Below are 288,358 nucleotides of genomic sequence, written 5' to 3'. Positions count from 1 at the left end.
GCACTGATTTCATTAAGAGAAACTGCAAACTTGGTGAAGCACTCTCAGCCCACTGTAACTTTACTTAGCAGTAAGAAATGCCTTCTCCAAAGCACTTATCTTTTTATTTCACATTGTAAAAGAACTGCTCTGAAAGCAACACATTCAAGAAATTCAGTAGGAGGTAAGTCTTTTTTGAAATCCATTACAATATAATTTTTACTTTTTTCCTGAAACTCTGAAACAATCGTCTTCTTAACTATGGAACAAATTCGAGGGGAATCTCTCATTTTAAACCAGCACTTTACCCTCACATTTTAGAAAGGAAAACAGTAAATACAACTGTTCTTTTTGTTAGTAATAATTATCTCCAGTAGAGCAATTATCTCCCACCATTATGAAAAGATTAATACACCTTAATCACTAAGCTCTTGTCCAGTGTTTTCTATCAAAGTAATGACTTTAGGGGTCCTTCGAATAACTATAAACTGAACGTATTTTGCTTTTACAACGAATTAAGAAGTTCTTTAAGCGGTAAACATTCTGCAAGAAGGTACTTCAAAACAGAACAATAATAAATGTTTATGATCATCGTTCTTCATACAAAAGCTAGATGAAGAAATATAAGGAAGAAAATGGTGAGCAAATGCTGGTCTTTCAAATCCTGTATTGCTTTCAACCTGACTCTCTTAATCGGCTTAGTATTCTCTCCAGGGGTCTCTGGAAGTATATTAGAACTTACGCCAACGTGTTATGTGTAAACATGTCATAACTTTTGAAATTACCAAAAAGAAGCAAATATAAAGCAATACACATTCTTAGTCTTTAGTCTTTGCTCGAAAATCTCAAAGTGGAACTGTACTTGTGATGATCGTTTGAAATTATGAATATAGAAACCGAGGCTGGATGAGACCTGATGTTTAATTAGGCATTTGCCATTTACCTGGGAGACAAGGACAGTAAGCTTCTTATACTAAATTACTGTCACCCAGTTTTTTAAAGTAAGTAAGCTAGCAAGCGTGGTTACGGATTGCGAACGTATCAGAGTCAAGGGTGAACAGAGAATGTGGGATCGATCCGCAGGGAAAGCCCCTACCCTGAAGACGGAAATTTTTTCTCACTAAGCAGCTGGCATTTTTTCTTTCCTTCCTTTTTAAAATAATTATTAGACCTAAGAATATTGCCTGCCTGCGGGGAGACACTGACCCGGTATCATCCAAAACTACTCCTGCAAGGCCAGGCCAGCCAGCAGCTCTCGGCCGTTCCCCAAACAACCCCGCGGCTCGAAAATGAGCTGACGCAGTTAACTGCAGAAGGAAGGTAGGAAGGAGAAACAAGCCCCGGAATCCACGCTCTCCAGAAACTCTAAGCCTCTCTCTTGACCCCTCTATGGCCTGGCCGGCCCGTTCTCCGTACTCTCCTTCGCGCGCTGCCCGTAGGACCCGCCAGGGCACTGTCCCGAGGGAGGGTGGAGATCTGAAAGCCCCAGTCAGCAAGAAAGTCGAGTCCTAAAGACTAGGGGCTGCGAAGCAGACCATGAGGGGAGAGGAAAAGGTAACTCCGAGGTGCCACTCGGCCACCCCATCGGTTCTCCTTCATTCTCTAACGTCAGAAAACTTTTGCCACAGTGTTCTGGGAGGTGCGGGCCCGCAGCTTGGACCAGCCCACTACCCGGGGTCCCTCTGGTCCAACCCGCCTCCCCGACGGGCGCCCGCCCTGGACGGCGCCAGCGCTGCTGGAGAGAGGGCGCGGGCTGCGGCTACGTACGGTTGTTGGGGTCGCTGGTGTGCTGGTTGAGCGGGATGATCTCCATGCGCTGCTGGCCGTACAGGTAATAGTCCAGCTCCTCGGCGCTGCAGCGGAAACGCGGGGCGCCCCGGCCATCCCCTCCGCCGCCGCATTTGGAGGGCCCCGGGCCGGAGGAGGCGCCGAGGCACAGGTCCTTAGGGGGCAGTGGTTCCGCGGCGACGGCGGCGGCGGCCAGAGGCGCGAACACAGGCAGTTGCGCCACGGGCAGAGCCGAGAGACCCGCCAGCGCGGCGGCGGCGGCGGCAGCGGCGCAGGAGGAGGCGGAGGAGGCTGAGGTGGAGGAGGAAGCCGGGGTGGAGGAGGCGGAGGAGAGCGAGGCGGGCCGCGGGCGCAGGCTGTCCGGCGGAGGCTCAGCGCGCTCAGGGGGCGGCGGCGGCGGCGGCTGGAGAGGCTGCGGAGCGCCCAGGGGACTCGCGGCGCCGCCGCCTTTGAGCGGACCGCCGCCGCCGCTGTGCGGGAAGAGTTGCTGCCAGTGCTGCAGATAGGCTGGATCCACTTTGAGGAAAGCCGAGCTGCCGGGGTCTCCGGGCTTCAGCATGTCCGACGCCTCACGCTGATGGCAGAGAGCAGAGAGGAGGGTGCGCGTGAGCCGGGCCCAGGGCCTGGAGAGAGATAGGAGCGTGCAAGACGGCCGCTGAGACCCTGCGGGAGCCAGAGCCCTTGGCTTCGCCAGCGGCAGCCCGGTTCGGTAGCTCCCTACTCTCAACTCCGCTGGGACCCAAAGTTTACTCTGAAGCCGCGGCGCCGCACGGAGGGAGCTGTGTGCACGCTGCTTGGCCTCCCGGCCAGAGGCTCCGAGCTCTCACCCTGTAGTGGCGGAGCCGGGTGCGAGGGTGCTTCCCCGCAGAACTCGGCTTCGGGACGCTGCCCCCGCCCTTAGCCGGCGCGCGGAGCCGACCCGAGCCGGAGTGGCGCAGCGCCCGAGCCGCGTTGGCCTCCGGCGCTAGGAGGCGGGTCAGTCTCGCCCCCCCCCCGCCCCCAGCCCGGAATCTCCAGCCTCCCATCTCCGGGGCCCAAGACCCACAGCCCCAGACCGGCCTCGCCTTACCTGAAAACTCCGAGCCGCCAGCGGGTACGTGCGTGCGTGTGTCTCCGGGACCGTGCGGGAGCGTGTGCGCCCCGGGTGCGCTACATGCCCCTAGGCAGCGCGGGAGGAGAGCGCTAAAGATCCTAACACCGGGACCCCTGCAGCGAGCAAGGGCTACGGAGGCCCACGGAGAACGCAAGAGCAGTGCCGCCCGCCGCGCGCGAGCGCGGGCGGACCCGAGCTCCGGACGAAGCCGCTGTGAGTTGCTCCGCTGGGCCGCCACCGCGTCCCGGCTCCCTGGCTCCACGCTCTGGCAGCCTCCCGGCTGGACACGTGGGTTTTACGACAGCACAAAATACAAGTAGAGTGTGTGTGTGTGTGTGTGTGTGTGTGTGTGTGTGTGAGAGTGAGAGAGAGAGAGAGAGAGAGAGAGAGAGAGAGAGAGAGAGAGAGAGAGAGAGAGAGAGAGAGAGATTGGGAGTGGGGAGGCAGGCCAGAAGAACGAAGGAGGAGAAGAAGGAAGTTCTAACTCGGCTGATCCACATACTACCCGTGCGCCTCTCCCGCACAAATACTCCTCCGCTGTCCCACCCCACCCCCATTTTTTTTTTTTTTTTTGGCGTGACGTCTCCCGCTCGCCTGTTGTCTCTTTCTGCCCATGATATTGTCTTTTCTAGGTGCCGGCTCACTGCACTAATCCTGAAAGCAGTGGAAACGCGGAGTGCATCTCCGCACGCGCTCGGGTGTCCGCATATGGGCAGGCGCGCGCGGCCAAGCGAGTGGACCAAGTCTCGGGACTGTTTGCGCTTTTGCCCCGCTCAGTTTGTCCAGGAGGATTGCTGGGTACCAGAGTCAACTAGCCCGCCACGAAACGTCTAACATAAAGCCTGCGAAGGGGTAGCGAGAGTGGGGGGAGGGGAGTTGGGCGGAGCGGGTTGCGCTCTGGAAGGATGCCCTGGGTCAGCCGTGGAGGAGGCAGGCTTTGTGGAGCTGGGAGACGGGAGACCGAGGGTCTCTAAAGGGCAGCTGGTCCTGGCAGGACACAAGCCTGACCGGGCGCCTGGGAGGCGGCTACAGTGGAGCTTCGTACCAACCAGCGTTCAGCCCATTCACTCTCTAGTTGTCTTCCTGGGGGACACGGTCCTTCGCCTTGTTGACATCCCAGGCAAGTATCCAGAGCTACGTCTGGTAGCACAACTGCTCCTGGACACCGGCGAGGCTTGTTTGCCTTTGGTTGCCCAGGGCTGCCCAGGAGTGATCATGTATAGGTCTCTTGCCCCAAAACTTGGTGTCCAAGGAGCAGTGTGTGAGCGCAGCCCCACCCACCACCTTGCCCACTCCAGCGCCTTGGGCCACGCGCGCACTTTCATGCTCCGTCTCATTTCCACGAATTAGGCACCCGCCCCCAGCTCTTTCAGGCAGTTACTCGATTGGGAGGGCACGGATAGGGTATGTGAAACTGATCCGCTCAGGCACTTTCTCTTCACCGGAATTCTGTCCACAACTCGAAGAGAAAAAATGACATTTGTCTTTGCCCAAAGAATCCAACTTATTTAGTACCGTGGCTCTGAACAATTACTGGCCATTCTTTCCTGATTTCTGCTTGTTTCTTTTTGTCTTCCCACCAATCTTTACATCTGAGCCTGGGAAGTGTGCTGTTTAGACTTTGTCCGGGTCTCAAGCAGGATGCTTGATGCTGCTTAAACAGGGTTAGACCGAAATGTTTTGACTGGCATCGTTGTGACAAGGTCATCGGTCATCTCTGGATAGATTGATAGTACCCAAGTTTAAGGCAAACACCACATGGAAAACCCACGGAGCTGTGGATCCCGAGGCTAAGCAGGCAGCCTCCGCGGGCTTTGAATAATTCCACTGAGGAGAGAATGAAGTTTCAGGCCCGTTTCAGTTAATCTGCTCGCAGAACTGCCGAGGAGCGGCTGTTGGGCCTTGAGAGAAGGAGCAAACTCATTCCCCAGGTTCATCGCTGAGAAACAAATAGACGTCTCTTTTCTCAAGCAGGGGCAGGGAGCACAGGGATGGGATCCCGTACGCTGTGGCAGCGGCTCCGCTGCCTTCTTGTTTTTGCTGAAGCCGGCTACTTAAAAACAACCGGTCCCCAGGACTGGCTGTCCCCCAAACACGCTTGAAATTTTTAAGATTTTGAGACCCTGGTTGCAGCAACTGCTCTGGAGGTCTCATGCCGCACACACTCTGGGAAGCCTGGGGTGGGCAGGTGGTGGGGGGAGTTTGTAATAAGATGAGCGGACGGGTTAGTGAGCGCTTTCCACTTGCCAGGCGCGGGTAAGGCGCTTCAAGTACATTTAGCCCGCCCGGCAACCATGCGGAGAAGGCATCGTCACTAACCGCCACGTTACAAATGGGGACACTGAGGCTCAGAAAGATTAGGTAGGTTGTCTAAAGTCGCGTGACTAATGAGTGCTGGCGGCAAATTCAAATCCGAGTCAGCGAGGCTCCAAGTGCATTTTCCTGCTCGCTCTAGCCAAACCTCTACCTCACTGTCCGGACTGAAGCCAGAGGGGCGTGAGGGCACCTTGGGAGAGGTTAGACGCCCCTTGCTACGGGGCCTGGGAGAGAAGCAGAAACTGTAGCGGAACCCCTCCTTTACCACTACGCGTGTGTGTATGGCGGCGGCGGTGGCGGGGCGGGTGGAGGGGGGGGTTGTCCCAGACCCGCCAGATTCTAGGACTTCCAGCGGTCCCCGGCGTACTCAGGTCTCGCGGTGACGGGACCCTAGGACCCTAGGACCCAGAGGTCTTAGGGAACTCTCATGTGGGAGGTGGGCGAAAGTTCAAAGGGGGTGCTCAGAGGCTCGGGAGTCCAGCAGCGCCTGAATAAGGTCTCGGAGAGAGTGTGGTGGACCCACAATGGCGAGCGGGGTGGGGGTGGGGGGGCCTGCTCCCACCGTGACCTACAAGAGGCAGGCGGGGCTTGGCTGGGGCAGAGGTCAATGCGGTCCTACCACCCCCATCCCCCAGCACCGCTGGGAACTGCGTAGGCAGGACAGCTGGCTGACCCCGCACTAAGGAAGCTGTAGAGGCCGCTTCCCATTCACCCTTCTCATCCTGGGCCCGCTGACTTACCACCATCCTGGCGTGTCTCAGGGGCTTTTGGAAAGAGCTCACCGACATGCACCCCTCTAACCCACTGCCCTCCTCTTCATTACTGAGAGGAAGACCATATGCATAAACAAATCACTTCGACCACGTAGGAAACGATCAAACTTTTATAAAAATCCATCGCTCCCAAATCGATGGGTGAATATTTGCTGGGAATTTGTTCCAGAGGAATAAATAAGGAGCGTGAGTATATTAAATGCAAACGGGGGGGGAGGGGGGGAGACATAGTGCTGTTTTTCTTCATTGATTAATGACCTATAAAATAAAACAAGTGGGGAGAGGAGCCGGGATCGATAAATTAACTACCCAAATTCATCATTTTTTCGAGCGATTTTTTCCCCGAAAATTATCTTTAGAAAGTCCATTGGACCCCTTAGTTGGGAGGGAGGAAGGGAGTGCAAAGCCAGAGCAGAGAGGGAGTGACAGGAAGGGGCAGGAAAGCAAGAACAGGATTCTGTCTGAGAGACCCTCTATCTGATTTCGTTTGACACACAATTTTCACATTTGCCTTTCATATTAATTATTTTTTTTTCTCTTGATGGAGGAGGGGAACAAATGGTCGGTTTCCTCTGACAGAACTCCAATAAAGGATTCAACAGCTCTCCTATCTGCCCTCAGCTCTCCTGCTTCTAGGTTTAAGGTCATGGGTGGCTGAGTTAATAATTCATTAATATAGACATTTATTCAGAAGGGTTCTCTGAGATCCACTCTCCCAGCCTCCTCCTAGAGATTTATTTTCCTGGGAAATGGATGGGGTTTGGTGGGGGCAGGGTGGGGGGGAGATTGGGCTGCAGGTGAAATGAGTGGAGGAGTAAAAGGAAAATGAAGAGAGGCTGGATACAGCTAGGAAGAATCTTTGTTTACCCAGATTAGTGGACAGGTTCCACTAACTGAAGACTTTGGAACACAGGCAAAGGGGGAAATCTCTGGAAAGAGACTACCCTCCACCACTCATGAAGTTCCCAAAGGAGGAGCTTTGCAACTTGCCAGACCTCGAATCTAAAGGAAGCTCTCTTCCTAAGAGCACAGGCACCTTCTGGTGGACACTCTATCCTCTCAGAAAGGGACTTTGGTGGCATTAAAACAAAACCAAAAAGTCCACATCCTCATGAAGTTTACATTTGTGGGGGGCGGGATGGAAACAAAAGTAAACAATAATCAAGTAATTGTCAGATGGTAGTAAGTGCTACAAAGAACAATAAAGAAAGGAAAAGAAGAAAACAGTATAGTAGATGGAGGGTGTTACTATTTTAAATAGAGTAGTCAGGATAGGCTTCTCTTATACGGTGAAATTTGAATAGAGACTTAAAGCCAGAAAATGCCAGTTTTGTGCCTAGAGCAGGGCATTCCCAATGGCCCTGGATGAATGGAGTAGAAAGGCCTCTCCAAGGCCCTGGGTAAGGATTCTACCTTGTCAGGTCAGCCCCTGGCCACACTTGGCTGCCTTTGCTACTACTGGTTCCCATAAGATGCTGTGAGCTACTTAATATCATTTCAAATACATCCGTTCACTGTTTATATCAGCTAAAGTTACGTCTGTTGCCAGTGACTTACAGCTTTACACAGTGACCTACCCCCAAATGTCTGGGCCTCAGTGTCTTCAACAGCGTAATGAAAGGATGGGACTAACATGGCTTTCTATATTAAACTTTTTATGAAGCAGCTACCAAATTCTGACCTCCCTCTCTACCACCCATATTATGCTCCACTTCCTGAAAGCTGTGAGTCTACGGTATGCGGTGTGTAAAATGTATTGGGAAACTGTAAACAAGAAAACCCACACCTTTTTAATTTAATCACTGCTGTCTTCCCATTGATCTCTTTGCATCTTCATTTATTTGTCCTTACTTAGTGACAGAAAACAGTGCCAGCTACCATGAGAAAAAAAGGCGTGAGGAATACGGAGCATGAAGTGGAAGGCACTGGAAATCTTAGCAAGCCGAAGTCAGCTCTTTCCTCAGATGGTACATGAGCCTCGCCATTCTTCTGAGGTCTTGGCGTTTTACACATGTCGTCTCCTCAGCTTTCCTCCCGTCACAACAGTACTGAGAGGACAAGGTCCTAACTTTGCCAGGTCAGAGACAGTCTCTGGGACTAGGAGACCAAGCTCAGCCTATTTCTGACTGCTCTCTTTTATCCTCCGCCAGGATCACTGCAGACAGCACCTGTTCACTTCACTTGAAATGCAACCGAACCCTCCAGCTCCTTTGGCCCTGGTCACCCAACAGCTGTCACTCAAACAATGCCTCTCAGCCACCCCAGGACTGATTTGGATTTGACCTACTGACCTCGAGGTGAAAGGCTCTGCAGTCCATTACCAATTCCTGGGGCCAGTTCATTCTCCCAGGAAAGCCTCTAAATATATCCTTTCCGTTTCTAGGGAAATCAGCTATTATTACTTGCAAAGGCCTCGTAAGTTTAAAACATATCAGGACGGTTCGGTCCCATAAAGACTTAATGAATAGCCATTGAGTGAAAAACAGCTGTTGTTTTTTCTTTAAGTCTTGACAAGTAAAGGAAAAGAGAAATAATTATACAAGGAGGACTATCCCTTCAGAAACTCGTATATTCCCTTCACTATCACCTTCACGCCCACCCTTCCCCCAGGAATTTACTCTTCCATTTTTCCGAGAATCTATAAGAATAGATAAGCCGAATTGAAGTTACCTACAAATTAACAGCTATACACAATATCTAATGTGTGCCTACTGTGTACAAGAGATTATTGGTAGGGATCTTTGGGACAGTCTCCTTTGAAGTTCTTCTAGAGAATGCTACCTGGTTCTAATAGTCTTCCTTTGGTTACCAGATTGTTGCCTAAATTAGTTGAAGCCTGTAGGCCTTAAGTTGCAATCAGAGCGAGGCAAGTATATTGCTGTACATCTGTTTGAAATTAGGAACATATGCCATGGTGGGTTCACATTCTGAGGGTTGGTTGTTCCTACTGCATGGTGGGTTCCCCTCAGTGCCTGGCCATAGCCTCTAGGAGCCAGAATGGCTTCCAGTGAGCCCCATAACTGAGGCGGCACTAAGGTCTTCCCCCTAGGCCAGCCTGAGGAAACAAGATCCCATGTTCCCATATATACATGCTTTCTTACATACACCTATGGGACCCTGGGAAGTCTGTCTGCACCCCCATCCTAAACTCCCCTGGCTGAGTTGATGCCTGCCCTTACCCTTCTCTGAATTAGAGGGTCAGAGGATGATACTAAAGCTTGTTTTTATTGTATTATTTCTGGTGAGTTTATGTTCTCTGTGTAAGAGCCTCTCAGTTTAAAAAGCAAAAAAAAACCTAATCTTAGTTTCCTCTTTTGAACTGGAAAGCTTAGACCAAAATAAAGACACTGTGCAGGTTGCTGGGTAGAAAACCAAAAGAGTGTGAAGCTCAGTACCTCTGCCTTCAGTCCTCTATCCTGGGGAAATCTTTCAGAAGCTCAGCCTTCCCTCTCCAAGATCTGGACCCATCAAGTGGCATAAGAGTTCAGAAGAAGAAACCGTCTCTTTAAGCTTTAGGCTAGGAGATGATCAAGCAAAGCTTCACAGAAGAGGTGGGCCATAGAGATTTTCTACATTTCAGTGGGTAGAGAGGACCTGAGGAAAGGCACTCTAGGACAGGGGAATGGTCTGAGCAAAGATATGACCCTACACAAATAAACTGGGAGGACCAGGTGACTTTTCATCCTCCATTCGTGAGTATCACAGTTGAATGGCTAGTCGCCCTAAGAGCCAGAACCCCATCTCCTTGGGGGCCCTTTGGTCATAGTCCATAGATTCAGAAAGATGTTTTTATGAGAATGTCCTGAGTCAACATGCTCAAGTTTAAGTCTGAAAATTAGCTTACTACTAAGATAACTAAAAAAACAAATGAAGCCATCGGCACAGCAGAAATTGCACTGGACTATGATTTGATAAGCTTGGCAATGCCATTTCCTGGCTCTGGATGGCACAAGCTGTGATTCTCTGACTTGCTCTTTTTAAACTGTAAAGAAGTATGAAATATATTTATATAGACTAAAGCTGAGAGAAGTTTAAAAGACTAGTGATCCAGATCCTTCTAAAGTAAAATCCATATAGGAAAATGTTTTGGAATAAGCAGATACATTTCCTATATGGTTTTTACTTACAGATGAACTGTGTTTAATCCCCCTTCAAAAGAAATAAAAACAAAAGAAATTACAAAAAAATGACAAGAGTCTTCAGACTCAACGAAAAAAATGATTTTTTCATTGACAAGACTACTAGATTCTAAAAAAGAACACAAAAAAGGCTTTTCATGATCATATAATGCATTCTTAGTCCATTATTTTTATAATACAGTAATTGACAAGTGACACTGGAACATTGATTAAAAAACAACATTTTGAACATTCAATAATTAACAATTTCGCTTTTAAAAATATTGTTAAGCTTGACCACATTTTGGGCATTTTCTTCTTGTCTGTCTACATTGGCAAGCATTTTTCAGTTGAAACATATGTTTGGGCAGACAAGTATTTTATTTGGCAGCAACCTAATAGTTTAAGTACAGATTTCAAAATCAAGTGTTTGCTCCATAAGCATATGTTTTCAAACAGAAGCATCTCTCACAATTGTTTCCTCAACATAATGTTTGTCTTGGAGCCAGTAGAGAAGGCCAAGCATTCCAGTAAACTTCTAATGTAAGTTCATCACCTTCTGTCACCTTCAAGATTTTCTATTGGTCACATTCTCTTACAGATTTCCATGGATTGCTTTAGAAGGCTAACCCTCGCCCTCCCCCTCCTAAATGCTTTGTAAGATGAATGCAAGTATATTCAAATGATTTTTTTTCTTGGTAAAAATGGATCAGTAGTACATGCACATGTACCAATGTTCATTTCATTTGTGTAGATGTTACTTTATTTGTGATCTGACAAATGGCGCTATTTGTCCTCTCATTTCCAGTTAGAGTTGTGAAAGTGGGTAGCAGGAGCTTCTCCACTCCCTTCTCCCCGACAGAGAGGATCAAGTTGGTGTGAGTCTCTGAGTGACTGTGTATGTGTGTGTGAAGATGTAGAACCACTATGATGTGTCCCCAAGGTCTAAGAAGCGTGTTAAGAAGAATCAGGGATGATGTCATCTGTTTATATTACTGAGGACTCTTGCAACTGCAGGTGACAGAAATTAAACTGGTAACAGCTTAAAAAAAAGGATTCAATGGCTTACATATACATTAAAAACAAGGTTATGGGGTTTCAGGTATAGATGAACTCAGAGATTCGAACGACTTCATGAAGTCTCAGTCTTTCTCTTTATCTCTTGGTTCTGCCTTCTCCTGTTCTGACTTTAATCTCAGGCAAAATCTACCACGTGGCTGTCCCCCAGCAGCTCCAAGTTTACCTTATTCTTCTAGATAGCAATCTCAGGGAAAAGATCACTTGTTTCCCAATTATTTCAACAAAAGTTCTGGAGTTGAGTCTTAACAGGCTATTTTGTGTCATCCAGCTATCCCCAAACTAATCATTGCAGCCAAAGAAATGGAGTATATTGACTGGCCAGGCCTGGATATTAGCCCTAACCAAACCATGTAGACTGAGATTGGGTAGGAATAGTTTTTCAAAAGAAAGCCAGGTGCTATTGCTAGAAGAGTGGGAATGAATGCTGACAAGGGAGTAGCAGATGTCCCCTCCCCTATGAAGGTTTTGCCTACTGAGAGCTACAAGTCCTCCTTTATAGAGAATATCACCATTGGCAAGCCTCATGCCGTTTATAGCAAATTTCTATCCATTTCTTGGATAATGGGCAGCAGTACTTGGCCTTCCCTGCTGAATCCACCATAAGCATGTCTTAGGAGCAGAGCCTTAGCTAACAATTTTGGTTCCGAGGGCAAATCACCCTGTAGCACACACCAAGAGTTCACCGACGCAGTTCCCATTTGCAGCCCTCTTTTCCCTACTCAATTTCTAGGATTGATTTAGAAGTAGCAATAAAACATAAGTAGAAGTTCTTGTATAAAAGTTCTAAGAAAGATTTTAAGAAGAGATCATTTCAGCTGTCATGCCCTTTAGACTTTTGACTTTTGTCTTTCACCTCTTATTTCTTTCATCTTGGAACATAAACACACTAAGCAAAGGTACAGAAGTCATCTTGCCATACTGAGGAAGAAAGCTACAGGCTAAAGCGGGAAGAGCTGGAATATAGAAAGTGCCCAGGTCCCTTGTGGAATCACAGAGCTACAATCCTAGCCTTGGACTGTCTATCTCTGGACTTCCTATTGAGCAAGACAAACCCATGCTTGCAGCCAAATGCAATCTTAACCAATAAGCAAACCTCTAAATCATCTATGTAATTTGTGATGTGGTTTACAGAAAGGTTTTATTAATTAGGCACACCACCTGCTGGCTCCCTATTTTTATTAATAATTCTTCCTACCTAGGTGCTAAGCTCATAGTTTCTATGCTTTCAATGAGGCATATATATACTGTCGATGAGGCAGAATAGTTAGGTGATATAGTTAGTGAATATAACTCTAAATCAGAGCATTTGGATTCAAACCTAGCTCCGACACAGAAATTAGTAGGTCCATGACCTTATATAAGTTACTTAACATTACTGTACCCCACAGACCTCATCTCTAGTATCGTTATAAGCATTCAATGTGTTTAGTCTGGGAAAAATATTCATAGAAAGCACTTTCACTATATCTAATATATACATTACTTTTTAAAAATTGTTTAAAATTTGTGTCCCCTACATTTTGGTATTCTAGAAGTAATTCCAGTTAACACATATGGCTCAGCAGTGAACACATGGCATGTAGACACAGATGGTTAATTGTTCCAGTTTCTTGTCTTCTTGTTTTCCCCTCCCACTTCCATAGGGTGGGGATAGTTGGCCCCAAGGACAGTTGGTACTTCCAAAATTATGCCACCAGTTTCCTTATTCAACTCTAGCTAAAAACCAAGGTTGATTATATTTTTACCTCTAAATGTTTATGAATCACAACCCAATCCATATATAGCCTGTGTTGTCAGGACATTCAGTGTACCATCTCCAACTTCTCCTTGACCATTTACCACATTTTTTCTCTTGCAACTTGATTCTAGTCACTTTCAAGATATTTATTCTGATGTTTGGGCTGATCTCTTAAATGCACATTTATTTGCTTTGGCCAACTATATTTTCTCTGACTATAAGAAAAAGCTGGATATGAAATCAATAATTATGATTGAGAACATATATATTTTACACAAAAAGAAATGCTTCAGGAAAAATATATTTTATTTTGAGTCCATAACAAGTAGGTTTAGTGGCAGGTCACTATCCTGATCATCAGGACACTCATCTTGAAGTTAACTGGTTAACTTAACGTCCTCTCACTCCCAGCCCAAGTACATGCTACTTGCCAGGAAACGAACTGCATTTCAGAACAAAGATAAGTAGTTTTAGCTAAAACTTATTGAGTATAGGCTGTGTACCAAGTCATGGGGTAAGTGCTTTTCATTGTAATATTTCATGTAATATTCACTTTGATATAAGTTACCTTTGAAGGAAGACATTTAGGTTTTTTCCCTTATAGTTTTACTACTTAAGAGTGTGTGTCTAAATAACATATTCCGTTTCACCTGTTTTTGAACTTTATGAATAGAATCATACGGAATACTTTCTTTAGAATCTTGCTTCTTTTGCTCAATATTATATTTGTATGATTTATCCACATTGTTTAATGTGACTCAGCTCATTCATTTTTAATGTTACCTATTTTAAGAATACAACATAAGTTGTTTGTTTTACTCCTGATAGACATTTGAACTATTTTCGCTATTTGGTTATTATGAAAAATTCTGCTGTGGACATTTCTAAACCTGTATGCTATTACACTTATGCATGAGGTTCTGTATGGTATAGACCCATGAGTGCTGAATCAGAGGTTTGTAGACTTTAAACTTTGCTAGAAAGTGCCAAACTGTTTTCCAAAATTGGTACATTAATTTGTACTCTCACAAGCAAGGAAGAGAGTTCTTGCTATACCATACTTTGTTAACACTTGGAATTATTAGTTCATTTTTTTTTTCTATCTGGTGGTAAATTTTGACATTTTGACATTACAGTAATTTGCATTTCCCCGATTACTAATAAGTTGAACAGCAATTCATATGGTCATTGGCTATTTAGAATTTCTCTTTTATGTGGTGCTTATTAATGACTCTTGCATAATTTTGTATTCTGTTTTTTAGAACTTGATTTGCAAGGGGAGGGGTTATTTTCATACAGTCTCTTTATAAGTTGTTTGTCAATTGTATACATTGCAAGTATCTTCTCCCCTTCTGTGACTATAGTTTTACTCTCTTCATGGGCTCTTAATTTTAATATGAAATGTTAAGCAATTTTGTTTCATCAGTGTTCAATGTTTCAGTAAGAAATCCTTTTCTATACTGAGGACTTGAATATATTCCATTTTTTTCTAAAAAAATTTCTCGAACTTCCATTTCCAGTCAAGATGGAATAACAGAGCCTGGGCTGGATTGACCTTCCTGTCCAAAACAACTAAGAAATTGAACAAAATATATAAAACAATAGTTGTCAAAACACTGAACATCAGGCAATGAAAGACAGTGATCCCTCAGAGGTGGAAAGCAAATGACATGAGCTCTCCAAGCACCCTAGCCTGCTGCTTTGAGACAGTCTCCAGGACATGGCAGGGGGCAGGAGGGTAGGGTAGGGTAGAGAGAGGAAATCAGGTAGAGATCAGCAGACTTCCTGAGTTGAGGAGACAGAGTCAAGATTCTGGGGAGTCCTACACAGCTAGAGTTTGTAGAATAGAGGACTCAAGAGAGGACTACATAAAGCGAGCACTCCAGAAATCTGCAGAAGCCTCCTAGACTGTTCAGCAGAGTACTGATCAGCATATGCATGTGACTCACCCATTTCTCCTCCCCTGAGGAAATCAGTGATTCTAGTTTTACATATCTTTCCAGAGATATTCTATGCATATATAGTTCCCCTTCCTGAAATGTTTTATGATACATGTTCTTCTAAATCTTAGTTTTTTTCTTAAAAATATACCTTAGGGATTGTTCCATATCTGTAAATAAAGAGCTTTCTCAATTTTTTATAACTTTATGATCTAATCATTAATTTAAGCAGTTATCAACTGATGGTCATTTAAATCATTTCAAACCTTTTATTATACACACAATGGTACGAGTTGGTACACATACCCTTTCATTTATTCTGATGAATATTCAGTGGTGTATAGGAGCAGGTTCATATGGGCTCTCAAGAGCCGTTTGCTATAATTTCAGGAATTTTCAAAGCTGGTTAATATTAAGAGAATAGCTTGAAATTTTACACCATCAAAATTGGCAAAGTCTGAAAAAAAAAAAGAAAAATCCATTCCTCTATTTTGGGGGAGCGGTGCACAGAGAGTTGGTTGTTAAGTATATACGGCTTCCTCTGAACACAATCCCAGTAGTGGAACTGCTGGATCAAAGGGTATGTGCATTTGTTATATATACATATACATATACATATACATATACATATACATATACATATACATATACATATACATATACATATACATATACATATACATATATATATATATATTGCCCTTCATAAATTTCTACTAGCAATGTAGTCCTAAATTCTCACCAAGACACTGTTACCAAAATTAATGATCTTTGCCAATTTGATGGGTAAAATTGGTTCATCAATGAGGTTGTAATACTTATGTCACTTGTTATTGAAAATGAATATCTTTTTATGTCTTTTAAAATTTCTTTTTAATAAAAAAACTATTCATATCCTTTGCTCAGTTCCTTCCTTTAGATTTTGAAGATTTTTAAAATTATTATTATTGTTATTTATAAAAGCTCCTATGATATTAAAGAGATAAGCTCTTGTTCTGGTATAAGAGTTCCATATATCTTTTCTTAAAAGATTTTAAATTTTATATGTATTATTTTCTATTTTGAGAGGCAAAAACTCATGAAAGAAAATGTTAATTAGCAACAGAATCACTGAAAAAGAGATCTGACATACTAAATTCATTCTTATTTTCATCTTCATATTTTTTCCCTGTCTCCCCACTCCCCTTCCCTTTGACAACCATCATCTTGTTCTCCAAATCTATGGGTCTGTTTTGTTTTGTTTATTTATTATTTTTTTGATTCCACATGTAAACGAATTCATATGGTTTTTGTCTTCCTTTATCAGACTTATTTCACTTAACATTATACCCTCTAGGTCCATCCATGTTGTCGTAAATGACAAGATTTAATTCTTTTTTATTGCTGAGTAATATTCTATTGTATACATGTACCATACCTTCTTTACCCATTCATCTATCGATGGACACCTTGGTTGCTTCCATATCTTGGCCATTGTAAGTAATGCTGCAATATATCTAGGGGTACATATATCTTTTTAAATTAGTATTTTTGTTTTCTTTGGATAAATACTTAGAAGTAGAATTGCTAGGTCACATGGTAGCTCTATTTTTAAGGAATATCCACACTGTTTTCCATAGTGGCTACACCAATTTACAATCTCACCAGTATACAAGTGTTCCTTTTTCTCCACAGGATTATATGAATGATATATATAAAGTGCTTACGACAGTGCCTGGCATACAGTAAGTGCTATATAAGTGTTAGTTATTATGATTTCATTTTAAGTATAATGTAAATCATTATTATATCTATTTACAGTTTGTTCTTATTTGAAATTATCTATGGGAACTTGGATATGTAAGCGGTGCTAAATGTTTAATAAGGATATATAGAAATTTATTAAATATGTGAATTATTCAAATATTAATCAAAGAACAAGTAAAAGTGACTGTTTTCAATTTTATGTAAAATTACTGGAGTTGTAAATAAAAATCCTCCCTCTTGCCCCAAGCTACGTCCTTAGCCCTTCCTACAGTTTAGGTATGTGAGCCAATACATTCTCCTTCCTAAATGAGCCACTACACACAAGGCTTTCTCTCACCGGTGACGGTGTCTGATTAAAGCTTACTCATGTAAACTTGTGCCAGAAAGTCCTTCAATATTTTATAGGGTTAGGAAAATTAGACATCACTCCTCTTAGCTCCCTTTCCTCTCCCCCTTTCCACTGCCTTTTAAGGAAGGTATCCCATACTTCCCTGCATGCCACCTGACTATTGGGTAAGGTGGAATCATTAACTGTCTTCAGCTGGTTCCAGCAGCATTTCTATTCAAGAGTGCCAGTGTTTCCGAAGACCTATATCGAATAAAATCGAAATGCACTGTTTTTTTCATTCAAACCCCTTCATCAGTCTGGCCCCGATCTACTTTGCCATTCACCTCCCATAACTTCAGATATGGCCCCTTTCTTCTTGCCAGAATGGTCTCTCCACTCTCCCCCATAAGTACCATTATCATGTATGATCTGCATTTGCGTTTTCTGTTTCCCGCTTTGAGGTTGCTACTCCCTATTCCAAAGGCCCTCATATTTTAGGGTCCTGCTCAAGTCTTACTTTCCCCAGGAAGCCAGAACCACTCACATTCACCTTTCAAGGAGCTCCTATAGTTCTTACCATCTGGGTCATTGTTTTGGCACTGACATTCTGAACTGCAATGTATTATATTATACTAAGCTCCAAAATATGTGCTAGATTTGTCTCTCTAATAAAATGATAAATTTCTGGAGAATAGGGATTGCGACTTATCTTTATTATTCTATACCACACAGTACCTGACATGCCACAGACATGTAGAGGCTCTCATCAAATACTTGTTGAATCATTGTGGAATGAGTGAGTGAAGGAACAAGGGTATATACATAAATAAACGTACAAATGAATGGATGAATTGTTCTCAAGCCCCCACCACATGGAGGCTTGTTGAAGGCAAAACCAGAAGGGTTAAAGCCAGCAAGTGGCTCACAATGCTCAGAAATTATGGCAGGGGTAGAAGATGAGGTTGGCAAACTTAGAGAGAAAGTTTGAGGCCAGCTCCCCTCTCTGTATCACAAGAGTTTTCTTGTGCCCTAAGTATACAGAGTGCACACTCTTTCATAATGCCAGACATAAATAAAAACAAACTGAATTATTTCCCCCTTAGCATCTGTCTATATTCCTAATTCCTTCCTAAAGAAGAGAGTCTTTGCCCTCCGAGATCTCCGCGTGGCTTTCATACAGCCCTCTGGACTTGTTAAACTCCACTTTTGTAAACAGTTCTTCCAATGAAAGAAGGAAAATTAAGAGATTTCTCCCTTCCAAAGAAATAACTGATGAAATGATCACATTACCATTATCTCTTACAAATCTTTCCTATGGTCTAATAAGTCCCATTTAAGACCTGATTTGCACAAACAAGAAGTGTGTGGTCCATTTTCTTTTAAATAGGAAATGCCAGCACATGTCTGTGGATTGGCAGAATGCACTCATATCTCACACAGGACTGATACTGTGACATTCTAAATGAGGTCCATTGGGTATAATAATGGTGTGAAGAAATCTAAATACAAAACATTATGTGATCTAATCGACACAGAGGAACAAATCAGGAACTAGGCCAGTCCTAGAAAAGCCCCAAATAACCTGAAAAGGAAATCAAATTTGAACTACATGACTCTCATGAACTGTGCATGGAATATAGAGTTTGGAAATAACACATGACATCAGCTCCTAAAACAATGAGGAAAGTTTTCATTTATTATCTACACCCAATTTCTAGATTTCTGAGTGAAAAGTGAGCAAATATACACACTCAGAAGGAAAACTCTGCACAGCTGACTGTTTTGGTATTGTGGTAGAGTGGAGAATGTGGTAGGCCAGGGTAGACAGAGATCTAATAAAGAAATAAAGGGTTGAAGGTGAAGAATAAAGAGTTCCTCTCACTTCTCTGAGGGAACAGAATGCCAGTGGCTGAGAAAATTAAGTTAGGAGTCTTCTAGGAAACTTTCATTGTGCCTGCCCTTTCCATGCTCCTCTGTGAAGAGTTTGTTCCCAGTAGATGTATCATGTAAGTGTATCTTGAAGAACCAGTGCACTGGCCACTGCTAATTTGGTCAGGAATGGGAGCCTGACCCCATCACAGCAATCTACACAGGACTAAGTGGCCTTGTCCGTGATCTCTGCCCAGAGGCACAGATCTGGAGGGGATTGGCCCACCAATTAGATCTTTTCTCTTGAGTAGTATAAATTTGCAATAGTCTTTGGGTCTGTAAGAGCTAGCTCTCTGGAAGAGGAGAGCAAGAATTTGAGTCTAGGAGAGAAGCAAGGAATAAAAAGATGCCAGTTGTTGAAGGAACAATATGACTCATTCTCTAAAGTCACATTGTTTCTTAAAGGACATCATAGCCTTAGTGGGGCAGGGCCTCCTGAGTCAGTCTTCTTCTTTTCCACCGGAAGTGCCAATGCAAATGTTATATAGTTATTCCCCACTTGGGGTCTTTGGGGTGCACAGAGGCTGTTGAAGCATTTCTTGCACTTATTTCAGTTTCAGATGAAAAACTGCAGCTCCAGCACCCGAAGAGTACAGCCTTTATTTGACATGGGCATATAAGTTCCTTGGGCACAGGAGTAAGAGTGTCTTATTCTATTATCGATGCCTACATAGTCAACAATATCAACAGATATTTGTTCAATAAGACAAAGTTGGATAAAAAGCTCCCCTATAATGTCTTCTTTTCTCTAGGGTCAGAAAAATAAGATTCAGCCCTGCCATCTCACTAGCAGCTGGCTGACAGCTGTGAAAGGTGAGTCCACAGGCAGGGCAAACAGAAGGTGTGTCTCAGAGAAGTTGCCAGCTTCATCCTGCAGTTTTCTCAATGTCTTGTATAGATCTAGCTGCTGTGGGCAAAAAGGGGTCTAATACAGAGATCGTAGCGGGGGATGAGAGGAGAGACTAGAAAACTCAGGTTGGGCTGGGCAAACTTGCTCCTTTTCTTTCTTTCCTCTCTCTGCTTCCTTTTTATTCTTGCCCTCTTCTTCTGTTTGAACATTCTTGCTCTTGAGCTAAGGAAAGGGAACTTGATATAATCAATGATAAAGTCAGAGCGATTATTTTTTCCACCAAATACTTTACAATTCTTACATTTTTTAAAAATAACGGAAATAGAAATTTCCTTAGGAACGCTAAGTGCATTACTATTGAAGTCTTTGAAAGACCTCATCTCCTTTTACGGTCCTCCTTGTCTACTCAACTCCAGGCACACTGACCTCTTTGCTGTTCCTCGAAACAAACAGGTAGGTTCCCAGCTTAGGTCCTTTGCACTTGCTCTTCCTTCTGCCTGGAATTCTATTTCCCCACCCTTCCCCCCAGATATCCTCACGGTTCAGTCCGTCTTCCCTTTGAGGCCTTTACGAAACTGTCATCTTCCCAATGAGGCCTACCTTGATTTGTTCCTTCATTGCTTATTCATCTACCTTGTTTCATTTTTCTCCATGGTATGGATAATTATTTTATATAGTGTATGTTTTACTTATTTAGCTCATTTGGTGTCTGTCTTCTACAATAGAATGTAAAATAAAGACAGAATCTTTATTTTCCTGATCTTACCCAGTGCCTAGAATAGTGCGTGCTCTCAATTAAAACTTTTTGGGTTTCAAATGAATGTTCAATGTTTGTGAGGTGCAGATGTACCAGAGCTTCATCTTCCGTTGTGCCTTGCCACATTTCCAGTGACTGACTGTGAACTTGGGTACCATTCAGGCTACTGCCAGGTGGAACAGCAACTTGTGAAGGCTACAGCGTTGAAGGCCACATGCAGGACCTCGAATGGCCCAGTACAGTGATCGCATTTGTATCAATGAGATCAGAACTGAATGGAGAGTTCATCAATTAGGTTAAGTGATCGGCTATGTTCCTTAGCAATACAATTTGATACAAATTTTGTAAAATGTGGTAAAAAGGTAAGTGGTAACAATGACAGAAGACACCATCTTTTGATGTTTGAATCCTACTGAAGTCTCTTCAGACAGTTGTTATATAGGATCAAGGAGGGAATCTAGATAAATAAAGGACCAAAGTTGCTCACCCCTCACACTTCAATGTTGTCGTGTCATTTATCATGTGGAAAATGAAAGGAGGAAGTTAGATATCTCATTTGACTTTCTGTGGGCTGAAAATCTTCACCTCTTTGTCTGGATTGAAATGCAATACATGTTATATATAATGTTCAAGATATCCCTCTACCTTCAAACTTAAATTAACGGTCGGCAAAACAAGAGACACCTGAGAAAGGAGAATGATAATTAATGTTTTTCTAGACTAGACATCTAGTGAAGTTAGTAGAGTGTTTTCTGTGAACGATTCCCCTGAAGAACTAAACTTTGAAATGGTCAAAGTGTGCCTGCTGTAATTATCATTATAACAATTCAAGATTTGTGATTCCAAAGTTCTAAGTATTGAAAACTTAGATTGAGGTATGCTGGTTTTAATGACTCATAATTTGTCCTAGGTTGGGTCATGAATTACTCATAATTTTTTTTTCGTGGAGCACATTTATACTCTTCATGGAGCATGAGCTTCATTAAACTATTTTCTTACTGTAAAAACTAGGATAATTTTACAAGACAGCAGGGCAATGTGCCTATTCTGCACAGAATCTGAGCCAAATCTCATCTGGCATGTGTCAAGGCATCTCCTCTACACACTTATGAGATGCTTTACATCTGAATATGTACCTGGTATCTAGACAACTCAGATCACAGTTAACTTGCAGTTCACCCTCTCTTCATTATAAGGCCCACAGAGTAGCAATAGCTATTAGATGGAGCGATGAATTACCTGCTAACATATAAGCAAAGGTACCAGCTGAGGCTACTAGGCAGTAACAGAAACAAATGTGTAATTCCATCTAGCCATCTAGAGAGAAGAGGGAAATGTTCAAAAGTAGACTAGCACATCCCATTAGCAGAAGAGGTAAAATTTGTCTCTTTCTCACATAGACTAGTCACTCATTCGACAAACATGTGGTTGAGTCCCACCTCCATGCCAGGCCCACTGTAAAATAAAGGGCATGCCACGATGGATAGGGGCGGTTCCTGCTCACAAGATGTGCACAGTCTGGTGACTGTTGAGGGTGCCTTGTACCAAGGTACCTGGCAGATTCCTTCAGAGGCACTGAAGCAAGTCAGGAAAACTAAGTGATACACAAGGTATCTGGCCCATGACAATGTGATAACTGGATGTGACAAGAATATGACACATTCAAGAAAATATAAAATAAAAAGGGAAGGAAGAAGCATAAGACAAGACTCCTCAGTTCAGGATCTGACATAAACAAGTTGAGAGCAAAATATACAAAGAGTAACTTTTCAAATTCTTTAACTCTAAAAATCAAATTGCTCAAGCCATATCTATTCGACTTCACCTATTTGTTTAAAGATTGATTTTTTAAAAAATAAGAATAATTTTTTCTTTCTTTCTAAAATTCTCTTCTGTTAGTGGTAATAGCAAGAAGCGGTTCTGGATAATTTTAAGGCTCCCAAATTTCCATCAGACCCTCCTAACCCTTAACCTTATTTATTGTAAAGGAAATGGACTTTTCTCCAATCTCATAAAAAGAGCTATGCAAACATAGCTTCAAAACAAGCCCCCTACCCCTGCCTCCACCCTATCTTTTATCACCAGACTGTAGCACCCAAGATTCTTCCCATATGGATATTCTGGTGATGTTTAACGCTCAATCATGCCTTAGCAAGAGCAGAAAAGTGGTGATTTTGTGAAGTGAAGGGAGGGTTGTGCAATAGTGTCGTGTCCCCCCCAACCCCTGGGCCAATTCATGTCCGTTTGAAACCTCGGAATGTGACCTTATTTAGAAATAGGGTCTTCGAAGATGTTAGTATTTAAATTAAGATAAGATCCTATTGAATTAGGGTGGGTCCTAAATCCATTGGCTGGTATCCTTATAAAAAGGCCACGTGAAGATACAGACACACAGGAATGAAGGCTATGCGAAGACAAAAGCAGAGATTGGAGTTATGCTTCTACTAGTCAGGGAACAGCAGGAGCCACAAGAAGCTGGAGGAGGCAATGAAAGATTCTCCCTAAGAAACTCTGAAGGGAGCATGACCCTGAGGACACCTTGATTTCAGATTTCAGGCCCCTGAACTGTGAGAGAATAAATTTCTGTTGTTTTGAGCAACTCAGTTTATGGTACTTCATTATAGCAGCCTAAGGAAACTAATAAAGTGGTCATGAAAATAATCATGGTTAGAAGGAAAAAGCAATAAATATCAGTTGAAAGAGTTAATTGATCAATGACTCTTCATCAATGGAATGATATCTCATCTCCTCTGATGCAGCACAGCTACCAAAGCAGACTCAGGCTCTCAAGATAAAGGACCATTCAAATTGGCCCCTTAAAATCAGCACTGGTGATGTGAGTTAGGGAACTGGAAGGAGGAGTTGCTTTTGGCCTCCTCGGGCCAGTTGTGGGGCTAGAACAACCTCTCTGCAGTCTCAGAAAAGAGATCAAAGTTGAGCCTTTGAAATCACTCACAAAAACCGCAGCATGAAGCATACAGACCTGGGTCTGAATTTCCACTGCAGAATTACTACTGTAACTTTGAGCAAGTGCTTATTCTCTTTGAGTAAGCACTTACTCTTGTCTGGAAAACAGTATTAAGAAAACACTATTCAAGTATTTACCATAAAAACCTGCAAAATTCATCCTCCAAACTGCAGAACTGCTCTAAGATTCACCATATGTCCCACTTTGCCCTAGATAGTTCTAGTTTAAGCTATTATCCCAGTGTAATTACTAACAGCTCCTCTTACACTCATAAAAACTGTCTCAACTTGACCACGGATTATATATAGTCACCCTAGTTTTGAGGAATTCTCATAGACACAGCAGGGGAAAAGTTGTGTTGCACACCTGAGCCTGGGCTTGTGGCTGTAGAGAGCACCACCATCATACCTCAGCCATCACCCTAGAGAAGCTGTCCCCAACCTTTTTGGCACCAGGGACCGGTCCTCCCTATGAGAATCTAACGTCTGATGATCTGAGGTGGAGCTGAGGCGGTGATGCTAGTGCTGGGAGCGGCTGCAAATACAGGTGAAGCTTTGCTCCCTTGCCCGCTACTCACTCCCTGCTGTGTAGCCAGTTTCTAATAGGCCACGGACCAGTACCAGCTTGCAGCCCAGGTGTTAGGGACTCCTCCTCTGGAAGAATGCATTTTCTGTTATTTTCATTTATTGTGCATCTTTAACATATATGCATATTATTTATTTTCATTCTAGTTCACTTCAGTATAGGATAATGTAGTTGGTATATGATACTGTATAGTATTGTGTATCAAGCACAAAATATCCACTGATGTGTCTAATAATTAGAAGAGTGGTGTTCTTAATGCTTTGTATGATGCAGAAATCCTTGATGGATTACTATATAGATATTTAAAATGTTTGGTGATATTTGAAGCAAATTGATTGCAATTTTTGGATAACCCTGGAACTCATTACAATTTTTTTTTGTATTTAAGATAATGCAATATAGTCTCTCTCATTCCAAAAATCTTCTATCTGGCACATTTTCCGGAGCAAACTAAATTGATAATGAAGGGTATTTACTTCACTGTGTTGTGAAAAGTAACTAGAACACACATGTGTAAAACACATGGCACACAGTGGATGCTCTGTCCCCTCAATTTGAATAAAAACATTATATAGAGAGTAGGACTTTCAGTCTGTAAGTTGGGTGTACAAGAATGATCACTTCCTTTACTTATAGTTTAAGTACCCACTTAGGCCAGGTGACAGAAATGTAATTTCACTTGGAGGGAGCTTCCAGCTTTCCCTAAGATTGTGACAGAACATTCTGGGGTGCTCCTGTCATGCCAGGGCACTGGGTGTGGGAGACCATTGGTCCTCGGTCACCAGTCCACACAGTCAGAGTCGGATCTGTCCTTGTCCCTCCACATAGTTCTTTAAGGTCTCCTGCTGATTCCTGCTGCTGTTGGGCCCCATTTGGGGTAAAGGAGCTGCACTGCACAGTCTCTGGTCATCTCACCTCCTCCCCTCCCAAGTGCTGCTGTAACAAATTACCACAAACTTGGGGGCTTACCACAAACAACCCAAACATATTACCTTACAGTTCTGGAGGTCAGAAGTTCAACTCAAATCAAGGAGTCACCAGGGCTGGTTCCTCTTGGAAGTTCGAGGGGAGAATCCATTTACTTTCTTTTGCCACCTTCTGGAGGCCACCTGCATTCCTTGATTCCTGGAGCTTTCCTCCCTCTTCAGAGCGAGCAGCGTAAGATCATCTCGTCTCCTTCGCTGATTCTGTTCACCTGCCTCCCCCTAGTAAGGATCTCGAAGTTATATTGCATCCACCTGGGTACTCCAGGCTAATGCTCTCCATCTCAAAATCCTTAACTTCATCCAACTGCAAAGTCCTTTTTGCCATGCAAGGTAACATATTCACAGATTCTGGAATTAGAATGTGTAAATTTGGTGGGAGGCATTCTTCAGCCCATCACACCCCACACAATTGTTCCCTCCCTGGGGCCTCACAGCCCTCAAGGCTCTTCTGGAAGGCAGGGCACAGGTCCCCTCTCCTCTGGGACCCAGAGTCATGTTTCCATACCCTTGTACCCAATTTAGCTTCCCCATCCCAACCCCAGACCAGAAAAATACTAGTTTTTTTCAAATTTGAAGTTAAAAGGAAAACCTCTCCCTCACCCAAATATTTTGCTCAAACCCAGAATCTTCTTAGCTCTCCTAAATATTTGGCCTTTTGGAGCACGAAAACAAGTAATTTATAGCATGCTTCTGTTTTTTGGCTAGTCACCTCATTTTCCTGAGATTGCCAAGCATCTGATTAAAAGGAGGGAGGTGAAATGGGGAAATACGAGAAAAGTCTGTAAATTGATATGTCAAAGTATTATCCAGTCACATTTGCAAAAGAAGGTAGACCCTTCTGAGGGATGAACAGAGGCACGTCAGAAGGGGTCCCAACGGAAACAGCCTGAAGTTGGGCTCCTGAGCCTCTCCCTGCCTCTGGTGTCTTCTCACCCTCATTCCCACTGCAGCCACCACCCACCTTACTCCGCTCTAGGAGCGCCCTGCTTCCCCTTCAAAGTACTGGCCCAAATCTGCGTAGAATTTTTGCCCGTGTTTTCCTTAGCACACCTGAGACAGGCTGGCACTTTCATAAAGCAACATACTCAGTAATGAGACAGACAAAAAAGAAATAGTTACACAAAATGCAAACAATATAAAATTATCATGACTCCTTGGAGCAACTGTCTGACCGTGATAATACTCGCTCGCCCAGGAGGCTGTTAGAGCCCGCTAAGAAGAATATCTGTCTTTCTTCCTTCGTGCCCACCCCTGCCACCACCCCCATCCTCACCTTTCATTCCAGAGCAGGTGCCGCTTTATCCTCTGACACAGGGCAGCAAACCAGGCAACTCCGCTTCTTCCTAGTCCAAGTTAAATAGAAACCCATGCTCCCAAATCTGCCATCCATCCTACCACTCAGCCCTGGTTCTTCTGAAGGGCACCCCCAGACTGAGGACCGTACCGTGGTGATTGACAAACCGATAATCTCACTACCTGTGGAGAATTGTATATCTTATTCATAGGTGAAGACGACCGCCTATCACAAACATACACAGAGCTCTACAATATAAAAAATATCTCAAGAATGTGTAACTATATTTTCCCTACATAATTACACATTTATGGAGCAGGAAGGTAAATTTTCCAAGGGAGCAAATGTGAAATTCTAGTGGAGAAAGCATAATTTCCATTTTAAAAAAAGAAATACAGAAGAAAACCAATTTTTAAAATTGGTCAAGGGTCTTAGGCATTTCTCCAAAGAAAATATGCAAATGGCCAACAAGCCCAGAAAAGATGCTCAATATTATTAGTCATTAGGGAAATTTACAAATCAAAACTACAATAAGATACCACTTCACACCAACCAGGATGGATATAATTAAAACACACACACACACACACACACACACACACGCACGCACAATAACTGTCAGTGAGGATATGGACAAATTAGAACATTCATACATTTCTGATGTGAATGTAAAATGGTACAACTGCAGTGAAATACAGTTTGGCAGTTCCTCAGAAAGTTAGTCATAGAATTCTCTTATGACGCAGCATTTCCCCTCCTAGATATACACACAAGAGAATTGAAAACATATGCCCACACAAAAATCTGTACATGAATGTTCATAGCAGCATTATTCATAATGGTCAAAAAAAATGAAAACAGTCCACATACCCATTAGCAATAATTGGTATTATTTGAACAAATGTCCAAATGTTTTTAGCAGCACTGTTGACAAAAACCAAAAAGTGGAAACAATCCAAATATCTATCAATGAATAAAGAAATTATAGTATTTTCATAAAAGGCAGTATTACAATCCATGAAAAAGAATAAAGTAGTGGTATATGCTACAATGTGGATGAACTTCGAAAACATTATGTTAAGTGAAAGAAGCCAGGCACAAAAGGGCACATGAGGTATGACTTCATTTATATGAAATATCCAGAATAGACAAACCCACAGAAATGGAAAGCAGGTTGGTGGGACCCGGGACCGGGAGAGACTGCTTAATGGGTATGGAGTTTTCTTTTGGGGTGATGAAAATGTTTTCAAACTAGATGGAGGTGATGCCTGCATTGTGAATGCACTAAATACTACTGAATTGTATACTTTAAAATTGTTAATGTTGTGGTATATATAAACAATGGAATATGATTCAGCCATAAGAAAAGAAGAAATCTTCTCCTTGTGACAACATGGGTGGACCTTGAGGGCATTATGATAAGTGAAATAAGTCAGACAGACAAATACTATATGATCTCCCTTATATGTGGAATCTAAAAAAAAAAAAAAATTAAGCTCATAGAGGCAGAGAACAGATTGGTGGTTGCCAGAGGTGGGGGTTGGGGGCTGGGTAAAATGGGTGAAGGGTGTCAAAAGTTATAGACTTCCAGTTATAAAATAAATAAGTCATGGGGATGTAAAGGTACAAAAATGTTAATTTTCATGTTATGTAAATTTGATCTCATTTTTTAAAAAGAAAAGAAATACAGAACTACGTGTAAGAGGACCAGAGATGGAGTCCTGATTTTAATGCTGATTAGACATTTCACTATGAGCAAATAACTTAAACTCCTGTGAGCTTCAATTTCTTCATCTATAAAGTGAGATATTTGTGCCAATAATATTCGTACCACCTACTTGATAGCATTATTGTAGGAACAAAATGAGATGTCGTTTATTATATTTTTGTATCATGGAACAGTAATATAAAATGCTAGATAGTATTGCTTTGAGGTAATAGTCATTAAAATGTATGTACACTCCACATAAGAAAATCTAGACATCCCTTTCAAATTTTTACGAGATTCAAGTTGTGGTCAATTTATACACAACATTTGATTTTTTAATTAATTTCTATTTTGAAAATAAAAGATTAAAATAGACAATTCTTATCCAAATAGTAGGCAACATCTTAAAAATTTATTCTAGAATATCAAGCTTCATTATAGAATTGACCCTGGCGGAAAACAATAAAACATACATCACAAATTCTTTATGAACAGGTGACAGAAATATATGAGTCATTTTATATGCCTAATAGGCACAAATGTCACACAGTTACTTGTGGTATATCAGTTTCCCTTAGAGCAGGTTTTCACAATATTTTCAACAGGGTAATGATAAAAATATGGAAGGGGTGAGTAAAAACATCTTTAGTTTAAGAAAACACAAATTGGCCTTACGGTTGCAATGGCTTAATGTTTAATTGCACTGATAGTAAAAAATGTCCTCTCTCAAATTTCAATCTGACCTCAGTCTAGTTCAAATCAGGACAATGGGACATTTGACTTAAAAATAGAAAATAACATAAAAATTATCCACATATTAAAGGAGTTAGGAAATACTACCAAAAGATTAAAAGATCTCTTTTTTCTTTCCTCTTTTTCTTTCTTTCATACCATAAACAGTCCCATAGGAATTTCGTAATAAACAAGTGAAGTATGATGAAACCATTAGAATTTTTAGCATATTTATGAGGCTGACAAATAGTTACTCTTTTCTAATATTACATCTCTATACTATCTCCCCAAAGTGTGCTAGCTAATTTCTTAAAACATTTTAAAGAACAAAATACAAGAGAGTTGAGGGTTTTACAGGATTTCACAAATAGTATGGACTATTTAAATATAACTATTTTTCTTTAGAATGCCAGAGACATTTCATGCCACTGAGATTCTGGTCATCTAGTAATAAAGGCTGTGGTAAAATTATTCATTATCTACTATTTAGGGATTTACAATAAAATCCTCTAACACAAATTAGCCATATGCAGTTGTTATGAGTTTAGACGAAATTATAATAGCTTCATATAGCCAGATTATAAGCTGTCATTATAAAACTAGTTTAGTTTTATTACTAAACACACAAAGTGTCCAGCAGTGAGCACTTCAGTCCCCCAAATTCTCTAAGCCCATCATAATCCTGGAATTGTGATCCAGGCCCAAAACGTGTGGTTCTGAATAACCAAGGGTCCATTGCAGTTCTAAGCAACCAAGGACACCTCATAAACTTCATATTTTGAGTTCATATATTAAGTTGCATATATGAATAATTCATTTTCTCAGTTTTAATTAACCTTAGACATGTAATACCAAGAAAAATTGCTGACTAGCATGAGACAGTAAGTTGATACATTTCTCAAAAGAGCTCAACATTTTAGTTAACATTATAAGCAAATATAACAATTCTATTAGTCTTTTTGAGCTATTAAAAATAGTTTGCAGCTCCTTAGTACTACTTCAAGTATTTCTACACATCAGTAACTCGGGCTGTGAACAGTAAAGGTCTAACAGTATTGAGTGCTTATGAAGTACTTGACTCTATATATCCTAGACAGATGTGTGTCTGCACACACACACACACAATCTCAATTAACTCGCACCAAAATCTTGAGAAGGTGTTACTATTACCTCTTTTTTAGAGATTAAGATACTGAAGCTCAGACAGATTAAATAAATAGTCTGATGTCTCATAGCTAATAGGGAAAATTGGGGCTCAAATCCAGGGTCTTTGGACCCCAGAGACAAAGCTTACACACCCAAGTTAATGAGTTAAGTAAGGAACCCAGCATCCTGACATCAAACAAGCCTCCTGTGTGTTGAGAAGAGAAAACCAGAACCAAACCTGCTCCTATAACAAGTATTTTCCATCCGCTTGCTATATGCCTTGCATTGTGTGGGGCAAATGAGACACATGTGGCCACTGCCTTCACAGAGTTTACATTCTAGAAGTGAGTTAAGAAACTGGGCCAGTGACTCAAAAGAACTATGGAAATAGCAGTGATAACATGCCATAGGAGAAGCCTCTAGTTCCCAAGCAGACACTCAGGACGATGAGGAGGAGGTGAAAATAAATCTTATAACTGTGTCAAACTTAACAGATTTAACATGAGACCTTCAACTGATTTAACAAGCCTGGCTAGAGCACCATCTAAATGCAAGGCACCAAGCTGGGCCCTTTTTTTCATAAGATATTCCAATATTTTATGCATCTCCTACTTCATACATACAGGCATCTCCCAAAAGAAATCTGTACTTCCATTGAAAGATCACAGGTATTTGTTAAAGATCTCACTGATTATTCTAAAAGTGCTATGGAGATAACAGTCTCTTCCATGTGGGGAGCTGGCTGGACTTGAGGATACAGGGGCGGGGTGTTCCAGACCAGATTGCATGCAGGCAATGATCACAGAATTGGGGCATTCAGACCGTGTCTCCCTCCAATGCATCTAACCGTGGAAACTCAATCAGGTCCAGAAATGAATCCATTTCCTTTGCCTGTGTCCTTAAATTTGATGAATAGAGCCTTTGCTTAGAGCTACTGAAGCTGCTATTCATCTCAGTTAGTTGCTAAATAAAACGTTGTTCTTGGATGTAATTCTGGCGAATATGACTTTGGAGATTTTTCATTTAACTATGTAAGTCCAAATTATTCCCCAAGTGATTCTACATTTGAGCTATTTTTGTTGCACATGCTCCATATTTTTTTCCATGTTAGAGACTAGGAATCTAGGAAGACTGGGTTTGTTAGCTGACTGTGAAGAGGATAAACCTGAATACAAGTGCAAATTTCTGTGACAAAACAGCAACATTCATCCTCGTTTCCATTCAATGCAATTTGGTAATCCGGAAACAGTTTCGGACCTTTAATGAAGAAAGACAAAGTTTAAATAAACAAATAAGCCTGTGTTTGATGAGAGAATCAGTGATGTTGACTTCGAGTAGAGGTTCTAGTTGAACCTTCTTCAAATAATAGTTCAGAACCCTCTGGCGTTCTGTGATTAAGGACTTACCCACAAGTCTTGGTAGAATGTAACTGAACCATGAGCCTTTTAAAATTTCTAAAAAATTTTATTTTTATCTAGGTGAGGCGTGATCATAGTTAGAAATAAAAAAGTAACAACTAAAAGGCTTCTCACGAAAATACCAGTCTCTCACTTACTCCTGCCACCCTTCTGGACTCTGTCTTCAGAGGGCCCCACTTTGAGCTGTTACTTCTAGAATTTACACGTCTTAATTTTTCTAGATCGTAAGTTTTAATTCATATTTTTATTATAAAAATTTCAGAAAGCATATATAATACATATAATTATACACATATTTTTGAAGAATTCTTTAAAAAGTTAAGTTGCAAACATCCTGACACTTTACTCCTAAATACTATATATTAATACTAAATATAAAGTGATGCTATCTTTGCTTCCTCTTTTAGACGTTATCCCGTGATTTCCTGTTATGGGAGTTGAAGATTTAATTTTCTTACACTACCATCCATCTGTTTCACATGCCCCATCCTCCCAGTATCGTTATAGTATAATTTTGGGTTAAATATATTCAATGTTATATACTCTTTGTTTTTCTGAAATTAATACTTGCCTTGATTTTTCATGTGCTTATGTTCTTTGCTTAGTTTCTTCTTAATTCTTCCTACAGCATCCAAAAGCCTTTTAATTAAAACATTTCATTCATGGACCAATTTTCTCAGTTAATCTATCAGTGCACACACACGCACAGACACTTTTTTTTTTTTAAAGACATCCTCCCAGAGAACTTCACTCTCCCTTGGCTGTCATCCTTGAACTGTCAATCTCTGTTTGGATTCCCTGTCTCTGGGTCTCCTGCTTGGCGTACTCTCTTTTTTTGGTGAGACACAGTCTTTAAGAGATTCATGAGGAGAAAAAAAGCAGCATAAAGGACTACATCTAGCTCTTGTGTCATATTGCTTCAATCAGAACTGGTTTCCCTCCTCACCTGGCGTGCAGCTGTCACCCTGGCATCCTGTTCCCAATTATCGTGAGAATTCCTGTCACCATGCTGCTGCGTTCCAGCTCCACGTACCATATCCTCTTTTTTATTGCTATATTTATTCCCTTACTTTGGTGGTCACGGTCTCCAGAGAAAGGGTAGATGGAAAGTAAATCTTTTTAGAACTTTCATGTTCGAATATGTCTCTATTCTACACTTGATCGATATTTGGGCTGCCAATGCATTCTAGGCTGGAAATAACTTCCTTTCAGAATTTGGAATCATTCCTCTATTGTCTTTCAGCTCCGAGTGATACAGCAGAGAAGTTTGAAATAATTCAGATTCCTGATCCTTTGTATGTGACTTGTTTTGCCTTTTTTTGAAACTTGTAGAACTTGCCTTTTTTTGAAACTTGTAGAACTTTCCTTTTATTTCGAAATTTTAGGGTGATGTGTTTTGATGCAGATCACTTTCGATTCATGATGCTGGACATCTAGTGGGCTCATTCATCAAGATTCATGTTCTTCAGTTCTAGAAATATTTTTTGATACTTTCTTCCCTTATTTTTTCTATGTTCTCTCTTTTTAAAGAAACTCCTATTATTGGAACTTGTATACTAAATATCTAATTTTATTATCTTTAATCTCCTAGTTTTCATTTCTTTGTCTTGTTTTCTCTATGTTTTGGAAAATTTATTCAATATTTCTAATTCCAATTCTAAAACCATTTCTGCTATTATGCTTTTAATTTCTAAACGATATTTTTCTTCGAAAGTTCTTGGGGTTTTGTTTTATTGTTTTTTTTTGTTTGTTTGGTGGTTTTAGTGGGTTTTTGTTTGTTTGTTTTTTGTTTTTGGCCAGTAGCTTATGTTCCCTAAATGCAGTATCTCCTCAGAACTTTCTAAGGATATTAATGATCTCTCTGGTTTGGTGTTTTGTTTTATTTTATTATTTTATTTTCTTCTTTGATTTCCCCACATTGTTTTTTTTTCCCCCCGTTGGTTCATTTTAGCTTTTCTCTTCGGCTTTAGCAACATTCTTCAGGTATTTGGCAACCAGTGGCTGTCTGCTTATGTTTAATATGGGGAACGAGAAAGCTGATTGGAAGTTTTGAGGTGGTTGGTTTGGGTTTATCCATGTTGATCTTTACTGTAGGATGATCTGTCTGGGTTGTCTGGGAACATTTATTCTCTAGGGCTGGTCAGTTTCCACTTGGAATACTTTCTATCTCTCCTGCATAGAAGGGAAAAGGCTGGCTTCCTGTATTGAGAGTTAAATAGAAGAAAAGGCTGAACAGACTCATCATTCATTGCACAAACATTGGCTTAATTTCCTTATTTTAATACGGCAGCCCCACTTGTAGCTTTGCCTGACACCTCCCAGTTTACCCTCTGAAGGGAATAAACCTCCAGTGTCTCGCTGGGCTGGGAGAAGGGCAGGTTCCCGGGGTGGAGGGGCAGCCAGCCAGGTGCAGAGGAGGGTCTACTCACTTCCACAACAGCTCTCATCATGTTTCCTTAGTTTGCTATTCACCCCACCCTCCGCCTCTAGTTCCAGAAGTGCCTGCTGCTGCCAGTCCCAAGCCTTCTGAGGACCGTGCACGGCCATCAAGTTTGTTCTCAGCTTTCTCCACTCCAGGTTTAGAATTCGGTTTCCTGCACCTGCTAAGATGCCACCTGTCCACCTGCTTTCCAGTTTACAAGATGTCGTTCTTATCTCCTGTTGTATCCACCCTGCCCTGGTGAATTTATCTTTTTACTGTTGTTTTTACAGGGTTTCGGAAAAGAGCAAAATTAGACAAATTTGTTCAATGTGTCATATCATCTAGGAAGCTCTATTGTGCTTTGTTTTTACGCCATTGTAAATATTTTTCTAATTGTGAGAAGTATGTAATTCAAGATTATATGATAAATTTAACTATGAGACTTATATTAAAAACTACTTTAATCAGCTAAAGTAACCATGTCAGATAAAACCATGAGGTAATGACTAGAGCTTCTGAATTTTAAAAGGAAAGAGTGATTGAAAAAAGAAAGGAAGATGTTGAAAATGCCAAAAAACTGACATCTCTTGTAACACCCTGCATTTCCTCTTGAGTTTCCCTCTTCTAAGTTTCAGAAAAAGACCTGCTATGAGTCAGTGTCACATATTTTTTATGCTATGTTGACTGACCGAGAAAAATTACCTCTGATTCATTTTATGTCTTAAAACAAAATATATTCATGAGCTGATGTTAGCTTATTCAGTATGAAAGTTATTCCATTCCTAGGATGAGAGAGCCAAAGCACAATTTTTAAAGTCTCATATCTGGGTAGGAGATATCATTCCCTCATTTCCTCATGTCACAGAGAAAAAGGTCACCAATTACATTTTAAGACATGTCCTATGTATTGTGCCACAAAGATTAGTACATGCAAGCCTGTGGGAGGGGGCTAGAGTTCTTCATGAAAGGTTCCTGACTCTGTCAAATGTTGTCCATGGAGCTCGGTTTGGACCTGGTATCCTGGCTTTCCTCTCCCAAGAAGCTCGATCTTGCTTTCAGATGTGGATTCTCTTGCTCATTTTGCTAAGACCTGAGGTCTCTGTGGGTTGACTTTGTTGCTGGCTCGGCCTATCCCTGACTCATCATTTGCTTTCTGAAGCAGATTTTATGGCCTTACTCCTGTTACTCCCAGTATCACCTCTGAATTTCCACTCTTACGGTGGAGTTGGCAGGTAGAAATTGGAATCAAAGGAAAATGCCCTTGCAGCTACTCATATGGAAGTTGGGCTACTGTGTTCCAACGTTCTTTGTTTGTAGGGGTGACTCCTATGGTTGGGGGTGCAGTATCTCCTCATATTGCTCAGGTTTTTTGATTGCAGACAGAAGAATCCATGTTAGCTAGTTTAAGCAGAGGAGTTTTACTAAAAAATAGTAGGTACTTTATAGAATTTCTGCAAAGGTTAAAGCACTGGGCTTGGTTTTTACTCAGCCAGTTTCAAAGCAGTCAGGAGAAATGGCCAACTACTCCATTAAAAGTTCCAACTATTCCGGTAAAAGTTCCCTTCCACTGCCATCTGCCACACCCTGGACATGCCCTGGACTCTAAAATCTTCAACAAAGCTGAACCAGGAAAGTCAGGTGCCTCACTCACTACACTTGCCAGATCTGATCTCAAGACACTGTTCACATTTGCCATCTCTGCCTCCTCATCCTAAATGGCATGTATTCTTGGTGAAGGCTAGGTCACATGTGGAGACTAGTACAAGGGAGTCCTGGGGAATGTAGGTCTAATGTTCCAACCTCCACAGAACAAGAAGACAACTAGAGGCAAGTTAGAAAATGCGTTGAGTGAGGCACTTACAATATCTGCCACATCCTAAAGGGACTAGGAATTCCCCACATTACTCTGCTGGGATGAAGAAGCTCCCACCCTTCAGCCTGGACTCTGGAGTCTAGACAGGAGGGTGCTTCTAGATGGTGGAGAGAAAACAGTGTCTGGCCAGGGAGGGGAGATGGGAGTTAGATAAGGAGCAAGTGCAGCAGGAAATCTACTAGAATGGGTTGAGACTCAGGGCTCCTAAGATAGACACATCTAGGAGCCACCATACACAACTCTTTGGGCAGTAGAGTGTAGTTGTTAACTGTATAGACTCTGGAGCCAATATGCTGGGCCTGAGTCCAGGTTCTACCATTATTAGCCGTGTGACCTTGGGGGGTGTGTGTGTGTGTGAGTGTGAGTGTGTGTGTGTGTGTGTGTGCGCATGCGATGCGTGTGTAAGTCCATTTTCTTTGGGGGACCAGTCTGTATCCATGCTGGCGTGGCAATAGTGATGAGAGAGAGAGGGAGAAGTACCTCTTCTTATTTGAGGTTCTCTCTCTCTACTACTCTTAGAAGACTGAAGTGTTCTTTTATTAAGAAAGTCAACAGCTTTCCTAACAAGGAATCTGTCTCTCTGCATGAAGAACAATGGAACATTGCAGAGGAATCGCAAGGATTCGCTTAAGGAAATAAGCTCCTATATCGTAATTACAGATTAAAAGATTGTGACAGGGAGTATCGGTTATCTATTACTGCATAACAAATCACCCCCAAAAAATTAGTGTCTTCAAACAACAATCTATTATCTGTTGCACGTCTCCGAGTTGACTAGGCAATTCCTCTGCCAGTCTGGCCTTCACCCACCCACACCACTGCATGCAGCTGGCTGCTGGGCTGGAAGTCTAAGCTGGCCCCCCTCACACGTCTGGCAGTGGCAGTTGGTGCTAACTTCGGTGCCTGAGTCTAGTCCATGTGGCCTCTCAATCTCCTGCAGGCTAGACCCACTGCCTTATGTGGCAGTCTTTCTCAGTGCTCCAAGAAATGAAAGCTGAGCTGTGAAGCCACTTGAGGCCAAGGCTGAGGAACTCAAACCACTTCACTTCCGTCACATTCTATTGGTCAAAGCGAGCAAGGCCAGCCCAAGTTCAAAAGGTGGAGAAATGAATACCACTTCTGGATAAAATGAGCTGCAAAGCCACATTACAAAAGGGACTGCATAATGGAATGAGGTTTATCACACATGGGTAAATTCAGAACTGATGCAATTAGGCAGTTATACAGAAATTCCACATTCAGTAATTATACAGAAATTCCACATTCAATATCCATCTTCGCAAGGCAAACGCAACCATCATTATGACTAATAATTTCCCACTTCTTTTTTTGCAGTTCAGAAAAATTGAAAAACTATTTTTATAACTGCAGTTGAAGGCAGGAATTTTTAGTAACCTCTTGAATGAAATTAATGTCATTTTTTTAAAATTGTAGCTTAAAAATCATCTACTTATACCAAAATATCACCTTTATAAAGCCTCTTCAAGCCACGAGAGTCTAGAATCTAAGATTTACTTCAAGCCTTGAAAGACTTTATTGCCTCTGGCGTGTTCTCTCATTGAATGGAAACCATAGAGGCTTTTCACAATCATTCAAATCAGTTTATGATGTGCCCTTGCTAGAAAGAGAGGTAAAAATCCTCTTTATTCCCTGTTTAAAAACTTCCATCTGGGCTTAAGCTTGAAAATAGGTCAACTGTGGCCACCGCTGCTGGGAAGTCCTCTGCTGGCAGCCTAGTGCACAGACCAGCTGTAGAGAAGTGGAGAAGTGGCCTGCTCCCGTTCAGACTCTGGGGGAGGGAGGATTGCTGCTGGTGACAAAGCCACCCCTGTATGGAGTTATTTCGCTTCCCGAGACCTCTGCATTCTTATCTGTCAAGTGAGAGGCACTGGATTAAAGTCCTTCCTGTTCCGATATCGCAAGATTCTAGAAGCAGGGTTGATGGGGCAGGGCATTTCTGCCAGACCCCTGCCACATTCCATCCTGGCCTGGCTGGCGGCAGCAGCAGGAGGAGGCAGGAGGCGTGCAGAGGTTTGCAAGATGTTGGTGTAGTCCTAAGAGCAGGTGGGGGACTCGGAGTGCTTCCAGAGACAGGAATCAGTCTCCATACACCCCCGCTGTCTAGGCTGGGATTCTTTTTCCTTCTCCCTGTTATCTTTTCAAATTTGATTTTTAGTGACTACATTCGAAAACTACACTGTGGGGTTTACAAGATTTGAAAAATCTTTTCTTTTTAACAATTTTGTTGTTGTTGTGCTACAGGAGAGACAAGGCTTAATGCTTTTTCATTTTTGTAAATCATCTTTCTTCTTCAAAAAATATGTTTTAAACTCATAACTTACATAGCATCGTAAAAGACATCCCAGAGCATTATGTTAATTGAATTCAATGAAAAAATAAAATGCAAAGGTAGAAAGCAGAATAACCAAAAGGCTGAAAAAACAAAACAAAACACTAAAACACTAATAGTACTTACTTTGGGGAATTAGGACTGACATTTTTTCCTTTTATTTTCCTGAATTTTAACCTTTTTTATTAAAAAAAAATCCATATGGGAAAAATTAGTTTGCTCAAAAGTAGTTGCTTAATAGGCCCATACTTAGAGCCACATGTTTAAGGAGCAATTAAGAATTTTGTTTTCCCTCCTAAAATAATGCATTAGCTTGTTTGTATAGATATATGTGAAAACAGTGGCTTGCAGTTTATCTTATATTTGACTCTTAATTTTATGGCCATGGATTAGCCCTATGACAGTGAATACAGGTTCGATTTACAATTTCAGTATCTTTTCTCTCCAAGGAAAGCATATTAAACTGCCACTCCAGTGTCCTGGCGGCCATCTCAACCTGAAAGCTTGGTGGCCTTTAGACCTACCTTCAAACAGGAAAAAAGCAAACAAGCAAACAAACAAAACAAGATGAGAAGGAATGTTTTCTGTAACAATTTCAAATATGTACTATCAGCTTTCTTTCTTAAGCAATGCTCATGACCAGAAATCCTAGAAGCGACTGGCTTATCAGTTGATGGAGGAAAGATATTGAAAGAGAAATTGACACACACTGTTAGCCCATGGCCAGCACTGAACACACAAAATGATAAGAATGCCATTGTTTAAAAGAGCTGGAACTTTTTGAAACAGAGTCACATATGGACTTTGTCAATCTGATGTTTTAACGAGGAGATAGATGCCACCATTTGACTTTGCCAACTTTTTTTTTTTTGGTGGGGGGATGTTTGTTTCTGAGGATGCTAATTATATCTCAAGTTGCAGCCAAGGAAAAATTGTCCTCTAGACTATTGTAGCTACCAGCAGTTGGGCTCAGAATTGGATTTTTGTAAAACAGAAATGCTGGAAGTCTTTTAATGTCACTTAAAAATACTAATAGTTTGAGCTTTCCCAAATTTCCAACTTTTAAAGAAAAATTATTCAGGCAACTATTATTACCAAGAATGCAAATGATAGAAGTAGTTAAAGTTTGTCTCTTTTTCTACAATATTAGGGTGCCTTTAAACACGATGAGAAGTCATTATCGATAAATGAGAGTCAATTTGTACTGTACCTTTTAAATTCAGCATAATATATAGTATAATTCAGTCCCACAAAACATGTTTGTTTGAAGTAGATAAATCTGCTCATAGTAACTTCACAAACGTTCCTTTGACTTTGGATTTATTATTTCAACTGTCTCTGGTGAGGGCATTTCATATGCTTATAAATCTCTTTGTTTCTTTTTGTGTTTTAGTGCTTGATGTTAATGGACTCCATAACTGTTAGATACAACACATCTATCAGCAAAGGTTTAGAAACATTTATGCCAAGACTGTTTAAAAGTTGGCAGCCTTGCTGAATAGTAAATAACAGTGAATAGGAGAGAACATAAATATACAGATCAATTTAATAACAAATTGTCTCCAAAGAATTTTTTTAAAAGGTTGCCTGAACCGTCAGGGTAGACACATCCAACACAGATCAATGCAGCATGAAGTAGGAGTGATCAGGGTTCCAAAGAGCTAGATTTTAGTTCCTTTGCATAAATAAATTTTCCCTAATTTTTGGACTATGACCAATGTTTAATCAATCTCCTGCTTCACTCTAAATTACAAGAACCATACACTTCCTTGTCACTTCTTATCACTTCCCAATTATCATACTCAAATCCAACGATGCTTCCATGTTCCCAAAATAAACCATTTTTGACCACTTACTTTGTTAACTATTTGTGAAATTTCCATCACACTTGAACTTTGCAGAAGCATATTAAAGTTTCAGATGAACTTTCATTCCACAGTTTTATCTGTTTCTAACAATACCCTACCTCACAGGGGTAAAGGGGATATTGTATGTAAAGCTCTGTGTACATAATAGGAACTCAATAAAGGTTAGATTTCCCTTCTGCAATCTTTCCCAGTGAGCTGGATCTCCTACTCCATACTCTTTGGGCCATCACTTAGCATGCAACAGATGTTATTGTACATAGTTTAAACCCTTTTCATGTGTGCATCCTGCCTTTGAAGCTCTTTGAGGACAGGAATCACACATCTTCACATCTTCATTTTTGTACCCCAGTGTCCAGTATGGATAAGTGTCAGCAAATGTCAATGTGACTGCTTCTGTTCTGGTTGGTAAAGGAGCTTAGGGAGGGTGAGAATGGGGTCATTGCCTGTCATTGAGTGTTGGTAAATTTCATCCAGGTTGGCAAAGAAAAGAAAGATTTCTTTTTAATTCCTTGAAGGCTTTGACACTGAAAGTTTGGCAGGAGCAGACCAGGAAGAGGAGAATATTTGGGTAAATGACTAGCTCTAGAAAAACATGCTATGTACATTAAAGACAAGGATGATACGAAAGTCTCAGTAATTGCAAAGTGATCCTGAGTCTAGGCCAGTAGACTCCAGTGTCTCCTGATGATCTAAGGTTACTGCATGCTTCCTGTGTTCTAATACTTGAAAGAAATTTCCCAGGCAAAACCTCACCATTCAAAATAGCTAATACCCAAAAAGCATTTATTTGCTAAGCATGAACTTAATTTAACAAAAGTATTTGCGCCACTTCCATTGTAGTTTAAGGAAAAGGTAATATTTGACTCAACTAAGATGTCATTTACATAAATGAGGGGAAAGTTAACAGCAAACAAATAGTAAAGGGTTTTGAAAGACATTGAAATGTAGCTTTGAGAGACACATTTATTTTGCAAGTAGCAGAAATCTAAAGCTAGCTCCGATAACTAGAAAAAAACTAAATATGATAAAACTATACTCTCTACTACTCATAACTCATTAATAAACAAAACACAAGCAGTCTTGTGATAAATCAAAACTACAACAAAAGGAGCAAGCTACAAAAATATACCTACCTTATTTATTTCGATATTATTTTGATATTTTGATAACTGCCAACAAATTATCTAATCCGTTTTCTAATTTATACATGCAATGCATTTACATACATGTAATACATAGCTCATACATTTAATATTTAGCCTTATATTTTATCATTAATTTTAATTGTAGAATTTTACACTGAAGTGATTATATCACTTTAAACTTTTTTTTGAAACATGTGAAAGAGTCCATACAGGAATGCACACAAATGAAAGTAACTGTATCAGGTCATGAAATTGATAAAAAGTGATTTTTGAAGAGTTAATGACTGAGAATTTTCCAAAATTATAGAAAACATCAAGTCATAGAGTCAAGAAGCCCGATGAATCCCAAGCAGGATGAACAGAAAGAAATATACAATTAAGCAAATTCTAATAACTCTGTTTAAAAACTAAATACAAAGAGAAAATATTAAAATAATCCAAATTTCAAAAAAGACAGACTACCTTCAAAGAAGTAACAGTTGGACTAATAGCAGATTTCTAAATAGAAATAATAGAAGCTAGAAGTCAAAAGAAGTGACATATACTGCTAAAAGAAAATAATTTTATACTGGGCAGAATATCGATCAAGAATAACATTTTCAGACAAATAAAAATAAAATCATTTCTCACCAGCAGACTAGCACTTAAGGAAATACCAAACGGAGTGCTTCAGGCAGGAGGAAAATGATTTCAGGTACAAAGTCAGAAATATTAGAAGTAGTAAAGAGCAATGATAATGTAAATATGTGGATAAATCTAAATGCATATGACTTTATTGCGCAACAATGATTATATGTCCTGGGGAATAAAGATAAAAAACATGACATGACAACAATCACATAAAATTCCAGAGATGGCAAACAGAAGTAAAGTGTCCTGAGGTTTTGTATTATTGAGAAAGAGAGTAAAAGTAACAGGTAACATTAGGCTTTGAAATATCAAGAATCATGATGTAATCTTTAGTATAACCTCTGAAAGAGGAATAAAAAAATGTGTAACTGTCATATTAGTAGAGGAAGAATACAGAATGCTAAAATTTGTTCTATTAAATCAAAGTGAAAAAAAGAAACAAGAACATAACATGAAGTACGAATAGAAAATATTAAGATGTTAGATTTAAATCTATCAGCAAATACATAAATGTAAACAGGTGACATATTCTATTTAAGATAAAGATGATTGAACTTCATTAAAAAACAATTTATGCTATTTATGATATAGTAAAACACAAGGACAGAAAGACTAAAAGTAGAATCATAAAAAAGATAAACCAATACATTCAGTAACAATAATAAAAAGATGGTGTCAGACTTTAAGGGAAAAAAGCATTACTAGAAATAAAGAGTGACACTTCATAATGACAAATAATTCAATTTATCAAAAGATAATATTAGATTTGTTTATACTCAATAAAGTTGCCTCAAATCATATTAAGAAAATATATAAAGAAAAATTTGCACATCTACAAGAAATAGACAATCTATAGTCATAATGAGAGGTTTTAATATGCTCTCAGTAACTCTTATAATTAACAGATAAAGACTCAGTAAGGATAGAGATATGAAATGCAGGACTGACAAACAATCTAATGGACATATATAGATACTGGATACAACATAGGCAGAATTCCAACTGATTACACAGGAAATAGCTTCAAAAAAATGATCAGATTTTATGTCATAAAGCAAGTTTCTGCATATTTTAAAATAATGAGGTAATACAGAGTATGTTCTCTCATCACAATATACCTGCGCTAGAAATCACTAAAGAAAAGACTTTTTAAAAGTCGTATTTTGGAAATTAAACACTACTTCTAAATAACACATCGAAAAAGAAATGAAAGTATAAATTAGAAAATGTTTTATCTGAATGATAATGAAAACGCTACATATCAAAACTGGTGAGGAAAATTCAAAGTTGAGCTTATTGAGGGAGACTTCATTATTTTAATTGCATATAGAGCAATATAAAAGAGGAAAGGCTAACCACTCAGTGAATTAAGAGTTTATTTCAAGGAGACAGAAAAATAACAATAAATTAAACTCAGATGGAAGTAGAAGAAAGGAAATAAAATTAAGAACATAAACTAATGAATTAAAATCAAATATATTCCTCTGATTCCTTGATAAAGCTGTTCAAGGAAAAAAAAGCAATAACCAATGTTAAATATAAAAATAAAACCCTTATGATAGGCCCTGCAGACCTATAAAATTAGAAAGATATATTAACTTTGTGTAAGTAAACTTTAAAATATAAATGAAATGGATCAATTCCTCAAAAATACTACATGTAAAAATTGACAGAATAGAAAATTTTAATAATCTTTCTACTATTTAAAAAATTAAATTTATAATGGAAAACTTTACAATAAAGAAAACTCCAGGTTTTTCACATTTAAGGAAGAAATTATGGCAATCTCACACAAACCTTTTCAGAGGACAGGAAAGATGGCTACCATTTACCAGCTCATTTTAAAGGGCCAGAATAACCCTGATATAAAAAATGACAGGAAATTCCAAAAAAGGAAAAATTAAGGCTGGTCTGATTTATTAATGTAGGTGCTAATATCCTGAACGTAAGATTAGCAAATTTATCCACTAATATCAAAATGGGATTTTGGTGCTCTACTCTGAACTGAAGAGCTAGAGTCACACTTTACCTACTGTTTTTCCCTGAACTTCAAGAGAAATGCCTTTTATCAGTTTTTGGTAAGTTGGTTAAAAAAAATAAAATGAGCAAACCATATGCAGTAATATATTAAAAGGCCAATACATATTGTGCATATTCAGAATGCAAGATTAGGTTAAGATTTGAAAATCAGTGCAATTCGCCACATTAGTAGAATAAGAAAAAATCTTCTGATTATTTTGGTTGATTTCAACAGATGATGTTGATCAAATTTATGATAAAACTCTTAACAAACTAGGACTAGAAAGGAATTTTCTTAAACTGAAAAAGGATATCCTTCCCAAAATAAACTTCAACAAATATCAGATATAATGGTGAAATATTGAAAGTTTTCACCCTGGGACTGGGACCAACACAAGTTTATTAGTTTTCTAGGACTGCCATAACAAAGGACCACAAACCGGGTCACTTAAAACAGAATTTTGTCTCACAGTTCTGGAGGCTAGATATATGAAGTCAAGGTGTTGGCTGGGCCATGTTCTTTCTGAAGGGTTTAGGGGCATCCTTACTTGCCTCTTCCTAGCTTCTGGTAGTTGCCAGCAATCCTTGGCATTCCGTTGCTTACAGACACATCACTTTGCTCTCTGTCCCTATCTTCACACAGTATTTTCCTCAGTGTGTATCTCTCTCTTTTTTTATAAGGACACCAGTCACATTGTAGTAAAGTATACTCTACTCCAGGATGATATTAAGCTTAACTTGATTACATCTGCAAAGACCCTATTTCCAAATAGGGCCACATTTACAGATAATGAGGTTTAGGACTTCCACATATCTTTTGTTGGGACATAATTTAACCCAGGGATCCCCAACCCCCGGGCCACAGACCACTACTGGTCTGTGGCCTGTTAGGATCTGGGCTGCACAGCAGGAGGTGAGCGGAAGGCAAGACAGCGAAGCTTCATTGGTTTTTACAGCCACTCCCCAGAGCTAACATCACCGCTTCAGCTCCACCTCAGATCATTAGGCATTAGATTCTCATAGGAGCACTGGTCCCTGGTGCCCAAAAGGTTGGGGATGGCTGATTTAACCCAAAAAACAAGGACTCCAACCTTTGCTACCTCTTTTTGTGCTAAAGATCCTAACCAATGCAATGAAGCAGGAAAAGGAAATAAAAGTTAAAGATTAGAAAGGAAGAAATAAAATTGTCATTACTCATGGATGATGTAGTTGTCTATGTAGAAAATCCTAAATAATTCACAGATAATCATTAGATTAGAATAAGTTATTAACAAAGTTTTTCTATTCAAGATTAATATACAAAATTAATTTTACTACAATAGAATAGCAACAAACAGGAAAATAAATGTTTTAAAAGTTATAATTTACAAAGCATAAAAACCAAACACCTTGAAATCATTCTAACAAAATATGTATAAGACCTGTAGGCAGACAACTATAAACTCTAATTGAGAGCAATCAAAGAATACCTAAATAAATGGAGGAATATACCATGTTCATAAATTGGAAGACTCAATATTACAAATAAGCTATCTTTCCAAAATGATCTATAGATGCAATGCAATTCCAATCAAAATCCTAATTTATGGAAACTGACAAACTGATTCTCAGGTTTATACAGAAAAATTCAAGAAGATCCAATAATCTGTTCAACAAAGTGAGAAGACCTGTACCATCAAATATGAAGACTTACTATAAAGCTATTTTAATTAAGACAATGCCACATTGCACAAAGACAGATAAGTCAATGGTACAGAATAGAGAACCCACAAACATACCCATGCATATGTGGGCACGTGTTCCATGACAGAAGTAGCCATCACATGAGCAATGAATAAAGAATAGACTTTTCAGTAAATTGTGCTGGAACGACTTGATAGTCATATGAAAAAAAATTTAATTTGACCCTTAACTTGTGTTATCGATCAAAAGAGTTATATACAAAAAAAAAAAAGGGTGGATGAATTTCACAAACATAAATATGAGGAAAAGAATATAGCATATAGATTCTATTCACATAAAGTTAAAACTAAACCATAGTGTAAAAAGTCAGGATATGGTTAATTTGGGGAGAAGAAAGTGTTAGTATTTGGGATGGGGCACAAGAGCAGTTTCTAGAGAGATGGGAATTATTTCACTTCTTGAGGGAGAGGGGTTCTAGTTGTGTTTGTGATAATTCACTGACATGTGTATTTACATGTTGTACACTTTTCTTTATTTGTATCACTCTTCCCAATAAAAAATTTCTAAAAAATTACTTAGCCATATTCATTCATTCATTAAATTCAACAAATATTTAATGAGGAATCACTACATATCAGGCATTTTACTAGATCTGGGCCATCAGAATGAATAAATACAGGCATTGCTCTCTGTTCTGGTGGAACTTGCACTCTGAAAGGAGACAAACACTATAAACGTATACAATCACTTAGACAGATAAATGTATACAATCACTTAATGAGATAAGTGCTCTGATGCCCTTAGCTTGCTACAAAAGAAGTCTTTTTCTTTATTGGGGGTAAGGGTGATGAAGATAGACATTAGATCCTTCATTGGACTGAATTATTAAAATAATTCAGAAGTGTTCTGCCCACCTCTCAAAAGTTGCTGTTAATCCTTTCGTATATAATAAATGGTCCCAATGTAATTTTAGATCTACTCTTAGTTACCTGTAGGAATCCTATCTGCTTACCCAAGGCAAATCTTGGCTTTGAAAGTCATGACACCAGCTCCTAAGAAAACCAAGAGAATTCTGTTATTAAATTGCAGTTAATTTTGGAGCTATTATTCTAAAATAAAAAAGTGCTTTTGAAGTCCTAATTCAAAAAGCACTGAGTTTTAAAATAAGATTTTCTTGATTGTAAAATAATCACATGCTCAATGTAGAACGTCTGGAAAATCAGAAAATTACAAAGAAAACAAAAATCCATAATTCTATCACCATAGCTACTGTAAATGTTTTGGTGCACTTCTTTCCATTTTTAAAAAGGCCTTTATGTATTTATTTTCACAGTTGAGATCAGAATTACTATGTGATTTTGCACCCTGAGTTTTCCATTTAAAAATATAATGGGCATTTTCCCAGGTCATTACATAATCTTCCTAAACATTATTCTTAAATTTGTAAAAATTCTATCTCCAACTTAAATGATCTCAGAGAGAGGTCATTCATCATGTGTAGTAGTCAATCCATCCAGGGGTCCCAAAGTTCTGAGAGCCGTCCAAAACTTAGCTAAAGGCTCTGATGCAATACTGGGATCTGGCAGCCAAGGCTGAGGCTACTCCGAGGACAACTGAGGTCACAGACGGGGACGCATCCGCAGAGTCCCCCGCCCAGCGGCGCGCTAATTGCCACGCGAACTCTGAGCCTTGGGAGCACTTAACTTTCCATCGGGCTTAACAAGCACCTAAGTAGAGTGGTAAGTTCCTGGAGACGCCCCGCGCGCACCCTTCCGCTCTTGGGCTCCCGACCGCGCCTGCCTCTCCGGGGCGCCGCGTCGGAGCAACCCTGGCTCGCTCCAAGCCCAGCGCCCAGCGCTCCCACCCCAGGCACCGACCCGGCTGCGCCCTCTGCAGCGCGCCTCTCCGAGCCCCTAGTTCGTTCACTGGGCTGAACTTGGGAGGAGCGCGCCGCGGGTTCCGGCCGCATCCCGACCCGCCCGTCCTTATCCCCTCCCCACCCCCGGCCGGGAGCGCGCAGGCGCGGCGTGCGGGCAGTCCCGCCACGGCCCCGAGCCTGCCGAAGCGCTGCCGCCGCCGCCGCTCTGCCGCCGCTCGCCATGGGTCCGCGGCCCCGACTGCTGCTGCCTCTCGTGCTTTGCGTGGGGCTCGGCGCGCTCGTGCCTTCTGCGAGGGCCTCGGGCGTCCGAAAGCGAGGCCCCTCGGTGACAGCCAAGGTGACCGAGTGGCGGGCTGCGACTTCCTCTCGTGCGGGCCAGAGGGTTGGGGGAGCTTTGGGACTGGGACCTCCGTGTCAGGTGGCAAGGAGGGGGCTGGGGACAGGAGGTGGCGGCGGGGCCCGCGCGTGGTGGGAGGGTGACCTGGAGGCGCTGGCCCGAGTCCCAGCCCGCCCCCGCCGCCGGCTATTTGAACTTCATCTCCTGGGTCCGACGTGACGAGCCCGGGGACTTGGAGAAGCTTCCGGAACCCGTGGGCCTTTTCTCCAGGAAGGAGACAGTCCAAGCACTTCCTTCGGCGTGGCGGGGACTCGGGAACAGAAGCAGGAAGAGTGAGGGGAGGACGGAGACGGGTAGAGGAGACGCGCTCCCAGCCCAGGGGTTGCAGCGGGACCCCCCGCTGTGGATGTCACCCAGCATGGAAGAGCCAAGTCCAGCCCCGGCCGCGCGCTGCCCCGGCACGCGTGACAAGCCGCGCTCAAGGGGAGGCTGTCCTCCTCTACTGAGGAATCCCTTCTCCCCGGGGAGGGGGACGTGCGCTTTTAGACTTCAGGGGCCGGTGGGCAAGCGCCGGGCCTCGGATGGTGCTGACAGGCTCCGGCAGCACATGTATAACTGAATGCCGGCCTTTAAATCTCGATTAAGGGGGAAATGCCGTGGAGTGCCTTTACAGCTTCAGTTCTTTTTTCAGCGTATTTACCCCAGGTTCTAGAAGATAATGGCAGGGTGCAGAGGGAAAGAGACAGAGGGAGGGAAGGGGGAAGGAGGGAATGGATTTGGTGCCATTAATCACCACTTCTAGAAAAACTTAATTGGCAGTAGTGTCTTGGAATCTGGAAGGAGGGGCAGCTGCAAGTAGCCTTAACAACCAGTCCGGTGTTTGCCAGTGGAAATGATACTGCTAACTAGTAGAATGCTTCAATCTACCACAGACGCCATGGGAGGAAGAGGGATGATTAGGGGGTTGAGAAGGGGAGGCTCAGCCCAGCATCTAAGAGTGAACAGAAAGGCCGTGCCATGCTGCGTGTGTGACATAAACTTAGCCTGATTGTTTTGAGCAACGGTTCTACTCCCAGCCCCTTGATCTTTGGGGCTTATCTAGTTTAGAGAAATGGCTTGTACAGGCCACAGAGCCGAAGGTGGGGAAAAGGTGCTCTTTCAGTCTGCAGATATATTTGGGTCTCTTAAGATACAGACATAAATTTAAATTTCATAGAATTATGAAATGATTAAGGAAATAAACCCTAATATGGATTGAATGACATTAAAAAAAACCCACAGAGTAAGAAAATCCAGCTTGGCAAAGACTTAGGGAGGTGCACGTTCAAAGTCCTCCAGACAGGGAAGCCATCTTCTGTTGTTAAGAGAATGGATTGCCTGGGACAGTGGCTTCAGTGCTAGTGTGAGAGGGGAGTGGCTTGAGATGAGGTTTGGAGCTGAACAGCAGCAAGATCTTGCAGGGCCTTGGAGGTCATAGTTAGGAGTGTGGGTTTTGAGGCAATTTTTCTTATAATTTGAGGTCTTATTCTAAGTGCCATCAGAGCCACTGAAGGGTTTAAGCACAGTTTGACATAATTTCATATATACTTTTAAACAATTACTGCGGTCTCTCAGTGGAGAGTGAACTGGGAGGTCATTCTGGGCTCTATGCCAGAGTCGGGATGGTGGTGGCTTGGATTAGGGTGGTAATGGTGGAAATGGGGAGCAAGGGAGGGACTTGAAATAGATTTTGGAGGTATAACAAGACTTGTTGACAGTTTAGATAGGGAGTGAGGGAAAGGAATTAGGCTTGCCAGATAAAATACAGGATGCCCCATTAGATGTGAATTTCAGATCAACAGTGAATAATTTCTTAGTTGTGAGGACATCACCTGCAATATTTGGCAACAAACTTCACCTGTGAAGTTTTACACCTACCAATGCAGGGACCCACCCCAGAGAAAGTCAGTCACAATCTTGGGAACCTCTAAAAGTGGGAGTCAGGAGAGCAGGAAGCTGGTGGCTGCAGGAGGGGAAAAGTGGGGAGCATTTTAGCCCCTAGTTTAGGGTGCTGTTACCGAGGAAGTTTTCATGCACTCTACTCTAGGACTGCGTAGAGGAGTCTGCTACAAATTCAACTCTGATGTATTAATTACTTTTTTTGGTGGACTTTTGAAAACATCTTTTGGAAAATGGAGACATTAAAACTTACTTCTCTGACTGAGGAAATGTAGATTAATTGGCCGCTGCTCTGGTGTTTTATTTTCCCCACCAGTCTTTTCCTTTTCCTCTGATTTTGTTTAAAGATAGGAATCTGTAAATGAAATAGATGTGAGGTGCCTCCCTGCAGGGCCCTTTAATGGCACTCACCTCGTCCACGAATCCTGCTGCCAGGCCATTGCCTCCGCTTCCTGCCCAGCCAGAGAGGCTCAGATCGAGGCTCTGGCACACTGGTCTCAAAATCCACTGAACTGGCATTTGCAGCCCTGCGTTTTCCAGCAGTCATGGGTTCTGCGTAGTCAGGCACCTAGAGTATGAAAAATAATGCTACCATCTGCACTCCAGTTGCACTCTTGTCACATTTTGCTGGGACTTTCTGCACCATGGAGTGGCCATGGGACTAAGGCTGGGTGGTATTGGGCAAGTTATCTCATATCTGAGGCTCTAGTCCCTTCACTGTAAAATGGAGATGTAAATAATACCTGCCTGCCAGTGTTGATATTGGATGTGATAAAACAGGTAAAGTGCTTAGCTCAGATTTAAGTTCCTCATTTAAGAGGTCAGTTGTTAGTGTTATTTGTGTTATCAATCCTACCTACTGTAGCAGTGCAGCCCTGAAAGAGATCATCATGTGTTTCACAGATGAGGAACAAGAGCTCAGAGTTTAATTAACTTGCCCAAGGTCCTGTGGCCAGTTAGTGGGGGAGCTGGGTTTGAGAACAGTTTCCTTGACATCACAGCTCATATACCTGGTTTATTCTCTAGTTACTCTAAAAATGGAAACAGGATTAACCCTCAGGGGTTGAGCTAGGCTGTGTGAGTGCCTCTTCCCTCTTCCCTTGCCTCTCCCCACCTCCATAATTTTCAGATGACTTTCAAGGGCAGCTTTGAGGGAAAAGAGAAGTGATTGAGGTGCCTACTCCTGAAGTGCAACATGGAATCAAAGAGCCACCTTTTCCAGGAAGCCCACCCTGATCGCTACAGATAATCACTACCTCTAACCCTGACATTTTTTCTCTACTTGTCCTCTCATAAAACCCGATTTCCCATTGTATTACAGCTACTTGTATATGTGTTTTCTGTGGGACTATAAACTACATGAGGGTGGGGGCTTTGCAGCCTCCCCCGCATCCCCCTTGTTGATCACAGGGCCTCTTCCCAAGGGCACACAGCAAAGATCTCAGGGTGAGAGGGTGTAAAGTGAGTTTGCCTGGCAGCCATGTTGGGCCCACCTCCACTCTGTCTAGGTGTGTGTATTCTGGTCCTTTAGTATCTCCTAACATCGAGACATTTAGCATTTTTTTGAGCCTGTGTTTGAGCTGACACTGTGAGTGTGCTGTGCACGGGGGATCTAAAAATACCGTTTCTACCCCTTTGGGGTTCCTTGCCTAGACTGAGAGAGCCATAATAATGTAATTCGCAGTCTAATTAGATGCAGCTTTAAAATGAAATTTCAGCTTTCACTCTCCTGGTTGGGAAGTCTTGGTAAATCACTTAACCTCCTTAATTCTCACTTTTCTCATATGTAAACTGGTGGGCCTAGTACCCTCTTCCCAAGGATGTGGTAAGGATTAATTATATAACATATGTAGGTAAAGCACATTGAGACACCACAGACTAGGTCATGTTTGTTTCTTTCCCTCTTTCTTCCTCCTTTCCCTCCACTAGTTTCTCCATTACTTAAATGCCTCTCTCCTCAATTCCATCCTTACGTTCCCTTAGCCATCACCCCAGTGCTGACCATATTACCTCATTCTTGAACTGGTCTAAGAGCATCCAGATTCTCCTCCCCCCACCCACACCTGAGTAAGATTCCCAAAGTCTCCCTTGCGTCCTGTTTTTTACCTTTTCTCGGTTGCCTCACAAAACTAGGATCTCTTAGCCGGCATCCTTCTTCTGCCTTCTGGAACTGATGAGAGTCTCCCCTCCTAGCCAGTATGGACAGAAGGGCTGTGTTGCTTTTCTGAACACTGACCACATTTCCTGCCTTGGTGCTTTGGTTCCGGAAAGAAGTGTGCCAGGTGGGGCTCGTCCCATTCTTGTCCCTGGAGGCTGCTCCATTCCTTCCTGGGCTGCCTCCGTCTACACCTTTTCCATGCTGCCTGCCTGAAGCCCGTGTCATTTCTCCCAGCCTGGGGACACAGTGTTCTTGGGCACTTGTCATGTGCTGCCGTGTACTGTGGTTCCTTTGCTTGTCCTATCTCGATTAAGCTACCTTAGGACAGGGACTCTCTCGTGTATCTTGTAACTTCACATTGCCTTTTACATAGATCTTTGAGAAATACTTATTGACAAAATAAGATTTGATTTTATCATTTCCATTAGAGTTGGGAAAATTCTAAATTTTCTTGCCATCACTCATGAAGTTGAAGGATGCTGCAGTTCGGAAAACAAACAAACAAACAGAAACATTACTATGTGTGCTAGGCCACGTGTAAGAAAATAAATTTTTATGGAAGAGTTATTCTGGCTGACAGGCACTTCTCTTCATGTTCCCATGCTGCTCTCCCAGATTTTATTCTCTTTGTTTTCTAAACATTCACAGGCTTTATTTGCTCTTCTTTAAAAGTCTGGCAAGGTTTTCTAGAGTCTTATATTGGCATTTCTTTAAAATTACGTCCCTGATTCTTTTCCCAGTGCCGCTTCATTATTGCCTGTTATAGAATTTACTCCTTGGCCTGGAAATCTTTATGGAGAAACCAGCTCCGTGGGCCCAGAATCACGTACTTCTTAATGCAGCCACATCACATCGCCCTCGTCCACTACGTCGCCTCATTCCAAAGTCTTCCATGCATTCTCTAAAGTTCTATATAAATAATAATTCGGTTTTTGCTGCTTCGGTCGTGGAAAAGTTATAAAATGCCACTTGGAACACTAAATATCACATCACCTTGTGACAGATGTAGTGATGTATTGGCAGAAGCTTTTGTCTTGAACTGAAGCTTGACAGTCTTTACTTTGTGATTTTTCTAAACTGTAAGACATCCTTTTTCTTTGACAACCCTTCTTATATTTTTTAAAGCCATCTCTTGAATGTCTTTTTTTACCCATTCAAACAGCAAATTGGTTCATATAATCTAAACGCGCTAATAGAATGAACTTCGACTCCATGGCCTTTTCAAGCATTGTCTCAGATTCATCTTCACACAGCGATTTGTGAAGCAAAATGTGTATAATTTCATTTTAGGTGAAACATTAAAAAAAACTCCAAGAGAGTTTTTAAGGTTTATCTGCAAAAAAGTGACTCACACTCACTTCTGGATATGTTTTCTTCTGTTCTAAAATGTTGTGACAGAAAAAGAACACATTCTGCTGTGTAATATGACGACCGAATTCAGCGTCTAAGTGTATAGGGTAAGTGGTCTTGTCAGGACTGGAGTGTAACGTTTGCAGTACTTTGGATGAGCCTGGGGACCTGGTGCATTACTGTGCTTGGGAGTGAATGGCAGGCCTTTTGGAGGACTGTTGTGCCTTTCGATCATCTCTTGCAGTCCCCTTGACAGCAGATGACTATCGAGATCTCATTGGGAATTTAGCACTTATAGAAGTTACAAAAAAATATATCTGGGTGGTTAGCCTATTTCTCTCCTCTCCAGTTTTTTCCTCCTGCCAAGATTAGAGAGCATTACCTTTCAGAAGAGCAACAGTTTCCAAGTTAACCTTTACCCACAAAGCTGAGAAAAGGGAAGTAGTCACAGTGTTTATTTGGAGTGTGTGGGAGAGAACTCTGGAAGACTTTACAGGCTGACTCTGACAGTATTAATCAAATTTAAACCCAGTACCTACCACAGTGCCTGCCCCATAGGTGGTGCTCAATAAATGTTTGTTGAATGAATATTTGTGAGTGAAATGAAACCATAACATGGTTTTAGAGTGCCTTTAACTTAGTTCATACTCCTTCAGAACCCCTCTGTAAAATACTGGTGGGCAGGGCTTTCATAGGTGGATCAATTCTCAGATTTTAACTTTCACTTAACCTTGTATGTGTGGCTGTTCCACATTATAACCTTCCACTCTGCCTTTCAACCACATGCAGGTTTTCTTTGACGTGAAGATTGGAGACAAAGATGTTGGCAGAATTGTGATTGGCCTCTTTGGAAAAGTTGTGCCCAAGACTGTGGAAAATTTTATCGCTCTGGCAACAGGAGAGGTATGTCTTGGTTTTATTTCCTTTGTACACAAATTGGATCTTCCTTCTTTTAAGTCAAGATTAAAGATGTTTTCTGGGAAACTAAGTATTAAATTAGGTCCCATCTTATAATATTTTACTTCATTTTCCTATAAAATCTATTCTTCAGGCACTCAGTGTTCTTAGCCTTCTAGAAATCGAGGGGAAACAATCACCAAGGAAAATGCAAATTGCTGTCTTTTTACTTATTCACATTAATACTTTACTTTCATAGTTTGTTTACTTAATTATTGATTTGGTCAGTTAATGATAAACTATCAGTAAATCATCGCAGGAACCTAATCAAGTCCTGTAGATATTTTGTATAATTTTCTCATTTTGTCATTTCCAGATAAACACTGGGGTTTATCTTTCAGTATGGGTTAAATCTCCTTGTATATTCAATTGACATAATCTCTTTAGAAAGGATATGGATATAAAGGAAGCAAATTTCATCGCGTCATCAAAGATTTCATGATTCAAGGAGGAGACTTCACCAATGGAGATGGCACTGGCGGTAACACTGTCTTTTGCATTTTTCCTTTCACTCCTACCAAATCGAAACCTAAAATTAAGACAGTATATTCACCCACTATATTGAATTCCCAGATTTAAGGAACAAAGTCACAAAGACCACCAAACTAATTCTTTAGGAAAGACAGAGTTTTGGGGCCAAATCTTAGTAGGTATGAATGAGTGAGGCTTCCTAATTTTATTTTATTTTTTAAATTTATTTTTATTTATTTTTTATTTGTTTTGGCTTCCTAATTTTAAACAGTATTGTTTTGGTGTTCATTGTCTTTCCAAAGTGTAAATATATTCATTTAGTAGAAGATTTTAGTTATTAAAATGCTAGACTACTAGCATGTAGCAGTATAGAAATATGTCATAGGAAAGAAAAGCAGAGTATAACACTGTGTCCACTGTCCACTGGGATGGCAGCTAGCTACAATGTGGATGTTGGTGGAGGAGTAATGTAGTGAGTTTTTTTTCCCTGAATACATGTGGCATATATAACTACATAGAATTTAAATTTCAGGTTATGATTTTTAATTTAGCAAATGCCAGTTTTGGTGGATATTAAATTGCCAACTTTTTAAAGAAGCAGGTTATTTTCAAGCACTATAGCTAATTTTGTTTATTGCCATGGTTTATTTATAACAAAATGACTACCATTAAATGCTTAGATTTTCCAGGCACTTTAGGAAGATTATTTTTAGACCTTGCAAAAATACTGCAAGGTATGGGGATGTAGCTTGGAGCAGGTTACTTGTGTTAATGAAGGTGGCGAGGATGCTCAGAGAAGCAACGCCAGCTGCTGCAGAGCTGGGTCTCCCTGGAAAAGCCTTGTTGCTTGAGGACTGGTTCCCTCAGGGCTGGCATCCTACTGTCCCATCCTGAGGCCCAGCAGGAGTGTGACTAAGCTTTACTGTGTGCTCTTTTCTACATTTCTCTCTCTGCCTTCCCTGCCCTGTGTGCGCACGCATGCATATGTGTGCACACATCTTAAGTTAAAACTCTCAGAGTTTTGGAGCTAGGACCTTGTGGATCACTTAATTTAGCCTAGATCCCTCTGTGGGCAGAGATTTCCTGCCAGGTCAGCTCATATGTCACTGACCAACCAGCTATAAATTACTTACCTTTAATAGTCACGTCTGGTCCTTCTAACCAAGCCAGGATTTAAAGGTTGGCAACAGCCCTGCAGAAGGGGGGTGGATGAGGGTAGTGGGCATGACAGGCACTCAAGGTGGTGGAAGATGGAGCATATACTTTTCATGGTCTGCACTGTTGTTTTATAGGGAAAATGTGTTCTGCTTTGCTAGAACTCCAGCCCACATGCCTGCTTTTGGTTCTTCTTTTCAAGTTGGACCACTGGGTGCTCCCAATTGCCATCACCCTCCATATCCTGATGAGCCATGACGTCATTGTGCCTAATGAGTTCCAGGCTGGCTGCTGCTGCTCTTAGTGCTGGGGCAGGAAAGAGCACTGGCTTTAGCATCAGAAAGTCAGATGGTCATGTTCTGTTCTGCTGTTTTCAAGTTTTGTAACCTCTGTTTTTCCCACTGCAAAATGGGATTGAGACTACTTATTCTATAGGGTTGTTTTGAGAATTAGCTAAGGGTGTATATTATGTGTTTAGTGCACCTGGTTGGATGCTGAGGTAGAGGTGACCTAGGGCAGGTGCCCTGAACCTCAGGACAGAGATTGAGCCATGATGATGGCTCATGCACCTTTCCATCTGGCTTTACAATGCTATCCTGCCCTTTACTTCCTTCTCATTTCAGAGTGAAGCACTGACCTGCTTGGTCAGGGTTTGGCCCTTGGTTTGAGGCCAGAGGGTATCCTACCATCTTGTGTCATATTTAAGGCTTTTGTTTGTATGTGTGTTTGTTTCAGTCCCTGGGGCCCTGTTGCCTTAAGGAGTGATTTTTTTGCTCTCCTTTACATCTCCTTATATTTTACCATCTTTCCTCCATTTCACACCTCTCATAGGGTCCTATTAACCTATTCTCCTAAAACCTTATGTTTCTCTTTGAAGAATTTACTTTCATATAACATCTGTTGATTCTCCTCTTTTTTACTTTGTCTCCCCAGGTAGAAGCATTTATGGTGAGACATTTCCAGATGAGAACTTCAAACTGAAGCATTATGGCATTGGGTGGGTCAGCATGGCCAATGCTGGGCCTGACACCAATGGCTCCCAGTTCTTCATCACCTTGACCAGGCCCTCCTGGTTAGATGGCAAACATGTGGTATTTGGAAAAGTCCTCGATGGAATGGTAACTTTATATATTGTTTTTTTTCTTATTCAAAGATTTATATTTATAATGAGAGTTCTTTCAGTGATTCATTTTAATCTTAAAATGTGCTTGTTAGACATCTATCATATGCTGTCTGGCCTCTTCAAAGGTGAATAAATTATATATGATATGGCATTTTAGAAGCATTGAGGCTGAAGCTGAGGACTTGACATGGAGCAGTTGAGTACTTAATTTATCTCGCTACTTCATATAAATGGATACTCTTTTAAATGTAACCAAATAAAACCAGAGCCCTGTATGTGCATACAATGGAATATTATTCAGCCTCAAAAAGAAAGGAAATCCTGTCACATGCTACAACATAGATGAAACTTGAGGAAGTTAAGTGAAATAAGCCAGTCATAAAAAGACTTAAATGAGGTATCTAAGTAGTCAAATACATGGAGACGTAAAGTAGAATGTTGGTTGCCAGGGGTTAGGGGGAGGAGGAAACGGAGTTGGTGTTCAATGGGTATAAAGTTTCGGTTTTGCAAGATGAAAAAGTCCAGTGTGTGTGTGTGTGTGTGGCCAGTTCTGGAGGTTAGTTGCACGACAGTGTGCATATATTTTACACTACTGAACTGTACTCTTAGAAATGGATAAAATGGTAAATATTATGTGTTTCCTACCACAATTAAAAATTAAATATTAATAAAAAACTCAGAGCCCCGTGAAGTTCAGTCCAGACACAAATTACCTTCAAAGACACACAGTATAGCAACCAAAATTACTAAAGAGAATTCAAATTTATGCTGGCATGTCTCAAAAAATATCAAAGGGGTCCAGTTCATAATCCATAGGCACATTTCTTAAAATCCTCATTCTTTTCCACTTTTAATATTTCCCCTCCTTAGCAACTGTCCAGCTCTCTCGACTCCTGAACTGGCAATTGTAAGGTCTGCCCAACCCAACCCCGGACAATCTATGAGTCCCTTGCCCTCTTCTATATTTCATTTTGTTTGGTTTTCGTGTGAGTAGTTCTACCTTCCTCATCCAAACATAAATAAACCAATCTCATTCATTGCAATTATTTCACAACTTTCACCTGCTATTCTGAATCGACCCAACAGAAGCCCAGGAAATGAGCCGGCCCACTCAGAATCTCCCTCATAAGACAAGGAATTGTTCAATCTGAGCAGTCAAAGAAAGAATTCTTGTTAGCAAGTGGGATGAGAGGGAAATAGGGCAAATACTTAATATATCACTCTACATCCCATTACAATAAAGGGCATGCCTATATTCTCATGAGCCATAACTGTCCTCAAAAGAATCTATTCTCAATAACGAATGCCAGCCTTCCACAAGTTTCCTGTTGAACTTCGCTTTTGAAATGGGCTAAACACAGGCATGCATATATTAAACCAGTCTCAGTTTTTAACCACGGGGCCTAACCAGGTTCCACATAGTTTGAATGTAAACTGATTTATTTATTCATTCAATGACTGTTTTTTAATACAGCATTGTGCTAAGCTGTAAGAAAACTGAATAGTGTAAGCTTTGGGTTTTCTTCGGATTGTGGTTTTTCTTCTAGTCCTCTAGATCTTATGTCTTAATGCCCTAATTGACAGCACCCACTTCCTTGCACTCATTGGCACGCGTCCTGGGAGACCTGCTGCCCGGTCTTAGAAGAACAGTCCTTAACATTTTATGGGTTACAAATTTCTCTGAGAAACTAGTGAAAACTATAGACATTCTCTCCAGAAAAAAAGAAAAAAGTGTATGTTTCATACTGTTTCAAGGAATTTAGAGAATCTCCTGAATTCTAACCCTTGATTCTCCTGAGATCACCTGGGTTGCTTTATTAGCACTACAGTTTTCTGGACCTCACTTCAGACTCAGAAGCAGAACCACCAAAGGTGGGCCCACAAATAAGCATTTTTAAATTGTGACAAAATATAACATAGAAATTTCCATTTTAACCATTAAATAAGCATTTATTAAAAGTGCCACAGGTAACTCAGATATGTAACCACTGCTTTAAGTAAGTACACATGTGCACACACACAGTCTATTTAGAAATATATACTATTATTAGAAGAATGCTGGCTTTTTATCTTAAATCCATCTAAGTCAGCCAGAAGTTGGATTAGTTGACACCTTGTCCAAGGCACTCACTCTGTTGCTACTTTTGTCTCAGTCCTGTTTGAGAAATCCACCACAAGCCGACTTTCCTAGTCTTTAGCCAGTCCTCCCTCCTTCAGTGTGACACATGAGGTGGTACATGGGCCTGTGAAATCTTCTGGATAGAAAAAGGGGCTTTTACATCACTGTAAGGTGGCGGTTACATTAGTATTAGCCTCAGCATATAGATTAATGGCTTAGGTCAGTTTTAAAATGGGCACACCCAGAAGTAACTCCATTTCTAAATCTGCTTTCTGGCCTATTTTCCTATGCCTAGACCTGTTACAGGGTGGAGCTGAAATTGACTCAAACTCCATGTTAACTGTTATGTTAAGGTGTAACAAATGAGTAGAAATACTGTTTATTTGAAGTAGGCATTTATAAAAATATCTAATTTTTTTTTTCCCAGAATATAAACTGCTAATAAAAAGAAGGAAATACACAAATATGTTCTCTAATTAGCAAGGTGGTGGATAAATTGTATTCTGTTATGTATAAATTTCCTGACTATCCTAAGTTTTCTGTAGTTAGCTTGGATGGTTTTTGTACTCATTAAGAAAAAAAAAAACTTACTTCCCACTTCCCAGACTTGGCATTGATTTCACCTTTTGATCGCCATAGTTGCTGGTCAGAAGTGAACTTTGGGTTTGCTTTTCTCTTACCAGACAGTGGTCCACTCTATAGAACTTCAGGCAACTGATGGGAATGACCGTCCACTCACTGACTGCTCCATTATCAACAGTGGCAAGATAGACGTGAAAACACCCTTCGTGGTTGAGGTCGCTGACTGGTGATGCAACTGGCAGAACACAAGGAACATACTCTGTCGGGGTGTGTGTGTGTCTCTTTTGATTCTTCAAAGTTATTGTTTTGCTTTGTATTTTTACTTTCTTCTGTTTCCCACCCCATATCACAGGAAAGTTATAAAAATCAATCTGAGTTTACTTGGCATAAACTCCAGTAAATCACTTGTTTAGGGACTCTGCACTTAAAAGATATATCCCCTTCCTTCGATGGTGCTATTTTTAAACTAGAAAACTTTGTACTACCTATTTTCTTTTGAAGAACACAATCATTATTTTGCTGAATTAATTGTGATTCCCCAAGTTAATGATGCTGAAGATTTGTCAGAAAAAGATGGGGACATGAAGTTTATTATTTTGTATTTAAACAGAAATTATTTTCAGGTAAAGGGACATTTGATTAGTACTATCTGTGTCATATGGAGCTTTACCTGATGAAAGGTGCTTTGGTGTTCACTATATTAAATACTTTTTACATAGAGCAACTCTTTTGCAAGACTCTTTTTTAAATTTAAAGTTCTTTAGAAAATTAATGTACAAATATATATATACTCTATGTTAACAATGAAGAGATTAGAGAGAGTTCTGTAAATCTAAATATGAACACAGTTGGATAATTTGGGATGAGACTGTACATCCACATCCCAAATACTTGAGCTGATTATTCACTAATTTTCACTAAATGTAACATGCTTAGAAAGTTCTCTCGAGGCCAGATGTAATAAAAAGGAACCTTTTTTTAACTTACACAATAGGGATGAAGAGTCAGGCTGTACTTAAAACTAGATGGGAAAGTAAAATCTTGTTGGGGTCTTGTTGTAACATACCTGGCTGTGACAGTGTGTGCCTGATTTCTGTTCAAATGGGAGTGGTGTTAGAAAATGGCCCCACTGCTTCTCTTCCCATGCAAGGAGGGTCCAAAAAAAAAAATTCCATCCCTTGAACTATATTCTAAGAAAATTGTGCTTCAACAAAGGATGAGATAAAATGAACATTTTTACTGTTGATTGAGGTGTTAATCACTATGACTCTCTTGGAAAGCAATTTGTTAATTTTTTGTCCAACAAAAATATAGTAAGAGCCTTTGCTATGCCAGGTACCAGTTTTGAGTTTGGGGGATCCAGCAATGGGCAGCAAGAAAAGGGCTTCATGGAGCTTACATTCTAGTAGTGAAGACAGAATAAGTAAGGAAAGGGTGATGGCCACTATGAAGAAAATACACCCATGTTTGCTGGAGAGGCCGGGAGGAGAGTACTCTTCAAGTGGCCAACGAAGACCTCCTGAAGGGACATTCGAGCTGAGGCTTGAAAAAGAAAGAGCCGCACTGGTCAGGTGAGATCTGACATATTGGCCTTCCAGGCAGAGAAGAAAGAGAAAGGAGGGTCCTGAGGAGGAGAGGGCGCCAGGGCAGAAGACAAAGCCGGCATGCAGGAGCCTGAGAGGTCGGAGGAGTAAGGCTGAGACTGGGTCACTTTGGGTCTGGGGTGCCAGGGGAAGAGTTCTTTTATTCACAGTATGGTGAGGAACTATCCATTTTAAGTTGGGGTCTGCATTTGAGAAAGATTATCTTGTCTCCCATGAGAATTTTCATAGGGGAACTAAAGTGCATATCAAGAAACTCGAAACATTCATATCCTTTAAGTCCCGCCCTTGGGAATTTGCTTTAGAAAGTGATGTGAAATTTTAATGGGCATCACTGTTTTGGTCAGTCCGGCATCCAGTGCCTCGTGTTCTGGGGATGGCCACCCCACCCATTTTCTCTGGGGAATCACCGCTCCCACCAGCATTTCTTGTCCTTAGGGTAGGCTGATCCTATGGATGGGTACATACCTGATCTGACAGACTAACTCATTAACTCACTTGATAAATATGTACTGATCGCAGGATAGAGCTGCAGCGTCAGCCCTCGTGTTTCCCATGGAAGGAGGCAAATAATTCACACATACACCGCATGAACTTATGGCAGAGCATCGGGTAGTAATAAGCCTCTGAGGCGAAACAGAGCAGGGAGAGAGAATAGGAGAGTGATGAGGTCAGGGAAGTCCCTGAGTGTGAACCGAAGGAAGTGAGTGGGCAGCAAGCCCTAGAGACACTGGAGGGAGTGTGAGAGGCAGAGGGGACAAGAGCAGTGGCCCTGGGTGAAGGGCAGGCTGCTGGGTTCAAGGAACAGCAGAGTCCAGGTGTGCAGTTCCAGTGTGGTGGAGAGTGAGCCGGGAGAGGGAGCAGGGATGCCGTGTAGGCCACGTAGAACATGCCCTCTCCCTAGCCCTGGGGACTGACTCAGGGATAGGTGTTTGATCCCAATTGTGGGACTTCTGGAAATATTGGGAAAGAGCTGCTGTCTTTCTTCTGGGAGGATGTAAAGGAGCAGGCCTGAGAACAAAATTCACACAGAGGGAAGCTGGTCGGAGAGACAGAAAGATGGATTTCTGAAGACACCATTGAGCCCCGGAGTCCTGCCATGACTGAAACCAATCTCCACCCCTAGCTTTTTAGCTATGCAAGCTAATACATTTCCTTTTTTGCTTAAGCCAGGGTGAATTGATTTTTTGTGACTTGCAACCTAAAGTCTTTGTCTAATACATCAATATTGAAAAAGTTTTATGTATAAAGATGTGAACTGCAGAATTATTTATGATAGCAAAATATTGGAAGCTACTTGAATGTCCCAAAATGGTTATAAAACATACATCTCATAATAGAATAGTATGCATTCATTGAGACTGATGCTATAGAACTTAAGTGTAACATGAGAAAATGGTTGTTTTCAAGAAAAAAAGTAGAAATTCTGTATGCAGCAAGATCTCAATTATGTAAATACATAATCAAAGCAAATGCAACAAAATGTAAATTGGTATAAAGCAAATGCAAATGGTGGGATTTTGTTTTTAACTCTTTTATATTTGTATTTTTTACTTTTTATCTGTCTCCCAATTTTTCTCTAGGGTACATTTCTTTTTAATAATTAGAAAAACTTATTTGAAAAAACTTTTTAAGATAACAGGGGAAGAAACTGGAAACAAATGACCTCTTAGACATACAAAGTGACTTACGTCTCAAACGTCAGAGAGCACGTCAGCTAGTGTTATCCACCATGCACAAGGACATGTACTTTACACCATATTTGCTATCTAGTTTTTTCATTAGTATGCACATATTGACATCTCTCTAGCGATTAAGCAAAAAGTAGTTCATTTACAAAGTGCTGAAATTCTGAGACCACTAGTGCACAGGTAGTAAGTTGGCAGGCTGTCATACCAGATGACCAACAAGCTAACGACAGACTCCATGGTAAAGGCATTTTCTTTCCTGTATACTGAGGGTCAGGCTTACACCAAACACATCAGCAAACTGATGACTATAAACTACTGCTTTGCAAAAAGCCTATGCTTTCTGCAAAAGTTTTTGAAATAAGCAGTTCACTATTTTGCCAATCGTGCTGCTAGGACATATCTGTAGCAAAGGGCATGTATGGAAAAAGGGAAATTACACTGGCCACCACCACCACCATGCCCAAATTATTTCAATTTAGTTTTGAATCACTTTAATAATTAAAAATATTTTGGTATCCTTAGCCATAAGATGTTTTATTTTAAATGCTATTTAGCAATTTTCTGGATCATCAAAGAATTTAGTAAAACTTATCCTTGAGTTTAATTAGAATGACACTTTCAAAATTATTGTCCACTTCATTTCTAACGAATTCTTAGGTTTTGAACAGAACTCACCAACCTCATTTTTTAGTTCAGCCGTTTTGAGTTACATAAAGACAAAAACATGGCAAGGATTTTATAGCAGGAAAAGGATTTGTTTTTGTTTTTCAACATTCCTATAATTCAGACAGCTGAAGAAATCTTTGATCTGGAAGGCTTGGAAATTCAAAGCCCCCTGAAGGCACTTTTTTTTTTTTCTTTAATTAAGAGAGAGTAAAAACAGTATTTGTAATGGAAAATTTTGGTACTGTTAAGTACATAATGGCTTTTACTTAAGTCTGTAATTCATCTTGTGAATTTAAGATTTTGGCTAACCTGTAGGTCTTAGGTACGATATAACATAACCTACTTCGAGTTTTGCTAGGGTTGCTGATATTCTAGAGCAATGGAAAAACAACTGGTATTAATGCAGAAATAGAGTGACTAGTCATAGGAGTACTGTCTGGGAAAAAAAAAAAGGTCCATCTGACAAATATTAAGAGTCAAAACAAAATGCATTGCAAAATCCACAAATAGGGTTTTAATTCCATCGCTAGTTCCATCAGAACGCTCAGGAGTCACAAATTTGGAGGGTTTGGCAAGCACTCAACACTCAACATGCCAATATCCTTTCTGCTGCCTACTTTTGAAGTTTAATTAGGAGTCATATAAGTTTCCACACCCATTAATTTTTCAGAGGGTGTGAAGGACTTTCTTCCTGAAGCACACTAGGCCTTTAAAGTGCTATTAAAACTACAGTCACCGTCTGTCCTAGGTGGTAAATATTACATCCAGTCATTTGGATAGATCTTTCAATTTGAAAACTTGAACATTTTTCTTCCAATCTGGACATTAAAGACAGGTGTGCTTCCTGTGCCTCCAGGACCTACACTGTGACAGAATGCCATGAGGAAGGGAATAAGGCTGGTCAGCCTGGAGCAGAAAACTCAGGGCTTGATTTAAGCCCATCATCCTGGAAGTATAGCTCTCTTGTAAAGACCCTGGAACTTTTGATTTGGCCCAAGCCTTGTACCAGCTGCTCTCTCTGCTTTGCAAGCCTACCCCACCCCTTCTGCTCCCAGCCATCCTTCAGGACTCAGAACATGGGTTCCCTCAGCACGCCTCACTGGAAACTTCTCACACATTCTGCTTCCTGGGTGTCTCCTGTCTCCTCCTTGGAGAGGAAGCTCCTGTAGGTCAAGGATTAGATCTTATTTCTAGTCTACCCTGAGACAGTGTTTCACACATAATTGCTGCTCAACAATTATGTTTGGGATCAATTACCAAAAAGAATATGGCTACATGCATGGTATGAGGTACTTAAAATCTCTTAGGACTATAAAGATGGTTTAAAGATGGTTAAACATTGGCATTTGTCTTTCAACTATTTCTACTCTTTTCGAACACTGTTTCCTTTAAAAAAAATAATAAACTTTTCTTCTTCATTTTATGAGTTGAAGTGTGAAGGTCATGATGGAAGCAGATTGGCAAAAATGGGGTGAGTGGCAAACAAGAAAGCCCCAAGTGGTGGTGAGCCTTAAGTGACACTCTGTAGTGGATGGTAGCTGGCTTTGGTGTCATGCCTTGGTTGTGTGGCCCGCTGCTGGCAGTTGGTGGAGGCCCAGCCCTGAGCTGAACAGTTGAGCTTTGACCTGAGAAGTGATGAGACACCACTTTTCCTTGTGTTAGGTACTGTGGAAGTCATGGCGACCACTTTGGAAATCCTTACATTCGAATCTCCTTTTGTGGGGTGATTTCTGTGGCCTTCCTGGGACTCAATGAAAAAACTGTACAATTACACTTCTCACCACTTGTAACCTCAGGTAGCAATAGGATGTGCTTTGCAGTAAAAGTTACAGTTTTGCTGTGTTTTGCTTTGTTCCTGGCTACAGGTTATGTTCCTGACCCTCACGAACTGGGCAGGAAGTTACAGAGAGCTCAGCACGAGTCTGTCACCACAACGAGAAAAATCTAGTTTCTTTCTGCTGGTGGGTTGGTTGCATCTAGTTTTGCTTTCAAGCAACTGCAGACAACTAGCAAACAAGGAGTCAAAATGTCTGAACTGGAAGAGAGAACGAGAACTAGAAAAGGATTTATCCAACAGCCTGCAGCTCCCTGAGGACAAGGGTCCTTAGTTCAGGCTGCTACAACAAAGTACCATAGAGTGGGAGGCTTGTAAATAACAGAAATGTATTTCTCACCATTTTGGAGGCTGGGATCCAGGATGAAGGCAATTTTGGGGTCTGATGAGTACTTTCTCCCAGGTTCACACACTGCCATCTTTTTGCTGTGCCCTCGCATGATGGAAGGGGCATGGAAATTCTCTGCCCTCTTGACTTAATCACATCTTCAAGGCCTACCTTCAAATACTATCACTTTGGGGATTAGCTTTCAACATATGAATTTTGGGGGGACACAAACATTCAGTCTATAGAAGGTCCCAACCGCTCATTCCCAGCCCCAATCACTGAATGGCACCACCATCCACTCAACTGTTCAAGCCCCAAACTCAACCTGGACTTTTCTCCCTTGTTTTACCTTCCACATCCAAGTGAGCAGTAAATTCACTGATGGCTCTGTAATACATCTTGAATATCCATGTCTCATCCTCTCCACTGCTACCACCCTAAACCAGAAGGCTGTTTCTCACCCAGGTTATTCAAGTGGCTGCCTAACAGTATCTCTGCTTCAGATCCCACGCTTGTCTAGTCAATTCTCCATAAGCAGCCAGAGTAATCTTTAAAAAATAGATCAAGTATGATACATCACATTATCCCGAATTGCATATGGTTTGCTGATGCCTGCGAGCCCTTTGGAGGATTTTTTTTTTAAAATTATGTTTTAAAAAATTTCGTGCTTAATAAAGAAAAATAAATGTAAAAAATAAAATAAATCATTATTTGCCAATTATACCTCAATAAAGCTGGAAAAAAACAAATCAGATCATATCCATCCTGCGTAAAACCCATCAGTGGTTTCCCATTGCATGGAGGCCATGAGACAAACTCTTGAATGCCGCCCCCTGAGGGCCCTGTGGAATCTGGCCCCAAGCTCCTCACTATTCTCCATATGCACCAGCTTTCCTTGGGGACCTTGACTGCAGCTCTCTCCCCTGATTCAGGGCTTTGGAATCTGCTAATGTCTCTGCAACACCCTTCCCCTCCCTCCATTCTCTGCTTGGATAATTCCTCCAACATACTCTAGGGATCAATTTCAATGTCACTACCTCTGAGCAGTTTCCTGATGTGCCCAAATCTTCCCTGTAAATCACATAAGTAAACCTTATTTTTCCTTCATAGCACTTGCACTTTATAATTACAAATTTGAGGGGAGTTCATCTATCGATATCACATTATTCTTTAAGTTCCATGAAGGCAAGTATTCTAGTTTACTCAAACTCAAATTTAGAAAGATACCAAGAACTTAGATACCATGTTGCCTTCTGTGATGAAGGGCGATTACCATGACAACCAGGTCTAAAAGTCCATTTAAAAGAGGACAAATTCTAAGTGCATATTTCTTATCTTTTACTACATTTAAAGTACCTTATTGGTTCTGTTGAGTTGCTGATAGGTTGGACTCTTGTCTTAAAGGTATCCCGACATTGTAGTAGCCATCCTGGCATCGTTTGATTTTGTGCCTGCTCCCCTTGATGAAAAAAATCATCAAGTTTTTTTTTTTAAGTAAAAAAAGTTCAAACCTTTAAAAAATGTGCAACATGAAGATAATTTTAAATGCCCTAGGGTTGTGGTTCTCAAACGTAATCGTGCCTCAGAATCACCTGAAGACCTTGTCAGATTTCCGGGCCCCTCTCAGAGTGTCTGAGTCTGTAAGTCTGGAGCAGGGCCTGAGACTACATTTCTATCAAATTCTTAGGTGATGCTGATGCTGCTGGTCCAGGGTCCAAACTTGAAAAACTACTGCCCTGATGTCACAAAACCGTGGTTTATAATCACCGAATTCACTTATTTATTAATTTGTAAAGAAGGGTAGACATTTTAGAAATCATCTAAGTGTACCGTTACCCCATTATCAATCTGTGTATCAAACTGGTGAACAACCTGTAGAAAATCACTGTTTTCAGAACAAGCAGGATATAATGAGTCATTATCGTAATCTGGGAAGATGTCAGCAAATCCTGATGTGTATCCTACACATATCTATGCAGCTCTGGGTGTGAAGCACGTAGCCAGCACTGAACACAGGCTGCCAACCATCTACTCCGTCTGCAGGGGTTCCTGAGATCGCCGCCCCCCACCCTAATTCATATTAAGTTGAAACTTAATCCGTAATGTGATGGTGTTTGGGACTTGGGGCCTTTGGAAGGTGATTAGGGATTAGTGCCATTATAAAAGGGGCCCCAGAGAGATCCCTTGCCCCTTTTCGGCCATGTGAGGGCACAGTGAAACGAGAGCCCCTCACCAGACACAGAAAGTGCCAGTACCTTGATTTTGGACTTCTCAGTCTCCAGAACTGTGAGAAATAAATCTGTGTTGTTTATAAGCCAGCCAGTCTATGCATTTCTGTTACAGCTGCCAGAATGGACTAAGGCAAGTCCATCTCTGAGGCCACCTGCAATACCTGAGAGTTGAATCAATGCTCTCTTGATAGTGGGTTCTACAGGAGGTATAAAAGTCAATAATCATTAAAAAGGTAGTTAAACCATCTCCCTCAAACCATGGTTCCTAACATAAGTGTGTATCAGAATCAACTGGGCAGTTTTTCCAAGGACAGGCCCCGGTCCAGATTTATTGATTCAGTCTTAGGTGACTCTGATGCATATCTTTGGTTCAGAATGATTGTTTTAGAATCCTAGAAGTTGACAAAAATATGAGAATAGTTTTGGTATGTGTGCCAAAACACCTCCTGTACCCTTGGCCAGTAACACCAATTGGTTATTACACCCTTACCCAATGAACCTAGTATATGCGCCCAAAATCCTTTATGTAAAAAATATTTTTAAAGAAAATTGTGATAAAATATACACGACATAAAATTTACCATTTTTACCTGTTTTTAAGTGTACAGTTCAGTTAGTAGCATTAAGTACATTCATGCTGTTGTACAACCATCATCATTATCCAGCTTTAGAACTTTCTCATCTTCCCAAACCAAAACGCACTGAACGCTAATTCTCCATTTTCCCCTCCCCCATCCCCTGGCAACCGCCATTCATTCTATTGCCGTTTCTAGTTCGACTACTCTAAGTATCTCATATAAGTAGTCATAAAGTAGTTGTCTTTTGGTGACTGGCTTATTTCACTTAGCATAATGTCTTCAAGGTTTAATCATGTTGTAGCAGGTATCAGACTTTCCTTCCTTTTTAGGGTAGAATAATATTCCACCATATGTATACACATTTTGTTTATCCACTCATCTGTCAGTGGGCACTTGGGTTGCTTCCACCTTTGGGCTTGGTGTACAAATATGTTTGAGTCTTCGCTTTCACTTCTGATATATATCCAGAAGTGAAATTGCTAGATCATATGATAATTTTATGTTTAATTTCTTGAAGCACTGCTATACCATTTTCCACAGAGGCTGAACCATTTTACATTCCCGCCAGCAATGTATGAGGATTTGAATGTCTCCACATCCTGGTCAACACTTGTTATTTTCTGATTTTTTTTGATAGCAGTCACTCTAATGGGTGTGTCAGAATCCTTCTTAATAGAGTACTTCAGGCAGCCATTATCAATAGATCAAAGGTAACAAGCAAGATAAAAGCTATTTGTTATTTCTAAACTGTGATCATGAGATTTCTACACATTTTAAAGTGAAATGACTGGAGGATTTACCAGGTAGCGGTGGTCACAGTGTTATTGGGGTTGTATACATGGCCCACTGTTTGAAATAGGATGCGGGGGAGTAGAAAGGGCAGTAAGAGAAAGAAGGGCACCAGGGCTGCCAGTATGCAGAATGGCCAGGTGATGGAGGTGAGGGCTGGGAGAGGCTTTGCATGAAACAGCACTGGAAGACAGGAGGAGATCAGTGCCAGGCATGTCACCAAATTCAAGAACTAGGGGGTTGGGCTGTCCCCATATCCTGGCTTAAGTGGTAATGGGATTTCTTTTCTTTATTCTGTTTTCTTCCCTCTATTCTTTACTTGTCTATTGCCCATGAATCCATGCTTTTAAAAATCCATGTTTTGTAAAAAAGGGGGAAATGAAATATATGTACACTAAATGTACATTATTTGCTTGCATGTGGATGAAATCTCTCTGGAAGTATACGTGTAAACTAAGTATAGTGATTGCACATCTTACCATGTGCATTCTAGAGCTGCAGACATCAGACACTCCAACTCCTTCCCAGACTCCCTTGAAGCTAGGGATCAAGAATAAGGTTCGGACAATTGGATGGACATTCATGGGATGCGGAGTGGAAGATGGAAGTGGTTGAATACCATCTTCCTGCTGCTTTCGGGTCTGGTTGCTGACAAGCAAGGCCATGGGTGTATTGTGGAGTAGGCGGTGGCAACTGGACACTTTGTTCCTGGTGGCTGCTATGAGGCAGTTACGGTGGTAACAGTTACTTTGTGCTGATCCTGGATTGCAGCTACAGTGCTGATGTTTACCTCAATTGCTCCAGTAGCAGCTTCCTGACTCCCTGAATTCCTACTTAAGGCAGAAGTTGTAACTCCCCTGGCACATGGGTACTGGAGGTTGCTGGAATGCTCTGGAAGTCATTCCTGGAGACCCACCATGAGATCACTCCTCTCATCCTTTGAAAGATTCTAAGTATTCAGTTTCCTATTACTCCATTCTGCTGAAAATACCTTCTGTGGTTTCTAGTTCCTGCAACGGAATTGAAATATGAAATTCTATAATCAACATTTACATAAAGATAAAAAATGAAAGTCGTCACTAAGAAAAAATTAATTCTCAAAAAATGTTTCTTGAGTAGTGTGCCACCAAAGATACTTGGTCTTTATTTTTTAAAAAATTCTTACTATCTTGGTAAATCAGAATAATTTACTGAGTACCTATTGGCTTATAGATGATGTAATACAACACTCACCTTCTCAAATTAGAAACAAATATCTACGTGAATCCATGAGAAGTTATGGGTGTGTGTATGTGTGTGTGTAAAGAGACAAGACACAATTTGTGTTTCTAATAAAATCTTAGGAGATGACAAATTCGAATTTAAAAACAAGAAGTTCTTTGCTTTTATTTAACTCAAAATAGCTAATAACAAAAAACATTAAAAAATATCTCCAACACTTGACTATTTCAGTTATTTCTGGTCGTTGACACTTGATAATTTCATTCTTGCTTGTTTCCAACATGTAGTAACATGTCCATCATAAATATATTTCTAAAAGTTTGCAGCAGGCTTTAAACTTGCATATTTATATCCTAATCAAACATGATTCAATAATTAGTTTTGAATCTAAATATTCTTCTCCCACACAGAAGCTTATTAAAACTAATAACCATAAATAGGCTAGCTATTAATTAGTTTTCAAAGAAATGCCCAAATACAGCACATACATACAGGTTGAATATATGCTTGTATCCTTTACTACTCAAAATATGAATGTCTGTAAAATATACAGTGGAGTCATGTCATAAACACATTGAACTTGCATTAATTCAATATATGAGGTCAGTGAGAAGAAAATAAGGAAAATAACAGTAAACCCGTGGCAATACCACCTATTCGATGAATGGATGCCCTTGAGTAAATCAAGTTGAATATTGTCACTGTGGTGTTCCCTCAGTCATTCAGTTCACATTCTGTTACTTAGAAGGCAAGCATCTTATAGGGTAAGTGTGATTCTAGTGTTTAAAGGGGTGTGGGTGGGTATGGTGTGTGTGTGTGTGTGTGTGTGTGTGTGTGTCTGTATTGTGTTTTATGTGGCTGGCTCCCTAAACAAACACCAACAACTTTTAGATCAAATTCAACTGAAGAAACAGTTGCACCTCTTCTACCTACTTACTGGAGGAAAAAATGTCTCGGGCTGTAGTAGATGAGACAATTTCAACGTGACACCTTTCCCGCGTGGCTTTTAGAGGATCATTTTATCTTATGTTACTGGCATTGAAGTTAACTCCTACAAGGTATGTGATGCAACTCTCCACTGTAATGTAAATTTAAAATGCCTCGATTTAACCCTAATATGTTGTCAGTATAAAATTTAATTTCAGTTTAGTCCTTCTGTATTATTTAGCAGTGTGTGTTCCTGATACTCCCCCTCTGGTGCCAGCACTTCACACTACTGTATCTATTCGCTATGGCAGAAAATCTCAGGGCACAAGATTAATGTTTCCTGAAATGGAACAAAAAAGAAAGCTACCCCTAAGTTGATCAGTCAGTCTCAGTGATGCGGTCAGAGAATGAATTTTCAGTGGCAAATGTTAGCAGTGGCTGCGAGTCACTGAATTTGGTCACACTCGGTGCTCCCAGGGATGTTCTACGACTTCCTTTTCATGGGTTTCTAAATTGACAGCTACATTCTCCTTAAACACTTGGCCTTAACCTCAGCGCCGCCCTGGTTCAGTTTCTATTTTTAAAAGTACCATTCTAATGGAAACGTCCTTGCCCTGAATTAAGCTGGGACTGTGAATTTTACCACTAGCTAGAGCTGTTATGTCATAGAGTTTAGTTAATTTGGTAGGTATCGATTTCCTTGGCTGCAACTTTGAAACTTGCTTCAGCTTCTTCTGGCCATGTAAGATTTCTACCTGGGCTGTAGATAAGGGTAAAATATCCCATGGAGAACTCCTTCGATAACCACATTTGGAAAATCTGAAAAACAAAAGAAAAACTGCTCTTCTTATGCCCACCAGTAAAATATCATTGCATTCTGCAGAACTTAACAAGGGAAGGCCTACAGTGACTCAGGAATCCGCATTGCCATGCAGTCTGCCCTGGTTTCGAATGTGCTATCAGTCATGCTGCTTCAGCCTAAAGCCACTTTAGTGTACCACCAGGCGCTGCAGGAATGCACGGCCAGATTTGTAGCTTATTGATTTAAAGGATGTTCTAATGGTTAATGCTGCTAGGCCCCAGCTCTTTATCTGAATGTTTTCTCACGAGGAAGATGGATTACACTGGCAATTCAATTTCTAACAAAATCTCAATATACTTGAAGGAATTCCAAGATTTCTACTGGGAATACTTTGCTGCAGTTTTTCCATTGTGGTTTACAGCAGCATTTCATCCAAGTTGTCTTGAGTATGTTTGTTCTATTACACTAGCTTCTAGAGAGCAGTAAGATGGGGGGCTGTCTTCCTAACTTAAAAGGGCAGGTTTCCGACAAAAGCCATCCTGTCAATTCTGAAAAATCAGCTGCATTTCTACAGGAAGATACAAAGGAAACCCAGAGCTGTATGGTATGTTGTACCACATTCTAGTTACCAGGGCAAGTAAAATATGAGTGTATAACTTGAATAGGGGAACCATTCTATCACATGGCTCAGAAGCCTATTTTCTAAACCTCGATCTGCACATTATATCCAGGATTTATGCTAAAGCCAACCACCTGAAATAAAGTTATTATAAGAGGAATTTAAGTGGCTCGATATTTTAAAATAAAAAAATAATACATTTACTTATTAATCCAACCTGTATAGGGTACCTACTATGTAAAACCACTTACAAGGGGACTGAACCTCATCAGAGAGGGCAGAAAGGCTCTTGGAGGAGAGGAAGGTAGGAAGAAGGAGCTAGCCAGGTGGAAAGTCTGTGCAGGAGGGAACCTGGAGAGTTCAAAGGCCTAAACTGAGGCTAACATAGCAAGCTGAGCAGTTGTGAGGTGTCCTGACAGCAAGCAGGGTCAATTCAAGCCTGATAAGAATAGACAGAAATTCTGGCTTTATCTGAAAAAGCAATAAGAAGCTATGGAAAGATTTTAAGCAGAGTGAGACAGAAACGAACTGTTTTGAAAAGATGGTTCTGGCTGCCATTCAGAGAGTGGACTGGAGCAAGTTCAAAGTGGTAATGGATTCGATGTGACTGGAGAGAAATTTTCTAACAGTGTCTACCTAACAGGTCGTTGTAAAAAGTGACGAATGAAACAAAGTGCTAGGACCCGAGCTCGGCACAGGGTAAGTGCCAGCCATTATTACGCACCGAGTACTGGCTCATTACTGGGAGTATAAGTAAATTACATGCTAGTCAGGGAGACAATCATGTTAATAAACAAAACAGGTTTAAAAAATATCTACAATATGAGTATTCAGTTAGTTTTGATTGATGGCACCTGATTTCTTAGACTTTTTGCTTTTATTCAACATAAAGTAACATTATTTCATAAAACATGTTTAGAAGTTTACGATAGGACTTATACCTGTATACTTAGATCCCAATCAAAAGCAATGATTTAGCTAAGCTAATTCTAATTTTAAATGTATTTTTCCCACACAGAAGTATATTGAAACCGATAGCCATAAATGGAGCTATTAATTTTTAATAAAATGCCCAAATAGGACATATAATATACATTAGCATATATGCATTTATCCTTTGCCACCCAAAATATAAAAGTTTATTAGAAGGTTAGTGACATTACATCATAAGCATATTTAGCTTAAGTAGATTTAAATAAGTTAAGCTCAGCAGAAAAGAACAAAAAGGAAAATGATGTTAAATACATTGGGCAATTCTGGAGTACTGTAGTAGGTCGAGCAGTGGTTTAAGGCAAGGAAAAAAATAAAGCGGGGCATGAGGACAGAGAGTGATCGGGGATGGGAAAGTGAGAGAAGACCCTTGTGCAGAGATGCCATTTGGATGGAGTGGCGTAGCGGCCAGCTGTGAGGTTATCTGAGTGAAGGGCTTTCGCAGCAGAGAGAAGAGTGCATAAACCCTGTATTCAAGTGTGAGCATATGCCAGATGTTAGGGAGAGAGAAAAGGGAACAAGGTTTATGATCATTTCTATAACAGAAACAAATAGGGAACTCTGATAAAAGTGAATGGGATAGAGGTATTTTATAACAAGGTCCACCAACTAGTGACAATGATGAGATAATCAGAGGTCATTTTTTTTTCTCATCTGTTCCACTCCACTCCAAATTTTGGATTTTTGGCTTCATCATATGTATGATTTAATACAATATCCATTATTGCTTGACTGACTCAGAATGTGGCCCTTGCCTTGGTTTCCCATCGATGAGGAGGAATGTGATTTAGAGTTGGTTTTCATTTACTTTACAAACATTAACTAAGAACCTTTAAAAATAAAAGTGAATGGAGTGGAGGGGATCGTGGCTGCTACTTGAGAGGAGAGTCAGTGAAGGCTCTTGGAAGTCTCACATGAGAGATGAGAGAGTCAACGACGTGTGGGAACAAAAAGAGGATTTGAGGAGGAAGATACAGCAAGTGCCCTGAGCAGAAAGGAGTTCAGCACATCTGAGGCCCAGAAAGAGGTCCAGTGCGGCTGGACCAGAGTGTGTGAGGGTCCCAGGAGGAACACGAGCCAGGCAGAGGCAGACTCCGGAGGGCCACGGTGACAGTGTGGAGCTCGCACAGAGGGCTCGGATGGAAACTCAATCCTGTGACTCAGCTGTCTACACAAAGTAATCAAGGCCACAGTGAGGAGATTATTCAAAAGAAAGTGTCAGAGTCTAAGAAGGGAGGGTCTATGATAGCCTTCAGGTGAGCTGCCAGAGGTTCGAAGTGGGAAAGCCAAGGGGAGAAGGTGTCTGAAGAAGGGGAAAGGGGCCAACAGCGACTAAAACCGGTAAGAGGCCAAGTAAGGGGAGGATTGAAAAATGCGCAGTTTAGCCACACCGCAGTCGCTGGGGACCTTGGCAAGAGTTGAATTTCCCAGAAAAATCAAAACAAAGGCACAAAAGCATATGCCAAGAGAATCATTTTTGATTATTATACTAGCATTTTATAAGAGGATAATGTTTAACTGTTAGAACTTTACAGACACTCTGATTTTGTGAAGGTCAGTATATCTGGGAAGGTATTTTCATATCCATATCCTCTGGACTAGTAACCTCGACATTTTGTTAAGAGGCATAATAATATAAAAATGTGATGTAAGCACAATGTATCTTTAAATTAAATGCTAAAGATTTTCAAGAATAAATCAATGAAATAATACTTTTGACTTATGAAATTAGGTTGGCCAAAATTTCATGGAAATAGATCTAGTGACTGGCCTGTCCATACCTGGTTCCATTCTGTGCATCAAACCTGTGGTTTTAATTTACTCTCAAACAGGAATTCCCTTTTTGTGCAAGTCATTCATCCACACCAACATTCTACCAAAGATACATACTTCTTACTCTTTCTAACTCCAGACATTTACCCCTGATATCCTTTCCCAGGAAGTTCCTTCTGTTCTTCATTGTCAGCCAGGTGCATGGCACATTGTGTTTAATGAGCTAGAGGAATTGGATTTAAGGGTCATAAAATATTTTCCCTCTTCCACAAAACATCCTGCTATTCTATTCTAGTCCACAGTGATCATTCCGTTCTCTACATTTCTGCAGAAATTTCAGTAAATGCACAAAATATCTGAGTATTAAACGAAGCAGAAAAAAGTACTTGTGGAACCGTTTTTAAAAGAATATAAAATATTGCCCATTTAATCCAGACTAGGTTATAGTTGTTAAATATAACATTTTAAAAACAGAATATCAACCTGTTTAACACACATATTTGTTACACATGGAAAGCAAATGCTAAAGAAAGGCAATTATTCCTGTGAGACCACATTTTTATACAGCAAAGGTAGGTAGCCCAGAGGTAGCTCTCCCTGGTCAGGGTGCTAGAAATGGGCCCTCGACAGAGCAGGGCTGCATCTTGGCTAGCTTTCTCTAAACTGACAGCTAAGTGGGTGATCCGAGTACCTGCATTCCTGCTACAAAAAACCGTCCCCTCTCTCTTGCTGAGGATAATATTTTATTGTCAGAATGTAGAAATGGTTTCTATGGGTAATTTATCTATTGCTATTTAGTTGCTATGCTATTTAGTTACTCTCAGAAAACTCATTATATGCAAAGAGCGCAAAAGGAGAATTTGGGCAACAAGGGGTCCACCTCTCAGCCATACAAGACCGAGCAAGGCAGGGGCCTCCTCGAGCCCCAATTCTCTCATCAGCCAATGATGATACCCACTCTGCCTATTTTATAAGACTGTTAAGGAAATTAAATGAGATAATGTCTGAGAATGTGCTCATGAAGAGCTGCATACCAACATTTTGAGAAGAACTCTGAATAATTTAAATTTCTTGGGACAAAGAGAGAACTAAGCTAAAATACAGATTACCTTCATACTTCAATTATTCATTATATTTAAATATAAAACTTTAAAAAATACATATTCCACACTCAAAGATGCTGTAATCTAAATGGAAACAGAGATATACAAGCAATGTATACACACAGCTTCTGGGAAGAAACATTTTAAAAAAGAACCAGAGCCTTGGATTCAAACCCCAGCATCTGGATAAAAATAAGCAGAGGCCAAAATAACACCACCCCCAAAATTAAAGGCAATCAATACCTTTCTCTCTTATTACTCTTAATTCAAAATAGCCTGGTGAGAGAGAAAGAAAAATTATATTTCCTCCTGAAAGGCTTGCCCCAATTAAAATTCTGAATGTCTCTTACACCAAGAGCACTGGTTTATTGGCAGATTATTAAGCCCTGGACCAATGTCACTCTGTTAGACCTGCATTAAAAACGTGGTTTATGTGGTGCAGGGTCAGATCAGTAAAGAGCTGTTAGCAGATGACAGGTTTGATTACCGCTGGCTGCAGGCAAGACGTATGGATCCCTGAGGAACAGCAGCACCGGCTGGTGGGACAGTTTGCTGGAAAGGTCAAGAACAGGCATGTCAGCATCAAGGGACGACGGTAAACAGAAAACACTACAAACTAGCTTTGAGGGGATCAAACTGCTGTGCAGGGACGTCTCAAGGTTTATGCATCTAACGGTGTGGGTGAATAATAGCAAGCAGAGTTAGAGGGAACATGCCAGCACTTTGCTCATCTTCCCAACATTTCTTGGTGGAAGTTGAAGCAGATATACAATCTGTATAACAAATCATTGCTGAAAAGTGTTTTTTTTTAAATCTGGTGGTACTATTATTGATAAAATAGTATCCTTATTACTTGTATGAAACAACGTAGGGCTCCTATTCCTTCACTCCTAGATGTAACTGGTTCTTCTGTAACTTCCTATCAAATCTTTATAATCTTCAAATCAATTTCCTAACAAAGGTTTCCAAGAAAATCATGACACACTTATACCATGGTAATTAAACATTTAATAAAACCAATGTCCTATTTTTGATTTTTATAATTCCTGATAGGCTACTATTAGTTCTTACCTTGGCTCTTCAAATTCTGTCTCATCAAAAGATCTAAAAATTTTTTAAAAGGAAAAGAGAAAGACCATATAAGTTAAGTCAAATGTTTATGCCAACAACAACAACAAAAAGACCCAGTATTTTTAGCGCTCTGAATCAAGAGACAGTTTGAAAAGAGAGTTTTCACAGAGTCACAACATGGCTGATGCTTCATTCTAAGGAATCTTAAGAGTACACTATTCTTGCATTTCAATTTTCCTGAACATCATTTAAAAATTGTATGGTTTTACCTTTGGGCTTATACAGTGGAGAAAAGATTTCACTCACTGTCATCTTCAACATCTCTTTAAAGCATACAACCATACGTGAATCCCACCTTCCCAGTAAGTGCACGCAAGCTGGAACAGGACACACTGACCACACATGTTGTTTAGTGAGCAGGGTGTATGATTCTTGTCCTGGGATGAGTGGAAAGTGAGGGAGTAAATACTGCCGGTGAGGGAGCTGTGACAGGTATTTGCAGCCTCTCACTCAGCAGAGGCTGGGTTCAATACCACTTTGGGTGTAGTTAGCTTGAATGTTTTATTCTTAGTGTAGATCCTTCTGGCAGGTCTGGGGGCCCTCGAGAAAATGGATAAAACAATGTCCCTTCTCCCACCCTTGGATTTGCAGAAAGTCTGAGATGACTGATGTATTTCCTTGTAAATTTAGTCTGTTAAGGGTGTTGCTGTCCACCTTCAGGTGTGAGCTCAACACAAGTCCGGTGCCCAGAGCTGGGTGAGTGGCTCGTTTCAGAGTTAATTCTTCAGAATAACTTTCCCGAATGCTGATGCTATCAAACGCCTGGTTCCTTAGTAGATAGGGATTAGGATGTGCAGATATGCATTTAGAAGTCCCTGAGGGAGAATTAGCAGGATAGTGGGCAAAGAGCTATGCTGGAAGGCCTCTGGGCTCTGCCAGCTACAAGTGAGAGATCTGGAGAAAGGCACTTAATTCCTGTGTCTCAGTTTGCTCAACTCCAAAATGAGAGGAGTTGGGTAAAATCACCTCTAAGGTCACTTATAAATTTAAAATTATATGAAATATATGTATGTGTCAAGGGGATACAGACCCTGCTCAAGTATGCACAAGTAAACATATTAGTCCTTAAACAGGATATGTAGGTTCATAATTCCCATCATGTAACATTACTCCATGTAATAGCAGCATTTAAAAAGTCAATTCCTTAAGTCTAAACCTAAGGTACTGAGTATTGGTCATGAGGCCTTAGGAGGAATTCCTTTGACTACAAGCAGGGGACAAGTGGGTGTTGTCCCAAGCTAACACAATGGGTGTGGCCAGGCTGCCCCTTCTGGCACCACTGTGGGATATCTGTAAGGCCAGTTAAGTGATTGAAGAATAACATGAAACACAAGTCCAAAATGTGAATAACAATTCTCACCCACAACTCTCAGCCTTTGGTAAGGATGGCACGCGCCGCACGTTCAGGAAGTCAAGAAACAGTTTGGGAAGTTCTTCATTTTCTAAAATGACAGCCTGTGAAAGTAGAAAACAGAATTAGAAAATAAAGTTTGCTAGGCAATCAATCGAATGAACTGTTTCAAAAAGTCATAAGCATCCATCAAAGTTCTTACCAGCAGCATTCTTCACCACCAATATGAGGCGTGGTCCCTGTTTCACTCACCAAGAACTCAGGCTGACACATAAGCTGTTCAGTGCCAGCAAATGCTCCACTTTCTCTATTCTTTTACCTATTCACCATTACGGAGCATCTCCTATTCAGCTGCTGACAAGGCGGCAAGACAGTGGGGTACCAAGTAGACATAGTGCCTGCCTTCCTGGAGATTCTAATCCAGAGTGAATATTTAGTCTGGGGACATCAATAATACGGCTATTACATGGACACACCAAATTTTCCTTACCGAGTGATAAAGTAGTCTGATTGTGTGTGTGTGTGTGTGTGTGTGTGTGTACACAAGAGCCCACTACTATTGAGGAAATACATGTACTCATGGCTTTTTTAACTGGAAGATTTAGTTAAGATCCCTCAGCTATCACCTGTTTTGGCATTAGAATCAACTGACATTTATTGCTCTTTGGACGGCTCCACTTAAAGGGTCAGTAACAACTTTACCACTAAGTGTAAATCAGTGTATACACTGAAAAAAAATCTATAGAGTTGTTCCATTTAGGGAGCTTTGCTAAAGAGCCAGCATAATGGCATAACCATGTCAGTTCTCAGATATCCAAATTATGTAATTTCAAGGAGAAATATAATGGAGAACTATAGAGTGCACTTTCATATATGTCTAATTTTAAGAGTCTGACAGAGTATGTGAACTGACTGAACAATTTATTTGCCGTTCTCTTATTTTAAAGACCATGGAAAAATGCATCAAATAATAAAATTAATCCCTGAAATTAATATAACTATTTTCAAGGGTCATTTTTTTTTTGTAATTTACCATGGTTTTGCTCTCACCTCGCCACCCCTCCCCGCCCCCGCCCCAAGCACATGTTGTTTAAAGAACAATGAGAATAATGATGCAATATCATTCACAGAGTTGATCGGGAACAGCTCTGCAAAGTGATGTATCAGGTACATAACAAATGACAATGAGGTCAAATTAGGTGTATCTTGTATATACACAATTCCATATAATGTATTGTTTTTAGGCATAATTTACATACTGAGATGCCCCATTTCTCACAGGGTTTTGGAATACTGTTACCCAGTTTGGGACATATAAATAGAGCGAGCGACTACACAGGTCATCAGTTCCAGCGGGCTGACCTCTGGACTACACTAGTGCTTAATCCTCCTGCTGTTCAGTCCCTGGAGAGGGGTCATCTGGACAGCCAGCCCTGTCCGGGCTGTTACTTACTATTCCTCATACAGCCCACTGTACCCACTAAAGCTTAAGGAATAAAAAAGAGAAAAAAAAGTATTTGGGGTTATACTTTATTCATTAAACAAATATTTACTGAGCATCTATTATGTTAGGCACTGGAATATAACAGCAAATATTATGGGCCCAGTAGAGTGTGGGCTGGTGGAGAAAACTAGCAATAAACCAGTAAACAAACACATAACTTAAACTCACCTTAGAATATAGATATGAAAGAGAAAAACTCTACCGCTCTCGAAATGTTTTCCTTTCCATCCATCTACCCATCCACCTACCCATCTGCCCGCCCATCCGTCCATCCCCATCCATCCATCCATTCAACTGCCCATCCACTCTTCCATCTATCTAAAATGTTTACTCTTTTCTTGAATATAAAAGTAAAAAAATAAAAAATTTATAAAATAGAGAAAAAAAGCCTCCTCTATCCAGAGGCATACTTTTGTTACTATTTCAGCTAATTTCCTTCAAATCATCTGATCCTTATCTAAATTTTTATCTATCTGAGGAAAGTTTCAGGGTGCTCAGAAGGTCATGACTTCAGTGCTCAGAACTCAAAAGTTCTAAAAATCATCATACATATGAAGCTCCAAGGAATTTCACCATAACACAAGCTGCAATGATTATATGTTGTTTGTAGATATCTGGTTAAGAAGATAATATAACACCTATTTGAATAATAAAGCTTAATGTTGTGACAAATGCAGAGCTGTTCACCCAAGCAATAGTTTCAATTATGTGTACAAGTGGTAGCTTTAAGATTAAAAAAATGGGGGGGGGGTTACATTCTTATCTCCACCCCCACCTTTTAAAATAAATTAAATCAATAACAAGTGTGGGACACTTTTAATGACCTGAACTACTTAATTTCCAGGATCTTTAGACATGTCATCCATCACTGCAGTATGGAAGAAGACATCTCTTGAGTGTTCAGGGGGTTACTTTGGTTTTATTAATGCAAGATTTAGGGAATTTTAACAAGGTGAATTGTTTATTTGCCTTGACAGATTGGCTTACAATGCACTGGCTACATCTACAGCATGATCATTAATGACAAAAGACAGGCAAAAAGCTGTTTACACTGCAACACCAGGACAGGAATTAATCCTGCTCAGCCTCCCCAAACAGTATTCCAAACAGATGATCACATTGTTTTAGGTAACATAGACTGGCAAAAAAAGGAATATAGAAAACTCCAGAAATCTGTGAGCATTTTCGTTAAATGTTCACTGAATAGTCTCAAATAATCTTTTCCATAAAGCAATGATCTATATGGATTTCTGGATTTACAGCTATAAAGAAAGCAGCATTGGGGGCTAGGTAAACGTTCAGTAATGTGGCAGAAGTATTTCTGAAACTCTGCTAAGAAGGCTTGTAAGAAAATAACACTTAAGTCCAAACAGGAGAAAATAATTAATACTTAAGCCAGAGATAAGAGTACAATAGAGCAGAATTTACCTAATTTAATAATATGTACAAGTTAAATGACTGTCATGAATTCGTGTAGAGATGTGAAAGACAAATTAAATTAGTTCAATCAAATCTTTCGGCTCATAAACACATGATCTCATTCCATGGGAGACCCAACAGGGAAGTGGGGCCTCATGACTGTTTTCATTTACATCTTCAGTTTCTTAAAAGGCTTTTGGCTCAAGAAAAACCACTCCTTCTAGAAGCTGCACCCTGGGCCATCCCACACACTTGGGACCCCAGTCTGGTCTAAATTTTCCAACTTTATTCAAAAGATAAGCTCTTAATCTTAAAAAAATTGTAAATTATATTTTTGAATATCAAATCATATTTCCTCATTGTTTTAACATGCTTCTCTATTTTTGATTAATCTTCAATGGCTAGTCATTTTCATTCTTTAGAGGGGCAATGTGGTATAATAAGATGTATGTGGCTTCAGAGCAAAACCTGGCTTTGAAAATCTCTTTTGTCTACCCTAAATCTCTCCAAGATTCTCTGGCACACAATTAACATTCAATAAATGTTAATTTTGTTTCCTTTGAATCTTTTCGTGGTATCAATTCTCAACAACCTCTTTTATTGGTTTTGGAAGTTTGGATTATTGTCTATCTAGCAGAGCTTCTTAGCCCTCAATGATTCATGGATCCCTTTGAAAACTGGATGAAAGCTGAGAATCTTGCTTGCTGAAAAATATACATTTATATATAATTTTGCTGACAGTGGCAGGGGTTTCACAGGCCCCTGACAGCCCAGCCAAGGACACCCCCTTTTAGCTCCGATGTGGCAGTAATGCTGCTGGGCACACTTTTCATTTGGTTTGGAGCCTGAAGCACTGCTGAGCCCCCGCTGTATACCAGCTCCCCAAAGGATGCACTGACCTTCCTGTTTCCGTTTTCTACCTCTTTGTCAATTAGAACCCCACTGCACTGTGTGCTGCCTTGCTATTAGAATTCATTATTGCTTTCAGCTCTGAGCTGTGCTTGAAAATATTTGTCTGGCAGTGAGGCTACACTGGTGAAGGCTTCTTTCTTACAGACCAAAATCTACTGCTGCACTGAATTTAGAAAGCAGTCCATATTTATGGCTTCTGTGTCTTCTCTATGTAACTCTAGAATTCAACAATCTGTGGTGTTGAGGGTTCCCAAAGTTAGCAAAACATGAAGAAAAATATGATTTAAACTCTTTTACTGCTGGGTCAGAGTGCAGCTGACGAGGCTCTAATATGCTATACCTGTTAGGAAAGGGGCATTTTGAACTGCTAGGCAGCGATGGGTCCCAGGCCCAGTGCTACATAATTGATTAACCTAGGTTTTTAATTAATGACTACCTAAGTTATTAATTATTAATTATTACTTAGGTAGTTATTAATGAATAACTCTGATGGTAGAGTTCTGAGACTGGATGCAAGCTGGGCCGCATGGCTAGGAAACTCATTTAAGTAGTAAAACATCAGAATTCAAAATGAATGTGACAGTCGGAGAAAAAGTTGGAAATATATCCCATTTAATTAAAATTTACAGGTATAAGTACTGAGTCAAATATTCTATGAGGCAGAATTAATTATCCTGTTGCAAAATGGAGAGTAGCTGCTTCTGTACCAGAGCTGCTGATCTTCAAGTGGTGGGTCAGCAAGAAGTGCTGCTTCCACGAGGTGGAGAATGAGCGGGGCGATCCTCTCACTCTGCTCAATGCAACCTTATCATCTTCCACAAGAAGAGGTCACCAAGTAGTGTGTACTAATCAGGGAAGGAAGCAGGGGAGGGCCAAGGAGATACGTGGTCTTTAAGTGAACTAACTGTTCTGTTAAGGAGGAAGGTGATTTTCAAAGCTGCTGGAACAAGAAGAAAGTACTGTCCAAACCAGCAGAGGTTTCTACTTCTCACTGAAACCTGTGCAATAAAACTAGCAAAAGAGGCACAAATACGAGGAGAGTAGGCATCAGGAGAGATTATCTAAATATCTTGGAGTCTGAATATTTTTAGTTGCACACTAGAGATGTTAAGAATTAACCAAAAAAAAAAAAAATGCACTAAAGAAATTTCTGTCCAATTTATCACTTAGGAAATATGTACACCAAAAAATCAGGTTATTACTAAGATGTACATAGGAAACAGGGTTAAATCAAAGAACTGAAACAAATGTGCAATATATTATGGAACAGACGTTGCTACTATTATATCCAACTCTGAAACATTAAAACTGGGCAATTGAGTGTACCGTGTAAGAAGCAAAATAAAATAATTATTCTTCTTTACACAATGTTACTCACTTTCAGAAGAATAAATTACTTCCTTTAAAAAAGACAAGATATTCCTTCAGAAATATCACTCTAGCATAAGAATGGAAAAATAATCCCACGCTCCACGAAAACATTTACAAAAAATTGCCAGAATGGGGCAGGAAAACAACAGCATTGCTACCAGCATCCCTTGCAAGCTCAATGTTTACTCCAGGAGAAATGTCTTTTTCATTGAAAAGGTGCAATTATCATCATGTAACACAAATCACAAAATCCCGCTTTTTCTATCTTATCAGCTTTATAAAATCATGTTCCCAAAGGATGCCATTGATTAGTTGCACATGTTCTTTCTGTGACATCCCAAATACTTAATTGTCAGTTATCTTTTCTTCTTCGGCAAGTAAAATGCAGTCACAAAATTACAGAGGGACTTGTTCTGCCTTAACCTTCGCTAGATGCCATCATGCAGTGGAAAACACTGGTAAAATATCACAGGATAACGTTGTCCGACAAGGGAGACATATAAACACTGTAATGATTTCCCACGAGTTTCCATTTTAGAAAATTGTCACTAAGGCGAACATACTCGGTGACACATCTCCACTGAGGACATGAGGAAATCGAACGCTGGCATTCTAGTTAGGTCCAAGCCTACCCGGCAGCCAATTATAACAGGAACGTAACATCTTGTTGAAAACTTAGACAAGACCACTTCTCTAACCTTCCAAGATTGCTGCACAAACCTGCATTGTTTTCACTGATTTGATCCTTTTATTCTCTTCAAAACATTTTTTTAGAATCTCTCGACTCTTTCCATTGTCTATCAAGGTTTGCTATAAACTGCGGGGAACCTCTCTGTCACAAAAGCCAAGGTACTGAACTAAGCTGGGGGGGTTCCAAGAGTCCCGATAGCCCTTTTCCTATTTCACCTAGTTTGGTTTGAAATGTCCCATTGTTGAGGTGACAAAGTTCATGGCAGTTTTTCCTCTCCTCACCAGAAAAGATGCTTCATAACATACCTACTTCAGAGGTGCAGCGAAGAACAAGGAGGGAGAAAAATCAATACCTCCTTACTGCAGTAAGTGGGCTACAGTGTCACAGTCCTCTGGGACTGAAACCTAGCGCAAAGAAGCTTTGCAGTCCAGTCCTCAGTCTTCCACTTACCCAACTCCACAGCACTCGCTCACGATTTCACAAAATGAACCACAGCAAGGTTATCGAAGGAACGCTTTTTAAAAGCCAGCCAGTAAACAGATCCAAGAAGTCTCATGACCTCCTAAAAAATAAAAATCGGATGTGCTTCTGAAGAACCCACTGTACCATGCACCCTTCCTTTTGTATGTGACACCACTCCCAAGATGCGTGTACTCTGTATCTGGAACAAAATTGCACTATTCATAGAATTCAAACAGACATCTGCTGTGGTTTCACAGGCCTTTATAAACCATCTTGCAAGAAATTTGACGTCCTGCACTAAAAGCTGAATGTGGAGGGCCTATTTAAAATGGTAAAGAATCAGTAAAAAGAAATTATATCATTTGGTTTCAGAAGGATTTGAAAGAAGAAATACCATTTCTGATAATATGGCTAGAGATAAAACTGACCACGGAACAATAGAAACTGGAATGCCAATCACCTTATAAACTATTTAAATACCAAAATTCATGTTCTAGAATATTTATTCATACAAAAATATTTACTTTACACAACTAAGTACAACCTCTGGCACAACAGTTAGCCAAACAAACATGGTCCTGTGTTCCCAGGACTTATAGTCTAGTGGAGAAGATAGATGGTGTTTAAATAATCACAGTAATGAATGTGAAAATTACAAATGGAAACAAGCACCTCAAAGGGAAGTAGCTAGTTGTTTTAAGAGTCAGGAACAAAGCACCCTTATTAATCTGTGGGGTGAAAGAAAGCTTCCCTGGGAAGGTGACCCTAGAGATGAATGAGTGAATAGGGTAAAGGAGGTGGGATATTTCAGATGCAAAGCACAGCATGTTCAAAGGCTGGTAGAAGGTGGAAGCATCGTCTTAGGAAGACAGAAAGGCAGCCAGTGTGCCTGTGCGAGAGAATAACGAAGTTGAGCATTAAAGTAGGAGAACCTGAAGTGGACAGATTGGGCGGGGCTTCTGGGTCATGTGAAGGATTTTGCTTTTCTCCTCAGTGGATCTGGAGGCCATTGAGCCGTGGGTGGTAAGTGGGGTATGTAGGTACACGTGATATGACCTGATTTATATTTTGATGATGACTGGAATATAGCAGTGTTCCTCAGACCCAGTGACCACACATTAAATCCTCTTTTTTGGCTCTCTCCAAACTGTTTCTTAAATCAAGCCACTGATTTGACTGTATTTTCGTTTGAAATGCCTGTAGTTTCATTGAAATGACTGTATTTTCATTTCCTATTTAGTTCCTTTTTAAATCTGCCTGGTCTGTTTTTCTTAGATCCTCGATCACTTCTTACACCTACAATTATTGTAGACATTTTTATTTTTGGTTTCCATTAAATTACCCTTTTACTTGAAATTCTTGAAATTTAATCCCACTGTTCTGTGCCTGTTGACTCTCACTTACAGCTGTTGTTTCCTTCTGTGTTTTGTAGTTTTAGTTCATGAGCTCATCTTCAGCAGTGCTTTATCTGTGGGATAAGCCAGGCCAGGTTCAAGGAATGTCCTCCCTGAGTGGTTTTGCTTCTATTCCTAGGAAGCAGGTCCCTGACAGGGATCCTAGGGGTATAATTAGCATTGAGCCAACAATTGCATTAACTTTTTGGATTGGAGGTTATAAGACCATGCAGATACTGAAAATATAAACCATAAATTCTCACAAAACATGGCTGAGAGGCATTAGGAAAACTTCTGAGCAAGCTCAGTGTATTTTTCATAGGCCAGTGGTCTCCAAAGTGGGTTACAGATATTAAATCTGTAGTTAAGCAAGATCATTGTGATTCAGGAAAACAAATATTAGAATTTCTATATATTTTAAATTAAAAAAATAAAAAGTACATCTTTTCCAATTTTTAATGTATGAATTTATAGTAGGATATGTCTATAGCTTATTAAATATGCATATATTGGAGCATTATATGCTAACTCTTTAAAAAAAAAATTTTTTTTGATAGTCCCAGGCTAGTCGACTATGCTTCTGACTATAGTGCAAGAAAACGTTTATAATAGCCAGTAAGGCCCAATCTATCCAAACAGCGCTATTGAAATAATCTACCTTAGTTTATCCTTTTACTGAAGATGTAGCTCTATTTATTGGAAATGCCCATCTCACCTCTTTTCAACTGGCCAATGCCTACTTATCCTTCAAGTCTCAGTTCAAGGGTTATCTCTCTCAGGAAATTTTTCCTAACCTCTCAGGTTGAGCTAAGTTATTTATTTTTATTTTTATTTTTTGGTGAAATTACAGAATCATTTTATGTGATGTGATGATTAATACTGGATTGAGTTATATGAACTTTCACCAATTTCATGTGGTTTATAACAACTATATTTACTTAACGCCTACTCTGTGCCAGGTTCTTTATCTTATTTAATTTTCACAATAGTGTGAGACACTATCATTATCCAAATTCTATAGATGAGGAATTTGGGGCTCAGAAAGGCTAAATCACTTGTGCAAGGTTTCTTAGAGTGTAAGCAGTCAGTCATGATCAGAACCCAGGTGTCGCTAGTTCCAAAACTACTGATCAATTGATGTATCAATTCACTGCACCCCTCATTCATCCCACAAATACTTACTGACAATTACCGTGTGTACAATAGCACTGTGCCACATAGTTTAGTTTTGTTTCTTACTAAATTTTATTGGAATCCTTTATTTTTCTCCATATATTTTTCTAGTGTATTTATAAATTTATCGCATAGATAAATTTAAAGGATTTTAACCAATTCGTCTCATTGGTAAAATTAAGGGATCTCAACTAATTCTAACAAGTATATAAAGACTCTCAGAATAAGAAAGTCAACAAATTGCATTAATCTCTATCTTATCTTTAAAAACAAACAACAACTATAACTTCAAAATGAAAGCAAAAACAAGAGTAAAATCTGAAAGAGTCTAGCCTTATAATATTTCATAACCTATCTGGCAATTTCTGACCAATTCAATTCTTTTTTGAATAGGTAAAATAATTTAAAGCCACATTTTATATATTTTTGATCCATTTAAAATGACCTAACTGTATGTTGAATAACGGTATGACTCAATTACATATTATGGATAGCACCAGAATTCTTCTTGATCTAATAGAAAAAAAAGAAATTCTAAAAGCAATTATAAACCAGCTGCTTACCTGTAAATCAAAACTAAGACCAGAGGACTAAGATATTTGAATAAAACTGCATTACAAAGCAAAACAAAACTGACTTAGTAATTCAAATAATAAGGTAAAACACTAAATTAAATACAAATTATAAAATATGCTTATGGAAGTGTGTCTTATTACCTCCTTGAAAGAAGAAATAGTAATCAGAACTAGGCTTGTAAGACATTGCCTGGAAAAAGCCTCATGAGACTAGTTTTCAAAGAAAGATTTATAATTAGCATAGGCTATGCATGTTGATGAACTGATATTTTTAAAGGGTTTAAAGTGCTGGAAAACAGCTTGCTCTCTCAAGTCTCTTAAATGTTCCCCCAGCTACCTACCTTCCTTCTCTGATTCATTTAGCATTCTCTTTCTTTACACACTGTACACTTGACCCAGCTCCAGCACGGGTGGGTTTCATGTGGTATAGTTTAGGTCGATTAGGCCTTCCTAGGTACACACATTCTTATTGCACTATAGTTAAGACACAGTGTACTGAGCAAATACCTTTTTTTTTTAATGAAGACTTTCGACACCATTTTATATTTGTCCAGCTACGAGCACTGCATCGAGTGTTCTCTTTAAATGCTACAGTTATGCAATTAATGTTTTACATGAATTTAAAAATTCTGGATGAGCAAAGCTCATAGTTCACAGTGCTCAGTGGGAACACTTAGTGGGAAATGGCTAGAGTAAGATAGAGACTTATTTCGAGATGCAGAAGCAAGCCCTTATAGAGATGATAACAAAGAATGAAAAGTGGCCCTTGCAGAGATGGTTCATAGATCTAAAGTTAAAAACAAATCTGTGTAGAAAATAATAAAGAAGGTGGAGGGGTAGGCCCTTGACCTCTTGGCTGCAACAAAAAATGCAGTCAATGAAACTGTTCACATAAAACACACAGGTGGGTCAGTAATAGTCCAAAGGGACTACACCAAGGAAGATGAAACACAAGAGCAAGAAAGACGGGAAAGCAGGCCAATCTGCACATGGCTGCTAATCACAAAGCAGTAAGTCACAGTAGGAACCTGTTCTCTGAGTCCATGGAAAGAAGAACATATCTCCTTTAGCCTTTCTCCCAAATCTAACACCTAAATAAATTCTTCTATATCTTGAAGGTAAATTATAGATGTTTCCTCAGGGGTTTACACTCAACAAAGAAAAAGGACCCTTTCCTGGGGGTTTAACAGATGACACAGCCTTTTTCTGATAGACGTCCATGTATCCTTGGAAGGCAGGAATAGAACGATTGCATGTAAAGTTACTCTACACTTAAGAATACTCTGCCTGCCTTCTGCCACTGGAGGCTATGGCACAGTCAGCTGCCTACCCAAGATCCCTTCTTGCCTTCTTCTTTATTAATGAAACAGCAATTGGCAGAAGGTGGGGGGCAAATTGCCAAGCTAAAAATAAAAGCAAACGATGATAACAAAAAGCAATGACAGTAACAAAGCCTCCCCCCAAATTTCCCAGATTCTCTTACCATGTGACACAGATCTGGCCACTAAGATGTCAGTGGAAGTCACGGGGTGAGAAAGATCCAAAAAGCTCCCTAACAGTGAACAGTCAGGCTCTGTTGGCCCTCATCTTTTGCCCATCTCTCTACCCCTTTCCTCCTTCTTCTTGCCTGGAAGCTGACCACGCTCTCCGAGCTCGGTTGCCATCTTGTGAACATGAAGGAAGGGCCAGATGAATCAAAGAGATCCAATTCCTGATAAACTTGATCCACTAAACCAAAACCTACTATTACTTATCACTGGTAACATTTAAGGAAATAATATGCTTGAGAAAGATAAACTCCAGTCTTAAGTCCTTTTACTTGGGCTTTATCTGTGGTAGAACACAACGTCCTACAAGATACAGACATCTTGCTTCTGCAGATTGTATAGTCTTGTTTTTGGCCCATGTATCGGGTAGAATATACCCAAAATAGAGAGGGCAGGGCAGGGGGGACAGAGAGAGAGAGAGAGAGAGGAGAAAAAAGAAAACAACTCTGCTATTCTACCTCTACTATTTTAGTGCTGGGTAGAATATTTTTAAAGGAAAGAAAGGAAAGAAGGAGGGAGAGAAAGAAAGAATGGAAGAAAAAACAACCAATCCTGATACTCTGTTTTTAACTTACTAGTTTAAAAAAGTCCATAAGATAAAGAATACCCTATAAAAATGAAAAAGCAATTAGGTTCACACATACATTGCAGTGTCTATAAAAAGCAAGAAAAGGACCAATACATGAAAAACTTATCTGCCTAACAGAGCAGGTGCCAAAAACACATACTACAGAACAGTAAAGAAATCAAGCATATAGGTAATGAGATGAGATTAAACAAAGAAAAAAGTAAGCTGATTATCTAAAAAAATATCCTACCAAATTGGGTCTATTAAACAAATAATAGAGAGTACCCTATGGAAATGGAAAGTGTTTCATTAAACTTATTTTTACAAAAGAATGTCTAATTCACTGTAGAATGAGCCACAGGGAATAACTGAGCATTGGCTGGTGGAAGAAAATACAATTCTGCTTTAACAGGTCCTTACAATCACAAACTTTATGATCTTTTAACAACTTTCTATTAAGAGCAATTAAAGGGAGACAGCAAGACTTATACTCATACACTGCCAAGGTAAAATGACTACATACATCTTTAAGCAGAAGATTTATATCTTGAAGATCTTAGCTAAGTTTGAGAAACAGTATAACTAATCCTCCCCTCCAAATGAATGAATGAATGAATGAATGAATGAATGAATGAATAAATAAATAAATGAAAATAGATAATTAGAAAGAAAGAAGAAAAAAAAGAAAGGAAGAAAGGAAGAAAAAGAAAGAAAGAAAGAAAAGAAAAGAAAAAAGAAAAAAGAAACGGAAAAAAGAAAAAAGAAAACCTGGAAGACGTGCCTCTGGTGTCCAAAGACAACATACTTGGATTCGTTTCTGATACCTGCCCATGCCTGTCCCCGGTACACAGGCTGTTGAGGAACTAGACATCACTGGTGCCGGGCGGAGGTGCAGGGGAAACAAAGGTATGACAAATGCACGACAACCTGGACACCTTGTCGGGCCAATACACTATCCACGCTAGTTGACCAGGCCAACCATTCCAGGTGGTGGCCTATCCACCCACCCTCACACCCCCTCCCCCGCCCCCGGCCTGTCCTAACTGTGCCCTGGAAAGGAGCCATGGAGGTACCCGGGAGCAGCTGACAGGTGTGCTCCTACCTTGTGTCAACGATCTTTTCTGTGTATATTTTCCCAAGGTTCAGCTGTTGTGACCAGCTGGGGGCAGCCAATGGTCAAGTGAAAACTACTCCTATTATCCTATACTTACCAAGAAGTGATAGGTGGTTTCAGTTTACAAGAGCTATATGTGATTTCGAACATTTATTTATTTAAATTACTTAAAATTATTCTTAGGCAAGTGTCTTAGGTCCTCTGTGCTTCGATAGGGTCAATAATGGAATCTACCTCAGAGGTTGCAGTCATGTTGAAAGAAGACTCATGTCTATAAAGAAGCAACTACTGTGCCTGGTATACTGTAAGCACCTAATAAATATTATTATCATTATTGTTATTATTATTATTATTAGCAGCAGCAGAAGTAGTAGTAGTAGTAGTAGTAGTAGTAGTAGTAGTATAACATGAACAAAAATAACCTATTACAGAAGCTGAATAATTTAACTGGCTTAAAGAAAGGAAAAATTTATTATGTGGTTTTACTTGTGTCATTATTAACGTTTTAAAAAAAAGATTGTGCTTCGTATATCCAACTATGTTGTAGCTTCCTATCCTCTTAATGCATGTACTAATGCATACACACAGGCAAAAGTATTTGTTCCATGGAATTTATACACAAAACTCATTTAGTTAGATCTTCAAAGCAGCATCTCCGTGAGCCAGTAAGGTCAGACATGACGGCGCTCTGCTGTACAGAGCCTTTCTTTGCAATGGTGTTGCCTCTCTATTATCAGTGAGACCTCCAATCCATCGGTCTAAAACTTCCTCGCTTCACTCAGCCCCTTTGACTTCTCTCCCCTCCTTATCCAGTTCCCTGAATCCTTATAATCGGTTCCCCGAAATGCTTCCAACCCCATCAGCCCACCTCCCTCCGTTGTATTCAGGACCCCCCAGTTCTGGTTGAATACCAACATCTCTTACCCATGCTTCAAACCAAGCTACTAAACACTGTGAGAATACCACATAATACAAACAAACTGGTATCACTTTAAATTTAAGCTCTTATCCACAAAATATTGTCTTGCTATGTTCTTCTAGAGTGGTGGTTTTCAGACTTTAACCAGCATCAGAATCACCTGCAGGACTTGTTACTTATCAACACAGACTGCTGGGTCCCACCTCCAGTTTCTGATCCAGGTAGGTCTCATGTTGGGCCTCAGAATCTGCATTTCAAAGAAGTTACCCAGATCCCAGGTGATGCCGATGCTGCTCTTCCAGATACCACACCTTGACCACCTTACCCATTTCAAACCTTCTCCTCTCTCTTTGACTCTCCCTTACCCTTTTTCTCCACCCTCCCTCTCAGCTGATAATCACTCTTCTTACTTCAGTGGAATACAGAAATCTCCCGGCTTGATGTCCCTCAACTTCACCCCGCCCCCTTCAGTATCAACCTCTCTTCCTTCCTCTGCTATAGTGGAAGAGGTGCCCCTCCTATCAGAGGCCAATTCTTCTAGCTATGTTCTGACTCTCAGCTCCCTCTCTTGCCTTTCTCAAATATTTCTTTCTTTCTTTGTAGTCCTTCTCTCTTCTGCCTATTTACTATCTAATTCTATCCATCCATCCATTCTTCTATCATCTTTGCTGATTTATTTCTATCAGCATATAAACATGCTCTAGTATTGCATTTTAAAACAGGAAAAAAAAAATCTCTCAGAAGATCCAGCTTATTGTGCATTTTGTTTCATGGCAAAAGCTCTCTAGAGTGTTCTACAGATGCTGTTTCCCTTGCTTATTGCCAGTTCATCCAAAACCCTCCACGAACTGGTTTTGGCTTCCAGCATCATTCTCAGCTTGTTAAGATCACAGATTGCTTCTGTGTGGCTAAATTCAATGGCCAATTTTGTCCTCACCTTTCACAACTTCTGAGCAGCCAGTACTCAATTAGATAACTATTCTCTCACTTCCTGAAATACTCTTCCATTTCTACAACTCTTCTGTTTTTGTTTTTTGTTTGTTTGTTTGTTTTTTTCCTCTGATCTCATTTTCACTCTCTTTTGTTGCTTCTTCTTCTTCCACTTGACTTCAAAATGTTCAGCTTTTTCAAGGCTTGGCCAGTAGCCTCTTCTCTCCCCATACTCTCTCCTTAGTTGAGTCTACCAACTGCCATGGCTTTTAAGACCTTTGTACTGACGAGGCACAAATTCACATCTCCAGACTCTCTTCTGAAACTAAATACCTTTCTAACATTTCCACTTGAATTTCTTACAGACATTTTCAATTCAGAATGTCCAAAGCAGAACCTGGTGTTTTGTTTTTTGTTTTTTGTTTTTCCAAAAACCAACATCCACCCCGCACCCCCAGCCAAACTGCCACCATCTCCTCCATCACCTTCCTCATCTCAGCAAAGAACACCATCCACACAGGTGCCAAAGCTAAAAGTTTTCTTTCTCTCACCTTCCACATCCAGCCTATCAGCAACAGCCTCTCCAAATTACTCACAGAGCTGCAGCCACCACGGTCTTCAGAGACACAAAGGTGCCTAGGCTGCTTCTTCCATTCGCGGCCTCTGCATGTGCTATTTCCTTGGCCTTCTTCGCATGCTCGATGTGGTTAACCTTCCTCAGTTTTAGGTCTCAGCCTAAACGTCAGAGGTGTCATCCCTGACCACCCAGACTCTCACTCCTCGATTTCTTTGTCGCTCCCTTATTTGTTTCCGTTATAGCTCCCTGAATTATTTCCTTTATATGTTTACTTGGTTTTTGTCCATTCAACTCCAGCTCCAAGAGGGCAGGACTGGGGCTGCCTCATTCACCCTTTACCTCTGCATCCAAGACAGGGCTTTGAATGCTTGAGGGTTACTTCAGAAGGAGAATCAGGACTAGCAAAGGTAAATACTGAGAAGGTGAAATTTTGGCTTAATATAAAGAGAAACTTTATAACTGAAGACTCCCAAGGAATGTTATGCTTTGGGAGGTAACAAGTACCAAAAGCAGCTGGAGGCCAAGTTGCTACAGAATGTTGTGGCAAGATTTATAGACAGGTAGGAAATTAAGCAAGACATTTGCTAATAAAAATAATATCTAATGTCTACATAATATTTTATCTAATAATATCTAATATCTATATAATATCTATATAATATTTTATGGCTTGCTAAGTGGCTCCACATACACTGGGTCACTTAATCCTCACAACTATCTGAGGTCAATAAAATCAAGAGTATTTTTCTGGGTTGAGGAAATTAATTCTGAGATGTTCAATGACACGCTCCCCTTCTTAGTAACACCAAGTCCAGATCCTCCAAGGTGGACAGTCTTCTGCCTCGGCGGGTGAGTTGAACATTCAGGTCTTGTGCTATTTCTTGGCTGCACTCTTTCCATCAAGGGCTCTTGCAGTTCCCTCTCTCACAACCTTCTGGTCCTTCAAGGGTCAGCTGCTCCCCTTAACCCGCTGGCTAGAGGTGGGCCCGCAGCCCCTCCCTTAAGCTCTGGAGTACAGCCAAGGTGTAGCTGAATATTTAAGCAAGCCTGAACCAAGGAGGATGACAGAGGGTCCACTAGATGATGTGGCTTACAAATTACCAGCAAAATTAGCAATTGCTCATCAGTGTCTTGGGAAAAAGAAACCAGAAAGAACAGCGATGCTGCCTCTGGTGTCAGACTTACCCTGCTACTCAGATGAGACCCTTCTCAACCCCTTTATTACACTTCATTACAAGCTGAACATGATAAAGGATACAAAGGGAAACAGCCTCATTCAGTACACTTTTTAATGGCAAGATGATTGAAAATTAACGAGCTTAATTTGTCTTAATTTTTTTTATCACAATAAGTAATTAAAAAACTTAAAATTTCAAATGTTTTCTTTTTTTTTTACACAGTTCACACACGTCTTCATTTTGGGAAGAGGAAAACTGCTACTTGCCAGAGGAATCTTGTCTTGAGCACAATTTTGCAACCAGAAAACAACCCAACCAGACAGCACATAGAACTCTTTTAAAACATAGCCCCGAATAACGAATAACACAGTGAGGAGAAGCTTCCCAACTGTGATAACTTTTCTTGTTTTGTCTCACTGATATTTTCTTGAGGGTTTTGGGTCAGAGTAAACTCCTGAGGACTGCTCTGACATTCCCTTTGAAACTAATTACATTAAACAGCAGGTGTCCACCTCAAATCTGAGCAGGAGAATGCAAGACGATCAGGGAGTTCAGTGCACTTGGGGTTAATGCTCTCATTTTGAGGAGGTTCTTTATGCTTAGATAGCCCCAGTTCCACTACGTAGCTGCTCTTAGAATATACTCCGAAACGTTTACGTGCTTAAAAATTAATTGCCTAATAATATTTTCAGGGAAAAACTGACCTTTCAAGTTAAGACTTTCAATAGATCGCTGATGATCTATTTCAATGATGATCACACACGTGTAAGGGGGGAATGGGTTGCAGGGAGAAGGGTGATGAATTTATGTGTTTGAACTCTCTACCACTAACCCTAGTTTTGATAGAATAGGCATTTTTTCACTAATTAATGCAAATAGGGATTACTCTGGGAAACGAGAGCGATGCTGATGCTATACCAAAACAATGGCTCTCAATGATTTTTCAGCGGCCTTCTGTTATTAACCTGATGAATGGCTACACAATTAATATGAATATTTAACAAACCCCAAAGTACACCTTTTCAAATGTATCGACTTCACTCTAAATAAAAATAGGAGCAATACAATCATAGTTTTAAAATAACTGCTCATTTCTTAGCTGCTTGTATTTGAAGAATCTTGATGAAGTCTGAATAGGTAGTCATGTTAATACTATTAAGCTAAAATCCTGGTCTTGGCCTGACTGAAGGTCTGCCTTGATCAGTAACTCAAATGGATCTGACTTTGAGATGAACAGAATCTAAAGAAAATGGTTTATACTATATATATATATTATATATATATAATGGCAGAGCCAAACATTCAAAAATGTTTAAAAATCACAGGTTCTAATTGCCTTGAGGCAGGCAAAGAACAAAAGAGAAGTCAGACTATATAAGATACCCTTCAGTTATGCAAAAGTAAGCAGGATATGCAAATTTTAAATATATTCCATTTAAGAGAGAAAAAAGAAGGAAATGGAAGTGAAAGAATAATCGAAATACATCCTAAATTACTGTACTTACAAACAACAATGTCAGGAAAGTTCACTGAGCTCCTTATTAGGAATAGATACGAGTTTCATTTACTTCTGCCTTTGAGACTAATTTAATTGTTCTTCTAAGTACTGAGAGGAAAATGTTATTTATTGAAAACAGAACCTTCCTTTAATCTGATTTCCCCAGTGTCTAAATGAAACTGATAAATGAGTTTTGGAAGTAAATATATATAATTTTACTTGGGGAAGCAGATCAATAACTAGTGATACCTTGGATTATTATCATCACTACTACTACTACTACTACTACTACTACTACTATTGAAATAGCTTTTAAAAAAGAGTTAACATTTTTTCAAATTGAAATATCCAATGCTTAGGCAAACAGAAAATGTGTTATCCGTTGTAGATAACATAAGAAAAATGTCTTTGGATGAAGTTGACCTTTGTTATTTTAACTTTGAAATCTAATGCCAGCTTTTCTTATACTAAAATGCTTTGCTGAAAGCTAAGTAACTTCTCTGAACCACTCAAATAACCAAGTTGATCTCCTTTTAACATTTGTGCATTACCATATGCATTTCTTTCAAACACACATATTAACGTTGTACTTGTTTAGATATCTGAGTGGCCAAACCAAATTCCTCAAAGGCAAGGATGGTGTGTCAATAATTTGTTCTGTGCCAGGCAGCTCCCATAGTATATGCTCAATAAATATCTACTGAACATTGGCATCTTTTTCTCATTTGTCAACGGTATACTACATATTCTGATAACTACAAAATTTCATACCATGAGAAATGCTTTTGTTACCAGTTATTATTTTAGATAACCCATCCATCTTTTTTTTTTCTGGTAGAAAAAATAATTAAGTTGCCTATAATTCTAAATTTTTATAAAAAATTTTAATTTGCTGCAAATATTTTACATGCTAAATGGAATATGATCAAACATGTGCTAAAAGAACTGTCAAAACGAAGGGGACTGCAGTCTTGCCCACCTGAAGAAACAGCAGTGGAATGTGACACAGCAGCTTCTTCAGTTCAATTCTACAAGTAGAAAGCATCGGACATCCCTGAAACACAGCAGGTGCTCAACAAACATTGAGTTCCCTTCCCTGACCCCAGCGCTCACTACTGTTGGGATGTAAGGGACGAAATTTCTCTTATCTACCAGCCATTCTTCCCTGGGCAATAAATGTATGACCCAAAGGAAATGACTAAGGCACAAACAGAATGAGTTATATTACTTTCCTCCTGCCTTTCTTTTTCCCCACTTCCTACCTTCCATCTCATTCTCTTGACTGTCTGGGATGGCAGGTTCTAAAAGCCACATTTTGAGATACAGCTATCACCTTTCAGAGTGGTGTGCATTTGAAGGACAAGTCACCTTCCAAACTTAAGACAGACAGGTGAGTAACGATTTAAAGATTAATGAATAAGAAAAGGGAGGCACCACCAATTGTTAACATGAATTTGATTTTTCACGTTTATAGTAAAAGTTGCTCAAACTGTGCAGGCAAAACAGTAGCTTCTGTGAGTGTGAAAGAAATTTGAGGGGAGTGATAAATATGCTCTAAAACTGATTGTGCTGATAGTCACGCAACTCTATATAAAGTTACTAAAAAATGACTGAATTGTATACTTCTAACGTGTATATTTTATGGTACGCAGCTTATGCCTCAGTAAAGCCATTTTAAAAAGTACATCTTTTCATCTTTTCACTCTCCTGTAGCTGTCAGTTGATTTGGCTACGTAAATACTATAAGATGTTGACCGAGGTTTTCCTGGGTCAATAAAAAGTCTGTTAAATATGCTTGATACTGAGTGTCAGATGTTGCCAAGAGAATGGAGAGGAATATTTTTTTTCTTAGTGAAAGAATAACTAAACATGCTACTTTCTGTATACATAATTCTATGTCAGGTAGAAATAGTACTTATTTACTAACAGCATATTAAATAAGCCGAAATTACTTGTTTTACCTGAATCAGGATAAGTCCAAAATGTGGAATTTTAAGCAGATTTTAATAACTTAACCTCTAACTACCCAAATGAGCCAATCAACCCTAACCTTAACAATCTGCTGACGCTTTCACAGCCAGCATGCCGGCACGCGAGTGGAGGCCAGTAGCCTGCCTGTGAAGCGTTCTAATAACTCTCCCATAAGTCATCACACCTGCAGGTGCTGATTAACCTTTGGCCTCATGGACACAGCTCTTGTGTGGCACAAGCCTCGAGCATCGCCAATATCGCCGGCCCTGCCCTGACTCCCGATTCCCAAACTTGTCCTGCTCACCCACCCACAGAGAGAAGGAAAGGGCTTCTTTTTCTTTTTTCAACTTTCTTTTGAGTTTGACAAACCTAATGCCAGCTAGTCTTCTCTCCCTACCTTGGAAATGAGAGCTTGTATTTCATAGGAAAAGCACTGAGGAGGTGTATTTTCTGTATCACGCTAGCCAGTGGAAGGGACAAGAAATAAAACGTCGTGATGGTCCATAAGGACACAACCACTGACTCAACACACCAGCATTTCAAGCATGCCCCTTTCACCTTAAACCCTGCCTGCTTTCCAAGCCTGTCTCTTTTGTGAAAGGTCTGAGAAATTAGTTGGATTTTCTGGTACTAGAAAAAGAGAAGAGAAAGAAATGTGAAGGGCAACTGCTTTTCATTATAGAAGGAAATAAATTAAATTCACATTCACTTCCCAAAACTATTATTGCCCGGGCTGGGGTACTAGGGAGGGTAGAGACAGAGCTAACATTCACTCAGGACATATTCGGGACCAGGCAAAGTGAACTTGCCCCTCTGCCCCACAAAGAAGGAAAATAGCCCATAATAAAATGTTTCCATCATAAAGGATAACATTTATGAGAATGCTTTTAGAACAATCATTTGTAATAACAGTTTATTTATGAGATAGAACCTAGTGAGTTCTGCTACTGTGAGCAAGCAACTTTATTATAACATTTTTAAAGTATTTTACTTATTTTTAAAATCATAAACTGCAAATCATTAAGTTATTTGGTTAAGCTTGGCTAATATGTGCATAACTGAATAACAAATATAAGTTTTATAATGTAAATATATTTACTATTTGTTCATATTGCTTTTGACAAGTGGTTTTCAGTGTTTAATGAGTCTGGAAGCGAAAGAAAGCCACAACTGGTAAGTTAGCGTATCCTTAGTTTTTGAGATGTAAAGTCATTGTTGGACAAAGCTTCAAGGAAAATATTTATAATTCAACATCTGTAACTACCTATTATGGAAAGACATTTCAAAACCAAATGTGATTGCTGACAAAGGCTATGGGTAGACTTGTGTAAATGGAGATGGCACGACTGGTGGGCTGTCAGCACAACTGATGTATATATTTATGATTAAGGGCAGACGGCTCTGCAGTGGACATTACATGATATCTGAAGATTACCCAATTTTACCCCAAAGGCAGGAGGAAAGATTTTATTTAGTTTTCTTGAAATCGAACATGCTTAAAAATTAGTATTCTGTGATTATTTCTCTATTTTTTATTCACTGGAGACATCTGCATAAGTGATGACCACAAATGGTCTTTCTTAAAGCACCACAGCACACAGTCTGATTACATTAATTTGAATTCCATTTAAGTAGATATTCACGGTTTCCAAATAACATTTTTTTTTTCCTTGGGATTTCAAGGAGGGTTAGTCAGTTCTCGGCTTCCATTCTGGTCCCCAAATCTACACCCCTTTTCATAATGCAGTGGGCATGCAGGGTTGCAGGCTGCTCCTTAACTATGGAAGCAAATCAATAGCAGCTGAATGCCATCTGCTTCGGGCCGCAGAACAGAACCAAAGTGTAAGCCATGCATCTTCCCTTATTGAAAGGTTATTTTATGCAAGTAAACAATTCATCGTCTTCTTGCACGCTTGATGCTCATTTACCACTTTGATCAATAAAATATGCAAAACAACAAAAAAATTGAATCCTAAGAGTAGTTCTGATGCCAGCGTGATAGTTAATCAATACCCGGCCTCTGCTCGCTAGGGCAAGCGGTGGGGGTACTCCGACTGTAACCTCTGAAATCCAGAGTGGGAGACATGGCTCTTTCAGGGAAGACTGTTTTTAGAAGGGAGCTCCATTACATTTACCCTCTAGATTCAATGGGAGAACACATTCCCATGGAATTAAATCAAAACACTAACATCAACAGGCTTGAATGTCACTGACTCAAGCCAGTCCTTTTCAAAGCTCAAGAAAAAGTAATTTTGGTTTATAAGCCTTTTAGAATCTCAAAGACAAATATTGGATGAGATCACTTGTGTGGACCTTTGGACAGCAACCCTTTCGGCTCTTTCTAAGCTCCGTCTTATTAAGTCTTGGTTTTCAATGTATTCATGTTTCAGGTGAACTCAGTTTTTCTTCTAAAAACAAACTGCTGTGGGAATTTCTTTTGCACAGTGTTTCTTTTAGTCATACCACCAGCTGCCTTATTATATTAAACCTCCTGACAATTGATTCAGGCAGAATACTTTTCTCCCAACAAAGAAAAGTATATCATTTCACAGATGCTACCGTATAAAAGTCCTCAGTTCAAGACTGTTGCCTATCAAAATACAACTCATGAAAAAACCTGGATTTTTTTCCATGTTAACTAGGTCTCCTTAGCTGAATTGTGAAGTTTAGCATAGCATAAGAATAATAAAAAATAAGTTAGATATCTTTCCAGCAAGTCTAAAAAAGCAGTTTAATAGAAAGAATATCATTGCCTGTGAAATAAGAATTGCCCTTTAGAAAGCTTTTCTTTTAGCTTGTTTTCAGATTTTCTGTAGACTATAAAAATGAGAAGTGTTACCTATTAATCAACTACTATTTAGTTTTTCAGATAATTATCATAACACAGTTTAAAAACCTTTTTTATTCCTTACCCTGATCTAATGAATTAAGCACACTTACATATACCTCTCTGATCATTAGATATAATCTGTGCTATCCAATTTTGTCTTATTTTTTCACATGTATACATAAATGTATTATTAAAAGATCTAAATGATACATGGGGAAATGTGTAGTGCTATTTAATATTTAGAAAGAAAATAAATAAATATAAATCTTAATGGGATATCTTTAGTATGAGTAACAACAAAAATGAAAAACCCTACTAGATTTCTATCCCTACATGTATGTATTAATTTCACATCAAAGACTATTATTACAAATACTTTTCTTTACAAAGTACTTAGCTGAGACTAAAATTTCTCTAAAGTTCTCCATTATAAAACAAACTAAATTACACAGCATCGATTGTGGGAAGTAATTTCCTTATGATATTCCTAGCTTCATACACTAGAACTCTCTATTTCCAGCTTTTTCTAAAAAAATTATCATTTTAAAACTGCCTCTAACTCATCTACTCAGATTTTTTTTAAAAATGCTACATACATATAACAATTTAAATCTTTAAGTCAAATTAGTGTGATGAAATTAATAACAACACCATGACCATAGAAGAGCAGTAGCTGAGTCAATGACCCAACCAGCAGCAAGGGTATAATTTAAAGGCAGAAATTTCCAGTGCATGCACCGTTAGCCACAGTGAACCTGTTACTGCTCTAAAGGGAATTGTTTGCCTCTTATTAGATTTTCTACAGCACAGCCATAAGTGATAAATGTACTGCTGTACTCACTGTCAAGTTAATCAATGCTGCCAAAGTTTTGTTGACCTAACAGTAATCCATAAAGTAAGCAGCATTTTCTCCAGCCCTATGACATCTCAGTCCACAGAACGGCTACGGATCCAAAAGCAGCTTCTCATCAGAAAGACTTGGGGTGGGGGTGGGGGTGGATTGGAGCGAGAGGGTTGATAGGATAGACGACTGGGTGATTTTAAAAATTAGCAGATATTATAAGTCCCTTGTCCTAATAAAAAAGCATTTAAGATCACAACCACACATACAGACACACACACAGACATACACACATGCAAAATCCCTAAAATTGATGTTTAAAACTGTGATCAAATGAATAACTCTTCTGATGAAAGGTTCCTTCTACAACCCCTCTCTCTCACCTAAAAACAAAACAAATAAACTAATAAGAAAACACGCAAACCTTCAAGAATCTCAAAGCAAAACAGCCATTTCTAGTGCATGGTCTATACCTGTCTACAGTTCAATGCACTGATCAAACCCAGCACAGGGCACCTGCAATAAGAATGGTGATGTGGACAAGAAAGAAAGCCCCCCAATCTTGCTTCACTGTAAGGCAAAGCACGTGAAAGACACGACCACTAGAAATAAAAGAAAGGAAACAACAGGAGAGGGAAAGTTGCCCTGCAAACAAACCACTGCCATGCTTTCACAAGCAATTACAGACATATGAAATATGAATTGCGATTGATTTTTCTTCCTGGGGTCACTATACTCTGTGTTTTACGCACTCTAGGCATTTATTTGGGCAGCAAACTGACAAGTTTTGTAGAATGAGCAGTGTAATCTTTGCTCAGTCACGGGCACTTCATTGTGGCCTCTCATCCTTGACACTTGTCCCTCCCAAAAACTTACTGGCAAGGGCTTCCTTGATAAAGACGTGGAACAATGCAATTACCGGCTTAAAAAGCTGGCAGAAGCTGACCAGGGAATGCTTCGCAACCTTTTGTGTGCCAGTGAAAAATAAATAGCATCCACCTGGAAGAGTGACTGTCTTCCTTATACTTCTATAGCAAATTTTCTTATTTGGCTACTGATCATATAGCAGGATTACTAAACTCGTGTGAGTTGTCTTGCCAAAAAGAATAACAATAGAAAGTTGTGGTCGTGGGAACAAATAATACAGACTTCTTATACTTAAATGAGGCTTTAAAAAACTTCAACCATAAAAAGATCTTCTATTTCTGTTTTCTCTAACTCTGACTGATTAAAAGATTTTCCTGAATTTTGGTCTTCACAGAGCTCTAAATTGTGAATGTTACTGATCATAAGCAAAGTATTACTTTAAAAATGTTTGTTTCTAGACAACTTATTTCTTTCTGTATCAGTTTACAGGTCTTAGACCTCTCTCCGTATTAGTATATAGAGAGTTATAGCATTCTTTTGAATTGCTATGGAGTATTTTGTATAGCTTTCCACTGTATGGATATTCCAATATATTTTTAACCAATTCCCCCTTAATTGGGCAATTTTTATGATTATATTGCAATGAAATAAATGCCTTACATACAGCATAGCTCAATTATGCAAGGATAATTGTAGGATAAACTCAGAGAGGGAACTGCCAAATTGCTTTTCATAAAGGTTGCTACAATGGGCAATCTCCTTAAAGGTATATGGGATGTTTATTCCTTACCAATGATGAGTACGAATGTTTTGTTTTAATCTTTGCAAATCTATAAGTAAACATGTTATCTCATTTTAATTTATGATTCTCTAATAATGAAATATCTTTTTCTCGTTTACTGACCATTTATAATTATTTTTTTAATGAATGAATTCTACAAATTTTCCTATTGTATTATCTTCTTCCTAGTGATTTATAAAAGCTTTTTACATATCATGGGAATTAGCCCTTTGTCATACATATTGAACATATTTTTTTTCAGTCTATTTGTCTCATGATTTGAATTTGTGGTGACTTTTTTGCTGTATAGATTTTAAAAATTTTCAAGCTAAACTTGAAATGTTGCACATACAGAATAACACAGAAATACCACTATCAACTCTGAGACTATGTCACCATGAAATACTGCATGATGAAAGTATTACTCACAGTCAGGTCTGAGATTATGTCCCAAACTATCAAAAAGAAATAAAAATATAACAAAAGAAAGTGTTAGGATAATATCAAAAATTAAAACTGAATTATCTATCTGGCAGTTTGGGGACAGCAGTCAGGGTGGGTTGAGCTACAGTCAGGGGTGGCATGCAGGACTGGCAACCTGGTGTAGAGAAGATCAGTACTCTAAGAGCTATAGCAGAAGGTAAAATGTGATAGGATAATGGTGAACTAAGGTGCATTAGAGTTGAGAATATCACATCAGGTGTGGAGAATCAAGAAAGAGTGAGTATTGGAAATGAGCCTTGAGGGATGCTTTAATGAACAGGGATGAGAAAGGGAATATACCAGATACAAGGTATGATAAACACAGGGTCCAAGACAAGGGGATGGGCAGGAAGCTAGTATGGCTGGCATATAAGATACATGTAGAATAAGGCTGGAATTCTGAACACCTGGCCTAGGAGTATCACAATTTGATAGTTGACAGGAGCCATGAAATAGTATTTTGGTAGGTGAGTATGATCAGAGATGAAGTTGAAAAGAAATATCCACATCAGGGTGAACCAGAGCAGCCAGAGCTAATGAGGAAACTACCATGATGGTGTTGGAGAAAAGGAACAAAGCACTAAACAAAGATAATGGCAGAGGGGATGACAAACAGGAAAGTACTCCTTTGACTAATCACGAAAAGCTTCCAGGGCACAAACATGGGGCTATTTTGAGTGAAGAGAGTGATTTTATAAAGGAACCTAAGAATGACCCAGAATGACCCAGATTGACCCAGATTTTTCTAAAATACTACAAGAGAGGTTCTGTGGGAAAAGTCTCCAACAGGGGTTGACAAGGCAAAGATGACTAGTATTGGAAATAAAGAGCATGCTGGGTATGACAGTGCTGAATTCAGTTGCATATATGGAATACAAAGATGGTCTTAGAAGGGCATGAGATATTCAGAGTTAGTCTCCTACCATGAATGATTTAAAATAACAGAGAGAGATGATCAGAGTTCCGAGATCATATCCTTTGCTCAGATGTCACTGCCTACTCTCCTGTCCAAGTGAATGAGAGAGAAAAAGAGAAGATTTACTTGAATATCTACTACATAAAAGGTATTCCATGAAAAGACAAGAGGCAATGACAAGCCGTCTCAAATAACGATGAGGGTTGGGGAACAGAGAAAATGGGATAAAAGCTACAATTCCCACCAAGGAAGTAAACATCTTCTGTGGAAAAAGAAAAAAAATTAAAAAAAACAAAAACAAAAAACCCAATACCCATTCTGTAAATGGGAACAAGAAAAAGTAGAGAAGGCAAAACCATGGAATGTTTAAAAAGTATTATACCTTAACTGCATCCACAACTAGCATTCACTCTGGATTCAGAAATGTATGGGTGAGGTTCTTCATCTGGCCTGAAAATAAGCCACCACTTATAGCCCACACGTAAGATGGGAGTTTATCAAATTCTGATTTTGGAAAGGCCTTTTAAAATAAAACTTTTTGGAAATAGAGTACTTCATTTAATTGATTACAAATGAGTACTCACTTAAACCACATTGGCACGAACGGGGGATTCCACTGAAGAGGGAGCAATGTCTTAGAGCAATGTCTCCCAAAAAAGGCCGAGCCCTCACCCCAGTATGTACATATTTATTTAATTATACATGATATAAAGGTACTACTGAATTAATTATGTACTATATAAAAGACAAAGATTTAGTGTACAATGAAAAAATATTTAAAACAAATTTTATTTTATTGTCTTTATCAATGATATAAAGAACATTTCTGTTCTTATTAAAAATTACAGATAATGATATTTTAATCTGAGTAATGTGATTAAATATACTCTTTGATTGGAACAGTGACTGTTTTTCATTATGTTTAAGAGTAATAGAAAATTTTGTTTATTTCATAAATATTTGGTTTTAATGACTGTTGAAAAAGGTATCTCACAAAAACAGCTGCACTTACTAAATCTTAACACTAATTTTTCCAATTTTGCTCTCCAATAACACAAAGACTTTTTAATGAGATTTGGCCAAGAAATTCTCTTTTCTTTCTAATGTCACACAGTTGTTCTTATAGAACTGGAAAATGTTGCATTTAGAAAAATTTGGGTCTAAGACTCATTGAAATTCTTGTAAAAGATTTTTTGAACAGGCTAGAAAATTCTGTTTCTAGGTTTTAAGGAAGGTAGAGAGAATTTTAAGTCACGCACATTAATTTTGGCAACAGAATCCCATCATGATAGAAACTGCTTTCAACATCCATTTTCAAATTGTCCTCTCTCAGACTTGTGTTCTTTCAAAAGCCACTTACTTGATGTTCAATGTATTCAAAAATACATTGAAAAATACAATGTATTTTTTCATTGTACACTAAATTTTTGTCTTTTATATAGTATATAATTAATTCAGTAGTACCTTTACATCACTAAGTCGGAAGGGCCCACTTAGTTAGGATTACAAAGGACTTGAAGGAGTCAATGGCAGTGACACCACCATGCTGCCATCTTCCTGCTGTTCACTAAATGCTGGACTAGCATTTTCTAGTTTTGCCTTCAATCTGTGGATTCTGTACAGCAGCGGTCCCCAACCTTTTTGGCACCAGGGACCTGTGCTCCTATGAGAATGTAATGCCTGATGACCTGAGGTGGAGCTGAGGTGGTGATGCTAGCGCTGGGGAGCGGCTACAGATCCAGATGAAGCTTTGCTCGTTCGCCCACCTCCTGCTGTGCAGCCCAGCTCCTAACAGGCCACGGACGGGTACCGGTCTGCGGCCTGAGGATTGGGGACCCCTGCTCTGCAGGACTCCTGTTAAGCCATGGGTGCCTTCTTCTGTGAGGTTTAGTTGAGAGCAGATAATATAGCCCATGAGGTCACCTAATTGGCACCGCAAACTGCAATAGGCTATAGTGAACAAACAAGTGAGGGCGCCAAAGGCACGCCCCCTGGTTGTGGACCTCAGGCTGTCCTATGTTTGGACTCATAAAAGGGCTGGTGCCAGTCTGAACAGCAATACCAATAAAGCTCAATTCACTTCTTCATCAGATAAAAAACAAATATAATTGAAAATGTCATGACGTCTTCCTGTACCCCGTGGGTCACTGTGCACATGCCACCTTGGAGACTTTCTAGTGAGAGGGCAGCACACATGCCTCAGGGAAAAGATTCCTACACTGGCACTCTTCAAATCCTCTCCTTTGATGGGCAGGTTCTTTAAAAAGTTCAAACTGATTTGCACGCTGGTTGCTACTATTTTTTTTACTGAGGAAAACGGAGGTACTTTACAGATAGGCTTACGCATGTCGCCCTGCACAAAATGGTCCACAATTAGGGCAGACTGACTTCAAATACTAGATGATGCTGCTGAGCTAGGATGGTGCTGAGGACTGTGAAATAATAAATGTAAAGCGCTGTGCATAGTAGAGTACCTGGCCCAAAATAGGCCCTTAAAAGATGTTTATTTTATGAATTAAAGAATAAAGGAGACAATGGATAAAAGATTGCAGTAGAACTTCCTAGTGACAAACTTCATTGTTTTGAAAATTTCTGCCTTGTATGGCTTTCAATAGTATTTTAAATTAGTCATTGTTTTAGCTGAATTAGTGAGATGGTTCCTGAAAGAATATTTTCTAATTGAATTTTCATGGCTAAATAATTAAGATTAGGCAATAATCCCTGTGGCTCCTTAGAGTCCTAGGGACATTCTGAGATTTGGGAAAAATAAGGACAAAACATGTATGTCCAATATGTCTCGGATCTGAGGACAGAACGATAGCTATTCTGTATGCCTATTCTATTTCAGGAAATGGATGATGATCTGTGTATAGGATCTCGTGCCATCCTCATTAACAACTCTACAGAAAAGGTGACTAGTGCTCAGAGGTTAATTAATTTTCATAGTTTAGACAGCAGTGAGTGGAGGTTCAGGTCTCCAAATTCACACTCGCCTGATGCCATGCCACATACCTCTATTCCAGCCCTCTGCTATTGCCTGTCTACCCTAATTTGCCAGCAGCCTCTAGGTCCAGGGGTCAACAGTAGCCCGAGGGCCAAATTTGGCTTGCTGCTAGTTTTGTAAATAAAGTTTTATTGGAACACCTCTACTTTGTTTACTGATCATCTATAGCAGCTTTCCCACCACAATGGCAGAGTTGAGTGGTCTAACAGAGACATATGGCCCACTTAACTTAAAATATTTATACCGGGTCTTGTACAGAAAAATTTTGCTGACTCTTGCCTATTATAGACATGCTTGTGTTTACAGCTCTATCCCTTCCAGTCAGAGGGACAATGCACATTTCTCTTTAAGTCCATTTACTTTCTCCTATACAAATTCAAGAGTCAATTTTGGTTTAGAATTTATCAAAAGTCCTTCTCATATAACTTGAGATTTAGAAAAGCAGATAGTTTTTGGTCCTAAAACTCATAAGCAATATGGTAACATTTAATCGATTTTCTTTTTGAATGGCTAGAAGGTGCAAATGACATAGTTACCATGCCAAAAATTGTCAAAAATCGTTAATAAGGTTGGTTCGCTTCATCTATTTTAAGAAATCTGGAACTAATTGCTCTCAATTAATCTGCTCCACTCTCTGATCGCTTATTTATCAGATTGAGAAAGATTTAATAGTGCTTGCTTGAAACCAGTTCTTTAATTGGAAACACCACAGCATTTAGCTCACTTTGTACTCCAGCAATTAAGAACGATTTGGAAAAGTGTTGTTGATTTTTTTTTTTTTACACTATTGTCTCCTTGATTAGATTTCCGAAGATCCAGACAAAACAAATGACAATACCAGCTAGCACTATTGGTACAAATAAAAGCCCAACAGCCAGATTAGTTACTATGAGAAATGTGAGCCATCCTCATCCATTTCGTCAGTGTCTTACATTTATTTCCCTGTATCCTTGTCTCCTGTGTAGGTAAGTGGCAATACCTCTTATAAAAGGGATCATTTTGTACCCACCTTTACACAATTATCTTTTCTCCAAATAAGTCAAATCAACAGAAGAAATTATTTTTCTTGATTAAGCACCCACATTTCTCTTGAGAGAGAACAAAACAAACAATTAATCTTTCCTTATTTGTTCTCAGAAGTCCCTGCCTCCTTAAACGCAGGCTATCCAGGTACCTGTGGCAGCCAGTCGGCAGCAATTAGGCCTGAGCAGAAAATGAATGGACTGCAGGCTGAGGGCCTAATCTGCTGAGAGGCTGTGTGAAAGGGCAAGGTTATACTAGGAAAATTCCCTTGTTGTCGGAACACTGTTCAAAATTACTACCTGACTTCAGCATAATTAACCAGGCTTGGGGATTTATATGAACTAAGTAATTGGAAAGAATTAGCAAGAGATATGTACATTAATCTTTACCAGTTACACAGTGTTTAATGAAATTAAGGGTCTGGTGCTCATTCTTGCCTTGCTTAGTTTGCACACTTGCTAATTCACCTGTGGAACGAGGAGAATCTGCCATAGGAAGATTAAAACAAAAAATTCGAGGGAGAAAACTAGAAACCACACGAAAACTCAACAGCAGGCTCTCAGTTAAATAACCTATAATACATCCTTAGGATAGAACATTAAAGAGCCTTATTAAAATTGTTTTAGAAAAGAATCTATCTATTAGAGATAGATACTGAAATATCTATAGATGAAAATAAAATATCTGGGAGTATTCGAAATAATATGGGAGTAAGTGTGGGAATATATGTGAAATAAGATTGCTCCTGAATTGATCATTGTTGAAGCTAGATGATGTGTATCTGGGATTTTATTATTCTATTTTTCACATGTTGAAAATTTCCATAATAAAAAAGTTAAGACATTTAAAAAATCTTTGTCTTAGAGGACTATTTAATCCATGGTAAATGTTTGTGATATGTTTTTAAATGAAAAGAGGAGTTTGTAAAGTATTATAGATGATGTAACAAATGTTTTAAAATATGTGATTAAAGATACGTATAGGAAAAAGATAAAGGAAACACACCATAATTTTAATATGTCTAAGTAAGAGTTTCTCAGCCTCACCGCTGTTAATATTTTGGGCCAAATTACTGTTTGTTGAGGGCTGTCCTGTGCATTGCAGGATGTTTAGCAGCACCCCAATCTCTGTCCACTGGATGCTAATACCATCCCCATCCTCAACCATGACAACCAAAATGTCTCTGTGCATTTCCAAATGTCCCCTGCGAGGTATAATGGCCCAGCTTCAGAAGCAGTGGCTTACGTGGAAGAATTACAGAAAATTATTTTTTATTCTTTGTAGTTTTCAAAGTTGTTGAATAGAACTTATGTATAAATCAGAACAATGACAAAAATACGATTATACTAAAATATACATTAACCTGCAAGGAGAGAAATCTTGTCTGTGAAGAAGTAGACTATTTATATCAGAAAAGATTATAGAATATAGATGTAGTAATCTTCCTTTGATTAAAGTAGAGTCATCAACTAAAAGTGAACCTCACTATAAAAGCCAGTTCTTTTAAAACCCACAAGTCCATCACACACAAATCTGATAAAATACAAATCAAAAGTATCTCAAGAATAATGTCAGGCATTCAAAAATCTTCTCTGAATGGAAAGCTGTGCCGTTAAAGAGAGACTCAAGCCCACTATACCCACCTTAAAGGAACTGATAGTCATGGAAATATAATGCTAGCTCAAGGTGTTAAGTTTTTATCAGATAAAACCATCTACTTTTTAAGGTAAGTCTGAATATGAAGAAAAAGTAATATGTGTTCTTTCTCTCAATATACATGAAATGGCATCACTAACTACCTGTTTCTAGAAGGGGTTTTGAGCTGGCTTTCCAGAAATGAGAGCAGGTCTGTGTATTCTCACCATATAGCTCACAGTCCTCTTTCTAAAAAAGGCATGCAGCCAGGACCCCTGCCAACAAGCACAATCAGTCTTTAGAGGAGGATTTAACTCAAAATATTAATTTTATTAACGTGGAGCTCTAGGTCATTGAATCTCAGTTAGTGACTACTGAGAGTATTTTTTAAAATCAGTGCAGACGACACTCAGGTGGTTAACATTTGATAAAACATAGGCTTAAGACTCCCAAAGTTTAAAATTTTAATCCTGATCAAAGCTTTGGGGTCATTGTACACTGGAATGTATATTTCTATTCCCTTTCTTTTGCATAGATTCCTCTCCATGAAATGATAAACATTCTTGAGATTCCTAAAGCTTTTCTAATTTCCATTACTGATTTCACCTCCACTGACCTATATTACCTGTAAAAGCTTATTATCCATAGCTCTGATGGTCAGGCTTCCACTGGGCTCATCCACCCAAAGTGAACAAAAATGCAACATCTGAAATTTTTAAAATACAGGTTTATTTCCTTAAAAGGAAAGTGTATTGTTTTCTTTAAAAAAAAAAAAAGTATATGTGTGTGTGTGTATGTATGTGTATATATATATCACTGATTTCAGAAGGTTAAAAAAATTGTTCTGCTCTAAAATGTATTTTAAATGAAGTATATGCCAGCTTGAGATTAGCAGGAAGCCCGCAAATCACTGAGAAAAATAAAATGCATCTGACATTAAGCAGCAAAATTCTTTATAATTAAAATGCAAACCTTTAAAATATATAATGAGAAGAACTATCATACATTGTCCTTGCTGATTACTTGTAGCATTCATAAAGTGTTTTTAACTTAGCACAGAAAAGTCTTCTGGAACTACTATAAAACGTAGGAATCTATAGGTCACTGCCTACAAAGACTAAATTTAGAAAACAGACTTCTAAAGTGTTTTTTTCTTCACATCTTGCCAATTATTTCACCAATTATGATGACAAACTTGTCTGCCAAATTCTGGATAAATGGTTAGGGTTTTCCTGTATGGAAAACCAACCACTGAAACAAGGTTATAGGATATCTAACCAGGCACAACAGAAACATGTATGCACAACAGAATCCGAAAACACTTGCTAGCAATGATGGATTTAAGTTATTAACAGATCAAAAAGAGATGGATGGTGGTTTGCTTTTCTTAATCTACATCATCATCTAGATCTATTTAAAGATATGTGGTGCACTAACAAACTTGGCTAAGGTTTCGATAAAATCAGTAAAAAAAAGTCTGACCCCGTTACATTGAGTCTGTATCGATCAATAAAATCGCTTGTACAAGGAAAGTACTGTTAAGTACTGACAATCCCAGCCATTAATATTATTTAACACACTGTTCACAATCTTTAACGAGAACAAAGAACAGTTTGTCTCATGTTATAAGCAGACCTTCATAGATACTGTTACTTCCATAGGCTTCCACAGTCTTTTCTGAAGTCGAACTGTACATCCCTCTTTCACCAATGTACTCCCCGCCCCGCCCCCCCTCAAAAAATTAGATCTTGTTCTTTACTGCAGTTGCAGTTGAAAGGCGGTGTTTTGTAAGAAGTGAAGCTGCCAATATGTTACTTCCTAATCTGTGAAATTAAACTCAAAATTCTAAGGACCTGCGCTATAAGGGATAAGGTGGCCACTGGGAAAGCATGAGGCTTCTCTGCCACACTTCAAGTTTACTCAGCTTCATTAAGGCCTTTACCTTGTCAGGAATAGATTAAAAGAGAAATTTTCAATTACTTCTCAGCCAGAATGGGAAGCCTAGAAACAGATATATGTGTCTGACTTAAAAACCATGGAAATGGAAAGTAGAGGGGGAAAAAAGATAAAAATACTCTACCTAAGAAATTTTTTACCTTTATAAATACTTATGATTGTATGAGTGACACGAATAATGAGAAAACTTTTTTAAGAAGTAAAACTAATTATAATTTTAAGATTTTAAATAGAAACCTGTTCTAAACTTAACCTTTGCAGTTCTGACTACTCATAATCTCAGCAGTGTATGATGTGCAATCGTTTGCAATTTTGCTGAGATAAGCAAGAGGGAGCCCCTTCTCTGGTAAGTGAACCTTGAAAACGTAGAACGTCTGAATCTCCGTTCAGTTTAATTTAGTCTGTTATTCTCAGCTCTATTACGCCTACCCTACGATTCTCATGGAGTGATTAAAAACAAAAGACAAAACTTTGGGGGTCTGCACAGGACTTGGAGAAAGGGCCCCCTTAAAGATTATGAATTGCTAGTACTCTTTAAAGAAATAAAGATGAAAATACATCTTAAAAAAACGGCTCTTGGATTAAAATAGATATTTTAGGTAATGTGGAAGTAAAATGTCAACTTTCTAAGTGGTTTCCAGTCATTAAAAACAAGTCCACGAATATACTCTAGTGTGGAAGTAAGAAAATGTGGTTCACAAAATGGTTTAAGGGCACGTTCCAACTAGTACTGAAATTGCCTAATAAGTCAGAGAATTCTTCCAAAAAAACAGCATGGTGGTACCAGGCATACCTGCCTGACACGTAACGACCACGTGATTCTGGAGGTAACTGGGAGGTTTAAGAATTTTCATGTAACAACAGAGGATGAGGCAGCAGCGCAACTGTTTACAAAATAAAGCACGATTCTAGCATTTTAAAAGCAGTTTCCGTTGCATAATGGGGAAGGGGACCAAGTTGCTGCAGAATCTTTAGGAAAATAAAGAGGCTAGAAGAAGAGAAAGAATACAGATGAGAAAATATGACCAGTGGAAACAGGAAGGCAGGCTACTTTAGATGACCGTGTCTTGTTAAGCACAGGAGCCTGGGGGTGGTGGCTGAAAGGGTCAAAGACAGATGCAGAGACTCTGTTATTCTGTGAACATCATGACATTAAGCCTGTGTAGTAGTAGTAGTAGTAGTAGTAGTAGTAGTAGTAGTAATAATAATAATAATAATAATAAACATGTTTAGGTTATGATGCAACCTCTTTGGGGACTATCTTGCATGTCTGCAAGTACAACGGACTGCGTTTTATCAAGGTGTATGCTCCAGTTTGGCCCCTAAATGAACAGGATATGAAATCCATTTTAATTTGGGAAGCAAATATTGTCAAATAATATCTTCTCGTGAGTAAACTAATTAAAGTTGTTTCCTAAACCTCATCATGTCTGAAGAATGTATTACAGGAAAGTATGCACGTCACAGTCCACCAAAGTCTCCAGTGTAGATGCTGGTAATATCTGACTAACCGTGAAGGGTGATTTAGTCTTTGAACACTCACTAGGGCTCACATTTTCTTGGAAAGGAATCTTGAGAATCCTAAAAATGCTGTGTGTGTGTGTATGAAAAAATTTTAATGCATCGCTTGAGGTGTTAAGAAAGTATGGAATCTATAGCAGCCTTAAACTCAATATAAACAGAAATCCTGATAGATAAGCAAGTACCAAAGCTGGCTCTGTCCCATGGACAAGTCGTGTACCCTAAAGGGCGAGCTCCTGAAGGATACATCCTCAGGAGAAAGAAGATGAGAAATAAACCCCTTCACAGGTTTGTAACCTTAATGAATGCTTTTTGTGGGACCCAAAAACTCTTCAAGTTAAGAAGTCCCAGTTGATAGTGTTCCCAGGTGATTGGCAAAAAGCAAATACAAATTCTCTCTGTGTAAATTCAGTTCAATCTTGGGCATAAAAAAAAAAAAATCTCAAAGATAAAGGTACAAAGAAATTGATTAGCCAGCCAAAATACAAGACAATAACAAAATATAAATAAATAAACACACACACACACACACACACACCCACTATGAAGAAAGAAAGCGTCAAGAGCAAGCATCTGCAGAAACAACAGATAGTCAATTTAGACCTATGATGACTGGTAATTGTAATTAGCAGACTCAGAATAAAAATAGAATAGAAAATGAGGAAAAGGCAACATTCAAAGATATGATACCTGAGCATTTTCCAGACGTACTGAAAGGCGTCTACATTCAGATTCAGGGAGCACATTCGCACACACACAAAAAATACTCAAAAATATAAATTAAAAAAATACATCAAGATACAGAAAAGCTATAGAAATAAAGTTCTACAGCAAAATAAAAGAACACCACAGATAAAAAGATAATAAAAGAATCTGGAGAAAAATGACAGATTACTTTCAAAAGGAACAAAATTAAGCATTTCTAGCTATTTGTAGGAATTGATATATTATGACTTTTATTTTTGTTTCATGTCTTCCAAAAACAAAGAAAAAAAATCTGTATCTTTTAAAAACAGAGTCAAATTCTTTTTATCTTATGATTACCACATGGATCCACTAGATTCTTATTTTAATATACATTATGGAATCATTGTGATCTTATTTTTCCTCTGCCTTGTAACATTTTGCTACTTCTTGATCCTAAGTATCATTTCATCATTACTCATCAATTATTCCCAACTATGCTATGAAAACAGTAAAATAAGAAAATTGAAGAATTATGGCATCGTCTAGAAGGATAATGAAATGATAATCATTACATCACTCTTCAGTTTTCTTATTGTGTTGCCCAAAGTACTCATCATTTTTAAAAGAAGTCTGGAACCATCATCTTTAAACTTTTTTCTAAAGTTTTCATTGAACAGAGTTAAATATTCGGGAATGTTCATTTTCTACCCAAAATGGTAAAGAAAAAAAATTACAGAGGAAAGTGTTTCACAATGATTTTAAGTCTCAGACAATGACTGCAGAAACAGAGAACACCCTAGACCATCACTGTCCAACAGAAATATAATGTAAACCACATATGTACTTTGTAATAGTTTTCAATGTACATTTAACATTTAAGATTTTTAGTAGCCATAATTTAAAAAGTAAAAAGAAATGAAAATAATTTTAATAATATAATTTGTTTAACCCAATATACACAAAATATTATCTTACATGTAATTCTTATAAAAATTATTGAGATATTTTACATTCTTTTTGTACTAAGGTTTTGAAATCTGTATACATTTTACATTTATATAACATCTTGATTCAGACTAGCCATTTCAAATGTTCCTTAGCCACACGTGACTAGTGGCTTTAATAATGTACAACTAAACTGGTTGCATAAGTAAATTCTCAGATCGTGAGGCTTCAGATAAGATTGCAAATAAATTTTCTCAAACTCAGGAATCAATGAGGAAAATGAGAAAAGAAACATGGAATGCTCTTGGAACTGCTCATTCAACAGGAAGAACTTTCCATACATTTTGCATCAAGCACATGGACCATTTCATTTTGCTAAAAAAACATAAAACAGTACTCTTTCACTTTTTATAATGTTTGTGCACCAAGAATTATTTGACAAATGCTTTATTTTATTTAACAAAAGTAAATGCAAAGGTGAATGGAAGGAAACAGATAATGTAGAAATTAAAAAATTCACTTAGTCATTCTAGTTGGTTTTTGTAACTCTAAAAATGAAAATATTTTGCAATTATGCAGCAAAGATATTAGCCACTGTCTCTTCAACAAAACTATTAACCATCAGGTCTTCCAAAGTATTGGATTTTAACAATGCATGTCCAAGAAAAAGAACCACACACAAGTAATGATAAGTTAGACCCTATTAGAGATGTATTTAAAATTTGGAATCAGTACTTATACGATGGTTTATGTTCCAGGGTCATGCATAGCTGATGATGTTCAGTTAGGTACACTGTTCAAAGAATGTTGCCCATTTAAAAACCAGGAAAATATGGACTAAAATTTTGAGTTGGCTATATTGAAATTCTGATCAAAATTCTAATGAAGTTGTCTCTCATGCTCTTATTTGAACTTCTGAAAATTATTCATAAAAAATCTTAAAATTACAAAAAACTAAAAATGGTCCACTGGCTTCAATGGTTAATGGTGATTACCACTGTTGTTGTTGTTGTTGTTGTTTTCAGAAACTGAGAGTTAATATGTTTAAAGAGATAAAACAGAGGTTTGAAAATAGGACCAAAAATATAAGAACTATTAAAAAACAAGTAGGCAGATTAGGGGAGAAAAAAGCAAATAAAAACAAAAAAGCATAATATTAGAATTTATGTAAATGGATGGACTCCCGCTTTCAATAACATGGACTAGATGTACTTTTCCCCATTCCTCCTGCTAAGTACAACTAAAATACCTGAAGCAAACACAAGAAGATTATGAAAGGTCGAGGGAAAAAAAGGAGACCCAAGGAATGAAAGAGCGGTGACTTTTATCTTTCCTGGATTTTTATTTTGCCTCATGTATCTGGACTTGGAGCAGAAAACCAGGAAATGCCAAAGATGTAGACAAATAAAGTCCCAATGAAAGCCTGTTTCCGCTAGGAAAAGGACCATGAAAAAAACAGCCTAAGAAGACGGAAGACAGAAGACTCTTAGACACTGAGCACTGTATTCCTGACAAATACCACAAAAAAAAACTGTGGCCACCCCCACTCCTGCCAGCAAAGGTCTGGCAGGAAGCCTAGACCTGGAGTAAAAACTCTCATGAGGCTGTAATGAGGCCCCCAATGCCAGGGTTGTGTGTCAGAGAAGGCCAAGTAAGGAGCCAGGACTTTCATCCCCACCAGCTAGCAATGTGCCCCCTTCCAAAGAGTCAGTGGAGACCACATGGGGAGCTGGAACTCCCATCAAATCAGCAGTAATGAGGAGCACCTCTCCCACGCTGTGTCCAATGAAGGCCAAGTGGGGAATCCGCTCTTCGACCTTCACGGGGCGGAAACGAGGTAGAGTCCCCTGCGTCCCCACTTTCTCCAGACTGAGTAGTGTCAGAGAAAGCCAGCCGAAACAGAACGTTAAAATAAGATCCAGAGTTACGGAACATCATGCAAAAATGTCCAGGTTGCAACCAGAATCACTCACTGTATCAAAAACCAAGATCTCAAACTGAATGAAAGACAATCAATAGGTGTCAACAGAATTTATATTAGCTTAGATTATCCTCAATCATGACTTCTGTGAGTTGTCTAGCTCCCAATACTCAATGTAGACTTAATTACTGCTCACTCCTTATAAAAAAGGTGAAAACATAAACAACTGTTGTTCTCAAGTAAGTGACATAAGATATGGGTACCTTCCTCAGAAAGAGAAATTTCACATTATTGTAACAAATGGAACAAATGATGTATGCAAAATTTCCATAAAAAAAAAAATCTTAGTCTAAAAATGATGCCAGCTTGTAATTAAATGTTGCTACTGAAGAATGGGCACTGCCCATTAAATAAGCCTCAAATAAACACATGAAGCCATGACTAAACCTCAACCTTGCCCACCACTGCTTTTTTCTTTCTGGAAAATTATGGATCTTCATCACCAATGTACTGAAATTTTGCCATTAAGTTATGTCTAGGCATTAGAGAGCTTTTGTCATTCTTTGTGCTCTGCTCTTGGATCACCTTTTCTATCTAAAGGCTCAGATCCTCCAGCCTGGGGACATTTTCAACTATTTTTCCTTTGATTATTCCCTTTCCTACTTTTGTATCACCCCCACCCCCAGACTTATTTCTTTCTGAGACTCTAGAAAGAAGTAAGACAGTAGACCTAGAATGGTCCTCTATGTCTGTCTTTTGCTGGAGAGTTTTTGTGTCTGTACTTTATTGGAACAGTGTCCCAACTAGAGAGAACAGCTACTGAATGTTTTCAATTGGATAACGCAACTAATTCTAGAAACTCGTGTGTTCTGATTGTTCCTTTTACAAGTATCCTAGTGCCATCTTTTGGATGCAATGAATACCTTTGTGAAATTCTCTTGATTTATTAAATCGATTTTAAGACATATTTTGTGCCCTTAATCATCTCTTTCCTCAAGAGTCAGTGTTTTAGTTCATGTTAGCTCTTTTTGTTCATGCTGCTTATTTTCTTCAAATGCCTGGTGATCCTTGGTTATCAGATCTCACTGAAGAAAGCAGCCTGGGAGGCTTGAGTGGGTTTCTTCTGCTAGTATGTCTGTAGCATGCCAGCCACAGGCCTCCTTCCAAGTGGAAAGACAGTGTGGGCGGGGCCTACAGCATGGTAGGCTTTTCCTTGGGGGCTGTCAACTTGGGGGCCTTAATATACATGCTATCAGCCTTAGCTTTACTCAGTCATTCTGTTTAATATTTTGTTGTACTTTCTGTTTTGAAGAGAAAAACCTTACACAAGTTTCTTTTTTTTTTTTTTTTTTGCATCATCAAAACATAAAGTTGCCTGTATTCTGCAAAGAGTAGTTTGGGCACCTGTCTCATGAATTCATCCTGAATGGAAACACCTGTTTTGAGTTTCACTGCTCCCCTCGGCCTCTACCTCACCTGCCAACTCTAAGTTGCAAGCTCTCCACCACAGCTGTGGGCAGGCTGCCTCCCACCTCCACCACATGCTCTCACGGCTGAGTATGGACTACTGGTTCTCACTCTCTGTTGCATCTATTTACACACTCCGAGAACATTTCATCTTCCAGAAAGTTTTTAAAAATTTTCTTCCTTTGATGAGCCCTTCTTTTCCCTACCCATCTACTACTTAACTGTTAGAGTTTATTCCTTAAGTTTTTATACTTTTAGTGGGATCTTAAGAAAGATGGGAAGTCACCTCAACGGGGAGATAAAACTATTATATAAACCATGTTCGATGGTAAAATCAGTTCGGGAATCCCAATTAATTTATTCTTAAGATTTTTGCTTCTATGCAGATGACTTAATATGGGAAACATACACACTCATTGTTTTCATAGGATCCTAAGTATTCAAGTCATAGACTTAAAGAATCAGCAACCCATTGATCTATCAAGGGAGTTGGGGGTAGAAGAGTCAGTTAAATTGTGATATGTATGATTATAAAGTCTTTTCCTTTACTATTATCGTTATTATATCCCTAAGTAAAATTACATGTCAAGGCTGAAAAATTTCTCTTGACTTGGAAAATCTACAATGCATAATGAAAACAGCCTATATTAGGAGTTAATAAACTCCCATCTCTTTAATATACTCCAGGAAGTGAGGCAAGTTTCTTTACCCCACTGGACCTCAGTTTCTCCATCTCTCTAAAATAAAAGAGCAGTGTGGGGCACCTTAGGAAACGTGTGTGTTACACCCACCCACTGTCCAGAAGGTAGTAGCTGCTCTTTGGGTAAGAGGAAGAACTGTTTTCCCTGGCCCCCTCAAGAGCTAATCTGCCTGTTTTACGGGTAGGAAACCGAGGCCACAGAGATGATCATGAACATAACTGAAGGGCAGGATGCAAGCTGGACTAGATAATGTCTAGGTTCCCTGTGAGCTGAAGATGCTATGGCTTTGGGGTATTAATACTTTCTCAGGTTTACTGGGCCGGAAAAGGTCCCTTCTAGCCAGCTCATGCCCAGATAGGTTACCTGTGGGATAGTGCCTGCTGAGAAGAGCAGGTGACACTTACACCCTGGAGTTCAGACTCAGATTTAAGTCCCGAGGGTGAGTGGGCATCTGGAGTTACACCTGCGAGTAGAAGGAACAGTCTCTTCTAGAGACTTCAACACCAAAAGTTATTAAAAATGACACCTAAGCCAGGATTTCCATTTCACTTGGGATTGATAAAGCATTCATACTCATCCTTGCAACTTCCGCCTAGCTCCCACTGCCCGCAAATAGAATTCTGTGAAAAAGGGAGAAGAGAAAGCTACTTTGAACTCCTCAGGGACTTAACTGACAACAAATTGAATATTAAATGTACAACAGGAAACAAACCCTCTCAGTCTTTCAACCACATCTTTCAAGCTCTATTTCTGAGACTAGAAAATTCTAAGCTCAATTTGAGTGTCACTGTAAACTCCTCTCTGTGCCAGATGACTTTATCCACATATTTATATACAAAGCACAAACAACTTAAAATGTTTACACTGAGTAGTAATGGAAGTCATGTGTCAAATATAATGGGAGGAAAAGAATAAAGCTTCTTTAGAACTAAAGCTTGAAGATACACAATATCTATGGAAAATGTGCTTTCCAAATAAGAATGCATTGTTTACCTATACCATTTAATTATAGAGAGCATGCATTTTTATCCCTTGCATACAATGTCTGAAGTCTTGTTTCTTTGGGTTTTTTTTTTTTTTTTTTTTGGTTTGGTTTTGCTCTGCCCTGTTGCCTGAAGCTCTGGATGTCTCTTAGCTGCATTACACAGAGTCTCAAAGGACATGGCCACACACTTCCCTGTCACTTGTGGTCCCCGTTTCCTTTAATCTCCCACTCCCAGGGAGAGGCAGTGAAGGAGCCACCACCATGTCTGAAAGTAAAAGAGCAAAAGCAGTAGAGAAAGCCCTCCTCAGATGTTCTCAGGGCTACCAGCATGTCAGCTTTCCTATTTGAGCATTGTAAAGACTAGGAAAATTACAGGAGGCTGGCATGGACTCTTAGCATTTTTCCACTGGGAGAGAGTCCTTTGAATCTAATACTAAGTACAAGCCTTTAGAGACAGCTTCTCCTCAGCTTCTAATCATCAGTGATTCAGGCGCAGCCACCCAGAAAAGCTCTGTAGGGAAAAAAAGTATGCAGGCTTCATGTAGTCCATAGCTGCCCTCCTAAATAGAATCCACCCTAGGGCTAATGCTAAAGGGGTTAGAAAGATATCAATGGAAGAACACAGTCATGGCAGCCAATTTTTTTGATGTAACATGTCATAGATCATCATGGTAAATTAATAACTCTTAGGTGAAGTCCAGCTTTTTATTTTTTTGAGAGTCAAGATTCCCCAACTCCCCCTCTCACAGCACCTCAATCATTCTCACGCATCAGCCTCTCAAATGGAGTCGGGTGTCCTCTCTGAACACAAGGCTTCCATATGCCATTCCAACCTCATCTCAGCACTTGCTCTGAGCAGTGCTCTTTGGATAACAATCACTACACCGAATAGTCAGTCACCTAAGGCCTCCAGCCTTTTTCATTTTAAAACTTAGAGAAGCTACATTTTCCTTTTGCTTTTTCTGTCACTTGGCAGAGAGAGTACTTTCGTCTATCTTACTTAAATAGTTCTTTTTGCAACTCTCAGTTGCAGAAAAGACAATCTTAATGCATTCTTTTAAAACCATAAATTCTAATTGTCAAAGAAGGTGGCATTTCATCAGAGGCAATTTTTATACACTCATTCTCAATTTGATTCCATAGATATGCTAGCCAGACCCACTGAAAATGCAGTTTCTCCCACTATCTCCCCAAAACCCAAAACCTAAATGCTATGAGGAAGCAATAAATCTTGGAGGGGAAAACAAAAAACAAAAACAAAGTAATTTGTGGAGTTGATTTAAAAAATAGACAGACCCTTTCTATATCAGTTTTTACCTTTATACTGAATTTTCACTTCCCTGATCCACATAATCAGTTTTAAATGGAAGCTAATTGAAGCTAAAAGAACTAACCAACAACATATTTATAATTTTAATCTAGAATGTATAGTTGCTTGATATATTTTGTATCTCACCCATAAGGTCTGAGAAAAAATATTGAGCTATATGACTATTTAAGCTGTATTATATTCATTGAGGATCTGAACATATCTTACCTGTAAATATGTTTCCAAACCCTGTCGTCGTTGTTCCAAGACTTTGGGGACCCAATTTCTCACATGTTTAGAAGGGATTTCTGGGGTTTTAATACATTTCTTAAGCTATAAAGATAGAAATAGAAAAAAAAAATTATCTTAATTACAAAGACATTATTTTAGAGGAAAAACCCATAATAAGAAAGTGAATCACCACAATCGCCAATAAAAAGATAGAGGAAAATATAATAACACTAAAATTTTGACCCAAAATTCTTCACATAGCTGTCTTAAATGTTCAGATTTTAGAAGTTTTATGTTTTTGGTAGTTGCTGTTATTGTTGTACATCATCTGGTATTTCAGACTGGAATTATTTTTTTCTGAAAAATTACAAGTTCAATAAATGAATTATAAAGGAAATAAAGAAGTTTGCAATTTCCAAAATCAGCTAATACAATGAAATTTTGGTTGGATGAAGTATTTTTCTGATGAAATCTTTCCACATATTTTTTATATAAAGAAGCAAAATGAAATACAATTGTTTATAATTATCTTTCTTGGAAATGAACTAGAAAACACCATTTGGAGAGTCTTTTGAAAGTTTTATAACAGATTGAACTAAAAAACAAAAGCGACTGATCCTTTCAGCAGCATTGTGTTGATAAAAACTGAATGATGGTTCTCAGCTAAGCCTTTTGGGGCAGCTATTTTTAGGGACTACGTAAATGAAGAAAAATTCAATGGCAAGTTTAATTAGAGTTACCTGTGGTAGATGTTTCCTACCACGTTCACATCTTAGACCTGTGAATATTAGTTTACTTAGCAAGTAACCTACTTTGCATATCTGATTAAATTAGGGGTTTTACAATGGAGAGATTATCCTAGATTATTCAGGTAGGCTCAGTGTAATCACAAGGATCCTTATGAGAAGGAGGCCAGAGGGTCAGAGAAAATTTGGAAGTAGATGGCTTTGACAATGGAGGAAGGGCCATGAGCCCAGGTGACCGCTAGAAGCTGGAAATGAGAAGAGAATGTATTCTCCCCTACATTTTGAATTTAGCTTGGCCAAACTCATTTTAGATTTCTGACCTCAAGAATTACAACAAATTTTGTTTTAAGCCACTAAATTTGTGCTAATATGTTACAGTAGCAATAGGAACTGCCCCTAAAATGGAATGAATTTTAACATTCTAATTAAAAACTTTAAAAATCTACTGAGATTACTTCTTTACTACACATGCAAAGAAATAGCATAATAATCTCTAAGAAAATGTACACAGTTAAACCCCAGCAGCTAAAACTATAATAAAAATTCTTCCCATACATTAAGTATATATTCATCATTAACCATTTTAGGCTGAAATTTGTTGTATGCCATGAAAAAGATGGAGCCTTTGTGCATTTCAAAAAGTCAGCACTTCTAGTTCAAGACACCAGAAGACACCCCAAATCTATTCTTCTTGTCCTCATCAACAGAACTCCTATATTGAGAATAATAACGTATTCTGCTAAATTTAGCTAAAAAGTTAAATTTTCCAAACTCCCTTGCAGAGATTGGAAGGCAAAGATAATCGGAAGTCACTAAGAAGGGTTTTCTATAAAAATTCTTTTAAAGTGGAGCCAACTCAGATGGCCTGCACTTTCTATCTTAACCTCCTTTAACCTGCTTCCTGCCTGGAATGTGACCATGATGGCTGGAGCACCATGACCCTATGCCACCATGAGGCAACTTTGAGAATGGAAGCCAGATGTTCCAGATGACTGAGCAGAAAGAAGGAGCCAGTGTGCCTGACAGCCTCCCGGAGCTGCTACATGGCCCAGGACTGCCTACCTCCAGACTCCTGAAGTAAAAAAAATTACCCATCCTCACCTTCTTTTTAAGGTTACTGGTATTTGGATTTTCTGTTTTATGTACTTGAATTTAATCCTGGTAGACATTTAAAAAGAAAAAAGAAAGAAAGCCAAAGGGAATAGGACACAGAACAATGAGTAGAAGAGAGCAGGAAGGAAGGGATAATCACCAAGTGAAAGATTAACAAGTGTCTAAAAGACAGAAAGCAGGAGATTCCAATGAAGAATATAGAGCAGAGGAAACCCCAGCCCAGACTACCTCAGGAAGGACCTCTGGGCTCAGGATTGACATAAGGGATTAGATCATGCCACAGCCTGTACCAGAGGACACTCTACCCTTTCCCACCACAGCAGAATGACTAGCAGCCTGGTTTTATCCCTGGCACACATACTCCACTCCATTAAAAAAAACGGTCGATGTCCCCAGAAAAAATAAGTGAAGAGTTTGGGATGAACAAGGATGTCTGCCATCCTAGTCATGGGGGTCCTCAACCTAATAGCTGGCTCTCTCCCCTCATTCCCTGTAATGAGGCCCTTTAGTAGACACACCTTACAGAAGGATGAGACTTATGTACCCAAAGCAGAGGAACCAATAACAAATACCCAGAATAATTAATCTAGTTGGGTGAATAATCAAGGATCACTTTTGTAGGAAAGGCAGCACTACAAAAGAGAAAGAACAAGAAAAACAAATGGAACAACTAATCCCAAAGGAAACAGATAAATCAAATAACAGAAGCGATCTTTAAAATTTTTATTAGAGTCTGCTGAGAGATTTGAGAATATATTGCTTCTATAAAACAAGAACAGGCTGCTATGAAAAAGAAACAATCAAAGAAGAAAGCTTTTGTGAATTTAAAAATATGACAGAGAAATAAAGAAATTAATAGAGGTAGAATGCAAAATCATAGAAGTCTCTCAAAGTGTAGAATTAAAAAAATGAGAGAAAAGGTAGGTGAAAAAACACATATAGGAATAACCAAGGAGATTTAACATAAAATTAATGAGCCTTCCATAAAGGAATAAGAGAGATTCTCAAAGAATAAAAAAAATAATTTTGTGATTTCATTGATATCTTCAGATTAAGAACCCATCACATACCAGCATAATATACTAAAAAAGACCCACACTTACTGACATTTATCTTTCAAGATTGTAGAATATCAAAGGACAGAGAGAAGACAGAGAAAAAAACATTAGGTGGCAAATGAAGGAAGCAGAAGTGCAATGGCAACTGACTTCTTCTCATCAGCAGCAGTGAATGCCAGATCGATGCTTCAAAGATCTAATTTGAAAATGGATTTCTGTAACTAGGCACACCATTGATCAAGTGTGACAGAACAAATGCATTCCCAGACATTCAAGGACTGAAAAAGCTTATCCCAGATGCCTTCTTTTACACAAAGTTGAGCATGTGATTCCAGAAAACTGAGTGATTAAAGCAAGGAAGAGGAAAAATAGGATCAGGACTCAAAGCTCTATCCCATCAGCATGGGGAAAGGAAATCTAAGGACAGCTGGGCACAGCAGCCTAGAGAACCATCAGTCTAGGTTGGAGCAAAAGTTCAGAGGATTTGAGAAGGGGAGCTTCCTGGAAGAAAGTTGATTCCATGCAGTGGATAGCATGGAAAAGAAATATAAACTTTAGGATCGGTTACATAAAGTACATTATTCTTTTGTCTATTAGAAAAAGTTCTAGGGAAAACAAAGAGCCCCTGTAGATGGTCTTGAAACAAAAGACACTTAACTCCTCCTCTGTGTTACTCCGGTACTAGAGATACTCCTGCCTTCACGGGGCTTACGTACCAGGAAAGAGACAATAAACAACGGTATGGAGGTTCCTCAGAAAATTAAGAAGAGAATTACCACATGACCCAGCAATCCCCTCTTGAGGGTATCTACCTAAAAAACTTGAAAACATTTATCTACAAAGATATATGCACCTCAATGTTCATATCAGCCAGTGGCCAAGACATGGAAACAACTGAAGTATCCATTAATAGATGACTGGATAAAAAAGATGTGGTACATATATACAATGGAATATTATTCAGCCATAAAGAAGATGAAATACTGCCATTTGCAACATCATAGGTGGATCTGGAGATTTTTATGCTAGGAAAAATAAGTCAGACAGAAAAAGTTGAGAATCATATGATTTCACTCATATATGGAATATAAAACTAAAAGCAACAAACATACATGACAAACAGAGACTCATGGACATGGACAGTGAATTAGTGGTTAGCAGAGGGAATGGGAGGAAAGGGAGGTAGACGGGGTAAAGAGGGTCAAATATATGATGACGGGAGGAAATTTAATGTCAGGTGATGAACACACATTACAATATACATGTTACATATCACTGAATTGTACACTTGAAATCTATTTGATTTTATTAACCCATGTCATCCCAATAATTAAAAAAAAAAATTAAAGGAAACCCAAAATAAATAAATAAAACAGGGCAAGGCATAGAGTAACAGAAGGAGCTGTGTGTTGAGGCAGCTGGGGAAGGACTGTGTGAGGTGAGACTGTCTGAGGAATGATGTGAATCATGTTGGGAAAGAGCCAGGTAAGGAGCTGGAGAAGAAGCATTCTAACGAAGACAGAGCAATGAAAGGGGAGGGCCACAGCAAGGAGGAGATGGGTTTGACAGCTGGCAGCGTCAGACATGGTAGGGCCCTGGAGACCGCGGTGGGAATTTGCATTATCATTTTAAACAGGAAGCAAATTGAATGTCTTGAGGAAGGGAATGACTTGATATAACTTTTAGAGATTATGCTGGATTTCGTGAGCAAGATGGTCTATACCTGGCCTGGAGTCAGAGCAAGGAGACCAGTCAGAAGCTCCTACAGAAGTCCAGGCCAGAGGTGAAGGTGAATTGGACTATGGTTCTGGCAGTGGAGGTGGGGAGAAGAAGGCTGAAGCAGTACATGGAAAGTAAAAGTGATCAGAATGACTCCAAGACCTTCACTGTTTTAAGGTTTTTGACCTCACCTGGCAGCTATATTTTGGGTGACCTGCCTGCTGTTTATGGAAAGGTAGCGGAATGCTAGGTTTTGGGTAAGTGGCCGAGAACACTAGTAATCACCCAAATCCACTGTCCCTCTCTTCTACAGAACTCCTGATTTTCAGCTGAGTATGTGACTGCTCAGAATAAAGAACACATTTCCAAACTCCCTTGAAACTACATGTGGCCATATGACTGAGTTCTGGTCAAAGGCAGAGAAACAGACATGTACGTGCAACCTTCAAGAAGGTTCTCAAAGGGAAGGACTCTTCCTTCCTCTTTCCTGCTGGTTGAACTGCCCCGGTATTGGCTAGACCTGGAGCAGTCACCTTCGATCATGAGATGGAAGCCTCATTTTGAGAACAGCAAAACCACAAGAGCCTAGGTCCCTGATGATCATGAAACTGCCACACCAAACCTAAACATTATGTGAAAGAGAAATAAAGGTGCGTCTGTTAATGTCACCATTACTTTGGCTCTAGAGTCGCTTGCAGCCAAATCTAATCCCACGTGAGTAGGAGATATGGCTAATATTGCTACCTGCCTATCCAATATCCACTCCCTCCTTCTTTTTGCAAAAGCACCCCAATGTCACTCAAAGTGCCACCATGCAGAGTAAAAAAATCGTGATTTCCCAAGTTCCAGTGTCATTAGGATGGCCATGTGACAGAGCTGGCAATGCAATGCAGTGTAAGTCTACTGGGCAGGGCTCCTATTTTCCTCATAAAAAGAAATAGGCTCTTCTTCCTGCCAGAAATGTGGAAGCACTGCCTGGAGGGACAGCACCTATGCTGTAACTAGAGGGTGAAAGTCATATGCTAAGGTAAAGACGGTGAAGCAGAAAAATAAAAGGTGCTTGGATGGATAGTATGGAATTGCTACATCGATTTGGACTTCATGCCTTTAGTTTTCTTACAATATGAGAATAACTAATCTCTTACTTGTCTAAGTAACCTAGTCAAGTTTCTATGATATCCAATCAAAGATAATCTTGACGTAAAGGAATTTATCGTTCGGTTCTGGTGATTTTAAGTCAGGGATGCCCGATAAGGGTCCAAATGGAGATAACGTGTACACAGTTGGATACGAGTCTGTAAATCTGGAAGTCAGAATGATTAAGTGCTATTTAGAGCCATGGAACTAGATGACATGACACTGGAGTTAAGTATAGATGAAGAAAAGAGGCTGCGATGAGGAGAATCCTAAGATAGCTCCTAAGATCCCTGCCTCCTGGTGTTTACGCCTGTATAATCCCTTCCCTTGGGTGCAGGTGGGACCTGTGAATGTGATGAAATCAGTCATTTTCATGACTGGGTTACAGTATATGACAGGGGATGAGACAGTCACTCTCTTGATCAGAGAACACTTTATAAGACCCAATCTTAGCAGGCTTTGAAGATGTAAGCTGCCATGTTATGACAGGGCTACAGGGCTAGGACTTCAGGGTGACCTCAAGGGGCTGAGAGCTACCCCTGGCTGACAGCAAGAAAAAAGGGATCTCAGTTCTATGACTGCAAGGAACTGAATTTTGCCTAAATGAGGACATGACAATGCGAAGAGGACTCCAAGTTTCAGACGAGATCACAGCCCTGGAAACACCTAGAGTTCAGCCTGGTGAGACCCTAAGCAGAGAACCCCAGTAACCTGTGCCCAGACTCCTGACCCGCAGAAACTCCGATAATACATTTGTATTGTTCTAAATGGCAAAGTTTGTGGTACTCTGTTATGCTGCCATAGAAAGCAAATACAAGGGCCACGGTCTGAGACATCCAACTCTGGGAAGTAGGGGAGAGAAGCAGGAGAAGCAGTGAAGAGGGGATGAAATAGTGCGCTGAGTCAGGAAGGGGCACGATCAGACTGTGGGGAGTGGTACTGGGAAGTCAAAAACACTGGGTAAAAAGAGTGAGAAGTTGGAAAGTGGAGGCTCCTCTTTCAAGAAATTATATTAAGAGAGAAGGAGAGCAAGGGTGAACATGGGAGGGGAGCATGGGGTCAAAGGCGAGTTTTATTTTGTGAAATGGCAAAGATAACATATTTATTAATGAGACTGATCCAGTATTGGGGAGAGGGGGAGAGAATGAATTTGATTGTAAGGGAATGTATACCTCATCTCTACAGTAGTTGAGGTATTTCTCAAACAAGAACAGAGCCCAAAATGATAAACGGTAATTGTTCTGTGGGAACAAGCTTAGTAAGTTCCAATTTAAACATATAGAAACTTCCTTTAAAACTACTGAATCATAACATTTCTTACATTGCATAAGAGAAAATCAACTCCATTCTCTCTCTCGCTCTCTCTCGCTCTCTCTCTCTCATCTTAAAGCTCTAGTACGGAAAACATGTTTCCTTTTCATTTCTGCCAGGAGTACCGAGGAAGCCGGTCATCAGAGCTGCTGGGACCTGTGACAGCAGATGCAGGTGAGTGATGAATTGCTTCAGATGAGGAGAGACAAACCTGAGACAGTATATTTCTAGTAGGGCTCAGCTGCTTCCAAGATAAATGCCCCTCTGCCACCGCCTGCGATAATGAACTGTTCTGGCCATGCTGCCCCCAGCCAAGCGGCCTTTCTGATCTCACAGATAGCCACCAGATTTCACGATGCCACAAACACAATCCCCTTTGCCTGGCGTGACTGCTCCTGTCTCTTCTTATACCGTTAGAAGAGTTTACACAGAACTCACTCCGTACAGATATCTGCATACACACGGCTCATAGTAACCACAGTCACAGAGAGGGACAGAAATACTTTCCCCAAGCAATGGATAAAAAGATGAAAAGGAAAAAAAATTAAGGAAAGAAGTGGGGGACGTCTGGGGTGAAATTCAATCTCTGACTCCATATTGTCACCTCTATATCCTCGGGGCCCCCTTTAGAGGCTCTACGTGGGGTGCTGTATTCCTGGTTCAACCCGTATGGCAGTTTTTCGGTTCTTCTGAAATATGTACTTCATTAAATTAAATATGAGAATGCAATATTTTACTCAGGCCAAAGGTGGGCAGCAACAGGAATGAGGACAGTTAATGTAGGAATGAACCAGCACCATGTTTCCCAAAAAACTTTGTGAATAAACGGGTGGGCTGGAAATGACAGGAAACAGCTAGAAAGGCAAGCAAAATATGCTCAGAATTTGCTACATAGGGAAGGTTTTTCTCTCCACACCTGTGGTTCTGGCCTGGGGTGGTGAAGCTGTTTTCCAAGACCACCATTTAAACTGGTAAATTACTCGGTGTGGTGGGCGTGAGGAGGCGCTGCTGGAACGTGGGAAACAAGTTTAATGCTCACCCCATCATGGTGGCTTGGGAGTAAGGAGAACACCCTGGATTTTTTTTTTTTTTTTTTAAGGACAATGTGCTAAGAGTGAATGGAGAGGACCAGAGTGGGGGTTTTTTCAGTGTGGTGGTGGTATTTTCCCACCTAGTACTAGCAGAGTTAGAGGAAATACAAATGTAACCTGAGGCTAAACCTACAATGAACTAAACTCCCATGGTAGACACTGTTCTTGTCAATGAAACATTCCTCCAGTAATTTCTAAGTATGCGTAATGTCCTCCAAATATCCCATTTTCCAAATACTTAATGACCAATAGGTGCCCAAGACTAACAGACAGTGAGGAAAATACAAAACACAAGACATAGGCCCTACTTTTAAAAAAATGTATTCTAGTTAAACAAAATTTAGGGATAACTAAGTTTTAGGGACCGGTGTTCTTATGAGAATCTAATGCCTGATGATCTGAGGCGGAGCTGAGGCAGTGATGCTAGCGCTGGGGAGCGGCTGCAAATACAGATGAATCTTCCGCTCACTCAACCGCCACTCACCTCCTGCTGTGAGGCCTGGTTCCTAACAGGCCACGGACTGGTACCGGTCCACAGCCCAGGGGTTGGTAACTCTTGCCTTGGAGAATTTTAATTTAAGTAGAAATCTCTATTCTAAATGGAATAGGAATTCTAAGAACAAAGAGATTAGAGAGTAAAAGAGACTCATGTGGAAAAAGGAGAACTCCAAATGTTTTAGTCTGTTTTGAATAGATGAGAAGACAGAGGGAAAGACATCCAGCATGGCAAGGACAGAGAGGTAGCGATTTTCACATACTGGGGTGAATGGGGAGATGGGATTGGCTGCCATTGACGTTTTCTTAGAAGCAGTGAGAAAAAAGACTGGCCAGTAAAAGGGTTTGTGGTAGACAGAATAATGGTCCCCCCCCAACTATGTGCACGTCCTGAGCCTCGGAACCTGTAAATGGATGACCTTACACGGCAGATGGGACTTTGCAGGTGTGACTAAGTCAAGCATCCTGAGATGGAAAGATTCTCCTGGATTACCCAGGGAGGCCCAATGCAAGCTCAAGCGGGGAGCAGAAGTATCAGTCTTACAGAGGAGATGTGATGATGGGAGCAGAAACTGAAGTGACATGATTGTTGGCTTTGAGGATGGAAGATGGACATGAGCCAAGGAATGTGGGTAGCCTCTAGAAGCTGCAAAGGCAAAGAAACTGATTCTCTCCTAGAGCCCCCTATCCCTCTCCGCCACCACCATGAAACACAGGCATGCCAACACACTTAGAGTAAGATAATAAATGTATGCTTTTTAAGCAAAATATGTGATGATTTATTACAGCAGTAACAGGAAACTAACATAGGGTTTAAGATTATTGACCTTGAGAGTCAATGTCCATGATTTGGTAGACAATACAGACCCACTTCAATGTATTTGAATGAAAGAATAAAGCTGAAAATAGTGCTTTAGGAAAATAGATCTGCATCAGAGGATGAAGAAGTAGACAAAGATCAGAAATAGAGAAATAAGTAAAGTAGTAAGACTCTGGATTGGGGATAGCGGGAGTAGAAAATGAAAAACGAAATGGTCCATATTATAGAAATGTAGAAGAATGCATCGACAGGACTTGGTGACACTCTGAATATGGAAGGTAAGAGAAAGTAGGAAAGAACACCAATGTCTCAAACTTGTGGCTTCAGTGCACGTGATAGGGGGAGGGAAGAGAGGATTGTGTCTAAGAGATGCCTTTAAAAATATAACCACGCTATAAGAATTCTCAAACATCAACAGGCAGGACGATTATCTGGGATGCTGGTTTAACATGCAGATTACTGGGCTCCATCACGAAGATTCTGATTCAGCATGTCTGGGTAATATCCAGGAAACTACTTCAGTAAACCCTGTTCTGATTCTGGCGATCCAAAGTTCACACTTTAAGAAATACCAGTCAGAAAAACGCTGAAGGAAATGGAATCGAATACTCATCATAGCTCTGGAAGAAATAACTAATCTTACATAAAATCTGAAGGAGTGAAAATTGACATATTAGACAACATAAAAATTAAAAATGTTTGTAATTTAAAATAAATATCAAAGCCAAAAGAAGGGCCTTGGTGAAAAATACTTTAAGCGAATGGCTAATATATTATTAATAGGCCACACAAACTAATGAGCAAAAAAGAACTGAGACCCCAGCAGACAAATGGGAAAGCACGTGAACAGAATTCCAAAAGAAGGACTACAATCGTAAACGAACTTAAGAAATATCAATTAAAATAGCAACAAGGCAACACAAATTGCTTGCTAAATATTTTGGGGGGTAATATTCAAAGCCGATAAGATGTGATATTTTCAAACTTGCTGGTTGCATTATAAATCCACTATAACCATTTTGGAAAAAAGTAATTTGACAATATACATCAGGAGCTGTAAAAATATCCATACTTTTTTTTTTTTTTTAACCTACAGCACTTGATCTTCCTAGGTGGTCTCCCATCCAAGTACTAACCAGGCCCGACCCTGCTTAGCTTCCGAGATCGGACGGGAACGGGCTTGTTCAAGGTGGCATGGCTGTAGACAAAATAGCCATATTTTATGACAGAGAATGCTTCTTTTAGTAACTAGCTTAAGGGAACACTCTTGAGTACGGAGAAAAAATTATATGTAATGAAGGCTATCAATTATTGGAAGTTTACCATGTGATACACATGATTTCATTTAGTCTGTAAAACAATCCTGTGAAGTCAGTACTCTGTTTATTCCCATACTAAAAATGGGGAAGCTGAGGCACAGAAAGATCATGTGACTTGCTCCAAGGACATGATGGGGAACACTGTGTTTCCAGAGCTGGTATAATTTCTACAACATAGCTCCCACCATGTGGGAACATCATTAGCACAGCAGCATTTGTTTTACTAAAAAATCATGAAAAGAAAGACAATAGGAACTGTATTAGGATAGCAGAAATATGTGTGGGTAAAAATGGGTTGTTTCCTCTAGCCCCAAAATTTTCTGCAGGATTTAGCTTTATAATCTAAAAGATACTTGAAATGAGGAAAATAATGCACATAGGGAAAAAAACCCGAATTTTTCAAAATAGCAGAAAAAAATTCTAAGAAAAGGGTAAACAATTAAGATAATGTTTTCATATTTTAATATCAACAACTATAAAAGTTTGAGAGAAGTAATAACCAATAACTTCGGACAACCAGATGAACTGTCAAATGAGTAATGGTTTTAGTTTCTGCCTCTAAATTAGCCTGACAAGACACCAGGAGGCATTTTTGTGTGTTTGTGGTACATGGAGAAGAGTTATATATCTATTACTCTGAAGGTACAAAGTGCTTGTTAATAGCTCATATACTATTTTTGAATTAACTTGGGGACATTGGTTAAACACTTTTAACAAGTGACAAATACAATATGAAGTGTAAGAAAAATCAGGACACAGGCAAATGAGAAAATTGCATCCACTGCAGAAATAGTTGAATATTTTGGAAAAAAAAAAGGGAGGGAGAGAAAATAAATTTAACTGTACTTAAAGGGAGAATGTAAAATATAAAAACAAAACATGCAAAGCACATCACAAAACACAAATATGGACATTGGGGCACCAAAATTCTAATGAAAGGATGAAGTTGTACAATGTGGCAGCAGTATTCGGTAAAGCCTGTGCATTCTGATTAAATTTTTTGCCCATTTCAATCCTTAACATACAATTTTATAGTCAAGATTACAGATTTATATTTGTTTTTACACCCTACCATTATTTGTACTTAACTGTCATTTTTGTACTTAATTGTCTTTTGCCAAATCTCATAAAACTGCAATGAGGCTAAGTAAGGATTTCTAGCAGCCACTTTCTGCTCTGTAATACATAAAATTAGATAGTGTCTCCCAACTAAAACTCTGCTTCACAAAGTAAGGCTTTTTTTCTATAAGGATATTTTAACAAGGTTACACAACATGGAAAATTGAGAGATCAGAGAATTTCTATTCTTTTAACTCTGGTAGGCCTGGTGATGGAATTTTAAGAATAGCTAAATTAACAGAAATGCAGATATTGAGAGAAGTCCTAAAAAAAAAATCACGGAACGTTTTCTGACTGTGACTATCTAAGAACTGCTTGGAATCACCAGGGAGAGAGGTCCTCTTCTGCATTAGCAAACTGTATTAGAGAAGAGAACAGGGTGAAGGACATTCCACTCCAAGAAGCTTGAGCAGCCTCTTGCTCAGGGCAGGCCTAATTGGCAGTCACCCAGCTGTGCCTCGTGTGGAGTTGTCCCTGAGTATCTAGCAAGGACAGCTGGGTTGTGTCGGGGTCATAGAGAGCTGGGCACTGTCCTGGGAGGTTGGGAAGGAGGCTTGCATGTGACAGGCTGCCTAGTCCAGACTCTGGTCATGGGAGGCTGCGAGGGGGGTGGAATTCTGGTTTCCATCTCACTGTAAGGACATATTTTATGAGGTACCCAGTAGAAATCTCTCGAGAATCTGTTTCCTCGAAAAACAGTAAACATAACAGAATTCCTTGAGAAGAAAGTGAGACCCAGACTCCAGGTTTGTTTCTCTTGGGGACCTCTGGGTTGGTGCTTTCATAAAGTCGGCTGGCAACACCCCTCCTAAATCTGTGCTCACCTGTGTTGTTTCTTTTGGAAGTAAACCTGGATGTAACAAAATTTTAACTGGAGAATTAAACGTAAATTATCCCTTGCCATCCTAACAGACAAGAGTACAGATAACGTAGAGTTCCTCTTTATACCCTATTAGTTTCTACTCGAGACTCTATTCTCCTGGCTTAAAAAAGAAATGGAAAATTTAATTTTAAACGATGCCGAAGAACTTTTAATACAGAGTAAGCAGTAAGCACACTATCATATCATTTATGCACTGACATTTCCCAGAGGATTTAAGAGGTGTTTAATGAAATGAAAAGAATAGACTCTTTCTTAAAATTCTTACTTACTATTTTCCCATCTAATTTCTTACCTAAGTAACAAAAGTGAGGAAATTGAATTATGCCAGACATTTTATCGATATGTGTGCATTAAGGGTATATATATATATTCACACATATAAAATATATATACACACATAGACACAATATGAATATGTATATATCTGAAAGAAAAATGGTGAAATTGCAGTAATTCATACACGGTAATTTTCTGGCCAATTTCTCGAGGTATTTCTAGTTATTAAGGTAATTTCAGCACCCCAATAATTTATAACCTGCAAACATAAAATTTTGGTAGGAAATAAAGTATTCACTCTTCTGTTCTTTACTGACAATTTCTCCAAAATTCAGCTATTCCTTTTGCATTCTTGATTCTTTTATCTAAGACTTTTAATGAAACACCAGTGTTGTAAAGTGGCCTTTACAATTCAATAGAAGGCTGTGAGCCCCCTTTTACATGTTCCCCAAACAGTCTTTGACTACATGTGACATGTATGTTACTTTTGCCAGGTACATGTAAGTATAAGCTGATTTTAAGAAATTTCTTGCTATAAAATTATCATTTGCTTTTTTCTTTTCCTTTTTGTAAAGCCCACTAAGTATATTTTACGGGTGAAATAGGGTCTGGGTCTTACTCTTTCTTAACCTACAACACCCAGCACGGCACACTGCAAACAGCATGCCTTCTAACATCTATTTATGTAAAAGATCTTAACAGAAAACCTGCCTACTCAGAAAGCACACCTGTAAAGGACTAGTTTATTTTAAGATTTTATTTTAAAAGAAGGCATACTGTTCCAAGAACTATTCATGCTCTCAGGAAACCCAGAAAGCAGTCTTAACATGATACTCTCTGCCATATAGAGAAAAGGAGGGGGAAAAAGTTACCTTTTTGTGCAAAGCGTGAAATTCGCTGTACCTTTTCTCAACAAAATGTTTTCTTCCATTCATTAGCACTTCTATCTTAAACACCTAAGGAAAAAATTAAAAAGATTAATTCCACCAGTTTAAAACCCTCAATTGTCTGATGTGGTAAGTTTGTGACCATGATATATTTCATCCCTTTAATTACAGTAGCTGATCCCCCAAAACCCAGAAGGCTCAGGAGACCCCTGGCCCAACAGCCTGATTAATGAGCACTCAAGCAAATGCTCACTAACAAACTGCAGTATCCTCGCAAATGTGTTTAAAGGCAATGGAAACATAAATGCCTTAAAATGCTCCTTAACTTTTTAACCAGAGGATGGTCCTCGAAATTATTTCACCAAATGCAGATGATGGTATTGAGATAAAGGTCGGATGTGACTGCCAGAGTCTGGTAAATATCTCAGGCCTGAGATATGCCCTTACGGGTGTTGCAATGGGGGTGGTGCTGTGTCACTTGTAAGACAATCATGCAAAGAGTAGAGCATTTTAGGTTAATTTCTTCCTAACCTGAATATTCATCTGTAGTCTCAGCTGGGCTTATTCCGCTGTTTGCAAAACAGGGGAAGTGTGGGAAAGGTTCGTTTTCCTGCATGATAGAGTGACAGCTTGTGCTTCCACCTCCAGAAGGTTGAAAGGCCAGATGAAAAGGCTCTCTGGGTGCACTAATTAGTAGGCACTAACATGACATTTTCTTGATTCTTAGGTCAGTGGGTCAAGACTGGGAAGAAGGGATGAGAAATATTGTGAATTGCTCATGAAAACGCAATGTTAAGGTGGGGTGGGGGAAGGGTGCTGGGCAGGAACCAAAGAGAAGGTGCTCTGTTATTTTCAAATTTGTCTTTGAATCCTCTTTTGCTTAGTGAGTTTGTCAACACTGAGATGAAGGAATACTATTCAATTACTTAGTCTAATTTCTTATTTCAACTGCCCTTCGGGGAAAAAAAAACACTAAATTGAAGTCATATGACATGAACAGTGTTAAAAGCATGCTTACTTTACCTCTAAAAAGAACTTAAAGTTAGCATATGAGATATAAGGTCACACACTGTCATTAGAAAAATAGATCCCTATGGTGCTATATTTCTGCCTTATATGTAAATATAACTTTTTTGGAAAGCCAAATATTATGTCATCAAACATCAGATATGTTTGTTATCTTTGTGCTTCTTCAAATCAGAAACAAGATCTGTTGCATGACTCAGTTTAAGAAACCTGCTTTTATTAAATAGTTAAATTTTTACCAATTTAATCAGTATTTTATTCTAACATTTGCTTTTCCAGGTATTCCTCCTAAAAATACTTTTCTTTGGTGAATTCATGAAAATATTTTCTTCTAAAAATATATGCATATGCTTCATACTTTCAGATATACCTACATTATTTTTTAGAAAATAATTGTTTACTAATGCATTAAAGAAAATTATTCTTCAAAGACACTACCACAACTAGTATGAAGAAAACAGCCTGAGAAACACAAACAAAAGAAGCTTTAAGTTGGAGATGTGGTTAATAAGATACGGAGCCCCTTTTGTAGTGTCAGGTCCCAGATTTTAAGCAGGACAATGTGGGAGCAAGGAAAGCAGTTTCCACCTGCTGAGCTGCATGAAATAAATAAGTTATGTTTTGAGTCCAGTTACTTTGGGTTCCATCACAAAAACCAACTCTTCAATTGGCACGTTTGCTGCAGAATCCATAAAAGAAAGTTGAAGATTTGGTAAGGTTCAACCTACCAGGTCACCCCTCAAGGTGCCCCCTCTTGAAGGCCAGGATAAGACACATGGAATGTTGTCCCTTCTATCGACCAGATGGTCCCATTACTAAGTCCCACAGATACTTTTCACAATCACTAAATTCACGAGGGGAGGGGGTGGGGGTGGTATACACACACAGAGAGGAAATTGTGTGATACATTTTAATTCTAGTATTTTTATTACGTTGCCATTTAAAAAATGCACAATATACCTAATGTTAATTTTTTTTTCTTTAAATTCTGGAAAAACATCTTGGAAAGGAAGCTGGTTAATCAGAAATTCCATGACAGCGAGAAGCAAGAAATGGAGTCAATTTAATAAGTCCTATTTTCCTGAATTCAATACCAGACATTTTTTTCAAAAGAGTTTCTGACACATGTTGTCCCTACCGCCTGTAAAACCCTTTTCCTGCTTTGCTCTCCTGGAAAACTCTTAGTAGTTTCCTGTAAGGTGGGGGCAGCACAGGACAAGGTTTGGAAAGCTCAAAGTACAGTATTTGGCATCCATTTTTAAATTTTTTTAATAGATATTTTCTGAGAGCCTACAATGTGCCCAGGAGTTGTTCTAGGCTCCGTGTATTCAGCAGTGAACAAAACAGGCAGGAGCTCAGCCTTCATGGAGCGTACATCCTATCTAGTGAGGAAGACCGACTATAAACATATGAACAAATATGGTGATGTCAAGAAATAAGAAGGGCTCTCTCTCACTGTCTTTGTCTCTCTCTATTGTCACTGTCCTTCTCAGTGCTTTTACTCTGTCTCTCTCACTGTCCTCGTCTATTGTCACTGTCCCACTCTCTGTCTCTGAGAGGAGACCACACTGTCTGTAGAGTGTTATCCCTTTTCTAATAAACTTTCCTTCTGACTCCAAAAAAAAAAAAAAAAAGATGAGAAATAAAGAGGGCTGGGAAGAACAAAACAGCAGGGAAATGAGACAGAGCTGGACAAGGGTGCTGTTTTAGACAATGTGGTCAGGAAGGGCTCCCTGAGCAGAGAGGTGACGAGAGGTACAAAATCTGAAGGGAATATCAGGAAAAAAGTACGTAAGAGTTGAATGAATATGGCTGCCTCAAGAATTTCGTCCTGGGAGTTGGACAAGGACTATTTGTTTCCATTCTTGTTAAAAAATATTTTTTAAAGTTAAGCCTAGGGCAGGATGATTTCTACTTCTGGCCAAGATGGAGTAACAGGGAGCAGATTTAACCTCACACTTTAAACGATTAAAAAGCTGGATAAAATATGTGAAAAAATGGCTCTCAAGACATTGGACATGAGAAAATGAAGACAGTAAGAGATGGGAAACACACAGGATGAGCCCTGAGACTGCCTCAGGCAGAGCCCTAAGTCCCCTAAGTTAGGGAGAGGGAGGCTGAAGCGAGGGGGAGCCAAGATGGTTTTCTCTCCAGCATTCAGGTGAGTCCATGGATCAGTACATAGGACTGGGGAAACTACGCAAGGATGGGAAGAGGTTAGAAAGAACAATTCTCAGAGCATACAGACAAAGTGCATAGAGCCTGTTCCCAAAAGCCAAGACAGAAAACCTCACACTTCATAAGGTATTAGAGTACTGAGAAGGGACTTGCCTTAATAGTAGGCAAAATTAACTGCAGACTGAAAGCTCTTATAGTCCAGTGGAACAAGACTTAAACACAAGACCCAAAAAGAACAAATTGTTTCTGAGTAATTTACACACATGCTGGAATAAAGCTCAAAAATATCTTTTGGAATATAAAAATATGCACCCAACAAGATAAAATTCACAGTCTAGCATCCAATCAAAAAGAAGCAGGAAAATACAACTCATAGTGAGAAGAAAACCAATCCTGAAATGATACAGTTGAAAAAATTAGTAAACACAAGCATTAAAATCATTATTACAAAGAAATTTCTTATATTCAAAAATCCAGAGGAAAGGTTGATCATGTTAAGTAGAGACTTGAGAGATATTAAAAAAGACTTGGACGGCAGGTCTGAGTCTTTTTGACAAAATCAACAATGTCTGTGATTTAACAAAATACTTTTCGATGGAATGAGTACCAGATTAGAGATTGAAGAAGAAAAGATTAGTGAACTTCAAACCCTATCAATAGAAACTGTCTAAAATGAAATACGGAGAGAAAAAAATACCTACAAAATAAATAGAGCATTAGTGAACTATGGGACAACTTTGAATAGCAACACATATGTGTAACTGGAGTCCCCAGAATAAAGAAGAGACGGGGGACACGGGTTGGAAATAAAGAAAAATATATTTGAAGAAATCATGACCACTATTTTTCCAATTTGGTGGATACTATAGACCCACAGATTCAAGACCAATGAACCCAAGCACAAAAAACACGTGAAAAAAAAATCCAAGGCACATCATAATCAAATTGTTAAAAACCAATAAAAAGAAGAAAATCAAAAAGCAGCCAGAGAAAAAATGTGATATTATGTAGAAAAAGAAAAGTTTGATGACAAGTTTCTCAAAAATTTCTGTAACCAAGCTTATGAGTGAGTCAACGCACATATACTTCATTTGTTTTAACTTAGTAGAGATACGTTCTACGTGAAATATCATGTATAAAGTAAAACGTACGAGTAAAAGCCAATCAAATATTTAATCGTTATTGTAAAAGCATTTAGGTACTTCTTCCCAGTCAAATAATAATAATAATAATAATAATAATAGCACCAAAAACAACAACAAAGACTTTTGCGGTACTTATTAAGTGCAGGCACTTCTGCTCCAAGCTCTTTCCCCATAATCGTCACTCATTTAATTCCCATGACAACCCCATATGAGATAGGTACATGTAAGGAAACTGAGGCATGAATTAAGTAACTTGCCCGTAAAAGAGCTGTATTTTGAATCTGGCAACTTGGTTCCTGAATCTGCCTTCTTAACCAGTGCACAAGACTGACACACAGTGAACAGACTCCCTTATGCAGTCCCATTCACTGGAGAAACCGAACACCTGGAAGGGGGAAAAACGGGGCAACATGCTAGAGTGATGACAATGCTTTTCATCCATTCTCCTCCCAAGGTTCTGTCCTCTGGGGGAACTTTGCAGGAACACGGGCTACTGGCAGGTGGTGGGGGCGGGGGCGCGGCATACAGTCTTTACCCCTATTTGGAGCCTGTGCTCCTTCTCTAGTGAACCAGAACATTGATCTATACACAAAAAGCATACAACTCTCTAGGGCAGGAGGACTTTTTAAAATAAATTACTAAATCTGTACTGTTCCAAATACTTGACTATACATGAAAATATAAGTAAACAAATGTACACACATTATATAATTATAATATTAGAAATATTAATTATCGTGCTGTTTCTAGAATCAACCTATACAGCATAGAAGACAATTATTTTTATAGAACAGTCTGTAAATATTTTAAACCTTGTAAAAAATCATGGCATAACTAGCAGAAAACTGGAGATGAGTGGGAGAGGAAATGGGTGAAAGAAAGTAAATGTGGTACAAATTTTTTCATCTTATATAACTGAAAATTGATTAAATGGTTAAAGTTGCAAAGTAACAAATAGGAAAGTTATAATGTTAATTTTTAAATGATGAAACTAAAATCATATAGCTAGTGAAAATTAAGTGTGGAGGGGAGAGAAACACTGGCGTGCAGTGAACTAAATTCTTATTTCAAAGTAGAGTGACAATAGAGATTTTTCTAAGACTCGGACATCGAGAAATAGAGAACACAGGCATGCTATTTAGAGTTATGGTACTTAAAACAAATCAGCAAGTTGTCAACCTCTGATTCTGTAAGGTACCAGACACATTTTATTTTTCATTTTATATATTTATGTAGTGTTGAAAATTTTTCCATGTACAAGTATGACTTTCAGACATCCTAATAATGACATAATCCCTGCTAAATGTTTTAGCTTTAAATATCTCTAGTTACAAAGATTTTCTTGAGTTTTTTGATATTTATAGGATTACATGTTTTCAGTCTAAACCCTACTACTGATTAATTTTAGCTGCAGCTCCTTCCTTGACTGATTATTTGATTATGAAAAGTCTCCATTTTTCTTTTCCTCTTAAACTGTATCTATATGACACAAAACCAATCAATCAATTCAGGATGAGTGGAAAAATGCACTCAAATACATCAGGTCATACATGTGGATTGGCTAACATAGTTTTTTTTATTAGTCTCAATATCACAGAAGCTTCATTTAGATTTTCTATAAAATGTAAATACCGCTCCTTTGATTATGAGTTGTTGTGGCAATAAATCACACATGTTAAACAATTAAGCATTCTAGAAGGTAGGTACTATATGAGCTTTATTATTCTCTCTTACGATCTGCTTTGAAAGAATGAAAAGAGATCAATTTTATCTGTATTACTTACTAATTTGAGCCAATCTAAATATCTTTGAGCCATAGTATCTTAATTAATAAAATAAGAATGATAAAATGTTGTCTACTATATTAGTTTGCTGGAAAATAAATGTCTTGGTGCTTTGTATGAGGCTTTGGAATGGAACAAATCATTACTAATTATGAAGTGGTAGACAAAGTCTCCGGCAGGAAGGACAGAATGGTTCTCACGGGATAGCCTTCCTCACAGACTGCTTCTTAAGGAAGGGATTTGTGGTTGAAATAGCTTGTCATATGAAGGAACAAAAAAAATCCATCATTCTTCTCTCATGCTACTTAGTTACAGATTGTACCACCTCATCGCAAGCTTATGGCTTCAGCAAAAAGGAAAATCTTCCGCCTGCCCCCAAATCTTCAAGAATCTGCCCAACTCATCAACTCAATCTTGTTTTCCACCGCTCTCCTGGAGGAGCCAATCACAGCCAAGTCCGTCCTTATTTCCCCACGCTAGGCATCGACCTCACAGAGTATGGTCACCAACTGCAGTGCTTCTGCTCACGGGCAAGCCTCTCTAGGCCAAGGAATCCTATCCTGTCCTCCTTTCAGCAGTCAGATGAAATTCCACCTCCGTTCCAGAGACTGTGGAACTTCAGCCGTCACTGTCTTCCATACCTCCCCTTTAAACAGATCATCTAAGTGGCACGATTATATTATTTAAAGTGCAGTCACACTCTCTAATTTTCAGCAAATGTACTACTATTGACTATTTCATATCAACATGTTTTATGCATCAAATAAACTGGAATTTTTGAATAATTTTTTTAGGGAAAAATTATCATCAGGAAGAATCTACACTGATGTTTTGGGAAAGCATTTGCAATATAATACTAATTTAAAAAGCAGGATAAAATATTTTATCCATACTATACTGCTGAATATATAAAATATGCATAGAAAGATTATGAAGAAAATAGGTCAAAATGATGCCTGAGTGCTAGAATTACAAATTACTATAATTTGTCTCTATAACCTATATTTTTCATGAGAATATATCATTTTTAGAGGGAAAAATTTTAATCAAATGTCTGCCTTCTAAAGTAGATGTAATACGTGATGATTATTCATTTTTTAATACAACTATCAAGTTCTAATGAAATTCATTTATGTATTTCCACAGATATTTACTGAGCATCTGGCATTAATAACAGCAGTAGCAGTACATTTTAACTGTGCTTCGTAGTGTTCAAAGCACTTTCATTTATTAACTGATTAAATCCACAGAAGACCCTATCTATGATGTAGATACTGTTATTATTCCCACTTCATATGTGTGGAAACCAAGGCATAGAGACTTATATAACTTAAAGGCACAAGGCTTCTCAGGAGTCGACTTATGAACCCCGACCGTGTGGCTCCTGAGTCCACAATCTTAAGTCCTATAATTCTATAAATATGGAAACAATGGTGAGCAAACCCAGAGTCCTAGCCTCTATGGTGCTTACACACTAGAAAGAGAGATATTAAGGAAGTAGTCAAAAAAAATATCTAATTATGAGACATGATAAATACTATAAAGGGAAAGTATAGAAAGCAATCTGAGCTATACTCAACATAAAATGCTTACTTTTAAAAAGTTATCTGAGTGCATAAGGATCAAGATTTGCTCTCAGGGGCCAGGGAAGCTCCCTTTCAAGAGCCGATGTTTCAAAATAGATCTACAGTGAAAGTAAGCGGAGGAAGGGCAAGCACTGTAGGCAGGACACATGCAAAGGCCCTGAAGCAGAAGGTGGGCGGATGGAGACACTGAGTACAGTACAGCCAGCCTGTGTGTGGGGAGCACCTCCGCAGGAGGCTGGAGGGGAAGCAAAGGGCTAACTCCATTCAACTCCTCATCAAGGGTTCATTGCCTAGCACATGCCGGGTTCCATTCTAGTCACTGGAGAGACAACAGTGAACACCACAAACAAAGATTCCTAACAAAGTTTTCTGGCACTAAATGGAAAGGGACAAAGACGATCACACCAATAAATGCGTATTATCTGACAATAAGTGCTACAGAGAAAAATAAATCAGGGGAATGAGGATAAAGAAGGACTGGATGAGAGCACGTAGCGCTATTATGTGGGCTGGTTGGGGAAGGTCTTACTGATATCGGCTTGTTTGAGCAAACAGCTTGTATTCGTTTTCCATTCTTGCTGCAACAAATACAACACCCATTTATTATCCCACAGTTCTATAGGTCAGAGGTTCAGTATATCTGGCTGGTTTCTCTGCTTCGAGTCTTACTGAGCTAAAATCAATGTCCTGGCAGGGCTGGGTTCCCTTTGGTGGGTCACTGGGAGAACAGCTCCCCATTTCCTTTCTATTGTAGGACTGTTGTCCCTGTCTCCCTGCCGACTGTCAGCTGAGTGCAGTTCCCACTTCCAGAAGCCATACATTCCCTGGCTCGTGTCCCCACTTGCTCCAGTTTCAAAGTCAGCAACAGCAGATAAAGTCCTTTTCATGTCCTGTTTCCTCCAACCTACTTTTCTGCGACTCATGTGATTATACTGGGCCATCCAGATAAACCAAAACAGTCTCTGTGATCTCGAGGTCCTTAACCATAACCACCTCTATTAAGTCCTTTCTGCATGTAAGGTACCATATGCACAGGTTCTGGGGATTAGGATGTGAACATTTTTGTAGGTCCATTATTTCTTTTACTATAGAGCTGAGGGAAGTGAGAGTATCTGGGGGTGGGGGTGAGGGCCCAAGCAGATCAAGGTTAAATGATTGACATGTTTCTGGGCCTAGAGAGATCAGGAGGGAGAAGAGTTAGGATAGGTCTGAGTGGTGGTGGGGGGCGGGGGGTGGGAGATGAGGTGAGTGAAAGGAGAAACAACAGGACAGGCTAATAATTGGATGTGAAGGGTTTTTGTTTTGTTTTGTTTTTAAAAATGGATCAAATATAATGATGAGGCTTGGGCTTGAGCAACCTGAAGGATGGTGGTGCCTGTCACTGAGCTGGGAAGACTGTGTATCTACCAGTCTATGAGGGCAAACAGGAGCTCATTACTGGCTATGTTAAGTTTGAGATGTGTTTTAGACATAAAGTGGAGATGCTGCTGAGTAGGACTGAATTTTCAAGTCTGAGGCTTAGAGAAAAGTCTTAGCCAGAGATATATATTTGGGAATCATCACAGTGTGAATGTAATTTAAAGCCAGGAGACTAGATCTGATCATTTAGGAAGAAAAGTTAATTTAGAGGTCTTGAGATTATATTAGGGTTTATGGTTTTATCATTTTAGCATTAAGAAGATTTTTGCTGCATTTTAAAAGCCCTCCTCTTCCAAATTAAACTTCTCTAGCTCCTCTGGCTGTTTTTCAGATGATTTGGTCTTCAGGATTTGTACTATTGACCACCTTCCGGAAAAAATATAGTTTGTCATTGTTTCCCCTAAGATGTTGAATCCGAAGAGTTAAGGAAATACAGGCATTCCCCAAATCCATAGGTGAGGTAGTTTAAAACTCAGTATAGATTTTCTCACAGAATCAGTATAAAAGATGGGTTGAAAAGATTTCAACCCATAAGAAAACCCTATTTGGCCCATAATATGCACAAATTACAATACTAATGTTATTATTTCACCCACCGGATTTGCAGTATAACACAGTGGTTGAGTTCTAGCTCTTAAATTGCCTGAGTTTGAATCTTGTGTCTTTTATTGCTGTCCTCTGGGCTCCACTAACACTTTGTGATTTGGGGCAAGCTATTTAAATTTTATAAACCTTAGTTTTCTTACCTATAACATGGAGCTTATAATGGTACTTTTCAAATAGGTATGTTGTAAAGATTAAATGTGATTATCCACATAAATAATTTACCGAATCATCTGGCATTTAGCAAGAATCCATATAATGATATTAATACTAATATCATTATTAACGTCCAGTCACTGCTACAACTGTTCATCAGCACAGGGGAGAGAAGACTTGCTGGTGGAAGGAGATGATGCCACGTTAAGAGTAATTTACTGATCACATCCACCATCTCCACAGGAGAGACGGCACTTCTCTCTCCATCACCAGAGCTGGATGACCCTGCAGTGCATACGTGCACTGAGCTCCCGCACTTGCCTCTGTCAACACCCACTCAGAACCCTGTATTCCTGATGAGGCGTGACCAGCACCTAAGATCCAATGGAATCCTGACTTCCTTCAGTCTTAGTTTAAGATTCCAGATCTGCAATCTGTATTTAGCTAAATGTTTTTGGAAGCCACATCTTCCTGCTGGCATGATGCCCTTCACGTCAAACAAAACCCCCGGGTCCTCCCCAAGAGTTCCTGAGCAGGTGATTTGCAGAACTGAGGTCAGGCTTTATAGAATCTGTTAAATACCACCAAGTCAGTTTTCATCCATCATACGAGCATGTTGAAACTTTTCTGAAAACTGATTTTGCCATCTACGTCATGAGCCAGCATCTTTCCCAAGCGTTTGTGTTATCTGAAAATATGAAGTACTTTCCTGCATCCAGGCCCAAGATCTCACTTCCCAAGCTGCCAGTTTATCTCCCTGCTCCACTCTTGCCCTTTACAATCCTTTATTCAATCACGCAACCCCCCCTGCTTAAATGCTTCCAGTGGATTTCCAACATCCCTAGAACAAAAACCAAGCCCCTACCCCAGCCCACGAGGCCCTACACCACCCAGCTGCAGAGTGCCTACCTCTCCTTCTTCATTTCCTAACACACCCCTCTTATTCACCGTGGTCCATTCGCACTAGCTTCCTTTCTGACTGTCAAATACATCAAGCACATTCCCAACTCCAGGTTTTTGCAGTGCTTTCTCGTCTACCCAGAACGCTTCCCCTCACTATGTTCAATTGCTATTCCAGGTCACCTTCCCAAAGAGCCGTTATCTAACCATTCTATTAAAGATAGACTCTAGCCCCGATCATTCTCTATTTCCAGGCCTGGCTTTTTCTTCTTTGCATTTACCATGGTCTGCCACTAGTGTGTGCACACACACACACATACACACAGACACACAAAAAGGTTGGTTGGTTGGTTGGCTGGTTGCCTGTATCTTCACTAAATTATAAGCTCCTTAAGGACAGGAACCTCATCTATTTTGTTCATGCTATAGCCCCGCTGCCTTAGACAGCACCTAGCAACAAAGCAGAATGAATCCAGGAAATAAATGAGGAAGGAAAGAGAGAAAGAAAAAGTGAGCAAGTAATTAACAGCAGATAACATATTAGGAAGAACATGACCATGGTAGCCGAGCTTAGCAGTCTAACTTATAGTGAAAGAGTAAGAGTTATGTTTACTAGAAAGAACAATCAGGAAATTCGACATGATAGAGGCAGACTGTGCAGCATATGATGGTTTCTTGTAGAAAATGTGTTGTATTTGGTCAAAAGAATACTGTTCATGAGGGCCTGAAAGCTATGAGAAAAACTCCGTAATATAGCCTTTTAATGAAAAAGAAACTATCAGTCTTAATACAATTCTGGAGAAGCTACTAATGGTACAAAGAGTGCCAGTCTGGAGTTAGATACACAAAATTACTAGCTGTGTTTTCTTATAAATGTTGCTTATTCACTTTGAGCCTTAGTTTCCTAAGCTGTAATATGATAATATGTATTTCTTAGGGCTGGTGATGGAGTAAATAAGGCAAGGTATATAAAGCACTTAGCACCCAGCATGGCATATGGTTGGTACACAGTACATTCTAGTATCTACCTGAATATCACCGGGTTGCTCACAAATCTAAATGGAATCTAAAGCTATTAATAGTCTTTATTTCCCTAACACACCATGAAATACTATGAGGTGCTATGCTTATTTCATTAAAAAAATATTCTCTAAAAACATATGCAATTCAAAAGACCAAAAACTTTAAGGTACTTATCATTCCCTCCCTCCCCTCATATATATATACATATATATACACATACATATATACACATACATATATACATATACATACATATACACATACATGTATACACATACATATACATGTATATGTAGATAGATAATTACTATTTTTAACCAAAAAAAGTACAGAGTAAGCTTGGGTGGCTGAGAATTATTGGTCTCATTCATGATGAGTCGGACTCCTTTCTACAGGCATCAAGAAGATGTGATCTAAGATTCTACTGTGTTCTCCCAAGACTGAACTTATAGTCTTTATTGGACCCAGCAAAGGAAGGATGCTTGGTCACTGGCAGTCTGCAATACACCTGCCAGCTTCAAAGCCCTACGGCTCAACTCTGAAAGATGGGCAGAGAGCAGATGGAGAGGGACAAGCTCTGTGCCCATAAAAGAATTCAGACCATCTTGTAAACTCTCCAACTGAGGAGTCTCAATGAAGGGGCACGCTATTCCTGTTGAGGGAAAAGAAGATTTTTGTGTTCTGCAGATGGGTGTTGGAGGGCACCTATCCATACTTAAAATGCCCACTTACAAAAAGAAAGTAAGCTCTTAAAGATCACAGAATTCTCAGCCTTCTTTCAAAATTCGGAATTTTAATTCTTCCTAAGAAAAAATATTTATAAATATTTTAGAAAGTCTTTACCTTCCCAATATATGGTTGGTTTAAAACTGTTACGCTGTAAAAATAATGATGACGATATTTCTTTATCCAAATATTTATTAAACACTTACTATGTGATATGCCTTATTCAAAGTATCTAAAGTCCATCAGTGAAGTAAAGTGACAAAGAGCTCTGCTCTCTTGAAATTTACATTCTAGCAGGGGAGACAGCTCACAATAGATATAAAAAATAAGTTAATTATACAGTATGCTTTAGAAAGTGATAACTTGGTATGGGAGGAAAAAATAGAGCCAGATAAAAGGAATTGGAAGTGCTGGGGAAAAAGTCGCAATTTCAAATAGAATGGCTGGAGTGGGCAGCATTGAGAAGATGGCGACTGAAGATTATATAAAGTTGTAGCACAGATCTTAACTTAGTAATAGCTTTTATTTATTGTTTATCTTAAATTTAAGTTAACCTACTCTAAAAAAAAATGCACTGATGCTTGACTGTTTAAAAACTAAGTTTATCTAATGAAAAATTTAATTAATTTAAATTTAAATACAGGAAAAAATAAAATACAAAAAAATTTAAATTTTCTAATTCCATATAACACACACCAGTGACAACGACTCTCAGAGAGAAGTTTGGAGTCTAACGAGGCTAGGCCTCAGCATAAATCACTGTCATTCTTCATGTAGAATGAGCATTTCTAAACCCCATATATAAGGAGTTACTAAAGAGAAAAGAAAAAAAAAAGGAATTTCAAGAGCTTCTTGTATTGATTTCTTTTCCTCCAAAGAGATTCTCCTAGTTACATGATATATCATAATCACTTAATTTGTCTGATTCCTTTAAAGAAAGAACAATGGATTCAAGAAAAGGTGTTGACTTGCAAAAATATAATCATTTTACAAGTTTTTCGTTGTTCGTATGGGCCATTTTCCCTTAGTTCTATGACATATGTGGTTTCTACAGACAAACTGAAAATGTGAAACCCAAATTCATGCCATTCCCGGGAGCCTGAGCTCAACTAAAGCAGCCAACATCTGAAATCTCTTACACTGCTCCCGACGGCAGGAAGGATAAACCTCCTCTATAAGCCTTAATTCTAGCTTTAACGTATTAGACATTCACAGTTAAATCACTTATGTCACCTGGACGTGAACGCTTTTTTCCTTCCCTCCGTAGTGTTTCTGCATAAATAGAGCCAGAGCAACGGTGAACCTTTTCCCAGGCATTTTTCTCACTCAGACAACACATAGATTTAAAGGACACTTTTTGAGGAAGTCCTTTCTTGGGGTTGGGGAGGAGAGGGATGGCTCATAAGATAGGAAACTAATACCTCCAACTACGATTAATTAGTTCCTTTTCCAAACATTTGCTCTCTAAGCGCCCGAGCTCTCTACTTCTCACCATGGCTTTGCCAATGCTATCTTTTTACAAACTAAAATTCACAACATTAGTTTTATATGGACACAGGAAAACATTTCCAGACAGGTGAGCTGATTGGCCCTCAGAGATAAATAGTATATCCAATTTAAATATACTTGAAGAGTAGGAAAAAAGAGTTATACTAGTTTTATTATGTAGCTCTTCATGGGATATAGCACAAAAGTAAATTAATCTATCTATCTATCTATCTATCTATCTACCTATATATATATATGTGAAGAATAGAAATAGAACAAAAATGTATGAGGATGCTTATTTCTGAATTAATATAGAGAAATATACTGATATGAATTATTTATTCAACACGGTAGTACTAAATCAAAATTGAAATATGAATTTTACAAGTGAAAATATATACTTATAATTATAAAAAAATAAACAACCTAATATTTAGAATGATTAATGAATGACACAGCACATTCATATGTTCCAGAAGATTTATTAACACAAAATGGTATTATTAAATAATCTTATCAATATTTTCATAAAATAAGGGCAGGCTACAGAAAGAGCACACTGTTTCCTGTTTAAATGAATATATGTACATAATAGTGTATGTACATATATACAAAAAAAGCTGCAAGGAAAAAAATACCTAAACGTTTTGGAGGAATTATGGATAACTTTTTTCTTCTTTTCACTATTCATGTTTTTTCCCCAATTTTTTTGCATTGCAGATATATATCTCATATCATTTTCTAAAATTTTGAGTGAAAATATGCTATGATGAGAAAAAAATAAGCTATAAATCAGATATTCTTATTAGTAGTCATACAGACCCAAAAATCACTTCTCAGCTCTAGGCCTGATCATCATCCATAACATGAGGGGGCTGACTACGTGCTTTCTAACATCTTAATATTTTACTTATGTATAACAACTGTGTATTGCGTTGTCATGTATAATTTCTGTCCAAGTCCACTCTAAGGTAGAGACTGTGCCACATGCACATATTCTGTGCCATGCTTGGCACACTGAGCAGGGCCAATGAATGTTAACTCATTCACAACTAACCATACATGTTCACCTTACTGTTCAAAACCTGTCTTCAGGATCAGATTCTGTTCAGTTAGTTGTCTCACACTTGTCTCTCTTGCCAAACAGCAAATTCAGTTCTCAAGGCAGACAACCCTGCCCTCTACCCTATCTCCCTCCCCTACTCTCATACCTTGTGTGCAATTTCTGGCTGTGAAACTAGAGGGCTCTATCCAGTGTAAACTCCAGGTTAATCTGGGTCAGAGATTGGTTTCAGAAAGTCTGGACTACACACTCTCTGCTCACTTCTCATCCCTTCTCATATCACAGGCTTAAAAAAATTTTCCAATAATGCTAACCCGTTTCTCTCTTCCTCAACTTGAAAAGGAATGCAACAGAGCCTGTATGTGACTATTTACCTGAGTTCCCTAGTTTCAAGAAATGTCCTCTTGCCTTGAAGGGTCACATAAACATCCCACTGCCAGAGGAGAAGGGATGGATGTGGCCAACTGTGCACTATTAAAGGGACTCAGCTAGGATACCTGTGATAATGTGACACATAAAATCAGGCCCACATTTTTCTAAAGGTGTTACAACTTTATGCCTCCATCATGTGAGAAGCATTCATTGGGCCCTGATGTGTGGGACCTGTGGAGCCAGGGCGTATGTTGAGAGGAGAGCTGGTGCATTAGCAGGCTACTTGGCCCACCTCTTGGCTACTGTGCAAAAACACATCAGCTGTCTGACTGGTGAAGAAGAGGTATCGGTTTTTTGTTTTGGTTTTGGTTAACATCATTTTATCTCAGTTTTAATTATTTTCCTGACATCTAAACAACTGTGAATTAATTTACTATTGGGATCGCTTTAATATGCTTTCCAAAATAAAATAAAACTAAACGACTAATTTTTCTGGCCAAGAAATCAAAACACTACATCAAAACATCACAGAAGCAAGTCAAATGAAGCCCTCCCACCGTTGCAAGGTAAGAGCCCCAGATGGGTTTTGTACTTTTTTTAATCCAGAGATTCTCCCACTTCATTAACACGATTCCTTATTCTTTACTTGTTTGTTAGTACCACAGAGAAATTTCAGGCTTTAAAAGATTCAAATGACTCGTATCTAAATCAGACCTGGACTCTCTCCACTCAACATGCCGATTTACATGAAATCTCTTAGAGTTTCTCTGCTTCCATAAAATGCAGATGCCACTGCCCATCAGGCCCAGGTTTGCCTCTTTGCACAAAGAGTCCAAAACAGTTTTCCTGATCTGTTTCAACTTGAAGTGTTGTCAATATATGGATTGTCTTGCTTTCTAATTCAGTGAAAAATCTAGTTTTCCATTAGTCTCTGCCTTTCTAATTTTCGATACAGCTTTACTAAATGTAATTATTAAAGGCAGATTCAAGAAAGCAATTACTGAGCTACTGGTTTGTATCTCTGAAGTCTTAATAAGTGGCAAAAAGTTGTAATTGCACTAAGAATATTATATACATTTTTCTATGGATTAGGCATACACACCCTTGAATCTGTATATGAGAGGATATAGTTAAAACAGTAATATCAAGCATTCTCTCTTAAAACACAAGTTTTAAACTTCATTTAAACTTTATTCGGAGGCAGTGCTCTTTGTTGTAAAAAGTCAGAAACATTTCAGAAAGGCCACATTCCACTTTTTCCAGGACTCTGTGACTTTGGTAAACCACTTAACTTCCCTGCGTCTCCTTTTTCCCTCCGTCTGTAACGATGGCAGAATGTTAAAACTAGACGGCCACCAAGTACTCTTCTAGCTCTAAAAGTCTAGGAAATATTTATCAAATCTGTAATCTCTGCTAGGCTCAGTCCTACACACAGGACAGGAAGAGTAAGATATTAAGATACTGTATAAATTCTAATGCACAGTTTCCAAGACTTAGAATGTAGTAAAGAAGAAAAGTAGAATGTATATAACATAATTAATAATATAATATAAAGCGACATATAAAAGTGCTATCCCAATGATATAAACCAAATTATCTTGCTAAAATATCCTAAGAAATAGTTGTATATACTCCTTTGGTACTCATCCAAGTTATACGATTTGGCTTTCTACCTATAGGCACACAATGGAGCATTCACTATGTGGTCACTTAACACTGGTCTTAAGCAAACGATAAATTCTGTGAACGGAGCCGTTGTCTCCAAACCAGAATGCTTCTGAAACATTTAATAGCCATGCAGCAATCACTTAATCATTCTTACCTCAGTATTGTGATATTATTTAATAACTCGTGAGAGGCGCAGGGACAGGTTACTGTCATTATTTTACAGATGAGAAGACTGAGGATCAGAAAAGTCAATAACTTGTTTAAAGGCTCATAGCTAATCAGCAAGCAATCCTGTGGTCCAGGACACGATCCTGGGCAGACTGTCTGCAAAATTAATCACCAAATAAGACCATGGGAGCTTTTGTCCCTGTGACTTTTGCACTCTCCAGAAAAACTTTCAGTGCTCTTAATGATGTCCCTTGGTTTGTCAGCACCATTCAAAATAGTACCTATTATTTACCTTAAACACCATAAAGCTATAGCAACCACTTCTACCATGTATTAATTTAGTTGACAGGTGAACAACTTGATTTCTGAATTTCTAGATCTTGTGTCCTTACTCCAAGGCCTAAAAATTTAGGATAAGCCTTAACAATAAATACCATTACCTGAACGTACATCCGCAAACTTAAGACCACACTGCGGTGGTTTCTTCAAATCCTCCCTCATGAAAATCTGACAACCAAATGTGAAGCCAAGGGGAAAAAATTAAGAAAAAAAACAGAAACAAGCACACAAACAAACACCCTATTCCTTTAATTCCGCCATGAAGTTGAAAACCTATATACTAAGTCCATAACAAATCACCATTTCTTCCAAAGGTGAATTGTGCTGAGTCAGTCTGGATGCCACATTTTAAAGCAGGTCATTGTCACATGAGATGAGTCTTTTCCATGGAGAAGCCACAGAAGCCACCAGAGGTTTTTCCCTAGGGCATCTGAGGAGCAAAGAGAGATGTTTTCCCCAGGGGAGAAGACTCTTAAGTTTTGCAGTGAAGTTCTGTCCATTCCAATTAGAAAATTAAGGCCAGCTAGTAAATTTTCTGTATGCTCCAGAACTGAGAAAAAGGATCATGACTTAGAGTTTGCCATGCAAGAATAACGAGCCCACCAGATAAGGCTGAACTGACAGTTTCCAGGCAGCTTATGTGAGGAAGGATTACTATTCAGCCAGTTTCTGGTCAGAGATTGTATTTGGGGAAAACAGACTACATGCCACTGTTAAGTAAACAGCCTCTTTCTTTCAAGTGAGTCAATAAGGGCAGGGTATCATTAAGCTGTAGAAATAGCTAACATACAATTTGACATCCAAAATGTTAAAGATAAAAGCCCCAGGTCTACTATTCAAAGATAAAGCATTTTAGAAAGAAGCATCAAGATAGAGACTCAGAAAAAAAGCTTCTAAATTACAAAAGCATGAATAATTATAAACACTAAATCTGAAACAGTCACTTTAAAGAATTAAGAAAAGTGGGTAAACATTCCACTTCTAGCTTTAAAACAACACTAAGAGAATATAGCAGGTCTCTGTAAAAAACTGTGAGAGGGGTACAGAGAATGGCACCAGGAGGAATCCACTCCACACAAGAGCTGGAAACAAAAAGCAGAGATCCAGGTCTCCCTGGAAACAAAGTCAGGAGCACATTTTCCTCATGCATTCTGGATGAACAAGTCACATGTGTGGACACAGATCACTAATAAAGAAACAAAAACCAGATACAGTGGTTAATGCTATGGGTTTTGTCTTAATTCTGATAGTAAATAGCCATGCTATCTGAGATAAATCATTTACTCTCACTTCTGGTTCTAGTTACTTTATTTATTCAGTAAAAAATATATTGATCACTTCTATGTATGAACATGTGCTACATGATGGTAATACAGCAAACAGTGCAATGTATAGTTTTATAAATGCTCCAAGGGAAAGGACAGACTGGGAGAGAGAGAGCAGAAGGCAGGACAGCCTAGTCAGGGCTAAATCCCTGAGAAAGTGATGAAACTGAGACCTGATGCCTAAGGGTGGAGGCAACCTGGGCTGCTGGAGAAGGTTAGTTTAACAAAAGAAGCAGATTCACTTGAAGAATTGAGACTGTGAGACTGGCCCTCAGGGGGAGAGGAAGGATTCAGAATAGATAGGCAGGGCCAGACACACAGAGTCCCTTATGCGACACTAAGGACTGGCTGTCTTTACCAAATGAGCAATAAGAAGCCACTCAGTGATTGGTAGCAGGAGCTGACCTGATCAGATGTGTAGAAAAAATCTTTCTGACTGCAAAATAATGGGTTCTAAAGAGCTCAGAGTGGATGGAGAAGACCGAACAGGAAGTTAAAACCTTCTCCAAACTTCCAGGCCACATTAGAAACTTTGTTTCTAGTGTTTTCACTTGAACATTTTATAATTATACTATACCAACTAAAAATGAACTCGGTCATATAAGAATTAGAAAGCTGTGCCTTTAAAAGTTTAAAAAGAAAGTGGACGGTTTGCATGTTAAAAATGAACTTACCAGGACCTTTTAAGAACCCTCTCATCAAAGGCTATTCTCCCTTCCTCCTCCACGCAAGACCAAGAGAAGGCTGCTCTGTTGGTTAAGATGACAAATGAAACCACTGCAGGTCCACGAGCACTGGTGTATGAAGGGGCTCGTGGTCCTCCACCTCACTCACTGTGCATGCAGCCCCCTGTAGGGCAGTGAAGGCAGTGCAACTCAGCGGTCTGCAGTTGCTCCCAGAGGAAACAGATCAAGCAGTGGGAGCAAATGAGGGGAGATGTGGGGTGATGTGGGAGGGGAATACTATAAAGGCTGGCCTAAGGAGAAAGGCAAAAGGCAAAAGGCATCCTTCCACAGGGCTCCATCAGTGCTGGATCAAGGGTGAAGTCAGCTGCCTGCTCAGATCAAATGGAAACAAGAACAAAGTAATGGATACAGAAATACTAGAATCACCACTGAGGGAACAGAATTTTGAAAGAGAAGCAGAACCATTTGGGTTGTCCCATAAAGGATACTGCGGAGGAAAACTTGAAGTCCCCAGATTATCTCTACAGGCTAAATGTCTGATGACAGGGATCCACATAAGGGTGGGCCATGATCTACAAGCTCCAGGTGACTGTTCACTGGGATGGAACAATGTGTTCTATTTATGACTGGGATTACGTGTTACAATGATCAACTTTGGGTTTTAGTCAAAACTATGTAATGATTAGGCTGATGACACGATTCTGAAAAATAAAAGTTATTAACCAAGGGCCTGATTCCCACCCAGAATGTGACTCAAAGAAGGTGACAAGCACAAATATCTACAGCCATCCCATGCATTGTGGGAGATGCTTGAGGACTGAGAAGGAAGGCACCTGAAGCCAGTCTTAGAAATGGGGAACAGACTGATAATTTCCAAATACAGTTTTCCATGTTTCATTAGCAGCATTCTCTCCTACCCCCAACTCAACCTGATTAAAGTGAGAGATGGTGAGGAACCACCCACTGTCTCCATCCTCAACAGAGCTACCCGCTTCCACCTAAATCCCTTCTTACTCCCATCCCTCATCTCTCCCTTCTCTCGCATGTGGCGTGCGCGCTCGCTCGCGCGCTCTCTCTCTCTCTCTCTCTCTCATTCATCAAAGCCTGCCTTCCCTCAGGATGAGTCTTGGAAGAACAGTGGATATGGCTCTAATTTTGAATCCCTCTCCATATTTTCATTACCTTGGTCCTGAAATAAACAGGAAATGAACTTCAAAGCAAAAGTAAAAAAAAAAAAAAAAAAAGGAGTAGAGATGGGGTGGGCACAAACAGAGGAGCAGCCTGGGCTGTAGCCCAGGGGACCAGCCTGGGAGAGCAGAGGTCTCAAGACACCCAGACGCAAGGCAACGACTATCTCAAATCCTGAACATAACAATAGTAGGATTAAAGTTCTAATGCAACTGTGTTCTACTGGATTTTTTCAATTAAATTGCTCTTTCTCAAAGTAAACTTCATCTCTGGTGATTTTCTTAACTCCCTAATCTTCTCCATTTACAGCTGCTACTCCTAATAGTAAAGTGATAGTTCACTATTTATAGAATAAACTGATATCTTTCTGCCTTGAACCCACAAGCTCTCACTCAGTCCACTCTAGCCCCAGTGTTGCATTCCTCATTAGTGAAATGCATGCTCTAGAAAGAATCATTCCACTAGGTAGTTTGCAAAAGATAAGCACACATCAATGTACTATAATCTTGTCATTACAACAGGGTCTGCTTCTCAAGTGCTTGCTGAAGTCATTCCTTCAGCAGCACTTATTAAGTACTTTGGCGGGCCGGCTCTGCACTGGCATATAGTGGGCAGTGAAAGAGACATGGTTTCTCTTTCATGGAACTCAGGGAAGAGACAGAGATTAACTAATTGTAGGCACAAGATTATGACTGGACCAGGAGCAGGAAGGAAATGTAAATGGGACTAAAGTCATCTTAGCGGGGAAACCTGGCTTAGTATGGGCAGTGAAGGACACCCCGGAGATTTAAGACTGCACTCTACTGCTGATGACACGGACGGGCTGAGGAAACTGTCCTCAAGGTACACACATGTCCATGTTGTTTACAGCTCTCTCCACTCTGCGACTCCAAACCTGGACTTATCTTTGGAGACTAAAAACCTGGGTTGCAATTCCAGTCTCGCCACTTTCTGTGTGTCCTACAGTAAGCTATCTAAATTCACTAGGCATCTGTTTTTTCCATCTGTTAAACAAAGATTGTAATACTTTGTGAGGATTTAAATAAATTAATATTTATAAAGCACATAGTATGGTGTCCAGCATATAGTAAGCATTCAATATATTAGAAGTGTTATTACTTTCATGATAAGTATACCCGAATTTTAGTCAGTGATATCAAAACCACTTAAACTAGTATTTAACAACCCTTCGTTCTAATACATCTGAATGTCTTTCTCTAGCTTCGGTAATGAAAAATCAGAGTGCTCTGTGTCCTTTGTTAATATGGTAACTGCTCTATTTCTTTTTGAGTATTTAAAACAATGTCATATGTGAAATAACTGCCTTTTTATAATTCAGCATTTTGAATAGGTAATACATTCACATGGTTAAAAAAAAAAATACAGAAAGATAAACAGTGAAGTCTCCCTTAAAACCTGAAACACTGTGACCAGGCCAAGCCCCGTACTCCCTCTTCGGACACACTGCTAACACGTCCTTTTGGACTTGCTATGCTCACATTTGAACAGTCTTATGTCCTTCCCTGCTACACAAAAGGCAGCACATTAATTACACACTGTTCTACCTCTTGGTTTTTCACTTAGCAACGGACGTTGGCAATCTTCCCATAGGAGGACATAAAGACTGTCCTTTTCCTCCTTCTATTGCTACATAATATTCTTTTGCATGGATACTGTTATTATAAATGTCTTTTTGGCTACATCTCTTTCTGGACTGACACAAACTTTCCTAATTATAGTTCTGGCAGTGGGAGATGGAGACAATGGGTAGAACTATCATATTTTCATTTGCCTTAATTGTTCCTAGTCAAAAACTAATGGCGACTAATTGTTTTTGGTATATTTTATAAAAACAATCTACACAACCACTATGCTACGGTTTACAATAATAATTTTTCCCTTAAATTACTTTAAAACATCTGTTCTGTATTTTACACCTACCAGGATCATTTTCCCTCGTGTTTATATGGGAAAAGTGCCGGCTGCTACAGTATCCAATCAGTTACCCTGAGGAGATGTCAGCTGTCAACCGCGTCTCTCCCAGCGATTTCCCTCTCCTCTCTCCCTTCCCACTCTGGGTGAGCTGTCAAGTTTCTAGTTTCTGACGTGCATTTACATCACTCAATGACATCTGACAGCAGTGAAAGGCCACAGAAAACTGCTTATTGATCAGAGCAAAACTAGTTGACGGAACAGATGAGGTTGTATCACAGAAATGCAGCCACATTCAGGTGATGACATTTTGCTCCCCGTACACAAGAGCTTAATGGAATACAACTTCATTATATCATGCCACTTGTGCTTACAGCACCAAACCTATCTTCTGACTGTTTTGTCTATGTGGTGATGAAGACAATCCATTTGTGCTGGTATCAATGTATCACTAACCTGATTCGTTCATGAACCCTTGCAAACTACTTGTGAATCTGTCCTGACAAATACACCAAGAGACACTGAAGTCTCAATCTTACTAAAATCTAATTGTGCTGTTCTTTAAAAAAGAAAAAGAAAATTACCACTTATTGAGCCATAACTACTCTGTTTAAAACTTTTATACCACTATATAAAGAAGTTTAAATGGGAATTTCTTTGATTCTTGAGATTCAGGAAAATAAACAAATGAAAAATGATAATTTGAGATACACTCAAAACTTAATTATAAACAAGAGAATTTAGTTATTTCTAGGAACTAACACCAGATTAAGCCTCTCTGCATACAAATTACGAATTATCTCCCCACTTACCACCTTTTAGTTTTAAAGATAACAATTTTAACCACCGCCCACTTCCATCACCAAAGCAGATAGAAGACTGTAAAGTTACACATCAGGACAGGGATCGTTAAGCCAGACAGACTCCTAATGTTTTGCCACAAAAAAAAAAGAAAGAAAGAAAGAAAGAAAAAAAGGCAGCAAATGGGACAGCATTACCAGCCCTCTCTGACTTCTACGGGGAAAAGTGCTAAAACTTTACCCTGAAGGTTGTCTGGCTTTTATCTTTTTAATTCCTCTCTGGAGGCAGGAGAGTGTTCTCCCAAATTATACATCCCAAAGCACTTCACAATCTGGCCACATCTGCATCCTATCTGGACTTGATATATATATATTTTTAAATAGCCTTTTTACTTCAATTAAAAAAAAAATTAAGGCGACTACAAAAAGAAATACTCATGTTAAAATTATGTTTCTTTCTGAAGGTTCTGAGCCTGAAGGCTGCTCTCTTTTCCTTAGAAAGAGAGATCAACCAAGTTAAAGTTTTTGAAGAATTTTTTAGGGAAGTGGGGGAAATGGCATAGGATTAAAGGTAAGTGAAAGAAATAACTTTCTCCTTAGTGAAGGAGAAATTATCTCCTGTAGAACTGGAAACACATGTATCCAAACACAAGGAGCATAGGCAGAGTATGCTGACTGGGCAGGAGCTGGAGACTGCTGGGTCCGAGCCCTGTCCCTCTCACCTACTATGTGAACACCTCCCCCCAAGTTACTAAACCTCTGCGCACCTCACTTACCTGTCCTCTGTCTATAAAAGGAGACACTAACAGCATACAAACTTTAAAGAATTGCTCGGAGGAATAAATGAGACTATGTATGTAAAGTACTTTACATAAACACTAAGAAAACGGTTAATAAACGTTGTAATTCACTTTTTCACATCTCCTTATGTAGACCTTTAGAAAAAATTAAAAGGGTAACGGACAAAAGAAACTCAAGCAGAGGGTGCATAAAGAAAAGAATGAAATGGAGAGAAAAGGAAAGAAAAAACATAGATTAATAAGGAAACTATGGAACGGAATCTGAGCCAGAAGAGGGTTTTCAGACCCACTCAGCAGCCTCCTCTATGCCAAAGCTCTCCTTCCCCACTTCACCCAGGACTCTTTCAGGCAAAGATCACTAATCTCCTCTGGGCTCAAGTGCTGAGGCTCCTTGAAGACAGAGGCCAAATCTCCCCGCAGGGTCCCCAAGGACCAGCAAGCGCAGGCTAGATTTGGCTCAGTGACCGCACACGCTAATCACTCTTCCTTCTGATGGCGATGCCAGCACTGGCCAGGCCACATGGGGGAGGATATGTAGATCTGAACAAGAGCTTTTCTAGCGTAACACCCGGCTTGCATAATGAAAAAAGTAACAGAAAAGCAGAAAGGTGTTAAGTGCATTTACTTCGAACATGTTTGATTTTTCAAGAAATACTATGTTTTGCCAGTTCACAAAATCACACAATATAAAATGCTTCAGCTTCATTTTTTCGTATTTTGAGACCACTAGGATAAAAATCTCCTTCAGTCACCGAGACCAAAATGTATGCCTTTGGGCACCTGTAAACTCAGTGCTTCGAAACCACAGGCCACGTGTTATTTTCTAAATACTTTTTGCTTCACACACTTTGTGTCCCACGCCTGAAGGGAAATGAAAATTGACTCAAGTCAGGCCCACACTGCTGAACTCACAATTAATAAGGCACACAGAATTGTTACTATAATCTTGTAAGGTCCAATGACAGACAGACTGGGCAGTGTGATGGAACCCAGAGCGAGCCAGGTGTGGGCTGGAAAGTGGGGAGAGTGACCATGCACACTTGCTGCTCCCAGACAGCCCAGGTTCACCACTGTCATCCCAGCACAGTGATCAATGTCACCACCACCTTTTACTTTCAAAAGTATGTCAGTTAGAATGATAAGTTTGTGGTCACCCTAAGAATGCTGAGGAAACTCCCATGCGGGTTCTGTGATTTAGAGCTCTTTCTCTATACCTGATGTTTGTGGTTCACTGTTTTACATGTATTTGTTCCTATATACACATCCTCCACCTGACTCTTAGCTGTTATTCTGTCTCCACTGCCTAAAGGAGACCTTGCCACACAGTAGGTACTTAACGGTGGTTAAATGATTGCTCTTGCGACATTCACAACTCAAAGGACTAGAATACAATTGATGAGGAGAAGTTTAAAAAAGGCAGGTAGTAAATGGTCAGGTAAAATTCATTTATACTTCACTTCTTAACTAATGTCCCTGAATCAGAAAACCATAATTACAAACATAATTTTATAGACAGGAGTAATAGCTGAGTTGGAAAGTGAGAAGATGTTACACTAGTGCTCAGGAAGTGTGGGCAGATCTCCAAACCGGCATTCCTGGGGAAAGCTCTGAAGCTTTATCCTAGATGGATGCAGAGAACCAGGGGTACCTGTATTTATCAAACCTCCTGACGAGTGTCTGGGCCAGGCCACACTTAATCAATGTACTGAAGATCTAGAATCACAAGCTGCTTCTCATGGGTGGTGGACCTCTCAAGTGCATGGGCAGAATGAACCATGTGTCAGAGACTAACCTTCCCACACGCCCATCTCCCAACCTCCCACCGCCCTCCACTCTCCACCCACCAACGATAACCTCAGGATGAAATATGGATCCTTGCCTAACAATCAAATATGCCTACTTTAGTCCAGTTTCACATCCACACGGCCAGAGTGTGGTCTAACGTACACTATGGCCTAACGCACACTTCCACTGAGGACATTAAGGACTTAGAAGAACTTTTCTGAACTGAAACGTTGATGTCCTTACACACTTACTTAAAAGGACTTCTCGGAGCCATCACCCTCACCAGGCCCCGAGGAGCCAGCAGTGACATGAGTGAGTAAATGTCCGACAGCTGCTCCACGCATGCCCGAGCACCAGGCTGTCCCCTTGCACATGGGCACACACATCCTGAAGCAGTGGCATTTTTTCCATGGAGTTTAAGTCAAAGTCAGAAGTGAAACTCATCTCGGAGAGATTTAATATCCATAAGAAACATTCGACTTTCTTAGGTTCGTTCCCTTGGTCATAGAATTCATTTTAAACAGCATGTAGAAAAGGATTAAACACATGAAGCCAGATTATCTGATAACTGTGTAAACTACCAATAATTTGCACCTATAAAATATGGACATAAGGCAATATTTTAAAACCTAGGAGCATGTAAGCTTAGATTTGCAAAAATGACACTGAACATTTAATAACCTTAAAATAGTTTAAAAAATTACAATTTTTTTTTAAAAAAGACTCAGTATTCCATTGAATAACTGCTTTAATTCAACAACTGATCATTCGCAAGCTTTTCTTGCTACGTTAAGCTTAACCCACACAACCTGAGAATTCATAAGGGCTGAAAAAAAAAACATAAGGTCTTCTATCCCTACTGTGCCATTTAACTCGAGGACCAACTAGACACAACATTCATAAATTTATGTTTTTAATTTAAATATGCATCATATGTATACATCTTTTAATGCAGTTAGCAGAAAATATTGTATACCTAGGAAAGGAAGAGAATCAGAACATATCTGTGTATTAATGGAGTATTTTAGTTAGAAACAGTAGTCCACGTTATGGAACGTCATCATAAACATAGCAAAGCAGGAGGTATCAAAAGTATAAAAATTTAGAAACATACCCTTCTCAAATAGATTCACAGAGTAATGCTTTAAATTAAAGGTGCATGGGGCAGATATACTATGGTAAACCAAAATTTAAGGATAACTAAGAAACTAAACTCATTAAATACATGGCCAAAACCTTCCCAGGTTTGAAAACTCCATTCGGCATGGCCCTTCCTTCATCCAATAAAGATGAACTGAACACTGAACAGGTGCCCAGTACACAGGAGATAACAAGATGCATAAACCGTAACCTGCAAGTCAGAGTTCACAGACCAGAGTACAGAGAACAAGTCTGGGGACAGACTTGTTCGCTAATCATCATAACGCAGCACAAAAGTCAGTATAAAAGACGTAAAGAGGCATTATGTACACTACCTACAGCACATTCAAGGCACAGAGAGAACGACCAACTATCAGGTGCAGTTAGGCAATGATTCGCAGAGCATCAAGTTTCTGAGCTGAGTACTGGGTTCTCCGTTTATAGGGCAGATGTGGGCCCAGACAGGGTGAAGACACTCAGGACTAGGGAACCATAAGTACAAAGACTGAGATCCAGAATTGATAAAATTCACCTATGCAACATTAGCAAACTGATATGAATTGAAATTTGGCTGAGTCTTGGGGAAAAGGAGATAAAAGGAAAGGAGACTGGTTGAGAGAAGGTCAGAGAGGCAGACTGGGGCAAGACTGGGAAGGGGCTATGCATCTGACCTTTGGACTGACTATACTCAACCGCAATATTCAGAAAGGCAAATTCAGAAGAGGTGTGGAGGGACACAGCAAGGGAGAGCCTACAGTAGAAGAGTGAGGTGGCACTGCCACCATGGGTACACAGGAAAGTGGAGGAGACTGGGGGTAGAAACAATAGATATTTCTGGTAAATAGCTGAATGCCCAGATGAGGGAGAGACAATGATCCTTGTTTTTTGTTGGGAATCTGGGTAGACGGTGATGCCGAGACTCAAAGATACACAGGACAAAAGAAGATCCGGAAAGCAGAAAGAATGGAGATAATGAAATCAGTTTTGGACATCTGAAATCGAGGTACATACGGGATATCCAGATGCAGACACTCAGTAGGAAGTAAGACAGGGCAGAGGGATTCTGAAGGGCCACCACGGCAGAGGATCCGGGGAGCGGGCATCAGCTAGGCACTGTGTTTATCTCTGATAGGACAGGAACAAGTGTGCAAGGCACTTCCCAGGAGAGGATAGAGGGTCAGATCCTAAAAAATAAATCTGTGAAGTCCAATGGGCAATGACAGGAGACAAAGTCAAAAGAGTCAGAGGCCAGGCAAACTTTTCATTGGAGTAGAGTATGGAACAAAGACAGCGGAGGAGTGACAAGGCCCAGAACTTGGGCCGTAACCAGGCTGGGATGCCTAAACATTTCCTGCATGCCAGCCCTTCAGGACCAGGCTGATCTCCCCTGAATTCCAAGACCATTTATTATCTCTTTACTTTGTCCCTAACCACATGCTAGTTTTCATTGTCGTAACTTCCATCTCTTCAAACAGCCTAAAAATTCCTATAGAAAAGAAAGTGTGTTTTATATCTCTTTTACGTTATCTTTAGTGTCACCCACAGTATAAGGCATAAAGCAGGAACATGATAAATGCTTGCTAGATGTAAAAAAAACAAGTTATATTTCAAAAAATTCAAAACTCAGGTAATATGGAATGGTTCTTTATACTAGCAATATTTTGTTTCTTTAAAATATTTAGGTCATTTTTCCTCTCAAAGAGGAACAATATTTATATTAGTGAAGAAATAAAATTATGGCTCTTGAGTCTGACAGGCAAGATTTTCTCTTTCTCCAGATAGTCTTTCTAATACCTCATGATAGCCATTTCCATAATTCTTTATGGAACTGAAACATAAACATACATTCTAATGCATAGACTAAATTTCCATTGACACTGACGTCATGATAACTAAAATAGTTCACTCAAGCTACTGTTGCTACAGCCAGCGCCAACCCTCCCGCTAGAACATCTGTTGCCAGAACCCTACCGACAGCAAGGGATTTACTACACTAATTCCAAAGTCACCATGACTCCAAGCCAGGGAGATGCTGAAAACTACAGCAGTGAAAAAGCAGAGCAGACTGGGTTCTTTCAGATGAGAAAGATGTCTCAAGCTAGAGGCTGGCAGCAGGTGGTGAAAGTTCATCCAGCGAGAATGAAAAAAACCAAGGCTTTTGAATCAAGGGAAACAACATTTTAAAAAAGCAGCTCTCAAAAATGGCCAGGACAAGCCACCGTCAATAATGCATACACACTGTAAGCCTCTAGCCACTGTCCCACACCCACCAAAGGATGCGGAAACACTTACAAGGTTCTCTGACTCTAGTTCTTGGACTCTGATTTGGCAAGTGCCCCACCACCCACATTTGGCTGGCCCGCATAGTAACAAGACTCCCTGTGGACCAGTGGCTCTCAGTCCTGGCTGCACATTCACGACCTGCAGAACAGTTTAAAAATATCACTGTCCAGGCCTCCAACCAGACCAACTAGATCAGTCTCTGGGTAGAAAACAGTAAAAACAGACGCATCTACTCTTCATCAAGATTTAACAGGTGTTTACATTTTTCCATACTGACTTTGATTTCACATTTTCTTTTAAGAAATGAAATGTTGGGGTGGCTCCCTAGCGTAGTGGTTAGCACGTCTGCTTTACACGCAGAAGGTCCTGGGTTCATGCCCCAGGCGGAGCCACAGTCCAGGCACCACGGGCCAGGCGCTGTGATGCACCAGGCCCAGGGTGCACACTGCGAGCATGTGGGAGGAGACACCCTGCCAACAGAGATCCAGTTCTTAAGGAGAAACGGCAACATCCATAGGTCAGGGGTGGAAGTGGGGGGCGGGGCAGCAGAATTAAAGAGGAGAAAAGAAAGAAAAAAAGAAATGAAATGTTATTGATTCAACTAAACTCATATTTAACCTTTACAACAACACTTATCTCCCTTTTTCCAGGCCAGGGAACTAAAATTTTGAGCTCTGCTCATAAATACACAACCGAGAGTGCTGGTGGACTGGCTCGGCTGGAGCTCGTCCCTGATGCCAGGGCACACGGCTCACGGCACTATAACACTGCCAGCAGGAACCAGGACTTTAATGATTAATTTAAAAACATAAATGGAAAGGAATTTTGAGAAAACCCTAACACATTTTAATTGCATATGTATTATGTCTTGCAGTTCATTTTCCTCTTACCATCATATAGAACACACCTCCATTTTTACCAGGTAAATCAGAGAAAATAAAGTCAAATATCATTTAACTCTGACTCTGCAAGAGCACATCCACACCCCTAAGTTTCTCACAGGTATGAAGCTGCTCTAAGGCATTCTGCAAGAAACTAACGTTGACTTTCTTTTGAAAGGAAAAATCACAAATATTTCAAAAGACATAACACAATTTTCACACATATATACACACAAACACACACAGAGCTCTCTGGAACATTTACACAGTCTTGCATTGCATTACTAAACTGAAGAAAGCATTCTATGATATCGCTGATATTAAAGCCTTGTAAATGAATACATGAATACATTCCCCCCAAAAGCAATAGAAGACAAAAAGTCAAATACTTTCACTTTTCTGAAGTAGTGAACAGAAGAATGAGCCCATAGAAAAAGACTCATATATTTAAACAATTAAGGTCCACGAATATAACGGGAAACATCATTCGTGAACAGTTTGTTTCTATTACTAAAAAATTTAGAAATCTGAAGAGTAGCCTAAAAAAAAGGTAGAATATATAAAAATAATTGTTTAAAAATCTCCAGGTGGCAAACATTTATGTGCTTGAGTACAGAGATTTATCCACTTTATCTTGTTGAAATTTTAAAAAATACACTTACACTGTCACAACTAAATATTTGGAGTGAAGAAATCTTACCACTCCCCGCAAAAAAAAAAAAAAAAAAAAAAATTCTAGCATAGGAACGTCACAATAGAAGTGACATACACAAGTGCAAAACGATCTACTATTTTAATTTAATATGTTGAATTATATATTGTCTTCTGATTCCTATGACGTCACCCCAGATAGCTTTACATGTATTTAAGAGCTCAAAGTAGTCAAAAAAAAAAAAATGCTGTCATATTATCTTCTTAAAGTAACCTAAGAAGATAATATTTTAAAATAAAAAAAAAGAAGGGGTAAAAATATTCTTGCTTACTGTTGGGAGCTCTTTTTAAAAAAAAAACAACTGGTGATGCTTAATTTTGGAACTTAATGACATCTTTGATTTCCATTTAATGTACACAGTGACACCTACTGGCATACTGATGAGGCAATGAAGACAAGATCGGAAGATTCAAACACAGGCAGAGCCCTGTGAAATATATATATTCATGCATCTCATGTTAAATAACAGTTAAATACAGTATTCTATAATGCTTTATTGATCTGATAATAGAAATAAGCTGGACGAAAGCCCACATTCCTGTTTTTCAGTTTTAAGTTGCTGAGCACCGTGAGACCAACACACACAGGGTTTTTCTTGAAGGCTTTACTTAAGCATTTGTTTCACATTTTCCAAAAACCTTAAGTATTTACTTTTGGTGGTTGGAGTCAAACCTCAGCCCTCGCTAAAGTCAATATGTTTGGTTGAGGGCAGTCACATAACGTGATAATTTTTTAAAATCATATAAACCAAGAAAATAGTAGCTGGGAGGAGTTAGCTGCTTTATAAACAAGCTGTGGCCTATTATAAATAATCTGTGTCCTATTATAAATAAGCTGTGGTCTATCACAGAAACTAGGCAAGACTTATAAGACATTTTTTTTTCTGACTGTGTATATGCTATTGTTGAATTTGGCCATCGCGATAGAAATAAACTCTAGATGAAGCAGGTGGAAAAAATATGGAGAAGTGAGTAGAGCATCAATCAGAAATCCAGCAAACTATAGGTGGTCTAACCTTAAAATAGAAATAAAAAGGGTTTGGGACAGGACGGGAGGTTTCTGAGACATAAGAGTGGTGGCTGCCACGGAGGCCACCAAGGTACCAGAGCAGACCCAGCCTTAGCCAGCAGCAACCAAATTGGCCGGAACCAGACAGAATGCTATGAATATGTGCATGGTAAGTTCTGCCTGTGAAGTCCACTTGTTGACAGAATGTAATTATCTTGAGAAGAGGATAGACATCTTACATGCCAAATCTGACAAAGATGGCTACATTGTGCTGCTAAGGTTTCTAAGGCTGAGTCAACAGAAAAGGATACTGGGATCAATTAGCAGCGTCTGCCACAGTGACGGAGGAGGGAGACTATAACAAGCATGCCAAAGTTCTGCAACCTCGTTATCCTAAGATTAAAAAATAAACAACCAACTCTGCTTCAGAACCTCAACTCCTTCGATCCTGCTGCATTTTCTGCTTGTGTATTTGGTCTTTCCCTTTGTTTCCAAGTGAGATTTATTTTGAAAACAGTACTATCTTGGCTCTAATAAGAAGGGGAGATTTTCTTTGGCTAGCTGGAGAGGCACGGCGAGGGTGGCAGGCTCAATGCTGAAGCAGGGCACACTGACCTGGAAAGGGCATAACCAGTGGTGGTCTCAGAACAGTTTACAGAAGTCTCCCCTGACGGGAGTGACATGTGATTCCCCCACCTGAGCACCTTTAACACAAAGAACACCTCCCTGGCGGGTCACCAAGACCCAAAGGTATGTGATAGAAGATGGCGTGAATCATCTCAGCGGGGCTGACTCAGAAACCTGAACAGCAAAATGAACTCTCCAACAGTAAATTACTTGACACTTAAACCTGGCAGTAACATATTCCATTAGAGAAGACATCGTGTTTTGCCTAAATTAATAAATGTGGGATAAGTTAATCATGAATAAGTTAATAGCTAAACCTATTCCTTAGGTTTTTCTCCTCTATACTTTTGTCTTGCAACTTTTCTATTACAAATATATATTAAATTTTCAAAAGTAATTTGTGTCCATAGTAACGCATCAAATGTGTAGACAACTCATTATAAGCTAAAGCAATAGTTCCCAGCTCCAACCCAGAGGCAACCCCTTTGAACTGTTTCTACTTTTAGATCTTCTGGTAGTTACCTCCAGAATTGGATTAATATGCATTTTCTCCTACTTCTTGGTTTGTCAACCTTAAAAAATATCTAATGACCGCCGTATGAAAAATGAAGATTTAACTCATTATATTATTACTCACTCTGCTTACTCCTTCCCAATAAATGAGTTATTTCATTTTTAGTTCTTCTACTGGTTATTTTTGTAACTTTAAATAACTCTCTATAAGATCCTTAGTACTTTAAACTTCTCCCTGAAACTTCTGTCACTGTCTCCTACCATCCATCAGCTACTCCACTACTTTTATACTGTCAAAAATTCCTAACATTTATATTGTTTTGACACCAGCACCAAGTTTTCACTTGTCCATAAATTGATTCCAAAAGATGAAAAACAAACAGGATTTATGTTATTTTGAAACGGTATCTATGGAAAGTAAAGTAGCATGTTAGGGTTATTCAAAATTACAAGAACCATTAAAAATAAATACCATAAAAGCAAGACAATAATGTGACAATAATTATGAAAAGCAATTAAGGGAAAAACATTAATACATGATGAAACAAATGATCACCATTTCTTACACAATTATTTAAAACTGTATATAATCTCTAAGTTTTTCATACCTTTTTTTTTTTTTTTGCCTAACTAAAATAAAATGTTTACTCAGCCATAAGAAGAGATGAAATACTGCCATTGGCAACAACATGGATGAACCTTGAAATAATCATACTAAGTAAAATAAGCCAGACAAAAAAGGTTGAAGATCACATATCACATATGTGGGATATAAATCTAAAAGCAACAAATAAACAGGACAAACAGAGACTAATGGACATGGACAATGGACTAGAGGTTACCAGAACGGAGCGGGGAGAGGGGAGGGGGAAAATAAAAAAATAAAATGTTAAAAAAGTTATGTACGTATAGTATGAAAAAAAAATAAACTAGCATATAAAATTTAAAAAAAATAAAATAAAATAAAATATAAGTTGTAATTCTAGATCCCACTCTACCACTACATATTTGTTACTTTAGGTAAGTGTCAGAATCTCTCTGGATCTCAGTTTCAATATAAACCCAAAGAGGAGGTTAGATTAGATTAGATCAGGATTTCCCCAATTTATGTAATATTAAGAGTCACCTGGGGCCTGAAAAAAAACCAAAAACCACTTCTTTGGTCCCTTTCCTGGACACTATATTCCAGTAAGTCTGAGGCATATTAAAAAGTATTTTAACAAACATTCCAGGAAATTCTGAGAAAAAGTAGGTTTCAGAAATAGAAATAAGCAAAGATATTATGTGCCAAAATGAGCCCATATTTTAATATTGTTTTGTGCCTTGTTTTTTTACTGGCAATATACTACTACTTTTTGTGTGGGTGTGTATATGTAGATTCATTTTTAATAGCTACCATGTATTTCGTCAGGTTCCAATATCTTTTTAACTAATCCCCTTTTATTGTACATTGAATTTCTTTCCTTCAGACTGATGTATCATTTTGTACTCCTACTAGGACTGCGAGAAGGTTCCCATTACACTATGTCCTATTAACAATGGATGATGCTATTAAAGAAGAAAAAAAGTTTGCTAATTTGATAATAATGATATCTCATTATATGAGTCAAACATGTTTTCATGGATTTATTAACTATTAGTATCTTCTATGAATTAACTGATAACACTGTGCATATTTTTCAATTGAAAAAAATTTTTTCTTATAGATTTGGAAAAGCTATTTATACTTGAAGCACATTAAACGTAGTCATCTACGTTGAAAATTTTCCCATTTTTAGTTTGCCATTCAATTTTGTAATGATTTTTACCATTTAACATATCTATATGCAATCCTTTAATAATTTTTTATGATTTCTAACTTTGGTGTATACTTAGAAAGATCTCCATATCCAAAATATACATACACTTAAACATTCTTATATTTTTTATGTTTTTGGTTTTTGCATTTGACTTTGCGATGCATCTGAAATTAATTTTACCATATAGTATTAGAAAAGACTTTAATTCACTTTTCAAATGGTTAACTAATTATTCTAACATAATTAATTTCTGTATCAAATGGATTTTAGATATTGTGTCATAAATATACACTTATAAAACCTTGGAAAAAAATAAAACGTAAGCTATCCTTGAAACAAGTTAAGAACTTTTACAAAACTGTTGTTCGGATATGCGAAATATTTATTTAAAACTTTCTCTGAAAATATCTATAGGTTTTGGGGTGTTGACCACCACAAAATGAATGTCAAAGTGGGTACAGGCAATGGAGCAATTACAAGGGCAGGATGAACCTATAAATAAGGAAGGAGAAATCAGAAGAGAAGCCAAATACTATTCAAAGTCAGCTAGAAAATTATGACCAAGGAGTCCGTGAGCTCAATTTCTAAATTCCCTGGGCTAATATGTATAGTCCACGTATAACCACTAACCAAAAAACTAAAGAGTAATTATCATGTATAGATAACACACTGCATGTAATTTGCAATGAATGCCAACATGTATAGAAGAGTCTTCTATACCTACATTAAATATTCTGTAATACCATGCAATAAACGCATGGAACTGAAAAGGAATTTTGACGTACTACGCATTAAATGTGTGACTCCAAAAACAGTAGTTCAAAATCAAACAAATTCTCTGAAAACCAAGGTAACTAGTCCTCCAAAACCATGAATGGGTGTGCAACCATATTTATTTTTATTATGCAGAAATAAATATTAGACATAAAGTTAAAAAAATATGAAATAAAACAGACTTGCTTATTTGGCTAAATAGTACCAGTAAGAGAAAAATTTCCCTAAGTATATTTTACCTTTCTAAAGTGCTGTTAAACTGATTTCATGAAACCTAGCACTTGAAGAGTGTTCATTTACCCTAACTTAAAAGTTTTCTTTTCACTTTTACCTGGAAGATAGACAATAGGAGATGTATAATATCTATTCCCATATATTTGTCTCATCCTGCCTCTGTGAGAATGTGCAGTCAGATACTCATAATTACTGAGAACATCTAGATTAATGTACTAGGTACTGGGCCACTTCTCTTCTTAGCACACTTCTGAACGCTTCCCTCTGCTACTCTAAGCAATTTAAGGGCATAAAATACCTATTCACTTGATCAGCAAGCAGTATGAAGACAATGACTTGTGCATAGCAGTTGCTCATAAGATATTTTCTGTGAAAGCATTTATTTATAAGAGCAAAATACCAAAAACAACTCAAATGCCCATCCATAGGAGGCGAGTTGAATAAACTATGCAACAGCCACATGATGAAGTACTATGTAGCCACTACAAATGAGGATTCTTATGAACTCATTAGGAGTGTTTTCTAAGATATACTGACTGAAAAGAATAATCAAGGAAGAAAGATTACATATAGTATGATATTACTTGTTATAAAAGAAAAACTAAGAAATGGAGATATAATGAGATGGGGACATACTAGAGATGAGTGTGTGTGTGTGTGTGTAAAAAAGAGAAACACAAGAAATATAAAACAAGAACCTAATAAAAATAGTTACCTATTGACATATACATAGGATGCAAGGGGAGTAAGACCTTTTAAAAAAGACCTTTTTATATAGTTTTAAACCAAATAAATTGCTCTTTATATTCATGATTTAAATTTTTTAAAAAAGATAGAAAAAATAAACCCACAGACTGAAAATAAACAAAGAACCTAAATATATGTTAAACTCCTTACATAACAATACAGAATAAATAATTAATTCAAGTAAGTTGTGAACATAGTACTCTGACGATACAAATAAAATGGGATATATTTTAAGACAAAAAGAATTGCATAAAAGCCTTAAAGTTTATTTAATAGGTTCACTGTTAGAATAATTTGGTCTAGAAATACAGGAAATGTAGTCATAATTTAAAATGTATATATACTCATTTGTCTAAATATATACATATATACTATACATGTGAAAACTATATTTCTTAGTTACATCTACTGAAAAGGTCTAGTAGCAATAATAAACCATAATGCACCTAGCATCCAGATCTTGGTTTCTAGATACCATTCCCCACTGAAAGGAAGGAGAGGTCCTTGGAAAAATTTAGAATTAGGAAAGTACGAGGTGATCCTGCACATTTTTTTGGTCAGAAAGCAAGAAACAGTGATCAAAGACAAATGAGGTCATGCCAAAAGGACAGAAGAGCCAACTTGAAGGAGACCCCTGGGACAAGTTTGGGAAATTTGGGCATTAAAAAGAATAATGACAACACTAGAAAAAGCTTTTAATTAAAAAAAAAATCCATTATTTTGTAGAGATACGAGGAGGGGAAGAAGGAAGGGTAGAAGCTCCTCTTCACAGAAAAATGCCAGTTAATAAATGTGAAAGAAATGACAGAATTAGAAAGTCACCCTTTGCAACTATCAATGTAATAGCTTATTCAGGTAAAGATCATTATTCTAGTTAACCACTGAGTCAAAGGACTGATATGCTATAATTAAAAGGTGAAAGCAAGCATGCAACTTACTTTCAAAGCATTCGTCCAAGAAAATTAAATAAACTGTGTACAAAGAGAGAGAAACACACACACACACACAGAGAAAATATAAAGCAAAAGTAGCAAAATGTTAACTGGTGAATCTGAGTAAATATAAGTATTCCTTTCAATATTCTTGTAGGTTTAAATTTTTTCAAAATATGTATGTATATATAAAACAAAGAGGGGGTAGGAGGAGAGAGTGATAACGCAACAGTGGCAAAATGTTAAAAACTGATGAATCCGGTTATACAGAAATGAGAATTCTTTGTATTTTTCTTGAAACTTTTTTTGAACATTTGAAATTATTTTAAAATAAAGTTAAAAACATATCCCCTGTGGTTCCATTGCATCTACGACTAGCTGAACTCCAAGACCAGAAGCAGCCATAGGGAAATGGTAGTTCATTTTCTGTGGTATAATGGGGATCAAAAGTCCATAATGAGAAAATAAGGTTGGAAAACCAGGATCACTCACTTCTTAAAAGTGCACATTGTTACTGTCACCCAGGACTTCAGCTTAAGTAAAGCTGTGTATCCAAGGCAGCAGAAGATAAGTAATGCAGTTAAGCAACCAGGTATTGGAAAAAATCCTGTTGGCTCCATACAGATCCACAATATTACCAATATATTAGAACATTTATTGAGTGGTATGTGCCAGACACTCTTCTGAGCACTAATTCACTGAATCATCAGAACGATAGTTTAAGGTAAATACTAGCATTATCCTCATTCGATAGATGAGAAACTATCAAACATTTACTAGATAGATGAGGCACAGAAATATGAAATAATATGCCCAAGATAATATATAAGTAATCAGTAGTACCAGGATTTGAACTCAGGCTGTCAGGGTCTAGACAACTGGAGCTATACTGTGTCTCTGTGCTATACTCTAAGCTATACTACGTCTCTCATGAGTTTTAAGATGAGGCAGGGCAGAGTGGATAAGAGTCCACCAAACCGCAAGACACGATGGTACAAGCAGTGGGGAGAGAGTAGACTCTCTCTCAAAGTCTGCAAACTGAAACTCTAAAACGCATAAGAACAATTAACAAAAAAATGATTGAGAGGAAAAGGCAAATAATAGAACAATCTGAAAATTTTAAAGAGTTAATAAATAAACTCAAAGGAATAAAGGAAGAAAACAAGAAACATTCATTACAAAAGACAAAAAATTATAAAACCAAAGCAGATCAAGAAAAACACACATAAGTAGATAGGAAAGAGAACTAAATACAAATCCTGTATATGAAAAATATAGTAAAATTAATAACTCAGTGCATCAGTTAAACAACATATTAGACAAAGCTGAAGAAAGAATTACTAAAGTGGAAGAGAAATCTTAGAAATTACCCTGAACACAGCCAGAAAGGTAAGGACCTAAAAGTATGAAAGAGTACTGAAAGGGCCTGAAAGATAGATGGAGAAGCCTCTGCACACATCTAAAAGTAGTTCCAGTTCTGATAATTTTTCAGAGTTTAATAAAGATATGAGATCTCAGACTAAAAAAAGCACAAATGAAAAGAAGGATAAATAAAAATTCTCTCCTGGACATACTGTAGTGAAAACGCTGAACAGTAAAGATAGAGGGAAAAGTCTTAAAATCTGCTAGAAGGAAAATCAGATGATGTACAGATAAACAACAATTAGGCTGACTGCAGACTTCTTATCAGCAACAACAGATGCCAGAAGATGATGTAGTAATATATTAAAAGTACTGATAAAATATGATTATTAACTCAGACTTGTGAATGGAGTGAAACTATTAAACAAGAATATAAGCAAAATTAAGACTTCTTCAATTAATTTATTGTATTAATGTTTACCACCCAGAGATCCTTGGTTAAAATTAAATGAACTACCACTTGAAACTTATTGGATCTTGTTAATCGATGCCAAATAAATCAATAAATAAATAAATAAAATTAAATGAACTATACATCAACAAATAAAATGTAAACTCAGAGTGAAACACTGAGATTCAGGAAAAAATAGTACGGATATTGATATAATATTTGTTAAAATGATTATGTTTAAAAAATTAACAAAAATTCTAGATCCAGAGGGAACTATAACAGAGTGGAATATTCGGTCTCTCTGACTCTATTTTGTTCAAGACTGCTTTGTTCCCATCGCCTTCAGGTAAGTAGCTTCTGCTGAGGTTTACATGCAGACATGCTAATCATTACAGGAATTCTGCTTGTGGCTTGCAGAGATAGGGAAGTATTATTTATCAAAGATTTGCAGGAATCTTGTGACGAGACTCACAGCAACTAGCACAATCTTCCTCGGACCCCTGCTGGCACCCAGATAGTTGTCTGTGGTGGTCAAGCACCTCTTGTCTCTCCCATTTCCCCTTTCCCTGATATAAAAAAAGCCTGAACTCTATACTTTCTTAAACTAGATTTGAGGATTAGGTCTCCCATTTTCTCAGATTCTTCTCAACCCCCCATAGAAAGGAAAAGGGGATGGGAGAGTACAGTACTTAAGGTGTGTGCAGGTTCTTGCCCTGTTGAGGAGAAAGATACAAATAATATTAAATTTAAATATTAGAAATTCTAAAATTTATAGCTTCCAAAATGGCTGGAGAAGTACATATAAAGGGGAGATAAAGAAAACTAGCCATCCAATAGAAGACAAAAAAGGAGAGAAAGAGACAGGAACAAAGCCTGATAAACAGAAAACATAAATTAAGATGATGAAACTGTATTATCAATCAAAGTAAATGAACAACTTTATTAAAATACATCAATTTTCTTTTACAAAGTAAAGTATCACATACATATTTATAAATTACTAAAAATTAATGCTTCCCCAGTATCAATAATCAATTAAAATCCTTAGTTTTCTACTATAAATCAAGTGTAAGCTATCACCATGAAGCCTTAGTGTGTCCTTGGTCTCTCTCTTACCTACACTCATACTGACACTTCTGAGATCAACCACTGGCTCTGAGCCTCCTCCATGTCCTCAAGCACACATTATACCTGGTTCCATTTCAGTACCTTTGCTCTTACTTTTCCCAAACTTGGGATCTTCCAAACCTCTATCCTTACCCAACATCCACTGATTCCTTAACTTCCTACTCATCCATGAAAGTCAGGGCCCAAGGGAAGGAGGGGCTGCTGGGTACAGGGGTAAGTTGATGGGCTGAGTATAGGCTGTAGGCTCTTCCTCCTGCTCTGAATTCCTAGAGGTGACAGTAGAGATGTATTTGAAAATAACAAATCTGTGTCTACACTAGAAAAAAAAGAATGGGTGCTATCAGTAGACCAAAAACTGTGACAGATAACAAGGCATTCTAAAGGAGTGAAGAAGAAAACCACAATTCTCAGAGCATGCACAAAAGAGGATGATACAAAAGGTAAGAGAGGCTGCAAAGAATTCTAAGCCCAGAGGTGAAAGACCCTGAAACAGGTGGGGCCTGGGGCAGTGGACACCCTGGCCCAGGTTGTGAGCAACAGGTGGCTGCTCCGGGTGAAACACAGAGAATAAATTTGAGGAGCAGAGACAGGGAAACAAGCAGGAAAGAAGCAACACCCAAGAAAAATGGGGAGCCCTCCAACACAGAGGGCTGGTTACTGACATATCCGCATCCAGCCCTATAAAGCGAGCCTCCTTTCCTCCATTCATCCTCACAGAGGAAGGGAACCCCTCTCCCTGTTCAAGGCCAGCCTTTCTCTTGTGCTTTTTTGAAACTGAACTGTTTGACCTGTTTTACTTCTAAACTGCTTCTACCCATTTCACTTCAAACACATCTGTCCTTTTCCTCAAATGGTCAATGGATTTTCAAGAGTATATATGTGCCAACCTGTGTCAGAGGTAGAAGTGTTGGTACAAATGTATTTTACTCTCTGAAGTGGATGCGTTTTTCTAAGAAGCTGAGTGTAAGTCTTGAGCTACCCATTCAGAGAGGCTGCACACCTAAAACACAGACCCCTGGGCAGAAAGATGCTCTTCGCCCTTGGTAACCATGGAACTCCTGTTATTCAATCTTCTATCCCTACTCTTCCAGTTAGGACCTTTCTCTTAATCTTCATATGACACACTTTACAGTTTCTATTTCTTATACTTTATTATTAAAGTTTAAGGGGAGTCAATTTAGATTGGGGCTGTAATTATTGAGTACAGAGTTTACTGCAATTAATTACCTGACATATCTTTTGTCAGATAAACAACTGAAGCTAATTCAATAAAGTAATAAGTAGAGACAATCCAGAATTCATGTCAGACTAACCTATTCCTATAGGAACACAAGGAAAAGTTAGAAAATGTGTTTCATACATGAGACTTCCAAATTCTAATTTCATAAGTTAAAATGGATACTTACATATTCAGTTGAATAAATCAAATAGTGGTTATTAATACTCTGACACTAAATCTGCTTCCTCTACAGAACCAATGAGATTACCACAGAAAATATATATCAATCCATCCGAGCAAAGTTCCAACATAAGAATCAATGATGTGACAATCTTGAGTAATATATGTCTGACAGTTCTAAAAGCTTACTGGATACATTAACACTTTAATGTAATGCACAAACGATAATAGAATTTCACAGAGTTATGGCAGAAGCCAACCATCGCTAAAGCAACCAATTAATCAAGTCAGTTGAAAATCTGAAAAAGAAAAAAATTCAGAAAGATAGGCCATTTATCCATTTCAAGACACACCAAGAGATTTAACTAGATACTAACCGTTTGTAACAAATACAGAAAGATGCTATTATATCAATAACTTAACGAAAAGGACCACCTTAAATATACAGAAATACAACTTAGAGAACAGTTTCAGCTTTGGCAGTAAGGTCATTTGGAATCATGATTTGGAGTGATTCTCAACTTTTCTTAGGGTCACAGATTTGCAAATCTGGAGACCTCTGTGGAAACATACAAACACATGCAAGATTTCCCGGGCAATTTCAAGATTCGGAGCCCCTGTTGAAGGACACTTACCTCTTACCTTTTGCAACACTAAGGAGCTAGTTAGCTGATACTGAACAAACCTCGGAGGAAGCTGAGTTGATTCCTCCTGTCAGTCTCTGCACTCCCCTGCTCTGTACTCCCTTCTCCTTTCTGTTCCCCTCCCCCGTGATCTGCTCCACCCAGTCTTACACCTCATCCCTCTGTCTCTCTGCCCAGCGTTCCCCAATTCCTCACTCACACCCCTTTCTCTCATATACCCTTCCACCCCCATCTCCTTAACTGTCTAAATACGCAAATAAATTGTATATTTAGGTGACTTAATTTTCATATTCTTATTCATAATTTTAAAAGTCAGTCAGCTAAAAATTTCATACATACAGACAGAAATTAGAAGAAGAATTGTGAGGGGAAGAGAGAGAGAAAGGAGGGAAAAATACTGTTTTCCAAGACAAAAAAAATAAGTTGTTTTATATCTGGCTGTTCATTTTTGTCTCTGTATTTTTCCCCACAGGTCCATACTAGAAAAAAGTGCCTGCAACCCTGCCTATGACAATCAGTAGGTTTTAGGGACGCAGAAGCCCCAAGCATCCACAGCGGGACCAGAACACAGGGGATAGGGATGAGGGCAGGAGCTTCTTCCAAGGTGGGCACGGACAGGGGCCAAGGGGAGGGCTCTGGGACCAGAATCCGGTCAACAGTGAGATGGTACCTGGCCGAATCTCCAGGAGTCAGAGGGTGCATTTGATACACTCCTCTAGGTAGCCAGTATTGGTCACAGCTCTACCACACACTCTAAATCATGACAGAATGAATCTGTGGGACGAAGATATGTGATTATGTGGGGAGGGACACCAACTACAGCCACAGTCAGCTATGGTGCATTTACAAAATTCATAACCCCCGTACTGTGGAAATTATTTGCAGTAAATTATTTCACAATTATACAAAGTTTAATGCTCTTAAGGCAGAGACTCTGAAGATCCCACTATATATCTTTCATTTATTGTATGCTTTCTCTATGGCAGGCAGTGTATACATAAATAGAGGTATAGGTAGAGATATTTATGTCCCTATGTGTTCATAAATTTATTTAATGTTCAAAACAACTATATGGTGCAGTTATATAATCCCCACTCTACAGACAAGGAAGCTGAAGGTTAACACACTGACTGAATTGCCTAAGTCAGACATACTAAGTCAGAAAGATGGACTTTGAACACGGATTTCTCTGCCTCTGAAGCCTGTGCTCTCACCCTGAGGTTTCAGCTTTTTAAACTTCAATGTGCATTCCTGTCTCTGGGGATCTTGTGAGAATTCAGACACTGATTCCCGCAGGTCTGAAGTGAGGCCTGAGAGTCTGCATTTCTCACAAGCTCCCACCAATGCTGCTGATCCGTGGACCACATTCTGAGTAGCAAGGGGGGCTAAATAAACTATTATATTCGATCACAAGCTCCCACCAATGCTGCTGATCCGTGGACCACATTCTGAGTAGCAAGGGGGGCTAAATAAACTATTATATTCGATTGATGCCATGCTTACAGCTGTGACTTTTATAAGTTGAGATGCTGCCAGCAATACATTTCTAGAGAGGTAACTACTTGAAAGATAAAAACAAGCAATATGTTTTATAGCTATTATACTGAGTAGGAAATTTTTTTCTTAATTCAGAAAACACAACCCTATAACTTAAACCCAATTTCGTAATGAAATAAAATGAATCTCCAGTTTTTCTGCACACATTCCTGCTGTTTTCAGCCAGAAGAGTCTCTCCCGTGTCCTAGGTCCAAACCAGATGCATCCTGTGTTTCTACAAGGAAACCATCAGAATCTATTAAAATTACTGTACACTGATAGCAGCGGGGACATGACAAATCGCAGGCCAAGAGTCAGATACCACAGACTGTGTTCCGGGGCTTTGGGGGCAGGCCCATTTGCAACCAAATGATATTGTGTGAGGCTGGCATGCTCGGTGCATGACAAACTGATGCAATTTCAGTGCTGTCTGTGGGCCAGGGGAGATTTCTCTGATGCTGCTTGTGGTTAGTTTACGGAATTGTGCAGAGTTCCCAGATCTGAATCACTTGGGGCTTGAAAGGGCTTCACTTGACAAGCTACAAATAATTACACTCGACTCTTTCCATTGTACTCTATTATTTTGCCCCTCTTATCTCCAGGATTTGAGCTTTTGTGAACAAGCAAGGTCGGCTTCTATTCTGACCACAGCACAACAAAACATTGTTCTTTTCTGATATGATAAATAAAACGAGGCCCTGCAGACTAAACATTTTTATCAGGCCCATTTTCCACTTTTATAGACAAAAGCCAACTTTGGGCTCAGTCAGAGGGCTGAGCTAGACATAAGCGGGCAGGCAGGTTCCTGCATCGTCAGTGAGGGAGGTACTCCAGCTATCTGGTTATTGTAAAAGCTCATTTGAAAAATGGAACAGTGACAGGTAAAGGGCATGTGAGCAGTAGCTTGCACAAGGTCTCGACTCCCCTGCCCCTCCATCTCAGCTCCATTGGAACGGTCTCTTTATTCAGATATCCATAATGAAAAAAAGTATTCCCGGCTTGGGTTGCAATTAGAACCAAGCTGCCTTATGTCAGTGGCACACTTCTCAGAAACACCAGAATTTTCACATTTGAGTTTGCCCTTCCATCTGTGAAAGATTTTAAAGAGTATATCACCCACTCTAAGGCAGCTCCTCAGAATAATAAGATATTGATTACTGCTCTACATCTTAATTTAGTAAATGGGAAACTTTATGGTTTAATATTTTTCCAAAAAAAAAAAAAAAACCACAAGACTGAAGGAGGTAGTTTTTTGTTTAAACTTCAACCTCAAGTAACATTTCATAAAGTTCTGGTCCCTAGAAAAGGGTTTTTAAAAAAACTATGGCGATTAACATGAACTCAAAGTAATCTAAACATCTTTTAAAATTTATTAGTAAGCCTTAACTGGGGTCAGCCCTCCACATTTAATTTTTGCAACAACCCTATGACATAAGTATAGAATTTCATATGATAAAATCTGTGATTACTATCTCCACTTTAGAGATCAGGAAACTGAGGCACAAAAACGGAGAGCGAGTTGCTCAGTGACTCACAGCTAGTAAGTAGAGGAGCTGGAAACAGAGCTCAAGAAGCAACGAGCTCCCTTGAATATTGCTTCCCGGCTCCACAGCTCCATCTGTCTAAGGCCAGGTTGACCACAAGCATAATACACCTCTTCTGAGCCCAAACTAAGCAAATGGAGGGCCTATGTTCACAGTATAGACAAATAATAGTGAGATTAAATTCTCAACCGTAGCTAAAGAGGCTAAAACTTGAGACTTCAGCTCTCCAGAGCAGAAACCTTTATTCCTGCCTCACTTCAGCTTTTGCTATAAACCGGACCCCTCCTTTTCTCTCAATCTTCCTTGTCTAATAGAGTAGCACCTGCCACACGCTGCTATTGGGCATTTGAAATGTGGCGAGTCCAAGTGGAGGTGTTCTGTAAGTGTAAAAGAATTACTACAAAAATAATATAAAATATTTCAATAATTTTTATATTGATGATGACATGTGGAAAGAACATTTTGGATTTGTTGAGATAAATATATTATTACAATTCATTTCACCTGTTTCTTTTCACTTTTTGTAATATGGCTACTACAGAATTTTAAATACCTATGTGGCTCACATCATATTTCTAAGGCACAATGCTGCTTGAAACTCATCCCTTAATCACAAACTTCATATAGCTGAATCATCAGCACAAGTCTGTAAACTGACAGAAACAGTAACTCCAAGAAAAGCAGTTTGCTTCCCCTGCCCTCAACAAAACCACTATTCAAAGGTCCCTCATCGCCTCCACAGGCCCTTTTTCCACCTCATACTTCTGCCCTTTCTGCCCTCCCTAGAACACTGCTGAGCATCCTAACCACACAGTGGGCCTGGCCTACCCACTCACTTCAACTGACCTGAACACCAACCAGGCACTTGAGAGTGAAAAGACCTATATATTAAGTTCTGTGAACAAAAAAGGAAGGGGCGTCAACCTCCCCACCTATCTCCCACCCCTGGTCTCAAGGAGGGTGTTGCCTCAGTATCCAGGAATTCTTTCGCTCAAGGCAGATGTGGCTCACCACAGCTGGGCTATACTTGGATCCTCCCTGGTTAGCCATAATTCTGTCCCTGCCTTTCCTGTGCAGGAAAAGCCAGAATCGGGTTGAGTCTCAAGCATCATCTGAACAGAGCGGACATCCAGCCACGTGTGGCAGCCACCTGAGGGTTTGCATGGGAAACCGTGACTCATTGGCTCATAAGCTTGAAGATGAGGGAGTTAAGAAGAAAACTCATGGGCAAAAAAGTGAAAATCTCACCTTTGGCTACTAGGAGGAGGTAAAAGTAGATTGGTTCAGGAAGGAAAACACAAGGTAACCAACTCTGGATAGGGGAGCAGGATAGGCTTCCTGCAGCCTGAAGAATATGAGACTCAGAAGCATAAGAAGCCCAATCCTCCAGCAACTGAGGGATGGGGAAACAGGAAGTGTCAAGTGAAGAGGTAAGTAGAGATGAGATAGAGGACATTAATCTTACTTTTTATTTATCCTTTTCTGTTAACTGCCAATTGCAGACAGTTTCTGAAGCCCACCGACATCCTGTTCAGAATCTCTCATGTCCATCCTATGCCACTGTCCCAGTCCAGACTTTCATCCTTGTCATAGTTCTACCCCTCCAGCCTAGACTGGGCCACAGCAACAGTCCCACAGATGACTGCTATCAACCCCCTTTGGAAACCCTCTGTACACCAAGCTAAGTATAATCAACATGATTTACCCATTTTCATGGCATTTTGCTGTTCAGAAACATGTTATGCCACCCTGATTTCTATATAAATTTATCAGATTTCAAAGTTTCCGATCCTGCCCTTACTTGACACCAGCAATGAGCATTTTCTCCTCTGTACCTCTCCCTCCAAAGTAACTCAGACATTCCACCTACTAGAAGGTACCCCTTTATCCCACTCCCCATCGAAAGCGGAATGGACACAGATATCTTCAACATCTTCAACATCGGTTGCTGCCCACCCTACAGGAGCAAACAGAACAAAGGCAGACCTCCACAGGGACTCTCCAATCTGGCCCTGCCCCTTGTATCCAAAACACTTCCATTCTCTACCCACCACTGCACACTAGATACTGCTCTCTTTCCATCCCCTATCACATAATGTCCGTCTACATCTCTCTACCTTTTCTGGGGGAAGGGATGTGAATTCCATCACAAAAGCCCTATCCTTTCCATCTGCTTATCGGAACTCTACTTCGGCTTCAAAATGTCCCTTAAACACAGTTTCTTGCAGGAAGTCTGCCAGGTACTTCACTTCTCACTGATCTCATTCTCAAAATCTCCATTCAATACAATGTGCTATTTTGCTATAGATTACCTTAAAGCATTCATTATTGCTTTGTGGGTACTGCATCCGTTGGTATAAACTGCAAACTCCCTGAGGGCTTGAGCCATGCCTTAAAGTCATTTGCCTGCAGCTGGCACCAAGCAGGCATTCAAACGCTTGATTTACTAAGTTACATTGATTAATTATGTTACTTTATAATAAATGCTTTGCTTCCTTTGTATGCCAGACTAAGAGCAGAGGTTAAATGGCGCAGATCTTTAATAATATCCATCCATCTTTTATGGAACCACTTCTTAAAATTAACTATCTTATAATGTTACAAATATATTAATTAAGCAAGTAAGCAGTCAAAAATATGCTGAAGTGCTTCCAAAGACTAATATGTCTTCATTTTTTAATAAGCCAATGCTATTTAAATGGCCTATGAACATGACAATATCTCTAACATAAAGTAAATGTTTCTTTAAAACCCCTCCAAATCTAAAAAATCGTATCATAAACATTTTCAAAATGACAGCAGCATAGCCAACTTAAGAACCCACTGCCTACCCATATTCATTTAAGAACAGTCTCTACATGACCTGAAGAGAATCAGTGGAACTGTTTATAAAGAGCTAAATACAAAATGGTCCACAAGAAATTCTGAAGGAAAATTCACAGTTCCACAGTCCTCAGTTATTCAGTGAAGTGCTCTTGCATAGGCCTAGCGCAATCAAAGAAAGCAAAAACTGGACAAATCAAACAACAGGACTGTTTAAATATACCTTTCACATAATCTAGCATTAAACACATACACACGTTTTAAATCATTTTTAACCATTATTATTTAATAAGCCAGTTCCGGCACTTCTGGTTTCATATCCATTTTTTTTTTTTTATGGCGAAAGTGTTTCCTGAATTTTGACTCAACACATTACTGGACATTTAAGCTTACGATAACACTTACTCAAATTACCAAAACTCGCTGTTCCATGAACCATTCTTCGTACTGAGTTTCTGTTTTAAGTTCCTCTCCAGTGTTGATAACTATACTGGAAAATGCTCCTGGTTGCCCAAATTAACCCCCAGTGGATTGGGTACATGTTTCAAATGTTACTTCCAATTCTCTAGCATGTGCAGGAAAATCCCCATCAGGCACTAGCGTGACTGGCCCCCTCCCTAGATCAGAAGCAAGATCACAGACATTGGGACCCATATGGTTGACGCGGGATCCTGGTCCCTGCAGTTGCTGGCACTGTGGTCCAGTCAAGAACAATCACAGAGCAGAAAGGCCGCTTACAGCACTAGAATCACAGCAGGCTTCATCACAATCTCCAGAACAGAATCGGCATGCTCCTTCCTCCTGTGCAGTGTAAATCCAAGAGAGTTCGGGCTCCTGGGCAGCTGGCACTGAGCAGGAGAGAGAGGCTGCCCAGCCCAGAGGCAGAGATGACACAAGAAAGAGGCAAAATGAGTGCTTCTCGTACCCGGCTTGCAACAAAGAGAACTGACATTCTCCTCCTGCTTTTTAGATCCAGGGTAACAACAGCAGCTGTTTTTTAGTACATTCCTTGCACTGTACTAGGTGCTTTTCATTTATCACCTCAATGACGTTTTTACCCTCACGACTCTTGGCTTTCACCTAGCTTACAGATGAGGAGACGGAGGCACGACGAGCCATGTCAGGTGAGAACTCAGGTCTGGTTTACGTCCAAGCTCAGACACCTTCTGTTCTGCTGCACTACCCGTCGACTGCATAAGCCTCAGGCAACTGATGGCAAAGTATTAAAAGATTTCTTTAGAAGTGCATATTTGCCTGGGCAATCCATAAGATATATGCACTTTTCCCCCATAAAAATGAAGTTTTAATAAGTGAACTCTCTGGAGTTCTGGGTCATCTTATTTTCACGGCACCACACTTTTCATTTGTTAAAACTATCATTCATTGATTTTGATAGAGTGTCTACTAGACACAAGAAACAATTTGACGGTTCATAGATAAACACAGGTCATCTACGGCCATGCTACCCTGAACAAGCCTGATCCCATCTGATCTCGGAAGATAAGCAAGGTCGGACCAGGTCAGTATTTGGATGGGAAACCACCTAGGAAGACCAGGTGCTGAAGGCATAAAAAATAAAAATATAAGGGATTGTAAGCTGACGAGGTCCTTGCAATCTGTGAGGTCAACCAAGGGTTGCCGCGCCTAAAAAATTAATTAATTAATTAATTAATTAGTTAAAGTGAACACAGGTCAAACTCTAATTCAACTACATGAACCCCAAATTACTTCGCCATACTGGAAATTCTAACAAATGCTGACTTCAAAGGCATGATTTCTGTTGTTTCCGTTTTGTGCTGGTGGTAAAGTGCAGGAACGAGGGAGGGGTTTATGGTATCGACTGTAGTCTAACCAGAAATCCTGCACAAGCCTGACTGAGAAACCACTATGTAAATCCAACATAGAGATTTCAATTTTTAGAAACAAATGCCAACACTAATCACTATAAAACCTACTATATGTTAAGGGCTTTACATCCATTTTTTTATTTGACTGATACCCCTGTTGTGTATGAACAGTCACTATCATCCCCATTCAAGGGGGCCAAGGCTCAGTGCATTTAAGGCACCGGACCGTTAAACGCATGGCTAGGAAGTGAACGGGTATCATCAACTCCAAAGTCCACTCTTCATTCACACTGCTACTTCCTTTCTCATAAAATGTCCTCCAAAAGAGGTCAAGTTTATAAGTTGAACATAAACACGTTTCTGCCTGACCCATAAGAGGTGGCTCTAATGCTACATGGTCCAGTATCCAAATAAGTAAAACATGCTAATCCTGGTCAGCACCCAAGGGATACACAGCAATTTCCCTCTCTACTTGACATTTAACGTTCCCACTTGGGGTTCCCCAGTGTGCGAGATAGAAGGACACCTGCTGGGAGACCCCTCTCCCAGCTGCCTTCCTGTCTTTTACATCAGCTTCTTGGCTGTATTTGATACCTGGTTTTCAGGGAAGAGACTGAACCAAGGCTGTGAAGGCAGAGAGAGGCCTAATCATAGCAGCCCCACTGACTGAGCTAAATGTAATCTGAGGCAGGCATCTTGCCAGGCATTTCACATGCGTTATTTCATTTACTCTTGGAAATAACCTTATGGGTTAGGTACAACTGTCAACCCATTTTAAAGATAAGGAAACTGAGGTTAACAGTTTATTCATATTTAAGCTTCTTAACATAACCATATTTGTATGTTTAGCACTCCATGAAGCAATGCAGGATTAGCAAACTGACTTAACTACAGCACTGGTGCACGCTGTGTTCACAAACAATCGCTTTGAGAGGGAAATCTAGAGCATGTTGAGGGTCTTGGAAAGAAAATTGCTCAAAATGATGGCATCCCCAGGGCCCGGTACAGTGCCTGGTACACCACAGGCTGTCAAGAATTATTGGTTGAATAAATAAATGTAAGCAAATATTGCAGCTGATAAAATTGTGCCTCACACCCCACGTCTCTGCGCCTTCGCCCAGCCCTCATCCACTGCCAACTCTTACAGCTCCTGCCTGCCCCCTCCTCAGGCCCTGCACAGCACTCAGTGCTCACATAAATCACATAAACTCTGAGCTAAACTTCCAATTAAACAGACTGTCCATCTCCCCAGCCTGGCATTTAGAATCCTCTGAGCCACAGAAAGATGAGCTCCCATAAAACTTTCTAGGCCCAGAACTCACTGAAGGGGCATACTTGACTGCAGTGACAACTTCAAAAACAACAATATGGGTTAAAATGACATTCGTTAAAGCTGGCCTCGTCTGAACTGGGTTAAACCTGAACACTGATGAGTCAAGAGCAAAGCATACAAAAGTGGTTTCTGGATGAGAACTGGCCCCAACCCAACTGCCAGGCTGGAAACATGTACTAAAGCACTTACAAATTTAGGTTTGGTTGTCTGGCCTCTTCTCAAAAGGCCTTATCTGGAGAAAGCAGGAAACAAAGGTCTTGCCTGAGAACACTGTCAGGAGTCTACAGCAAAGGAAAGCAAATGGAATTTCATCTAAGTACTCTGTGATGAATAAAGAGCTGCTGCTGGCGATTTGATGTTTAACCATATAATCTACGTTCTTCATTTGTTCTTCCTGGGACACTTTAGTTGTCATTCTCTAATTGGAAAACACTGCAAGGATCTCTTTCTTTTTTTTTATAGTGACACTGGTTTATGAAATCTGGTAAGTTTCAGCTGAACATTTTAACAGTGAGGCATAGATATATTTACATTGTGTGCTCGCCTCCCATAGTTAGATTTCTTTCTATCACCACATATTTGACTCTTTCTACCCCATCCACCCCGCTACCCTCTGGTAACCGCTATTCTATCATTCATGTCCATGAGTGCAAGGATCTTTTGACACTGCTTTTTAAAAAGAATTCATTCAAAGCAGTGAATTAAACTGAGAATTATTCAAAAGTAAGAAAAGAAAAAAAAATTCATACTAGATGAAAGGAAGGTAAAATACATGACATACTAACTCCTACTGGCAAAAATTTAATTAGAAGTATTAGAAATAATAGTAGCTGCCCCCATATAGAGAGCTCTTTCTACGTGCTCAGTACTTACGTTGGATCCCTGTGAGAAAACTGAGATAGGCATTTTAGGAAAATGAGGTTCAGAGAAATCGATGATTTGGGCAAGTTCCAAAGCAAGAATATGGAACCCGGTCCATCTGGCTCCAAGCTTAGTAATGACACTCCTCAGAAGTTCCTCAAACTGGCTGAGTTCCTAAGTTCGTTTGTTGTTGGATACAAAGACTCGAGCATGGTTTCAATGCTGAGTCCTAGACGTGCTTTTGCTGAATCGGTGTGGGCACCAATCCTTTAAAGCTTTAAAACAAAGCTTTACGGGATCCTTCATGCTAAATAACCTGCAGGGCTAAGTCACCTACTCCATAGTTTGCAGGCTTAGCTATAAATTAAATTCACCTGGAGAGCTTTAAAACCTACCAAAGCCCCAGGCCTCAATTACGTGAGACTCTGGAGACAGAGCCTGAAAATCTGTATGTTTAACCGCTCCCAAGAACCACTTACGTGTTGGAAAGTAACTCGCCTTAATCATCTGCGCAAGCATCTTGGGGACATCTTTAGTGCAGTTCTCAATTTCAACTGCTTATGAGAATCACTCAGGGGCCTTTAAAAAATTCTGATGCTCAATCCATACCTAAAACCATTAGGTTCTCTGAGGGTGGGACCCAGGCGTCAGCAGTTTGTAAAGATCTCCAGGTGACTCCAGGGGACAGCCATTGCTGAGCTCCGCAGCTTTAGCAGCCAGTTATTTGCACTAAGAATCCCGGTGTTCCAACGGGCCGTCCACTGGCAACACCATCACATCATATTTTTCTCCAGCTTCCTGCCTTCTCCCTTAGCATCAGGCACCTGACGTTGGTGCTAACACCCCAAAGTCTTTCCATGTGTCGGTCACTTAAGTGACATGTCCCTTTACGGACACACGGCATGACTCTAACCTTTGTCCTCCAGAATCATTCCTGCTATTGAATGATTCATCTCATATGCACTTGCAACATTTGTCATTCTCTCACCACTTTCAATTTTATTATCTCCACTTCCTCTTCTCTCTTATTAGCATTTTCAACACTGCCACTTCTTTTGCCCTCTTGGACAACATGGGGTCGATGCTATTTTAGGCATGTGAAACCTAAGTATGAAGCTACAGTCTAAAGAACCTCAGTGTGGCTGAAACCAAACTGACATCCCAGGAACGCTGCCCTACACTAGAGGTGGGTAAAGTTGACTGCGCTTCTTTGCTTACATGGATAAGAGTTCATACAGAAAGTTTTAAAGCAGAGTAGCTTTGTGCTGGCTTTCATGTGCAGCTCCTTGAGAAGCAAAGCTCAGCAGGTTACCCCAAGTACCCCATGCACACTTTTTGATTGACGTAAACCTTCTTACAAGTAATATAATGAGAAAAATTCTATACGGAAAGCAAAATGCTCTTTATCCAACAATTTTAACGTGTAAAAGCAGCAGCATTCATTGTCAAGATACTCACTCAAAGGGCAAATCAGCTTCCCTAAAACATATACTACTCTGGACTACTAATGAATGGCTGACAAATTTAATCTGCATCCTCACCCTGCAAACCACCCTCCCTCCACATACAAATGTCAACATCAACAAAAAAAGTTTATAACACTAAGAAAATGCATTTGCTTGATAAAGTACTTCTTGTACTAGGTAAGATTTTGTTCATTACTTTGCTTTTCTCAATGCTATCTCAGATTATTTCTGCAAAACTATCAATGAGAAATTCACAGACAATGAATTCAGAGTCTATAATGAGAAAAGCAGATCTGATTTCCATACAAATTATAAGATAAAATGTGGCAATAATTTACTCCAATAATTTTTATGGGAAAGATCAAGAGTATTGACTTTTAAAATAAGGTCTCCACTAATGTCCTAAATTCACTTCAATCTTCTTCCTAATAATTGGTACTTGAGAAGGAATTTTAGGATAATATTTAAAAGTTAATTAAAAACAGTGTAAGCATTCATGTCAGTCAAGCAGGACCTCTGCTCTACAATGCATTTAAATGCATGTCACCTTGACCTGTAACACAGCAATGTAAAAAATTTTGGTCAATATAAATCAAATGTACACTAATTTATTCAGCAGGTTTCCTGGTATCTGAATCAACATTAGAAATCTAACCTGTATTTGTTATTCTGTTATTGACAAAAAGAAGCATATTTAAATGATAACAAGTACTCAGGGGTGTCATTTGGAAGTTAAATTGTTCCCCAAGGACAGCCTCTGTAAATGTCTACATTTAAAGGTCATTTACCACCAAATTATGAACAACTGTTGCATTTATTAGCACAGGCTCAATAGTTTGGAAGCTGCAACCATCAATTTTACTGACAATGAGATCTAATTATTCACTAATAATAAACAAGGAAAACAGACCTTTCCTATAAACTTTTATTCTCTACAATATGATCACTTTTAGAAAACGAAGACGGAAACTTTCCATCCAAAGAAAAATCCTTCCGACTGAAGGACTAAACATAGTTTAAAATAAATATGAGATAATAAAATATAACAGCTTGTTTTCACATGTTATGTTCACCTGAACTAAAAAAAAAAAGGAAAACACTAAAATGTTTATTTATGAATGAAGTATATATTTCATTTTTAGAAGGAAGTGTGAAGGTTAATTTTACCATGGGGTATTTGGTCAAACATTCTGAGTGCTTCTATGAAGGTTTTTTTTTAAAGATGAAATTAATATTTAAACCTGTAGATGGAGCAAAGCAGCTTGCCCTCCGTAACGTGGTGGAGCTCTGCATTTTGGAGGCAACATATTCAGGGTCTGTTACTCCATCCCCTTTACCGAGGGGCCTGAAAAGCTGCTAGTTCCTTTTGAGGTGAGCCCAGAACAAGCAAAGGCTCTGCCACCAGCCCAAGCTGCCATACAAGCTGCTTTGCCACTTGGACCAGCAGAACCAAGTGGTGCTTGAAGTGGCAGTGACAGTCAGAGATGCTGTTTGGAGTCTTTGGAAGACTCCTATAGGGGAATCGCACTGCCAGGTCCTTAGGATTTTGGAGCAAAACCCTGCCATCCTCTGTGGATAGCTACTCTTTTGAGAAACAGCTCTTGGCCTGCTACTAGGCCTTACTAGAGACTGAAAATTTAACCATGGGCCACGTTACCACGCAATTTGAGCTGTCCATCACAAACTGGGTGTTATTTGACTCACCAAGCTATAAAGTTAGGTAAGCACAGCAACACTCCATCATCAAATGGAAGTGGTTATATATGTGATCAGGCCCAAGCAGGCCCTGAAGGTACCAGTAAATTAAAGAAGTGGCCCAAATGCCCACGGTTCCCACTCCTGTTACAGCACTTTCTCTCTCCCACCTACGGCCTCATGGGGAGTTCCCCACAATCAGTTGACAGAGAAAGAGAAGACTTGGGCCTGGTTTACAGATGATTCTGCACCATATGCAGGCACCACCCAAAAGTGAACAGCTGCGGCACTACAGCCCTTTTCTGGGACATCCATGAAGGACAGTGGGGCGGAGAAATCCTCTCAGTGGGCAGAACTCCAGGCCGTGTGCCTGGCTGTTCACTTTGCTTGGGAGGAATGGCCAGATGTGCTATTATACATGATTCATGGGCTGTGCCCAATGGTTTGGCTAGATGGTCGGGGAGCTGGAAAGAACATGACTGGAAAACGGGTGACAAGGAAATCTGAGAAAGAGGTTACGCAGATAGACCTCTCTCTCTCTCTTTTTTTTTAACTTGTATAGAAATCCTTTTTCTTTATTTTCACACATTAAAAAATGAAACACACTGTACAAATGGGTTTTCACAGCAGATTACATGTGGGTCCATTCAGACTCGCTTTCAAAGTGCTGCCAACACTGTAAGCACTGCCTCAGGCCGCAGCCGTGAACCCTGGAGCTAGCGTATTGATTTGAATGCAGTAGCACGCAGCTCTCGGCGTGGAGGGTTCGGTTCCCCTCAGTTCTTAAATTAAGTTAAATGGCGTCGGTGTCTATATTTACAGACTTGAAATGTATCAATCCGGAGCAGTTCTGATGCACATCTGAGACTGTAGGATGGGAGTCTTGGTCTCGCTTTCAAAAAGGGAGGTCCAAATGGCGGCAGACCGGCTGCTATGTGCTCGAGTTTTCATCCTTTCCACCGGGAACTCCCACATTCACGTATGTCCCATGTGAATGCTCACCAAAGGGTGACCTCCGCAAAGGAGGATTTTAATAATCGGGTGAGTAGGATGACTTGTTCTGTGGATGCCCGTCAGCTTCTCTCCCCAGCCACTTATGTCAACATCCAATGCGCTCATGAACAAAGTGGCTGCAGTGGCAGGGATGGAGGTTATGCAAGGGCTCTGCAACAGGGACTTCTGCTCACCAAGGCCAACCTGCCTGTGGCCACTGAGGAGTGGCCCAATCTGCCAACAGCAGAGACCAACACTGAGCCTTCGATATGACACCATTCCCCTAGGTGATCAGCCAGCTACCTGGTGGCAGGATGATTACAATAGGCTGCTCTCATCATGGAAGGGGGCAGTGTTTTGTTCTTACTGGAATAGACACTCTGTATATGGACTCGCTTACCCTGCATGCAATGCGTTAGCCACAACTACGATGGACTTACTGGAATACTTTATCCACCATTGCGGCATTCCACGCAGCATTATTTCTGATTAAGGAACTCGCTTCACAGCAAATGAAGTGGTACGATGGGTCCATGACCCTGGAATTCGCTGCCCTTACCAAGCTACCTACCCTCCCAAAGCGGCTGGCTTGACAGGACGGTGGAATGGCCTTTTGCAGACTCAGTTACAGTGCCAGCTGCATGGCACTTGCAAGGCTGAGACAAGGTTCTCCAGAAGGCTGTTTATACTCTGAACCAGCATCTAATATATGATGCTGTTACTCCAATAGCCAGATTCCCAAGTCTAGGAATCAAGAGGTGGAAATGGGAGCAACACCACTCACTATTACCCTTGCTGGCAAAATTTTTGCTTCCTGTTCCCATGATTTTATGCTCTGCTGGCCGAGAAGTCTTAGTTCCAAGGGGAAGAATGCCCCCACCGGAAGATACAACAATGATTCCACTGAACTGGAAGTTACGACTGACATCTGGCCACTTTCAGTTCCTAACGTCTATGAAGTAACGGGCACAGGGGGAGTTACTGTGCTGACGAGGGTGACTGATCCTGACTGTGAAAAGGAAATTGGCTACTACTCCACAATGGAGGTAAGGAAGAGAATGTCCGAAATACAGGCGACTCCTCAGGGTGTCTTGTAGTATTACAATGCCCCGTGATTAAAGTCAATTTGAAAACAATCTAATTCAAGCAGGACTACTAACATCTTAGACCTTTCAGGTATAAAGATTTGGGTCACTCTACCTGGTAAAGAACCAGGGCCTGCTGAGGTGCTTACTGAAGGCAAAGGAAATATGGAGTGGGTAGTTCAAGAAGGTAGAAATACTTTCTACAAGCACATGACCAATTACAGAAGTGAGGACTGTGTCATGAGTATTCCCTCTGTATTTTATTATGAATATAGTTGTATGTGTGAATATATATACATAGTCACATATATAAAGCAAATATTTTTATTTTCTTCCCTCACTTATCCCCTTATGTAACATAAGATGTGTGGACTTTATGTCATAATATTTAAGTATTTAATATCAAGAAAAAAGTAGACATGACTCAAAGATTTTACCTCCTCTTCTGTGGAAGGAGTTAGTATGTTTTCAGTTGTATGCAGGATAGATGTATCATGTCAGGCCAAATTATGACGTTCATATTATCTTTACTTAGAGATTAACTATGGTTTAAAAAAGAGATGTGTATGGTTGCCAAATTGACAGGGGTGGATTTGTGATGGTTAATTTTATGTGTCAATTTGATTGGGTCACAGAATGCCCAGATATTTGGTCAAACATTTCAAATTAAGCATGTCCAAAAATAGGACTTCTGATCCATCCCCTCAAATCTGCTCTACTTAAATCCTTCCACATTTCAATAAACACTGTCACCATTCCTCCAATTGCTCGATCTAAAAACTTTGGTGTTATCCTGTTGTTGTTTTTTTTTTTTTCACTCCACATCCAATCCATCAATGAATCCCATTGGTTTCATCATCAAAAGCTACCCACAGTCCAACCATCTTCCACCACTTCCACCTACCAAACTGCTCTAAGTCATCATCGTCTTTTACCTGGGATACCGCAATAGCTACCTACTGAGCTCCCTGCTGACATCCAACCCTTTTATAGTCTATTCGCCACATCTGATCCTTTTGAAACAAAATTCATATGACCAACATGTGAGGGCAAGAAATTCCATCTGTAAAAACTTATTGAGTCACACCGCTCCTCTGCTTCTCAGCTCTCAGAGTAAAAGCTTTTTCATTCCTTTTCAGGCCTATCACTCTACCTCACATTATCTGCCCCACTGAACTACTGAGGAATAGAGTGAAGAAATAAAATGGCATCACTGTGGTCAAGTTGCTAAATTATTAAATTCAAGTGGGCTCAGCATAAGGAAAGGATGATTCTCGTTTTAACTAACTCTGGGTACTTAAACTTTTGAACTTTCCAGTCCTGCATCAATCCCTGGATGCAAATCATTGTGCCGTGTGTTAATGCCTGGCATACAGCAAGCCTTCAATTAACCGAATGAAGGACCTCATGAAGAAAATGTTCCATTGTCTACACCACTGGACGTCTGAAGAATACCATCTTGGACCAATCCAGGGACTGAGAATGTAGAACTAATTCTTCTCAACAAGGTACTTTTTACTAGAAAACTCTCGGACTTTTCTTTCTCCTTCAGAATATTCTGGCTATTGCCTGTAGTGTTTCTGGTTTGCAAACCCTATGACCCTTGAATAAATCGTCATTTATTTTCTAGCAAATCTCTTGACTCTTTTTGAGTTCATTCAACATTGCCTATGACCTCATCTCCTATTACCCTCTACTCTCTGACTGCAGTCCAACCCCACTGGACTCTTTTCTATATCTAAAACACACTGGGCACACTCCCATCTCACTCCCAGAGGAGACTTCTGACTCTGAGGTTAGAGACTTATGACTGTTTTTTTCCACTGTATTGTGCCCAAGAAGCAGATTAGTTAGTATCTGCAACTTAGCAGGTAGTCAATAAACATTTGTTAAATAAGTGAATGACTGGTTTCCATTTTCTCTTGATATTATAAACAATGCTACAATGAATAGCTTTATGTCTATACCCTTGTGCATTTGTGGATACCGACCAAAAAGTGGGAAGGTTGGGTCAAAGGGCATGTAAATATTTTATTTAATAAATATTGCCAAACTGACCTCAAAAATCGATCTTCCAAGCTACAGTTTCACCCACAGTGTGTTAGAGAACCTGTTTCCCCTCACCCCCATTCTCTTCAGTCTGGTTTTTATCAATCTTTTTCATTTTGCCTATTAACTTAAAAAAAAAATAACCTTGTTTTCAAATTTGCCTTTCTTTAATTACTAGTGAGATTATTTTTTCATATATTTTTTGTCATTGGTACCTCTGATATCTCGTTCCTCTTAAAAACAAACAAACAAATAACAACCGCTCTCATCACTCTGTAACTGTTTCCAGGACAAAACTGCATCTGGGTACCTACAGTCCAACTAAACCACTCAACCTGACCTTCCAACTCCAGTCCCACCCCCACCACCTACCCCTCCTAAACACCTATCCATACTTTTTACCCTTTCCCATGCCCTTCCTAGAAGCTGAGATGATCTTCCTTCTCTAACTGACAAAACCCCACTCATCTTTCCAGAGCAAGCTTTCACGGTGGCTACTCCTGCACCCACAATACCAGCACAATGCCTGGGAGAGGGTAGGCACATAATAAAAAAATCACAAGACTGAATTTTTGCTTACCTGCTTTATGTAATCCTGACAATAAGATGAATTTCCAGTAGCAAGATGGAGAGGAGAGGGAGGGTATAGAAGAGGGAGACATTTACAGCTTCTAAAACAATTTCTAAATTCCTGAATTCATCTAAATTCAAAGAACTAAGGAAAGGCAACTGGTAAGACTCAATTCACATATTGGTTCTTCCTTAGAATAAGAACTATAATGTAGACACCTGGATAATTTACCTTTTTTATAAAAATCAACAAGGAGAGGTCAGCAGCATATTTCAAGGGCCCACCCTCCTCCTTTCAAAAAAAAAAAAAAAAGCAACTAGGAGACACTAGCATGTTTCAAATATATCCAATCTAGTCATCAGAACTTACCAGCAAACCACATGGGAACTACACTGAGATAACACTGATCACCTATCAGATTGGCAAAAATCCAAAAGCCTAAAACCAGGCTCAGTCGGTGAACTTGTAAGGAAATATGCATTCTCAAAAACTGCTCTGGGAATGCAAAATAGCACAATCTCTGAAAAGGAGAATTTGACAAAAGTAAAATCTGGCAAAAGTAAGTATGCATTTACTATTTGATACAGTAACCCACTGCTGGGAATCCATTCTAAAGGATACACTGACAAAAATACAAAAACACACATGCACAAGGCTAGTGTGACTGCAGCTGACAGCGGAGAACAACAGTTACAGAAAAGACTGTCCTATCTTGTGTATGCCCCTGTGTAGTGATCGCAAAAAAAAAAGCAGGAGAAAGAAAATGTTTTAATACACTACTGTTTAGTCTAAGTCAAGGAGTAGGGCACAAAAGTATTTGAATTTGTTGATATATTTTTTTAAAATGGAAAGATAACCATAACTTTTTTCAATGGTCATCCATGGGAGAGGAAGAAAATAGTGTGAAAAGGACATGACAGAAGCTAGATTTCTGCAGGTAAACCTGCTACAGTATACACTTTACACAATATATAGCAAAATTATTTTTTTTTAAAAAAAAAACAACCCTAAGAATATAAAATAAAATGAGGCTGGGTAGCTAGATTGGTGTCATAAACAAAGAAGAGCCAATCTAAGTGGTTCTAAACAGAGTCATTTGATCACATACTCCTAGTCAGATAGATCAAAGAAAAAAAGAACTTGTTAAGTTTTAAGCTGGATTCAGTAAGACACCCTGATGTGTATAATGTGAGAGAAAGTAAATTATTAATTATATGATATTCTAATTTTATCAATCTCTGCATCTAAAGTACCAAGATTTTCAGTGTGGGAGATAGAAGACATAGTTGAGAATAGAAGAGACTAAGAAAAAAAATGTTGTCCTGAATTTACCATGTATTTTATCTTAAAAAATTCCTAGCTTTGACAACTGAAAAGAAACTTCCACAAACCCAGTGTCAGTGTATACACCTTGTGCCCAGATCATGGTCTCTGAACACCATTTCCCACTAAAAGCAGCTAGAGATCTTTAGAGAAAAATCAAATTTCAGATCTGGGACAGGAAGGGTAAAGATGTACATGGAATATCTTGTTAAACTAGAAAGCAAGGAAGTTATCCAAGGCCCTTAAGGATGTGTCAGGACACAGCACCCAACTTGACATAGCCAAAGTTGAAAGTGGCCAAAGAGGGGACAAAACGTGTAGAAGAATGATAAATGCAAGGAAGTGAGCTACAACCAATATATTAATAGCCACACATTCATAACAACACTAATTTTTAAAAGAAAGACTCTGTGATGACCTTTATAAAGCTTGTGATCTTTGGAGGCAACCAACTCATTATTTTGAAAAATGAATAATAAAAGAATCGAAGATTCATTCTACCATTTTTTTTTTTTGTAAAAACTACACCTCAGAGTAACTAATTTATGATGCAAAGTCTCATTTTACATATGTATTCAAGCCAATAAATAAATGAAGAGAGAATGATAAAATCAGAACACCAGTACTTGGCAACCATTAACGAGTTACTAGATCTGGGCAATGCTCTTCAATGCTGGCTGCAAGCATCACAAGTCAAATGTGAAAATGATCAAGCCTCTACCTTTTTATAATACAAGGAACAGAAAACTGTATTCATAATGACACAAAAACATAATCAACAAAATCCAGTGTGGGAAACTCTACAGGAACAAATGTCGTATAAACACAGTTTATACAACAAAATAATTATAAAAGAAAAAAAGAGAACGAGGTGGAAAAAGAACCTATAAATTAAAAAAGACTGAGGAAACATATTAAGCAATCACATTATGTGAATCTAATTTCAATTCCAATTCAAACAAACTGCATTAGAAAAACAACAAGTATGGAGAAATTAAGGAAATGTAAAACTGGATTGACATTTATGAATTTTTGCTTATTTTTAAGCGTCTAAAGATTTTGTAATTACATTTTAAAAGGGGAACCTTTGTTTTTTAAACACAGCAACTGAAAATATTCCTAGAATGGCCTGAGATTTGCTTCAAAATGAAACCAGGGAGGACATGCAAGGAGTAGTGGGAATGAGTAGGAAACAAAACCAGCAGTGAGTTTATCATTTTTAGAGCTGAGTAAAGGGGTCATTATTCTCTCCACTATCTATGTTAAAATTTTCCATAATAAACAGTTACTTTTAAAAGGAAGGAGGGGCAAGACAATGATGGAAAACAAAAACAAAAAAGACATATACAAAGCAAAAATAACAGGAAATTCCATCAAAAATCTGAACGACTACCTGGAAAACCAGCATAAGAATGCAAGGTATGAGCCTCATGGCTCCTTTGCTTTGGAGAGATGCAGTGGGGGATGGAAGAAAATAGAGAAGGTGGAAATTATGTATCTCTATGCCCTCAATAATACTATTTCCTAATCACTTATATAAGTATAGTAGCCTTTATGATCTTCAAGGGAAAAAAAAAGAAACATATGTAGTAAACAAGGCTAAAAACCTAAACCTGAATTGACATACACAGCTTGAAAGTTGTATTAAAAACATCAGTTGGTTATATGTAATTGTTGCTTCCGAAGTATTCAAAGTATTTGTGAAGAGTTTATTTTACATAGCATAAATGTTTCTTCTGGACATGTGTTTACATTATTAATTCTCATTAGAGCTTTAAAAAGAGTAAACTTCAAAGCAGTCCCTACTTAAAATTCTAAGCATCAATTACAAACATGGCCAGAGACACTACTCCTTGCACTTTGCAAGGATTATCTCATTTAATCCTCAAACCACCCTATAAAGTAGGTACTGGTGTTCTTCCCACTTTTACAGATGAGGAAGATAAAACACAGGGAGATTAAGTAGCATGCCCAAAGTCAGACTACTTCTGAGGCAAGATCTGAATGCACACCTGAGTTCATAGCCTGTGCTTTTCACTTCTAGGCTGTGTAAACTGACAGCTTTTGGTGGAGTATTATAAATAGGCTTTTATCAAATGGTAAACGTTACCTAAGAAATATCTAAAAATATACATATTTGACTTGGTCTGTACAGGTTTATTTCTAATACACACCAGCCTCATTTCTGAGACAGTGTGCTACAATTTGAACTACTAACTTAGTAGCACATCAAAGCAGATGAAACAGTGCAATGTGGTATCCTGGACTGGATCCTGGAACAGAAAAAGGACTTTAGTGGAAAAACTTGTGAAATCCAAATAAAGCCTGGAGCTTCCTTAATAGTAATGTACCAGTGTTAGTTTCCCTGTTTTGACAACATAATGGGAAAGCATGATGTTAACAATGAGGAAACTGGCTGAGGGGTATATGGGAACTCTGTATTAACCTTGCAACTTCTCTACAAATCTAAAATTATCTCAAAATGAAAGGTTTACATAAAAATAGGTACATTACAAAGTAAAAACTACTAAAAAAAAGATTAAAATGTATTTCTAGCTCAAACTTACTTCTGTTCCCAAGTTTCTAAGCACCATATTTGCAAAATTCAATTCTTATAAAAAGTTTGATTTTCAAATCAATGTAGCATTGTTTATTAAAGTTCAAGAATATTTTCAAACCGTATTTCTTGTCCTTTGGTACCTTAAGGAAGAAATCTTACACTACTTGATTGAATCACTCAACACATATTTAATATTCCCTTATGCTGTTTGTTCACTTACCATGAGTGAAGCACTGTGACAGCTTTGTCCTCACTACACAAAGGCCTCCTTCATCATAGGTGCTTACAATGGATGACTGAAAGATATTGCTGTGGACACTGTGCTCTCACTGTCCTTCTGACCTTCTCCCACTGTGGTGTCTCCAGAGTTAGATGGCAGGAATGGACTGACCTCATTCCCAGCTCCAGAGATGCCCCTATTTTAACTCCACCTGGTTATCCTACCCTTGCCATGTGATTGGTTCAAGCAGCCCCAGCCTCAGCCATTCAGCACACAAGATCGCACTGGCAACGGGACTGGTTGGGAAACCAACTGCAGATAATGAAATATGAAGGGAGATGTATTTGTTCAGAGCTTCTGGGGAAAAAATGTCCATACCCCTTCTTCCTCTGAATGTTGCAGTATACAAAAAGAAATTTTTTTTTAAATCTGCACTTGTTACCATTTTTTATCCTCAGGTGGAAGCTATTCTAAGGATGAAAGCAGAGAGAGAGGATGGTCACTCTCCGGTAGCCAGGCCCCCTAACTCGACCTCCTTGTCTCATTCTCACAAATACAAAATAACAGTATTACTTCTTTCAGATCACTGTTGATTCTAAAGCAATATCTGCATTGTGTTTATGTTAAAAAAAAACAACAACAACAACTAAGAATTGAGATGATATAAAGGTACTGATAATTTTGTGGTAATATTTACATTTTGGTTGTTATTTAGAAATTCTTTGTCACATAGTCATAGTGAAATATTTCAGCTGAAATTACATCTTGACTTTGCTTTAAAATATTCCAGAATTTTTTAAAAATGGAAGAATGAACAGGGGTAAATGAAATAAAAATTATGAAATATTGAAGGTAATGGGTATATGGTAGTTCATTATATTATTCTATTTTTATATTTTAACCCATAAAATATGAAAACAATAATGATCTCTGCATATATCTCAATACTATGGTCATGTATACATGAAGCTGCCTTGCGTACTGAAAAGTATGACACATCAAGTAATCAGTGAAAGACTCCAGATCCCAAGAAAAAGATATATTCGCACAAGCACAACACAGTCAGTCATAGATATTGAGTTAAAATGGACTTGAAAAATCATCTAATTCAATGCCTTAATTTATACGGCTATGAAAAGTGAAAACTAAAACATTCAAACTTTTGTGCTGTTACCTAAGTAGTAATTCTAGTTTTGTTGTTTTTACCAACAATGTATCTGAAAGTTGAAAACACGCAGGGCCTGCTGACCACCTCCCCGTCCAGTGGATGGTTCTCCATCCCCATCTAACAAGACCGCTCAGCTTCATCTACCACTTTTCCTTCTTGTAAACCATCACCATTCTTTCTCTCCCCACCTCACACCCCTGGGTTTCCTGCTCCCTCTAGATGCTGTACTAGTAAATCTTTGCTCATGCAAGTTCTAGAATCCGACTTTCAGTCCACTTTCTTTCCTCATTCCCCCTGCTCTTCTTAGTTGCAGCATCAACTTTTATGCTTTTTCATCTTCCATGCTGAATGACTCCCCTAGAGCCATATTTCTAGCCCAGATCTTTATATATCCTCAACTCCAAAATCGAATAGCCTCACCCCACAAAAAACTCGACAGGTCCCCAGATGAAATTTTCTTCCTGCTTCGGTTCCTATTTGGTCACTGGCAACCACACCCATGGGAGTCACCCTGCCATCTCACATCTGGTCACCAGGCCCTAGGGATTCTTGTTTCATCCCCGGCCTGGTTCATTCAGGACCTCATCCCTCTTCTTTCTGGTCGTTTCGCAAGCTTCTCTTAAATGATTAATGCTTTAGGGTCATCTTTCTAAATGCAAAACTAATCACATTACTTCCTTCCTTAAAACTCTCCAGTGACTTCCTACTGTCTGCAGTTGAGGTCCATCAACCTTGGTAGCGCCGAAAGCTAGTGAGCTGGTCTCTCCCCGGTCAGGAATCACTCTGCATGCATAACCCTGCTACTTACTCAGAACTCCAGTCTCTACCCTGAATCCTGCCCATCTAACTCACTGAGCTGCTCCATGCCTCAGAAGCACTACTTCTAGTTAATGTTCTACAGAAATCCGAGTAGTAGGCATAAAAAAGCATGTGCAGAAATGTCTTACTCCAACATTTGACACAGTTGCTAAAAATTAGAAGCAAATGTCAACGGCCATCCACAGAAATCTGGGTAAACGAATTATGGCGCATTCCTTCTGTGGGAGATCCCTCTGCTCGTAGTTAGAAGACAGACCTACCAGTATTGACACAGAAAGATATCCATAAGTTGGAGAATGACGGTTATATAAAATCATGCCATTTATTCTAAAAAAAAAAAGAAGAAAGCTGTTTTCACAGTATGGGGGGAAATTCCCTAAGAAAGCACCCATACCTATGTTTTATCTCTGAGGGCACAAAGGACTGGAAGCAGGGAGGAAGGACCACCCCTTTCTACTGTAAACTTTCTATCGCTGAATTTGTTAGAATGTGACGTTTCTCAAATTTAACACACAAACATAATCACTAAAGTAAAAGGTATTTTTACACTCAAGTACACATTTTAGTTTCTTGTTTAGGAAACTAAGATGATATTTTTAAACTCTGGGGTTTTTAAGGTGGAGTATTATTCAATGCTAAATTCTCAGGATTTAGAAGAGACAATAGCTGACACTCAGTTAATATCTTCTGAATGAATAAACTGCTGTACAATTAAAAAATAGTTGCTTAGAGGGAATAAAGTATCTAATAGCTGCTTCACAAACTCACAAAGGAAAAATATATTAACTTGCAGAAGGTATCTTAACAGTATGGTTACCAAGTTAAATGATTTAGGATTTTCTTTAAAAGTAAACTTTTAAAAAAGCACACAAACGCTCATCATATAAGCTAAAGTTTAAAAAGGGCTCCTTCTAAGTCAGTTTAATTTGCAACCTGGAGTCTGGCACATGCCTGGTAATAAATAATACCAGCAATAAAAAACTATGTGAAAAACTTGGAAGGAAAACACAGATCCTCTAACAAAAGGAAATCAATAATGGCCAATAACCTTAATTTTGATCTATTTAAAAGTGCTTATTTGAGGAGGTAATTAGCTTTTAGCTTAGACTGAGACTACCTTCATCTAAAGACCAAGAGCACTGACAAACAGCCTTTTCATCTTTAGATCCTAAAAGACTGCCCCAAAGATGGAAGGATCTTATGACTGTTCATGCTGTTGGAAGGTGAGGTACCTAGAAAAATGAAAGACAACCAGAGTTTCAAGCCTAAGGCGGGGAAAAAAAGCCTTGAATAGGTTCAAATTTAAGTTCAACACCCCCTTCTCTTTTTTTAAGGGAGATACAGACTATTTAACCAAATGTTAATTCATCAGAAAGGATTATCTATGTAAAGAATGGCCACGTGGAGCTCAGCTTCCCTTGGTTGCAGGTTCCTCCCTAAGGGAAGGCACTCTGAGTACCTGTTTTGGGGCACTTCGACCCAGCAGCCTACTTAATTCTAAAAACTCACATACTGCGTGTATTTTTTTTTTTCTTAAGCACTATTCTTAATTCTAAAACTTCCTTTGAGAGGGTGATTTTATCCTCCCTATGAAAACACAAATTAATGTAACCGGTGTTTAGCAAGTGAGTGAATTAGAAGTGAATAAAATAACAATCCTTTCAGACTACCCTAATGAAATCTTCTCCAAAGCCCACCTGTTCTTTAACAACTGGAAATAAATTCTTCCAAGCTCTACCCAGCTGGATGCATTTCTCTCTCTGGCAATGACTGTCTACAGAAAGATGTCTAAATTCTTTGGGAAATCAGTCACCTACGGTTTACTAACTAAACTTGCTATCCAAAGATCCCAGGCCTTGGTCACCGCCCCCGCCGCCCACGCCTTCGCTAAGAGTAGGGGCCAGGTTTTTCATTTCTCAGTGATTCCAGTACTCATTAACTACCTGATTTCATCATTCCACGGCACAGCAGAACTAGAAAACATTGGAAACGACCTAAAGGCAACATATGTGTTCACTTTGGCTAATAAGTAGCGACAAATGGTTTTCTTAAATTAGCATATTACCCATCTGAAAGAATCCTACAGAATTTAGAAGCCGACATCAACCCGCCCCGAAGCCACTACTGTCTGGGCATTAGATGTGCCAGAAACCAGCGCAGCCCGGGCTGCCGACGGCGGGAGAAGGGCGAGCCCCGCGACCAGGGACTTGACCCCCGTCGCTCCTGCCCGCCCTCCCCCCCCCCACACCCCAAGACCCGGAGCGAGGCAGGGAGAGAAAAGGGAATGAATCGGGGGATCCTGGGCGTCTGCAGCCGCCGCGCCCAGGAGGGGTGCACGTTTCCTTGACGACCGCGCCGGGGCGCAGCCCTTCCTCCGAGACGGGGGAGGGGAAGGAGCGGAGGGACCCCCTGCGCCGGGCACCGGCGGCCGGGGACACCTCCGGGGCTCAGTGGCCGCGGGCCCGGCTCCCGGGGTCCTGTCCGGCCGCGGACCGCGCCTACCGTGTATCCCCGCTCCAGGTCACTCTCCTCGTAGCGAAAGGACGGGATGTAGACCTCCATGGCCGCGCCAGCCCGCGGCGGAGGGCGAGCGGGGGGGCGGGCTCGCAGCCGCGGTCGCCGCTCCGCCCCCGGCCGGCCGCCCCGCCTCCCTGCCCTGCGCCCCAAGGCTGCGTGGCCGCGGCCCGGGTCCGGCTCTGCGCGGGCCGGGGCGCGGGAGCAGAGGGCGCGGGAGCAGAGGGCGCGGGGCTCCCGGCGCTTGGGCTCCAGGCCTAAAGGCGGCGATCAGCTGGTCCTGGAGGAGGCGGGGCCTGAAACCTGTGAGTCCGCAGAAAAGGGGTGTGCGGGCCCTGGCGCCGAGGACAGGGCCGCACCCGGGCGCTCGCTGCCCTTCGGGCTAGGGCGTGCGTTGGGTTTGCAATTTGCAAGACACCACCCTTAACAGTTTGCTAGACCGCGAGAAATAGAAAAGCCTGGAGCGTTTCCATTTTGTTTCGGTTGGTTGGATTTTCTCGGCTGGCATTAACAGTGAACTCTTCAACTTTTACCAAAACTTTCCTGTTTTTCTTTTCCAGGGTCAGCGTCTGGTTCTGAGTTAGCTGTCGAACCCGAGAATTTTAATATAGAACCCGAAAATCGGTCGGTCACTGAGACAAACGCTCTGGATTCTTGCTCCAATTCTAAAATGCTGCCTCTAAAGTAAAGTGTATAGGGCTTTTTACCTATAAAATAGAAGACGCAAAGATTGAGACAGACAGACGGCTCGGAGCCGGCGGAGGAAGGGCAGTCAGGGCCGAATCTGTCCCTCGGGCCAGGGCCTAATAATCTGAAAGTATCTAAAAGATGCAGTGTTCCACTTGAGAAAACTGGATTATCAAGTTACCTTTGTAAACTGAGTTTCTTCCTTAGGTTAGGGCACAGAGCAGAATAGAAACTTGAAGGTGACTTGGTCACTTAAAAGTGACCTCGGCCAGTGATCTTCTTAGGCTGCAGGCAAACAGCTGAACCTAACTCAGTTTGCACTTGAGGCCAGGGGGCATTTCAATTTAGCAAACTCTGAAGTTTCTGACGAGACCTTAAATCATGGAAAAGAGAAATCATCAGGCCCTTTGTTTTAAGAAACTACCTGATGTGGACCCTGCAAAGTCTCCTCCTTCTCCATTAGCCTCATCTGAAGACCCATCCTCCTCACCCACACACTTGCAGTTTCAGCATGTGTCTGCCTCTCAGAACTCCATGCCTCAGCATAAACTGTGCCCTGTGACTCACTTCCTTTCCTCTTTTCTTCTGCTGGCCACCACCTCCTGGTGTAAGCGGACAGCTCTATGGACTCCATGCTGAGTTCAGAGCCCAGCTTGTAGGTTCCCCTAAGCCTGCGGTGACTATAGCACTGTAATGTGTGACTGATTTATCTGCCCTAGGTTTTAAGGCAAGTACCTTTTAAAAAAACATGTTATCTCCTTTGGCATATAGCCTGGCACATTTTTCTTGAAAACTGTATATTAGCATTTGAATACACGTCTCTACAAAACCAGTGGAAGGCTCAGGTACTGTTCTATGGCTGGATGCTATTACATACCATGTCTCATATAAGCTTCATAAGAAGCCCATGAGGAAGTGTTATGTGCAATAGGACTTTAAAGGACTGAGGAGTGTTTCCTTTTTTTTACTTTTAAAATAATAGTGGCTGCTCATGGCAGAAGACTCCAAAATAATATCAAGATTGGTTATTAAAGTCTGAGTGGGTAATGTAACCTGAGATTATGTAATCATAGAATTCCTGAGCTACAGCTTGCTGGTCAAGCTTTTAATATGCTTTCTATACCATCCTTCCACAACAGCCTGCTAGTATATTTTGTCTGTCATTGTTCACCTATTTACCCAATGGATTTGAGAGGCAGAAATATGTGGGTCCATGAAGATCAGTCCATTTGGACAGATGGTCCGAATGAATCCTATTTGCTGTATTTTACTTATAGCTGTGTATAATTTAATTTTGCCTTGCTGAAAATGTACACAGGCTCTTAATATATGAGTGTGTTCTTGAGGGACTATCGGCTCAGTCATAAGTGGTATTGTTATCATTTCAATTATTACAGATGGCATAATTGAGGCTCAGAAAGAATAACTATGAAATTACTAGCTAATAATTAGATGAGCTAAATTTCTAACAGGGTTCTGTGAGTAACCACTAAGAAGGGGAGAAAAGAATAGCACTTAAGAAAAAGTGGTGAATGTATTAGCCCATCATTCCTATAAACCTTTTAGTCTGACTCTACAATCTGTGACAGGCCAGCTAAATATCTCCTCAAAACATTAATAAAAATACATGGCAAATACAGATGTAAGATATTGAACGTTAGAATCTGTTAACAAGCGAAAACTTAACATAAGCAAAATAATAAAATTTTGCTGGAATCTGGGTATAAAATCCTTACACTAAAAATACCACATTTACCTAGTATTGTGTTGAAATATATTTAAGCAAATTTAATAATAAACTGCTTTAAATATAAACATATTAGAAATTTTGACCAAAATCTATATAGAATATATTACACATTCAACATTCAATTATAGGGCTAACACATCATGACCAAATAAGATTTATTCCAAGAACGTAAAGATGATTAAACGTTAGGAATCCGCTGACGTATTTCTCAACACCATCAGATTAGAAAATAAATGAGTATACCCATAGATCCTGAAAAACATTAATAAATCAGCATACTTCTTCCTAATTATTTTTAACAGGCTAGAAATAGTAAGAAACATCTTTAATTTGATAAAGGGTTACTACCATAACCCCACAGCAAATATCTTATTCAATATCATAAGAGGAAGCATCATCGTAGTGTCAATACTTTCATAACTTTCGTTTGACATTTCGCTGGCAGCCCTAGCCAATGCATCAGACAGATAAAAGAAATAGATAACAGATATTGGATAGGAAGATAGTTATTCTTAGATGAAATAATCTACATGGAACAGAATCAAAAAGCATAACTAGTTAAGAGTTTCACAGGTGCTAGACATTAAATCGACATATACAAATCAATAGATTTTGTATACAATAGCTTTCTTATACACCAATATTAACCAATTAGAAAATAACATAGGGAAAAACAAAAGATTTCAGTAATAACAGCATTAAAAAAAATGTCTAAGGGTAAATGTAACAGTAAATGTGTAAGACCCATCTGAAGAAAACTAAAAATAAACCTCAAACTTATTAAAGGACATAAAAGATCTGAAAATAATTATATCGTGTTCCTGAATGGGAAGAATCAATGTTGTAAAGATGTAAGGTTTCACCAAAATGACTATAAAGTTAATACAATCAAAGCTCCAACAAGCTAAGAAAAGTGATAAGCTGGTTCTAAAATTATTTGAAAAATGACTAGCCAGGACAAGTATGAACAAGAAGAAAAATGAACGAGGGGATGTTAATCTGTAGAACATCAAGACATACTAAAAGGCATAGTAATTACAATTTGCATGATCCTGGAGCAAAATTAGACTGATCAAGGGAAGCAAATAGTCCAGAGCTAGATCTCTGGATATATGGGAACATGGTATGAAATAACAATCGTATTTCAAACCCATGAGGGTAAAAAATTAAGCTATTCAATAAATCATGTTTAAATAGTTTTAATAATGCTTAAATAGGAAAGTTTTAATAAATGTTAAAAATAATTTAAATAAATGGTGTAATAAGTACTTTACAGATAATTGGCTATCCATCTGGGAGAAAAATAAAATAGGTTTTTATAATGAATTCCTTATATAGTAAAAAGCTCAATGAGGAAACAAAGCTGTAAAACCTTAAGGCAGGCAAAGTCTTATTACAATATACAAAGTGTCAAAGACATTAAGGGAAAGATTTTTAGATAAGAATTTTAAATTAGTATAAACCAAAGACCATAAGTTTAAAAATAATAAACTGAGAGTAGTGTATAACAAAGGATTAATATATGTTTGATATGTAAAGAATAACTATACTTTTTTAATGGCACAATAGGAAATAGACACAGTGCGAACAGGCAATTTCCAGAAGAATTCAAATGGACCAAAACAAAACCTGCATTATCTATTATTACCACATAACAAATTACCTCCAACATTTAGCTGCTTTATTATCCTTCACAGTATCTGTGGGTCAGAAATCTGGGAGCAGGTTAGGTTGCAGTCAAGATGTCCACCAAGGCTACCGTCATCTCAAGACTCAACTGGGCTGCAGGATCCACACAAGGTGGTTCACTCACATGTCTGGCAAGTTGGTGTTGGGTATTGGCAGGAGGCCTTAGTTCCTAGCCACTCTGACCCCTCCATAGGGCTGCTTGAATGTCCTAAAGACATCAGTGGCTGGCTTCCCCCAAAGCAAGAAATCTAAGCTCAGGGAAGAGGCCACAATGACTTTTTCATCACCTACTTTCAGAAATCATACTTCATCATTTCTGCAATATTCTACTGGTTACAAAGATCAGCCCTATTCAGTATGGCTTAAGTCTCAGGAGGCAATAATTAATTGGGGCCATCGTGGAGGCCAGCTACCATATAATCATGATTAGAGACGCTCAAATCCAGTAGTAATCAAAGAAATGAAAAATTAAAATGAGATAATTTTTCAACTTTTAGAATAGCGAAAGTTTCAAAGATTATTCCAGTGTTGGCAAAGATGTAAGGAAATGGATACTATTGGTAAGATGGTAAACTAGGACAGCCTTTTTAAATGACAAATAGGAAGTAGCTTTAAAGGTGCATATTGAGTCCAGAAATTTCAGTTCTAGAAATAGTTCCATATGTGCAGGGCAGGAAAGGTATGCACAAGAATACTACATTGTTTATGATGGCAAAAATTTTGAAACAAATTTTATCATATTATGGATAAAAATATTGGTGTATCTACACTATGAATACTATGTTGCAGTTAAAACCGATGTAGAGATATCTGGGCAGCAAATTGAACATAACTAATTTCACTCCTTCCAGACCCAGTAAAACTACAAGGAATTTTCCCTTTTCTAAAAAAAAACCCATAAAGATAGGAAAAAAACAGAAGAAAAAAGGACAGCAACAATATTTTTTAAGAAGAAAGCAGATGGATAAGAAGTAACTGTTTTAGCAAACAAGAAAAAGCCAAATTTAAGCCAGCAGTGGGAAAGCTGAAAATCAACCTGCTTTACACAGTACAATACTCAAAAGGCTCAGAGACGCGGAACAGCACGTACCTCTAAATTGGAGGTGGTTGGCTAAAATAACGAGGAGTAGGGAAAAGCTGAGAATCAGGAAGACCCCTTAATCCCCTCCTCCACCTCCATACGAAAGTGGAGGACCTTTCTTTGAGAGAGGGTAGAAGAGTCTTTGCATTGAAAATACACTGACCTAGCTCAGGGTATGGAAGAGTCTGGGGATAAGTGCCATATACATGTTGAATGATGAATGCTGAAACCTTATGGAGGCTAGCAGCTACAACTTTACCATCCAGGAAGGACACAGGAGAAGTATCCTCTGGGAAATCTGACCAGCTCAAGAGGAAAAATCTAGAGATACCAACATTGGAAATTCCCTACAAACAGCCCAATGAGATCGCTCTTCAATGACACTCAAATTCAACTGGCCCAGGACTACACTCAGAGCTTCCAATCAGTTTTTGGTCTCCGCTGCTAATCATGATGAGACATTCAAGGATTAACAGATAACTGAGGAAAGCATCTAACATAGAAGAAAGAAAAATAGAAAAATAGAAAAATAATTTTGAGGAAACAGAAACAGGGAGGAAAAAAACTAAAAACTATCAAATGTAAACTATTGCTTATAGCCTCAGAGAGATACAGGAAGACACTGCATCTATGAAACAAGAACAGGAAACTACTGAAATATGGGAACAATCAGAAAACATAAACCTACATTCAGAAAGTAGAACAAAATGACAGAGATGGAAAATAGTAAAGAAAAACAACAGCACCAGTTCAAGACATTCAATATCTAAAAAATGGGTCTTCTAGAATGACAAGACAGAGAATACAGAAGGGAGGAAATCATGAGTGAAACGACTGAAGAAAATTTCCAGAACTGAATGTCATGTTTCCAGATTAAAAGCACCCAGATGATGAAAACAGACATAAACTATAGCAAATCTCTGTGAGATTTCAGAACACGAGGGATAAAAGAAGATCCTATAGACTGAGGATGAGAGTGGGGACAGACGGCTCATATACAAAAGATCAGAAAATAGGTTGGTTTGGGAATTCTCATCAGCGACATAAAGCTAGAAGACAATGGAGGGATGTTTTCAAAATTCTAGAGAAAAGGATTTTCAACATATTTTTTTACATATCCATTTTCAGGAACCTACTCTCTATATCCACCAAAATGAGAAAATAAATCAAGAAAGAGGAAAACATGAGGTATAGACAATAGAAGATATATCTAGTAGAGAAGCAAAGAGAATTTTCGGGATCACCACTGTGTACCAGGCATAACAAGGTAACCGGTCCAGACTCCAGCAACCTGACGCATGAGGCAGACATTCTGAGAGCTGTTTTCACAATGCTTTCTGCCATGTCCTTTTTTTTTTTTTTTTAAACCTAAGAAACTACTGGAGAATATACTACACCAGTGCACGAGAATAAACCAAGAAAGAGCAAAGACTGAGACCCAGGATATAAGGAATAAATCCCAATAGAAAGGGAAAGGCAGTTCCAAGTTGAGAGCAAGGGAAATCCAAGGACAAGGCTACCGCAGGCTCAGAGAGCACCAGTCCAGAGAAAATAGAAGTCCCAAAAGAGAGGGCTCTAAGGAAACAGTTGGGATGGCTAGATTACCTGATGTGAGTGGTCTTGGGGGAAAATGTACTAAGAGATTATAGGAAGACATGGGGAAAATTAGCAATAGATTTTGTTAAAAAGCACCGACCAAACGAAAAAAAAACAAGGCATGTTTTACCTCAGAAAAAAATGGGAAAGGTCGTCGAAAACAAGGAAAGTCTGAAAAGCTGTCATAACCGAGAGGAGCAGGAGACATGACTAAATGTAATCTGGTATATTAGATGGAATCTTGGAAAAAGAAAAAGAACATTAGGTAAAAACTAAGGAAATTTGAATAAGCTAAGGACTCCAGTAATAATAATGTATCAATACTGGTTCATTAATTATAATAAATGTGCTATGCTAATGTAAGATGTTAATAAAGGAAATTAGGTGTAGAGTATGTAGGAACTGTGTGTGTAGTATCTTCACGTTTTTTCTGTAAATCTAATATTGTTCTAAGAATAAAGTTTATTTTTTAAAAAAGGAAGGTAATCTTGATTACGTATACAATTTTCAGCGGTGAACATTTGTGTAGGCATAAGGATCAAATATTGAATACTGATTCAACCAAAAATTATAACTTCATTGGAAGTGGGGGCATGAGTTTGTGAAGCAGACAGACGGCAGTGCAAGAGAACTAAACTCTCATTTACCATGAAAACTTAAGTAGATAATGTCTAAAACTGATGATTCAAAGATAGCAGTATATGAATTTTTATTTAGAAATGTGAAGGGATATAAATGGCAGAAGAAATAGCTAAGAGTAGAAAGAGATCATCTCTGTGTTAAAGGACTGGGGAAAACGGGAACAGGGGAGGCACAGAGCCACTGTTTTGCTATTTAGCCTTTTTGATGATAGTTTAGTTTTAAACTATGTCCATGTATTAATTTGATGAAATAAACATTAATTTAACAATCAGAAGACTGAAGTTGATTTACTTATTGACATGCAAAACGCTGTCAACACGTTGACAAATCAAAAGGTAAATTCGGAGAATCCACAGAAAAATCCTAATTACACTACTAAAGAGCCCTAGACAGTTGTTTGCCATATTTTTTTAAAAAGTGCCAGTATACTAAAAATTCATGTTTTCTGAAACTGAAGTTTCCCCTTTTAACCGCTTTTTTTCCTCTCCCATTCCCTCATTACCAGAAAATCTATTCTTTCACCCCATCACATCTACATTCCCCCAATTGTGCCTGTCCCCTCTCGTGCCTTTATCTTGCTTTAGTCTTTTAAATTGTTTCAAAATCCCTTCCTCCTAAGGAGCGAGGGGGAAGGGGGAAAATAAAAAAATAAAAAGTAAATAAAATTATGTATATATAGTATAAAAAATTAATAAACTGGCATTAAAAAAAAAATTCCTTCTTCCTAGACTTTGTCTCACACCCAACAATCCCTAATCCTGAATGAATCTGGAAATCTGTTTTAGGTTCTGCTTTCACGTGGCTGAAGAAATGGATACTTTCCTTGGTTGGCTTATTATAAATTCATAATATCCAAATGTATTTGAAAGTCAGTTCTCGTCAATAGCCCTCTTACTCTTACTCATCTCTGTTCGTTTTCCAAACCTGTACCATTCTTTTTTTGGCTTCCTATCTTCTTAGGTTTTCCTGCTGACGTCACTGCGTGATGATGGCTTAACTTCCTATTTCACCAAGAAAACAAAACCATTCAGGCTTTATTTCCAAATATACCCATCATTCCCTTCCTTTCGATTCAGAAGAAGAAAATATCTCAACTCCTTTCAGGAGCTTTTTCCATCTACCTGACTTCTTCATCCCCATTCTTCCCTTAGACATTAGGGTTAACCAGGATTTTGTCCTCAGCAAGCTGATCTCATTCTATTTGTTCTCTGAGGATGCCATCATTAATAATTAAGATTTTTAAGGACTACAGAATGTTTGCATTTCGAAGTTGATGATGCAATATCTAGTCCTGACTTCCGTTTTCATACATTTCCATGTTGGGTGTCCAAAGGTACCTCAAGAACAACATGTCCCTAAGAATATCTTTCCCCAAACCTACACCTCCTATGTATTATCTTAGTTTATCAAAGCAGCAATATCATTATCAAATAAATCATCAAAGCCAGAAATCTGGGCATCATCCTAGACATCCCTGTCCTTCCCTGAAACCCAAATCATTGCTTTAGTGCCTGACACATAGTAGAGACTGAACAAATATTTATTGAATAAATAAAATTCACCCATTTTTATTTCCATTTCCCTAGACTCTCTCCTTTCCTATTTCCACTGCAGTGGTCAGGCCCTTACTCTCACTTTCCTGGGTGATTGCCATTCCATCAGTTGTCGTGCTTTTTGTTCTCCATGTTTTTTCTTCACTGAATTCTATTTCCCTTAGTTCACAACATATTCAAGATTCTTACATGTTTGTGTATGAAATAAACTTCTTTCTCTAAGCAATTGCCACATTTCTATCTCACCCTTCTTTCCTTTGTCCCAGGTGTCTTTAAAGGTCTCTAGCTCATTTCCTGACAAGACTCATTTAACTAGAGTATTTTGCAGTGGGGGTAGTTCTAAACCATTGTTGGATGAATAGAAACTGATTTTGACTGCAAGCTTTCTTCTCCACCTATGACCCTCAGCCCCAGGGCTCCAAGAGCAGACCTCAGGGGCAAACTGTTCTGAGAGGGATCCCTTCTGGTAAGCCCATTTAGACCTTCGTCAAGCATACACTCAGTTTTGAAGAGACTGGTGAAATAAATTGCAAGTACTTTGGTTGGAATATTAAGTATTCAGTAAATACTTACTGGATACATAATAGCTAATATTTATTAAGCACTTGCTATGGATGAGAAATTCACATCGATTATCTTAAGCTCCCTAAGGAGCACCGGTACTGTTTCATAGATAAGGAAACTGAATTTTAGAGAAATATAACTTGCTCAGAATCAATGATGTAGATTCCTGAGCCAGGTTCAAACCGGCAAGCTAGATGTATAACTATATTCTTAATCAGTCCATTACATTTTCTTGGCTATACCATACTAGATTCTACAAGAAATAACAAGGAATAACATTCCTCAAGAAGCATACAGACTAGTTAAGGCAGTTAACACGACAACTATAATTTAAGATTGACATTGATAAGTACAATCTGAAAAGTGCAAAGCGTTACTAGAGTTCTTTTGTGAGATCAAGATAGATTCTTGGCCTCTGTCTAGTTAGAAGACTATAGAGGATACATAGAAGGTGTGGACTTAAAAGATGGACAGGATTTAAACAATTGCTGGTAAAGGGGAAAAGGTAACTCAGACTAGGTAACAACAGCATTGAGCCAGGAAGGCATACAGCATGTTCACGAGATAGGGACATCATTTGATTAAAGCAAAAGGTGGGTGAAGGAAACGGGGTAAGACAGGAACAGTAGTCGGAGACAAGATTCTGGATAATTTGGACTTTCTCTGTAGTCTACAGGTATCTAGTGAAGATTCAAGTTATAGTACTGTGAAGAGTTCTTCAAGAAGATCATTTTAGCAGCAGGTTGTAGAACTGGTAGAGTAGGGAGACTGAAAGAACGTGTATTTCACAGGAGACTTAAGATAGTTCTGGTACATGGTCAAAAGATCTTGGCCCTGGGAGAGAAACAGTAGAAATGAGAAGGGAATAGATTTTAGGGAGATTTCAGAAACAGAATTGACTCAGGTCGATCTTCGCAAAATAATGATGTCTATGCAACATAACTGAAAGTATTTTGCTTTACGTCTTAGTTATTAGGGGCCGGGAAACATTTTCAACTGAAATTTAGAAACTAAGTTTGGTTGACAAGCCTACTGTCATTACATACATTCAAATGTGTGTATGTAAATGCACACATTTACATACACATACAAATCCACACACACTTATACACGTATATAATGAAAATATTTGAAGTAAAGATCTAGGAAATAAAATAAATAAAGGTTAAAATCAAGATAACTTGAGACTTGACTATGGAAGCAATAAAAAGGCAATTTATTATTTAGTTATGTTATATTTTGTCTGATTTTAAACAGTTACATATGTATAAATTTAAAATAGAGCCACTTTTTTCTCAAAGTACTCACTTAAAGCAGTTTATCCCATTAACTGGCCTAATAAAAAAGTAATTTTCTGTGTATTAACAAGTGGGCAGCTTCACTTTAATTGGTTTTAATTACAAAGTTTCCATTTTACTCAATTAAGAAAAATACTTAAAATCATTTAATCCTTAAGAGAATTTCTAAGTTATGTGACGAGAAAGGAAGATGAGCATTTTTAGTATCTTCATCTGCATTAAAAGATTAGACAGCAAGCCACAACTTTCCTGTTTTGTACGATCTTCTATTCTTAGCCACTTCTGAAGGAACAATTTGAAGAAATAAATTCTTTGTATCCCAAAGGACTTCCTAGAATTCTTTGTTAATGATTAAAACAGGAATCTTGAAAAGCTTACCAATACCTTTTCAAGGAAGAATGTTTATAGTTAACACAGATTTAAGAGGTAAAATCAACTCTATCATAATTGGATCTGCTTATTTGTAAAATAAGGAGGCTGTACTAGACAGACTCTAAGTTTCCTTCTGATAATACATCGCTACAACTTATTCATAGTAGATATTGAGTACTATTTGCAAAGCACTATGCTACCAAGTCTTGCACCTAAACTGTATCTGCCCTCAAGAGCAACATTTACTAGTCCTTTTTATTTAGCTTCAAATTCTCCCCTCAATTTGGGATAGTAAATAACAAACTAGCTGTTGGACTTACTCTCTATTTCCATTTCCATAGGCACTGTCTAAACCTGCACTGCCCAGTATCATAGACACTAGCCACATATGACACCTGACACTTAAATGGTGGCTAATCTGAATAGAGACGTGATAAAACTGTAAAATATACACTGGATATCAAAAACAATACAAAAAAACAGATGTAAAGTATCAATAATTTTTAATATATTGGATTACATGTTAAAATATTTTGGAGCTACTTGGTTAAATATTAATTTTACCTTTTTTTTTTACTCTTTAAAATTTGGCTATAGAAAATTAAAATTACACGTGGCTCGCATTGTATTTCTATTGATCTAAACCCGACAGACTTCATCCACAGATTACCATGACTTCTCTCCATGGCCCTGATTACACAGAGTAATAAATAATTATTCACATCACTCTTGTTATAATTCCCTTCGACTGCTAGTCCTGTGTCTGGCCAACTATCTACTTCCTGATTATTTGAAACCATAGCCTTCTATTCTTCACTGTGAGGGTTAGGAATGATATTTGATTCTAGATTTTGGATAAGGAAGGAGATTATGATTCCATTCAAAATCTTTTTTTCAATACTTTGAAACAGTGACTACATGTCACACAGAGTGAGCATAACACACACATTTCCTGAATACTAAATCGGATAAGGAAATGCCTCCCAAGTTCTCAGTGACCAAACTTTTCACAGGTTTATCTTTCCTTCTCACTACCAGTGACCTCTCTTCTTTCAGAATAGGATGATGTTTACTCAGCCTATCAGTAGTTACTGTTACTGAATTTTGGCTGTCTCCTTGACTCTTATTAATTACATGAATGCCCATGCAGCCACAATACGAAAAGTGAAGTAGCCATTTAGTCTTATTTAAGACAGAAAAATTGAAGTCTTTATATAAAATTCCCTTTAACACCAAGAAGCATTTTTTAAAGGAATATAATCTTCTCTACTCATCTGATTTCCTTTAAGAAACCTAATTGAAGAGGTTTATTTATTTTATAATTAAAAACCATTTATGAAACAATCTGTACAAGGAACTTATAAAGCTTTCCTAGATCTGCTCAATAAAATAAAAATGTTTAAATAGCAATACTGAAACAGGGTATTTTGAGGTCAGTATATATATATATGTATAAAAAAAGCTAAATCGTTGAAAATAGCTCATCGAAAAATACAATCAAGTAAACTTATTCTTTTGTTTTAGAAATACTTGTACACATATGTTTTGGAACCTTGTTTTACTTTATTAATAGAAGGTGAATTTGATTTTCTAATAGAATAATATTTAAAGTTTGGTATTTTAAACAAAATATTTTAAAGTAGAAAGGCACTTCAGAAATCAGTTTTGTACTCATTTTATGGATGAGATTTAAGCGATATTCCCAAAGTCACACACCTACTAAGTGACAGAAGACTGAACACATGTATGTTGACCCCAAGTTCAGCTTATTCCAGCATTATGCTGCCTTAACCCTTCTTTAACTTTTATCTGGTTAAAGAAAAAAGAAATATTTAAATTCAGATCTATATAACTAAAAAATTATATTATCAGGACTGTTAATGTCCTTGTTCTATTTATTTGCAGCAAAGGTATTTTAGTAATATGAATAGGAGCTGTGAAGATTGATGGGTAGAGATGGGCAGATGTTGAAGAAATTAAATCCTGTTAAAATGTTGGCAGGTATCAGAGGCTCATATAACTTACTTGAAACTTCCAACAGATTCCTTTTTGTAAAGGCTGATAAGAAGAATGAAGTCTGGAATGGAGTCTGGGTCTGTTACTCTCTTCAGCTTGATCAAGACTGAACATATTTATTATTTTATTTGGAGGTACTGAATCGTATATGTAAATTGTATCTTTGGAGGTAATATAACTATGGATATATTAGGACATTATTGTAGTGAAACTATTCCCAGTAAGCCTATATTTTGCTCAATATTGATGGGTAAACTGGATAGCATCCGATATATATTATCACAAATTACTCATTTCTCAAAAGTTTCCAAGTTATCTTTAAGAGAAGCTACAATAGAAGACTATACCATTTCTGCTTCAATTTTTTCTTCTTAAGAGAGAAAACTTTATTTTGTATCTTCAAGGATTTTTTTCTGTACAATTCAAGTCTTTATTATTAACCTATTCTGTGCCAGGTACTCTTCTGGGTTCTAGGAGTACAAATATGAATAATACCTGCAGTAGGCTTAAAAGTTCAACTAAAATAAGTGGTAGAAGCAAACATTCTGAGGATACTGTGATATATTAATTATATCCAGTAAGCTGCTAGAGAGGACTGTTACACATACCATATCTTACTCCTCTGAGATTTAGTTGTTAAGCTTGACAAGTGGGATATCTTTAAGAGTAGTTTTTTAAAAATGAAAATAAATCTAATGCCAGTCACAACATAAACATTCACCAGTATGAAGGATTAGATAATAGCATTTAAACAAGATATAGAATAGGTAAGAAGGCTGCCAAAGACAAATTTAATTTTACTTCAGATTTGCTTTGTGTCACCCTTGGCTATTGAATCATGGGATATTTTAGCATGGTACTGTCCTTTGACAATCATGAGTGCAGATGACCTATTTTCAGTTTAAAATGAAAACAAAGAATAAATTAAATATATGCAAAGTCTTGGAATTTGAAGGTAATAGATGAGTAAAATTCATAAGACTTGTAACAGAAACACATAAATACATTTTTCCTAATTCTTAAATTGGACACTTACAATAGGAATGAATTTTCTTAAAAAGTATATCAGAGACAATAATACTCTCCTTTACTCGAGATGAGATCATTCCCCAGAGCTGAATCAAGAGATAAATGTTCTTTGGTTTGTGGTGATCTCATAAGAAAACTTAAGCTTCATTTAGTCATTTAATGATGAAAGAGTTCAGCTTTTTGTCAGTTAAAAAAATTAATGTATCATAGCATCATCTATATACGTCTAGAAGGAAAAGTTTCTATTAAAAATGCTTTTAAAAGATCTCTAATATGTTTACATACCCAAATAATTTATTACTGATACTTCATAAGGAATATCGTTTTATTACTGTAATCACAAAATCATAATTTCTGTACAGGAATGTATAAGTGAACATTAATCAATGCATTGATAATTCACTTCATAAAGAGGGTGAATACACTACAGAACATATTGTAAAGAAAAAAATATTGTAAAATTTTCTGGCCTTGCAGTGCACTTTTTAGTGCAAATATTTAAGACACAATAGTGTTCAATTCAGCAAAGTATTGCAGAATGTCATGCCACAGTCCACTTAATTCAAAGAGGGTCAGGACATGCAGCTTGTAATAAAATGACAGAGGATATATATATATATATATATATATATATATATGTATACACACATACACACATATATACATATATATATATATATATAACCACATGTGTGGGTAAATCATAAAATATATAATGATTTATTTAGATGGTTTTAAATGATTTCACTGTGGAATTTAGCGTAACTGGAAGAAACATCCAAGATCTTAACAGGAGTGATCTTCTTGCTAGGCAATGGCTTTGGCTTCAGGTAGGAACGCCTCCCAGTATTTTATCAGCTGTGAATAACAAAAATAAAACACATTCTCATTACCTCTGTGTCATTTATAATCATATATTCTGTAAAGCACTAAAAACACTATACAAATAGTTAATGGCTACTAACACTAAAGTCTGGTTCTTAAAGGAATTATTTTAATTTCTTTATCAGAAGTGTGTCAATATAATTATAAATCATATATAAATTATTTAAAAGATCAATTATTTCTTGATTAATTTGTTGATATAAACAATATAATTTAAAAAATACCCTAAAACTTAAGAATTTTTTGATTTGTGCAAAATTCCATATAAAGATTGTTAGTGTAAATTAGATTACCTTAATAATAAAACTGCAATGAGCTTTACCAATATAAAGTGATAACATCTCCTAATTGAGAGGATATTCATATTTTATGTTATTGCTAGCCAAAAGAATGAGAAAAAAAAGGAGAAAGAAAAGTAAATATTGGGCAAGAAAGGGAAAAGAGACTGGAAAGAATTATCTGCCAGTCTTTCTTGGATAGTTCGGAGAACAGACTGAAGTATAAACTAAAGTTAAGTTTAAAACAATTCCTTTAAAAGCAAGCTTATATAACATTATATTTTTAAAATCAGATTTTATCAACTAAGTATTTAAAATAAAAATTAAATATAATTTGAAGATATAATGTCATCACCTAATTCAAAAAATGATACAGGCAAGTTTCTAATCCACATAACTGGAGAAAAAATCTTTCTATCAAGACATTAAATAATTTGATCTATTACTCAAATTTATATTGAAGTACACAGGAAAAAAAACTCTACTATCTTGTTATAGACTTTGATTTAATATACATGAAAACCACTGTCTTCTCCAGTTAAGGAAACAAATGCCACTACTTGTGGCATACAATCACCATCAGCCCCACATAAAACAAAAATCAAAACAATATTTTAAAAAACCTTAAAAAAAGTTTTAGTTTAATTTTTTTATTAAATTAAATTTATTGAGGTGACATTGGCTAATAAATTTATAGGTTCAATTCTATAATACATTACCTGTATACTTCATATTGTGTGTTCACTATTCAAAGTCAAATCTCCTTCCATCACCATGTATTTGACCCCCTTTTCTCTTTTCTACCTACCCTCTCATCTCTTCCCTCTGGTAACCACCAAACTGTTGTCTGAGTCTATGGGTTTTTGTTTGTCTTGTCTATTTGTTGCTTTTAGATTTATAATACAGAGTGGAATATTACTCAGCCATAAGAAAAGATAAAATAAGCCCATTTGCGACAATATGGATGGGTCTTGAGAATATCATGCTAAGTTGTCTTTTATAGGAGAAGAACTTACTATAAGAATTTACTCAAACAGGTATGATTAATAAAGCAATAAAATTTGGAAGATAGGAAAGGGAAAAAGTTGCCTTTTTCTCTAGCCTAACAACGAGAAATGTATCTCTCTCCTAGTATTTAGAAAGATTAGAAGCAAAAAAGACCTGAGAGTTCTCAATTACTTTAACTACCATTTTTTTCCTTTGCTGTTACTTGCTTTCTCTACTTCACTTCTTATTGCCCCTTAAATTTAAAAGCTCATTTCACTCATTATTGTCTTTAGTAGTCTGCCATGACAAAGTAACTGCTTGAGCTAAAGCCAACTCTTGTCTTTCAAATGAAAAAAGCATACCAAAAATAAATTCTGGAAGAAGTTTGTAAGTTATAAATTATAAAAAAAACTTAGCTTACCTGCTGCTGTGTTTGTACTAATGATTCTAAGTACTTGATAATAACGGTTTTAAAATCTTTCACTCGTTCTTTCTGTTAAAGTACAATATATGAAAAAAAGTCCATTAATTCAAAACTAAATTTGATTTTACCACAAAATCGCAGCAAAATGTGACCACATTGTTATGTGTAAAATTATTATACTTGCCTCAAATCTTCCTACTTCTTTTCGAATTGTTTTAGAGATTTGTTCAAAATCTCTTTCGCCTTGTTGCACTTTTGCCTCCCACTAATAAAAACAAACAAAAATGCACACATTTTTTATTCCTTTCTGGAAAAAATTACAGAACTAACTGTCATGACGACTTATTTAATTTAATGTGATGTCTGAAAACCCTGAGAGCTCCATATTGGCAAAGCCTTACTGAGCATCATTCAAACTTGTATCTAACCTCCCATTAGCAGAGATACATGCCAGCTTAATTTCCATTAATATTTCACTGTCAGATCTACTCAAAATTAGGATATTCTAGTACTTATTGAACTATAATCTCCACTGCTTAATTAACTATGATAGATGAAATGATTTCGAATATAAAATTCACTATCAAATAATTTAGCCGTGTTAGATTGTAATTTTCTCATTTCTTTATTATATCATTCATTACTTTAAAATACATCAGCTATATTCTGCTATGTTCAAGACTATATGTTTCTCACAATTTATATGCCTATGGAAATACTTTAAATTAGGAAAATTCTATGACAAACATTTTAAAAAGTTTTGTAATGGTAAAATGTCCAGATTTAAAAAAAAAATTGTGGAATTATGGTCTACTGAAGACCTATCAGTAAATATTAAACTCAGTACAGAAACAACAAAATGTGACTAGTGACCAATGAAACAGCTAAAATAACTGAAGACTTACGCAATGAAATGATACTTTCCCACTATGTAACCAAAACTGGTACATACTCTTCAAAGAGCAGGTACAATTACTTTTAGTAATATAAAGGTTGTCCTACCTCTTCAATTTCCTTATTGAAGCATGGCAAAGAAAGTGTATAAATTATAATAAACTTATACATATTTACTAAAATACCATATATAATACATATATATGGGGGATAATGTTGCCTGGAGACAGCTAAATGTGAGACAGTTTACCTCTAAAACTATTTTTAGACACAAAATAATTAATTATCTGAAATCAAATTAAGCATCTCAAAAGAAATGTATAATTATTAATTAAATGTAAATGTAAATCTTTTCCTTGCATGCTTCTTTATCCATTCCATAATCATGTGAAAGTAACAAAGTGCTCTGGAGATTTTAATGAAGATCAAAATGTTAAAGTAATTCTAACACAGTTCATAAAATTACGGAAAAATAGCTAGGTGGTGAATGGTTCAGAAACAAATTTATGAAAAATTATGCTTATGTGAATGACTCATGAAAATTTTGTGTAGAGATAAATAAAGCATTTTGTATTAATCACCTCTCTTATTTCATTTTTAGCTTGCTGTATTTTATCTGGTTTGTTAGCAACCATCATTTTTGCCTCAGTTTCACGTTTTTTGAGCAAAGTAATTTGAGCATCTTCCCATTTCTGCCAGCACTTCATTCGATGGTCAAACACACCCTATAAGTGAATGACATGATTATTAAGGGATAGTTAACACTGAAATACTTTCATAACACTAGATGTGCTGTAATACTGAAAACAATAAAACCCAGTATTTAAATTCTATTCTAATATACTGAAATACTGAAAATAAACATGCCAATATCAAAGAAAATTCAGCTCTGAATTTTAAAAAATTATTTAGAAAATCCATTTTACTATAGGGTTTTAAATGTGGCTTACAGTAAGATTTCTAATGGGGTTTTATGTTTTCAAGAAAGATATCTTCAATAGGAAAATGCTAGTGTCATATCTACATTGGAAGTTTTCCTACTAAATAATATCAGAAGTAGATTTAACTGTTGGAAATATGCCAGAAATTGAAAAAAAGAAAATGGTAAAAACCCATAACAGTAAGTAAAGTAAAACTGTGAAAGATTACCAATAGCAAATAAAGGAAAGGCAAAGCAATTAAAAAGGGTAAAACAAAACAAAAAAGATAGTCTTACACAAGACAAAAAGGACAGACGAATATATATATGTCTAGTATGAAGAACTAAATGAAGAAACAGACAAGAAGACCACAACGGAACAAGTCAACCAAGTGCACTAGCTCTTTTCAAGGGCTTTGGCAGGGCAAGAAGAAGTTGAATGGAAGAAAAAAACGAAATATGAACATAAGGGAGTCATTTGAAGTCTCATGAAAAAAACTGATGGGTAGGATGGAAAAACGTAATCCTTTCTCCAGCTTGATGCTGGTAATATATTTCTATTATTTTAGTATTTACTAATTAAACAAATGAAGCGAGCATAAATTAAGTAAACCAGAAAGCACTAAACCAGAGTTACTTTCATTTAGTCCAAAAAAAAGAGCTTTTTGGATCAAGAAACAATAATAATTACATGTCTTCATAGGGACCTGCTAAGGAGGAAAGTATGTAGGCAGTGTACTTTAAAAATGTAGGTTTCAGAACAAAACAAAGTTGGATTCAAATACTAGCTTTGTCACAGTATGATCTTGGGTAAATTCATTTAATTTCTCTAAGCTATAGTTCTCTCAAATATAAAAGGGGGAAAATGAGATATGTATTTGTAGATTAGAAATAAAAAGTATATAATACAGTGACTTAACCTAGTGGATGCTTAATAATTAGCAAGTACTATATATAAATTACTTCTAAATAACATACACATATAAATGTAGTTGATTAACTCAAGATTTTTACTAAAAGTGCAAATAATAACTTAGTAATATGGAAAAAATAATTGGACTGCATTTATATCATATAGCATATTTTTAAAATGTAGGCAAGAACGTTAAAAACTCCAAATCAACCAGAAACCAGAGTACTTTTTCCCAAAGAGTTCTTAAATATTATGCACATATTGTAATATATGTAAATTAATCAGGACAAGAGACATCCTGGGCAAAGTGATAAATCAAAGCACCTTATCTATAGATATTTAAATCCACTTTGCTAGATTCATCGTCAGATATAATTTCTCTTCTCACATTAGTAAATGAATCTTACTGTCCTCTGTGTCTGCTTTCCTTGTATTTTCTTTATATAGAGTTAATTCTTATAGAGTTAAGACTGATTTTTTTCCTGAAATAATCGGACTTTAGTAATCTTACTTTTATCATAGCTCCTACATCTGTACCACAATAAAGATATGATGGTTCTGGAATATTATGAGATCATAAACTGGTCAGGGACCAAGTTTAAATTAGTATACACTAAAAAAGCCTATGTATGACAAGATAACCTACTCTAGTAGAACCAGCCTTTTATAAGAGGGATAGATTTACGCTGATGATTCCCTTTAGACCTATATTCTGCCAATTTATGGTACACATTTGTATGCAAGCTGGTCTAGGTTAGACAAGGCTATAGTTGTGGTGCAGTTTTCCTGGACTACCAAGAAAATAGGATGGTGCAAATTTAATTTAATTAATACATTGTAATTCAGTGACTCTGAAAGTATGCTGCCCAGTATTCTGGAGTCCTGAAAGGATATGAATTTCTTACAGCCAAATAAGGAAGCTTTAAAAATCCTTTGGAACCCATCAAATTTTTTTGTAATTATTTTATATAGTTTTTTCAAATTATTTGGATTCTCTGTAAGAATTCTTAATGAAGAGTTCTAGTACTAAAAACGTTAGAGATTATTACCCTTAATCCCTGATAGTGGCTCACAGACGGCCAATGCATGAGAATACACGCAATGAGTTTCCCAGATATAAGGCCTAGTCAGTATTTTTAATGGGTAAAATTTCTCTCTCTTTAAGTCCCCGGTATCTGATGTTCTTAGCTTCCTATTTTGGCTCTATATAGTCTAATTCCCAAAGTACTCCTAATTTCAAAATTATCAACAAAAAAGTAATCTTAATATGGATAAAACAAAAGATGAATTAAACAGAGATTAGAAATAAGATAAAAAGAAAACTGGCCAGAGGACATGATATGATTCGTTAGAAAGAAAATAATGGCTTATTAGTAAAGATGCTTATATTTACACTACCTAAAGAAACTAAAACATATATAAAAAATCCCTTCATCACTGGGTGGGAGAAAAAGGAACACATGTTGATGGGAGTACAAAGAAGTATAACCTTTTTGGACAGCAATATGGCAATATTTACTCAAATTCATATACCCTTTGGGCAAACAATTCTACTTTTAGGAATTTTATGCCCAAAGAGCTATTATCAAAATACTAATATTAAGACTGGATTGTTTAAATAATTCAAAGTATTCCTAGATTATGTATAATGGAATACTATGCAACCATTAAAAAAGAATGTACATGCTGATATAGAGGCCTCTCTAAAATGGAGTAGGTAAAAAAAGCAGGCAAAGAATAGTGGATATAGTAATGCTTTCTGAAGAAGGAAGGAAGAAATGGGGAGAGAGAGAAAATTAGCTTTACATCTATGCATACTAATTCTGTAAAATCACACAAGAATCTAACAGCATTTAATTGAGGAAAGAGAGACGAAAGATCTTAAGTAGAAAATAAATTTACCTTTTTGGGCTGTTAGAATTATTATGTGCATGTATTACTTTTTCAAATAAAAATGAATTAGTTTTACACACACCAAAAAACAACAAAAAATAAAGAACACAAATATCACCTTATTACTTAATTTCTTAATTCCTTTGTGTGGTTGACCTGGGCTAGGTTTCAATAGGAATCCAATGTGAAAAATCAGGTTAATTTAAATTTACTATAGCTCTTTAACTCTTTTAGTCAATGAATCACTAATTCAGTATTTCCCAAAGTGTGTTCCACATATGTAAAAGTATATTAAGTGGAAAATGATTCCTGTTCATATGAATTTGGAAGTCTCTAGATAAAACAAAATTAAATGTTTTATTTTTTACTCCTAGGCAGTTCTGAGCTTTTTACATGTACTCTGAATGTACAAGATAAGAATACTGTATACATTATCTCCCAAATTCAGTTGACTGTGGTACATCTTTTGGTGACAATGTTCTATAGAACATATCCTGGGAAACATGACTATAATTGTAACTTCATGAAATGTAAAAATGTAGCAAGATTTAGGCAGTATTGGGAAAGCTGTTTCTGAGAGATTAATATCCATTACACAGATCTTTTCCTAGATTAGCTCTTCTTTCCAGGTACCACTTCTCATACTGCCTAGCTTCCATTTTGGACCCACAGGTTCCGAAGGTTTTTTAATTTTATTAATTTTTTTTTATAATAGCACTCATGCTAGTGGTAACTCTGGAATGAGGTAAAAAGAGGTAGAAGATAAAAAGGAACCATTATCTGTAAACTAGATTTCTGTATATTACAAGTTACCTATATATAATGAAGTATACTCTGAAAACTGCTATCTATATTAACCTCTTTAAATAACTGAAAAGAAAAATTAACCACCAGGAATATAAAGAGTAACATTTAAGAGTAAGTACGAGCAAAATTGGTAATTTTACCAAATCTAAGAAAGCATCATTCTGAAGTGCTCAGAACCTTCTAGTAGACTGTCACCATTAGCTTGAGAATAGAAACAATAAATATGTAATGTATCAATGTTCTGATTGTAGACAAATACTAATTTGATCACAGATTTCAGCTGAAAAAAATTTGCATAAGAAAGCAAAGAACAAGGTCTCATTAACTTTCTAGATGTTTGAATTCAAGGTAAAAGGTAAATGCCCAGATCCCCCATCCCATAACTAATGTTCATAGCAATAATTCAAAAACAAGATAAGATCTTAAAGTGTCTTCTTAAACAAAAGATAAGCAACATGCAGTTCAGTTTAACTGTCAGAATCCTGGAGATATCTGTACAATAATAATTTTTATTTGTTAACTGGATTACTTTTCCAATTATTCAGAAACTTGGAGACTGTTAATCCTCAAAACATTACCACTAGATAACATCATTTATTATTTAATCTAGTCCCATCCCATCTCTATGTACATGGTGACTGCATATTTTGGAAAATACACAAATGCAGTCCAAATTCATGCTAAGCCACCATTAAACATAGTCACACAACAATCTGTTCTGGTTTTGTCTTGCTTCTTATTATAGCTTTACTAATGATTATAAAATCCACTGGGTAGTTTCATTTCGGTTCATGCTAGAATGAGCAAACAAATGCTACCAGTTAGTTGCAAACTTGTATATATAAATATATAAGTAAATGTCTACTGGTTTTATCTTATTTGTATTCCTTATATCTCTTAAAAATATCAATTCTATTGTCCATGTCGGAAGAGAAAATTTTTTAAAGCTATGACAATCATTTTGAAGCCACTGTAGATGGTCTAGTATGGAATTTACACACTTAAATACATGTCTAATAGGAAACCAAATTCTTCTACAAGCAGTAAACCACTAAAGTGAGAAGAATTCAAGGAAGAATGCAGAATAAGGCTTACTTTCACTGCAGCAATAAGACGAATGTAGTCACTAAGTAGTTCTGAAAACATATAAAAGTCAGCAAAAGCTTGTTCTTGATGTAACTGGTCTATCTTCTCTTCAACCTCTGCAAGCTGAGACAAAGCTCTAGATAAAGCAGTATGATCCTCAGAATTACCTAACATGGCAGCACTTTTAGCAAAGGCAGCTGTGTTGGCTGAAAGTTCTGAAATAGAAAAGTATTCACTTTTAACTTTCACTAGTAAAGTTTTAAAATATTGCTTTGATTTTTTTTTTACATTCTCTCTAAATTTTATCTATTCATGAATTACTTAAATAATATTTTAAAACAACTAACAGAAAACAAGTCATTAAAATGCCTTGGGCATAAATGCCAACTGCCCGAAGCACTAATGAAAGTTAAGAACCATACAAATAGAAGCACAAAACAAATATTTTAAAGCAAAATTTCAAATATCAATTTTGAATCTCATATTCTAATCAAAATTACTAAGACATCTTAACTCATTAAATAGTAATTATGTTTAACAAAGAGTTAATCAAGTAAACAATTTTAATGCAAAATTTAAAACACATAAACTCAGGATTTTTCTACTTCTAAACTAGAAGTTAGATTAAAATAGAACAAAAAATATTAAAAGAACAAAGTTGAAACAAAATATTCTCTTAAACTATTATTTTCTAACTTTCTTAAACTATTATTTTTTTCTATAACTCCAGAATATTCATTTTTATAAAATTTAAATAAAATGTTTTAATTAATTCATGATTTTAAACATATATATAACAAGGCAAACGAACCTTTTCTGTGACAGACCAAGGCTTCAACACTGGCATGAAGTTTCCTAAGTTGCTGATCCAGATTTTCAAATTGCTGCTGCTTTTCTTCAAACCACTAAGAAAAAAATGAAAAATGGAGCTAATTTAGCCAGAACAAACCACTGTAAATTAGGTTACCAATAGTAAGTTACATTCCTTGTTTTAAAGCAACAAATTAACCACGTATAACCATGGTGGTCAACTGATGTGACTGAGAACTAAACTCAATAAGCAAATTAATATCCTATTTTCTACTTGTACAGCTTTAAAATGCAATTGTTGGGCTCATTAATTCATCTCATTATTCAAGTCGAAAAATCAGCTCTTACTGCATCCGATTCATTCATCTTGATTGTCATTTTGTTGACAGCGTCGGCAGCCTTGTTCACCATCCTCAATATTCCTGCTCCACTCAGAGCCTGTGTATTAACTGCTCTAGGCAGCTAGAATTGAATGACAAATAAGGGCAAACAAACCGGTTAAAAGCCTGGAGGTTTAACTGGGCACAAAAGGGACTGTTTCCTCCCCTCCCCCGCAGAAAAAAAGAATAGAAAAAAAAAGAGGTGTATTTTCTTCATTCTCATACATTTCAATAGTGAGATCTAATTTCTCAAATACACTACTTGTACATTCTCAAAGGAAAACTTAAAAAATAGACTTTTCATTTGTTTTTCTTCTGCACGTTTACATTTAGATTGAACAACAGTCTGTTTGTCAAAATATATTAAGAAATTTCCAAGCATCTTAACATTGGCCACCTGTTTGCTTTCAGAAATAGCTAGGAGAAATAAACTATTTATAAGGAAAAAAGAAAGTCCTGAGAAAAAAAATCTCTGTATACTCAGGACTGTGTGACTTTTTGAATTTTTTAAAAATTCTGGGATTCAAGTAAATTTTGTAAAGATCTCAAATGGTAACAATTAGAACTCTACACTGTTTAAGAGCCCCAAAATGTGCCAAACATCTTAAATATAAAGAGCAGCACGGTCACTATAATTTAAGCTCTTCAAGTCACATATTTGCATTTCAAAACCTTAATATGAACATGTAGACACACACACATTCAACTATCTCTAAAAGGAGTTCTAAATAAACTTATTTCACACGATGCCTAAGCAACAATTTACAGCACTCAGAGTTAGACTATGTAAGCCATTCTTTTAAACCTAGTTTTAAATTTTCAAGAAAGGGATTTAACCTATAATTATCTATGCAAAGAAGATATTTTGCTAGGTAATTAAAGCTAATTAAAGCATGGAAGCAAAAACAAAATCATTGCTTTATTCCATCTATTAAGCCAATTACTTACTGAGCATCTTTATTCTTATATAAATTATTACATTGAAAAATATAAATACTGAGAACATTTATATACAAAAATTTTAAGTAGAAATAATACCTCTGAACTTTCCAAGAACTGTCTTAAGTCAGGATCCTGTAGTAAAGTTGGATGCTTTACTGTTCTTTGGAGATACCTAGGTTTAAGAATAAAATTGCTTCTTTATCAGTAGAGCACCTTATTTTAAATCTTTTTCAACAAAATAAAAAGAATAAAAAAACAAGTAAAAAGATGTCTTCAATCTGCCTCTTATCCTATCAGGCTGCCTTTACTAATTTAGAATCTTATAGCAGTTTAATGATTAAAAAGATTTTTGTTCATCTTTTAAAAATTGGTATTTATGTAAAAAGAGACATGGCAAGGGATAAGGTTGGGAGTGGGGAAAGGTTAAATAATTTACCAAACTTCTCACTGCAAAGTATGAAAGGGTATATGAGTTTGTCAAATAATTTTATTTTTGGGTAGAGTTAATACGTTCCCAGTTATTACTTCTGAGTCCTAAGAAACATATCACTACATATATTTCAGTCAAGTATTTTTTATTAGTATTACATAATACAAAAATGGAGAACAGCCTACCAATTTTTTTCCTTTGATTTAAATGATCAAATCTGCTTTGGTCCTTATTTGACAAACTAAAAATTTTCTTTAATATTTTTAAGGTTTTGCAATTTTTGATAAATGTCTTGCTTATATGACACCACATACCACATAAAATAAAAATGAAATGAGAAACACCATTATTAAATCATTATTAGCCCAACTTTAGTCATTTTCTTTACTAGAAAAGCCCACATTTTCCTGCCATCCATAATAAATTAACACCTGCATAAAAGGAAAAAGGTCCATTATCGAAAATTTTTGATTATCTAATCCCATATTTTAAAACATTGCTCTTTCCCAGATTGAAGATTACATGAAGTAATTATTTCAATAAAATTTTACCTACAGTCAATATACCTTCATTTTAGTTCTGCAGAATTAATGTAATCAGTAATTGCTTCTACCTTTTTACAAGATTATAAAATATTCCTGAAATAAAGTTTCTGGAAAAAAAAAAAAGTGATAACCTTCTCTAGAATCAAATTCCAAACAATGGTTAAAATGACTATTTTATTACTTTTTTTTGTACTTTTAAATAAAATACTTACCATATTAAACTTCATTTTAAGTCATTAGCCCACAAAAGAAGTCATTATAACAGAAACAGAACATTTAAAAGATAATGTGCAATATGATCCACATTATGGTTTAAAATAACATTTATGCCTATGTTATCAAGTCAAAAAAGAGATGCAGTGGGAACACTAATCCAGTAAATTTAAGAAATACTGGTATATTTCCTCAGAGAGTTTACTTAAAATTTTAATACTGAAGTTCTCTAGTACTTTAGTAAGTTATTTAGTTGTTTATACTCCCTACTTCTTAAAGCATTTTGCATAAATTGTTCATCTGAGTGCACACAACAGCTTGTAAATTAGCAAGCACCCAGACATTTGTGAAATGAACAAGAAGACAAAACAACTAGTATTAGCTCTTTAAAAATATTCCAGTATTTCAAACCTAAATAGAAATACCTAACACTACTCATATTCTAAAATAGCTTTCCAAAGTGAGTTTGTATTACATATTCCTCTTTAAGATGCATAATGAACGCATATTAGGTGCTATGAGAAGTCCTGCAAGAAATAAATCTACTTTAACTTTGTTAAATCCTAAAGATTTAACAAAGATTTCCTCTTTTCACCCTACCACATTACCAGTATTCTGAGAAATCAACTTCAGAAAATGATATTCTAGAAAAAGACAGTAAAACTTTTCCTCTTACGGGTTACATGGAAATAAAGAGCAACCAACCATTAAAAACAAAAGTATTAAGCTTACATAACGTTAAAATTAAGAACAGAAACATAAAATGGGTTTTAAAATGATATTGGTAAATATACACAGTTCAGAATTAAGGTGAGACAGGGTTATAGATATATAAAAGGCTACAAAACAAAAAAAGAATGTAGGAGAAACATAAAAAGAGGTATTTGGAAGAAACACTGAAGGAAGACAGAAATGAAAGACACAATGAAATTAATAAAAAAGTATCAGACTCAAGAGCTGGTCAGTAGTTGTTTTTCAGATTTGCTCCAAGAAAAGGTTACTGATAAATTTAGAAGAGTCACTTAGGGCCTTAAAGTTCCTATATACTTAACAAAAACAAAATAAAACAAAACAAAGCAGTTATACAAAATGCTTGATACAAAGTTAAAAATATGTCCTTGCTTGAAACTCAAACACGCATGCTAATAATAAGAGAATAAAAAAAGGCAAAAAGTGCCTGGCTCTTTGATGACAGACAGCTGTTCATTCAACAAATATTTACTGAGCATTTACTACATGTTAGTTATTGTTCTGAGTACTCAGAATGTATAGGGGAACAAAAGAAAACAAGATCCCTTCCCTGGTAAAGCTGGTACTTCAGTAAGAGAAGACAGACAATAAACTATAAATGTAATAAACATATAAGTTGTGTAGTATGTGACAAGGTGGCAAATGCTGTGGAAAAAAGAACATTAAATAAGATCAAGTGTATAAGGTGTGGCAATTTAAATAGGTCTGAATGAAGCCAATGATGAGAACAGCTTTCATTGGAAAGGTGATATTTGAATATTTAAACATGAAAGAGGTAAGGGAATTAGTCATGCAGATACCTGGGAACTTAAGCTTCCTAGGCAGTGGAAGTGGCTAGTGAAAAAACCCTGGGATCTCTGAGGGGCAGCAAACAGGTCAGTGTCGTCTAAAGCACAGTGATCAAGGAGGATGAGATGGTAAAAGAATGAGGAGTGTGTGTCACGTAATGTACAGAGTGAGTATTACATATAAGATTTTGTAGGCCATTATACAGACTCTGGATTTTACTGAGTGAAATGGGAGGGTGTTGATACAATCCGATTTACGTTTTAAAAGGATGACTCTGGCTGCTCTATTAAAAAAGAGTAGAGGTGCAAGGATGGAACAAGAGCCTACTGCAGTTAATTCAGGCATTTGGACTTGTAAAGGACTGGAAAGAAATGGCCGTATTCCAGATATTAGAATGAAGCAATAAGATTTCCTGGTGAATTAGATAATCCTAAACATCTGCCTACCTCCAAACTTCCTGAAATGAAAGAGTGGATTAATCAATCTACACTAACTGTTTAGGTCTTTCCAGTAAGTTTTTAGGTGTCTGGAATGAACACATTCCTGATACACTTATATCTTAGATAAAGAAGGATGAATTGTAATAATTATGTATGGTGTCAAATGGGTACTAGATTCATCAGGATGATAACTTTGTTAAGTTAAATAAATGTCTAATCATTATGTTGTATACTTGAAACTAATATAATATTGTATGCCAATAGTAACTGAAAATAAAAATTATCAAAAAAAATTTTTTTAAATGAATTGAAGTTAAATTACTTTCCCAAGGTTAGAATGTGCAGTGGAGTGCAACCTTCAACAGAGAAAGGATTCTAAATCTACACTCCACATTGTGCTACTCTATATTTTTCAGTTTATATTTGCAGAAGTGTATCCTTACCTATAAAATAAACTCAATATGCTCTTAAAGATGTGAAACACTCTCAAAAAAAAAAAAATCAAGCGAGCAATCTTAAAGATACTCTTATAATTAGTTTCTGTTTATTTACAAATGTGGCACAAGGAAGTTCTTGAGTTCTTAACCCTCCCTTTCTCTTCCTATAATTTAATACCAGATGTTAATCCTTTCTTTCAAGATAGTCATCTGGATTCTCTAAGTTGAACAACATCACAGTATATACAAAGAGAAGTACTTCCCAGACCCAGCAGATTCAATGAGGTTGGGTATTCCACATATATGCCTGTTCTAACGTTGAATTTTGAGAAATGCCACAAAAAATCACTTTAGAAAAATCATTCCAATTCCTTTGTTTCTATACCTTTAAGCCTGTATTTTCTTTAGTCATCTTTTCTAATGTAAAATGAACTTTTCCCTCAGTAGTACACTGTTTCTTTTTTTTCACTACTGCAAATTCCACTAAAAGAGTATTACCAAGTAACATTTATCAGTAAGAAACTGTCTGCACATATAAACTAGGTTAGGTTTCAAATTTCCTTAAAACTCTCCTCAATGTTTCATACTGTATGAAGGTTTGGTAAGTACTATGCAGTCCATTCAAGTTACAAGAAAGGTGAATGTAGAATCAAATTATATGTGCTTGGTACAATAAATCTTCATTAAGTTCCTTATCAAGCATGCCATCCAAAATATTTCAAATTTACTCATAGAAAAATAGGACTTGAAAGGTTTCTCAAAGGGTCATGGTTACACTTTCAGGAAGGACTAAGAGAAATCAAGGTAGAGCATTATCTACTTGTATTCTTTAAAATATTTAGTCTATGATCTCTTTTTACTAGAGAATCACTCCTAATGCCTAACCTAAACTTCTCGATGCAATTTAAATCCTTTTCCTGATTCTCACAGACAGAATCTCATCTTTTAAGTCTCCTGTAATATAAGATTCAAACTGCATATCCTTTAGCTTTTCTTATTGCAAACTATTCAAACCTGACTTTACTTTGGCTTTTTCTTAAAATTAAAAAAATGTGCTACTAAAACCCAGAATTAAGTTGCCTAAAAACAGTTTAAAAAAATAATTTGGAAGAAAATAATAATAATTTGGACCCTGGAGATATATACTAGTTAAATCTGTCTTACCCACCCCGACCACTGATTTTAAGCCAAAACAGAAAATAAAACAAAGAACAAATTCAATTAAACAAAATTCAATGAAAATTTTAAAAATTGTGAAATCAGAACCTGTTTTTACTTTAGGTAATTACCAATTTATGTTCTAAAAGTTGGGTTTTAAGAGTTTCAAATTGTGTTTTCACATTTCCAGCAAAGCTAGGAAGAATAAATGTTAAGATCTTGGGAGGGGGAATCTTCCCATCCATTCCACTTTCAGTCAGCTACAATGAAGACAAGTAAAAGCTATAGGAAATGTGTTGAGTCAAGTACTCTGAAGGAAGGTAGAGTATTATCTATCAGCCTTTAAATATACAGTCGACTCAAGCAATCACTAATAACTTTTATATACTCAAGTCAAAATCAATTATAAAAAATTAGAGGAGACACAAACCTAACTTTTCATTGTATTTCATAATGTTCTCACCCTGTAATAATTCAAAGGAAAAATTAATATAGATGAACTTATAATTACCAAATTATTCAACACAGGACATGTGAATTTAAGTTCCTAAGAACCTAAATAATACTAAAGAGGCATTATTTTTATCCAAATGTTTTCATCAACCCTTTTCTCCCTGTCACAAGATCCTTGTTTTCTTTGTACAAGTCTGGCAGTTTCTTACTTCTCTTGCTGTATTACAGATATGACATAATAATTCTATCTTCAACTAATTCATGCCTATATATTCCTGCTTCTATACAATGATACAAAAACAGGTGTTTTGATAGACTATTAATGAGGATTAATAAAAGCAGAACAAGCATACAGTACTGTGTTGTTTAAAGAGGCAATTTTTTTATAAAAGTTTAAAATACTCTTTAAAAGTCATCAAATGGTATTTTGAAAAAAATTAATCATCAAAATATAGTTGTGCCATACAATGGAATTAGACTTATATTACTGAAGTAAAAACATGAGAGTAATAAAGAGGTCTAGAATTACCTTTCAAGAGCTGCTCTCCGTTTTTCTACAAATTCAGTAGATGACGAATCTTCTTTACCCACTTTGACCTTGGTCATGCCTTTGAAAAAATTGAATGAGACTCATGATATTATATAAGTATGAAAGTCTTTTACAATTATTACTGCCTTATTTAAAATATACCTTAAATTTGAACTTGACAAAAAGCTCCTAAATTTATAACTAGTATCATTCTTTTAAGAAATTAAAACTCATGATATATTAATACCTCTACTTGGAAAGTACTTGTAAATAAAGCAGAGGGTGAGCTGTGTCTATAGTTTTCTGACCTATAACTTTCGGATTCCCTACCTGTTATATATTATACTCCCAGTATATTAAAATGTGTTTGCATTTCAATGGAATTCAAATTAATAAATTAAAGCTCAATTAATATTTTCATTTCTTATGAACAATAATTAAGGTTCTTTACTTTGGGGACTAGAAAAATAAAAATGTGTAATACATGAATTTGCTAAATACTTTCTCTGTTGCAGATTTTAAGAATATGTTATTTATCACAGCTCATTTTATAACAGTTGAAATAACAAGCTCTTTCATAGAAACATTTAGAACTCTTTAAATTTAAAAAATAAAAATCATGTTAGTAGTTTCTGTATTGGCGATTTCAAGTTTAACACTAATATATCAGATCATAGATTTTCCTTTTTCTGTACTTTTTCTTTTCAAAAATCGATTCTGGAAAAATAAAGTACTAACACATGTTATGACATGGTTGAACTTTGAAAATATTATGCTAAGTGAAAAAAACTTGTCACAAAGGAACATATTTTATGAGTTCCTTTATATGAAATGTCCAGAATAGGCAAATTTATAAAGAAAGAAAGAAAATTTGTGATTGCCTATGACTGGGAGGATGGGAAAATTAGAGGATGATTGCTAAAGAGTAATAAAAATATTCTAAAATGAATTGTGGCGATGTATACACAACCCTGAATATACTAAAAGCCACTGAATTAAGACTTTAAATGGATGAATCATATAGCATGTGAATTATAACTCAATAAAGTCAATGAAAATAGATTATGTAAAACCATGTAATTCTTTTCAGGTTGGTATAGCTGGGGAATAAACATATATTACCTATGAAGTTCTGTTTACCTTAATTCCTCTGATATACAATAGTTTGAAAAAGAAAAAAACACATAAAATTACTTACCCTGAATAGACTACAAGATGGGAGATGTTAATTATTTCACATATTCACATATTCACACACAGAATATATGAAATTTCTTTGCTTTTTTCCCTTCAAGAATCTTTTGATCACGCTATTTCCTAAAGGTAACCATTATGGGCCATAATGGCAAATTAAAAAAAAAAAAAAATCTGACTAACCAGGCACCTCTTACAACTTTCTAACTTCTTTGCCGCTTTTTTCTAAAATCTTAAATGAAATAGTGTTTTTAAGTCAACTAAGGTTCTATAAAAGTGGTAACAGTTAAGTGCAAATGAAGACTCCTCCTTTTCCTTCAGTGGAAGTTACAGCTTCTCAGCAAAGAAAAGAAATTACAACTCTTATTCCACCACCTCATTGTAACTGTTATTTGAAAACCACTGGGTATGTAATTAAAAGGGCCTCCCATAAATTTTTCTTAGACAATGTAATCATTTTTGCATTAAAAATTGATGGATAATATGACTGCTTCTCTACTTGGTTGGCTGCCAGGAAGCTCACAGATAGATCAATTTGTTACTCATCTTTAATAACTGTTTAGACTTTATGCACACATTTTGAGAAAACTGTGTAACTTGGCTTCATCTTATTATTTGACTATCATTTTCCCCCCTAATTTATCTTTTTTTTTTTTTTTTAACTGCATTATACATAGTTGCCTCAAAGCCTTTATGGAAGGATTTTTAAAAACTGAAAGGTTTTCTATTTTGGGTAAAAATTAAAGCAAACAAACGTATTGGAAAAAATCATACCAAAATCAGAAGCAGAATAGAATAGTGGTTAAGAGTACAATCTTTGGAGTAAGATGATCTGCATTCAGAGCTCAGCTTTGCCTTAGTAGCTGTATGACATGGTACATGTTACAAAACCTTGATAAACTTTAGCTTCCTTACCTTTATTAAATAAGGGCAAGGATAAGTTAACCTCCTAAAGTCACTGTGAGAGGATTAAATGAGAATGCAGATCAATTATTTAGCATGGTGCCTTAGCTCAGTAAGCACTCAATTAATGTTAATTATTCCTATAATTTAACTGATAGTCTTACAATTTAATGGGCTAAACTGGCCATGTACATGAATAATATGAACAGAACTGTCACTGTCTCCTAGTATCCTTTGAAGACTGTCAGAATTACTATCATGGTAATATGATACAGTTTCTTAGTTTTACTTTGAATTTTGATGGGGTATTATATTGCAATCATTCGTGGAAGAGTGAAGATCACTGAGGCAAAATATTAGTTTGAAACACAACGAACTTGAGCATGAAAATTTAGTTTTCAGATCTTTTCTTTTTGATAAGGGTTTAAAGACTAAACTAGTATATCTAGCCACCGAAATGAGAAATAATTTTTTGTTCTCTTTTGTTGTATAAAAATAGTTGTACAACTCAAAGAAAAAAATATTAATAAATAATTTATTAAAAATGAAACTTAAGTTCCCTACATAGATAGCAGGATGCCAAAAAATATCACTACAATAGCTTACTGAAGAAATAAGATTACTACCCAGATCAGCAATTCTTAAAGTATGGTCAGAATATCTGGAAGGTTTCAGAGACTCTTTTTGGGAGGAAGAGGGTGGTACAGAAAAGTCTACTTTAATAATAATATTAAGCTATTATTTGTCTTTTTTACTCTCATTCTTTCATGAGAGCTCAGTAAAGTTTTACAGAAGGTTAACAGATTGAGTGAAGAAGCAGATATGAGAATATAGGTATATCTTAGTAGCCAGAAATTAAAGAAATTTACAAAAATGTAGAAAAAAGCAAGCTAGTTTTAATTTTTTCTTACGAAAATTATTTTTCACACAATTTTGTGAACAAAACTAATCAGTTTACTGTTCTTTTAAATGAATTAATAAATAAAATTTTAAAACATTCTCATATAATAAATATCAACAGATATAGCTCATAAAGGTAAAAGCTCTTTAGGTTTCTCGATAAATCTGAAGAATATGAGAGTCTTGAGACCAAGAAGCTAAAGAACTGTACAACTAGATATTTGAATTAAAAAAAGAGAAATAATATAACAAGTCTGTTCAACTGTGTCAGTTTTAAAAATCATAAAAGTTACCAATAAAACTGCTCTTCAAACTAAATGTTTGGAAAAAGTAAAATAATAATTTAAAGACCAGCAATTTATTTAAAATATTTTTTAGAATAATCTTATGTATAAATATAAAGGTAAATTAAATAAAAATCTATGACTGAAAAGATAGGAACAAAATATCAAATTTTAAGAGATGACAGATTATCTTATAATGGTGAGACTATAGAAGTTCTCTTCTTTTGCAATTTCCTGTATATGCTTAACTAAGCTTTTGTTACTTGTAATGTAGAAATGTTTTTAAACATTAAATTGAAGTATGAAATAAACTGGGTTTAAATAGCTCCTATGTGAGTGATGTTAGAGCAAATATTCTTTTTGGACAACGTATAGCACAGAGCCAAACACTTCCATCCCTCAGAAAACATTATAAATATGTTAATAATATTAAATACCTTCTAAGTGTTACTCAGTAATATGGTACTCTAATGAGCCTAAAAGGTTAGTTTTCAATTGGTTTCAACTTGGCAAATTCTGATTCAATATTTAAGAAAATCTAAATCATAGATGGTTTTAACAGAAACTTAAGAGGACAGAAAATGCTTATTTTACCCTATCTTTGATTCATCTCATTGTAGTATACAAATCACAATCCTCAGGTGTTAGAAAAACTACTAGCTTATGACAGTCTTCAGTTGATGAGTGACTGTCATAAATGGAATATTTAAATTCAGTATCTCTGGACATTATGAGACAGTCATGACAGTGAATGATCATGAATCCACAAATCTACACAGTTAACACCGAACTAGTAACGGTAACAAAAGTTAATTTTTTTTGATTCATACTTACCTACTATACTCTTTTCAGGAGCTGGTGGTACAATATAACCGACATGTAAATACTTGCTTGCTAACTTGCTATGCAAACCGAGAAAGTCACTAAATCTTCTTTTAACTGAAAATTCACTCTTACTGAACATAGAAAGAGAAGTCTACAAGTGAAGAAGAAATATTTCAAATTTTGAATACTAAGCCATTATTCAGAAGTTAATGTCATATATAATTGTGAACATATATATATATATACACACACACATACATACATACATATACTATTCTACTTTGAAAAAGAATGCAAAGTAGCTAACTAATATGGTATACAGATCTCTAACAAACTGAAGAAAATCTAAATCATAGATGTTTTCTACAGAAACTTAAGAGGACAGAAAATGTTTTACCCTGTCTTTAATTCATCTTGTTGTCTCTGTATTTATGCTAATGCTCTTAAATCTTTACTTCTGGCCCAGATCTCCTCTGAGCTTCAGTCTAACATAACTAAATGTCCAAGGGACACCTCCAGTTAAATTTCACTGCCACCTTAAATTCACCATATTTTCCCCTGCTGGAACACAAGTTCCATAAGAGAACAGCACTTGGCTGTGTTGTTTACTACTATACACTAGTGGTTGGAAAATAGCCTGACCCCGTAGTAAGTGTTTAATTAATAACTGATCAATGAATTAACAAATCTTACCCCTGTCACACTGTGTTCCTCCTCTTGTATTGCCTTTTCCCCAGGATCACTTCAAGTACCACAAAGCTTCTCTAGTCAATAACAGGCCTTTGATCCTTAACATCTAAACCCTATCTACTCTACCTCCTATACAACTCAAGAAGCCATTTATTTTGCTCATCCCCAGAACCAATTCCTTAATATAAAGTATTATTTCTCACAACTAAGATTGCTGCAGACTCTCTCCCTTTTAAGATTTGAAGGCCTACAATCCTTTTAAGAATTGTAAGGGCCTCTTAACTAGAAATCCTGACCTCTACTTTGACCCTCTGATTCATACTGAGTCAGAGAGATCTTTCAAAAACAAAAATTTAATTGTGCCATACTCTTGTTTGAGCCCCTTCAATGGCTCTCCATTATCTTCAAGATGAAGTTTAAAATCTTTAATGTGGCTGTTCATAACATACGGAGGCTTACTGCCAAGCCATTCAATCAGTACCACTTCCTGCAGATCCTGGAAAGCGCAATGCTCTCTTGACTTCTGGCATTTACACAAGCAAATCCCTTTGCCTAGAAGCAGCATTCTTCTCTTTTCTTCCTCCCCCACCTTCTCTAATCATTCCTCCTACCTTTATCTAGATTTGGTTCATTCCTCCATACTCTCACAGAATATTCTACCTATCAAACCACTCACAATTCATTTTAACAACTTATTTGCAATCTTTACTGGATGGTCACTTTGGTGAAGACAGGAATCACGTACACTTTAATCATCCTTGTATCTTCATACACAGTGAGAACTCAATATATTTTTAAAGGAGCAAAAGGCTCACCTTTGTTGTTACTCTATATGCCATGTAAGCATTCATACCATCACCTATAAGAAAAGTCAAACAATACTATTAAAAATCATAAGCTTAACCACACACAAATAACTATCTGAGGTAATGTGCTAAATAATTTGTGGTAATTACTTCATAATGTGTACATACACTAAATCATCACATTGTACATCCTAAATATATACAATTTTTATCTGTCACTCAATAAAACTAGAAAAGAACAAAGAAACGAAAAGCCCCCATGAGCTTTTTAAAGTACTTAAAAGTACTATTTTAATCCTATACCAATGCATTTAGTAAAGAAAAACAGCAATTAACAACCAAACTAATTATCAAAAAAAAAAAGCAAGCACAAAATATAGTAAATACTGACTCACCAACTTTCTCTGGATCGGATACACCAATTTCTATATCAAAAACATCTCCATTTGCTTCTTCTTCAATCTAGAAAAAAGATTTTTCTGGTGTTAAAGATTCTAATTTATATTAGTCATAACACTAATAACTATATAATTTTTACCATCTAACTTTTACTAGGGTCACTCTCACATCAATTAAAAAAGCCATTCACCACTCCATTTCTGAAAAACAATAAAAGCTGTCATATTTCTTGACTATGTAAAAACACATACACACTCACAAAGTCAGTAGGGAAAAGACAGTTCGAAGAAGTTAAAACAAAATCTTGTGTTCTCCAGATGCAGAATAAACGTGTTGTCTTCTGTAGGAATATTGTGGATTTTTTTTTATTCTACATATCAAATCTTCAGACTCAGATTTCTAAAATCATTAACTTTAATTATTTTAATAGCAGCATTTTTCAATTTTGTAATTCTAATAACCAGTAGGCAGCCATTACTTTTGCAGATTCCTGCACACCTTCAGAAATTATCATAAGCAACTTTAGCAACATTTCTCTAATTACCTAGTAAACACATGTTTCTCGTGAAGCCAATGAAAGCACTATAAAGATCACTGAAAAAAGCAGTAAGTACGAAAAATGATAACCCAATGAGACCACAGAAAGCATTTTTAATGCCTTTTTAAATATGCAATCCTAACAGCAGCTCTGCAGGAAAGTTTTATTATTCCCAAGAAGCACAAAAACTTGTTAAATATTGCTAATTTTTTAAAAGTAATACTATCAAAGACTATCTAAAAAAGTGAGTTTTTAACCATAATTTTTTTATTTCAAGGTTGCCCTCTTGTACAGATTTTTTAAGTCTTATTTGAAATGTAACCTATATAAGGTATATAAATCAATCCTAAGTGCACAGCTCAATGACTTTCACAGAGTGAACACATCTTTGTAACCAGAACCGAGATCAAGAAGAAACAAATACCATCATTATACCCCAGAAGGCTCCCTTATGCTCTCTCTAGTCAGAACCTATCCTCTGCTCTGCCAACATAACCATTAACACTTACTGCCTTTCTTGTAATTTAGTTTTCAAAGCACTTTCATACATTGTTATTAACCAACATAGGGACTCTGGGGCACATATCATAAATCGCAAATGACAAACCCCTTAACTTAAGAAGGAAAGTGATTTACCCAAGTCACAGTGTTAAAAAGTGCAGATAAAATTAGAAACCAAATCCTGTGACTTCTTTAGTCCAATTTTCTTTTCCCAAAATGTCTAAAAGGCTCTGATTAGAATTGAAGGGTGGGGAACAAAAACCTTACTATTTACATATTAATTTAGAATACAAACATTTTTCCATACCTCCTCCCTAGACCTATCAAAGATCACAGGAGCAGACATACTCTTTGATTCAATTCTGGGAGCAATGAGTGTAGTTGGGGTCACAGGTGTAACTGCAGGAGAAGGTTCTGAGGAGAGGATAGGTTCCCTTTCTGGGCTGTCCAGAGAAACTTCTTCTGTGGCTTCTAGATATAAAATAAACAAGTTAGTTAAGAACACTGGTAACAAACCCCCAATAGTCTATATAGCAGTTAAAGAATTATGAGAAATAATTTATACTACCCACAAATATCAAAATGAGGTTTTTTAAAAATACTTGCTATAAATAATTTTATGAATTCTTCCTCAGTTGAAACTTTAAAACCAACAGTGACTTTATTGATTTTAGGAAGAATTCAGTAAGTCAGCTTAATTATCTATACGAATGGCAGCGATAAAGCTAGTAGGAAAGCAATGATGTGGATAATTCCACATTCATTTGTGATTGGATTTGTAATATATCTTAGATTTGTGCTAACTTACCTTCTAAAATCTTTTATTCAGGCTAATATTATGATTATTTTATACATATGAACACAAATTTTATAGCAGAATGCTGACCAGAAATGTCCCAACTGAGATTAAAAATTTGTTATGGAAAATTCACAAGTTAGTAATCTAAAGCAATTAATTGCTAAAGATTACTGGATATTAGTTGAATACAGATATGATGCAAAGCGAATAAGTGTTTAGGTTTTAATTTAAAATGATCATTTACTTGAAAAATCTAAAACTAAATATATTTAAAACCAAATCAAATCAATAAATCGAGTGTCTACAAGCTATGTAACATTGTGCTATATGCAATGTAGAAACACAAAGAAATGTAAAATATCATACCTGCCCTCAGGGAATTTATAATCTAGTTGGGAAAACAAGACATAGTGTATGGAATATTAAATAATAATACAAGACAAATAATAGCCAAGAGAATAAGAAGAATGTTATAAGACATTTAATTGCTATATGAAATACAGAACAAACACTACAATTTAGTTGAGATGGGAGACAATACTTTTGGGTGAGGAAAATCAGGAACAGTTTACAAAATTGATCCAAGAAGATCTGGATGGAAAGACAAAAAATGGGGAAAGGATTCCATAAAAATGACAGCATAAGTAAAAAGCAAAACCAGAAAAATGAAAATTACAATAATTGGTCATAATGAAAACCACAGTTCTGCTGGTTCATGGAACTGATACCAGGAGAAGGCAGGCAGGACTGTAAGGGAAAACAGACTGCTGATTTCTAGCCTGACGTTCTTAGATTCCTAGAGGTTTGGGAAGGTAATAATGGTAGTCAGTGAGCCATTTTAATTTTAACACCTCAAAAAGCATAGCAGTGATAACATATTTTAACCCCAAATAAAGTAATTATGTTAACATTTAAATGTGAATGGCTTAACATTTTATCACTCTGCTCTCACTGGTTATCTCATATTGATGAGATCCTTACCTGGCATAGCTCTCTTTATTTTTTTATATTAAAAATAAAAATAATTAATAACCAAAATCTTTCAAGCTATGGTAACCAGAGGAAAGAAGAATAGAGACATTGAACAGACTATAGATGATACAACAAACTAAAATTTTACGTGCAACTTCAGGTTTTTGCTAGCATTTATTCTTTTTTCAAAGAAATGAAACCAATGTGCAATAAATATCAGAAAGTAAGAAAGCAGTTTATCAAAGCTAGGAGATGTGAGATCTTTAATTTACAAACAAGCAAAGCAACGAGAGGCAAACAAAACAAAAAGAAACCCAAAATTCTCTGAAAGAGGTACTTTATTGGCAACAGATTCATAGAACAAAAACAAAAACTGTGAAAGACGCTAACTTTATTATCAGTACATATAGTCATTTTAACTTTTCGATCATACTTTACTTCACTAATAAACAAAGTTTTGTGTTCTTTGTGCAAACTCAAGCTGCTTCATAAATAGTAGGAGGCCTCAAAATAAGAAAAATTAAATATAATGTAAGTAACTAACATGGAAGGGAAAAATGAAAATGAATGGATAGAAACTTAGGTTCAGCATACTAATATACGGTCTGTCTTAAAATTTTCTCATGATTTCTTTTAGCAAAAGTAAACTCATATTCTACAAGTTCACAAAGTTTACTTTAAACCAGATCTAAAGGTTCCAGAAGATACCCCATAGGTACTAAATATAAAGATGCATTTTTCCTTGGAAGAGATACTTTTGAGGACAAGCATAAATTGACTATGACAATGTCAGATAAGTAATATTTCACTCAAATGATAGATACCAGATAATTTTTAAACAAAGTATAATATTCATTGAGCTTACAGTTGGTATTATCTGCTGGAAAGCGTAAGTGAAATAAGTTAAGTAACCTGGCAGAAACAAGTTCTAAAAGTCTAAGACAATTTCAATATTGGCAATTTCTCACCCTCACTTATTCCTCTAGGACAGTTTCCTGAAGTATGTTCAGTGACGTTTGGTGCGGGATGTAACAAACGGTGGAGAGGGGTTCTGTAGTCAACCATACTTGGTGAACATTCTCTAAGCTAATAATAGTAATATGTCACACTTGAACTTTTTCTGGTACCACTTCTGACATACTAATACTTAAAATGTTACCCAAAACACATTAGCATAACATACCAATACAATCTAATCCCCTAACGGTTTTAAAATCAAAACAGCTATATCTGTACGGCAGTATCAACACTCTCTCTTCTGATACTGGAGAAATAAATTAAGTATGTAGCTTATTACTGGACAATAGTTTTCACCATCCTGGTAACAATTCTACTTTCTATTGTGGTTTCTTAGCTCCATATTCCTCCAGAGGAAGAGGAACGATATACCTGCTTAAAGGTTTTATAAATAAGATATAAATGTAGTATTAATTCATTCATATAAAAATGATCAGATTAGTCTTAGAACAACTAATGATGTCATTACGAAACGCAGCTGAGTTTAAAAGATAATGATGTCATTATGAAATGCAGCTGAGTTTAAAAGATAAAGCATAAAAAAAGTTTGTAAATAACAAAGGAAACATGACTATGTTTAGTATTTAGTCCCTGTTTCTTTTCTTTTAAAATACTGACATTTGAATTACAATATTTAGTACAGATTGCCAGGCAGACTAAAACACAAAGATTTTTATAATCAAGCTAAGAGGGCAAATAAATACCACTGTTTAGTGGTTACTTAGCAAATTACACACTAAAAAAATCCAAAATCCTCTCTTTACACACACATACAGTTCTGTTGTTAAGAGTTTCAGCATACTTCAATTATATAGAATTCTGCTACTTCAAGGTAAAAGTCTTTAATAAAGTGGATAATCCAAATCTTCTATGTATGACCCTATATTATTAGAATATACACAATTTTAGATTAAGACCTACTTAGTAGAGAAAAGAATCATCTTTTAGATTAAAATATAAATGCCATGAAAAAACTTTTAAAAACTACCTGTCCATGAAAGAAACAAAAAAAAAGAATATTACAAGTTTGGTTAACTATGATTTTATTCTAAGTTGTTAGGTAGCTATATAAAAGGGGGGATATGACTGGTATCATATTTTAAATGTTCTGACATAATGAAATATATGAATTCATCTGCAGGTAAAACTTTTCATAAAACTAATCAAGCAAGAAGTTATATGGACCTTTGTGATGGAGGACTGTATCTTCAAATACATTTGTACAAAAATTCAAAATGGTTTGAATATTCAAACACTATAAAAGCTGAGGACATATTGAATTTTAACTCAATGAAAATCAGTTCAGGTAAATTAAACTTCTTTAACACACGAAGAGCTACTACTTTAATTTTTTTATGTCATTAATTCTAAGAAAGATTTAGCTTTCTGATATCCAAATATTAAATTGTACCTAAATTTTAATCTTCAAGCAGAAAACTGTTCTGAAGAGAGTCGAACTTTTTTTTAAGGTAGGATGGACTATACCACACCCTGACCCCATATCAAAAATAAATTCCTCAAGGGTCAATTTACTCACCTAAAAGTGAATCACAATGGAACAGATGATAAATACTGAAGCACTGAAATAAACAGATTTCAAAACTATACAGACTATAAATTATTTTTAAATCTAGAGTTTAATTTTGCTTTGTAACAACTTATAATTAATAAATACAATCACTGCTGTCTCAAAATATTAATGCCACACCATTAGTTTTTTGAGTATAAGTACTGATCAAAATAATCAAATTATAATATGTGATTTATTTTCAAATGCTTAAAACCAAAAAGACCACATTTTTGCTTCTCTCAAGAGTCTACATTTTACACAAAGTTATCTAATTGGAAATTTCTTATCCAAGTTGTTAGCAAGAAGAGCTACCACTAACACTTTACACAAAACAACAGTTTTACTTTACAGAATACGTTCTAACAGGATATATATTACAATTGGCTATTAAAAATATATAGTTACAATTACCTGCAAAAAGATCTTCTCTGTCATCATCCAGCACAACTTCTGCAGGTTTTGGACCATTGGAGTTTGTACTAACATCTTCTGTAAGAAGACTAGTTGGTTCTGGAGATGATGGACTTGACTGTTAAAAACAAACAGTAATAATGAATTGACACGCTGATCTGTTATAATTAAGTATACATTACAGAAAAAGAACATTCTCTTGATATGCAGGGAAAAAAGAACAAGAACAGTTATTTATAGTCCCTCCTCTGAGGGTTAGAATGAACCAAAAACACACTTTTACTCATTTTTATTCACCTTTTCCCTTCGCAACAAAAAGTCACTTAAGATTGAAATAAAATCTTTAGTAGTCATCCCTTTTGAGGTACTAATTTGTAATGTTGTTACAATTAACAAAAACAAATGTAATGCTTTAGTCAAATAAAATTATTATATAATAATAATCAAAACCAAATCTGAAAACATATTACATGTGTAAGAAGTTCAAAGTACTGCTTTACCATAGGAGGAAGATTTAATACTAGTTGAACTGAGTATAATTATTCTAAAATCTCTATAGTTTCAAACTAAAAATATTCCCTCTTCAAACATTTACACTTTTACTAAGCTAAGGGACTATTTTTATACTTCTTAACCTTAAAGTATAATGACCAACATAATGAAATCTAGACAGTAAAGCTTTTAGCTCTAAGCTTTATTATACTTTTCCTGTAATAGTCAAAAACTTAAAAAAAAAAAAAGAAAAATGAAATTGTATATGTTAAAAGTACACAGCTAGGTATTTCCACAAACCCAATATCTCTGTGTAACTAGCATCTAGATTAAGAAAGAGAACGTTACCTTGCCCCAGAAGCTCCACTCATGCTTCCTCCCATTCCTTATCCTTTCCTCTTCTGGGCTTCTATCAGCATGGATTAGTTTTCCCTGTTTTTGCTCTTCATAACTAGACTCATACAGAACATAATCTTTTGTGTTTGGTTTTTGTTCTTAATGTCACATATATGAGATTATTCTAAATTGTGGTATGTAGTAACAGATTACTCATTCTCATTGCTATAAAATATTCCATTGTGAATATATCACAATTGATGCATTCTACTGCTGCTGGGCATATGGGTGGTTTATCTGTTTTTTTTTAATTTTTTTTTTTTACTACCAGTAGTGTTATATGAACTTGCTTGTGTGTGTGTATACATACATACACACACACACACACACACACACACACGAACAAATTTGTTTGGTATGTGTCTAAGAGTGAAATAGCTGGATTGCCAATTTCCTAAAGTGGTTATATATATAAACTCCCACTCAGTAATATATGAAAAATTCAGTTGCTCCTTGTCAATACTTTCACATAGTCCATCCTTTTCATTTTAGCTATTATGGCGGGTGCAGAGTGTAGCTTATCGTGGTTTGAATTTGCATTTTCTTGATGATAATGATGCTGAGCAATTTTTCATATGTTTAAAGGCCATTTGGATATCCTCTTTTGTGAAAGGTATCCAAAAATTTACCCATTTTTCTACTTTCTTATTGATTCGGAGGCATTCTTTATATGTTCTGGATACAAGTCCTTTGTCATATCAAATACATATTGCAAATACTTTTTCCTATTCCAAATATTTTTTCCTGTGTGGCTTTAATGGTAGATTTCGATGAATAGAAGTTCTTAATTTTAGTCAGAGTAAACTATCTCTTTTTCTTTACAATGAGTACTAAGTTTTGGTACAATGAATAATCTTGAGGTCACTATCAAATTCATAAGATTTTCTTATCAACTTTTTATTTTTTTAATTTTTAAAATTTTTTAGGTTGAGATCTTTTTATTATTAATTACTATTATATTAGTTCAGATATACATTACAATGGTTAGACATTTATATAATTTCTGAAGTGATCACCCCAATTACTGTAGCACACATCTGGCACTACACAGACATTACAATAATATTGCCTATATTCCCTATGATGTAATCTACATCCCTGTGACTGTTTTTAACTAATTCTACAATACATTTTTTAAATTTTTAACCTTATTTTATTTTTTTAACTTTATTTTTTAAAATAGTTTATTTTTTAATTTTTCCCCCCCGTACTCTCTGGTAACCACTAGTCCATTGTCCATGTCCAAGAGTCTCTGTTTGTCCTATTTATTTGTTGCTTTTAGGTTGATATCTCACATATAAGTGATATCATGTGATTTTCAACCTTTTCTGTCTGGCTTATTTCACTTAGTATGATTATTTCAAGGTCCATCTATGTTGTTGCAAATGGCGGTATTTCATCTCTTCTGAGTAATGGCTGAGTAATATTCCATTGTATGTATGTACCATAAACTTATCCCATAATCTATTGTAGGACACTTCGGTTGCTTCCATGTCCTGGCTGCAGTTCTGACAACAAAAAATGTCTCCAGACATTTTTTTTGTCATTTTGTTTTAGATGAGCTGACCCCTTTTAGTATTTCCTGTAGTGCAGGCCTCATAGTGGAGAATTCCTTCAATTTTTGTATGTCTGGAAAGATCTTAATTTCTTCTTCCTATCTAAAGGAGAGCTTAGCTGGATACATTATTCTAGGCTGGTACGTCCTTTCACTTAATAGTTTAAATATTTGATTCCATTCCTTTCTGGCTTTTAAAGTCTGCACTGAGAAGTCCAATGATAATCTAATGGGCTTTCCTTTATAGGTTACTGTCGTATTTTCCCTGGCTGCCCTGAGAATTCTGTCTTTGTCGATGATTTTTGATAACTTTAATACAATGTGTCTTGGTGAAGGCCTTTTTAGATTGAGATAATTGGGTATTCTGTTGACTTCTTGAATTCCAAGCTCCAGCTCATTCCTTAGATTTGGGAAATTCTCATTCACTATTTGTCTGAAAATGCTTTCTAATCCTTGCTCCTTTTCCTCCCCTTGGAGAATTCCCATTATTCTTATGTTTCCTCTCCTGATGGGTATCAGTTAGTTCTTCTATTTCTTTCATTATTTTTAATTCTTCAGTTCCTTTCTTCTTCCTTTTGATTTATTTCTAGATTTCTGTCTTTGATATCACTGATCCTGTCCTCCATTTGGTTGACTCTATTTCTCAAGCTTGCTATTTCATTTTTCAACTCTTGCAGTGTATTCCTTATCTCCAGAAGGTCTATTCGGTTCTTTCTGAAGGTTTCAATCTCCTTGCTAAAGAACTCATTCTGCTCATCTAATTGTTTTCTCAATTCCTGAAATTGTTATGATTCATTTCGGATCTCCCTGAGTTTTTTCAGAAGCACCATCCTGAATTCTCTGTCATTTAAGTCCCATATTTCTATGTCTGTAAGTTTATTTTCTGGAGGTCTTTCTCTTTCTTTCTGAGATGCCTTGTCATCTTGGTTGTTCGTGGTGTTTAATGGACTATTTCTCTGCCTGGGCATTAACGGAAGTGTGTTCTGCTTTTTTTTTTTCCAGAAATATTTATTATATAATGGTCCTAGGGCCTGTTACAAAGAAGGTGTTCTTCTTTTGGTTTCCAGTAGGTGGCATCTAAGCCGCTTGGATCTGTGTATTGTACAGTCTCAATAATGTCTTTTCTTCCTTATAGATCTTTAATCATGCTCACTACCCTCAGTCTCAGTTCGTGTCAGTGTTAGTGACAGTTTTGGTAGTGTTTTCTCAGATTTCCCTGGGGCTCTGGGGCGTTCCATCTCGGAGGGCATGGGAGGAGGGGTCCTCTGGGTTGGGGGATGGGGGCTGTGGCTCAGCCTTGGTTTTGCAACCGCGACTGGTAAAAATCAACTGTCTTTTCTCTGTAGTCCCCATTTCTCTGCCTGTTGCCCTGATGACTGGGCACTGCTGCCAGATGCGTGGCGCTCACAACTCTCTCAAGCAGGGCTGTTTAGGAAAGTTGCCACACCTTCTTCCCTCTCCCTCCTCCTACAGGGAGCTCAGGCTGCAAGAGGCAGCTTCTTTGTTTCTCTCAGTCCACCACCAACATCTGGGGTTCTGACCTGTGGTAGCTCTTATGTGCAGAGCCCATGCTCAGACATGCTGGTGTGCAGTTTGGGTGTTTTTTGTTGAGTTTTAGATGTTCGGCTTATTGTTGTTTCAAGGGGAGAGATCTAGGAATATCTCTCACTCCACCATGTTTAATCTAATCTCCTCTTCAACTTTTTTAAATAACTATTTTGACAGGGAGACATTGTCAAAGTGAGACATTGTCAAAGACATTGTCAAAGTGAGACATTGTCAAAGAGGGCCGAGGTGAGACTCCTTCTGTACAGAAGTGTCGGTGGTATCCCTTATCAGCTTTTTAAGTAAACTATCCTGAGAACATTTCTTTAGAACTTTAAAAGCATCAATGCTTTATGGGAAAATTTAAAGGAGAGGTTTTCTCTTCTCTCAGGAGCTCATTCTTACACACTTAAACTCACAAAAATCCCTTGAAGGAATTTAAAAACAAATAAGCTCTCATATTACTTCTGAAAGACGTTCTGACAACCTCAACCTCACCTCAAGTTGATTCTGATTAGATGACTGGCCTACATGCTTTCACAGAATATCTATTTCTATTATAGTTTCTCTTACCACATTATAGTATAATTATTATCTGCTTATAGACTACAAACACTACAAAGAGAGTATCTTATGTTATTTAATACTTTTTGCTTAGTTCGTGGTGGCAAACACTCAATGACTCTGTTAACTGAATTCTATGAAATTATAAATATGCCTACAAATTAGCCCACAAGTTTGTCAATCAGATTATCTATAAGGCTAAAAATTTGAAATTGCCTAAAACACATCTACATAAAAATGTAGCAGAGTGGCTCCAACACTCAATCATGATAAAAAAAAAATCTCAGCAGACTAGGAAGGCAGGGGAACCTTCTCAACTTGAGAAAAACTATCTACAAAAAACCTACAACTAAAATCATAATGAGAAACCTGAAGCTTTAAGATTACGAACAAAGCAAGGAGTATGTTCTCTTTCATCATTGCTTTTCAACACTGTACTGGACGTCAAGAAAAAGAAATACAAGTATCCAGATTGAGAAGAAAGAAATAAAAGTCTCTGTTCACAGATGACGATTGTCAAAGTAGAAAATCCAAAAGAATCGTAAAAACGAACAAACAAAAAACTGACAAAAACCCTTCCATGCAAAGGTGTATGATACAAGGTTAATATACAAAAGTTAATCACTTTCCTATATACCATCAATGAACAAATAGATTTTGAAATTAAAAACACAATACCATTTACATTAACACCCCCAAAATGAAATACTTAGGCATAAATCTATTCAAATATGTATAAGGCGATATAATGGAGAAAAAATCTCTTCAAAAATAGTGTGGGAATAACTGCAGATCCACATGCAAAAATATGAACCTAGACACAGACTTTTTATACCCTTTATGTAAATCAGCTCAAATGGATCACAAACCTAGATGCAAAGCACAATATTATAAAGTTCTTAGAAGATAACATAGGAGAAAACCTAGATGACTTTGGGTTTAGTAATAAGTTTTTAGATATAATAACAAAGATACAATACATGAAATAAAAAATTAGATAAAATAAGATAGACTTCGTTAAAATTAAAAATTTCTGCACTGCGAAAGAGACTGTCAAGAGAATGGAAAAACAAGCCACAGATTGGGAGAAAAATATCTGTAAAAAAACCATGTGACAAAAGACTATTAACCAAAATATACAGAGAAATCGTAAAACTCAACAATAAAAAAAATGAACAACCCAATTTGAAAAATGGGCCAAACACCTTAACACGCACCTCATCAAAGGTATACACACAACAAATAAGCATATAAAGGGATTTCCCACATCATATACCACCAGAAAAATGCAAATTAAAACAACAATGAGATACTACTATACTTCATTGTGGTACATTCTATACTTCTATTAGAATGGTCAAAGTCTGGAACACAGATAACACCAAATGCTGACAAGGATATGGAGTAACAGTAACTTTCATTCACTGCTGGTGGGAATGCAAAATAGTACAGCCACTTGGGAAGACAGTTCAGCAGTTTCTTATAAAACTAAACATACTCTTACCATACAGTCCAGCAATTATTCTTTAGTTTAGTATTTACGCAGAGAAGTTGAAAACATGTCCACACAAAAACCTATACAATGCTAATAGCAGCTTTATTCATAATTGCCAAAACATGGAAGCAACCACAATGTCCTTCAGTAGGTGAATGGGTAAAGTGTACATTCAAACACTGAAATATTATTCAGAATTAAAAGGAAATGAGCTATTTAGCCATGAAAAGGCATAGAGGAAATTTAAATGCATATTACTAACTGAAAGAAATCGGCCTGAAAAAAACTACATATTATGTGATTCCAACTATATGACATTCTGGAAAAGACAAAACTATGGAGACAGTAAAAAGATCAGTAGGTTAGGGGAGAGGAAAGGATGAACAAGCAGAGCACAGAGGATTTTTAAGACAATGAAACTACTCTGTATGGTATTATAATGGTGAGTACATGTCAATGCATTTGTCCAAACACATAAAATGTCTGTTGCCAAGAGTCAACCCCGATATAAACTACAGACTTTGGGTGATGATGATGTGTCGTTGCAGTTTCAACCATTGTTAACAAATGTATCTCTCTGGCAGAGGATGTTGATGAGGAATAATGCATATGTAGGGGTGGTAAATGGGAGACCTCTGTACCTTCCACTCAATTTTGCTTTGAACTTAAAACTGCTCTAAAAAAATAAATAAATAAAGTGTTTATAAAAAAAATGTAGCAGAGAGCACAGTGGCATTTACTGACACAGAAAGATGTTTATAACATTAAATGAGAAAAGTAGGTACCTATACATATCATCCAGTTTCCTGACAATATTTGTTAAAAATAAATGTTTTTGCTCCCTCTCTTAGCCCTCCTAGACATTAAGATATACTTGTACTGAATAAAATACAGGAGCTAAGGTCCTAAATTAACTTATTCATTCAACCTCATTTTAAACAAAGGTTTCTAGTTATAAAATTTCAAAATTTCCTGGGAATCAAGAGCTCGGAATTCTAGTTCTCCCTGCCCACTAACTTGTCTATGTTATGTAATGAATTTCCTTGGTAACAATTTTTTTTGTCTATATGAGTACATCAGAGAAATGCTAATATATTCTTTTTGTAACCTATCTATTTCATTATTTTATAATTTCTAAATCCAAAGTCATCTGATTTGATTTCCTTTTATATTTCTCAACTGTCTTGATATTTTTGAGAGAAAAATATGAAACAAAACAGCAAAATTTTTAAAACTTAAATGTCACTTAAAAAATAGTAAATCTCAAGTCATTGCTATAATTTAATGCTTATATAAAGGAATTCATAACCAAATCTCAAGGACAAATACAATTAGCAGATGCTGACCTCAAGATAACCGAGTATTAGTATTAGTCAAAAAAACTTTTAAAAGTTTTTCTAACTGTGCTCTGTGAGGTAAAGGTAAAAACATTTGAAATGTTCAGCGAAGGAAAGAAGCTACAAAAAAAATAAACAAATAAAAATTTCAGAACTGAAAGAAAAATTATCCTAAATAAAAAGTTCACAGAATGTCCAATAACAGAATGAATATAACAGAAAAAAGTACAGTGAATTTGAAAATAAATCCACAAGTATCATATTTGAATAACAATATAAATGTTTTAAAAATAATGAACGAAGCCTCTGAAACCTGTGGGACAATGTCAAAAAGTCTAATATTCATGTCAATGGAGTCCCAGAAGGAAAGATAAACGATAACTGCAGAAATATTTATGGAAATAATGGCTGAAAATTCTTGATTTTGGTGAAAGACAAATTTATAGATTCAAGAAGTTCAACGAATCCCAAAGAGGATAAAACCAAAGAAAACTATGCCTACATATAGCATCATCAAACTGATGAAAATAAAAAATAGAGAAAAAAAAATAAAGTAACTAGAGTAAAAAACATTTTTACAGGGGGACACCAATGCAAATGACTGCAGATTTCTCATCAGAAATCACAAAGGCTAAAAAAAGAGAACACTTTCAAAGTGCTGAAAGACAGAATTATCAACCCAAAAGTCTATAAACTGCAAAAATGTCCTTCAGGAACGAAGAAGAAATAAAGAGTTTCAGAGGAAGTACAAATAAGAGAATTCATCATCGACACACTTTCTCTAAAAAAAATGCTAGTGGAAGTTTTTTATGCTAAAGAAAAATGATACGAGAGGGAACACTGGGTGAAGGAAAAGCAAGAGAAATGATGAATATCTTAATAACTAAAAGAGACTACACTAAGTCCTCACTTATTGTCGCTGATACGTTCTTTGGAAACTGTTGTGACTTAAGCAAGACAACACATAATGAAAACAATTTTACCATTAGTTAATTGATATAATGACAAAAAAGAATCACCAAACTTCTAACTAAAGACTCAAAACACTTCTAATATTAAACACTGAAGTAAATGTAAACTATATATATATACACTTAAGCAAAACAAATAAAAACAAGTAGGTTCATGATTTTCCAACCCACTTATTCCAGTACAGAACTGTGGGTGGCCTGAATCTGCCTCAGCAGCTCAGTGCTCAAGGTGGGAACCAACCCTGGAACCAATTCTTGAGGAGACCCTTCCATCGGAAGGCGAACTCATATACACACCCACTGACTCAGACTGGGACGATTTAGACATGCCACTTAGCATAATGTGCTCATCTTTAGGATGTGAAAGAAAACCATGCAGACATAGGGAGAACATGAAAACCCCACACAGACAATGGTCCCAGCTGGGTGGGAATCGATTTTTTTTTTTTTATTACATCATGACCAAATGATGTTGCAAGAACATTATGAGGACCTGCTGTACTTTTTCTCCCTTAAATTCCCTGAAATAGATAGGACTATTTAAAGTAAAAACTGTAACAGTATAAAGCTTTAACGTATATAGACTACTTACAATCTATAGCATATCCTTATCATAACTGAATGTTCATATTATGCTAATATCTTAGGTATTCACAGTTCTCTGACACAAGAATCAGAGAAAGAAAAACTAATGTGTTTATATAAGAAAAAAGATCCTTTTGTCTCATACCTCAGAGCCCAAGAGTAGAGGGCAAGATGGGAATGGTGTGGGCATGGGGTACTCCAGTAGCAGCTGTGGAGGCAACAGTCACCCTGCAGTGAGGAGGCTATGAGGCATACTCCTCCTTTGGCTGCCCGTCCACCAGCAGCTTGGACTGCCCTGCCCCACTGCTCAGAGCACAGCCTTGGAACAGTACTCACTAAAGGCTGTTAGAACTCTGCCATTGCCTCTCCCTGCCCTCTCAATTCACTAGTGAGTACAAGAAGAGCTGTTCTCCACTAGGAGGAACAGTATGGAGACAGTGGCCACTGAATGAAGAAGTGATGGTAGAAGGGAACACTTCTTTGCCTGGAACACAGGCTCTAGATGATCAGAACTATATACCTGTACAAGATAAAATGCAATTGAAGAGACATCAGTACTTTTAATAAATATATATTCTTTTCTTCCCCTACATCACCACCTAGTAGTGCTAGAGATTATTTATATAAAAAGTTCCACAGTTGTTGTTAATATTTCTTCAATTTAGTGCTTAGAATACAAGAGGAATAAAGACACCCACTACATTAAGTTGATTAACATTAAAGTTTCAAAGAGAATACCAAATACAACGATCTAAAAGTAAAAAACAGCAAGAAAATTAAAGACAGGGCCAGAAACGTGAAAAATTATCCTTAGGAGAGTGAATTTTACTATTTTTTTTCCTTCTCTTTCAGCTTTTCCTGAGGACGATGCCAATTGCCAAACTACACTAGGTATAGGCATCGATGACTCCAACAAAAACTATCTTTCTGGCTATATAACATCAGGCCCCTGGTAACCTACAGAATGTAGGTAGAAAATTCTTTTCCCTCTCACCCCCCCACTATTTTCTTTCCTGGCCCTGCCCTGAGGCCAGACCTAGTTGCTACCTGCAAGACAGCAGCAGTGATGAGAACGCTAGCATCTAAAACCCCAAGAGAAAATTTATAAAGCAATTATTAATGAACATAAAGGGAGAAATCCACAGTAACACAATAGTAGGGATTTTAATACTACACTCACATCAATGGATAGATCAACCAGTCAGAAAATTAATAAACAAATAATGGCTTTAAATGTTACATTAGATAAGATTGACTTAGTAGACATTTAAAAAACATTTCATTAAAAACTGTGGAATATATATTTTTTTCAAGTGCACATGGAACAAAACAAGCTTCAATAAATTCAAGAAGACTGAAATCAATCAAGCATTTTCTCATACCACAATGGCATAAAACTGAAAATCAACTACAGGAAGAAAACTGGAAAAAATAAAAACACGTGGAGACTAAACAACATGCTAATAAACCAGTGGATCAAACAGTAAACAAATAAGTGGATCAAAGAGTAAACAAAGAAATAAGTCAAAAACTATCTTGAAGCAAATGAAAATGAAAATACAACTTTTCAAAATTTATGGGATGCAGCAAAAGCGGTTCTAAGAGGGAAGTTAATAGCTATACAGGCCTATCTCAAGAAACAAGAAATATCCCAAATAAACAATCTAATTCTACACCTAACAGAAGGAAAAAAAAAAAAAAAGAAAAAAAAACCCAAAGTAAAAAGAAAGAAGAGAAATAAACAAAACAAGAAGAGTGCCGAAATAAAATCACAAATGAAAGAAGATAATTTACAATCAACACCACAGAAATATAAAGAATCATTAAAGAATACTATGAACAATTATATGCCAACAAATTCAACAATCTAAAAGAAAAGGATAAATTTCTAGAAGTATATAACCTTCTAAGACTGAACCAGGAAAATATGCAAAATCTAAATAGATCAATTTCTAGCAATGAAATCAAAGCAGCAGTCAAAAAATTCCCAAGAAGTAAGTCCAAGGCCAGATGGTTTCACAGGTGAATACTACCAAACATTCAAAGAAGTAATATCTATCCTAAACTATTTCAAAAAGTTGCAGAAGAAGTAACACTTCTAAACTTATTCTATGATTACCCTGCTACTAAAGCCTGGTAAAGACATAATAAAAAAAAGAAAATGACAGGCCAGTATCTGTGAAGAACACAGACGCAAAAATTTTCAACAAAATATTAGCAAACTGGATTCAACAACACATTAAAAGAATTATGTACTATGACCAAGTGGGATTCACCTCAGGGATGAAAGAAAGGTCCAACATCTGTAAATCAATTAATGTGATATATCACATTAACAAAATAAAGGACAAAAATCATAAATCATCTCAACAGATACAGAAAAAGCATTTGACAAAATTCGGCATTTTTTAATGATAAAAACTCAACAAGGTGGGTAGAAAAGGAACATATCTCAACATAATAAAGTCCTTATCTGACAAACCCACAGCTAATAACATACTCAATGGAGAAAGCTGAAAGCTATTCCTCTTAGGTTAGGAACAAGACAAGGATACCTAATGTCACCGCTTCTATACAACATAGTATTGGAAGTCCTGGCCACAGCAATCAGACAAAGAAATAAAAGGTATCCAAACTGGAAAGGAAGAAATAAAACTCCCATTATTTGCAGATGACATAATACTACATATAGAAAATCCTAAAGTCTCTACCGAAAAAACTATTAGAACTAATAAAGTACTTCAATAAAGTTGCAGGATATAGAGTCAATATACAGAAACTGTAGTGTTTCTATACACCAATAATGAACAATTGAAAAAAGAAATTAAGAAAATAATCCCACTTACAACTGCGTTGAAAAGTATAAAATATCTAGGAATAAATTTAACCAAAGAGGTGAAAGACCTGTACTTTGAAAACTGTAAGACAGTTAAGAAAGAAACTGAACAAGATACAAATAAGTGGAAGATATACCTTGCTCATGGATTAGAAAGATTAATCTTGTTAAAATGCCCTTATTACTTAAATATACGAAATCAATGCAATCCCTAGTAAAATACCAATGGCATTCTTCTCAGAACTATTCCTAAAATTTATATGGAACCATGAAAGACCCTGAATAGCCAAGAAAATTTTAAGAAAAAAACAAAGTGGGAGGTATCATATTTGTTGATATCAAACTATACTACAAAGCTACAATAATCAAAACAGTATGGTACTGGCATAAAAACATATAGATCAATGGAATAGAGTCAAGAAATAGAATTAATTGAAAAATAATTAATTCAATGCTTTCACAAATTGTACCAAAATTCAAGAACAGGGAACACTTACCAACTCATTCTATGGTCAATTAATATACAAAAAAGGAGGCAAATACACAATGAGGTAAAAACAACATCTTCCATAAGTGGTATTGACAAAACTGGACACATATATGGAAAAAAAAAAATGAAACTAGACCACTTCTTTAAACCATAAACAAAAATAAACTCAAATGGATTAAAGACTTAAATGTTAGACATGAAGCCATAAAACTCCTAGAAGAAAACATAGGTAGTAAACTCTTTGACAACTCTCTTAGCAGTATCTTTTTGCATATATATCCTTGAGCAAGGGAAACAACAGAAAAAACAAACAAATGGGACAACAAACTAAAAAGTTTTTGCACAGTGAAGGAAACCATCAAAACAAAAAGACAACCTACTGAATGGGAGAAGATATTTACAAATGATACATTCAATAAAAAGTTAATATCCAAAATATGTTAAGGAATTCATACAACTTAACAATAAAACAAACAATTCAATTAAATAAAATAGGCAGAGGACCCGAATATACATTTCTCCTTAGATTACATACAGATGGCCAATAGACATATGAAAAGATGCTCAATATCACTAATTAGGGAAATGTAAATTAAAACCACAATGAGATATCACCTCACACCTGTCAGAATAGCTAGCATTAATAAATCAACGAATAACAAGTGCTAGTAAAGATGCGGAGAAAAGTGAATCCTCATACACTGTTGGTGGGTTTGTAAATTTGTGCAGCCACTATGGACAACAGTATGGAGATCTCACAAAAATTTAAAAATAGATCTACCATAGATCTAGCAATTCCATTTCTGGGTATTTGTCAGAAGAAAACAAAAACACTAATTTGAAAAGATATATGTATCCCTATGTTCACTGCAGCATCACTAGTAATAGCTAAGATATGGTAGCAACCTAGATGTCCATCAACAGATGAACAGATAAAGATGTAATATACACATACATGCATATATGAGTATGTGCATATTATGCGCACGCACACACACACACAATGTAATATTATTCAGCAATAAAGAATGAAATGTTTCCATTTGTGACATCATTAATAGACCTAGAGGGTATTATGCTAAGAGAAATGTCAGACAGAGAAAAACAAATACTGCATGAACTCACTTATATGTGGAACCTAAATAAACAAACAAAACAAAATAAAAACAGGTTAGCTAAATTGTGATTGTGGTAAATGTAAATGGCTCCAGATAGTTCCCAAATCCTGTATCTCTTCAAGTGAAGGCTTCTTAAATATCACAAATGTACCTGAAAATAATATGCCTGTCATGCATTATATCAAAAATTAACAGCAGTGGGGGGGAAAAAACAACCCAAGAGAACATCTACTACTTTGCCAGTTGAACCAGGAAAAGAAAATCCAGGGAATAAATATCCTTATTAGTACTTTCTCTTCTTTCACCACTTTTCTGCAAGGGTGGCCTAAGCTGAGCAAAAGTATGTGACAGTGCAGGCAGCTAAAACTCTGATAGAAGCCTTTGTTTCTGGGAAAGAGCCTGGGAGGAAAGATATGATGAGCCTCTTTCCGAAGCAAAGACCAGATTTGTTTACTGTCTATATAATAAAGATAATGTTTCCTCTGGAGCAAAGAATAGGTAGACTTACTGCTTATTATAAATGATTTGGGTTCCCTAAACTTGGGCTCAGCTGTGACATAAACCAAAGCAAGTGCAACATTAGCCTGGGCCCCTCTCATCACCCTGGTAAGTGAAGCACAAGGGAAACTGTCACAAACATGATACTCAAGCTGCTTGCTATGCTTTGCGTAATAACGTCCTTTATTGTGTCTTCTTCCAGAAACCATAAAACAAGTTATTTTATTAGCTTGAGAGAAAGGCAAAATTTCAGACCCTTTACAGCTACTGAGATAAAAAGTCAGTGAAGTTGAAGATAAAGCATTAGAAAATATCCAATCTCAATAACAAAGAGGAAAACAACTGAAAAAAAAAAACAAAAAACACACAACAGAACTTAAGTGACCTATGAAATAATATAAAAAAGTCTAATATTCATGTCATTGGAGTCTTAAAAGGAGAGCAATGCATAAAAATACTTCAAGAAATGGATGACTAAAAACTCCCCGAATTCAGTGAAAGACATAAATTTAGATTCAGGAACAAGCAAACTCCAAACAAGACGACTTCAGAGAAAACCTGACCCAGCCACATTATAAAAAAAGGCTGAAAACCAAAGATTAAAAATTAAGAAAGCTGAAGCAGCTAAAGAAAAAAAAAATTACATTTAGGGAAACAATGAGAAGGACTGTATTATTTCTCACCAGAGATCAGAGACTGGGCGACAGTGGCACAAAATCTTTAAAGTGCTAAAAGAAAAGAACTATCAACACAGAATTCCATATCCAGCAAAATATTCTTCAGAAACAGAGCTGAAACAAAGATAGTCTCAGACGAAAGAAAACTATAGGAATCTACCATCACTAGGCCAGATCTTCAAAAAAAAGTGCTGAAAGAAGTTTGTTAGTCTGAAGATGTATGAGAAAGTACAAACTTGGACCTTCGGGAATAAAGGAAGAGCTGGTAACTAACTGGGGAAATATAACAGACCATTTTCCTTCTCTTATTTAAAATGTGCATGACTACAAAAGCAAAAATTATGATACTGTTAAAAGTTTTCAATGTATAGAGATGTAATATATGTGAAAACTAGAATATGAAAGACAGGAGGTAAATGAATCTACACAGTTGTAAGGCTCTACATTTTATTTGTAGAAACACAATATTAACTCTAATTGGACTTCAAATGGTTAGGTATATATTGTAATCCCTAGAGCAATGACTATATGTATTTAAAGAGGGAAAAGGAGGGGCGATAACAAAAAAAAAAAATCCAGTAGATAAATTAAAATGGAATACTAACAAACATTAAATACAAAAGAAGAAAGGGGAAATCGAGTGGAAAAACAAAGTAAACAAAGTGGTAGATCTAATCTAACCATACCAATAATTACATTAAATGTAAATAGTCTAAATGTACTAATTAGAAGACAGAAGTCACCAGACTGGATATAAAAATAACAATACATAACAATATGCTGCCTACAAATAATCTACTTTAAAGACATAAATAAGTTAAGAGCTGGAGTGCTACGTTAACATCAGATAAAATAAACTTCAGAAGGAGTATTATCTGCAATAAAGAGGGGCATCATATGACAGAAGGATCAATTTACCAAGAAAAATCATAACAATACTAAATGTCTATGTGTCTAATAACAGAGCTTCAAAATACATGAAGGAAAAACTGAACTAAAAGAAGTAAAAAAATAAAAATCTACAATTATCTTTGGACACATCAACACTCTTCTCTTAGTATTTGATAGATAAATATGGAAAGATAGAGAAGACCTGGAAAATACTATCAACCAACTTGACTTAACAGTTATAGAACACTCCAACAATAACACCAGACTATATACATTCTTTTCAAGTGCACAGAGAAGATGCTCCTTTATAGACCATATTATGGGCCATCAGACAAACCTTAAAAAATTTAAAAGAACTGAAATCATAAAACATTCTCCGACCATAATCAATCTAAAGTAGAAATCAGTAACAGAAAGCTATACAGAAAATTCCCGAAATTTGGAAGTTAACACACTTCTAAATAAGCCACAAGTCAAACAGGAAGTCACAAGAGAAACCAGAAAGTATTTTAAACTGAATGAAAAGAAAAATACATATCAAAATTTGTGGGATTCAATTAAAAGTATTTACAGAGAAAAATATAGCTAAATACTAATACTCAAAAAAAAGATCTCATATCAATGATCCAAGGAAACTAGAACAAATTAAACAGAAAGCGAGCAGAAGGAAATATGTGCAGAAATCAATGAAACTCAAAACAAAAAATCAAGAAACCAAAAGTTGATACTTTAAAAAGATCCCAAGAAATGTCAAACCTCTAGCAAAATTAAAATAAATAAGCAAACAAACATAAGACATAAATTATCAATATCAGGAATGAAAAGGGAGGGGTATCACCCACAGACACAGTAAGGGAGGATTATGAAAAACCTATGCCCATAAATTTCCCAACTCTCAAGGAACAAATTCCTGAAAGACTTATCAAAATTCAAAAAGAAGAAATATTCCTGTATCTATTAAAGAACTGAATTTATGTGGAGTATTTGAGATCTTGTTTCTCCGCGATGTCATCAGTTTGGCTCAAATAAACTTTTATAGTTAAAAAAGACTTCCAACAACCAAACCTACATGTTCAGAGGACTCCACTAGTCAGTTCTATCAACTCTTAAGGAAGTCATAAGACTAATTCCATACAAACTCTTCAAGATATAAAAGAGGAGTAAAAAGCTAGTATTTCTGATACTGAAAACAGACAACCACATCACAACTAAAAGAAAACAACACACAAACATCTGTCACAGCCATAGATACAACAGCCTAAACAAAATAATAGCAAAGTGAATACAGCAATATATAAAAAGGATATACACATTATGACTGTGGGGTTTATTCTAGGAATACAAGGTTTAGTCAACATTTGAAAATCAATGTAATCCACTTTATCAAAAAACTGAAGAAAACTAAATTATGATTATCTTATTAGATGCAGAAAAAGCATTTGCCAAAATCAACATCCATTCATGGCTACAAAATTTCAGAAAACCAGGAATAGAACAGAACTTCTTTAACTTGATGAAGATCATCTACAAAAAAACTTACAGAAAGAATACTTTCCTCTACAACCATAAAAGAGGAAAGGATATCCACTCTCTCACCACTTCTATTCTATACCAGTGGTTCTGGCTGGAGCATTAAGATTTTTTTTTAAAAAAAAGGCATAAAAAATGGAAGGAAAGAAAGAAAATTCTAACTGCAAACAACACGATTATCTACATAGAAAATCCAAAAAAACCTACTAGAACTAACGAGTGATTAGCACAGTTGTAGGATACGGCTCAACATGCTACCAATGAACAAATGTAAAAAGAAATAAAGTACTATAAACCCCATGAAATACTTAGGTATAACCTAAAAAATATGTGCTTGATCTGTATGCAGAAAACCACAAATGATGAAAAAATCAAATAAGATCTAAAAAAATGGAGAGAAATAGTAAACTTATGGCTTAAAGGCTCAATATTGTTAATACGTTAATTCTCCCCAAACTAATCTATGGATTCATCACAATCTCAATTAAATTATCGGCAGGAATTTTTGATAGAAATCAATAAACTGATTATAAAATTATATGGAAAGGCAAAAGAACTAGAATAATCAAAACAATTTAGAAAAGAACAAAGTCAGTGGATTCTACCTGATTTCAAGACTGTTATAGTAATCAAGGCAGCATAAAACTGGCAAAAGGACAGTCGACAGATCAAAGAACAGAAGAGTCCAGAAAAAGACCCACACATACGCTCAACTGATTTTTGGCAAAGATGCAAACATAGTCCAATGGAGAAACTTTTTGAGTCTAGCGTCCTTAACTTAGCATAAAGCACCTGAGACTCATTGGTGTTGTTGCATGTACTGAAAAATAGTATCAATCAACTTGACTTAACATTTATATAACACTTTACTCAACATCACACTACATACATTCTTTTCAAGTGCACACATAATATTTACCATGACAGACCATATTCTGAGTCATAAAACAAACCTTAACAACATGGTTATCTTTCAATAAATGGTGCTGGAACAACTGGGATATCTACATGCAAAACGAAACGAAACAAAACAAAACAAAAACCAACCTCAACTCCTATGAAAATTAACTCAAAATGAACCCAGGCCTAAATGTAAAAACTTCTAGAAGTAAACATAAGCAAAACCTTTGCGATCTTTGGTTAACATTAGCAAAAGATTTCATATGTTACATATAAAGTATTATCAATAAAAAAAAGAGAAAGGATAACTTGAGCTTCACCAAAATAACAAACTTTTACTTTGTGAAATACCGTTAATATCATAAAAGGGTAAGCCAAGGACTGGGAAAAAATCTGCAAAATGCATATCTGGTAAAGGATTTATATTTAGAATACATGAAAAATTCTCAAAACTCAACAAAGAAACTCACTTTTTTAAATGTGCAAAAGATGTGAAAGGACACTTCACCAAAGATAATTTTCAGGTGAATGAATATATACTTGAAAACATACTCAGTTCAGCATCATTAATCATTAGAGAATGTATATTAAAACCACAATGAGAAAACACTACACAACTGTTAGAATGTCTAAAAAACAGTGGTCTGATGGTAAATGTTTAGCAAGCAGGTCTTTGAGAGAGAAGACTCTGAATTTTAGCTTTTGCTGATTTCTGTGACGTAAACATGCCTGCTATGGAATACCCTCACAGACAGTGAAGTTGGGAAAATACATACTTTCCACCATATAAATACAAGAGACATATAACTTCGAGAACACAGAAAACAGGAAAATGTAGTACAGAAATTAGGAAATGATGAGTTTCAAATATTTATTACCTTTGTCTTCAGTATGATTTATTTAATTATAAGTTTATATAATTTAATTTTTAACGATGGCTGTGTTTACTAACCAGCTTACAATATTCCTAAAAATGTAACAATTAGTTCTTTCCAGCCACTATAAACTATCCTTAAGCTCACTAAAATAAAATTCACACTAATAAGTGCTAACAAGGATGTGGAACAAATGGAGTTCTCATTCATTGTTGATAGGAATGCAAAACAGCTGCTCTGGAAAAGTGTGGCAGTCCTCTCAATCTATTTTTATTAGATTTTAGATATCAAGTTAATGCAAACGTGACCAGAGACTGACAAGTCCAACTTCATGAAAGGTTCCTTGAAGCTAGCTTTCATGATTCAATCAATAGTTTATACAAAGGCATGACTTTCTGATTAGGGATAAAAGTTGATATAAAAATAACTTTTATAATACCAGGAAATACAGTAACATACTTTTGTCTTGAAGAATCATGCAGTTGTTTTAATGAAACCACAGATAATCAATTCTTAGAACACTGTCCTATTGAATATGGTCTCAATTTATACTATGGACATTAACTTGTGGGACGAAAAACAAATGACTCCAGCTCCCTGTACCTTATCTCCCTTGAACCTTTTTGGCAGAAAGTTTGGCAGTTTGTTCTTACAAAGTTAAACATGCATTAACCATACAACCTAGCAATCCTACTTCTAAGTATTTACCCCAAATAAATGAAAACTGTACATAAAACCTGTACATAAATGTTTATATTGCCTTTACTCATTAATGCCAAAAACTGGAAACAGAAATGTCCTTCAACAACAGTGATATATACGATAAATTTGGCATAAGAAGGAATGAACTATTGATACATGCAACACCACCAATAAACCTTAGATGCTTTTTTAAAGATTCATAATGTATGATTCCATTTATATGACACTGGAAACAACAAAACTATAGGCAGAAAACAGATCAGTGGTTGCCAGAGGCTGGGAGTGGGAGGAGTTAACTATATGACAGAATTTTGGGGGAGTGATGAAAGTGTTCTTGAGGTGGTAGTGAACTTTAGTAATTAAGGTAGATCTCACCTCAACTAAAAACTATCATTACAGAAAAAAACACAAGAGTTCAACTTCATAGGAAAGTGAGCATTTGTAAAATTAACATTAAAGACAAATTTTTTTTAAAAAAGTGCAAAAAATTGAGCATCTCTGCCTCATGAAACTTCATAGAATAACATTTTTTTACAGGAACTAAAAATAATTCATCCTAAAATCCTTAAATTTAGTGGTTTCACAGGAAAAAGGTCAACTAGAATTATACCTCTTTATAAATGTCTTTGCCTTTAAATACCTGGTCATAAAACATTCTTTTCTGAAACATAAGTAATTCGTAGTGAAATTTTCAAAAAAAATAATACATTTGAAGTTAAGGCCTACCTAAGATTAGAAAACCGGAATAAGAAAACAAATTACATTTGCCTTGGGACAAGATACTAAACTTCAGTTCTTCTTTACCAAGTCTCTTGTCCTACTCTTACTCTCTTGATATCACCAAATTTCAGGTTTTTAAAGATCATCTCTATACAATTAAGTTACTCTAGTCTTCTATACTATTTCTGTACTGTGTGCATATTCCATTTACACATGTATCACCTGGGATTGCAGGTATTTGTTCATACAGCTATGTTTATTATATTGACTTCTTTTGGTTCATATACTCCATGAAGGCAGAGACTAGATTTCCAGAGTCTAGTTTAGTGTTATCAGTCGGATTTATGAGTCCCCAAATCTACATCTCTAGCCCATCCAGCATTTCTAGCTGTATTGGTGTATCGTATCCCCAAGTAAAATAAACTTATAATTCCTTCTCCTAAAAATTACCTGAGGGATTACAAAATCAAAAGTCTGTCTTTTAATCTGCTATTGCACCAATTTCCCTGTCCTTTTTTATTTGCACTTTCTTCTTGAGGCCCTTAACCTCAGACTTATAACAGCTTTCATCTCATCAACCTACCAATGATAACTCCCACTCAAATTCATCTCTCAGACTGCTGGCACATTAATCTTCCTAAAGTTATCATGTTACTGCCATGCAAATCTTCCATAGCTTTCACCTGCCCACAGAACAAATTTCAAAGCTCTTCACAATCCCACCACATAATAAACCTGTAATATCCTATTTTCGGCCACTTGGAATTATTTATGGTTCCCTAGAATATGGACTAAACCTTAAGTGACCCTTGTCATTCTTCCACTTTGAAATTTCATTCCATCCTTCAAGGTCTCTCTTAAATATTACGTCACTGTTTCCCAACCAATAGAAACATTTACTGTTCATCTAGGAACGTTGATAGGAATTAGAATCTCCCCATTTTACTGGTATTTTCAGTGAAAACTGATGTTTCCAGATCATAAAATCACATTCCATCTATACCAGTTTTCTATATGCCTCTTTCTTTCCCACAGGAGATGTTCTGTCCTCAAAGACCTGCAGTATCTTTCTGATATCTGCACTCCCATTATCATCTAAACCAAGGGTCCCCAACCCCTGGGCTATGGACTGGTACTGAGGCTAAGAACTGAGCCACACAGCAGGAGGTGAGTGGCGGGGAGCTCTGAAGCTTCATCTGTATTTGCAGCTGCTCCCCAGCACTAGCATCACAGCCTCAGCTCCATCTACATCATCGAGCATTATTAGATTCTCATAGGAGCACCAGTCTCTGGTGACAATAAGGCTGGGGACCACTGATCTAAACAGTATGACAAAGAGTAAATATTCAAGTATTTACTAAAGTCAACCAAGTACGGTATCTTCTGAGGACTTATGGCATGGGGTTACATGATGGGAAGGAATCTGAAGACCTGTGAGTCTCCAAAGTGGAAATTTCACTTTAAATGCTCTATAAACTTTATCATGTGACAGTGTTGGGGAAATTGTGATTCTCACCCTGACTTGAGCTGCCCCTCAGATCTGAGGTTAGTATGAGAACCAGGTGTAAACATCTACAGTCTTATTCTGGACAAGGGCGCCAAGATCATTCAATGGGGAAAGAATTGTCTTTTTCAACAAATGGTGGTGGGAAAACTAGATTGTCACAGGCAAGAAATGAATTTGTACCCCTACTTCATACCATAGACAAAATTTAACTCCAAATAGATTAAAGATCTAAATGTAAGAGCCAAAACTATAAAACTCTTAGAAGAAAACATAGCTGTAAATACTCAGAACTTTGGATTCTTATATAGGACATCGAAAGCATAAGCATCGGAATAAAAAATAAATTGGACTTCATCAAAATTTTTTTTTAAATTTGTGCTTCAAAGGACACCATCAAGAACATGAAAAGACAACCTACAGGAGAAAATATATACAAATCATGAATCTGATAAGGAACTTGTATCTAGAATATATAAAGAATTCCTATGACTCAATAATAAAGACAACCCAAAAATTAGCAAAGTATCTGAATAGAAATTTCTCCAAAGAAGATATACGAAGGTCCAGTAAGCACATGAAAAGATGTATATCATTAGTCATCATGAAGATGCAATCAAAACCACATTAAGAAACCACTTCACACTCATTAGGCTGTATAGTATCAAGAAATCAGATAATAACAAGTGTGGTAAGGATGTGGAAAAACTGGTACCCTTACACATGGCTGGTGGGAATATAAAATGATGTGGCCATTTTGACAAACCACTACGGTAATTCTTCAAATGATTAAATGTAGAGTTATCATATGACCCAGTAATTCTACTTGTACACAAATGTTTATGTACATTATTTGTAACAGCCAAAACATGGGAACAACGCAAATGTCCATCAAGTGACAAATGGATACACCAAGTGTGGTATAGCCATATAATGGATTATTCAGGCATAAAAAGGAATTAAATAGACTTTGAAAACATTATGCTCAGTGAAAGAAGCCAGTCACAAAAGACCACATATTATATGATTTCACACATATAAAGTCCAGAAAAGGGAAGACTGTAGAGACAGCAAGTAAATTAGTGGTGGCTTAGGGGCAGAAGCAGAAGGATTTGGGGAATGGGGGCAAGGAGCAATAGTTAAAGGGTATACGATTTTCTTCATTTTTGAGGTGATGAAATGTTCTAAAATTGATTGTGGTAATGGAGGCACATACTTGTGAATATACTAAAATCCATTAAATTATACACATTAAATGAGTAAACGGTATGGTATATGAATTTCATCTCAATGAACCTGTTTTTTAAAGAGGCATATAATATAAATTTCCAGAGTTTATTTTGTTTTAAGGTGTTGTCTTACTTCATGTTGCTTTAGGGCAAACACCTTTCAAGCTTAGGGCTGTATCATTTAAGGAAAAAGCAATACTTCTAAACAATTTAAAGCCTTGCCTCTCAGGTACCAAAAAAGAACATGCTTTTGCCAGTGTTTTTTCCCTTCCCTTCCCTGCCCCTATGCCAGCCTTCCACCACTTTGTTCCATAATCACAACAGAAACATACACTAGGGGTTTTAAATACGCTTTATTTACTGAATATAGCTTTATGTGACTGCTCTTATTTTGAAAGGAAAAAAGTTTAATATTGGGTTAAAAATATACTAAATTGTATAATCATTATGAGCTTAAGAATTATACATTAAAGCTGTTCTATAATTTGATTTTTACTTATATGGATTTAAATTGATATTTTTCTTCCAAATGCCCTCAAAGATAAAAGATTGTATGTAAATAATATAATTTTTAAAACTCTTATTTTTTTTTTTAAATCGAAAAACGTTAACGTATGTGTTCCACTTTCAATTTACAGCTTAGATAATAAGGTACAACTATTCAAAGATGATCTGGATCAGAATCACCTGGGGTTTTGCAACTCATCATTATCTATGAACCAGAAGCAATGTCATGAGAACAGCTGGTTAAAAATGCAGAATATTGGGCTTATTCCAGCTCTAAAGAATCAGATTTGCACTTTAATAAGATCTCTAGGTAACTTATGTATAAAGTTTGAAAACCACTGACCTAGAACACTTATTAAACATGCAGATTCCAATGAGGCAAAGACATCTGCATTTTAAACAAGTATCCTATAGCTTTTCCTGCACACTGAAGTATGATAATAACTGTTTAAAAAGAAAAGTGGACTACTGAAAGAACATTTCTTTAGAGATGTTTTGGTGTACTAAAAAATACTGTTTTAAAAAATCTGAATTTATAAATCTTAGTAATACCTTAAAATTGATAACTTGAATCAATGAAATAAAAGGTTTAGATGAGTAATCAAAACCAACTTTACAACTTTCACAGTGCGCGGAGGTAAAATTTATACTCAAATTTCTGTAGGCTTTTACTGAGAAGTCAAATACCTTATCAAAAAGTCCCACCCAAATGGAAACAGATTATTGTTCCTTCTCAACTTTAAAAGGCGTCAATTAAACAGAATGCTTAGTGTTCACAGTGTTCTAGTTTATATTGTCAGTCAACTTTACTCTGATCCTTGCTAGTGAAAAATCTTTGCTGTTCTTAAAGGGAACGCAGGTCTTAGGATCCCACCTTTTCAATATATGTTAAGATAGCTGAATAGTATGTATAAAGGGCTAAAAGGATACTAATCTTAAAAAGTAATTTGTTATGCAAGATCATTTTTACTAATTCTTAGGAGATGCTGGTTTTGATAATCCAGCAAACATTTACTAAATGTAAATGTTCGAGATTTTGTGAAGAACACAAAGATTATCAAGGCACTATCCCCAGCCCTAAGAAGCATAAAATCTGAGGAGAGGTAGGGTTTGGCCGGATACCTGCATATACAATTACCAGAACGTGGTCAGTGCTGAAAACGTTCCCGGAAGTTCCCAGTTTTAGGTAACTGAATTTCAGAAAATAGATATTTTACAGTAATTTCCAAATGATTTGGTGAAAAGTTGAACAAGTTGAGAAAGCTCATTAAAAACAGTTTTTTAAAGAAGTACAGCCCGAGGTAAACAATCCTCTGCAAATTACTTATATTTTAATACATATACACACACTTAAAATTGGGCTATGAAGTAGGTGCTCTCACCAAATGCAAGCAATTCAAACATGAACAGGATGTAGGAGACCCAATACTGTTAAGTTCATAGAGGGTGCCTCCTTTGACAAAACAGGAACACTGAGCTTCAGAGATCGCTGACCATGCGAGAAAAGAGGAAACAGGAGTGAGGACCTGTTTTTATTTCTCCCCTGATAACTTATTTAAAAACAAAAAAACAAACAAAAACAAAAAAACAAAAAAACTCAGTTTCCTGGACTACTCTCTCCCTTCAACTTTATATTTTACAAACACCATGATCCTTAAAAAGTCTAGGTACTAAAGAATACAAACAAAACAGGTCAGATGAATTTACTTATTCAACAGTCCGAAATACAGGAACCACCCTCAAGGAGAACTAGCAGTCCACGAAGGGCCAGAACTAGGGAAAGTGCATCCACACGTTCCCTACAGAGCTTGGGTCACTCAGCGCTCACTTCTCTGCTTTCTTCTTTTAGGGGCACACCCTCCCTTGGGAAGGAAAAAAGCAAGCACCTCTCCAAAGGGGCTGCGGAACTCTCCAGGGAGAGTGGTCTGGTTTACCGGAACCTAGGGCAAAACCTCTGGTCTAGAAGAGTTGCAAGTGACATCGAGTAAGGCCAGCTGAAATGGGAAAGGGCGCTGCGATGCTCCGTCCGGTCGCTGCTCCTCTGGGGATTAGGTCAGACCCCTGCCGGTAGGCTGGTCTGAGTTGGCCTAGCAGCCCAGGTTAACTCCGGCTCACTGACAGGTTTCCGAAGTGGGGCCCGCGTCACAGGTGTCGCCTCCACCAGGTCCTTGCAAACCCGGGGGGTGGGGAGGAATAAGTCGGGACAGAGAGAAGGTGCCTAAAGGTGAGACGCGCTACGAAGCGCGGCACCCGCGGTGATGCGGTCTCACCTCTAGGGTGGAAACAGTGCTGGTGAACAGATCCTCTCCGTCCTCCTGCTCTTCAAAGTCGGTGGGCTTCCCGTCCGCCAGCGGAGGAGGTTCCCTCTCGGCCGCCATCTTCGCTCGCCCGGACGACTGCGCGAGCAGGGCTTCGCGGACCTGTCACGTGAGCACGCACGGCTGGGCTGGCGCGCCGGCCGCCCGGCTCCCCCGCCTCCCGGGCCCGCCTCTCACGGCCCCGCCCAGCTGCACGCGGCCCCGCCCCCGACCGCCTGACCGCGCCGGTCCTGAGCTCATGGCCCTTAGCCCCGCCTCTTTGCCTCACTTTTCACTTCCGCGTCTAGTTTTTGGCTGCGTTTTTCACCGCCCTTGCTGTATGGACTTTTCTGCAAGAATCTGGGACCTTCATTACCACATCTCCATTTTCGCAGGAGTCGGCCAAACAATTTCTGTTGGCATTACCGGTTTTAAAATCTGTAGAAAGTGGAAGAGTTTGGAGACCTGTCTGTAGTCCAGGCTTGGATTACACACAGACTGAAGGCAAGATTGAGGACTAGTAAATAAGACAAATCATTCATAAATCTCTCTAGGCTGTCCAGTAGAACTTTCCGACGTGATGGAAATGGTCTATATCAGCGCTGTCCTATGGAGTAGCCACTGGCCACATGTGACCACTGAGCACTTGAAATGTGACTAGTAAATCTGAAGTTTACTTCAATTTCATCATGAGCAACAGTGTTTTTCCTCAATAGAGTCAGAAAGGTTGGAAAAATGACAATTAGAAAAATAAATGGATGACTGGTAAGAGCTTTATACTCAATAACTTCAGCCAATTACTAGCTCTTTGTCATGATAAAGTCACTTAACTTTGAGCTTCAATTTCTTTACCAGTAAAATGAGAATGTTACTAACTTTCTACTCACGCTGCAGGGTTTATTGTCTGGATCTAATAAAATAAGTGAAAATATTCTTAAAGCTACAAGTGCTGTGCCAATGCAAGGTATATTCGGGAAAAAGTAAAAGGGGGCATTGCAAATAGCAACTTAAGGTTATAATCTTGGTGGAGGAAAAAAAAGTCACAGGGATTCTTTACAAATAATGTACATACCCTCAACCCTCACTAGCCTGGGAGGCCTGGATTCCACTGGCTCTCTGCAAAACTTAGCACCTCTGGAGTTGTTTTCTTAAGTGCATTGGAACAGGTTTTTCCAGTCACTAGGATTTCTTCAACCCCTAAATTTTAAAATTCCCATGATAACTTTCAAGAAGCATCAATTCAAACCATGATTAATTTAAGTAAGTATATCAAGGTCCCAATGATCCTTGTGTGTGTCTGATGCATGGAACAATTGTCACTACCATGCTACTACCACCACCCTTGCTTTCTAGAGCCATTGCTGGAAGAATGAGCTGTGGCAGCACATTCTGTGGCTTGCACTCCACCACCTATGGACAGTCTGGAGTCTGTCACTGATCAGAAATTTAAGCCTCTTGAAACTTCACAGCCTAACTTGAAGTAATTCTTCTCTGTATCCTTAATTTATTACCTATGCCTCTTTCTTGCTTACTATTTTCTGTCTTAGGCTATGTCATTTATATTCTCAGCTTAATTTTTTTACTAGACATCTGAATTAATTGAAATATAGGTCCAGCCACTTATAATACAGAACCGCATTTAAAATGGCTTAAAAAATGTAGTTTAATTATCCCTCATGTGAGACTATGAAGACTGGATGAGATCATCCAGGGATTATAGGCTCCTTCTGTTGTCCTGCCCTCCAAGGATGTAATCTCTTCCCTGTGATCCGAGCTGTCTCACGACCATAACAATATTCCAGCTGGCAAAAAAAGGAGTAAAAGGGGAATGGAATGATATCTGCTACCTTTGAAGGGCACAGTCCAGAAGTTGCACATATCACTTCTGTTCACTTCTCTTTGATCAGCTCATTAGATACATGGCCATCACTAGACACGAAAAACAAAAAAACAAAAACAAACAAACAAACAAAAAACTAGGAAATGCAGTTGTTATTCCACCCCCTAAAAATTAGGGGTTCTCTTATTCTGGAAGAAGTGAAGAGACTATTGTACGAAACCAGCAGTCTCTATTTTAAAGCATCCTTTCACTCTTCATGGTAATATACCTGGATTTCCTTCTGGATAACCATTCTTTTCCCACCCTTGATAGGAAGTCTTCTCCAATTTAGGAATGGAGTGCATGACCTAGGCATAAGCCAAACATAGCACTGACTCCATTAGCTCTAGTGATTAGTGGTAAGTCAGAATCAGCTGCAATTCCCCCAAACTCTCAGCAGCTTTGATTATCTTTATTTCCTTATTCAACCTAAATTCAATTAGTCAGAATTGTAAAGATTGTTTTGCTATTTTTCTCTGCTCTTTGTTGTTGTTGTTCATGCCTTTGCTTTTCTGTTTTATCTTCTCTGAACCCAAAATTCCATAAAATTATACCCATATTACTAAGAGCATTTGAAAAATAAACTACAACTTTAACTGAAGATCTTATAAGTCCATTATCTTCAAACCTAAATCCATACTGCCTGGATACCATTATTTGTTTCTTTTCCAAATCTTTCAACTGTTTTTTCCAGTAGAGATTCTAAAAATTCATATTGTTCCTCAAGTATTCCATGATATTTTCTCATTTTCAATCACAAAATAAAATTTGCTGAGTGAATCCTTTGGCCTTCAAATATGATTGAAATTCTCGTCTCTCTATGCTTCTATCACTCACTACATAAGTTTCAGTGACACCTATCATATTGTACTGTGATCATGGCTACTTTTCTATCACTGCTAATAGTCTGGAGGATCATTGAGTTCATGGGCTATTTCTTATTTGGCTTTGGATCCTGGATAACCCTGGATTAGTTATCTATTGCTGTAAAACAAATTGTTCCAAATTTAGCAGCTTAAAAAGACAAATATCTATTTTTTCATGATTTCTGTGAGTCAGCAATCCAGGTGCAACTTAGCTGAGTGCCTCTGATACAAGATCTTTACAAGTCTGCAATAAAGGTATCTACCAGAGCTCCAGTCAATTCAAGACTCAGTCAGATCTGCTTCCAAACTCACTCACATGACTGGTGGCTTTAGGTCCTTGCTGGCTATTGACTGGAGATGTGAGTTCCTTGCCACATGAGGCTCTTTGTAAGACTTCTCACACAGCATGTCAACTTGCTTTCCCCAGAACAAGGACTCTAAGAAAGAGAATGAGACCACACCAAGGAAGGACAAGAGAGGGTGAGCAAGACAAATGCCAGAGTCTTTTTGCAACCTGATCTCAGAAGTGGCATCTCATCACTTTTGCTGTATTCTGTTCATTAGAACCTTACACTCAAGGAGAAGAGTAAAACAAGGGTGTGAATAACAGAAGGCAGGAATCTTGGGGGCCACTTTAGAGGTTCCCACAAACTCCCATAGTACTCAATAAAATAGATTTTACCTTTGATGAATAAATGAATGAATGTATGAAACTCAGAATAGAGGGCTAAGTGGAAGATATAGGTTTGGTAGTTAAGGCCACTAGTATGTGAGAGGATCCAGATAGTCTGGGAAGCACAACCCTAAGGATCATTTAAAAAGCAGACAAAGGAAGAGGTTCCATAAATAAAACTGAAAAGTAGCAATCAGAGAGATAGGAAGCAATCTAGAAGTGAGGGCTATAACTGAAGTAAAAGGACAAAGAAGAAGAGACTGCTTGCCAGTATCAAATGCCTTGGGTATATTAATACCATGACAACTGAAAAGGATGAATAATCAATGAGTACAAAACAATGAATACAGCAAATCTGATGCTTAATTTTATGTGTTGACTGGCCGGACCATAGTGCCCAGCCAGATATTTCGTCAAACATTATTCCAAATGCTTTCATGAAGGTGTTTTAAGGATCTAATGAACAGTTTAATGGTGGACTTTTAGTAAAGCAGATTACTCAACGTAATGTGGGCAGGCCTCCTCTAATCAACTGAAAGTCTTAATAGAATAGACTGACCTCCCTGAACAAGAAAGAATTCTTCAAGCAGACTGCTTTTGGACTTGAACTGCAACTCTTACCTGAGTCTCCAGCCTGCCAGCCTATCTCATTGGACTTTGGACTCACCAAGCCTTGACTATTGCATAAGATAATTCTTTAAAAAAGATCTCACTGTTTGAGAAAAACATCCTAGGAACTGTTTAGAAAAATGTGCTTTTGAGTGCTCTAAACATTTGACTTCCCCAGGCTGCTGTTCCACCTTGGGTCTTGCATGTGATTGCAGCGAACAGCCTGGTGTCCAGTCTCCGTTCCTTATCTTGGGCTAGCCAACATCCAGATAGGCACATGCCAATCACTTCATCCTGGCTATTTCTCCTTACAGGGATTTTGCATAATTAGTTTTTGCATCGAAAGCCAGGGGGCCACTGTCAGGAACCAAGGCCTTCAGTTTACTCCTGAATAATTTTTCCCATCCAAATGCAAATTTCTTTATCTGTCACTAGTTGAGCCATTAAACAGCTAGAGTTTTACAACCGCCTAAATTCTCTTAAAACATTTTTAAAGTCATCGGTCCATCTCCATTTCAACTTATGTGTTTAATGGTAATATTTAAATGTACAAAGTAGAAATAGAAAATAAAAGTTATCCATGTAAAAATAAATAAATAAATAAATCTTTTCATTTCTCTCAAAAATGATAGATGATAGATAGATAGATAGCTATAGATATAGACATAGATATAGATAACACCTTGTTGGTTCTGTTTCTCTGGAAAACCTAGACAAATACACAAGTACAGACTATTCTTTCAAGAAATATAAAAAGAAGGAATGACAGAAGAGGTCAGTAACTTGCTGAAGACAGGTTTACTTTTTTGTGTATGTTTATTTTATTTAATTAGATTTAAACATGTTTATATATTAGAGCAAGAAGTAAAAAGAGAGCAAGAAAGGTTGAAAATACAATATAGAGAGAAATAATCAAAAGGGATGAGATCTAAAAGCATATTAGTGGCAATGAGATAAAGAGCAAATAGAAGAATTTGCCTTAAAAAAAGAAGGTAGATTTCTTTTTCTGAGAATAGAGAGGAGGTTAGAGTTTGTATTAGCTAGTATACACACAAACAATCCCAAAACTTAGCCGTTGAAAACAACAACCATTTATTATTTCTGATGAGTCTGCAGATCACCAAGATAGTTCTAATGGACCAGATTTGGCAAATCTTGTCTTAGGGCTTGTTGATATATTTGTGGTCAGCTGAAAGAGTGACTGGGGGCTGGTTGGATAAGGCTGTTCTTGGCTAGGACAATTCGGCTCTGTTCCATGTGCCCTCATCCTCTTAGACTGGGCTTCTTTTTAAGGCTATGGCAAGGTTCCAAAAAAAAGAAGGTGGAGACATACAGTGCATATTCAAGCCTTCACAAAAGAAAGTCGCATAGCCAAAACCAGGGGCAGAATGGGAAGGGACTACAAAACTGCTGGGCAAAGGGTATGGAAAAGGGAGGTCATTACTTTGGGCCATAAATGCAATCAGTTTACCCAAGGGTAGAGGCACTTATAGACTTCTTTGTAAATATAGGGCAGGAAATGGAAAAAGTCCACACCCAAAAGCAATATATATATATTTTCCTATGGGGTAAGAAAGGTTAATTTCTAAGAGAAAAGAGGTCAGTATTAGCAGAGGTGGCATGAAGAAATTGAAGAGTATTTTAAGATTTGAGTAGAACATTCACCAGGGGCTTATAAGGAACTGGCAAATAGCACTGGAAGCCTAAATGAGGTAGAGACCATATGTTTCTGGTGGCATAATCCCAACATTTGTGTAACTTTTTTCTCCTATAGTCTAACATTGGAAGTGTAGGAGAGGAGGTGGATGGTCGAATCGATTCAAGCTTAGACATTTTTAGGGTGAGCTTGGTGAAGGGAGAAGTGGGCTAAGGATTTTGAGGCCCTTCAACAGGGAAAGTGACTAGAAATAGGTGGTTTCCAAAGACAAAGAAGAATAGCAGATGGCATGAATCTAGAAGGAGGAATTTTTTTCAAAGTTATTAAAAAGTGATTAATATGAAATTGATATCGAGAACCTAATATGAGCCATATTTTTGGTGAAAATTGACATAATACTCAAGGTAAGGAGGTCAAAAGAACTTTTTCGGAGGAAAATGATTGCATAGGAACATTTGCTTGCAGGGTTTCTAGGAAGCATGGTGAAAAGAGTGAAGATGGAAGTGAAGTGAAGCTATGGATGAAAGGGTGTGTAGGAGGTGAAGAAAACAGGTCAAGAAGACCCTGGGGAGACTTCATTCTTGAATGTACCTTCTGGTGAGTGAAGTGACATACCAGATAGGAGCATGAACAAATAAGATTCATTATGACCTTCTATGCAATTTATTGGGAAAATACTCGTTTGATTGCTTAACTAAGTAATCATTTGTTTACTTAATTTTAACAATAGTTAAGTGAAAATATTTAAGCTTGTTACTGAAAGATAATGAAGAACTTCACATTTGTTGAAGAAAGGAAGGAAGTCAGTCAGCCAAGCATAGTATTCTCTTTCTCACAGGTCATAGACACAAACAAACTACCATTACTCTGAAAGTGTCAGTGATCCCCAAATCAGTGACATTACTAATAGCTGTGAGATAGTTTTATAGTTATGACCCCTATGTCTCAGGCCCTCAATGGTAACAGAGTCCCATGGAAGAAACATACATGTTTCCTCACTTGTATTTCTTGAGCACTATTAAGGGTGTTATGTAGATAATGACAACACTTAAACAAACAAACGACTTTATCCTTTCCCCTCCATTTTTTTTTTTTCATATTGCAAACTGTCCATGTGCCTCTCTCACCCTAAAATGTACCTGAAAAATATCCTCACCCTATGTGTCTGGGCCATGTTTTCTTGCTGCCCACTTCCCTATCCAAGTGTCCATAGGTCCACTACTACAGCCAAGGCCGGCTTCATGGCTGTGAGACCTGTACAGCCACACAAAAACCTGCATTTAGAGGTGCCCCATGCTTAGTTTAATGCTCTGCTGTCGCTGTCTTAAAATTCTTAACGATTTTGAAGAAGGTCCCCTGCATTTTCATTTTGCACTGGGCCCTGACTTCAGTCTGCCAGTTATGACAGCTCCAGAGAACAGGAGGAGGATTGTGTGTCTCATGTCCCCTAGGGAAGGCTACCATGTGCTCTAGTCTCACTGCTTTTCCCAAAAGAATTGACTGAGTGGCTTTGGTGCCTTTACCCATGGTTCTCAGCTCTCTACTTCTGAGAGGAGCACAGTGAATGTTGTCAACACTTACATATTAATAATTTTTTGTCCTATCACACATGCTTTTGAGGATAATAGATCAAGTTCAGATATAAATTATGACCTGTATGTGTGTACCATTAACTTTACAAAGATTGGCAAATGTAAAGAAAGGCTTAAAGCAATTTTTTCAGTAGAATAGAACATTGGCAACAAAATAAGGAAGAGACTATTTCATCCTTCTAAGAGATACATTTGTGAATCCAGAATTCTAGGGACAGAGTTATTTACTAAAATAGGAATGGAAACTATTGAATATTGAGGAAAGACCTAAGGCAATAAGATACAGTGTTGGGAGTCAGGGAGAGAAACTGAACCCAAACCAACACAAAGTAAAAAAAAAACCTAAAAATAGTTACCGTAACCTCTTTTTCTCCATTCTAGTCATGAACCCCATCTATTACATCAGAAACTTTCTTGTTCCAATTAAATTATATCTTATTGTCCTTCATTGCCTTTGACATGATACCTGACAATCTTTGTTGTTTGATTGAAAATAAATCTAAAACAGAAATCCTTTTAAATCAAAAGAAGCAAACTTTCAGCCTGCAGGCTTGACACAGATGGGTTTTATTTGGCCCATACTGTTTTTAAAATATTTCAATCAACTGGCAATATTTAAAAATCAGTAAATTTCACACAAAAATCCAGACTTCTGGCTTCTCTTTAAAAAATTAAAAGACTTAACTATATATAGCCCAGAACACTATGGGCATATGCTCACCAGTTTTCTCTAGTCCCGTTGTCCTCCCAACATGAATTCATTTCCACCTCCTGTAGCAGAGACTATGAATTGATCTCCCAAATCTGTCCTTACCCCATTCCTCCGTAATTATAAGCTTCAGGTTTCAGCAGGCATCATGGCAAACCAGAATAAAGAGAACTTTTCCCCTTCCCTTATAGCCAGAGGTGGCCATGTGACTAAGTTCTGGCCAGCCTAATTAATGTAAATGAAATTTCATGTGCAACTTCTGGGAAATGTCTTTAAAAGGAGGAGACATGCCCATCCTCACTTTTTCCTTCTGCAGGCTGGAATTCAAATGTAATGGCTGGTTCTTCAATAGCCATCTTGGACCATAAAGTAAACTTGGGACTGGCGTAGCAGCAATAAAGTAGAGGGGGCCTGAGTCTCTGGCTCTGAGATCAGCCTCATGGCCCAGGGATGCCTACTGCCAGGCTTTTATGTCAGATGGAAACGATTTCTACCTTGTTTAAACCATCATTATTTGGGAATTTCTTCCACATAAAGCCAAACCTAATCCCAAACAACACAATGACAAATCATCTCTAATAAGCAATATTTTCTTCTTTATCATGACTACTGTTATTAAAAGGTAAATTCTTTAAAAAATCACAGTCTTCGAGAAAAAGGATATATGCAGTAGATCCCACAGTTTGGGAGTGGTAGGCATACACTCCATGAATACAAATTAGTTTTGAGTCTCCTCTCTCTCTCGTAATATTGTGTGGTGGGAAAGCATGCAGGCTTTGGTGTTTCTGAATATCTCCATGCTTCAATTTTCTCATCTGTAAAATGAGAATAATAAAAATAGTGACTTCTTTAATGGCTTCTTGGAAAGATTAAATGAGATAATGTACCTAGCCAAACTGAAAAGTCTCATTCCTTAAATTATAGGCAAATAAGACAGAATGGTGGCCTGGAAGTGGCAAGGCATGTGTAATTAAAGAGAGGCACATTTTATTTTTTGCTTACTCTGCTCTTCCCACATCAAGAAGTATTAAAAAGTGTGGGAGTAATAGTAAAAAAGTTTTCATCAGAAGATGAAAGAGTTCAGTATGTTGTTACCTTAAGCCGACATATTTAAAGTTAAGACTATTTAAGACTAATGAGAGAATCGCAAATCTTAATGTTTTTATATCACACTTAAATCATCCTTTAAAAGCCGTGAATCTGATGACATTTAAACAGGAATTATTATTTTTTTTCAAAGTACCATTATTATACAAGTAACTTCTCAAAAGATCTCTGAGTTTACCAAGACATTTAATTCCTGCTGTTGGAGTAAGTCAGAATAGTTCTCATGAAGTAAGAACGATGTACTTATTAATAGAACAATTATCATTATTCACTTTATATTCTTATTAATTATTATTATTATTATTATTTTGGAAACCAATGTGCCAGCAAACTAGAATCAGAAGAAATTCCATCTATTTGGTAGCTTTTATAAAATTAAAAAATTTTTCCTTAGTCACTATCTAACACTTTCCTAAAATAATTTCTAGTGAAGACTAAAACTTTAAAAATATCTTTAGTTGAGAGTAAATATAGAGCTTAGAAGAAATAAAGATGGTGTCATTTTGTTACAGAACTCAACAGGTTCATTTTGCTTGCATGTGTCAATAGCCAAATAAGAGTTTGCAGCAAAGAAAGTAGAGATTTATTTAAGGAAATGGCACCAAGCCTAGAGACACAGGTGAGCTAGTGCTCAAAGATCTGGCTCCTGATGGCCTCTAGGGAATAGGGGAAAACTCATTAGTCATGGTAGCTAAGGGAGTTGGGGTCATGGGCTCTACTGATTGGTTGAGGCTATGGTAGGAGGCAGTTGATCATTATATCAGGTTCTGATGTCATGGTATCTTCCTGTCTGGTTTCAAGGGGATGCTGGTAGGGTTATTCCATCATTATGGGTGTGGGGCTACAAGATGTTATCTTTAGTTTGACAGAAACTCTGTTTCTAGGGTCAACAGACCTGAGGGTTTGTTCTTAAGACAATTTGATGCTGCCCTAAGGGTTTAATGATTAAGGGAGTCGTCATGCAGAGTGCAGAAGGATAAAGAAAGAAAATATGCAAGTGAACCCAGGGCTAGTTTGGATCAAGGAGAAAGAGAAGAGGTCTTTTTTTTTTTTTTTTAAAGTCAAGATTTACAGGGTTACAATTTTAAGAAAGTAATTTTAAAATGGTTTTATCTTGGCCAATAGAGCACAACTAGAAAATATTTGCATAGATGGAAAAAATATTGTACAGAGTTAATATGTTATTTACATAGTTGGATTGTGACTTTTTTTTGTTACCCATAGTGGCCATAGTGAGAACTTCTTATTATTCAATGCGATTTTTTTTTTTTACATTAGTCATTTACTACTAAAGTAGAAGCAGTCTTTACATATCATCCCCTTGTTGCCCTCCAGATTTGAAGAAATATTCTAATTAAATAAAAAACCTAAGTCTTCTTTATATTCAATTATGATATGATGCTTCATGAATAAATTATACAAAATGGCCTGAAAAGTGATCTGAGAAACCATCTTGTAATTTGTAGATAATAATACTAATTATACTAATAATATTTTTCCAACAATTTTTAAACTATGAAATTGTGATTTGTGGGTACATTTTAAAATTATAGCCCTCAGTTTGTTTTTGTGAGAATTCCTTGGGATAATCACTTTGGATGGGACCACGACCCTCCAGGTAAATACCAATTAAAATGAGTCTTTCTATCTTTGATGACAGATTCTTAAAGTGTTTGAAAGCTTTCAAGAGAAATGGGCTGATGGAACCTGATTAAATACAGTAGTTTAAGTTGGGGTTCTGATGTTCTGTTTAAAATGTTAGTGTGTGATTGACTCTAAGATATATGTTTTAAAAGACTTGGAGAGTCCCTTTTGCCTGGCAGCCCTTTCCCTGAATGTCTGGCTTCCTTTGATATAACTGGGAAGTCCTGCCCCTGTCAATAAGGGGATGATATCTAGCCAGCTCAATGGGAGGGCCCCATGACCATCTCTCTGGAACAGCGGAATGCCTTAGAACATACACCCAGTTCATGCTGCCAGTGTCACAACCTTGGAGCAAAGTCAAACTCAATTTCTCTGAAGACTTGTTTGATTGTAAGTATGCCTCCACCCACCCATCTCCTCCACTTGCCTACAGCGGCTAGAGAAACTAACCCTTAGCTACATCTTGGCTAAAGATCCATTCCTCTCTTCCCTGTTTAGTCATCAGAGCATGATGATAATTAATTTGTTTATGCTCTTTCCACACTCTGTGGGACTGTGTCTTTTTGTAAAAGTTGGCTTATGAGGAACAGTAATTCTCAGACTTCATTGTGTTCCAGAATCCCCAGGAGGGCTTGGCCAAACACAGATTTCTGGGCTCTGCCCCCAAGAATTTCTGATACAAAGGGTCTGAGGTGGGGCTAAGAATTTGCTTTTCTAAAATGGTCTCCACAATATCAATGCTATTGGTTGGAGTATCACACTTTGAGAATCACTGATCCAGAGGGAAAAAGAGCCCATTTTTTGGCTCTGCCCCTGGAACTAGAAAATTTTAGTTCTTTAATCAGCTGATATATAATTTTATGTCTTCCAGATTCGGGGGTATTTAAGTATCATTTTGTTGTTGTTATAATACACAGCAAATGGATTCCTTTGTGTTATTCACATAAGTGGTCTTTGATAATGTTTAAAACGTAAAGCTCTGGATATAGACCTGGGTTTGTGGGTAGCGGAAGCAAACAGCCACCCTCAGGATCTGCTCCTTTCTTCATTGGCTTATTTGGCTGCCTGCCTGACCAGTGTGACCTGAAATTTCTATAGCCACTTTTTACTTTAAATAATAAAGGCCAGAGCATTGTCTCAAGAAGGATGAGGTTAAAAAGAAAGGAAGAAAGAAGAAAAGAAAAGAAGGAAGGAAAATAAGGAAGGGGAGAGGGGAGGAGAAAAAGAAGAAAATTTTAATGATTTTTAAAAACGTGTTTTTAAAATGATGCATTTAGAGAATGCCAGGAAGGAACTATATTTACATAATCATAATTAAAATGTTAATAGCAACTAATTTTTATTGAATGCTTACTTTGTGCCAGGTAACTGCTAAATGTTTTGTATGTTATATCATTTAATCTTCACAACAATCTTATGAAGTAGGTACTACTATTCTCCCCATTGAAAATGTTTTTGGTGATGTTGCGTAAAATTTCAATGTATTATATCAAAGGGTAAGGAGTGTTTACAGTTCACATAAGCTGGTACCCTGTTTATTGTTCCCTGATCTTGCTTTTCTACTGCTGTGCTTTTGTTTCTGCTTGAGATGCCTTCCTTCTCCTTTAGCTGAAATTTTACCCTCTCTCCTGGTCAAACTCAGTGACAGCATGTTTTCTGTTCTCATCTCACCTTCTTTTGAATAGTTATATATGATGAAGAGATTAATGTGTTTGGATATAGAATACCAAGGTATCATTGTCATTTTTGCCACACATGAGCCATGGAACTTTGAGCCATGAATGCCTCTGTTTCTCTATTTGAAAAATAGGACTAATAATACATGAGTAATCTGAGCTGTTTTTATCTTATGGATCTTATGAATTGGTAATTAATTGAGTTTCCTCTGTGCTGGCTTCTAGAAAACTAAAAGATTAATTGGCAGTTCCTCTCTAGAAAATGTACTGGATCTTATAGTTTATCTCCTCTGTTACTTGCTTTCTCTTTGTATCATTTTCCTGCAGACTTATCCGAAAATTATAACTGAAAAATTAATTTATGAATATAATTCAACTCTGTGCATACAAACTAGAAAATACATACCTCTCTCACCTACTGAGCAATAATCACTACTGATATACAGTTGACCCCTGAACACACTGGGGCTAGGGATGATGACCCACCCACCCCTGCCGCCATGCAGTTGAAAATACGCATATAACATTTGACTCTCCAAAAACTTAACTACTACTACTAATCTATTGTTGACTGGAAGCCTTATAGGTAACCAAAGCAGTTAATGTGTTTTATATGTCATATGTATTACATACTATATTCTTATGATAAAGTAAGCTAGAAAAAATTTTATTAAGAAAATCATAAGGAAGAGAAAATACATATACAGTGTTTACTGAAAAACATTCCCATATAAGTGGATCCACCTAGTTCAAACCCATGTTGTTTAAGGGTCAACTGTATATAATTTCTCAATCTTTGTTTATTTATCTATCATCTGTCTATTTTAAGTGGTATTCAAGTATACATATTATTGTAAAGCCTTTTTTTTTTCATTTAGAAACATATTGTGAACATTTCCCATGTTAATAATTTTCTACAAATAAATATTCATCACCTGTTGAGTTTTCCATCCTAAGGCTCTACCATGATTACTTAAAATCTAAGCTGGTGGAAGGAGATGGAACACATCGGGAAGGATTGAATATATGTTTTTTTCATGAAGTAAGAAGAAGCGTGGGGATGGCAAACAAGATTTTCCTCTGGTGACTTGGAAGCAGATAGTAGTTTGGTTCAGGTACTAGGAAAAACAATATAGA

General features: G+C 37.8%; 4 protein-coding genes, 4 long non-coding RNA genes and 2 pseudogenes across 14 annotated transcripts in view; 6 read left to right on the top strand and 4 right to left on the bottom strand.

Moving 5' to 3' along the window:
* Positions 1–2,973, bottom strand: part of PRDM6 (PR/SET domain 6) — a 95,091-nt gene extending 92,118 nt beyond the window's left edge. Inside the window, exons 1-2 of one of the 2 annotated variants that reach the window (XM_039848557.1) lie at positions 2,837–2,973; positions 1,747–2,390 (exon numbers count right to left, since the gene is read on the bottom strand). In XM_039848557.1, coding sequence (XP_039704491.1) covers positions 1,747–2,326 — 580 coding nt within the window. In that variant the 5' untranslated portion in view covers positions 2,327–2,390; positions 2,837–2,973. The remainder of the gene's footprint in view (positions 1–1,746; positions 2,391–2,836) is intronic. The other variant, XM_039848558.1, reaches the window with a different exon arrangement.
* Positions 2,958–4,411, top strand: LOC120590887 (uncharacterized). The gene is made up of 2 exons (XR_005649802.1): positions 2,958–3,073; positions 3,493–4,411. It is a non-coding gene; the product is annotated as an uncharacterized LOC120590887 (long non-coding RNA).
* Positions 4,412–47,283: 42,872 nt separating this feature from the next.
* On the top strand, positions 47,284–60,055 carry PPIC (peptidylprolyl isomerase C). The gene is made up of 5 exons (XM_039848556.1): positions 47,284–47,478; positions 53,714–53,827; positions 54,269–54,362; positions 56,441–56,625; positions 59,433–60,055. Exons 1-5 carry the CDS (start codon positions 47,362–47,364, stop codon positions 59,559–59,561), a joined length of 639 nt encoding a protein of 212 aa, XP_039704490.1. The 5' UTR covers positions 47,284–47,361; the 3' UTR covers positions 59,562–60,055.
* An 11,800-nt stretch (positions 60,056–71,855) lies between these two features.
* On the bottom strand, positions 71,856–206,210 carry SNX24 (sorting nexin 24). Of its 5 annotated transcripts, none has more exons than XM_039848552.1 (7): positions 206,036–206,210; positions 136,832–136,915; positions 122,870–122,974; positions 78,976–79,070; positions 77,556–77,588; positions 76,972–77,036; positions 71,856–72,016 (listed from the first exon to the last, which is right to left on the bottom strand). In XM_039848552.1, exons 1-7 carry the CDS (start codon positions 206,093–206,095, stop codon positions 71,949–71,951), a joined length of 510 nt encoding a protein of 169 aa, XP_039704486.1. In that variant the 5' UTR covers positions 206,096–206,210; the 3' UTR covers positions 71,856–71,948. The 5 variants fall into 5 exon arrangements, with proteins under 5 accessions (XP_039704486.1, XP_039704485.1, XP_039704488.1 ...); XM_039848551.1 differs by lacking the exon at positions 206,036–206,210 and adding an exon at positions 203,135–203,734; XM_039848554.1 differs by lacking the exon at positions 206,036–206,210 and adding an exon at positions 201,547–202,024.
* LOC120590883 (uncharacterized) lies at positions 128,046–133,299 on the top strand. Its single transcript, XR_005649801.1, has 3 exons — positions 128,046–128,158; positions 130,076–130,130; positions 132,781–133,299. It is a non-coding gene; the product is annotated as an uncharacterized LOC120590883 (long non-coding RNA).
* On the bottom strand, positions 133,450–133,568 carry LOC120591053 (uncharacterized; annotated as a pseudogene).
* Positions 186,993–187,111, top strand: LOC120590987 (uncharacterized; annotated as a pseudogene).
* On the top strand, positions 190,478–196,719 carry LOC120590881 (uncharacterized). 2 transcript variants are annotated; one of them, XR_005649799.1, is made up of 3 exons: positions 190,478–190,770; positions 194,469–194,784; positions 195,963–196,719. It is a non-coding gene; the product is annotated as an uncharacterized LOC120590881 (long non-coding RNA). The 2 variants fall into 2 exon arrangements; XR_005649798.1 differs by having other exon boundaries at positions 193,568–194,784.
* Positions 206,211–206,256: 46 nt separating the features above from the next.
* Positions 206,257–212,954, top strand: LOC120590882 (uncharacterized). The gene is made up of 2 exons (XR_005649800.1): positions 206,257–206,352; positions 206,608–212,954. It is a non-coding gene; the product is annotated as an uncharacterized LOC120590882 (long non-coding RNA).
* Positions 212,955–220,631: 7,677 nt separating this feature from the next.
* On the bottom strand, positions 220,632–274,938 carry SNX2 (sorting nexin 2). The gene is made up of 15 exons (XM_039848550.1): positions 274,783–274,938; positions 249,096–249,213; positions 244,634–244,797; positions 243,284–243,350; positions 242,898–242,941; positions 241,402–241,543; positions 237,287–237,365; positions 231,639–231,714; positions 230,569–230,682; positions 230,222–230,315; positions 229,420–229,625; positions 224,374–224,517; positions 223,083–223,163; positions 222,896–222,967; positions 220,632–221,182 (listed from the first exon to the last, which is right to left on the bottom strand). The coding sequence occupies exons 1-15, from the start codon at positions 274,888–274,890 to the stop codon at positions 221,132–221,134; spliced, it is 1,560 nt and encodes a 519-aa protein (XP_039704484.1). The 5' UTR covers positions 274,891–274,938; the 3' UTR covers positions 220,632–221,131.
* Positions 274,939–288,358: the final 13,420 nt, after the last annotated feature.

Source organism: Pteropus medius, unplaced genomic scaffold, assembly GCF_902729225.1.
Source record: "Pteropus medius unplaced genomic scaffold, Ma_sr-lr_union100, whole genome shotgun sequence".
Taxonomy (NCBI): Eukaryota; Metazoa; Chordata; class Mammalia; order Chiroptera; family Pteropodidae; genus Pteropus; species Pteropus medius.
This window is presented reverse-complemented; position numbering and strand designations above follow the sequence as displayed.

Excerpts from the sequence above, each read along its gene's own strand:
- PPIC (XM_039848556.1), top strand. The coding sequence starts at position 47,362 with ATGGGTCCGCGGCCCCGACTGCTGCTGCCTCTCGTGCTTTGCGTGGGG. Across the intron at positions 47,479-53,713 it reads GCCCCTCGGTGACAGCCAAG|GTTTTCTTTGACGTGAAGAT; the intron begins GTGACCGAGTGG and ends AACCACATGCAG. Across the intron at positions 53,828-54,268 it reads TCGCTCTGGCAACAGGAGAG|AAAGGATATGGATATAAAGG; the intron begins GTATGTCTTGGT and ends TAATCTCTTTAG.
- SNX24 (XM_039848551.1), bottom strand. The coding sequence starts at position 203,215 with ATGGGTGTGGTTGCCAGTGACCAAATAGGAACCGAAGCAGGAAGAAAA. Across the intron at positions 122,975-136,831 it reads TTCACGCTTTGCACAAAAAG|CTTAAGAAATGTATTAAAAC; the intron begins GTAACTTTTTCC and ends CTATCTTTATAG. Across the intron at positions 77,037-77,555 it reads ACAGAATTTGAAGAGCCAAG|CAAACTGTCCCACCAGCCGG; the intron begins GTAAGAACTAAT and ends TGACCTTTCCAG.
- SNX2 (XM_039848550.1), bottom strand. The coding sequence starts at position 274,890 with ATGGCGGCCGAGAGGGAACCTCCTCCGCTGGCGGACGGGAAGCCCACC. Across the intron at positions 231,715-237,286 it reads CGGAGAGCAGCTCTTGAAAG|GTATCTCCAAAGAACAGTAA; the intron begins GTAATTCTAGAC and ends TCTTAAACCTAG. Across the intron at positions 221,183-222,895 it reads TAGTACAAACACAGCAGCAG|CTGATAAAATACTGGGAGGC; the intron begins GTAAGCTAAGTT and ends TGTTATTCACAG.